Here is a 243643-nt window from a genome sequence, read left to right as displayed (position 1 = left end):
TCCTGCAAAGCAAAAAAAGACCAGGACCACCTTTTTGTTAAACGTATCACAGCATCCTAGCAGTGCCAGTGGCAGGGCCTTCTGCAGGTCTCCAGCCAAACATCCTGCTTGGAGCACGACTATTGCCAGCAACAGGTGAAGTCAGCTGTGGTGTTGTCCCACTGAGTCTTGAAAGCTGCCCAGCATGGTGATCTACACCTCTCTGGTGCCCTGTCCCAGAGCTGTTCACATTTCTGAGGAAGGATTTTCCTCATCTTCATCATCAAGCCAGTAGTAGTGCTTCTGCAAGCAGGTCTGGGCACCATCCAACGTCCGTCAAAGTTACATGTGTTTCTTATAACTAGTGAGTCTGCGAGCCTGGAAAGAAACCATTTTGGTCCCACAGGAAGAAACCTATCCTGTCTCAGCCAGCAGAGATGATGGGGGAAGCTTTATAGTGTTGCCCAGCTGCAAGAGCAGCGACAGTCAAAAAGCCAGTACTAATCTTGCTTTTCCCCTGGGCGCTGCGGGCATTTCACTCGCAGCTGACTGGAGAGTAATTGGTGGGACATTGGTGACTCACAAGGTGAGACTGACAGCTGACCAGGCAAAATCCTGCTCATGGTCCGGCAGACTTGCATGTATCTGGGCTTCAGAGTGCTTCAGGTACTCAACCGTGCAACACTTAAGTGGTTTTCAAGTGCAATAAATAATTCCTGCTAGTAGCCCTTAATGCTGCTGTTCACTTAGTCTCAAGAAAGCAAAGTAACTGCAGGGAGGAAGTGAATCTCATTCTTCTTACTGGTTAAAACTACTTTGTAACACTCACACACACGTGTGTATGCCACTCCTACTGTCCTCAGCCTTCGTGGATCTGCTGATTTCAGCGGCCTCTGGTGCTGCCTGGTGGGCTGCCAAAGTGAGGAGAACGAGCTATCCTGCTGCCAAAGTGCATGACCAGAGACATCTGCTTCCTGTATTCTGTTCACTTAGATGTTTCTCAATTCTTTCTGACACATTCTGCAAGTCAGTCCAATGATCACCTTGTGCTTTGTTTAAACCTGATGTTGTGAGCAACATGATGACAATGCTGGTGTCCATGACGCTGTAGTGACACCATCACTGATGGCACTGACATTCTCAGTCAACATTCAAACAAGCATCAGCTCACTAAGAGCCTTCTTCAATGAGTAAACCTAGCTTTCAAAACCTTCAGGCTCTCCAGACATCTTTTATGGATTAATTGGCAACCCACAATGTGAGCCAGCAGAAAATCCATTCTTCAGAAGTAGCAGGTCAGTCCAGAGTTTCCATGTTTTGCTACTGTCAGAAAATGCGTGGACTTGTGCTACTGAAATTTGTCTTTCCCTTCTTTCAGGTTTCAAAGTGGTCACTTGTAGGGAAAGTTCCCTGTGATGCATTGTGAATCAGACCTCAATTGTGACTCAAGGCAGAGTCAATTTGATTTCCCATGACACTATTATATATGTCATCTTTCAAATTTGTCTAGCAATAGCAAAAGAAGTGACAGCACAGTGTTCAGTAAAAACATCAGAGAGTTAGGAAATGCCTAACACATTTTTCCACAGGTCCACTGTAGCTCCCCACCATGAACTTCTGCTATGTTTTATGTGAATCCTATAAAAATATTGCCATTTTTTCCAAGGGACCACTGTTTCACTTGGTCTCAACGTGGCACTGGAAGTAGAGGAAGGCTTTGTGATTAAAGAAGGCTCTGTTGCTGGAAGGGATCATTCACACTCTGCACGACTCAAGTGTGCAATGATGTGTGAAAGCATAAATATAGACTTACAGATCCAAGCAGGTAACGGCACTCCTATTTTTGGTAAAGAGGTAAGGTGTCCTACTGAACCCATGAATGAGGGAAGAGAAGTATAGGCCTTACAGGGAAAATAAAAATGACCATGTGCTTGTGCAAGGTCTGGCTGCTCACACTGCATGTCAGCCCTCTCCAGCTTTTCACCATTGCAGTCTACACCCCAGCCCAACCTGTAAGGAGGCCTCGGAGATCTCACTTTTCCAGTCACCATAGTCGGCTCCAACCTCATCATGTTGGTGATGTTCTTTTTTGGCAAAGCTAATTCTTAGTCTTTTTCCTCCCTACAAAAAAATTACCTCTTGACTATAATGCTTTCCTACACATGAACACATCTGTCCATCCGTCATGCCTAATGACTTGGAAGTTTGGCAGTTGGAAGATATTGTAAACATCTAAAATACCTGCTGAAACAAGCCATCAGGATGCAACAGAGTGAAAGTTCACTGGTAATGTGACAAAACATTTGTAGTTAGGTATCAAAGTGTGAGGAGAAAGAAGGAAGTTATAACCTCCATATTCTTAGAAGATAAGCAAAGTTCTCAAGGAGCATGGCAGAATCCAGGAAAGGGCATGGATCAAATTGGGGGTTCTCAGTCAGGCAGCTCATGCAAGGATTAGTTTCCAGCTTTCCAGGTCTGTGCTGGGGTCAGTATTTTAGCCAGAGTGGTAGCATCATGTACTTCCACTGGGCAACCACACCTCACCTGAAGAGCAGCATGTGGTCACCACCAGCACTGCAGGGATGTATCCACATGAAAATGCGCTGCCCCACAGCAAAATATGGGCCATCTGCGTGTGTGGTCTTGTGGAGTTGAAAGTGGCTGGGACAGTGGTGGTGCAGTAGCTGTTCTAGCCCTTCTGAATCAAACCTCAAAAGCCCCTTTCTCTGGGCCAGGGAGGGCACAGTCCAACAGCAGCTCTCCTGTCTGCTTATTCCAAGCTCAGCATGCATCATGTCAGCTTCTCCAGGAAGAGTGGGAGCTTGGGCTTGTGACTCTGCTCTTCAGTGGGGTTGTGGCATCTGAGCATCTGTGGGACAAGAGTGGGCCCCACATGTGTGAGCAGACCTGGATTGTGCTGGTATGAAGCCCACAGCCCTGGGTCACTCACAAGAGCAAAAAATATGCAGTGCACATCCCCAGGGCATGAAAGGGGTGCCTGGGATGAGCACAGCTTGGGCAAGAAGGAGGCAAGAGGAGAGGTTGGAAGGTAATGTTGAGATTTGGGGCCCAGCCAGACAGAGAGGGCTTTTGGAGAGTGGTGGATGGCAGTAGAGCCACGCACCCTGCGGTGCAGGGGGGTATGTGCCAGGGGTACCCTGGGTCGCAGGTGCCCTCTGCCTGCACCGTTCTCCTGGGTGCTGGCAGGGAACCCGGGCGCTGTGCAGCTCCCCAGAAAATCCCGTGCAGCTCTCTCAACAGAAGTGCCTCCAGGAATGCCAGCAGGACAGAAATATGCTCCCTCTCCAGCGGTGTGGGCTGGGGGACACACACCCTCTGTGACATCTTCACACCTCACACTTACAGGACCTATTAAAGTGGTCTGATAGCTTTCCATGAGGTCTAGCTTTCCTTAGTATCAAAATAGGAGTAACCCAGATTAATGATATTGGGAGTTTGTTTTGGCTTTATTTATTTTAGAGTGTGCTTGCAGCCCAGAAAGCCAACTGTATCGAGGGCTGCATAAAAAGAATTGTGGCCAGCAGGTCGAGGGAAGTGGTTCTCTGCTTCTGCTCTGCTCTGGTGAAACCTTACCTGGTGTGCTGTGTCCAGCTCTGGGGTCCCCAGGACAAGAAAGATGTGGACCTGTTTAGAGCGAGTCCAGAGGAGGCCATGAAGAAGATCAGAGGGCTGGAGCATGTCTCTTATGAAGACAGGCTCAGAGTGTTGGGGTTGTTCAGCCTGGAGAAGAGAAGGCTCCAAGGAGAGCTTGGAGCAGCCTTTCAATAGTTAAAGGGGGCTTTATAAGAAAGATGGGGACAGATTTTTTTTTTTAATCAGAGCCTGTAGTAACTGGAGAAGGTACAAAGGTTTTAAACTGAGTGTAGATTTAGACTGTACATGAGGAAATTTTTTTTCAGCGAGGGTGGTGAGACACTGGAACAGATTGCCTGGAGAACTTGTGGATGCTCCATCTGTGAAAGTGTTCAAGGCTAGCTTGGATGGGACTTAGAGCAACATGGTCAAGTGAAAGGTCTCCATGCCAGGGTGTTGGACTAGATAATCTTTTATGGGTCCCTTTCAGCCCAAATCATTCTGTGGGTTTTTTTCTGTTGCTCCCTTCAAGGCCTGCAGAAGGTCAGGGATATGCCCAGTGTCTGTCTCTCGCTCACTGCCTCTGTGTGGATGGGCGGGCGGCATCCCTGCTGCACAGTGCAGCACCATTCAGGCACATTCCTGTTTTTCTTCTAGCGCCGTTGTGGCAGCAGTGAGGAGCAGTGTACTTCCGCAGGGCAGGGCCCCGAGGCACAGGCATGGCTCCGTGCTGCCTGCAGGTCACCCTGCTGTGCTGACATGGGCCTGAGTGTCCAGCACAGGCCCCTGCTCCTGGGATCCTGCTCCACAAGGTCACCGCTCGCTCCTGTGCTGAGGAGCTTTTCTGCCAAGGTGCTGGTTTAGGAGGAGGATTGTGAAGGGCTGACTTCATCTGGAGGGACAGGTAGCAGGCAAGGCAGATAGAGAGGAACAAGTAAAGAAAGAGAGGCAGAAAACTCTAGAGATCCAATTGCAACATCCAGTTGTCTTTTGCTGAGAGCCCAGAAGAGTCAAATCAGGAGCAGCACTGTCTCCATGGGAAGAAGTCTCATGAGAGACAAGGCCACAAGCTTTGTCTCCAATTTGCAATGATCATTAGTTGAAATAAAGACTTGGAGACCTGAACAAAGAAAGTTGAATCATCTTACAAACCTGCAAGTATTTTTGTACAGTTCTGGTGCCAGCAGTGAACTGGTTTTGTGGGGTGGTTTTGCACAGTGCAGCAATTTGGGAGGGGTCCCAAGCAGCCCTGATAGAGAGAGTGCTGACATAGACCATCTCCTAATCCTAATCTCCTTGCCTCCTGAATGGTGCTGGCCGGTCTTGTTGTAGACTGAGGGTGTCCCATACTTGTGACAGGAAAGACGCTTGAACTTGTACCTCCTCACCCAGCCCTACAAGGCTTATTCCCCCTTTCCTCTCAGTTGTATCCAGTCCTGTAATGTCTGCATCTTTTTAACCACATCATGGTTAAGATGTGCCTCATGTCTCAGGCCCCGTTTTGTGTGCTTTCCTCAGAAGCGAAGTGACAATAATCTTCTGCATGAGGCATAGAGTCAGGCCTGCCAGAGCAAAGGGAGGTGCCTGCAAAGCTTTGGTTGTGTGTAGGTTGAGAACAGAGAAAAATATAGCTTCCTCTGCAGAGAAACTCATCACCAAGCAAGAAGACATGTTTTATACATGCAGCTACATTCATCTAAGTGAAGAGAAACTTTCACCATTCCTTAGTTATAGTCTTTGATAGCTTTTAATCTTCAAGTTTTCTTTATCTGTTTTGGGGGTTTTGGTGCCATACACATCTTTTTCTAATCACTAGAATACGATTAAATGGGCCTTGGCAAAATCTGGCTCCAAAGCCAGCTCAGATTCGGTTACTGCTGGACTTTCCCAGTTCCATGCTCATCTTCTGTTGGTTTGGGTAGCTCCTGTTGTAGTGCCTAAGATACAGCCTGATTATTTGTCACAGAAATTTAATATACAAATCACACAAATCCATTCATTATAAGGGTTCTCAGCCTTTGTCCCTATCAGCAGTGCATTTCTTCTTTATGCACTGCTTTGCCTCCCTGGACAGACAGCAGCAAGAATAGCATCTGTCCAGAGGTGCCAGGACCTGGCTGGACCCTTGGAGAGTGTATTTTCTGGAGCAGAACCTGGGATAGCAGTTATGCTCAAAGGTAGGGTTTGTAGCCACTGTTGAGCTAAATCTGCCTGATGGTTCCTAAAGGAGAAACTTTGCATAATATCTGGCTACTCAAGAGTAAGCTGCTTTCCGTACTTCTAGTTCTGCTCTGATCTGCCAGCACACATCTAGATTATCACAGTGTTGGAGTGAAAAACAGGGCTTAGTGAGTTAACAGAGGTTATCGCTATCTCAATGCAAAGGAATGTGTTCCAAGAAACACCATGGGCTTGTTTCACTGAGGGTGACAGTGCCCTTCTGTTCAGTGATATTTGTTGTGGCTCCCTCCTGGTGTTAATTCGTACACACCCAAGTAGTTAATAGGTCATTTGGAAAAAATTACACCTGCACAGTAGGTGGGCTCTGAAGTCAGAAGTAGCAGGCAGCATCAAGGACACACATTTCTGCTCTTAGTGTCTACGTGTAAACCTGCATCTTCCATCTCTGGCAACTTAACTAGTGCGGAAGTGCTGAGCAGTGTGTGTGCCTGCACATTCACTGGATAGAACACTTTGAGAGCTTTTTATTCCCTGTTTCTTCTTCATAAGGATGATGCACCTGCAGATGTGTAGGAGAAAGTGGAGATGTGAATGTTAACTGGTGGCAGTGTGGAAAGGTAGCCAGGCATGAGTGGGGTGATGCCCTGAGAGGCCTCCTAGAAACAGAGACTAGACAAGAGTAGAGGATTAAAAGAGGTATTTCTTTGAAAGGCCTTCAAAGGTACCCCCTGTGGAGCCTGAAGCTATTCTCAAAATGGACCCCAAGATGGACCCTGGGTCACGAGTTCTTCACCCTTTTATAGGTTTGGTTCATTTGTATAGCAGGGTTAATTCTCCAATTAAAGCTTCAGTTTTCCCCACAGCTTGCCCCCCCTTAGCGGCTCTTCGGTTTACACTTTTGGCCTAGAACAGTCTTGGTCTCCTTGGAAAGCAGGGCCAGAGAGGCTTTGTTATGTCTACCTAGCATGAGAGAGCAGAAATTAACAGGCTACAAGAAACTTCAGAGTCACACACCGAGCAGTACAGAATTTGAAAAATATAAAAGTTAAAACCTAAGGCATCGGGGTGACCCTGCTGTCAAAGATCTATGCAAATGCAGTGTCACAGAACAACATCCCCTCAAAATGCAAGGAGAAAAAGAAGGATTTCCCTGATTCTCTTACACTGTGTCCCTAATTACATCAATTCACTCTGGGGTATCTTCAGGGACTTTAGCAATTGGCAGACTGGGCAGACCAGGCCTTTCCTGCAAAAGTCAAGGGACCTCCTCCACAAAAACTTACCAAGAGCAGCTGTCACTTTGAAGGGGGGAGCTGGCATATGTGCTACCCATTTTTCTCCAGTGTGGTGCTAAATGCAGGGTGATGACAGCATTCAGTCCCACACAAAATGGAATTAGCAACACTGTTCTCAGAAGGTATAAAAAACTGGGGCCCAGTACAGATTTGTTCATTCAGAAACAAACTCCAGGGAAAAAGAGACTGAGAAATATACAATTTTTTTGTAAACTACAGTGGGTGTGAGCTCCCAGATAAAAAGACTGAACATCAGTATGCTGGGGACAGCATACCTACCACTGCTGACAGCATCCGGGTTATCTTTGCCAGCTCAGAGCAGGAAGGGACTGTACCGCAGCAGTGAGGGAGCTCTGCCTACCCACCCCAGCCACAATGCCTCGTCCCATCCCTGGCACCAGCACTGGGGCTCGGTGTGCCTCATGACAAGCATTTACTGGGCAAAAAGTAAATCCGTGGTTTTCTGCTGTTTTATCTGCTGCACTCGGAATTTGGTCACCTAGCCCTCAAGTGCAAGTATGTGGAAAAAGGCAGGTCAAGGCCATCCTTAAGCTGTCAAGGAGCTGCAGAGCATTTGCAGACGTATTTAGAGTGTGTCTGGCAGAACAGAGGTCTGAACAGGCAGAGGTAAACACAAGGGAAAGGGGAAGTTGCAGCAACTTCTGCCCAGCTACAGCCATAAGCTGCAGCAGGGGAAGAAGATGTACAGTGGATATTCCCTTAGCCTGTTGCACTTCTGAGGTCCAGTGTACAGCCTGGCTTGGCAGGAAGCTGTAGTCTTCTCCAGATTGATGCCACCTTGGCCCAGATTGCCTCTGGTGAGAGTGTCAGCAGGCAGGATTAGTCTGTGTACTCACCATCTTGTGTACTCGCAGCTGACAGTGTCACAGGGAAATTTTTCTATCATAAAAGAAATAACGAGCACTACTCACTGCCTGACATGCTGCAATATTGTCTTCAGGTGACTTTATGATGTGTATCCCTTATCGCTGCCCTACGCCCAGAAAACAACTTTGTGCCTTTCTGTGCCTTTAAACTGACCCTAACTAAGAGTAATAAAGTAATTCACAGTATTAAAACGGAGGAAGGTGGCCAAAGTGATCTGAATCCTGGAAGTCTGGCAAAACTTCTGGAAAATGGTGATGGCTGGTCCCTGCCCCAGTTACAAAGGGCGATTTCAGGTGTCGGGTTTTGGATCCATGGTATATCCAAAGACAAACTTCTGGTGGTCACTTGCTTTTCTGGTGTTGGTTTTGGTTTTTGGTTTGGTTTGGGTTTGGTTTTTTTTTGCATACAAAGGAGGACAAATTGCTTCTTCTCTCTCTTACTTGTGTGGAGACCTCAGAGTGGTCAGAGGAACAGAACAGAGACTGTTCTCCTCTCTATAAAAACCCTCTAGATGCAGGGAGTGAGCTAAAGATGACAGTAAGCATGGCACTTGCCCTCCTCTTTTTGCCTTGCCCCATTGTGCAACAGGAGGGTAGATGGTGGGCTCTGGTTTGGGCTGCACAAGCAAGGCAGCGCTCTGCTCTCAGGATACTGCAGTATTTGTGGGACCCCGGTGTCTACTGGCATGCCAAAACCCTGGGAGGAGCAGCAGAACAAGAGTTAAAATATCAGTGTGGGTGCAGAATGCGGAAAGGCCGAAAACAGCCATGAAATCCAGGAAAGGCAACAGCGAACAGCAAGGAAACGGCAGGTGCTGGGTGGAGTGCTGATGACACCAAGGCCACAACACCGGTAAGGCCACCAGGCAGATGTGGGGCAAGAGCAATGTGGTGCAATCTGGTCTGGCCAGCTGCCATCTGTGCCCACTCACATGGAAAGCCTGCAAACAGAGCTGCAGTCCCCTAGGAGGGGACAGGTGTAGCAAACCTGGATGAGCTCATGGATGTGGGCCCGTGGGTGCCGCGAGTGTGGCAACAAGCACAAAGGCAGGGGCAGCACTGCAAGGGAGCAGGCCTGAGATTGGTTTTGGAAGTAGAAGTCTCCTTGCTTGTAGCCACTGTCTCCAGCAGAGTTTATGTGTCTTGGTGGTGGTGAGACTAGGTCTCCAGCTCCTCAGGCAAACCCAGAGCCATCACATCTGCCCATCCTATATCTTGAAGCCTCCTACATCACCATCAGGCTGCTGAAAGTGCAGGGAGAAAATGGCAGAGCCAGCTGGAGCTGCATAGCCAATATGAGGGAAAGCAGCCACCAGAAAACTTCCTGCCCCACCCACGGAAGAATTTCCCCGCCTCTTCTTCAAGAGGCGCAGTAGGCAGGACTGCCATTAGGGGCTGCAAGTTTGTGCTTGGCAGAAAAGCTTGAAAAAACGAAACTAGTTTGCAAGAGGTCATTTACCCTTTCTCATCTCTTACTGTATCATTTTAATTTGCTTTGTGAAGGCAGTGGAATTTGAACACCACTGAGGAATGAAGTGAAGGAAGATCAAGCCTTGTATCAGCCAACAGCTTTGCTACAGCACCACTGACCTTGGTGCCTCCAGCACAGAGGGGATGCAGACATTTCCTGCCACCCTCTGTCCAAGGAGAGTGATCTGAGCACACAATGTGTCCCAGCAGCACAGCCCCAGCCTGTTGCTCCTGCGCTACTGCTTGCATGACCAAAGAACCAGACCATGCTTGGAACCAGAGGCACCAGAGGTGGCACCAGAGGCAGTGCAATCAGCATTTGGATGTTTTTCTTGGTAGTAAAAACTTTGTAGAAGACTTAAAAGCCAAAGATAGCCCTCATCTAGTGCTGTGAAGTGTGTTGATGTGTGAGCAGTTTGCAGGAGGGGGTTACCTGTGTCATACATGTTGTTGAGTGTTGGCTAGGACCATATTTGCAAGATGTGAATCTAAGGACATATATCCATCTGTACTGGAGACTGACAGCTGCTTGTCCCATGAACCCAGCCTACTGGTGGCAGGGCCCTTCAGGGCTCACCCAACAAACCATGTGCACAGCAGGGCATGGTCAGGTACATGTCCTGCTGAGGATGGAGATGTCTCACCTCTCTGCTGGTTTGGGTTGTTCACCCTCTGGGGAAAGGCTTCTTTCCTGACTCCTGAGCTGATCATCTCAAGGCTGCAGTTTGTGACAATTGCTTTTTATTCTGTCATCTGTCACCACCAAAAAGAGATTGGCTCCATCAGCTTCCCTTCCAGCAGTTGTAGGCTGCTATCAGATCCCCCTTGGCCTCCCTTGTACTAGACTAAACAAGCGTAACAGGACCCCATGTGCCTCGGGAACAACTGCTAATGCAGTTAAATATTTACTTTAGTTGAGGTATTTCCAAAGTGGAATAATAATGAAAGCCAAAGGTTATTGAACTGTGTAAACTCCGTGAAGAGGGAATATAAAACATGTGCACAGCTGCCTCAGCAGAGCAGAGGAATGATTCTGCTAGGGCAACCCTGAGCTGGTTATGTTCCCGCTTCCCAAAACCTGGTCTCAGCCCTGCTGTGTTGCATGGATGGAGCTCCAATAGAAGGAGGTAAGCAGCCTCTCGCAGACCCCGTACCTCTCTGGCCACAGGGGATGCTCCAGCTGTCCCCTTTTGTCTCAGACAGACAGGGCCAAGGTGTACCTTCCTCTGGGGAAGAAATATCTTAAGCACAGTCATAGTCAGGTCCTCAGCAAGTGCAAATGTGAGAGCTCCATGCCTCTGGAGCTCTCCCAGCCTGCTGGTGGGAGGGCACCTACCCCCTGCTCACCCCTTGTACACAGGATACATCCCATCTGCTCCCCCGGGGAAGGTGACTCTCTGTCCCTTCTGGCCCAGACCACATTTCAGCAAGTCTGACCCAAAGGAGTTTTTAGTCAACATTGGTCTTACACTGACTTTATGACCAGTGGTCCTCTTTCCCATCTTTCACCCTTCAATTGATTTTGTTTCACCAAAGGAAAGTGGGGACAGATGTAGAAAATTGAGCTCCTGAGAAAGAGCAGATAAGGATGCTCACACTGATATCAAGCATCCAGTCTTGCAGGCAAAGCATCTAGGATATTCTGGGGTCATGATGCTTGTTGAAAAGACAGTGTTTCTTACCACTGAGGATCATCTCCAGCCTCTCTGTCACCTCCCTCCTCTGTGTGCCACCTCTGTGTATTTAATTTGGGTATCGATGCACACAGCCCCCTTCCAACACACTGAATCTTACGATGAAGATAATTTTGCTCTGTCAATCTCATCTGCAGCCAAAGTGGGGAGTGCAGTAAGGTATTAAACCACCTCTGTCTATGTGGCTCCTCTGAGCATAGGCAGTGACTGCACCTGCAGCTCCCTGCTCCCAGGCAGCTGAATTCTGTGCCCTCCAGACCCTCTGCACCCCCAGCCTGTGCCATCCCACCCAGTGGCTGTGTGGGCTGTGGGCTTGCTGCAGCATGGTGGCAGGCCTCCTGTTGTGTTTGGGATCCTGATCAGTGCATCAGGCAGCTCAGTATCCACCTGGCTAGGTCTGGGATAATGCCACAGTGCCACCACCCAAATCAGCCGGAATTTCCTGCCTTTTCTGTCTAGTCTCACAACTCAAGTGGAGATACCTGTCATGTATGAAGAGCAGCAGCTGCAAAGCTGAAGGGATGGTTTGGGTGAGGTATATTCAGAAGTAGCTGGCTGGGGTAAGCAGAGAAGAGCAGCGTTGCCCAACCCTGATGTGTTGGTTTTGCATGGCCTGGTTTTTGGTAGCAGGGGGCCATGGAGGTGGCTTCTGTGAGAAGCTGCTGGAAGCTTTCACCATGTCTGGCAGAGCCAGTTCCTGATGGCTCTGAAGATGGACATGCTGCTGGCCAAGGCAGGGCTAATTAGAGATGATGGTAATGCCTCTGTGATAACAGATTTAAGAAGAAAATTAAAACAAAGGTGGGGGTGCAGTTCCACTAATTCCAGCCAGAGAAGAGGAGGAGGTGAGAACACGTGAGGGAAACAACATGGCAACACCAGGGTCAGAGGAGAAGGAGGGGCAGGAGGTGCTCCAGGAGCCGGAGCCGAGGTTCCTCTGCAGGCCGTGGTGCAGACCATGGGGAAGCCGCTGTGCCCCTGCAGCCCATGGATCCACGGGGGATGCCGAGATCCACCCGCAGCCCCTGGGGGAGGTGCCCGTGGCGGAGCGGGTGGATGCCTGGAGGGGGCTGTGATCCCGCGGGAGACCCGGTGGAGAGAGAGGGCCCTGCTTCCAGGCGGGAGCAGCCTGTCCTTGGAGGGCTGCACCCCATGGAAGAGAGACCCACATCACAGCAGTCTTGGGAGGACTCCTGTTCATGAGATTGGAACCATGCTGGAGAAGTTCACAGAGAACTGTCTCAAGTGGGAAGGGACCCCACGGTCTCACAGGGGAAGGACTTCTCTCCCTGAGCAGCGGAAGAAGATCTGGGGTGATGAACTGACCAAACCCCCATGCTCTGTCTCCCTGCACTGTCGGTCAGAAGGAGGGAGGGGTTGGGGAAAAAGGTGTTTTTAAGGGTTTATTTTACTTCTCATTATCCTCTTCTGATTTTGTTAGTAATAAACTCACTTTGTACCTCTAAGGTGAGCCTCTTTTGCCCTTGGAGTATTTTCTCCCTGTCCTTATCTCAACTTATGAACCCTTTGTTAATTTTTTTTCTCCTCTGCCCAGCTGTGGCAGGGGAGGGTGAGTGAACAACTTCCATGGATGCCTGGTGTTTGGCCAGTGACAAACCATGACACCTGACTACAGTGCAAGGGATTATAAAGCAGCCTCCAGTGCTGCCACTTGAAGCTGACAAGTGGAAAGCTTCAGGAGAAAGCTTATCTTATGCCTGAGAGTGCCTAAGTGATCCCTTTGGGTGTATGGTCCAGCTGCTCCCAGCACAGATCAAAACGCTGCTTTTCCCAGTGTTCTTGAGATAAGGCTGTGCCCTCCCCTATAAAGGCAGGCACAAGCAGAGCAAGGTGCATGAGCAGGTGTGCCTGAACTAACCATGCCTGCGAGGGAGCTGCTGCTACTGCTGGTGGCGGCAATGGCGACTCTCATTGCTGCCAGAGGTAAATCTGCTCTGCTGCTGGAAGCTGGATCATTGGTTGTGGGCTGGGAATGACAGAGGGGCAGTGGAAGGAGGGAAATGCACGATAGGGCAGAAAGACCCAGAAATTCTGGTTTGGAGAGGAGGTGAGGTGAGGGCAAACAAACAGTGGCAGCATGGTGAGGAAGAAGGACTGGAGCAAACACATTATGCCCTCCTTATTAGCAGTTTTTGACAAAGGTTACAGGCTGGTTCATCAAATATATTGCACTTGGGAGAGTTCTGGGATAGGGGAGAGTCCACAATGTGAACAGGAACCAGACCCTGGGAGGACAGCATGTACACTGCTGTGGCAGCTGCTGTAGTTCCTGCCTCCATGAAAACTGGCAAGTCTTTGCAAGAGCACTATGTGCTCAGCATATTTATGTAGGAAGCACCTGTTTGTAGGCACTGGAAAGCCATGGCTACCTACATGCAGGTAGTGGTGGTTCTGCAGCTGCCTGTGTGTGAGCCTCTGTGCTCCCAGGACGTTTGTACACTGCACAGGTGGGCTGTGAACTGTTGCTACTGCTCTGCTTGCCTGAGAAAAAGGAGCCTGCCAAACGCTGCTCTGCCTAGAGCTGACAGGTATCCAGCTGTGCAATATCACCAAGCCTCATCCTTCTGAGGATACCCCATGACTCATAATGCATTCCGTGGTTTCCCATTTCCTGAGATGCATTGGATGCTCTGTGGAGCTTCTGACCCAGAGACTGGGGGAGAGGGTTGTTGGGAGAGGGTTTAGGGGGTGGGAACAGCCATTCACAGCTTTGTCCCAGCCAGCTCAGCTGTAGATGGAAGCTGTGTACTGTGCTGCTGGCAGGGAGGGTGGGAGTGGCATGCAGCAGCAAACTGATCCCCCTTCATGAAACCCACAGAACTGATTCGGTCCTGAGTGGGCTCTGGATGTGATCCTCTGCCAATATCTCGTGCTTCTGCCATCAGGCACAGGTGTGCCACACTCATGGGTCTCTGCTCTGTTTCAGGGGCAGAGATTAATGAAGGGAGTGGCCTGAGAAGGGTAAGAGGTTTCTGGTTTTACTTGCTCATGGCTTGATATGGGTATGCCTGGTGTGCCTGGGAGAAAGACTGTTCCCAGCAATCATCCCCAGCCTCCTGGGAACTGGTGGTCCAGCACCAAAGACACACCAAAGCCCAGGCCATGAATCCCACTGAGGGATTCAGCAGCTCCTGCTCCTCTATGGGCATGCCTTGCTCCATCTGAGACAGAGGGAACCAGGTTGCCAGTGGCATTTGCTCCTGCCTGAGTGTTCTGGGGAGACGAGATGGGTGCTGCTGGGACTGAAATGCATGCTGTGGTTTCTCCTTTCCAGCCGGTGTGTGAAGACCTGGTTCACCTGCAGGCCTGCCCCCTCCTGTACTTGCCCATTTGCGGGAGCGATGGGAATACCTATGCCAATGAATGCCAGCTCTGTGTGGAAAGAATGTAAGCTTATGCCCTCGGCAGAGACCTCCTGGGTCTAAATTTTGGCTGTCTGAAACTGGGTACCTGTGAAGTACAGTCGTTCAGGCTCCCCAGAGCCTGGGAAAAGCCATGAGCAGGCTGCACTTGCATGGCAAATAACACAAACCATGTGCTGGGCTGCAGCAGGGGAGGGATGACCAGCTTGTCAAGCGAAGCTGCAAGGAAGTGCAGAGGAGCTGCACCCAGCCACTCTGAGGAAGGGAATGCCTGGGGGTATCCAGCAGCAGCCTGCAGTTGCAGATGGCATGGAGCCACAGTCTTCTTGGTGTGGGCAATACAACATGGGGCAACAGCCACATACAGCAGCCCCCAAGAGTGGAAATTTGACAGAGGCATCAGGTCAAATGGATGGTGCACCACAGAGGTGTGAGGGGGGGTCTCCATTCTTGGAGGTGGTGGTTGGGGCTCAGATAGAGCCATGGCCACCATAACCTCACACTAGGGACAGCCCTGCTGTGACCAGGTTGGGCTGCAGATGGACCACCGGTGCCACAGGCCCTGGGAGGGCACATCCGTGAGCCAGGGTGTTGCAGCCACCTCAGCTTTTTAGACAGGAAAATGAACAGGTCAATTTTGTAATAGTCAGCTCTATTCCACTTGATGGAATGCAGCCAAAGTATGACTCACTGAGTTGTTTTTTTGATCTCTTACTCTTTTTTCCTGTATTATTCTAGGAAAACCAGGCAAGACATCCGGATTTTGAAACATGGGGAGTGTCAAGATACCTGAGTTTTCTGATAGCTTTCCTGAGCCTAGAAACAGGTGATTAATTGATCCTGTATGCTCTGTGCTGATTGGACACTTAAGCTACCTATGGTGAATAATAAAATGACACGCACAATCTTGATTTCAACAGCACTTTTTTTATGCATGGCTGGGGGAAAACAGCATAAGCCAGTTCCCATCAAGGGCTACTAAAACTGTGCAGTCAAAACAGTGATTTTAAATCCACATAACAAACAAGGGTGCTCTGCATAGAGTATTATCTTGCCCACACTCCTGTGAGAAAGACCATGGGGGAGTAGCAAGAAACACACAAGTCCTGGTGAAGAAGATGCTGAACAAGCACAGGTTTTTTTCTGTAGGAGGCAATTTAGTGAAGGGAAAGTAAAGTTTCTCTGGCATGGGAGAAGATGAGTCCCTGGCTCCCTAGTAAACTGCTTCACTGCTACCAGAGCAGATATAAATTGAAAATAATAACATCTGCATTTCCCATATTAGGTGTTATTCTGCTTTTTATCTAAGGCCCTTTCATACAGCAATCAGCTCAGATAACACATGGGAGCATGGAAAGAGCCTGAGCAGAGATGGTGAACACAGGGGATACCAGATGTCTGCTCCAGCACTTGAGAAAAACCTTAAGCTGAAGAATTTTCAGGTCTAGGTTGCTCCTGGTGTCAGGGCCATCTTTGAGATTGTGGCAGGACTCAGTTCCACCAAGGTAACAATGTCAGTGTGCATCAGCAGTCTTTGGGGCTTCCTCTGCTCTTTCATCTTCCACTTCTAGCACATGGACACAACTCACCTTTCACAAGGTGAGTATTTCACAAAATACCTGCAACAAATCCATACAACTTGGGCATGCAAGGGCCCCCCTTTGCTCAGAGTGGCAGAGATCAGAGGGCACTGGCTGATGCAGGACTAGCCTCCAGAGTTCAGTTCAGTCTCACACCAGATCTTGCACTTGTATAGAATTACTGGCTGAGACTTCTGATCAGCTTTGAAGAGTGCTTCAGGGTGAATTGAAACCTTCCAAGGATAGGTCTGTGCTCACCCTCAGGAGATCATGCTGCTCTGACCTGCTACTATATTAGTATCCTATACAGCTCTCATTTGCAGGCATCTGAGTAGGAGTCCAGGGTCCATCATGTGGTCAAGTGAGGTCCCTGAAGTCAGTGACCATCCTTGGAGACTGAGAGATGTGCCAGTATCATGACTATTGTGCTTGGTCATCTGGAATTTACCCTCTCACCCAGTTCTGCACCTTGCTGGAGCCACCAGGTGTGACACCCATAGCACCACAAAACACAACAAAGCCACTGCTGACAGATTTAATGCTGCAGCTGGAAATAGTATTGAGGAGCATAAAACAGCTGTGCTCAGTCAGGTGGATTGCATCCACTATTTTCTGTCCCAGAGGCAGCTGCTGTCATCAAAAGCTTTATTCTCCTTAGAGAGTTCTCTCCCAGGCTGAAAAGTCCTAGCCTGACTAGTTGCTCAGAGTTGTCCAGAGCTTTGATTTTCCCTGTTTTCCTTTCCTGGACCCTTTCCACTTCTACAGAGGAGGAGACACCTGTCCACGGCTGCTGCTATTACACCACCTGCTCATCTGTCCCAGGGCTCTGCAAGCCTGTTTGTCCCCTTCCAGTCCCCAGACAGCATGGAAGAGGTAGTCTGGCTGCGTGCTACTCTCTGTGTTGCCAGTTCTTCTCTGCAGACCTTGTTGTCTCCCCTGCCACATCACAGGGAAGGGCTTTGGTAGGGTTATGAACCCCAAAACACATCCACGGTGAACAACACAAATGTATTGCTCACTTCTATCCTGAGGTTTTCTGCTCCTGCTGCTGCCAACTCAGCCACAAGCAGGATTTATTTGGGCAGCTCTATCCCAGTTTTCTGCCATGGCTGAGGGGAAGGTTATGCCCAGCTTAGCACAGTGCATAACCGGGGAGAATGCACCCCAGTGCATTCTTCCCCGGAGTGGGCAAGTGTCACCAGCATCTCCTCCCCACGCCAGGGCTCGAGCTGCACCAGCAGAGTGGCTGCAGCCCGAGAGAGTGTGTGCCCTGAGAGGCACAACTATTCATGTGCAGAGGCTAGGAAAAAACAACACAGACGATCCAGAAGCTCTTCTGAAGAGGGAAACCACATACCTCCAGCACAAAGTGGAGTGTTTATTCAGAAACTGCAGAACTAAAGCACAGATTAATAGGCCAGACCTGCAAGGTCAGAGCATGGGCAGCCACAGGACAGGGTTGGTGTTGACTCTACACACAGCAAATTCAGAGATGCTCATCCTCCCCAGGGATTTGTGGATTTGGCTGTTTATTTCACATGGCTCAAAAGCAAGCGGCAGACCAAGGGAAGGGTGAAGGCAGTGACTGAACACCACCACAGACCTCAGGGCCTGTGCAAGAGCAGCCAGGTGCAGAGAGCCTGACTGAAGCCCAGCAGATCTGTCTGGCAAGGTCAGGTGAGACTCAGGAAGCAGCTGGTGGACAGCAAGATGCCTCCAATGCCCTGATCTGTGCCAGAGAGTATGCACATGAATTTGCACTTTTGCATATGCTTCTCCTGTTCAGTTTATCCATCTGTTTCTCATCTTTTCATGCTTCAGTCAAGGCGGGGAAAGAAAAGGATTATCTGCTTTCACAGGCACCATAGTTTGTCACACAGAGCAATGAGTAGTCCTGCTACCAGAGCAGTGTGTTGCAACCAGGGAAGTTTCCTCAAGTCAGTGGAAGGACAAACCTGTAAGTTGCTTCTCTGTCACTGCCATGTGAGACAAGACTGGAAGAGGTGCCCTGACACCCTGTAAGAGTGGCAGCAGCATAGCTCCCCCAGCTGCCCATGCTGAGCAGGGCTGCATCCATGACTGCAGGGAGGGATATGTAAGTCTCTGGATATTGCTTTGCAGTAGTCTTGCCAGATAGGAGGAACACATACCCTTGAGGCTTCCTTTGACTTACACATAGATCCAAAGCCTGGTGTTGTGTCTACAGTGAAAGCAGTCCCACCAATGGGAGGATTCAACCCTAGGAGTGTTTGTCCCTTGAACAAAACTTTCCCAGGATATTTATGTGTTAAAGCATGTGGGGGCATGGTGAGATGTACCCAAGGTTGGTGATGTTCCCCTACCAAGCAGTTCCAGTGGCATTTGAGGAGTATGTGAAACTGGAGATGCTCAGGTTGCTGAACACTCAGCTGATGCTTTCCAGGGCCTCACCTAGGAAACTGGATGCATCAGTGAAAATGGCCCAGGGCTAGCTGAACTGAAATGTGGAGAGAAGGGGGAGGGAAGCAGCACTTGGCACACTGTAAAGTGTCCAGCTACAACAGTTCATGCAGCCAAGACTGGCCAGGAAGTTTAACCTACTTGCACAAATTCCTCTGCAGCAAAGGGGGTGCAGCTTTGGCCACATCTGCAGGGGAGCTCTGCTTGAGAAGAAGAGTTTGCTGCATTGCTGGTGCTTGTGGGACACAGTGTTCCTGGCACTGGGGGTGAGACTCTGACTCTCAGTCCCTCTGCTTCAGAGCATAGACAACTTGAAAGTAGGTGGTGAGGCCCGTAATTTCCATGTTGCTAACCATTACCAAAGTTTTCCTGGGGGGATACTGAAATCACTTCCTTGGCATTTTAAGTAATTTACACTCAAGAGACAAGTGTCTTACAGATATTTCCTTCCTGAGAGATGCAAGTGGAAGCTCTGTAAGATTTTAAAGTCCATCTATTCCATTGAACACCTCTAAAGAACCTGGGGCACAGTGACTCTTTCTTTTACAAATGCTCCCTTCAAGGTTGAAGACAGGAAATGGAGAAACATTCACAGTACCGACTCTGCAGTGTCTTATGGCAATGTTCTGCTGAGTCAAGAGTCACTTATCAGCCCTCACCAGGCTTTGGGGTGACTGAGTAGATGGTAAATGTGAGAAGCTGAGTTAGCCACAGCCTGAACAGCCTGCTCCAGTTCCTGTGGAGCAACACACAGGAAACACACAGGGATTTCCACCCTTTTTTCCATGTTTCATACCACCTGCAAGCAGCCCAGAATATAGAATCATAGAATCATTTAGGTTGGAAAAGGCCCTTAAGACCATGAAATCCATCCATTAACTGCCATGTCCAACAGGAAACCATGTCCCTGAGCACCATGTCAACACATCTTTTAAATACCTGAAGGAACAGTGACTCCACCACTGCCCTGGGCAGCCTGACATCCAACCTAAACCTACCACAGACCAATCTGAGGTCATTTCCTCTTGTTCTATTGCTTGTTACTTGGGAGAAGAGATGGACCCCCACCATCTACAGTCTACTGTCAGGCAGCTATAGAGAAAAATAAGGTGTCCCCTCAGGTTCCTTTTCTTCAAGCTAAACACCCTCAGCTCCCTCAGTCACTCCTCATAGGACTTGTTTTCTAGACCCTTTGCCAGCTTCTTTGTTCTTCTTTGAACACGCTCTAAGCACCTCAGTTTCTCCACCTGGGATGGGGCAACCCTGAATGTGTGTATAGACTGGGGAATGAGAGGCTGGAGAGCAGCACCACAGGAAGGAAGCTGGGGGTCCTGGTTGGTGGCAAGTTGAACATGAGCCAGCAGTGCCCTGGCAGCCAGGAGGGCCACCTGTGCCCTGGGGTGCATCAGGCACAGCATCACCAGCCAGCCAAGGGAGGGGATTGTCCCGCTCTGCTCTGCGCTGGGGTGGCCTCACCTCGAGTGCTGGGGGCAGGTCTGGGTGCTACAACACAGAAAAGCCATGGAGCTGTTAGAGAGTGTCCAAATGGGGGCAACGAAGATGGTGAAGGGCCTTGAGGGGAAGCCGTGTGAGGAACAGCTGAGGTCACTTGGTCTGTTCAGCCTGGAGGAGACTGAGGAGAGACCTCACTGCAGTTACGACTTCCTTGTGAGGAGGAGGAGCAGACACTGATCTCTTCTCTGTGTTGACAGTGACAGGACTTGAGGAAACAGCATGAAGCTGAGTCAGGGGAGGTTTAGGTTGGATATCAGGAAAAGGTTTTTTACCCAGAGGGTGTTTGGGCACTGGAACAGGGTCCCCAGGGAAGTGGTCACAGCATCAAGTATGTCAGAGTTCAAGAAGCATTTGGACAATGCTCTCAGGCACATGGTGTGATTTTGTGGTGTTCTGTGCAGGGACAGGAGTTGTACTCAATGATCCTGCTGTGTCCTTTCCAGCTCAGCATATTATGTGGTTTTGTGATAATTTGTGATAATGTGTTTTTTGCAATGAGGGACACAAAAACAAAAACAATGTTCAAGGTCTGATATGTTTTTCCACCTCCACAAGCAATGCCTTTGCACAGTAAAGTATCCTGCCAGGACACAGTCTTCAGATGTCTGCATGACCAGGGTGTCTCTAGGGCTGTGCAGAATCACACAGTGCTGGAACATGGACACCCTCACCAGCTTGGGACACCTTGCCTTCATTTGTGACTGAGCTACAAGAAACTATTCTGTGAATGACTTGGTAGCCACACATCTCTTTATGCCATCCATGCTCCTGGCCCACCCTCTCATATCAGAGCCTTCCCATATCTGCTCTGCTGCCACCACCCTGTTGCTTCTTTTGGGGCTGTTAGCCCTACCCCACCTCTCTGGAGGTACCATGTAATCTGCAGTGGACACAGGGCAGGAGTCCTAGAGCAAAGTGGTAACTCAGGGGGTAAGAAGAGTGGCAGCAGAGACGACCAGGGACCTCCAAAGATTACCTCTTAAGAAATCCACATGCATGAAGTTTCAAGCTTTGGACCTTCCAGGGACCTAGAGAGAGATCCTGCTGAGAGCAAAGGATGTACACTAAAAATAAAAAAGACTGGCAAAGATTGGAGGCAGCCAGATCTGCTCATTCCTGAGGAGCTGCTGTGCCTCAGGGCAGGTCCTCAGACTGCTCAAGGAGGGGGGATCATCCCTGCCATGAAAGGCAGTCAGGTCCCAGAGGACCTGGGGGTAGACACATTGTCAAGTTCTTCTACCAACCTTTGAACCACTTTTGAATTCATGGGGGGCAGGGAGGGAAGGGATTAGGGGTGCTAGCACCTCACCAGTGCTTAAGTAGTTGAGTGTCTCATGGAGAAAAGTGCTGGTAGCAGCTGAGTGCACTAGAAACTGGCTGAAGAGATGTCTCTGGTCCATCAGAGTTGTTATACACAATATAAGCTTGAGCTTTTCTGTGCTATTCTGGCGTAAGAAACTATGAAGGCAGTTTTCAGGAGAGGCCAAGATTACTCCCTCATCCCACATGCACTGATCTAGGGCCCTGGCCATTCCCACAGAGCAAGGAACAGGCTCTCGGCATCAAAGCCATTGTACCAAGCAGCAGCTTCCCCTTTGCAGCAACACCAGCCCCACAGATGGTCCTGTGGAGGCTGCATGAGTCTGTAGGTTGGGCAGGGCTGGGGCTGCAAGGGGCCATCAGCAGCTAGGAACAGCCACTAAAGGAAGTCATCCTATGGAAGCAACCAGAACGGCTGGGTCTTCCCACTGGTTTTACTGGGGCTGCCCACTGCCAGCCTGCTACATGAGTGAAGTGCTTTGTTCATAGTCCTGATCCACCGGGGACTGGACCAAAGAATCATTGGGAAGTCCTCAACATGCACAGATAGGCTGGCATGGATTTATTATTCTGTTGGGATCCCAGGAAAGTGGTGCAGCTCTTGGACAGGTAACATGACTTTGGCAGTCTCCGTCCTTAGAGGTTTCCAAAGAATATGACAACACAGCAGCCAGTCCTGCTATGAGGGGAGCTGGAGGATGTCCCTTCCCACCAGCACTGCTAGGATCCTATGCAAACACCTTCAGGTAGCATATGTCCCATTTCAGACCTCTCAAGGGGTCCTTAAGGACTAACAACACATCCCTGCATCTCACTCTGGAAAGCAGCAGTGAGGCAGTGCCAAATCCTGCCCTGCCGTGCAGCTTCTGTCCACTGCAAAGGAGAGATTTTGAGTCACAGTTTAGCAGCTGTGAGTGTAAATTTCCTATCTGAAGTGGAATTATTTACAGTATAAAAGCACTAACATGTTTTGCAATCCACACAGTAGATCCTGGACAGAGACTCGTACACCTTTGCACTCTGATAAGGAGAATATTATTACCCTCCTAGTGGCCTGGCCAGATAAGAGGTTTGGGGCGGGCAGTCTGCATTTTTTTCAAGCTCTCATTATGCTGCACCAGTATCTTCAGATGCTGTTTCCAGGGAACTAAGCTGCTTTCTAATTAAAACTGCAAAGAGCAATGGAGAGTTTAGGCAAAGACCATGCTTCTTCGGACTCTTCCCTGCCACCCTCTGCAGCCTGTGAGGAGTATGCTGTGCCAGGTAATGATGAGAACATTCCTAACTTGAGTTTTCGGAGAGAGGAGAGAATGATTTTTTTTACCAGTGTTTCTTAAAAAGAAGTTAATAACTACTAGTTTATGTTTGGGGGTGGAGGATGCACATTTAACTGCGAATACATCTGTCTTTTTACATGTTATACTTCAGATCACAAAGGCAGAAGCACATATAAAGGCTTTTCAACTAAAGTCCTTCAGAGAGCATCAGTAAATTGTCTGCAGACTGGCAGTACCGTCTCATTGTTTTCATAATTTAATTTTTTTTTTCTTTTCATTTCTGTTTCTTTGTGTCCTCTAGTAAATATTTTTTCATCAAGATGCATATGTTTTACTGTGATCTTTCCTGTTTAGTGCTGGCAGGTGACAGCCAGCTTTGGAGCTGTTGTGAGAGTGCTTTCTTGGACCAGTTAGAAGTGAATGAGGGGTGTTTTCTTAGAATGGACTGGGAAGGAGACTGATTGCAAGCAGCTAAAGCTGCTCTTACAGCTCACAAGACATTTTGAAAGGAAAACAAAATTACCTTGGCTGCAGACAGGATGTGCAAGGGTAATGTACTTCAGTAGCTGAACTGACGCCCTGGGCAGATCCTGCTACTGCAACTTGTAACCTCATCTTCCCAGGGAGTTTACTGCCTTTTTCTATGTGGATGGCAGAGTCATCTCCTGCTGGCTGAGCCTTACTGTCTCTGTTACCATTTCATGTCAGGGAACAACCTCCTATTTGTCTTGGAGTTATTCTCAACTTCCCTGGACAGGGTCCTGGGCAGTCTGATGTAATTTTAAAGTTGACTCTGCTTTGATGAGGACATTGGAACATAGACCAATGCTTTCCAAGCAAAATTCTGTAACATTATTATTAATTATCAGAAGTGTCTTGTGCAAAAGTCTACTTTGGGTAGAGACTGGCTCCTGCTGTCAGTTTTGCATTGTCCTGTCCTGGACTACAATTTTTCTTACACTTAATAAACACCTGGGATAAAAGAGCTGTAATCCCAGCTCAGCCTCAGAAGTTTTTCTCACCTTGACACTTCTCCCATCTGATCAAGGGTACAACAAAATGACAATTTTTCACTGATTTCACTACTTTAGTGTAAGCTGAGGCTTTCTGTGAAAGGAGCTGGATCTGATTACATGTGGAAGGAGCAGATCATAGTTTTGCTTTTCCATTGTGTGGGTTTTGTTGAAACGATGAAAATCAGTTCTTTTGTGATCTCTTCAGTGTACATTTGGGAAGAATTCCCTCTCCCTCAAGGCCTCAGGGCAGTAGTGTTGCTCCTGAACAATACCCTTTGTCTCCCAGGATTGGGTCTCATGCTGCTTGATTTGAGAAAATTTTTATTATCACAGCTTAGAGTCTAAGCTAGAAATCATCAGGGATTGCTGTCTTTTAGGACAAAGACATAGAGAAGTGAAGTTCAGACCATTTGCCAGGCTGGTCTTTGCCTGAGGAAGGCATTTGTGGCCCTTTGCAACCAGTGAAATGGTCTCTGCTTAAACTGGCCAAGGAAGGCATGTCAGAGGGTGACTGGGATCTGGGGAGTGCTCCTCTCTGCTGGTGGCTGTAGGCAACCTGCACATCCTGCCCAAATAATAAAGCCAGCGTTGGAGCTTTCTCACATCACTTAGTCTTTCTTCAGCCCTGCCATGGTCTTCCTCACAGCTTCAGACCAGCTTGAGACTGTTTTTGTGGTGTTTGGGACCAATCTTCTCATCCCCAGAAGTGTGTATGAGCCCTGTCTTGGTCTCTGGTTGGATCACCATCCCCCCACAAAGTCTCAGCCTAATGCACATGAGCAACTTTGTAGGGTAAGGCTGTGCCCTCTGGCTCATTCTTGCCCCTACAGAGCTGTTCCTTTTGTTGAAGGACTGTCTGTTCTACAGGTCAAGGCTTTCTCCTTGGTTGCTAGATAAACATCTTAATTTTAGCAGTGGCCAGTTCCAGCTATCTGGGAAAAGAGGTAGCAATGGAGCAAACATGAAGAATTGTCTTATGGGCTGTACTGATGTCTGACCAAAGGCATCAGGTCTCAGGTCCCTACAGTAAGGGAGTAGGTTGGACATGGGTCCCCCCAGGGAATAGCAAGTGGAAATGTAGAGTAATTGTCAGGCTAGGAGCCTGGGAGTGTTGGATGCTGTGTCATCAAATCCTACCCACTGAGGCTGCGCTGGAAGCGCAGTGCTCAAGTAATTTCATATCAAGACCCTCTTTGTGACAAAAAAACCCCATGGCCTCTTGCATCAGTGCTCTAGCATCAGGCAGGGAGGGATCAGATTGTCCCTTGACCAGAATGTCATGTTAGCACTCGCTTCATCCTTGTAGATGTCATCATAACCCGTCGCTTGAGAGACCGGGAGTTGCTCAGGAAAAGAAAGGCGGAAGCCCTGGAGAAGGATTCAGCTCAGTGGGTTCTGAGGTAAAGCTTGCTTTTTCTGTCAAATTGCTTTTGTGATGCATTTAACCTGAGCCCAGGCATGGCCCAGCCCCTCCGTCTTTCACCCAAGGACAGAGCCATCAGTCTTCAGTGGGAAAAGGTGACCTGCAGGCAGTAGCTGCTCAAGGTCTCTGCAGGCACTGGGGGGCAGAGATGGATGGGGGGTGTGGCAAGCAAACTTCAACCATAGTGTGGAGCTGAGGGCTTGTTGCCCAAGCTCCTGCCCACGGGTGCAGCCACAGAAGGCTGTTGTGCAGGGCTCAGAATGGGGGCTGCGGAATTGCAGCTTCTACTGGGATGAACTGGGTCACAATCACAACAGGGGACCCAGCAAAGCAGCCTTAGGGCAGAAGGGAAAGTCCTTTGTCCTATTCCCAAGTAATCATCCCTGTGAAATCCCCTGGCAGAGATTATAAGAGCAAGAAGCAAAGGAGAGCCAGGAGAGCCAAAAGAGGACGGGGCCATCAGACAGTGGTCAAGGCTGTCCTGGAGTCAGAGCCAGCAGTGGACGCCCAGCCTGACACACAGGAGAAGGCTGAGCCAGTGCCCTCTGAGCCGGCACTGCCTGAACCCGTGTATCAACAGCAGCCACCTATGCTGACCATCCCGAACATGGTCAGTGGGATGCAAGCGGTGGCAATGGATGGGGAGCTGCCATCCAGGAGCTTGGACCCTGCTGGTGAGTTGCCACAGAGCTGCTGGCCCCGTGGTGGCTTGGGGGGCAGTGCCATGCTGCCTCTCGAGGACTGTCAGCCAAGGGTGCCCACCTCATCAACAATGATCCCACAGCATCTCCCTGGCATGGGCCCCTACCCCACAAAACCTGGGTAGCTGAGAAAGGGTGGGGGGATGGTGGGACTCTGGGGACAGACAGCCCTCTCCAAGTCAAGGGGAGTGATAACAAGTCCACTATTATCAGTACAGTCACTGGGATGGGGTTGTGGACCTGGTCCTTAATAACTCCTTGTCCTAAGAACACTTCTGTGGCTCTGCCAAGAGCCATATTAGTGCAGTGAAGATCTCATCTCTGTGGAGAGAAGATGTGGTTTTTTGAGGTCAGAGCTGGCTGGGGAGCCAAAGTCCAGACATACTCTGTCCAAAGTCCATCCAGTTTCAGGACTGACACTGGGTTGGTGGGAGAGCAAAATGGGCACTGGGGCAAGGGGTGGTGTCTGCAGGGAACCACACCTTCCAAACCTGCCAGGACTGGGGCATGGAGGGCATTAAGCTGGTCTGAATGGCAGGCTGGTGTCTGGGCTCAGAAAATCCGCTTACAGCTACTGCAGCAGGAGTTGCTCCCAGATCTGGCATGGGAAGAGTAGAGCACATTCACTTTAACAGTCAGTGGGTCAAACATGCAGGTTGCTTCAAAACCGGGAAACCTTGGGATCTGTTTCAGAGGAGGTGAGAATCCTCTGATGCTCAACTACTGCATTTCCAGCAATGTCTGTGCAGTGGGGAAGAAAAGGCCTGTTGCTGCAAGGCACGTGGTGCCCTCATGCCATGGAAAACGGCCATTCTGTGTCCTAGGCTCTGGGGCTGACTGGGGCACATCACACCAGTCCAGCTTCCAGCCCTGAAGTCTTGAAATGGGCAACCACCAGGGTTGTGGTTATTGCCTCTGGCTTTAAACCCAGCAGTGCTTTGCCTTCTCCAACTCCCCTCCACAGCTGGGACTGCTCTTGAAAAGCAGGCAATCCACTCAGAGCTACCTAAAAGCTTCTCCAGGCAATTGCAGGAGACTGGCCATGGGGGCTTTAACACGGGACAGAGGGGTAATGCATGAGAGCCCCCCCAGTATGAAATGATCTGTCTCTTACATGCCTTATAGGTGAAGAGGATGTGCTGAAACCAGCAGATGCAGATATACTAGAAGAGTTGAATACTCCTCTGGAAAATGACCACCAGGATAATGAATTCAACATACATGTTCTGTATTAACTTTCTGATTGATTGGGGATATTTTTTTTATTTTGACTCCTGCCTCAAAAACTTGATAAGTATGGCACAGTGATTTTGAGCAGCTGCTTTCTTGGGAGTCATAAAGCCTATACTCTCCTTGTTACTCTGCTTTTCTATGCTTTTTCCAGGTTAGAGAGGCAGCCCCTAGGGCACTGCCTGTGGCTTAGGAGCCACCTGCTCTCTCTGCAAACAGGCTGTTTTATTTGGGCCCATGGAAGACATCACGGTGCTCTGCCACACTACAGTTCAAGAGTACAGTCCAGCATCCATCTGTGTTTCTGAAAGTAATTTCTTAGTTGTATAAATGTGAATGGCATTGTAAAGCTGACACCCACTGTGACTTTCAGCTGGCTGGAGCAGTCCAGCTTGGGCTTTTTACCGCACCCTATAAGCTCCAACACCTTTTGCACTACTATTTTTAGTCTGAACGTTTTTCTCACAGCCTGTTTTCCTTTGCAATAAACATCTTGCTTTCCTAAAGCTGGAAATATCTTTTGTTTTTAGTTTCTGGGCAGCTTCCTTCTGACCTTGTAAGACAAACAAAAGATGGTTGAAAACAACTGAGTGCATTGGGCTGAAACTTGGCTGAATTATACACTTTTGTCAGGAAAATGCCATTTGGGGCAAAGACAGGAGACACTCTGCACTGTCAATGTGTTCCTGGCTCCCCAGTCTTCACACAGGATTTCTCCCAAAGCCAGGAGGTAATGGAGCACCCTGTCTCTGTCTCTCCACGTTTTAGACCTTGTGGTCCTTGTTCCTGTGCGCAGCAAGGGAAGTGGCTCTCTTACACTCCTGTAATATCCTGACACAGAGAACCCTTCTCCTCTTGAGGAGGAGTGGAGGTCATATTGTCATCATCTGACTTCCCAAGCGCCTGTCTCCCAGAGCACAAGGCTAGCTGGGCCATGAGAGCACCCTTAATTTGGGGGATTTTTTTTTGGCTTTGGACATGTTTCTGCTGCTGTCCCAGAGCCCTCCAGGCTCTGTGTCACAGCATGTGTGACATCTAACCGGTGACACCAGTAAGAGTCTCTCCAATGACAGAATGAACACCCTTGACATCCCACCCCTGCTTTGGTCCCAGGGATGTCACATGAGGGGCAAGTGCTTGCCAGCTCTTTCAGCTCACGCTGAAATCCTGAGGTGACCTCTACAGATAACACTGCTAGAATCTCTAAAGCACCTGGTGGGTGTCAAAGCAGAAAGCATTCAGCAACAGCACACCAAAGCAAATGCAGCCCATTCCCCACGGGCAGCTCCTGGAGGGATGGGGTTCCCTACACAGGGATCCTGACACTGTTTTGGTCTCCACAGACAGATCAGCTAACACAAGGTTTTGCTCTCCCCTTGAGTCACTGATACCAGCAGCAGTTGAACAAGATCTCTCAGCTTCTGCCATGAACCACTCAAACCTCACCCATTGCCCCAAAAATCTAAGGTACAACACAAGGGCCTCGTGGAAGCCCTGCAGCATGGAAGGAGCCTCTATCTGGGTGGTTTTCCCCTAGACCAAGGCAAGGGGGAAAGGCAGCTGAGGCTGCACTGGCCTGAAGTGGAGCCACAGGCTGGTGGTCATGTTATGGTTGAGCACCATCACAACAGGTGTGCTGGGGCCTGCCTGCAGGTGTGGTGCCCACATCATGTTGCAGAAAGGCTGGGCTGTGGCTGCTGCCAGCCAGGCCAGGAGACCCTTCCACCTGGTGGAGCCTCACATGTGCCATAGCAGAGACCAGCAAGAGCCAGCGGCCCTTCCCAGCTCTCCAATCCTCTGTAGTGCTGACCAGGAGGGGGAATCAGCCATGCTGCCCACTCCACATCTGCAGACATTTACACTCGCCTGGCTTCCAGAGTCCTTTAGATTCTGGGGAGAAGAAACTTCTGGGGGGGCTTTAGACTGATCTTACAGCTCACATCAGTCAAGGAGGGCACAAAACAACCACTTTCCACCTTCTCCAGTGTTAAGTGGAACTGTAGGAGGTGGTGAGGGCCCGGCAGAGTGAGGTGTCCACAAACATGCAGTAACACTCACTCTTGAAACACACATGGGCAGCAGTGCTAATCCTTGCACTAAAAGGGCTGGGGGTGCTCCCTGCGGGCAGAGATGTGCAGGAACCAGAGCAAGCACCTCTGTTCATCTCTGTGGAAATGCATTTGGTGGCTAGGAAGTCCTGGAGACATCCCAGGTACTGCACACTCTCTCTTAAACCTGCTCTTACTCTAAGTGTCTTCTTTGCCAGACAGTAAGGAAGGTGTGTCTGCAAACAAATCTCATCTCAAACTAAACAAGGGAAAGATAAAGCCCTGCTAATCAACACTTTAACTCACCATGCACTGCTTCTTTTTCTGTTGAGAGGACAGATAACAGAGCTCTTGCTTATACAGATGGGGTTCAGGTGTGAAGCTGGATGCATGGTGGTCCACGTGTATCCCTGAGGTAGCTGCCTGAATGGAGCTGGGGACAGGCTGGCAAGGGCAGCTGTATCTAGGATAGGGAGGCTGCTATTCTGCAGGTGCAACAAATCACCTTCTCCCTCTCTTCTCTCCTTCCTGAGCCCAACACAGATGTCTTTACCCAGGGCTCTTGACAGAGAGTTCAATAAAGTAAATTTTCACCCTCTGGGATGACAACCATGGTCTGGGTCTGACATGAAGGGGAAGTCAGAGACCCGGGGGAGGCCAGAGACCTTTAACTGACTGCAGCCTTCTTACTGGCAAAGAGCAGGATATGGGTGCAGGGAAACAGCTTCTGAGCTATGGGGCCAGCACAGGGAGCCAGGTAAGTGCCTGACACAGTGATCCTTGCTGTGCTGTGAGGTGATAAGGCTGCCTGAGGCTCCTCCAGGATGCTCTGACCTGCTCCCTGAGGCATGCAGACCTAGGCATTTTGTGGTACACAATGGACACAACCACTGTGGTTGTCTCCTCACTGGTGGGATTCAGTGGGATATTGGTTAATGTCAACTGGGCTGGACTGAACATGTTCCTGTGAACTTTTCTCAGGGCCTCAGGTCCTGTCCCCCCATTCTGCAGAGCATGGGAAGCCATCCTGAGGGCTGGCAGCCAGGACATGACAGCTAAGGAGAGGAAACCTAACATCATATCCTGGAGAACCAGGCTCTCTGCGGTCCATGCCAATTACCTTTCAATATCCTTTCAGGAAACATGCTTCCAGCTCTATGGGAGAAGGGAAGGTGTTTGGTTTGTGCACCCTGGTGTCCCACTTCTCAAATTACTATTATACAGGGTCTCCCACATTTGCTGAAAGTCAGGGGTGATCTATGGCAGGCTGTTGCTCATGGGTGATGTTTTGAACCAGAAAGATCTTCCCGTCCTTAGCAGAAGTGGTGGTAGCTAAGCCTCAGCAGAAAGAAGTGCACAGGCAACTTAGAGCCAGAGGCCACTGCAGGTCAGTGAAAGCCATTCCACCCCATAAGTGCCCGGACTTGCAGAGATAAGAAAAATTTGCTGATTAATTTACTAATATTGACTTTAAACAGTAAATCCTGGAGACGGCAAATACCCACTCCCTCTTTGGCCACCACTTCCTGCTCAGAGCCTGTTAGCTCTGCTCCTTCCCATCCTGTGTTCACCATTTAAATAAATACCTCTCTAATGCTGCCAGGGCTGCCACAGACTGGAGCTGCGTGTTCAGCTGGGCTCATCAGTGCTCCACCACCTGGCTTGACTCTCCTGTTTCACCAGAAATCATACAACTGTAGAAAAAGTTAAAAGAGGAGAGATTTCTGGAGATCTTGAATCCATCCCCTGCTCAGAGCATGGCTAAGTCTCACCAGACTGCTTTGGGCTTTCTCCAATCAAGTGTTCACCTTCCGCAAGACGTGAGATCATCCCTCTCTTGTTCCCATCCAAGGGCTGCCCCACTTTTAAGGAAATAATGTTTTTCCTTTATGTCCCACCAGTTTTTCCCTCAGCACAGCTTTAGTTCCTTGCCTTTCTCTTGTCTTGGTGCACTTCAGAGAAGACCCCAGCTCCATCTTCTCTGTAACCCTCTTTCAGACTGCAAGTTAGACTCCTTGCTCACCTACTCTCCCTGAGAACAGCCCTGATTCCTTCAGCCTGTCCTGTGCACCAGCTCCCTGCCTTGATATCTCAGCTGAGCTCCAATATAAGAATTACTTTCTTGCTCTGGGTTACCCTAACTGGATCCAGTATTCCTGGTGTGGGCTCACATAAGGCAGGGGGAACGGCCACCGGCTGAAATTCAGTCCATCCAGATGGGCTTGGGGTGTTGAGCATGAACTGTGCCTGTGTCTCCCTCGGGCAGCCTGGAGTTTTCACTGACAGGACCCAGAAAATACAAAGAAACCAGGATAGATCTTGTGCGGTAAACAGCGTGATCTGAGCTTTGCAGCCTTAATAACGACGCTTTTATCAACTCTCTCCTCTACAGACCCTGGGAACTCAGGAAAGCACTAAATCGGAGCTTGGGTGCAGTATTCATCACATGCCCCTGGACAGGGCTGCTTGCTTGTCCGAACTGGGATCGCGGGCTGAAGGCGCAACTCTCGTGCGCGCCTTTGGAGCTCGGCGCTGCGCCCGGGGACAGGAGGAGCCTCCGTCCGCAGGGACCCGCTCCAGCCAGCGCTGCTCCGCGCTCCGGCCAGCGCGGCCGGCAGTGCTCCCTAGCGGCAGCACCCAATAGTTCGGGTTGGAAAGGACCTGAGAAGATCCTCTCTTTCTTCCCTAGACCACATTGTTCAGAGACCCGTCCAGCCTGGCTTTGAACACTTCCAGGGATGGGGCATCCAAAGCTTCTGTACGCAACCTGTGTCTGTGCCTCATCACCCTCACGGGAATTTCTTCCAAATACCTGATCTAAATCTACCTTGCTTCACTCTGAAGTCATTGCCCCTTCATCCTAGCACATGGCTGTTGTCAAAAGTCCCTCTCCAGTTTCCCTGTAGGCCTCCTTTAGGTAGTGAAAGGTTGCTATGAGGTCTCCCCAACCGCCTAAAGTCTTCCTGGATTTGAGTTCCTGTTGTGGCAGAGAGTACTATATCTTATATTCACTGAAGCTGGAAGGCATGAAACCATTTTGCCTGCTTGCTTCAAAAGGGCTTTTCTTTTGCCTTTTCTCTAGAAGGGAAGGGTGGAGAAAACTTCCATGAAAACAAAAGAGAAAAGAAATTATCCAAGAAGGAAAACTTTTTTTTTTTAAACAAATGTTTCCTGCATAAAGGTCAAAGCCCTGAATCATCCTCTGCTTCTTCCTTGAAAAAGCCACCAGCATCAACAATAATACCCAGGCACAGCCTCTCACACCGTGACAGGGCAGCACTTGTCACTTAGGCATTTATTCTGTGTGACTTGAATTGTCTGTAACTCCAGGGTCCAAATCTATTGCAGTGGTCAGTCACTCATTGCTGCAGAAATGCAAGCCCTTGTTTACTCAAGTAAAAGCAATTTTAGAGAAAACAAGGAGAGCAAAAAACAAACAAACAAACAAAAAAAAAACCCCAAACCACCAAAACTGTTTGGGAACCACTGAAAAAGAATACACATGCAGAAATAAACTCAAGTGAACCCAAAGACGGAGAAGGAAAAAAATCAACACAATCAGTATAATGTGCCTCCTCATGAAGAGAAGGAAACCTCCTCTGCCTGTTGAAGACATCACAATGCTGATACCCTGTAAGTCTTCCTCCCCCACTATTCTTGCAGCCATGAATCTGAGGACATACGAAGGGTGGCCAGGGAAGCCAGTATTTAATTGGCCAATTCTAGGGCCAGCACTCCAGTGAGCCTGATGACAGGCTATGTGCTAAAATGTATGGCTGTAGAAGTGATAGGAGGCCTAGGACATAGTTTGTTAACCTCAGAAGGGGACAGCCTGGATTCATGAGCACCTTTTCCCAAATGGAAGAGGTCAACATGAGATGCAGATGGTCTCCTTGCAAGGGCCAGCCAGAATGGTTCATGCATCAAGCAGGCTGTGTTTCAGTGATCAGACTAAAAGCTCTGGTGCTGGCACTGAATGAAAAGGGTCAGAAGCTGTTCCTTAATCAATTAGGATCTCTTTGTATAGTTCACATCCAGAAAATAGCTTGCAAATTCTTAAATGGCTAGTGAATCTTAGCTTCCTGGCATCAGAGAAGAGATAGCAGTGAGCTCAGTAAGCTCCTCTGAGCCAGCCCACAGCAATTATTCCTGCTTCCTCCATGGCCATTTTCAGCCAGACACAGGGCCCTGAGTGTACAACGGCCCTGTGGACTTCCTATCATCAGAAGAGGCTAGGATGCAGCCTCTTTTCCTCTTAGCCCAAGCAGTGTGGCCAGGGTACTTCACATTGGCCAGCTGCACCCTGTGTTCAAACGCTGCAGAAGCGGTGAGAGTTCAGTCTGGCAGCCCTGAGCTGGGCCTCCCTCCCCCAAGTCTGCCCACACAAAGAGGGGTTGGATGAGTGCACCACACCCAAAAGTAACTCCCAAAAATAACACCAGCTTCCAGGTACAGCAGATGACACCATCTCCCTCCTTGACTTCTTGACCCTGGACATGGAGAAGACATAAATTCCAATTGGACTGAGTTAAGAAATCAGCTCTGCTGTCTAGAGAAGGCTTCCAACGAATCAGGGCTTCAGGATTACACCAAGACAAGTGTGTAAAGCTGTTCTTTGTGCTAACACTTGCCACTGTACTCTCATACACTAGACTGTAAAGTCAGACCCCCATCAGCCTTCCTGTGCTCATGTTAGTTCACATCCAGGTGCTGCATGAGTGGGATGCTCTCTCTGATCACTGACACTGCTGCTCTAGGTAATGGATACAGCTAAAGCCCAGCTCCAGCTACGTAGGGTGCTCTCCAATTACAACTCACAAAGATCTGGACTCCTTCCAAGTTACTCCCTCCTGGCCAAATGGCAGCTGCCTCCCCCACCTACTCTTTCTCATAGATTTGATCCACTTCTTGTCACTTTCAAAGGCAGATAAATCATACTTGGGAGTCCCAAAGCTATTGAAGAAGACTTTCCTATCTGCTTTTTGGTAACTTGGCAGATTAAACTACCTGTTCCCATCTCATTTATAGCCCTCCAGGCAGCTTGGGCTGTTGACAGGGCAGCAGCTGCAGAATTCACTATCCCTCAAACAGGCTCAGGAAGCCAGTCACCACCCTCTCAGCAGGAGAAGGGGCAACATCTGCTATCATCTTTACCCACGTGCAAGCCAGCTCATCATCCTGAGGTGTGGAGTTGCCCCTGAAGGCCTGTTACACCCCCCACTAGCTATGGTTATTGCTTGATGAATTGTTCCCACAGATGTTGCTGTTGCATAAGGTGAACAGAGTGTCAGCCTGCGGCTGCGGGAACTCCATCTCTGCAGCCAAAAGAACTAACTGGCCTGGGGTGTAGGAGGCAAGACCAAGCATTTCTGGTGCTGCTGCCACAGGACAGGCAACACAATGTTTGCAGTGGTAACACCTCCTCTAGCTGGCCCAGCTCCATTTTGCAGCAGTTAGGGAGTAATTCATGCCAAACACAATCCCCTGCCCATCCTTGAGCTTCTGTTCTTCTCACAGGTAGTAGGCTTCCCTACCTGTCCCTTTTCCTAGCAGAGGCATGTGGCTGGGATGGAGCTTCATGCAGTGATGTCTGGGGCGTGCATGGCCTGTCAGGAGACCCTCAGAGCAGACTGGTGACTCAAGGGGTTGCAGAAGTTTGATACGCCACCTCGGGCCTGGCCTTGCTGACCCATCCCTCCTCCTTCCCTCTGATGTCTTTAGCAACCCAGGAGACCAAAAAAAGCCAAGGTAAGACAGACAGGGTGAAAAGCAATGAGCAGCACATGTCACGCATCTTGCTCTGTATCTCTCCCAGTCTCAGAAGTACAGGGAAGGTTTGAAAGGATAAACTCAGAGACACTTCATTATAAACAAGACAAAGATTTATTTCAAGTGAAGTAGAAGAGTAAAAACAAAAAAAATCTCCAATACAGAATAAAATATTCTCCTAGGCTGTCCAGTCCACTTCTTTCTCAAAGTCTGCTCAGGGCCTGATTATACCAGAACTCAGGCAGAACAGGAACCGAGAGGCTCCATCCTTTGAGGAATGAGCACTTTCAAGGCCCCTCTCTCTTCTCATCAGTGCTTACAGTTAAAAGAGTTTCCTACAGGTTTACAATCCAGATTTATTGGACTCTTCTCATAGAAATCAAAAGAGTAGTTTGAAACTTAGACTAACTTTGCTAAAAGGAAGGCTCTCAGGTATTTACAATAAAACTTACAGAAATCAAATGTTTTTTCTTATTCTTGGTGGTGCCTGAGAATTACAAGCAACGTGCCAGCCAAAAATACATTGAGATCCAAATGTTTAACATATCCCCATGTCACAAACGTACATTGAGATCCAACTGTCTAACATATCCCCTTGGCATATCCCCATATCCTCATAGAGAGACCCAACCCCATGGCTCCCCAAGGACACAACAAGTGTATCTTCCTCTGTCAGCGGTCAGGCAGTCCCATGTCACACGTGGGCAGCACATCTCACCACCATAAGGCACAGCCTGGACAGAGCCACCCGTGTTCAGCACACCCTTGGCATGTGAGCCTACACGACAGCTCAGAGAGGCTGGAATAGCCAAAACCACAGCAGTGCTGGTGGGAAGGGATCACCGGAGTCTTCAGGCCTGCTGCAAGCAGGAAGTTGGAGCACTGCCAGTACTAGCAAAGGGCAGGTATAGCTTTGTCTGTTTTTGCCTCAAAAACCTCAAAATGCAGACCCCACATAGACCTAGAGTCCCTTGAATGGTTACAGTAGCTCTTCACAGTTCTGCCCAGGGTTTCCAGCTGTTTGTGACAGAAGTTTAAGCGGTTTTTGACCACATCTCAGGTTCTTGATGAGCAGCAAGCTCATCACTGTACCTGCTGAAAAAAATCTTCCTTCTAGATATGCCCAGTTTCTCTAGTTTGTAGGTATAAAAACTCTGGAGAGAAACAAGAACAAGCATCTAGACCTTCTCTGCAAACAACATACCTACCCAATCTGTGCATTCTGAGTCACCAAGATCTATCAGGCATGTCCTCCAGACATTAAGTTTTGTTCCCTGAACTGCCTACAGATGCTATCAGAAGCATCTTCCACAAAACCTCTATCATCACTAGTGACCGTTTTTTAGACTGAACCCTAGACTAGCACGAGGGCTGAAGCAGAGAACAAAACCAGAGGAACAAGGGCCAGAAGACATCTAGGCTCTTCACTCTCATGACCAGTGCCAAGATTCGTGGAGGCATGAAAGGAGGTTTAGGCTGGATATCACCCCAGAGGGTAGCTGAGCACTGGAAAAGGCTTCCCAGGGAGCAAGCACCAAGCCTGACAGAGTTCAAGAAGCATTTGGACAATACTCTCAGGCACATGGTGTGATTCTTGGGGTGTTCTGTGCAGGGACAGGAGCTGGGCTTGATGATCCTGATGACTCTCTTCCAACTCAGCATATTCTATGATTCAGTGAAAATTATCTGGTCCACACTGACAACTGCTTCCACAGGAAGGAAAGCAAGCATTAAAAGGCAGGACAGCTCTTCTCCCAGCTACCTACCCCCAAATGAGCAAGAGGCTGGCATGGCTTGCTGTCAAAGTGACACAGTCCAGTCCTTGCAGGCAAGGAAAGCAGAGCCAGCAGCTATCAAAAATACTAACAGCTGGCACAGCTAGGTGTACAGATCGTCTTCCAGATGGTGAAAGAAGAGTTGGGAGAGGTTTTAGCACAGCTGCTGAGGAGATCTGCCCCTGGCTCAGCCAGCCAGGCTGCAGACAGAACTCTGCTCTCTCCAGGATGGTAGCAGCTTCTGGATGTGCCGGGACCCGGGAAGAACAAGGAAGATACAACTCAAGTCTTCCGAAAGGATAGGAAAGGAGAAATCTGACTGACCTCAGCACACCGAAGAGCTGAGTGGTGCTTACACTTGCTGTCTGTGTCCGCCCCCCACTGGTGGCAGCGCAGCCTCCCCAGCTCTGTATGGACAGCAGCTTCCTGCGGTGCCGCAGACAGGTCTACACGGACATGGGGCAGTGCTCTCAGGCCAGTCTCAGCCTCCCAGCTCAGGAGGTGGCTCACCACACGCCATCCCCGTGCACTCTGAACCCTTGAATCCAAAACTCATCTCCGACCTCACAGCCCAGGGGAAGGCAGACATACAACTTCTCCTGCCCACCTACTGCAGATGGCTTTACTCTTCTCCACACCAAGCTGTGCTGTGAGAACACTGAGAACACCCAACCACCTTCCTGCTCCACCCCATCTCCTCTCTCATGTCCCACCTGGATATGTGGACCGTAGCACCCAGAGAAAGCAAGGAAGCTGCCTCTACACAAATTTCATCCTGCTGATGACCTCATCTGAAAAATGTTCTGTGGAGCTGAAGGTACTGGTGTCTTCATGGGATCAAAAACTCTTTGCAGCAAAGCACAGCATTAGGACAAGAGACAGTAGACATGAAATGAGAGTAGAGAAGTGCTAAATGGAGGGTACAAGGAGAAACTCCTCCCCCACAAGGACAGCCAGGTTGCCCAAAGAGACTGTGCCATCTCCATTCTTGGAGGTGATGAAGACTCAACTACATAGGGCTGAGCCTACTGGTCTGAGTCATAGCTGACCCTGATTTGGGTACCAGATTGGAACAGAAACTTCCCAAGATCTTTTCCAACCTGAGTTATACTATGATCTACACCCTTCACCGGTGAGAGAGACTCTGGTCTATGTGCACCCTGTCTGTTCTTCCAAAGCTCCTGTTGAGGCTCTGGCTGCACTTTCTCACTCCCTGTCCCCATACAAGGCTCCACCACACTGCAGGATCTTCTCACCAACCTCGTCCTGGCCCTGGATACACAGGTTCCCCACCTGCACGTGAAAAAGGAGCTGTATAAGAAGACCTGGGAGCACGGCTATGTTGGTTCCCTCTACATCCACAGCCTCAAGCAGAGCCCTGGGTATCCACTACTGCTCCAGGCCCTTTCCAGGGTGGTGGGATCTGCTGGGAGGGGTATGCCTGAGTTTCAAGCCTTTGCCTCTCACAGACATTCCTATTAGTTGTTCCCTCTCCATATCTTTCTCTAGCCTCTTTTCCACCCTAGGAAAGCTTGAAAGTGGAGCGACTGAAGATGAAAAGGCACCATGTGCCTCTTGTGTTCCAGAAAATAAAGTTTTCCCCTATATAAGCCAATTTTTCTAGGCTACAGACAGAGCTGGGCTGACCTCAGGATCAAAGTAATTTAGGCTGTAAGTACCTCCACAGACCTCAGGATCAGGTCTCCACTCAAAACAGGTCCAAATTCAACACTGGCTACAACTTCAGAGGCAGATCAGGCTCCGTCCAATCAAGTTGGAAAGACCTCCAAGGGCGGAGGTCCCACAGCCTCCCTGTGTCCCTCTTCCAGGGGCTGGGCATGCTCATGGTAGTTTTTGTAGTTCCACCACGGTTCTCACCCCTGCAGCACAGAGCACAACACTGGAAGGATGTGACTTGATGCGTTTTCCTGCACCCCTGGCATCCAAACCTTCTCCAGCTTTGGCCACACTTGCTGGTGTGAAGCCTGGGGCTAAAGCAATAGCCATCAGGGACATGCCACCACATTAGTGCCATGCAATCTGCTTTTGCAGCTTTGCCTGCATGAGGCCGGGGAATGCTTCCTCCTGTCTCCCTCCTTCACCTCACCAACAAACATTTAATTCTCTAAAACAAAAAAAATCAACAGCAGAGAGACATTTAAACGTGAAATCTTCCTGGGGCCCAGTTGGGTGTGCCGGGAAGGTGGGAGCCTGGCAGGAAGCTTTGAGCACCTGCCCCAGGAAAGGCTGCAGAAGAGGAATAGACTGTTTGCCCCATCCAGGTACTTGGGAGTCCCCAGGACTTTTTTGCCGAGAGCAGACAAGGCTGGGTAGGACACCCCAGGTCACCAGGGCTGACTGCGACACTGCTTGCCAGGAAGCCCGGGCAGATGGGAGAATGCGGAGGTGCAGCCCAAGGTTCTTCAGCATCTTCCCGGGCGGCCCCGGGAACAGCGGTGCCGGGTGGCCCCCACAGTCCGCCCTCTGCCGGGCTCCGGTCCGCGCTGTCGGGCCTCTCCGGGATGGGTCAGAGCGCCTGGACGAACCTGTCGGGGCCTCCAGGGTAGGTGCCGTGCCGTGGTGCGGGCTCGGCGGCGCCCAGCTGCCCTCCGGCGCCGTAGGCTTGCGGCAGCGGCGGATAGGGCGCGGGGGAGCGGCGGCCGTAGAGCGCAGCGGGGCCGGGCGAAGAGGCGGGCAGCACGATGCGCCCCGACGGCGCGTACAGCGGCCCGTGGCCCGAGGGCGCATAGGGCCCGGGGGCGGTGGGCAGCGGGGCGTAGGCGTGGGGCAGGGCGGCGGAGGCGCAGCCCTGCGCGGGGAAGGTGGCGGCGAAGGCGCAGGAGGCGGCGGCGGGTGCCGGGGGCAGGTCGGCGGGGGGCGGCGGGGCGGGCAGCGGGACGAGGCGGCAGGGAGCGGCGGGGCGCTCGGCGAGGAAGGCCGGGTAGGTGGAGAGGTCGCTGCGCTTGAAGCGTTTTCTGCGGCGGAGGAAGGACCCGCTCTCGAACATGTCGCGGGCGTGAGGGTCCAGCGTCCAGTAGTTGCCCTTTCCGGGGCGGCCGGGCTCCCGTGGCACCTTGACAAAGCAGTCATTGAGGGTGAGGTTGTGGCGGATACTGTTCTGCCACTTGCGGGGGCTGTCGCGGTAGAAGGGGAAGCGCTCGGTGATGAAGCGGTAGATGCCGCCGAGCGTCAGTCGCCGCTCGGGCGCCTGCCCGATGGCCATGGCGATGAGGGCGATGTAGCTGTACGGCGGCTTGCCCCGCTCCGCCGGACGCTTGCGGCGCCGCCGCCCGCCCCGCGCCCCCGCCGCCGCCGCCGCCGCCGCCTCCTCTCCCGGCGGCACCGCGTCCGCCTTCAGCGGCGGGGGCGGCGGCGGGGGGCCCGGCGGCAGCCGGTTCTCGGCTGTCATGTGGCCGTCGGAGCGGCTCCGCGCCGCACCGAGCCGCGCCGGACCGAGCCGAGGAAGCGCAGCGCGCCGCGGCCGCGGCTTTTATGCGGCGGTGTCCGGCGGCTCCGCGCCCGGGCGGCCGGCACTCCCCCTGCTACGCCCCGCCGCCCGGGAGGCGCAGGCAGGGCCGGGCGTGCCGCCGCTGCCGCCGCGGGTAGGGGCAGCGCCCTGCCCAGCACCTCACGCCCGCCCCTCTCCGCTGGGCCCCGTACCCAGTGCCGTCGGGGCGCCGCGGACCCGCCGCCGTCGGGAGCGCACAGCTCCGAAGGACTGACGGGCACCGGGCGGAGCGGGGGCATCTCCAAGATCGCGGTGCGGGTGTCCGGGCACGGGCATTTAACGCGCCTTCCCGCAGGGCTCGGCGCCGTCGGGGCCGGTTGTGCTGGCGGCCGCGGGGAGAGGTGGAGCGACGAGCGGCCGCCGCTGTCGGAGGGGATGCTGCCGGTCCGCGCGGGACAGTCGGCCCCAGACAACGTTGCCCAGGGAGCCCCACGCTCCTTTGCGGAAATCAAGCTGTCGAAACAGACTAGGCTGGAAAAAACCACCTGGTGACAGATCTGCGTGGGGAGCGATAGTAAGTGTGGGCTTAGGCTATGCGGTTTGCGTGCAGAGCTGCTACGTAGAATACACTGAGGCTACGGCCCTCATCGCTGGTCCTCAGCAACTATTTGGCACGGGGCTGGGTCCCGTGCCCCTGCTTTATCCCTGACCTGCTGACCTGCTCGTCCCTGATCCTTATGCCACAGGACCCCAGAGGTCCATGATCCAACCAGGAAGGATGCCAGGCTCTCCACAGGTTAATGCCAGGACATACCTGCTAGCTCCCTCATGTTTGCTCACATACTTGGGGCTGAGGGTCAGACCCCAGATGAATGCTTGCCCAGGACTTGAACCCTTTTGACACACACCCACAGGCCTGGGGACAGCACAGCCTCCTCACCTGTTCGCATGATATTCCTTGCAAGCCAGAATATAAAGGAGATGTCAGGGTGTCCTAGAGGTGAGATGGAAAGTGTGTGCAGGTGTGCACAGGCATGTGTGTGCATGGAAGGGTGTGCGTGCACAGGTACATGGGTGTGTGAGGGCACTGGTGTGGGGGTGAGGATGTGAGTGAGAGTTTGTGGGTGTGCAGTGACAGGCGAGTGTGCCTACAAACAAATGCCAGCACACACAGGTACGTGGCTGGAGCCGATGCTTGCATGTGGGCACATAGGCAAGAAACAGACGTGGGTAGATGTATGTGCAGAGAGGTGGATGTGCACAGGTGTACAGGTGCATGGCCGTACACCTCATCCTGCCCACGTCGTAGCATCTTCTGCCAATTCTTCCAGAACTCAGGTCACCAGTGCACTGCTGAGTCTATCTTTGTAGGAGAAGCTTTCCCGAAGCCCTCTTGGGCATTGCACAAATGATTTTTAAGGGAGCAAAGGGAGGTAAGAGTTGTTTATCCTGGTGAAACACAGCTCCCTTGGAGGTGTCCAACAGAGTTGTTTATCTGCTTGGAGAAAAATCAGTATGTGTGTATGCATGTGTGTGTGTACATCCATTTCCATGCAGCAAACAAACCCCAGCCCTGGTTTCTAGCTAAATAAGGAACCCAGGAGTCACTGGCCACCTGCTTATTTGTGCAGCTTCCCAGCAATGTGGGAGATAGCAAAAAAACCTATGGAGCTAGCAGAATAAACCGTGAAGTGCCACTTGCTGAAGACCCACATGTGCGTGTACCGTGTCCAGTAGCTGGATGCACACACGGGGCAGTATTTCAAATCACATGCTGCAGAGTTTGTGCCAAGAGAAAAAATCAACCTCCTGTACCAACACCCTCGTTCTTGAAGTGCACAGCAGACTAGGGTAGTATTCCCCTGTACGTACCAAAACCCCAAGTCCTTCAGTACGAAGCTGCCTCACAAGTAATGCTCTGCCTTCTTACCCGTGGGAAGCTGCAGCTGTGAATGGATTTTCCTATCGGATGTTTCAAAAGGCAGTGCCGTAGTTCAGTCACCTCTGGGGCTGTGTCTCTCTGTGCCATGCCAATTCCATGCCTCCAGAGGGCAAAGTCAGATCGTGCTTCGCTTTGCACTTGTAGAGGATGGGGAGTGAGAGAGGTGTGTGCTGAGGAGGGACGGTGTGCTGAACAGCTGCTTTTGCCCTCCCTGCTGGTGATGAAAATCCTTTCCCAAGTAAGCACTTTCCTTGGCAGAGTCCAAAGCAGAGTGAAATGGATACCCAAACAGCATGTGCTGGCTCTTGTCCCTTCTCCTTTCCACATTACACAGCTTAAACTGTGGTGCCAGTATTTGTCAGTTAAGTGGAAGTTGTATAACATGGTGCACTGGAGACTATCCTCAATTTGACATTATCATAAACCTATTTAAAAACACTTTTAACTCTCTACTTTGGGAGCAGGAGTATGTCCCATTTAAGGCATTGGTGTCTTTTTTGAGTACCAGTTCCCATGGGGAGGGAACTATGGAGAACATGAAACTCCAACTCACCCAGGTGGATCTTAGACTGCAGATCTCCTCCATCTGTAAGTCAAGTGGTGCCTGTTGCTGGAGCAGAACAGTTGGTGCTTTTCGTGTTTGTGAAGCATTGTTTTCTCTTTTGATTCAGTCATGCTGGAGGAGGGACAAGGGTAAGTAACATGGAAAACACCGTGCATTGATTAAACCTTTGGAGTTCACAATGCAATCAAAAATGTATGGTATCTACATAGTATTACCCATACAAAATCTATCACTTGAACTTTCTTTTGGTCTCTGGGACAAAGTTTAGAGTTAGCATTTTTTCTGTCTAAATTTCTCCACTCAGATCCTGCTGACACTTAAGGTCTGCGGCCTTCAACTGGGCAAAGTGGTCATTGATTGTGACAACACTGCACTGCAGAGGGTGCCCTGCACAAGGGCACTGTGCCTTGGCCTCTCAAGAATGGAGTTTGTTAGTACTGGTAGGTGCTAGAGAATTACCTCAATGAGAATCCCATCTGCTTGGATCTCCAAGAGTGATTTCCACCCATGGGAAAAAATCCAGTTCACTCCCCACTCAGTTGCCATGTTACAAACCACACCAGTGAGATCCCTCAAGGGTAGACTGCTGGGACACCCTGTTCATCCTTAGTCCTGTGGCCTGAGCTGCTTCTTCCACTTCAACCAAACAAAGGGAAGTGGACATATTAAATGTGTGGACAGTCCCTTCATGTGCAGCATGTTGATAGCTTTGGTTCCACATCAGAATTCCTCTCCTCTCTGAGGTGAGGAAAAGTTTTGCCTCTGTGTCCCAGGAACAACAGGGCTGTAATTAATGTGCTCCAAGTTAAGGGTCTGGCAGAGTCAAAATGCCAGACCATATTGGCTGAATGCAAATCAAGTGAGAGCACATACCCATGGCACAGCCACTACCCAAGCTCAGATGCATCTGTGATGGAATGGCAAGTTTGGGGGTTTTATTGGCTGTGTGTTTGGTGCCAGGACTTTGCTGTTAGAAGTGTGGAGAGCATCACAGCCAGTCACTTCACAACACTTTGTGACAAAGAGCTTAACCTACCTGCAGCTTGTGGTTAAGATCTGAGATGGGACCATAGGCCTGAGCCTTTTGGAATAGGACAGGTGATGGCATGACATCATTCATGCACTTCCAGAGCACATTCCACAAAGAAGTGTTCAAAGTGACTGAGCTTAAGATGTTTTGCACCTAACTGGAGTTAGTGGGAGACAAGAGCAGGGAGGTGATTGCATGGATTTTGGAAACACTTTGTGACTAGACTGTGGTATGGGGACAAAGGTGAAGCCTCTGCGGGAGAACTGATGTGCAGCTGAACATGGAGTATAACCACATGGCAGGAGAGAGGCTGGAAAGCAATATACTACAAGGATACTGCATATTTTTACCAGCTGTTTACTTGCCTTGTCTAGTGGTGGCAAGGTTTCACTCTCATGCAGTGGCCTGGTTGTTTAGTGTCAGTGTTGTTTTTCCAAATTACTGCAGCTTCTCATCCCTTGGTTGAGTTTTCTATGGGAACTTGGTGCTGGAGGGAAGAAAGAGTTGCTTGCTGAGAGAATCACACAGATGTAGCCAGGTTCATGTGGGAGGCTTGAGTTAGCTGTTTTGGTCATTCTTCTGTAGAAAAAAGACAAAACATCATGGTAGCTTTAAAATAGGCCATGTCTCAGGCCAGAAATTGGGGCAAGAGCCATAGGCAGCCTTAGCCTCCATTCAGCTGGGCAGGGCACCGAGCATGCTTGCCAGACAGCCCAGCAGCTCCCCAGGACCTGCAGCAGGTGAGCTGCAACAGGGGCAGCTGCAGGTGGGCAGGGCAGGCTCTCTGCAAGCAGAACACTACCTCTGATCATTCCCTTGGGACCCTGCTCCACTTGGGAATTCAGTATGTAAAGGTAATGGCAAAAGGATTGGCCGTACAGCACAGGAGATGTGCAGGGCTGGTGCTCTGGGGTGAGGGTAGCACTGAGCTAGAGGCAGTGGCTGACACAGGAAGAGGCAGGAAAGACAGGAAGAGGGGCCACCACAAACAGGAGCAGACGACTGCTGGAAAGTCTGGGAAGCCCAGCAAAGGAAAGATGCATGTGGTGCCCTGGGGCAGCAGTGCCCTGTGTGCCAGTCCCAGCTGGGGCCCTGCTGCAGAGGCTCCGGGGAACGCCGTGCATGAGGCTGGACACGGGCCAGGAGTGACTCTTGCCGCAGATGAGGTACACTCCATACTGGGTTTCCTGAGGAGCATCACAGCTTGTCGGGCAAACCAAGGTCTGTGCCAGCACTCCTAAACAGTTAAACATGGAAACTTGCTGTGCACACTGGCAAGAGCCCCATTTAGCTAAGACACTGAGCAACAAAACGAAGCAACAGACAACACCACATGTCCACATGTGATGTGGGCAGCAAGGAGCAGGCACCTTCTTGGTAGAAGCTGTGTGGATGCAGCCTGAGCTGGATGGGCTGTGATACATTCATTTGTTCCCCTGCCGAAACATATTTTAGAGTTGGTTTCCAAGAGAATAAGCTGCCCATTCTTGCCTTTGCACCACCAAGATATCACTGGGAGTAGTGCAGATCTGTCAGATGCTTCAAAAAGGAGGAGCTGGCTTTTTCTGGAAACATGCAAAGCAGAGTCAGGCTCTCTCCTATAAGCTGAAAATCACTTACTATGCTTTTTGGGGTTTTCTTCTTTTTTGGCGTGCAGGTGTTAGGAAGTTTGCATGGCTCTTGCTCCCCTGAAGCCTGTGAAATTCAGCACCTCATGAAAATCTTCCGGATGGGTATCTTTGAATAGCTGTCAGACACTGTTGGCATGGAAATAAGTTCTTTCTGTTTTGCCTATCAAATGCCCTATTTGGGTAGTCGTTCAACAGTTTTGAGAGGCTTAATCTCCGGCAGGGTGAACATCTCCTACTCAGTATTTCCCAGGTGCCCTGCTGGGACCTGTCTGCTCTGCTGGCTCTCAACAGGTGTCACTGGCATCTGACAGAAGCTCCTACAAAGGACCCATGGGGTCAGAAAGACCCTGAGTCTTGTGGACAGGAAGTGTCACCTGGTGACAAATTTTTATTAAGACAAATTAGTATTTGCCAGAGTAGTAATTCAACCCTCTTCACAGCTACAAGTAAAACCTGATGCTTGATAGAAAATGATAGAATACAGCAGTTTAAAGGGAATTATTTATTGCTTGCTTTGGAAGCTGGGAATTTTATTTAGGTGTAATTATTTAATTAATTGCCATATTGTGAACAAAATATATTTGCAAATATCCTACTTTTCTTCAATAAGCTATGTGGAAAGAAGTATTATTTGTTTTCTTTTTTTCTTTGTTGCAGACAGAACCACATTGTCCTGGACATTGGCTTTTTCTAACTCACACTTAAGCATGGGATGGAGAGGGGACAGGTCATTTTGGCCAAACTGTAGAGTTAAGAGGTAAATTTCCCAGTGCAGGTGAGAGAAATTTCTTGGTGTTCTTTGTTGGCAGCGTTCTTCATGTTGTTTCACCAAAATACGGATATTTAAAACTCTAACAAATTGCAGTGGAGGAGTTCTATAATTTACTAACCAGTTTCCTGTCCCAAGACATGCTCTGCACTGTGGATTGCTGAACACTTTCCCTGTGGCCACAGACAGTACCTCAGCCAAGGAGGGAGATAAAGGGGAGCAAAGGTGTTGGGAGCTAGTAGATGGGAGCAGTGGGTAAAACTGGCAACACATGAAGGAGGGGAAAGAGAAGTACCGTGGAAAAGCAAGGAATGTGGAGAGGAAGGGTTGGGGGTGGAGCTGGAAGAATATGAAGAGCCTTTGCTGGAACACTAGTTGGGAGGTTTGTTTTGCAGAGAGAATCTCGTACGGGTAGACAGAATAAAGCTCACCTAAGTTTCTTCTCCTCTGGGTCTTGGTGTGGAATCAAAGACTCTCAGCATCACTTTGGTACAAGCAAAAAAAACATTGAAAGTAATGTCACAGCTTTCTAGGACTGGTCCACACAGACCACGAAAAGGTGCTTTTCATCCTTAGTTTTTTTCTTTAAACGAAGGGAAATCAGTGATTAAACTGTATTACTGAGCATTATTAAACAAAACACTTGTTGCCCTTCCCTGGAAGCTACAGCTTTTAGCACGCTTTGCGTGACTCTACTTGATTAACAAAAATAAGCTGTTTCAGTAGGTAGGTTCAGGCACCCAGCCCTTTTGTGATCCAAGTTTCTGTCTCTTCTTCGGGGTTTTCTGGGGAAGCCCTTAGCGACAAAGCAGGTCAGAGGCAGAGCTGGGGAGAAAAGACATCGGGTCAGAGCCTGCGTCGGACTGCAGGGAGAGACAAAGGCACAGCCACAGCGTGGCCCTGCGGCTGGAGGCAACCCCCCCCCCAGCCTGAAAATAGCTCCCAGTTAAAGCAGAGGAGCCTCTCTGGGCGCTTTCCTGCCCTTGGGCACAGCCAGGTGGATGCCCAGGCTGGGGAGTGTGTGTCAAGCACTGATCGAGGAAAGAAAAATTGTACTTAAAGAGGTACATACAGAAAGTGCAGTGTTGTGTTGTGTGTGCGTGAGCCCGAGCAATGCACAGTGCACCGCTGGATGTTAAACCACGGCTGGCAGTAGGGTGAGCTGTGAGCCCCGCTGCCGCGGATGCGTTCAGCTGCCGGGTTGATGCCGATGGGGGATCGGTAGGACCCAGCACTACCCTGCTGGAATTCCATGCCTGCGGGATGTAAATAGTCTTCATTTAAAAACCGAAGTGTAAAGTGGGGATAGTTCGAGCTTATTGGCACTGGCAGACAAAATCTGAATACTTTTACAAAGAGCTCCTGTTTTTTTTTTCCCTAGGCCTCTTTGTTCTCATTGCCTCTCTCTGACCCTTTAGCAATCACCATGGTAATTACCAAGTAATGCCCTATTTACAAGTACCTTCCGAAATCTGCTGGAGTTTTGCTTGAGCCTGTAGCAAAAATGTCTCTCCCCAGATGAGAAAATGGGTTATTTCTCAAATTCCAAGCTTTTTTTAACAAGACTGAAAAGGCAGTGAATAGCTGGCATCCTGCTGAAGTTAACAGATCTGTGGGGATTTACACTAGATAAGCATCTGCCCAGCGTTTGCCTGAGGCAATACCTCTAACCAAAAGTGTGTAGGTCGTGGTAATCTGGAGAGAAAGAAGTGGTTTTAAGTTTTGCTGCTAATAAAAATAGGCACTGCAGTGCATGGATTTCCGGGGACAGCAAAAAGTTTCAGAAATCTCTTTCTGATTTTGGACAGTCTGGTCTTACTTGTTCTGTGACCAGTCCACATTTCTTTTGTGAAGTCTGTGCCATGGGACAAAGACATGGTGGGATCTCTGTTGGGCTTTTTAAAATTTGACTGGTCGTGTCCCTGAGAAAGCTGATCTAACTTGGGGTATAACCATGCTTTAAGTTTTTGCTGGAGCAGAAACCTTGTGATTTCTACAGTTCTCTCTGTTCCTGTGGTAGAAACACAATTTCCAGGAGTTTCTGTCAAATCAGCTCAAGTCCTGTCAATGATACAGGAAAGGGATCTGAGAACACAAGCAAGAGGATTTCTTAAAATGCCAGGTGCTCAGATTTTCTTTCTTCCAGCTGGCTCTGATAGTTTTGCTTATGCAGTTTGGGTATTCATATGCAAATCACAGATTTGCCGGCCATGCTGGACCATTATCAGAAAACAGATCTTCCAAGTGATTTAACAATCACTTCCAGGATCACTTCATGTTTTGGGCCTGGAAAGGGAAGGAGAGTGGCACCATTTTGAGACCTTTGAGATTCCCTCCCCTTTAGTTTGCTGTGAGACAATGCAGTGTTTGCTATGCGAGAGTGGCCTGGTTTTGGCTGGGATCGAGTTAATTTTTTCAGTGATGGCTAGTATGGGGCTGTGTTGTGGATTTGTACTGAAATAAGTGTTGGTAGCACAGGAATGTTTTTGTTGCTGCTGAGCGGGGCTTACACAGAGCCAAAGCCTTTGCTGTTGCTCAGCCACCGGACCAGAGAGGGGGCTGGGGGTGCACACAGAGTTGGGAGGGGACACGACCTGGATATCTGATCCCAACTGACCCAAGGGATATCCCGTAGCATACGGTGTCATGCTCAGCGTAAAAAGCTGGGGGAAGAAGGAGGAGGCGGGGGAGGTTCGGAGTGATGGCGTTTGTCTGCCCGTCACTGTGAGGCGTGAGGGGGCCCTGCTGTCCTGGAGATGGCTGAACACCTGCCCGCCCGTGGGAAGCGCTGAATGAATTCCTTGTTTTGCTTTGCTCGTGTGCGTGGCTTTTGCTTTACCTATTAAACCGTATCTATCCCCGTTTTCTTGTTTTTGCTCTTCCAGTTCTCCCCCCTATCCCACCGGGGGGAGTGAATGAGCAGCTGCGGGGGACTCAGTTGCTAGCTGGGGTTAAACCACAACAGAGTGTGTCTTTATTACTTTAAAAAACAGAGAACAAGGGAGAGGTGGAAAATTAAATGTGAAAACAATTTTTAAAAATACTGTTTCTTCCTGTAAGAAGTGTTTATTTAGATGTGAACTTAAGAAAAGGTCTGAGGGCAGGGACAGGCTAAGATCTGCTTCCAGTAAGTGAGGAGGAGGCTCTCTGGGTCTGGACAAGGTGCTAAACACAGGAGGTACAGCACTGACCTCTGCAGTCAGCAGAAAGAGGAGGCTTCCAGAAGGTACCTCCACCCCAAAGGCAGGAGATCAGAGCTGGGCTCATTGCAGCCCCCCCGATGCTCAGAGAGCAAAACCGGGGCAGTGCACCCCATGGGCAGCACATGGTGCCTCCATTCCTTCCTGGGGGCCCTTGTAGGTCATCCTTGGGACACCCCCCTCTGGGATGCGGAGCAAACCAAAATCCCTGTGTGGACCACAGTGGCTAGGGGGAATAACCCTAAGGAGGGGAGCAGTGGTGCATCCCCTTAGCTGGAGCTGGCAGCCCAGTGCTGTCAGCGACCTGTGCCATGCTGAGGGCTCGGCTGTGGTGGAGAGATGGGGTGGTTCTTGCTGGTTCAGTGCAAATAGCTGAGCACCGAAGGTAATTTCTTTCATTCGCTTCTTACACATCCTGAATGGGGCGTGTCAATTTTCTCTCCTCAGAACTAGTCTGGGCAACACTGAGAGAGGAGTTGAAAAATCAGAGCTAATCCTGCAGGAATGACTCATTTTGGCATAGGATTTGCAGAGCAAGATGAGAAGTTCAGGTAAAACAAAGGGAAATGGAGGCTGTAGTAAAACTCTGTGGTTTGGAGCACGACAGTTAAACTGCTACGAAGTCAGAGTTGGAAACCCCCTCCTATCAAATTGCTGTACTCAAAACCTTGGCAATGTCTAGAGCAAGTCAATATTCAAGCAGACTAGTTGCAGAAATGGAGGCTCTTTCCCATGGGAGCTGTACGTTGGATTGCTAATTACTATGGGTCTGGAAAACAATTACTATTATTTCATTATTATTTTTAATTAAACACAAAGCAATGGCTGCCCCTTTAAAGTTGGACTTTGAAATATTTTCTGCATTTTTTAGCCAGGGTTACACTGGCCAAGTCCAAACAGAGAAGCACTGGAATTTTGACGAAAGTTTAAGGTAATTTTCAACCAGATTTCTCTAGCAAAGACAATAGAGTAGTTGGGGTGAAAGCACAAGCCCAGCCTAAATATCTGGGCCTGGGAAAGGAAGGCTGGATTTCTTGAATCTATGATAGACATAGAAATAATTTTCCCCTGCATCCTTTCCTAAGTCTTTTAACTACTTTAGCTTGCTCTCTTCACCTGGTATCTTTGCAGACACATCCACCCAATTGCAGACCAGTAGCTCAGGAGAGCTCACCTTCAGAGTGTGGGTTAGAGAAAGTAATTTTTCCATTATTATTTAAAACATTTTACCTGGTAAAATAAATATGTTGGTGTGGTTATAGCAAACAGCTAAAGCATCAGGGAGTCACAGAGAAGAGGACACTTTTCCATCCCAGCCTCTCCCACTCTTGTTTGTACACATGTGACACTTGCAGGAAAATTGTACTTAGACAAGGATAAAGACTAAGTTTTAAAGGAAGATATTTCTGAAATGCCCAGAACATTGGCAGAAGTGCGGCAGCCTTTCAGTAGGTGTGGGTCCTGTTCTACAAGCCAGAACAGGAGAAAGCCAGCTGACCTTTATGGATAGACCAGCTGAGACTTGCTTGACCTCTTGGTGCTTGTGCCTGGCAGGCAGTGAAATGCTGGAGTCCCCTTGGCAGGGCTTTGGCAGGGACTGTTTGTCTTGCTGCTCTTTAAACTTTGCTGTGGGCAGATCTGAGCTGCAAAAGGGTCTCCAGCAGTGGCAAGTGGGACAAGGCTTGCTGGTGCTGCAAGCCCGGTGGGGCTGGGGCCGGCGCCAGGCGAGGCCAGCACGGGCTCAGCTGCGCCTCTGGCCAGGCTGGCGCAGCTTGGGGCTGCTGTGCTTGCCGGCACATTCTCCCGAGGATTAGCCCTGCAAGGAATGTGGTGCCGGAAGAATGTCCTCCTGGTGCAACCTGAAACCCTCGGTCTGCTACAGCCTGAAAAACAGGGTGGGCTGGGGCAGCTCTGATAGCGCCATGACCCCTGAGTCCGAGGCTGGGGGATGGTTTCTGGTATTTGGACTCCCGGGAATCCAGACCAGAGCAGTGGCCTTCCATGCTGTGTGGTTGGGGTGGAAGCAGCATCCCCCAAGAGCAAAGGAACTCAGGTGAGGGTACTCTTGGCAGGCTTGGACTCGTCTCCCAGTGCGTTCTGCCAGTTTCTGTGGCACCAACGCTCACTGCCACTACAGAGCGAGCTGGACAGTGGTTATGGGGAAATGGGTTTTCACTTCAACACTCTGGGGCTTGAGGCTTTTCTCCCCTCCCTCTTACACCCAGCTGCTTGGCACAGCTGTCAGTGTAGATGCTGACCTGGTGCTGGAACCTCAAGTGCCCTTATCAGTGTGGCATCAGGAGGTGTGTGCTGCTGTGTGCCCTTTCCTACAATACCCCTTAGGCAAAGAGGGTGTGACTGTGGCCAGGAAAACCATGTTAGTTCATGTTGCTGTTTTAAGGCCAGCTGGCAAGTGCAAAATAAAGCTCTGTCCACATATGATGCTCATCCCAGTTGATTCCATCACAAGAGTTCAGCCTCTCCCCACAGTACTTGCTTCAGATACTGACCACAGCTGTCTTTCTGGTCCCAAGCTTTCCTGCAGCACCAAGTATCACACAGCGCTGCACGGCAGTCGGATGGTGCTGCCTCACCTCTCCACCGAGTGAGGGGTGTTTCACACTGCATGGGCCTGCGGGGCCATGGCTGGGTGTGGAGGGAAGCATATCTCAGGCGGCTGCTGTGCACAAAGCTGCTTTCCAATGAGCTCATGGAGGGGTCAGCGCCAGAACGAGGGCAAACGGAGCGTAAAGAGGGTTTGCTCCCACATGCTGGCCCCATGCAACCTGTATTTGGTAACTGGGACTTAAATCCTGATCAAATTCCTGCCAGGTTATTGCACAACCTCCTTGTAGGGGCAGGAGCCGTGTGCACTAGGTGAAGGCATTTGGCCTCATGCAGCTCTAAGGCAGTATATTTTCTGGCAGCTGCTGCTTTGGGTTTTTTTCCTTCTCCTTGTCTGGAAGGGCTGCCAGACCCCACAGTGATGACTGGGGATCCTCTCCCCTTATGGGTAGTTCAGCACATTCCTGGCAGCACCCAGCTTTCCCTGTGGCTAACCCAGCAGATAGCTTGTCCTGCTGCATGAAGCAGAGACTTAGGAGCTAGTCCAGCATTAAATATGCTGGGACCCTAAAGCTCAGAGCTTCCTTGTACTCCTGTTTGATGTAGCCCTATGAGATCTCTCAGCTGCCCAGCTTCTGTCTGGGCAGCTAAACATCAAGGAAGGTCCCAGCTAACAATTTAGAGACCGTGTAAGATGGAAAGCTGCACATTTGGCTCATGATTTGTGTGAGCCCACCTGCAGTCCTTTTGCACTACAAAGACCTGGGGGCAGGTGAGCCTGCAGAAGGAGGTGGGAAGGGAGAGAAGGAAGGAAGCTCTGAGGGCACCACAGAAGAGCCACAGCAGACTTAGGGAGTGCCATTTCTGTCATGGGTAGATAGAAGAAACAGAGTTTGGTTCTCCCTTGAAACACAGAAAACAAATGTTGCACATGGCCATGTGCTCCAGGATGACCCTGCCCCTCGAGCAGGGAGGTTGGACCATACCACTCACTGTGGTCCCTTCCAAGCTGACCCATTCTGTGATTCCATGAATTTGGAGTACCAGCCAGCACAGGCGGCCCTGGGACCTGCTGGTGGCAGGAGCAGCTGGACTGAGCTGCCCTCTTACATACCTGTGGCCTCAGGCACGACAAGTGCTGCCAAATAGAAGTGAGGCTGACTCATACTGATGAGCAGAGCAAAGCCTGATAGGGTTGGGGTCACAGCCACAGGGAGGCTGAAGCAATGGAACAGGATGGCCCCCACAAGCCTCAGACAGGTCTTCCAGAGCAGATCATTGTTCCTTTGCTCTGCCCTCATTCCTTTGCTATTAAGAAAAGGTTCTGCATTGAAAGCATGGCATCAACCTTCCCTTCTCACCCTATCTTCCCTCCCCTGCAAACCAACAGAGCAGCAATAGCTGTGGGATTGCGATGAACAGTTTTCCATCTCCTGCATCTTATGTCCCAAGGAGCCTGAAACCTGTAGGTTTTCACCCAAGACCCTCAGCCAGTTCCTGGCATTATCCTAAGCAGATATTCCTTCTGCTCAGCTCCTGTTTCCTTTCTGTGAACCGGGGGTAATGGTTTCCCTTGTCCTTCCCCGAGAAGGTCTGGCACACTGGGCAGGTACTAGGTAGGAAACATGTATCCAGACCTCAGCACTGACTCATTACCACTCAGGCCCTTAAAATGTTCCTGCACAGTGGACTTTTCTCCCAGAACCTTTCCCAGCCTTCTAGGCATTAAGCATAGATGGCACAGTGCCGGAGGAAGGAAGACACAGTACTTTCCTAAATGGTGCCTGAGGTTCTTCTCCATTTTTTTGGTTTTCATCATACTCCATTTCTTTGATTTTTTTTCCTTTGTTTGTTTGTTTTGGAAGCCTAGAGGGCTTTCAGGAGAGGTCACTTAGGGAGAGAGGCAGCAGAAAGACAGACATTTCTTTCTGGTTTTATTCTGAGTCAGAATAGCAGGTTTGGTGCAGAGGTTTATGAAAGGACTTGGGATATATGTCTACTGCTCAAGTAACTCTCATGGTCCTATGAGCACCTGGAGCTCGTAGGCATGTCACTTCTCCCAGGCAGCTATAGCCTTTATTATGGTGCAGGGCAGCTCTTGGGCAAATAGCACATTACCACTACTTGAAGTCCTGGAGATGGGAAAAGAGATGGGAAAGACCACCTGCTCCCAGTGCTCAGACCAAGTTCACTGGGGGTGCCTGGCACCTGCAGCCCACCGGCTTCTCCCCCCACACCTGCAGGAACAAGGACAGGAACACACTTGGGCTGCCAGGCCTTCTGGCCTTGTGGGTGGCTGGGATTGATGGCAGGTCCTGTGGCCCCTGGGGTCCATGTGGACTCAGGGCACAGGGGGTGACCAGATCAGCAGCAGCACCATGGAATGCACACCCCTATGCATAAGGATGAGCCCAGCAACAGTTCAGCTCTTTGCATTTAGCAGGCATGGGGGACAGCAGCTAGCACTGCTCTGTGTACTCACAGACCACAGTGGCACTAGTGGCCGGTGCCCAGTCCCTGAAGTGGCTGGAGGAGTACAGGAGTGCCTCTTCAGGACTGGCCAGCATCATCCTCTTGACCAGGCAGGGCTAATGTCCACTGCAGAGGAGCCAGACCACCCCACCATGGGCTGTGCTGTGTGCTGCTCTGGACCTGGAGAAGCTGCTGCCTCTTCCTGGGAGGACCTCCAGTCACAGTCAAAACAGCACAGGGCTCTGAGGGGGGTCACCTGGCAGTCACAGCTGCCCCTCCCAGAAGAGATCCATTGTGCCTGTCCTGCTTCAAGGACTTCTGGAGTCCTGTAAATGGAACCTCCAGTGCATGAACTATGTAAATACTCCTCTGAGCAGTGATGCTGACCCTTGGTCCCTTTCTGGCCCACTGGTCTTTAAATAGCTTAGCCTTAATGGAAGGGGGTCTGACACCACCTCCTAATGCCCTCCCACTCAGAGGGCAGCATGTAGCCTGGAGGAGCAGGAATTGCTCTGTAAAGGGGGTGAAGGAGGGAAAGCCCAGGGTTATCCATGGACAGAGAAGGGCTTGGCATGGGGGGCCCAGTGCACGGGGTTTAGGAAGGAGAGTGCTCTTTGTTTAGGAAGCAGAGCAGGAGTGCCCTGGGAAGAGGGTTGGCGTCCATGTGACAGGCTGCAAGTTTCTCCTGCAGATGTGTTCCTGGAGTCCTCCACTGCCCAGCAGAAGATGGGTCCACACTGTCTGCTCACACCAAGAGTACCTCGGGCACCATGTGCCCTAGCAGCTGCAGGGGAAAAGGCCTGGTTTGGGGCTGGGCTGGGCTTTGACAGAGGAATGTATGCACAGATCAACGCCTGAGCTTCATCCGCTGTGCTCAGGCTACATTACCAGCAAGCTGCTGAGTAACTTCTGGGTAGCATGAAACAGTATTTCCCAAACCAGCCCTGCCGTGATTCATCAGAAGAACTCTTATCTTCGTCTTTCAAAAGCTTTTGTCATTTTAATGAAGAAACAACTTCCTGCTGGCTGGATGGGCGATTACCCAACACAAACTGCTGATATTCAAAGGGAAGGGCCTGTGATCCATTAGTTCGCTAAGGGCTATTCTTCAGCCCAAGAGCCAGGATAATCCTAGGTGGGAACATCCACAAAGGGGTCAGCTGTTAAAGGAATTTAAGTGCCTTTACATTGGCATCTAGAGCCCTGCTGGGAAGCTGAACTCTATGGAAGACCTCCCGTGACCTTTTTCACAAGTCTTGGGGGAAGGCTTCTAAATCACTGAGGCACGTCTGAAGGCTTCGCTCTCTGTTTTCTCCATCACTGGGCTTTCAAACAATTGCATCCTTGTCACACATTTGTCAAAGAGAAAGGGGGGGATGAAGAAAGAAATTTCAATAGTCTCAGGGCTTTGCTTACGGCTGTGTTAATGCTGAATAGCACGCGGAGGTGGAAGGGATATCCTGAACAATGTCTGGTCTCCAGGCAGAATCCGTTTCCCATGACAGTGCCTTTCTGAAGCAGGAATGCCAGCATGAAGCAAAACTTGTTAAAGTAGTAAAAGAAGAGGTCTCTATTGTGTCCTGTGTGACAGAATAATCCTCCCTCAAGAGCAGACTGCTGTCTTTTTCCCTCCCATCTGTGAATTTTGGCTTCACTCAACTTCGTGATTTTCACAAGGTATAAAATTAAAGTCCTACCCCTTAAAAGCAACCAGCCAACCTTGCAGGATCTTCCCACAGACATGCCCACAACTGTGAACGTAGTTTTCCTGTACAGACTCTAAAATGTCTGACTGCATTAACTTGAAATAAGGTTTCCTGTTAGGAGTTAAATTTGATAAGAAGAAACAAACAGTTTCAATATTTCCATCCATTCCACTGGTTAAACATAATTTCCCTTTCTCAATGCTTTGTTCACAGGTTATCACTGTGTTCCTCAATTTTCTCCTTAATTTTCTCCTAAATTTTCTCTTTAAAGCTTTCCCTTCTGAAGTACCTGTGAAAACCAGCAGACAATTATTTAGACTTATCAAATGCACAAAGCCATTTTCCTCCTGTCTCTCCAGCTCCTTGTGCCCTGTGCTTGTTCTGCCTTTCTCTTCTGTGTTTGTAGCCTGGACAGAGGTGTTTCATCTCACAGCTCAGACTCTTAAGGGTTGTAAAAATAATTAATCACAAGTGTCATCAGTATTGCCAGTGTATCTATATAGGAGCTGAATATACCAAATTAAAAGTGAAACAAGGCCTTAGCAGGGAAACAGGGTTGTTCCTTCCCCCTGTTTTATTTCACAAAGCTACTGATTGTCATGTCCTTTCCGCTTACCTTCTCTTTTAATTCCAGCAATACTCATTGGAGGCTGTTCATAATATGCCTGTGATTTTGCCATCAGTGGATTTTTTTTTTTGTTTTCTGGGGATGGAGAAAATCCTAGTAGTGAGTCTAGTACTGGTGTTAAACAGTCTTCACTGGAACAGAGCATCTCTCCAGGTCCCTGAGCACAAAGGAAATGATGCATGTAGGGGATGCCCAGCTTTTGGAATCCATGCTCTCAGCTCAGCAGACTTCCTAAAGGATCCTGGAGACAGAGGTTTTTAACTTCATGTGTCCATGGTGAGCGCAAGCCTTGGACACCAGCCACCACAGAAAAAGGGCTGTCAGAATCAGCCTTGGGACCTGGCTGGGCTCCTGTGCAGTCCCTGCCTAGGAACCACTGGGCAGATGTATTGCATGCTTCTGGTGTCCTCACATTCCTGTCGTGTGAGATCAGGTGGGGGGGATCTGTAGCCTGGCATATTTGGAGGGAAGTTACCATGTCTAACACCAGTGGCAGTGTTGGTGGGACCTTCGCATTGCTGGTAAGTGCTACCCAGATTTGGCTCTGGCACTTAAGTGACTTGTTGCAACCTTTCCACACAAGCAAAACAATTCCTTCTAATTTTCAAAGCTATACATCTCCAAATCTGATTACAGCTCTGCACTGTTTACTTAGGGATTTCTCATGTTTTTGAAACAGAAGTCTGTCAGCAAGCTCTCAGAGTATGGATCTTGGTTACTAGTTCATCAATAATTTAATTATGTAGCCTAAGTTTCAGACTGCCTCTTTCTGAAAGGTCTGCTCTAGCTGAAGCAGGTGGGTTTGGTAAAGATGATCCTGTACCACAGTCAAAACTGGTCCATTTAGCTTCACTTATAGTGATGCTCATAAACAACGCTCTCACTGCACACACAAGAGCACCATGATGCCAGACAAGCAGGGTCCACACCACAGCTGGAGTCTCCAGATGCACCCTTCAGACTGTAAAGGTGTGCTTTGGTGACAAACTAAATTATTTCTTGAATTTGATCCAAACTGACAAACGGCTTTAATTTAAAAGAGGCAAATAAAAGTTCCTGAAAGCGGAAACAACACATTTTGACATTTTCCAAAGGAATTCCTTTGCTTTCTTGTTTCCTGAGAAGCCTTCAGTTTGAAACTGACCCTGAACTGTTTTGTTCTTCTTTTCTTCCTTTTTTTTTTTTTTCCTTTTTTTTTAATTAGTAAAAAAACCACCCACAACCCTCTGAAGGGAAGAAAGAGGAAGGTTTCCTTTTGGTCCAGGTGAAGTGGAATAAATACTCTGGCTCACATGCTGCCATGCACAGTCAGAAACTTGCCCTCCCTAGGCATTTGCATGCTGAGATTAAGTGTTCTCTTCACAGGGAGAAGAGAGTTCAAGGAGAAGCACGGTGAGATGGGTGCACCACCTCTCAGGAAGGGTGTTGTAAAAATTGTTCTTTAAAAACTCTAATTGCCAGTTTCTTCAAAGTGTGGAGGGATGCAGTTTCTGGTCATAATCCCACGACCACTGCACTGTTGTTACAAGTGGGCTGGTCTATCTGTAATGAAGAGCCCATCCATGATACTCTTAATTTAGAGCTGCTCAGAGAGGAACACCCGCTCTCTTGGCTTGCCTGTGGGCTGAAGTAGTTTCACTGAATCCTTGTTATGCATTTCAGTGAGTCCCCACTCTCCAAAAATTGCTGACAGTAGTGCATCCTCCATGTGTGGGAAGTGTGGCACAACACGGTGTGTTTGCGTAGGTACCAGTCCATTTGTGCTTCCATCAGCTGTAAAATTCACAAGAAACACTATCTTCTCCTACCTAGATCTTTGGCTACTTTACTTTGGAGCAGTGCACCAAGAACAGATGTCTGCTGGATCTGTGTCAGGAATAGTCAGAAAAAGAACTTTCCACAGAGTTTTTTTTTATCAGTTGCTTGCTTTTTAATCCATGTGACAAGTAGATCACAGATCTTCAAGGGATACTAATTAGGCATCTAAAATGAGATTAAGTGGACTGGCAAAGCCATTTGGCTGCTATAATCATCATCCTCCTATTTACATTGTGCCTTTAGCTGAAGTTTGGGCAGGACTGATGAGAAACCAGGATCACTCTTGGGTGTTAGTTAGCGTTAGTCATATTTCCCTGATTTCTGCATGACTGCTGCAGATTTCAGATGGGACCCAAGTGGAAAGGAGGTGAAGCTTAGTGGTGCTTCCTCCAGCCCAGGCTCTCTTACACAGTCAAGATGTTTCAGCACTTTTGGGGTGGTCCGTATGTCATTGGGATTGTTGTAGGTCTTCATATGTGACCTCCTGGTCACCTTCACAGCACTATGAAATCTGCGGTTCCTGCAGTTTCTTTTCAAAGGATGGGGAACCCGTGCCCCTCTGAGGAGTATGCTGTGGGAATAAGCTCAGATAGCAGTTGCTTGGCTCAGTTTATGTGAGTAAAATGCCATGCATTGTGATGGAAGAGATATCAAATAGAATCTACTTAACAGATTCCACTTTGACAACGTTAGGTGATGAGATGAAAAGTGCGGTACTGAAACTTAGTTATAATTTACAATTCCTTTCATGCTAAGACACAGTTTTGTTTGAAAGGAGATGGGGTTGCAGTGCATGGACACAGTCCCTATGCTACCATCCTAAGGATCAACAGTAATGGGAGTTCAGTTCAGGAGGCAGTTCCTAAAATCAGTGGACTTACCGCACTTAGGAGAATGGCACAAAACTGGTGCCAAGCTCCACTTAGCTTAGTTAGCCCTGGATTTAATAGATAGATACAAGAGTCCTCAAAATTTGTCCAGAAAAGTTTGCATTTGGAAACAGAGGCCTTGACTGGAAAAACGGAGATGTCTGACAGAGAGTATGTCAGCAAGCAGAAGGGATGACTGCACATGCATGGGGGTGTGTGCATAAATTTTCCATTTACATAAGGATGGTTGGCAAAGGCTCTCTGGGCTCTAGAAGGAGAGAGGCCCAAAAGCTCCGATGACATTTGCTGGAGAGAAGAGAAAGGAGCTTGTGGGCAGGCCTCAAACACATGCAGTGTACTTAGGTTGTCATCATCATTTCTGGTGCATTTTGGTTGTGAGGGAAGAAATCCTGGGGAGTGGAAGGCAGCTTGTGCTTTTAATACCAGACAAAAGTTAAAGACAGCTAATGTACTGAAGTATGTGTAGGTGGGTCATCACCCTAAATTTGCTTTGGGTGCAAACTCCCTAAATTTAAAAAACAAAAGAAGTGAAACAATCTGTTCAATACAGACTTTGTAGCGGCAAGGACTACTCTGTGTGTGTGTGCCACTGTGCCGGAGAGCCGACAAAGAGAAACTGGCAGCAAATCTGCAATGACCAGCAAGCGCAGCAGCCTGGGATAAGGCAGCATCCAGCCCTGAGGACTCCAGGAAAACAGGTGAGGAGAGCTTGGAGTTACTTCTGTTCAGGAGAGGACTTGTTACTCATTGTGTCCTGTCTCTCTGTTGTCCACTTCCTTTGTCTGTTCTGGGACATGCCACCATAAAGATTTGGAGTTTGATTTCCCTGAGACCGAAGCCATCATAACATCAACAATCCTAAAATCTGATTTTTGTCGGTGTTGTTGCAAACAAGAGATGCCATCTGCTGGGTGCCCCATACACCCAAGCAAGGCAGTGGACCACAACAGACTCTGCTGCAAGACAGCTGTGGTGAGCCTCCCTGGCAAGGTCTTCAGATGCCCATTGCCCTGCAGTGTTGTACCACCTATGTCTGCTGCCCCCAGGAAACCACAAAGTGATCCTCAAACTCCTTCCCTCCAGTTTCTGTCTCATGGGGCTGAGATTAGAACATATGTTTCAGCTTAAAATCCTGCAACTTTGCCTGGCTTCCCTCCCAAGGAAAAGGCGTGGAACAGACATTCAGAGAGGTCTAGGAAAGACTCAGGCAGAGGGGGAGCAATCCATCACTTTGTTGAGAGGGGAGTTCCTCTCAAAAACGGCAAATCCCATGTTAAAAAGTGATAAACTTCAGGTGTGGGCTTTTTTTGTTAAAAATAGTTGAGAAGTTTTGTGCAGAATTCGATAAAAACCATTTACAGTTGAAAGACAAATGTTTAAGGACTAATTAAAAAAAAAAAAAAGGTCTTCCAGTGAAGCTCGAATTCAGTCTTACACACTCATGGAGAGCCACATCCCAGTGGACTGAGCTAGCTGCAACTAGGTAGTGCCGGATGACACCCCACTGGTGCTGTGCTCTGCAGTTTCACAGGGACAGCTCACACATAATTCTGCGTGGGGGGATCCTTGCCTGAGCTGTTCCTCCAGCTTGCTGGTGACTCACAGGCATGAAAGACAAAATTGAGAAATTTTGCCAAAATTGAGCCAGCGACAGCCCTCATTACATCCAGACTATCTCCATAAGCCTCCAGACGTGTGTCATCCCAGCCATGCTTGATCTCTCACTTGTCTGTTTGCCTCCATCCTTCCAGAGGCATGCAGCAATGCCATCACTGGCCAATCTGCTGCTAAAGCCTTATCTTTTTTCCATCTGGGTTTCTCTTCCAAGAAAAAGGATTGCACCCAGTTCCTTCTTGAGGAGGCAGGGAAAGCCAGGCCCCTCTGCCAGTGCTTCTCACACCACATAAGCCCAGGAAGAGGCCATCTCTGCCCTGAGGTAGTCTGTGGGCTCAAGAGCTTACTAAATAGTAGAGGAACTGAAGCACACACCTACCACAAGGTTTCATATTCAGTCAGTTAGCTTGGACAACAGCTTCCACCTGTGCTCTCTGCAGCAGAGACAAAACCTGCCTAGGTTTCCTGATTTTCATTCCCTATGCAGCCCGTAGTGCAGCATCCTGCTGCAAGCTCAGTGGATCATTTCCAAGTCAATGGAAACTTCCAGCTGAGCCATGCTTAGCAACTTCACTGCTGCCTTTCCTGCTCTGCAGAGCCCTTGTTTCTCTGCATTCTTCATGCCTCTTCTCACCTGCGCAGAGCATGGAGAAATCACCAGCAGCTGAGATCCAAGGCTGTTTTGGCTGCCACGTCATGGCTGTTCCTCGAACGATCAGCGATGTGACAGGCTTTGCTATGCAGAAATCAAACACCATTAGCATGCATGACATCTTTTTTTTTTTTACATATGGTCATTAGGCATCTGTGGTGAAAGATTTAGCTTTGGTTTCTGAGGCCTTTGTAACAGTCATCAGAGGGTGATGGCAAGGACAGCGAAGGAGGAGTGTGTGACACTTCCCTTCTCAGCAGGAGGCATGTGCACACCTACATCCCAGATGACAGCAGCTTGGTACCCTCTTGACCTTCTCCTCTCCAGGCTGAACAAGCCCAGCACCCTTCTTTTCTGCCCCTTACTGTTTATTAAGCTGTGCATACCCTCTCAGACATCAAAGTGTTTTCTTTTCTTTTTTGCTACTTCTTCCTTGTGTAGTTATCTCCTAAACGCCTCTCCCATCATGGGTCACTCAAGTGCAAAGGGATTGCTTCTGACCGCTTTCAACAAGAAAGTGAACCACCCTGAAGAAGCAGCCCAGAGACCCAGCCAGCGTCCCACCATCCAGATCAATGGAAATATGCTGCAGAGAAGTGGTAATCCCAAGAAAAAGCCCACTTAAACTCTCTGTAGGTCTCTTTGGTCTATTTTATTGTCCTTCTCAAACTCCTCTTGCTGGTGCTTAGCTCTGAGGAGATGCACTGCTCACAGGGCAGCAGGCTGCATTACCATCCTAAGAACACTCTGTCCCCAGCAGATCCTCTTTGCAGTCTCCACTTGCATGAGCTGTTGAGTGGTTAAGTGTGGATTCAAGCCTCCTTGTCATAGCTGGCTAGGCAGGCATTTCCCTGGCGACACCTGGTGCATCCTGCTGGAGAGGTGAAGGCCCTTAAGCCGACTGGAGTGGGGGAGCACACAGACGTAGGGGACTTCTCTTTGCCACTGTGCTTGACTACAAAATTCGCTGTGGCCTTAATCACACACGGCTTGTGCCTGTGACACAATAGGATACAATGTGAGACACAGCCTTTCCTGAGCCACCGAACAACAGTTAAGCTGTTTCTCTGCAGCTACTTCTCCAGGATGAACCACAAAATATACCCTAGTTAGTGAATGGGAGGATTTAGCTGGTTTCAGTGCTTGGGAGCAACTAGTTTCTGCTGAAATCATTGGAAACCCCTGCTCCCACATGAATCAGGCATCCAAAGTCCATGGTTCTCCACGCTAAGATGCTATAACAAACTATCCTGATGCACCCTAGCAGCCTAGGTACCGAGCCACTAAAAACTGCATGCTAAAAAGTTCCAAGTACTTGCTGATGCCAGTCTCATGTCCAAAAGCTGCCAGGCAAATCAGTGGAAAAACCCGAGAAAGACATTTTCATGTAAAAATCTTGCCTTTCTCATCACTTTTTTATGCAGGCCACATTTTGTGTTGCTTGATTGTCCAAGGAAAGAAAAGCACTGAACATTCAGTGAGTAGATCTAATGTGAAAAATGGGATTTGGGGGGTGCTTGAATAAAATTGAATAGGGAGGTGGACATGCTCTGCAGCATATTGAGGATGTCAGAGGCAGTTGCTGCAGGTTTCCTGCACATGCTGCAGAGAAGGTGATGCCGGACTACAATGCACTACAGAGGGACACAGCTTTTCTGACTTCTCTGTTTCCTAGGCTCCATCCTCTCTTCTGCGTTCTTTTGTTTTGTGACTGCAGGAAAGACACTTTCTTTAAGAAAGTCCTGAAAACTCAGAAACATGGATCTTTCTAAACTTTCCAGTTAAATATTTACTGTCCCAGACAGAAAACGCTTCATTCATCAATTGTCTGAATGCCCCCACCTGGAAAAGAGTTACAGAGCTTCAGCGATCTTTCAGCAAACAAATTCCCTCTCATTACTGACTCCGTGGGCATGACTGCTCTCAGAAAACTTGAAAGTCAAGCTGCTCAGGAGTGCTGTCCATACATGTTTACCCTGTACTCCAGCTTCCCTCTTCAGACTAAATCAGGTACTTTTTGTCTGGTTTGCCTAAACAAGTACAGCTGAGGAACGAATGCTGGAGCATTCCTGGGGGTTCAGCCAGGCTAGCCCCAGGTTTCTGACACTCATTTCTGTATGATTCCTGTAAACTCCAGGTTAACCAGCAACACCTGCATGCTCCTCAGCACCACACAGAGATATCAGAAATGCTTATATATGTATATTTTTTATGTGTACTCGACCTTATTCCTACACCTTGCTTCAGGCTTGTTCTTTCACATGAAGTACAGCTGACATCTGCAAAAAGCTAGTTTTTAACCCAAGGTCAGACTGTGGGCTGCGCTGCCTGTGGAAGCAGGCATTTTAGGCCTTGAACTTGAGCTGCCTGTCTCTGAGAGGCCATGGGGCTAAGCTGGAAGTTGCAAAGGTGGCCGTGAAGGGCAAACCATTTCCTCTGAAGCCTGGACTGGTCCTGTAAGAGCTTCACAGGAAGGAGCACAACCCCACGATGTTCCATAGAGGTGTGGTAACCATCCCCCTGAGCATAACAGGCTGAAAGACGCCACATTCAGCAGGAGTAAATAACTTTGCAATGTGCTGGGTGGAGGACATGACTGCAGTGTGGTGAGCTGAAATCAGTGCAATAGTCTGAAACCACCCACACCCCAGCTAGTGAACTTGTGAGCAGTGAGTGTGCTGCGTGTTAACAGTTTCAGTGAAATTTCAAAAACTGATACCAAATGTTTTTCTTTCCCAGCAATTCAGTTTATTTCATTCCTCAGATATTAAGTATTGACATATTTCAGAGCATCACAAAGAGAGCCTTCTGCTCAAAGGATAATGTGAATTCATACCTGATATGATTACTGTGCTGTTGGGTGGTTGGAGTAGCCCTTGGGAAAGATCTGGCCTACAGATTTTGCAGCATTGCTCCACGGTTATTGTCTGAAGCTTGTACCTATACTGGAAAGCAAATGGCAATACTGCAAGCAAACAGTCATTTGCCTAAGCCAGACAGGTTTCTCTGCAGCTGAAGAGAAAGTAGCCAGAGCATTATGTCTCCAGTGGTCAATGCCTATTGAAGAAATGTATGCAAGAGCATTTTGTCAGTAAAAAGAAAATAAATGGTAAAAAAAAAAAAAAGAGAAAAAGCCTAACTAATAAAGGAGAGAGCGGAACATGTAAGAGAGAAGTAGCATGCTTTATTTACACATTTGTTCAGTACTGACATGGAAGGGGGTCAGATGAAGGTGCTGCCAAATGCCAGGATGAAATCCTGCCTCTAAGTATAATTCTCTAACCTGTCCAGAGTCCACATGTTCACCACCACCTGACCACAAGGTCCTGTGCTGCTCATGCTCCCACTGCTTAATGCCTTGCATGGCAAACAGCACCTCTTTCCCATGTGGGCTCCCACTGTTACCTGTGTCAGTCTCACATGGGAGAGGACATGAGCCATCATTGCAATTCTAGTCTGTGTGAACAGACTGGTACACACAGCCATAGAAGCATTAGAATATCATCAGAAGAAAACTTGTGTTCCAACGGTGGCCACAATTCCTGTGTACATAGCAGGGGTGGAAGCAGACGTCATTTGCTGGCAGATTGAAGAGTGATCAGTGCAAGACCATGGAGATGGTGGGTGGGTCTGGTGCACCTGGTGGAGAGAGGAGAGATGGAGGGAATCAGGGAAGCCCTAATTGCAGATGTCCTCTGACTTACAGACAGTTATCAACCTTCTCTTACAAGTTCACAGGGATGCCTTGTTTTAAAAAGTCTTGTTTTGACCCTTGTCCTAAGGGGCAAAAGGGACACATTGCAGCATGGGTAATTCTGTTTGCACGTAAGGAATAAAACAACAGTGGGAAAGGGACAGGGCCAAAAGAGGTGGTGGGAAGTCCAGTGCTGGACATGTTCAAAATTTAGCTGCTCAAGGCCCTGACCAAGCTGACCTTGCTTTGAAAGCAGTTGAGCTTGGAAAGGGGGGTGGGAAAAAAGACCTTCAGATGTGCCTCCCCACCTGGATGTTTAATTCTGTGTGCACAGCCTGCAGCTCCCAGTCATGTGTTTATCATGCCTTAAAAAATAATTTCTGAGTAATCCTGAGGATTATTTACGTGACCCTGGGGCTCACTCATGTGAGTACCAAGTGTAGGACTTGCTCTTAATTGAAGAGCTAAATATAAATCAGCAGCCCAACAGGATTACTCAGTCTGCAGCAGTGTCTCTCAAATGGGCATGTGTGCTTTCCATTCATTTCTTTCAGATGTTGCTCTGATATAGCATTTTCTGCAACATTGTGTAGCTACATAGAATGATTGAAATAGGCAGCTTTCCACCTCTTCCTGGTAGGAAGGAAGGTCAGGTCTACCTTCAGTGTGTGTTTCAGGTTTGTTTCATGTCAGGTTAGAGAAGTGCTGCAAATCAAGTTTTACATCATTGACCTGTTGATCTCTATTATCAAAATGTTTGGATGCACACAGAAGAATCCCTAATTCACCTTTACTGTGCTTTGTGATTTCTTGGGAGTGGGTCTTGTCAGCACCTCTGCAACCAGTTCATCTGTCTCAGCTTTTATGGACCAAGAAAGCTATTTTAATATTAAGCAAGCTGGTTTTACTAACTCTTATTCATTCACAGATTTTCCCCACACCATGCTCACACATGGGAATAGAGAGGTCTATTCCCAAGCGGTCTGGTCAGGATCACTTGGGATGGCACAATGGATGAGGGATACCAGGTATCAAGTTTTTCACTGAGTCTCCTGCAGCCCCTGTTGGGGGTACCTCTTGGTAAGTTGGTTTTTGGGCAGGTCGTGTGTACTCTCTAGGATACAGGTGTTGCTATAGGGGGATAGTTTTGCCTCTGCTTCTTTCAACATCATTTCTCCTTGGTTTGGGTTTCATGAGAGGCAAGAAAGAAATGTGTTCTGGGCCCTGGTTACCATCCTCTTGCTGTCAGGCCATACGTACAGTCTCTTGTTTGTAAATCGCCACCTAATCTCAGCATAGGCCTCCTGGGCATGGCACAAGAAACTGCATTCAGTCAAAACAAACTCTCCAACTTTAGGCCTGCTACAAGAGTCCTGTGAAATGCAATTAAAGGAGCTCAGAAAAATTCAGATTGGAAGCTATCTTTGGAGGTCTCTGTTCCAACAATCTGCTCCAAGCATGGCTGACCACAAAGCCAGATCAGGTTACCTCCAAAGATGGAGATCCCACCATCTCTCTGGACCACATCCAAGGACTGCACCATGCTTGTGTGATGATTTAACCTCTGTTTTCTCAAAAATTTTCTTGGATTGAACTTAATTCAGGATGCTGCCTGATCAGTGCCATCAAGCAGTGGAGAGGCACTTCCCTCCACTGGCTTTCAAGGACCACCCAGACCCTGGTCAGCCACCAAGGTCACAGCTGACCTTCCTTGCTGTCCACCAGGATTGCAGCCCTTCTGTCCAGACCAAGGGCCTCATTCACTGCTGGGCTCCTCACAGCCAGGGGCAGGACACATCCTTTGCTCAGGCTGTGTTCCAGGAGGTTCATGGCACCCATTTCTGCAGCTTGTTGAGGTCCATCTGAAGGGTTGTGTTCCCCTCCAGCTGCTCCCCCAGTGTGGAACAATCACCAGTGCCCTACATCCCCTCTTCTATGTTGTTGATAACAATATTAAAAATACTGGTCTGGTATTAACCCCTGAGAAATGGCATGTGTAGCTGTCTGCCAGCTACTCTTTGACTGATGGACCTCTATCCTTGAACCTAACAGCCCATCCAGTTTTCCACTCACTTAACAGTTCACCTGTGAAATCCATCATTTCAGCAGTTTACCTACAAAAGTAATGATCAAAAACTCCAAAATAACTCTTGCAACAACATCTCCCTTCCTTAAATATCATGATTTGCAGACAGAAACTTTGTTTTTGCCAGTTTGATCCTTTGGTGTTGGCCCAGCCCAGGAATCAGCACGTTGGTTTTGTGCCTGCTGTCTGAATACCCTGTTATTGTAACAAACTACACCCACTTGTCATTTAATACTGGCACCAGCAAAAGGAGTTTGTCATATGTGAAAACTAGCAGGGAAATCCATCTTTTGTAAACTACTAGAGTTAGAAAGTTCATGTATTGTTGATCAGACAATAAAACAGGTATCATGAAGGAAAGGGACTGACAGTGCCTTGTAAACATAGTTTTACTAATTAGAAAAAAAAAGTAGCATTGATGCTTTTATTATCTTGGGACAAAAAGTGACCTACTGGAAGGAGTTACAGGCAGCAAAGAAACATGGCTTTATCTGCAGGTTGGGTGTGCTTTAATCTGACATCCTGACAATGCTCTATGGTGAGTAATACCTAGAGTATGTCTGCCAAAGCTCTAGAGCCAAAGCACAGAGTCTACCTGTCACTCCAAAAAGGCCCAAATGAATAGCAGGACGCTAATCCCTCGGGCACCACATAGCCTGATGCATCTGTCTGCTACAGTAGGGAGGAGATGATGCTTCCTTTCAGATTGCTACAGGTGTGGAGCTCCCACACACAGAGAAAAATGCACTGCTGCTAAAGCTTTCTGGTAATGGAAAGTAACATGCTTAAACTCCCAGGGCACTTGTAATTCACTGTTTCAGAACTAAAACTTACCTTTCTCAGGATGACTCCATACCTCCATGCATTTCAAAGTTTGCTTTACTATGACGAAGTATTAGGTGAGAAGTTTAGACATTGTTTCTCTGCATGCTTCCCTAAAACCGTACCTGTTTCTTTTTAGAAAAAAGCATTTAACTGACAAATCCATTAATTGCTCATACAACTAGTGAACACTGTAAGTTATTAGATCTGAACCAATAAAAGCCTTTTCCAAATGATATATATGAAAATTCTGATTTTTACTTTACGGGAAATGTATCTCGAATTGTTTTTACACCACAATAAAGTTAAGATGTCACCTCTGTATTTGGTCTTTTCTGTAAGTCATTATTGTGTTAGTACTGGTGCTTACTGAGCAGGAAGTAATACTTACCCTCTCAATCAGTATTTCAAAGAATCCTTTACAGAAGTTCCTGAAAACACCCAGCATCACCTTCCTCCTGAAAGGGTCCTTCAGATGGGCTTTTTCTATAAGTTTCTCACCTCAATCACCTTTATTTCCTTAACTAGCTGTGAGCAGTGCGTGATCTACCTGAATAGCTTGGAATCTCTGTTAGTAGCTAAAGGCTGTGGATTTCACCTATTTTAAAAAGACAAACACATCTAATTGTATCTAGAATGACTCCATTGCAAACTAAACAACAAAAATAAGTACTTGTCTGTGAGAACTTTCTTAGTCATGTCACCCTAGACACAGTATTGTCCTATCAGTTTTGCAGCTGAGAAAAGAAGCACATTTTTGGAAAAGTGATCACAGATGAGTAAAATGAAACAATTGGCTCAGTCACTGCATGGGTACAATAGATTTCAAACCCATTAGATAGCAACAGGGAAGTTCTTCTGCAATTGTTCTCAGGAAAAAAAAAAAAAAAAAAAAGGTAATTTTAGTACACAGTCAACTTTTGATCTCTGCTTCTTCCACTCCCTGGAATGGCAGGACCTGGATTTGTTTGGATCATTTCATTATTGTCATGTATAGGAGAGATGGAAAGAGGTGCCTTTCTGGAGTGTTCAGGCACATATTTTAAATAGAGTCCTTTTTGCTACCAAATCAATTAAGTGTCTATGCTACCACAGTGCAAAGCATTTCAGTGAAAAGGATGCAGCAGGAACATTGCACCTGCTATCAGGACGAGCCCCCTGACTTGCTTTCCTCTGTAGTGAATCCCACATCTCAGGAGTACAAAAATTTTCAGTCCTGCTTTTGGGGTCACAGATTTGAGCTCTGCTGATTCAGCTGCAAGAGGTGTGAAAGGTGCAAAGCTGAGGGTCATCGGCAGACACAGACCTTGAGTGGCTTACCCCTACTAAACCAAAAAACCTCTCTGTTGAATACTTACTTAGTATAAGATCAGTGACAACAGGGTACAAAGGCTTTACTGATCAGAAGCCACCTTTCGAACTCCACCCTGAAACCAGAAGCATGCTATGCTGTCATGTGCATGTACAAAATATCCAGCTTAGCACGGAGCTGCCATATCCTGCCCCAACTTCCGCTTTCAGAGTGATTTAAGGTGGAGCTCGTGTGGAGTGACTGTGATGTTGCATCTCCAGGTGATAACTGCCCTGCTGATGAAACACAGTGTTAGCACCTAAAAGCTGTGGCGGCAGTCTGTTGGGCAGTAGGAAGAAATAAAGAATCACTGCTACTCAGCCTTCCAGGAACAAGAAATCTAGCTCCTTTGCCTGGAGAGAGCTGCAGCTGCAAATGCAGACACCCCTCAGCTACAAAGCAAATCTGCTTTATCCCTGTCTTCCAAGAACCAGCCAACATCCCATGTATCATAGCTGGATTAAGCTTTGACTTGTTTCTCTTTTCTGGCCCCCAAGCTCATCCCTGTGCCTGTATTTGGCAGCTGCAGCAGAGCTTGGTACTGCTGGCAGTACCTGGAGACAGTGCTGAGCCATGCAGAGGGAGAAGTGGGAGGGTAAGGGGGGAGAGGCGGTGGCTGCCCAGGTCTGCTTCACCATGGCTCCCCGCACTAGCAAGCTCCCTCTAACAGGAATGCCATCAGCTCCCCTGGCCAAGGAGGGATGTGACAACTAATTTACTTATTGGCCCCTCAGAGATTGGTGTCTGTGCTTGGACTGTGATAACTTTTGGGGCTACATTAAACTTATCACATGCAACAGGTCTAATTGTTGCACTGGAAATACGTCTTCTGCTTATCTTTGGAATCATTTCTCCTCCCCTCACCCCACCCTCCCCTGCATTTTGAAGACTTAAGTTTCAAGTTCACATCTATCAGTACAAAAAATAGCAGGACATGCTCTATCATGTCCTGGGCACTCTAAGCCAAAAAATGAGGGAGCTGCACCCTTTTCCCCTCATTTAGATTCTATCTTTTATATGCACTTAAAATGTTCACATAAAGCTTTATCACGCCCAAACCATTTCCGAAGCAATGAGCAGTCACATTTACTATTAGAATTTTGAAGGACTGTAATTCCATAGTAATTTTACCACTCCCTCTGACAGTCGTTTGTATTTCTGATTCTATATGTGTCTCATAAACAAAACAGCCCAGAACATTCAATCACATTATCAGCACAGAGAGGATTACTTAGAAAGGCACTTGGAATTTGCTCTGCACTCCTGGCGAGTCCAAAATAGCAGGTAGCCCATCTTACTCTGCACTAGGATTAACACTGATGGAAAAAGTGTTAGTACCTTTCTGGTGTTCATGTAACCCAATCCTCCTATGAATTTAGAGATGCATAACATAACAGATACTTTAGTTGGATATGTATGAAAAAAACCTCACAACATTACTTTGGAGTACCAAAACCTACCCAATCTTTCTGTAAACTTCAAAGTTTGAGCTGAAATGGAATTTTCCCTTGAGCAGTCTTCAGGACAGTATGCTAGGCTGGTTTGTGAGCCCAGAAGTTTTACTATTCCATGTTTTTTCCACCAGAGAAATGTTGTATTTTGGTGCATTGTGGACCATTACTTAAAATGGTTTCATAGCTTTGAGGCTCAGCACTTCTAAAAGGCCTGCTTTGGGTACCTACACCCTGAGGATCTCAGACACCAGGGAATTGAGTCCTGTCTTGATTTTGTAACCACAGTGCAAAACAGCCAGCTGAGCTTTAACTCCAGGAGCTAAATAGTTGTAACCAAACAGGTGGAATTTCATTTTTGCCTGCCTAGTTATCTCCTCAGGCACATAAATGTGACCACTTTCACAACAATGAAATTAGGCTGAGACATAAAAAGTCATAAAGACCTGTGATTATGGAATAGTTAAAGTCAGGATAAAAGCATTACCTTCCTCTTTATATACAGGAAAAATTTATTTCAAAACCCATGGGGAGTATGTTCTTAGAACATGCCTGCAGTATTTCTAGACACAAGTCATATCCCCAGAGACAGAGGCATGTTTGGGTTTGTCATCTTCAGGGATTGGGAAGTCATCTTCAGGTCCTGAAGAGCCCACAAGGTCCATCTAATTATCATCAGGTTATTATCATCAGACAAGTACGGCAAAAAGGCGTGACAAAAGATATTTCTTGACTGTGTAGCTGACATGATCTTCAGGAAAAAGCCTTACGGATTTTTGATCTTGATACGCAAAGTCCAATCCAAACAGCAGCAAGGTTTTCCTTGATGTGCAGAATCCAACATGCAAAAGTCAGAGCAAGAAGTATCAAAGGACAGTTCATGATTTCCTTTCTCAGTAAGAGATCAGGGTTGCAGGTCAGCCCCTTTCTGCTGAACACCTGTGAACCTTGTGCACTGGGTCATCATCAGTGCATTTCCACTCCCTCTCCAGTAGAATTTCTGCACCTCGTGAAGGACAGGGATCACCTTGATGGTTATGCCTTGAGCCTGACTGCAGGCAGGATCAATTGCAAATCGTGTCTGCTGTCACCCTGTGTGCTGCTGGTACACCTCTCATGAGCTGAGTAACTCTCAGTGGGGCTCAGTCCATTTAAGCATCCATCAACCAAGATGTGCTGCAGCATTGTGACAGCCAGCACGTGCAGGGTGTGCTGCCACAAGCTCTGATGGATTTCTTGGAGTCTTACGGTGCTCCATACTTTTCTAAAAGCCATGCTTCCATGGACATAGGAGTACATAAGTATTTCGGCTTTCAACTAGTGATAGGGAAAACATGACATTTGAACCCAAAGATATGGAGGAAAAGAATTTCAACTTCATGTCCGGTCTTGAATGCCTAGTGGCATTTCGTGATGGAGTGACTCCATCAACAGACAAGGGAAGGGCTACAGATAACATTTATCAGGACTTCTATAAAACCTTTGGCATGGTTCCCCACAACTAAATCCTTCTCTAAAATGGAGAGAGATGGATTTGATGGGTGGACTGCTAGACACTTAAGAAAGTGGTTGGACTGTCACACCCAGAGGGTAGTGTGGCCAAGAGCTCAGAGTCCCAATGGACACCCAAATGACAAGTGGTGTGCCTCAAGGGGCTGTACTGGGACCAGTGTTATTTAATACCTTCATTAATGACATAGACAAAGGAATCAAGTGCACCCTCATCGAGTTTGCAGATGACACCAAACTGAGCAGTGCTGTTGACACTCCTGAAGGACAGGATGCCAACCAGAAGCACCTGGACAAGCTCAAGAAGTGGGCCCATAGGAATCTCATGAGGTTTAACAAGACCAAGTGCAAGGTGCTGCACCTGGGTCAGGACAACCCCCAATATCAGCACATCTGGGGATGAACAGATGGAGAGCAGCCCTGTGAGAAGGCCTTGGGGTGCTGGGGGATGAGAGGCTGGACATGACCCAGCCATGTGCACTCACAGCCCAGAGAGCCAAACGTGCCCTGGGCTGCATCCAAAGCAGCGTGGGCAGCAGGGGAGGGAGGGGATTCTGCCCCTCTACTCTGCTCTGGTGAGACCCCACCTGAACACTGCATCCAGCTCTGGGGTCCCAGCACAGGAAAGACAGGGACCTGTTGGAGTGAGTCCAGAGGAGGCCACCAAGTCAGTCAGACAGCTGAAGCACCTCTCCTGTGAGGAATGACTGAGATAATAGGATTTATTCAGCCTAGAAAAGAAAAGGCTCTGGGGTGACCAAATGGCAGCCTTCCAGTGCCTAAAGAGCTTACAAGAGAGTTGGAGAGGAACTCTTTGCAAGGACATCTAGTGACAGGACAAGGGATAATGGCTTCAAACTGAGAGAGAGTAGATTCAGATTAGCTATTAGGCAGAAATTCTTTACTATGATGGTAGTGAGGCAACAAGTTACCCAGAGAAGTTATGGATGCCCCATCCCTAGAAGTGTTCAAGGCCAGGCTGGATGGAGCTCTGAGCAACTTGGTTTAGTGGAAGGTGTTCTTGACCATGACTGGGGGATTAGAACTAGGCGATCTTTAAGGCCCCTTCCAACCCAAAGCATTGTATTATTCTGTGATTATTTATTAAAAATTCACTGTTACAAGATAACACCTTGCCTTAAATTTGCTTCTGCTTCACAGAAGGAAATTTGGGGCATAATGTCACAATCAGATGTGGCTGTGCATGTATTACATTACAAAGTGAAGACACACATCCAATTTAACTACAAGCAATTACGTGTAAGTGCCCACTCTTCTGGGAAGATGCATTTATGTGATATAGATGCCTTTTCTGCTTATTTGTGAAGCCTGCTTATACAGGAATGAACTACCCCAAACACACAAACACAGCTTGACATGACCATCTTCGGGGCATCCGATCTGTTCCTGGCATTCAGAGGTACAAGGCACTGCCAAAGAACAAGGAAGCAAATGAATCAACTTGTTACATGTTCTCAATAGATAAATCCTGGGATTTCAGCCGTTCCTGAAAATCTGTTTAATGAGAATGGATGAGTGATCTGCTATTCTGACTACTCAAAACCTTGAAAATAATCAAGATGTCATTGATTTCCAAAAGGCAAAACAAAGCTGTTCCTAAACTCTTCCTCCCCTGTGCAATCCTGAAAAAAAATTGAATGCAAGAAAATATGCATCAACTTTAATACTAGAGAACTCAGCATGATCACTTCCAATTGCCTCTGGGGAAATGCAAACTTGCTTTGCAGTGTGCAGAATTTAGTCAGCTAGCAGCTTACACGAGCACCTTCTGGTTTTGGAGTGATGAGTCAAATCTCTTAGTTATTTCTGTCATAAAAGAAATTATTTTCTGCATTTAAAAAAAATCTTATGGTAGACTGAGGGGAGCAAGGGGGCTCTACAAGAGACTGGATCCTTTTGGTTTTTTTTTTTACTTTTGCTCATGGTAAGAAGATCGCACTTCTCAGAAACAGATGAATCTTCTGGAACCTTGACTCTTCCTTGCCTTGTACTGCTGCATAAACAGGAGACAGTGAATGGAAAGCTGTATGAGAAGGCAAGTCTCCCATTTGAAGGCTGTTTTAACCTCCTCTAACAACCCGGTTGTCACAATGGAATGAAGCACAAAGACCATCTTTCCTACACATAGGCTGAAGAGGCACTTACGCCCATGTAAAACCTGTGCCATAAACAAAACCCCTGACTCTGGAACAGCATCTGTTCTTTTAACAGAGGGCTGGACTGTACCACTGCTCCTGCTGTTCCTCAAGCAGCCTCAAGCTGTATTCCTCTGAGGAAGACCAACTGAAAGCTGGGAGCAGAGACTCCAGTGTGCTGTGCCACTGTGCCTGTTAAGAGTTGGTCAAGCTTAACTGCATACACAGAAAAGTGTATCCCATACTACAGCAGCTAAGACCAGTGGTAAACAGAAAAATGTAGGTGCAGCTATTTCTACCCCACAACCTTCCTAATTAGGTCTAAAAATGTCTGTAAGGCGAGCCCTGCCCCATCTTTCTGAAACCAGTCACTACATGTGCTTGTCAAAAGTACTTGTGCCCCATTCTGTAAAAAATGCTGGTTAGAAAATGCAAAAACATTGAGTGAAACAATGTAAATATCAAATAATAAAAAGTCTTTAAGAAATGTTTCTAAACACAGGGAAGACGGCAGTATGTCGGCATACTGGACTTGCATAGAGGATTTCTAAAAAGCAGTATTATTTCATGTATGAGTGTAAGACAGAATATATGAATTGGGCAAGGAATATAGCCCTGTGCAGCTAGAGGTTTGTAGAAAACTCTCAAAATTAATACAACAAACAACAGGAGCTCTGAGCCAGTGTCCTCTCACTGGCTCAGTGAACTGTATAGAAGCATATTCCACTGTCCCCGTGTGTCCCAGACAGCTTTCAGCAACAGAAGGCATGCATTGTGAAGATGTGCCATCACTTTCCTTTCCACACAGCTGCCAGACCCAGCAACAAAAGATAATGTCAGGACACATCTTAAAGACCGTCTAGCACAAAGCATACCCAAACCCTGCAGAGAGTGGCTGTGCCCCTCTGCTCTGCACATCTGGAATTTTAAAGACAAGTTTTGGGTTCCCCAAGAGATGAGAGATATTGATAGACTGAGGAGTTCAAACACAAGATCACAAAGATGTCCTGGAGATGGCAGTGCAGAACACGACAGGTAGAAGTGGAGAAAACTGATCTTCAGCCTGAGGAAAAGACTGCAGTAGGATCAATTTGCAGTCAGCCATTGCCTACTCGAGCAAGAGGCACCTCTTCTCTGAGGCACATGAGGAAATGGTGAGACAACAGGCATGAGCTGCAACACGGGAAATTCTAGTCGGATATAAGAAAAAAATTATTTCCATCATTGGTGCAGACAAGGCCCAGATAGGAGGTGATGGGACTTCTGTCCTGGGAAATATTCCAGAGTAGACAGGAGAAGGCAATCTGACCTAGCTTTAGTGAGTCATGCTTTGAGCAGGGGGTGGACTGGGGGCCTCATTATGTTCCTCTTCTAATGTAAATTTTCCATGCTTTTAGTGACCCTCAGGTGTGGATTTTACAGTTTTTGGATTTGGGGACAAAGCATTTCTGAGCTTCATAGCCTTTGGAGTAATTGAAAGAGGGCCTATTTTGCATGTCTGTGAACTCAGCAGGGGTCTGAGTATCCGTTCTCTCACTCAACCACTACCACTGTTTGCTGTGAGGCTTTCAGAGCCAGAACTTAATGAGATGTTGGATATGAGATACAAGTTTAAAAGACCCCAGCCCACTTTTTCCACTGAGAGCACTAAAAAAATGAAGTTGTTTACCCTCTGCTTTTCTTTTTCTAGCTCCAGTCCCTACTTTCTGTGGGCCTTTGCATCTTCGTCTGCCACCACACCCAGAAGAGCCTGTCCTGAGCCTCCTTGGCAGCAGGCTCAGCCAAGACAGGGATGCATACCCTGGTGCTGCCTCCCACCCCAATGCCCTTGTCCCAGATGTTAGTAGTGAGGCAGGATGGAGGCGCACCACGGTGGTGGGGCAGTGCCATTCCCCCCTGGCCCCTCTACAGTCCCCTCATTGCGAGGTGGCCGCTAATGAACCTGCCTTTGGAGCCACTTTGGGCTGCCCAAGGAGTAACAGTGTCCAGGAGAGGAAAGTTACTGCTGGAGAGGCCTTATCTCTGCTAGTCTTTGTGGTCCATGCCTTCCTTCACCCAGGCCGTACCCTTTCCCTTCTCTCAACCTCACTCATATTTCTGTGCCCTGCTGTGGCTGAGGCACCTACCTGTGCTTTTTTCAAAAAGAAGAAGCCACTCATCTTTTGGTTTGTTACATGTGTTAACCCACTTAACAGCACTGCTGGAAGGGGACAAAAAATGAAAGCCTGGAAGGGAAATACCTCTTCCATTCATTTCTATCTCTGTTTTTTCAACTAAAACATCAGGCAGGTGCTAGTCTCACTCTTCCTTTTTTAACACTAAGCAAAGAGTTGGAATAAGCTGGTAGGACACACTGCGGGAAGCTTGTGGGCAGAGCCACTGGCCAGAAAGATTTGGTTTCATAGGTGTGTTTCTTTGACTTGAAACATTATTATTATTCTGTAAATGGGTTGACAAGGCAAACAAGCACAACTGCTTCGTAGGCAGTCAGTATGGATGCTGAAAGCAGAGTCCCTTTGCCCATCCCTTCCACAGACAGCTACTGCCTTCCCACAATACTCCCAGTACAGAGCCTGTCTAACATGTTATTTTGTACGAAGAATTCAGCCAAATGAACCATGAAGCAATGAGACAGCCAAAAATGAAGCAAGTTCAAACCATGCCCACAGCAGCAATCAGACAGGTTGAGAACTGTCTGCTCCTCCTTCATGGATGCTGTGATGAAGACCTGGCTGCACCAGCGTGGCAGAAGGACTCTCATGAATGTTGTTCTCACCAGGAGCAAAGAGCAGAGTATCAAATAAATAAATACCCTCCTTTGCCCTTTTTCTTCCTTGCTGGTCCAAATTCCCTCTCTCTTTAGTTTCCAGTTCCATTCTCTTTGCTGAACACAGCTAAAGAGCATCTGTGCCTTCCTGAGCAGCCAGTCAGCACCCACCATGGGCCAGTCCTGCACAGTGCCATTTCTGAAATCTAAGGGGTTGTTGGGGCCGCCAGAAGACTGCCAGTATAGACAAGCCTGTTTTCACTATCAATAACATCCTTAGATTTCCTGCATATTCCCAAGAGCTGAGCTACATGGCAGAAGAGCTGAAGCTGTCGGGGAGCTGGATGGTTTGCATGGCAACTCTTACATCTACAGAAGCCACCACAGCTGTCCTTACCTGGGGAAGGGCATGAAGCCTCCAGACTTCTTTCCCTTTGGTGGCTAAAGGCCCTGAGATGCACAGCAGATTGGGAGGTAGCAGGGACAGACACTGTCAGCCAACTCCAGGGTATAGCCCTGAAGGATGCACCCCGGCAGGCCATGCTGTTCCAGTGTTACCAACACACTGGTGTAGGTCTGTTCCCCACAGCCCTGGCACGAACGTGTCCTAGTTCCTGTGTGATGCTGGCTTCAGGGTACCCCTCCTAATAACCTCTCACCTAAATATGTATAAACACTCACAACATCTGCTTTGACAGTGTTGCTGCTTAGGGGCAGGCTTCAGTCAGTGGTAGGAAGGGCAGTGCCCAAGGGCTAGAAATTCAGGTAATCTGGTGGGTCACCTGTGTGAGTGGGACCTTATGTGTGATTGAAATGGGTCTGACTTTGAGGGGATATATGTGAGGATTGTTACAGGAGTTTCCCAAAGGTACTCCCAGGCCTGGGTGTTGTCTGGGAGTGTCTGAGCCAAAGCAGTGGCAAACACAGTGAGGGACACCACACAGAAACAATGGTGGTGGTATAGTCAGGCCGGAGCCCAGGTCCTGCCACACTGCAAAACACCCATATCCTGAAAAGTGGGGCTGATTCTACCTTCCTCCACCCCAGCAATCTCCAGGGACTGAAAAACAGTGGCAGAACTGCTATGACACATGGTCAGATAGATACCCACAGTCGAAGAGGTTGTATGAATGATATCTCCCTGCACCAGTCAGCTTTCCTCCAACCCTGAGAGTCTGGATGCCACCTACCCCAGTGTTTCATCTCATGGCATGTGTTTCAGTTGTTGCCAGGAGAAGCAGCTTTGTCCTGCCTGGACTTTGAGAGAAGGTTAATCTCAAATGACTCCTTGATCAAGAAAACAACTTGATTCCCCCAGTGGACATGGATTTGCTGCAAGGAATAACAAGGGAGCACAAAAACGATGCCCACCCTTTGTGTTTGTTAAAACATTTCCTTTGATATGCAGCCACTGGAAGAAGCTCTCATATGTAGAAGATCCCCTGCAGGATTTGGTGGGAGTTAAAGGAAAGCATAGAGCTTGTATTTAGGTGAAGTTTTGGGTCATGAAGCTAAACTGGGGGATGGGGAAGGACAGGTCCCTGGGATTTAAGGCCAAAGCAACATACCTGTCAAGTCTTCTCTTATCACAGGTGATGCATATCTCATTGCACTACAGAGCTGCCCTATTGTTGTATGTGTACCTAAAGTGTCACCATAATGGCTGTACTTTGACCTGTGGGGGTAGCTCCTGGGCAAAGACACCAGAAACAATGGTTTGAAAGAATGGTTTAGATAAAAATTTGCTCCTTGCTGCTTTCTTTAAAAATTAGCTCCTTGCGGCTATTCTTAAAGCAGAGTTTTTTCTTGTCAGCAGTATTTTATGACTTTGAAGGAGAAAATACTCTAACAGAAAGAGAGGATAATTCTGTAAAAAGCACAGGGCATCTTACTAGCATAACATTCCTAGTAGAAAATTACAGACTACTGCTTCATCTGTTCTTCTGCTGCCCCCCTGAGTGCCCATGGCTTACTTTTGGACAGACGCATCTGCACCAAGAGCAGCTCTTGCTCTGAGTGCCACAAGCCTCACAAAATAAGCTTTTGAGTTCTGGGCTGTGCCAGCAAAAATGGGGGCTAACTCCTAGGCAAAGTCCAAACCCCTGTATTTACAAATATTTAAGAGATGCTGAAAGCAGATAGAAAATCCTGCCAGTCTTCACCCGTCTAAAAGCTGAGTGCTTTTCAGCCTGAGCTGAATTTTAACACTCTTCTCCCCAAACACTGAGTCCCCACCCCCCCCGCTCAGTGATTTCCTTTGCAGAAGGCAACTCAGAAAATAAAATAGCTCCATTTCTTCCAGGGGTGTCTGAGAAGCCATTTTCTAACAGTAAAACTGACAGATTAAGCTGCTTTAATAACTATGGTATTACCTTGACCTGAATTGCTTTCAGGGTTTGAGGATTCTGCTGTGACCCTCTCACGTGAAAGTGCTTGCAGGGGGAATGACTCCAGTGTTTGTTACCTGTTGTGGGGCCTCCAGGGTCCATTGCAAGCTGCTGCAAGAACTCTCTTCTCCTGCCAGATGTTTCTGTAGCAGCCTCACTTCATGGGTCACATCACCTCTAAAGGGCCTCTTCTACTTTCCAGTCTTCCTAGTCCCACTGCAGAGTAGCTCTCGTGAGTGCCCCTGCCTTAGAGGCCACCACTGAAACATCCTGCATCCTCTCAACACCTGGACCTGACAGAGCCATTCCCACACATGGGATCAGTCTGGACTCTGAAACTGGCCCTGGTAATGAAACAAATATGTAAAACAACTCCACATACATCTGTGGGGCCGTCTGTGTTACTCCCCCAGTGACAAATGAGTGAGTTTTCAGAAACTGTCTTCAGCAGTAGCTTTTGACATTGTAGGCAGGAAAGAAAAGAGGGAAATTAAATAAAAGGAGCAATTTTTCTTCAAAAGTGCTCTCATAATACAATTCTCCTCCTTGGGGCAGGGGGAGGGACTGTCTCTGTTTCCAAGTGCATTTCAGCAAGCAGAAAATTAGGCAACATGGAAATGGTCACACCACCACTGGGACCTTCACTGAAGATGCCTAAAGGACCAGGGCCTGGAAAAAGGATAAGGTGACAGTGGTGCTGGTAAAGTCTTTTCCAGGTCATAATTTTTGTCTACATCACTGAGAAGCCTTCAACAACCAGAAAAAACATTACATAAATAATCAGCCAGTTCTTTCCTCCTTGCTAAACATATCCAAACACCCTTTTAAATCTCCTCTTTCACATGCCTCTCACAATGCCAATGGAGTAATGTTTAACCTTTATCTCCCTGGCTCAGAAAGGAGATGGAAGAACTGGAAAAGGACAGAAGTATACTGGGAGAATAATGAGAAGTAAGAAATAGCCAACTATACAAAGACATAGTGGTCTAGAAAAGAGATGACTAGCATGAAAGCAGATCCTCTCAGTACTGAGAGGCAAAGAGAAGGTCAACAGGCAGTGAGTACTCATGTGTCTCCCAGTACAAGAATAAAGAGGCAACAAATGAAACCAGCAGATGGCAGCTTCACATTCAGCCAGAGGATTAATTTCTTCTTACCACACACAATCCAGCTGTGTGACCCATTAATGTTAGTCGTTGTAGATCCAGTAGTCTTGCCTGGATTTAAAACCTACAAGATAAATTCACAGAAACAGATGGACAAAGTAACAGGAAAAGACAAAATCCACCAAAGCAAATACTGCTGTGACCAGGAGGACCCAGAAAACAGTAAGCAAGAGCATGAGACCCTCTCCTGGGGCAGCCAACCATGGTGAACCATTCACTGAGAACTACACACAGCTGGACTGTGTATGGTGAGAAGAAATTCATCCTCTGGCTGAATGTGAAGCTGCTGTCTGCTAGTTTATTTGTTGCCTCTTTATTCTTGTTGCCCCACTTTATCCCTGTGCATTATTAATTACTGCTGCCACTGAAAACTGGCCATGGCAACTTCCAATCAGCACATTACCTCATGCCTTCTAAAGAAAATGTGCCCTGCCTTCACATTACCTGCTGCCATCTGACTGGAGGTTAACTTATTCTTGACTGTGTTAAAGAGATGTTCTCGGCTCAATCCATTCTGCAAAACATATTTTGCTTAGCATGGAAAGGAGACAGCTGAGGAGGGTCCTAGCTACAGTCTCCCACTGCCTATAGGGCATTACAGGGAAGGTAAAGCCAGACTCTTCTCAGAGGTGACCAGTGACAGGGCAGAAGGTCCTGCAGAAGGGGCACAAGGGGTTTGGATGTGAGGAGAAAGCTTTCCTTGAGAGCAGTGCAGCCCTGGGACAAGCTGCAGAAAGGTGGTGGGATCTCTGTCCTTGAAGATATCAAGCACTCAAGCAGATGAGGGACTGAGCTACGCAACCTAGCATTGTAGTAAGCTATGCTGGGCACACAGGCTTGTATTGAACACTTCCAGAGATGTCTCCTGACACAAATCTTTGTCAGATTTTGGGAACCATATACCATCCAGCATGACCAGCCTTGAAAGACAGAACTCACCATCCATGTTTAATCAAAAATGTATGTGCTATTGACAGGGGAACAACATCCTCCATGCATGATTGTGACAGCAACTCACAGACTTTATGGGTGGTTTGGTGCTCAGCCATCACCTCCCTGACTCACATAGACTGCCCTGCAGTACAGGAAAGGATCTGCACAAGGGAGGAGCTGTACCTGGCACATACACTGAAGCACCTTCAGACACTTTTCTGACTGTGTCATTGAAGAATTATCTGTAGTAGTGACTCCCACAAATGTCACAGGTGTTGCCTTGTCCATGGTAAGGGCAGGAAGCCATGAAAAATCATCACTGGGACACGGCATGTACCAGCCTTCATGTGGTGCCCTCTGGGGAATACTTGAAGGTTTTAAAGAAAACAGAAGCCATCTCTCTTATGTCTAATTACTCTTTAAACAAAAACATCACTACCAGTTCCCCCCAAGCTCAGTGCCACATTATGCCAGGTACAGGTACACCAGACTGTACAGCATCATTTCCACTGCCCTGAGGAACTGTAGCCCAGACAGAAAAGGTAGGAACCAGCAATTTGCCTGTTGTCCCACATGGAATCAGGTGGACAGTGGAAAGTGGTTCACTTTACCCCTAAGGGAGAGAAACAGGCAGTTCCTGTGATTCAGCCCTTCCTAAGACACAAATCCAAATAATCTGTAGCAGTCTCCCATGGACTCCAGGTAACAATACCATGGACAGTTTAAAGGACCAGCTTTGATGAGAATTTTTGCATGGCTGCAAGAAATGAGCAAAATCATCACATTAGAGAGACACTTGCTGGAGCTAACAAAAGAGGTATCATGCACATGAGAGTGAGATCTGCAGCCTTAGCTGAATCCCCTCATAAAATCTCCCCCACCCTCTCAGTAATAACAATAACATTATTTTTCTATCTCTCTTTCTCCCCCTTCTGTCTGTAATTTGTTCTTCCTAGTGGAAGGGAAAGGAAACATAAATGATTACAACACTGACAAGTCCTGAACAGCATCTTCTGTCACTACCAGTAAACCTTCGGAAGCAGAACAGACCTCTGACACGGCTTTGAGGAATGTGGAGATGCTATCCATGTGCTTCTTTACCAACTGAAAACTGTAAGCATGAAAGCAATTCAAACTATGCCCCTCTTTTTCTGTCTTTCTTATTTGCCCTGTTTCTGGCACATCTCAGGTATTTACTAAACAAATTCACAATTCTTTAGCAATGAATGTACTGAGATGGGCCAGATCTAACTACTCAGGCAGGCAAACTAAGGTACATTTGCTGTGTCCTTTTGCAACGAAGAAACTCAAAGCACTTACTCTTCCTGTGCAGCTGGAGGGCCCAGAAGTAATTCAAACTGATCTAGCAATGTGTAGCCTGCAGTATCACAATGGTGGTCAGATGTTGTTATCTTGTGAAAGATTCTTTACATGGTTGTGGCTGGAGACAAAATGCCTCAAGCAGAAATCTGACACAGGATTTTTTCATCCTCAATCGGACTCTCAGCTGGGAGTAACAACATAATAATCACGAACACTTTTTTATAAGGCTCCCGTATTTCTACCAGATGATCTCTCAATGCCTCTGTGTTGTGCAGCAGTTTCACAGTGAGCGCTACATATGAACCCTGGACTTACTGAGCACACACAGGAAGATTTTACGTGTGTGCCAAGAACAAAAAGGACTGTTTGAGCACAAGCAGCTGACCCACAGAAATAATGAACCAAGATTTTACAGCTTCTAGGTAATTTTGGATTCACTGGCTGTACAAGAAAAAATAGGTCTGCACACGTTGTGGTTGCCTCTCAGGATGTGTGGATATTGACTGTGTCTTTGGAGATTATTGCTGCATTACACAGCATTACTCTTCCAACAGTCTACCAGACACTCACAAATGGCTGGAAAAACATCCCAGATTCTGTTTTTTGACCTGGACAAAATTTCTGCATGGGAAAAGGAGACTTGATCAGGGATTCTGGTTCTACAGATACTCTCCATATATTGAGGTCTCCAAAATTTAAGAAAGGCTACACTTCAAATTCACATTAAACTCACATGGGTGGTTGTCTAAGTCTCGTCATAAGATGGACTACACACTGCTAATCAACCGAGCTGGTGTATGAAGAGAGACAAATGATGCGTGACAATCCACCATGGAGCCACTTTCTATAGAAGATGATAGAAGGTTGTGGTGTCTCCCTCACTGGAAATACTCAAGAACTGTCTGGATGCAATCCTGTGCCATGTGCTCTGGGATAACCCTGCCTGACCAGACAAGGTTGCTCCCTTGCAACCTGACCCATTCTGTGGTTCTCTGATTTTAATGTAAGGATTTCAAGTGCTTTAGGGTCCTGTGAGCCAGCAGGAGGACACCCAGTGCAGGCTCTGTTTAATTGACTGGTACCTTGCTTCTGACAGGTATTTTTCTGACAGAGATTTTTGCTAGAACTGTGCCCCTGATCTTTTCTGTCTTGTACCATCTTGCCAGCAGCTGTCTTCACTGGTGGTGTTAGACACTCCCAACACAGAAGTCACTGAAGAGACATCACTGGCAGCTGGAGGACACTGAACTCCTGAACACAGAAGTCATGTGCCCATGACTTCTGCAAGACTTCTGTGCTGACTGAAAGTTAAGAGGGATACACCACTGTTTGCCCTGCAGCATGCACAGAAAGGATGCACTTTGCTCTTCTGTTTGCCTTAAAGACCTGTCTTTTTAAATGTTAGTAGGGGTCTGGGAAATATGCTTCAAAAAACAAGAGCCAAAATAGACATAAAGTACTGATCTGGAGGAATGAATGGACATTTTGGAGTAGCATCATGTCAGCAGAGCCAACTCTAACACGGCAGAGCGACTCTGTGCTGATTATCCCTAGCACAGCCACAGCCACAGGCACAGCACAGGTCCCAGCACAGGCACCCCAGTGCTGCCGGTAAGCAACTCTCTGGTAAGGATGGGACAGAGCCTGCACTGCATTTCGATGGTGGGTGGCAGTTCTAAAGTGCAGATAAGGCATGGACTTCTGACTCCAGAGTGACATAGCTATGGTTTGGGTTAATTCAGCAGTGCAGCAGCTTTCACTTCAGCTGCTGTTCTCTCAGGGCTGCCTCCTTTCAGTTTTACAGAAGCAGAGGAAAGAACCAGCCAGAAGCCGGCTGTCTCATTCAAAACTGCACTGTGTGACTTACAGCGGGAGTAAGTCTCATCAGTTTCAACTTCTCCAGAGGCAAAAATCTCTTCTTTTACTCTTGATCTTTTGTTAGCAGCATGAACGCACAGAAAACTGAACGTTGCTGCCATTATTTGAATATATTGTTCTATGAGCTGGCAGATTCAGAGGACCAGTATTTAAAAAGAAAAAAAGAAGAAAGAAAAAAAAAAGAGAAAGGAAACAACCCAAAGGTCTGTCAATTGTGCAAAATGCATTCCTGCACTGCAAGGTGGGTGGTCTGCTTGGAAGTTGTTATGGTTTCAGCACAAACTGCCACAAAAGATTAGTGATGTGTGCGCAAATACAGCAGTCTGATCGCTGCATTTGAAACGAAGCGGCTTACCTGTGTATTGAATGATGTTTAACACAAGTACTCCACTAACTGGCCGTCAAGTGGGAAGCGCCACTTCATGGGAAGTGGCACTCTAATATCGCATCCACTCTGTCAGGAATTTAAGTGGCATTTTAAAACTGAGATGAATACGCTCTCATTTCCCACACACAGAAACAAACTCACAAAAAATTTTAGATTCTGGGAGTGGAAAACGATGTGTCCTTCGAGACAGAGCAGCAAGTTAACTGTCCAGCTTTACTGATTAAATTACTAATAAGGTGTAAAGCCAAATCAAGCCCTTTTGCAGTAGGTCGTTCAGTGCACAAACCCGGCTGAAGTACTTGCAGTGCCAAACACGGAAATTCTTTTTCTTTTTTGGAAAATATCTGGACGTCTTTTCATCTGGAAATTGACTATTGTGTCAAATACAATATGTTTAATTATGTACTTTGTAGGTGTGAGAGTTGTAACTAAAGTAAACGAAAATTCTCGCTGTTCTTACAGCTGTGTTAATGCAAAAACACACATGAAAGGGAAGCTGAAGATAGTGTCTGGTTTAGCTTCAAGTTAGAGGAAAGCGTATTTGGGTGGGGATTATACGACCAAGCATTATGGCTGGTTTCAAATGACTTAGATAGATTCGACTTATGACTAATTCACTTGATTTTTTATAAGTGTTAAAATTAGTTGTCCCATTGGCTCCGAGGACTGAAGTCCAACGGCATTCACGGAACAGTAATTAAGAGCACCCTCTTGTGGTCATTATTACGGATGTTAATTAAACCTTTTATGGTAAGCTGTTAATGTATCTGCTCTCTCATGCCAATAAGGTACTCAGAAAGCTTATTAAAATATGCACATGAATGTGCTGTACATGATCCATTCTATATCAGCCCAACAGACGCAACTGCAAGGTTTTGTCTTGCTTATTCACCAAAAACTGTATGCTTTAAAATAAAAATATTTTAACATTTCATGCAGCTTAGGGCAAAGTAATTCCTTTATTTGCCATTTTCAAAATTGGCAAGGAAACCCTCAGAAAGGACACAAAAAATGATAGAGCAGTAAGTTTGGTCTCCATGCCAGTGAACTTAGAAAAAACTGTAACAGAGCACGGAATTAATGCACAGCTGTATGAAGACAATCTGTTGAGAAGGAAGCAATGTGGCTACTGTAAAAGTGAGTCATGATTTACTGATCTTTACAGGTCTGTTGCAGTTCTCTGAAGCAATCATGGAACATGTACATCTTCCTTTTAACCATAACTTTTCTTAAGATGCCTAAATACGGAAATTACTCAAATACAGAAACTAATGTCTGATAGACATTACACATAAAACACAGTCAGAACATAAGCACTAGGTGGGAATGTTTGAGCAAATTATGTCAACTCCAGTCAAGTTAGCTTTGGTTAGACTATATGAGAGGTATGGCATGAGAAACTGTCACAGGTAAGGGACAGATGGAAATAGTCTTTACAGAAGCAGATTAGGAAGAATACTTTTTCAGTATGAGGAAATTTGCAACCAGGATTCTGCCTCAGTTAAGACAATTTTATGTTGCAATAGGAGATTACTGCAGTGCGCAGTTCTGAGCAATCACTTTGGGAAAATTAAGAAAGAGCAAGGAAGCAAGTTTCACAGTATGAAGTCAATTAATGGAATGATGAAACAAACAAGGAAAGTATTCAAACTATCAGTGTATTAGAGAAAAAACTGAGGTTGTGCTACATAGTACTAAAATGTCCCAGAAGACCATTTCTATGGACAACAGGAGGCATACACTCAGAAAATAAAGGCATTGGGCTAGCACGTTCCAATACTTTTGAATGTACCATAAGAAATTACATTGCTCAGAGAAGAGACGGGGTGACTAGTGCAGATAAACAGTCCAAGACTATGGATATTTGGGGTTATTTGTATAGGCACTTCCAGATTTTGGCAGACACCAAGGTAAAAGTTAATGAATCTGTGAAATGTTGCTGGGACTTCACCAACTCTGCTTTTACTGCTTTCTCAGAAAAGAGAAGGAACAGAAAAAGAAAGTTGAAACTAATAAAAATACCTCAAACATAAACTAGGAAAATGTACAACACTCAGAACAACAAACGCACCCCAAAAACCAGAAAAACAAGAAGTGAAAAAATGGGACTTGAGGAAGATCCATACTTCGACAGATGAAAATCCAAGCTGGTTGAGTTTAACCATGCTGACACACCCTAGAGAGACCTAGAGCACCTGCAGACTTATGAACGAGTAACATATCCCTCCTGGTATGGGACTGTTCCGGCAGTACATCAGTTGCAATGGCTGGCAGCTGAGTATGTCAGGTCTTCAATTAGGGAATAGTCAGTTGCTGGACAGGATGCTTTCCTAGACAGGTGAGGATGTACACTCAGTGGTGTACACTGAGGTTGTACATTGCCTCCAAATTCAAAGAGGATGCTGAAAACTGGAAACTGTTGGCCACTGCTGTGAAGAAAACTCTTGCTGAGCAAAACTCAAGAAAGTGCAGTCCCTTGCAACAGAAGTGTCCTGTCACTAGATCACTAACTAGATTCCAAAATCACTTAACTAGATTCCAAATCTAGTCAGGAAGAGAAAAACCTCATTTTTTCCTCTCTCTTATTTTTCTTCATGAACTACTTGCCATGCTTTAGGCATATCATGGCCTTTCAAGGGAAAAAAAAAAAAGGGGGTTCCAGTAAATGGCAAAGCTCAGTGTACCTATGCTACAAAGAGAACAAATTCTAAAAAAGTTTGATTTGGACAGCTTAGCCAGAAACATTTGGATGAAGTCGAAGCAGCACAGGAATGTAGTATATGTCAAACCCATAAGAAAGGAGTGAGAGGCATCATGAATTCTTTTTCTTTTCTTTCACTCATAAACAGTTTTGACTTAATCAGAGGTACTAAAACCTTTGGAATCCATTCTTCCCTGTTCCAAGAGAGAAATCAGTTAACATCATCTGTTAAATTGCTATGGTCACTGCTCCTCTTTCTAGCAAAGCAAAGCCAAGTTTTCACACTGACGGGGGAAAAAATCAATCAAAACTAAGACAACAAAATCAACTAACTGAAGTAATCCAGGTAGCAAGACCCTGATCAGAAACTATTTTCTGGTCATGTTGAGAGGATACATTCAGATTATGTTCAAGATTCAAATTCTGTGGACAGCATAGACCCTCAGAAGCACCTCCCACTGGTCCTGCATTCCTAGGGGGCTTAAGCCATATGTTGGCTCTGTATTTCTCTCACAGGTAGGTTGGTGTGAACCTAGAATGTATAGTCTCTAAGATCAGTTCCTCTCATGCTTCAATGAGCTGAACTGGTCATGGCTCCTGGTGGTGTCTGTCCTGAAGAGCACGACTGGGGCCTGGAGGTGCATATGGACAGCACTGTGAGATGAACTCATCATATGTTTGCAGCTAACACTGGGAAAACAAAATGGAGAGAGAGATCTGACCAAACCTGTGGACAATGGCACCAAAATGTTTTGCAGAGATTTGAAAGGACCAGAAGAGATACATCTTGCTTAAACCCTGGAAACTGGGACATGATCTTCTTGCTACAGCAGACTTTGCTAGCTGTTTTATGGTTTTCCATTCCAGGTACTCTGCACACAGGAGCAAGTCAGGCTGACTTGGAAGTAAAAAAATCTCTTTATTCTATGGCTTGGGGAAAAAAGGTATAACACACTGTGTGATATAAAGTGGAAATTTGAAGAATTTCTTTTTAAATACTTACATTCCCCATCTCCTTAAATACTTCAGCAAGGTCTGAATTTTCACTTTTCTCCAGAACACTCAGCCTTTCACCATCAATACAACTAAAGCTCATGTTTTGGAGACTATTATAATAGATGGCGTACCTATTTTCTGTCTCAGAAATGCCCGAGATGCTCTTAGAACAAAAAAGTAACTAAAACATTCAGCAAAGTTTCTTTATGTTTCTAAGTTGCTACAGGAAAGGTTCTTGCACGGATTAAATAACTGTCCATGTAGAAATACTAGGATGGCGAATAAATTTGTCAATATATAGATCCCTTTTACATCATATGCGAATATTCCTACACAGGACAAGCCATGCACATTTGGAAAAAAGGCCCCAAAACCTGAATAGCTCAACTTTATGACAGCTGAGACAGGTCTTCAAACCCATTTCTATACAATCTCCTCTACCAGCCACCAGTGGGGCAAGAAAAATATCCTAGTACCTTAGTTTTAGAAAAAAAAATGTTTTCCTACAGTATTTTTTGTCCTTTGTATTGAAGTTATCAAATCACCAAAGGCTGCCATGCCACAGTTACAGAACTTGTTTGCTGTTTTGCCACAGTTTCCCACTCTTTATGTGCATGGAAGAGAAAGATGACTTTTTCTAGTAAAATACTGAAAGAGGATTTCTCTTTCTGGATTGCCAATCAACAGCAAAAGTGTGCAGTCAGCTTTGTAGCAATCTCTGAAACAGGAAACAGCATTTTTTCACCATGTGGCCATCAACACTTTCCTGTTCACAGATATGAATCTAATATTTTCTACTGATATTAAAAGCCAACATATTATATTAAAGTCCTATTCAGGAATAAAACAGAAAAGTCATGTACAATGCTAGAAAATAAAAGATACTTACATTGTAATTTCACTTTCTGTCATCTCCTGTAACGAGAAAATGATAAAAAACTTGCATTAAGATCTCCTGTCAGAGAAGAATGCCAATTTTTGTCTTTAAACATTTGCACTTTGATTCTTGCCTACCTGTTCATTTCAGATGTGTTGCTTAGGCATTTAATACTTCATGTGTTTACTCCATTACCTATCTGTTCAACCAAGATTATATACATCAACTGGGGTATGATAAATGGAGTGTGAAGACAGGCCACATTACTATGAAAATCCTCTCCTACAGGTAGTCAGCAAAGGAGAAAATCTCAGAGAGATGACAAACCTAATTTAGTTTGCATGTCCCATTCTGTTCAACAGGATGATTCACTGTGTATCCCTGATCCATGAGCTACGGCATAGGTGAATTCAGAAAGAAAACATACAAATCGAAGCAAGTGCGCTGTCTGGTTTTAACAAGTTCGCTTTGTTTGCACCAAGAAGCCAGCAATATTTCTCCATTTATTTATTTAAGGTAACACAAGAAATGGGTGTATCAAACTAAAATAGGATGGAAACAAAATCACAAAGGGCCTGCTATTTTTGCCCCACATTCCTAAGGATGCAATTGAACTATTATCTCCTGTTCAAAATGCATTTGAAATCACTGGACAAAATCCAATGCCTTAGTCATGCTCAGAGGCAGCTACCCAACACCATGTGTGTATTGGCCAGTCAGCTTCTGGCTACTGAATTCGAATGTGGCTAAAATATATGCTACCACATGAACCATCAGAGGGAGAGGGATAGGTGGGAAAGAGGGGGAGGAGAGGAGTAAAGAGATTTTTGCCCACAGATGCTCCTTCAAAAGACAAACTCAAAGAAAAAAGTAAGACTGTTAGGCCTGTTTCTCATGGAACAAGTATTTTCTACTGAGGAAGGACAAAAGGATGGTTTGGTTGTAGATATATGCAACTGCTGTATGCATATTGCTACTAAGATTTTGAGGACACAGAGAAAGAAGTATATCATGAGGAAAAATAGAAATATATGCCCAGCAGCTGCTCTGTAAGTAACTCCTGGTCTAAATGAACAGTGTATTTGGTTAGAAAGACCCCATCACACAGGCTTATTGCTATTATGTGACTCCAGGTGTTTCGGAGTGTTCCTCCATGAATACAGAGGAAGAGGTGTACTGCCTTGGATTAAGAACCCCCATTCAGTCCAACATCCTGTTTCCACCACAGGCCACAAGCCAACGTCAAAGGAAGAGGAAAAGCAAGGCAAATACATGATATCTTCTCTGCAACACTCCCACAGCTTCCAACTGCTTTCAGCTCTGGGAATTTCCTGAGCGTGAGGGGGTGTTCATTCATTAACTCTCAACACAGTCCTCTTCCAAACACTTGGCCCATCTTCCCTGCACCCCAGAGAAACACCCTGCACTCAGCATGTGATTCACAAAGGCACTGAACGAAGAACCATCTCATCTTTAGACTTGGGCTCCTGCTACCACAAATCTGATGGTTTGTACTCAAAAAGTCAGCTGGCATCCACCCTCTACAAATTACTTAGAATGTGAGGAGCCCCAGGCATCCTCCCTCTTTGGTGACAACTCAAAGCCTCAATTGTCCCTTTCAAGGGACACAAAGACAGCTGAGCATCCCTGTTATTCTTTTCTAGTTCCAACATTTTCTTTCTAAGAAGCAGGAAACGCAACAGGGAACAGTGCTCATAGCACAAATGCACCACAGATTTCTGGAGTGCCATAAATGGGTTCCCTGTTTTGTTCTCTGTCCCTTTCCTTGAAATGTGCCTTGCTTTTTCCAAACCCCAAGATGGCATTCATGCAGGGCATACATACTTAAAAGTCGCACTCCTGAGTGGTAGCAACCCATTCAGGTATTCCTACCTTTTCTGTAAAGTTATGACTAGGTTTCTGCACACACATCACCTTGCATTTATCTACTCTGCATTTAGTCTACTTTTTTACTGCCTAATCACCCACAATTCTTTACAGATGACCCTCACCCCTGCTAACTTAAAAAGGCTTTGCATAGTCAGCAAACATTCTTGTCTTGCTGATCACCATTTCCTCCATGGGAGTGATGAATTGTGAAGCACTGCTCAAGTGCCTCCCTGCGCTCAACTCCTCATTGGTGATGGTCTCTGTGGCTATGAAATAATGCACATCTGTGCTTGACAATTAATGACAGCCTACCTTCTAATACATGGCTACCAGCTTGGTATTACTTGGCATACAGAACCTGAAAAAACTGTTTAAAACACAGATACCATTATAATTATTAACTCATGTGCACACATTAAGCCACACGTGCTTGACATTAAGCAGAAATATTATTGCATGATCAGAGCAATGCATATGAGATAGTTTGCAACTCCTTGCTAATATACAACTATTAGTTTTACTAACTTCTCTTGGCCATGAAAATTAGGAGCACTGTATTTGATTCATTCTGGTCAGACGCAGAGATGGGGAGAATGTTCTGCTTTAATTGCCCCATCAGACTGCCCCTGAGAAAAAGAAAAAACCAAAAACCTCTAGTATATGTTCTTAAAACAGTTTTACTTAATAAAACACTAACACTATTGCATAGACAGTTGCGGCCCACAGCCAATTTTATGTGAACACCTTGCCTCTGAATTTGCTTTCATTTATGTATTCTGATTTTCTTTTAATCCTAATTCCAGTTTGATTGCATAACAATTATGTCCTTTTGCCCTTAAAACCCTTACACAGGGTCTCAAACTTGGCTTCACTTTAAGACAGTTTTGGTTTATGAATGATACAGAACTATTTGTTACCCTACAAGCACAACTCAGAAGTTCACTCCTCCCTAAATGTCTGCTCCTACAAAACAAGGAAGAGACTGACACCAGAACAGCATAAGGAATCCAAACATACGTGTGTTTGCTTTTCCCGCAAACATTTCCATTTCCAAGACATCTAGTGAACACTTTTCTTCAATCTTTTAAAATTTCACTTATTTCTACTGTGTTTATTAATTTGTTTGGAACTCCACTGTCAGTAAGTCCAAACGTATGCTCATACTGTATAATTGCATAAGCTGCTTCCTGTAGGCTGGGGTTATGATTTGCATTTTCATCTATTAAATACCTTGTGTTCTAGATCCTTCTCTCTGACTGTGAAACGTATTTGGACATCTCCACTGTGGCACTTTTCCAACTTTATACAAACACTGGAAAGCAATCTCACTGAAAGCAGACGGTTTAGTATGACTTGGTTATTAATTTTTAAGGAAGAGGTTCTGTGATCTGCGACAAGAGAAGTATTTTAATTGACGGGAGGAACTATCTACCACTCATGCAAGTATTAGAACCACTTAAAATGTCTTCATCTGCATTTCTGTACGTATGTGTGTGTATGTATATATATATATATATATATATATATATATGGAGATATATATAAAAATTTCCCAGAAGCAAGATGTTCTTTTCACAGCGTTTACAGCACACTCTGCTGGCTGTTGTCGAAAGTTAATGCCAAGCGAGGACGACAAGCTAAAAAGAAATAAAATGTTTTAGGACACAGCAGAAGCACAATCCATGCAGGTAATTACCGCGGGCATTTGAACGGAGAGGCACAAGGGACGTATTCTGGGAGCAGCAAGGAAGGGTTGGCAGAAAACTAGTTTAGTTTCACGGAAGAGTGCGAGCTTTTCTTCTTTTTTTGGGGGGGGGGGGGGGGGCGGGAGGGGGAAGCAAGGCTTCTCCCTCTGCTGAGGTCATCCCGTTTCAGCATGGAGGCAGGGAGCACGCATCTGTGCCAGTGCCTCCATTTCCGTTCCCTCAAGGACAGGGCAGGCACTGCCTGACGGGCGGGCGAGGATCACTTGCTGCTCGGCATTAAGTGGCTTTATATGAAAGTGGCTTAGAGCCACATTTGCATGACAAAGCCATTTGCGCGTCCCTCGTCAATAAGGGAGGCTGCAGCCTCCATTTATCCTCCCTTGCGTGGAACACGCGAAACCATTAAGGGCAGGACGGGGATTTTGTAAGGAAAGCGCCCATTCCCCGCGCCGAACGAGGCTGGGACCACGGCGGGCTGCGCACAGCAGGAGCAGGGGCTGGGGAGAATGCTCCAGCACAGTTTTCAGGGCAGAAAACGTGGCCGGGGCCGTTTCCGGCCGAGAACCAACCTCGCGCAGGGCTGTGGCGGGGCCGGGCCGGGCGGACAAAAGGGGCATTGCTGGGTGACGCTGCTGAGGAATTCCTGCCGGGCGGGGCGGGATTTATGGCTTTTTTTTTTTTTCCACGGGGCCGCTCGGGCCCGAGGCGGGAGACGGTGCGGAAAGCGCAGGGTCATCATCGGCTCCCCTCCCCCAGTCCGTCCCCTCCCCGGTCCCGCGGTGCCGTCCCGGTCCCGATCCCGGCACAACCGCCCCCCCCCCACCCGGCACCGGCCCCCACCCCGGCCCGCGCGCCCCCCGCCCCCCACCCCCGCGCGCCACGCGGGCCGCGGGCCCCGCCCCGCCGCCTGGCCGCGCGCGCCCCCCCCTCCCCTCCCCCCTCGCGCGCCCTCCCGGCGCGCCCCGCGCGGCGGCGGCGGGGCGGGGCCCCCGCCCTGGCGGCTCGCGAGGAGGGGCGGGGCGGCGGCTGCGCGCCTGCGCGGGCGGCCTCGCCCCTTCTGTGGCCACCCCCGCCCCCCGCCCTGCGCAGGCGCAGTGCGGCGGCGGCTCGGCGAGGGGAAGGGCGAGAGCGGCTGCCGGAGCGGGGGGGACCACGGGGCTCCGCCGCTCCCGCCGCCGCCATGGCGGGCGCGGCCCCGGCCCACGAGCAAGATCACGAGCAGGAGACTTCGGCCGCGGCGGGCGAGCGGCCGCACCTCTCAGCGGCGGCGCTGGCGAAGATTGAGCGGAACCGGCAGCGGGCGCTGGCACTGCGGCAGGCGCGGCTGGCGGCCCGGCCCTACCCTGCCGCAGGTCGGATGGCGGCGGCGGCGGAACGGGCGAGTCCCCGCGCCTTTTTTTCTCTTTTTTAGGGGGGAGGTTTCGAGAGGGGAACGGCGTGGGGAAAGGGGGCGCCGCCGGGCGTGAGGCGGTGGGGGCGGCGGGGGGGGGGGGGGGCGGTAGAATGGCTGGAACGGGGTGGGGGTTGGGGGGGAGAATCCGCCGCGGCGCGCGAGGGGCCCCCCCTCCCCCCACATGTGTGGGGGAGGGGGGGCCCTTGCACGCGCGCGCTCTCCGCGCGGCCCCCCGCCTCGCGCGCGCGGCGCGGCGGGGGCGGCCGCGCGCGCCCCCTGCCGGCGGCGGCGCTTTAACGCAGCGCCCGCCTCGTTTGTGCTCCCGCAGGCGGCGGCGCGCGGGCGCGGGCCCTCCCCAAGGTCGTGGACACGGGAGGGGGATTCTTCCTGGAGCAGGAGGAGGAGGAAAACGAGGAGAAGGAAGAGCGCGGCGCCGGCGAGAAAATCGTGCACCCACCCGGTAATTAAGAAAAAAATCCGTAGGGAGCGGCGGGGGTTTGGCGGGGAGGCGGCGGGAGGAGGCGGCGCCGCGTGCGCGGGGCTGGCGGGGGAGGGCAGGAAGGCGCGGGGGCGACAGTGAGCCGGCTCCGGCCGCGCCAGCGGGGCGGGATGGATGGGCGCCTTTTTTTTTTTCCCGGGCTTTTTTTACTCTCCTTTCTTACCCTCTTTTTCTTTCTTTTTTCTCCTTTTTTTTGTCCTTTTTTTTTTTTTTTTCCGCCATCCCTCTTCCTCCTTCACACGTTTTTCTGGATGTGCTCTATTAGTGGCGCGTCCAATTCTTTTCAGCATTAAATCGGCTATAGCAAATGCGCGGTAATTAAAAATGAAGAATTTTAAGCCGCGGAAGTGGGACACAGCCAGTGCCCTTGGGTATAGCACATTTTAATATTCGCCCCCCCCACCCCCTAAACGTTATTTCCATTATTTCTTTCGGGGAATCTGAATTTTAAGACCGACATGAGAGTAAATTTGCGCGGCTTTGTCGGTTGTGGGAATTTTGGGATTGATGTGGTTTGTGCCAAGACCGGAGCGCTGCTGCAGTGCCAGCTTTTATCGTTATAAAACGTGCTGGCGCCAAGTTACTGATCGTTCGGTGGAGGATTTCAGCACATTGCCTTGCGATATTCTCCCCCCCAAAAAAAGCGAATGGAGAAGTAAGGGTCCCAAAATAGATCGACTTTCTTCTCTGGGATTGTCTTTGTCTTGCTTTGTTCTGCTTGAATCAGCTGCGGGGCTGTTGGTGCAGTGTATCTCTTTGTTAGAAATCAGCACCAGATTTCATTAACAGTGTAAACAATTAGCAGCCCTGCTTCTTTTGATGGGCTAATGTTTAACAATAAATTAAAGTAGATCTGGGATGCCTTTACACTGGGCGTATTTTTTGCTGTGTAATTCATAACGTCATTGTCTTAATAAAATGTCTTCGTGTTCGGGAGCACTGCCTTAAATGATGGAATGTGATGTAAGAGTATGAAATGACTGTGAAGTACTGAGCATCCGGCTGTCGCTAGTAGGACTGAATTTACATAAAATGTCGTCTTTGCTGGATTGGATCTGCTATAAATGCAAACGCAATTAAAATGTATGGTGCTGCATGTCAACCATTAATCTTTTGCTTCAGGTGTTCCTAAAATTCCACAGCACTGTCTCACTTTCAGATTTCAAAACTGTATAGAAATGTTAATTTTCTGATAGAATTCCAATGTTACTGTTCAAGGAATGTTCCTTATAGCTGTTATTCCCCGAATCGGTGTTTCTTGGTGTCCTATGGAACATAAAAGCAGATGGTGATGACGCTGGAGGTGATCCGCCCGTTGAGGATGCGGCCAGAAGCAGTGGCTGGCGCTGAGATGAGTCTGGGCTTGGAGCAGTGCTGAGAGGGCTTGGGGAGAGGATTGTAGTGGAGCTCCATCCCCATTCCACTCCTAGCAGCTCTCTGGCCATCCACCTCCGTTTCTGCCAGCTGGAATGGACAAGAACCTTGCCAACTGCCCCAGGCTTCCACTGAGCTCGTTTAGGGAGAGGCAGGTGTGGCTGAGCTAGGAAAAAAACTGGAGCAGAGCTGAGAGAACTATGATGCCAGCGCAGCTCCTGTAGTTTCCTGCTCTAGCCACCCTCTTCAAACTGAATCCTTTCTCTGCTTCCTCCTGTTTCTGCCTGCATGTCCTCTATAAATCAGGGCATATTTTGGGAGGGTCAGAACAGGAAGTGGCAGGAGGGGATATGAAGCACTTTGTGGGAGAAATGTGGAGAATTTTTTTAAACAATGGCTAAGTTAAACTTGCATTTAAATGTTGAAATTTAGTACTTGAAACTGAATTTACCAACCAAAAAAAACCCATTCCAATAGAGATGGAGTTGTGTGGTAATGGGTTTGAATTTGTACTGTATTGTTCTGAAAAACTTTGATAGAGTGAAACTAGTTTGTAACATGCTTATGTGAATTCTAGTAAAGTTGCCTGTAATACCAATTCTAGATGCTTGTTTTTATCATTGTAGTCCCTTTAAAAAAATATTTCTTTCCATTAGCACCCGTACTAGAATTTGACTATCTCATCTGTGGAGACTGTGGCAAAGAATTCATGGACTCCTACCTTATGCAGCACTTTGATTGCGCAACATGTGATAATTGCAGGTATTACAAATAATCAGGAGAGAAGCACTATTTTACATAAAGATTGCTGGCTATAATTCAGTGAGTTACAGTCTTTAATTTAAAGAGGCTGTCAGCAAAGAGACATATTTTAGTAACTTCAAAAAAATGTAAATGAAAGTTGACTGATACCCTGTGTATTTTCCATTATGGAACTGAGTCACAGATTGTCTCATAAGCCTGCCTTAGGATAGGGGACATCAGTGGATTTTCATACGACATTATGGAAATAGGATGTCATGAGAGCAGTTGGTGCGTTTGTCAGTGTGAAAATTTATGTTTGGCTGCAGACTAGAGCCATTTAAAAACCTGATGGAACACAAATATCTGCTCTCCGAAGTAGAGCAGGGATTAGGACAGTGTTTGCGGTCCCAGTGTTTTAACCCAAGTGAAGTTGGTACTTTGGTCAGCATGGGCGTGCTGGAACCACAGCAGCCGAAGGGCAGAGCCCCCATGGGAGGTTACTGGTTGGCCTGCGGGGTAAGCAGGAGTTCGACCTTGAGAGGAGAGCAAGCTCTTATCTTTAACAGAAAATGCTCCAAAAGCCATCAAGATAACCAGGGCAATGAAACCAACGGCAGCAGCCGGCCGCCCATGTGTGTAAGAATGAATTGGGTGAATGAAAGAAAAAGGGAGGCAGGAGTTCTGGGAGCCTACCCAGTTACTGCAGGGAGTGGTTAGGGGTGTGCACGTGGTGTAGGCAGTTCACAGTCATACTTGGAGGCAAAGTTCTGTTGCGGAAGTTACAGTGAGTAGGAAAAGGATGTTAAGGACAGGACTTGGAACCTTTGGAATTTTTTTCCTCTGGTCTAAGCTCTTGTAGCTGATCGCTGGAGTGTCCTTGGTGCATTAGCTGTTACTGTGAACTTTGAATTCTACTAAAGCTACATTTACAGCAGTACTTCCTTGATGACCGTTGTTAGCACTTAGTGTTTGGCAGATTGTTCAGCTCAAGCAATTCAAGTTGTACTTCAGTCAGGATTGCGTAAATGTAATTTTTTCCATTAACTCCTAAATGCTGCTGTGGTTACAGAGTTTTTCATTATCTCTCTGGTAAAAGCTACAGTCTTTTAAAAGTATTTTATGGTTCTTCTGCCTACTGTCTTGCATTATAGAAACAAGTGCTGTCTGTGTTGCTTATCAGTTTCTGAGATCTAGAAGCATATGGAGTGTGTATATTCTCAGGTGATCTGACCTGTCTCACATTACGCATTCTTTGTGTCTTGACCACGTCAGTCAGGCTCAGACCTCTGTCCTCTTGGATTGCATCTAGGTTAGGTGGATACCTGAAATTACTCATACTCATTTTAAGTTTCATTTATTCCCTCTTGTAATAAAATAGAAGAAAAGCCTTTGTAGAAGAGCAGGCTTCTCAGCCTGTGTTTACTGAAATGGGGGGAATTTTTAAACACTTAATTTCAGTAAGTCTAGTCTGGAGTTTAGCTAGACTTTTGGAATCCAGAGTTATTTGCATGCATAAAAAACAGGATTAGGGCTACCTGTATTTCAGGAATGTTAGAAGGAATGGGGGCTTAGATGTTAAGAACCTGTGGTTTAAGGGTGTAGCTTTCTCATCATTATTTTACATCTTGCAGAGATGTTGAAGATAAACATAAGCTTATAACAAGGACAGAAGCAAAAGAAGAGTATCTCCTTAAAGACTGTGACTTAGACAAGAGGGAACCAGTGCTCAGATTCATTGTGAAGAAAAACCCTCATAATTCACGATGGGGTGAAATGAAACTTTATTTAAAACTACAGGTATATAAACTTACTGTGTTTCAGACCGTTTTTTACCTTTGTGCAGCTTTGGTTGTCACTTGGTACCTGAATGATTTTGTCAAAGCTAAGCGTGTTATGTATGGCTTGTTACAGTTAAATGGTTGCAGTCCAAGTTGTGAAAATATCTGGTTTTGAGAGCATTTTAAAGATGTTAATTGAGCAGAACTTTAGTGGGTTGCACAACTACAAGTCACAAAGCACATGGCCCTTCAGTGCTACTCTGAAGTGCATGGGGCAGCTGCAGCTCTATGTGGCCTTTTGTAGCTGTGTTCACAGATTTGCCTGCAGAGGCAGCAGGAAAGGCAAGTGGATTTCCCAGGGCTCTTGTTATTTCTTGTTTGGTTTGGTACTTCATAGGAATCATATTGCTCTAGTAAAATATGGGCAAAATTAGAGCTGGGTTTAAGTTTTCCTAAGTTACATCCAGCTGATACTAAAAACCAGTGTTGCCTCTTCCTGTGGAAGGGGAGTGCAGTCTTTTGAGTCAAGAGCAGAGACAGGTGGCAGAGGAAGATTGGTTGGTTTATGTATGTATAGGGAAAAATTAAATTTGTGAGTTAGAATAGTTTACTTTTATCGTTTCAGGGGAAAAAAAAGGCATTTATGTCCATCCTGTAGGTAATCAAGCGTTCACTTGAAGTCTGGGGTAGCGAAGAAGCATTGCAGGAAGCAAAGGAGCTCCGCCGTGATAGCAGAGAGAAGATGAAACAGAAGAAGTTCGACAAGAAAGTTAAAGGTAAAGTGTTAAAATTACATACTTCAGTACCTGAAGTGAAGTATGGTTCTATTTAAATCTGTGCCTGTATCTGATTAAATTACTGAGAAAATCTTCAGTGTGGCAAAATGGAGGTTTTCCAAGACTGGGGGTGAGCCTGGAGCAGTCTGGTCTGACCTCATAGCTGACTGTTTTGGGCAAGGTTGGACTGCATGACTGAGGTCCTTTCCAGCTTGAATTCTCCTGTTGTCCTGTGGACATGATGTGACAGAAATGAATTAAAATGGTTCATTATAGTGTTTTTCAAATTTTTGGGTATGACCCAGAATGTGCCATGGATTGCTCTTGATACTTCTGACTGTGGAAGACTGGGATTTTTGTGGCAGTGGGTTATAATTCTGTGATAGCTTCAGGTGGAGTGGCTGTAATGAAGGTAGAAAACAGGTTTTCCTATTGTTCACAGCATTCCTAGCTGCTGTTTTTACTGCACTTTACCGTTCAGGGTTTTCTCCTAATAAATTAGAATTTAGAAGAGTATTTGATGGGTGGAACTTCTTGTGCCACCTGTAGCATCCATGCTTTGCTTTGAGGTGGCAGTTACAAGGGCAGAAAGCTCGAGCTGGCTGTACTGGTGTTGTCTGAAGGAGGCAGAATTTGAGACTGCACAAATAACCCCTGTCTGGGCCACTGATGTTGTGTGCACAGAAGGACTGGCAGCAGACTGTAGCCAAGATGCCAGAGTTCAGTGCAAGTACAGGCCTTAACGTGACGAAGTTTGCAGCCTGAATGGCTTGGCTCAAAATGTGACCACATTTTGCTGTTCAGTATGCTTGCCACCCGCTTGCAACATCCGGATAATATCTTGGGCTCTGCTGCCAGCTTGTGTGCTCTAGAGAACCCGCGGATTTCACTGCGGATGCTGCAGAGGCAACTCATATTATTGGGCATAAAGCTTAGAGAATGCCAAGTCATTTGGGAGGCTTACTGTGACCTGAATGAAAATGACTCTTTCTTGGTCATGTAAAATAAATGAGGTGTTCTATAAAAACTTTTCCTTTGCATTCCACCGACCCCTTTTGGATACCTTTGAATGGCTTTGTGTAAAAAGGCAGCGAGCAACGTGTCCTTAGTCCAGATGGAAAATCTTTGCCTGTGAGATCCCATGACAGTGTAGTTCTTGGCCTTTAAAATATGCAAACAAGGTGAGGATTGCAAGGCAAGTCAGAGCTTGTTCTTGCAAGAGCAGATTCTTTCCCAGAATTTGTGAAGACAGGCAGCAAGCATATTGTCATCTGTAGGCCTCAGGAAGCTGGGTAGCTTGAGTTTTATTAAACATTATTTAAGATTTATTAAAATTTTAAAATTTTCTTGTATTTCTTACCAGAACTCCGCCGTGCCGTGAGGAGTAGTTTGTGGAAGAAAGAAACTAGTATCCACGAACATGAATATGGACCAGAAGAAAACATTGATGAAGATACATATAAAAAGACATGCACTGTATGTGGTCATGAATTAACTTACGAGAAGATGTAGTGTTAACCTGTTGTTTTTTCAATTTTACTTTGTTTTTAATGGTATTTTGTATTAAAGTCAAATAAATGCTAATTATGAACAAGCTGCTGCCAAATTCTATGATGGTTTATATTTCTCAGTTGAAAGAAGCTCTGTGAAGAACCGTAGGCTTTGGCTTTTAAGCTAGATGTTAGGGTAGAATATAGCACGTTTGCAACAGTTCAACAGTTGCTGTCTTCCTGGTCAAAAGATAAGTTTGTATCATTGTACTTGATGCACTGATGAAATGAAGGTGAACTTCCACTGGTTTTCTGCTTCTGTCAGGAGGAAGGCTCTGTATTTTCTCCTGACTGTTGTCTGGTTTTCAGTTACTGGTCATGGGCAGGCAGAGGGCAACAAGCTGATAAAGCAGCACTTCTGGCAGTGGGAGACCATATCATGAGGCAGGTACTCCTTTGGCATGGGATACCCAACTCCGTAAAGGAGAATTCTCTCTTTAAAGGAAAGCTGCCTGCTCCTTGAGATGTTCTGACACATTCCTACTGTGTTTCGCAGGACAGAGTCTTTTTTTTTTTTTTTTCCCGAATTTTGAACCAGAGACCAAGGCAAGGGTCAAGACTCGTCCTTGGGGCAAGAGGGAAGTAGCATTCCACAGCAGGGTTCTTCTAAATGCACCTGAATGATGTTTGCTTTCAGTAGAGGGTGAATTTACTTCCAAGTTTAAATTTCAAATTCTCATTCTTGCAGCTGTTGGGGAATGCATGTGGAAATTGCTGAAGTGAAGGAACATGTTCTAGGGTAGTGGCTCTACATTTATTTATCATTGTAAATATGGCAGACTACAGGGAAGTCTCTGGAGACTTCCTTGGTGATCCTTGGCCACTGTGGCTGTGCAGAACTGAAATTTTCAGCAGGAAAATTATGACATATTTGCCATTATGGAAATGTGATGGCATGACTCTGTAACTGGAGTGTTCCAATGATGGTTATAAGCTCTTCAGAAGGGACAGGTGGGGAAGCAGAGGCAGTGGCTCTGTACATTAGGGAGGGTTTTGACTGTATAGAGCCCAAGGGCAGCGATGATAAGGTTGGTGAGGATCAGGGAAAGGCCAACAAGGCAGACATCCCAGGGGGAGTCTGTTACAGACCACCCAGCCAGGACAAAGGGGCATATAGTGTTCTGTAAGAAGCTGGCTGGAGTTTCACAATCACTAGCCCTTGTTTTTGTGGGAGACTTTAATTTGTGGGATGTCTGCTGAAAACACAGGGGAGAGGAGGCAGTCTAGGAGGTTCCTGGAGTGTGTGGAAGAGAACGGACAGCTGGCAAGTGAGCTGACCAGGACAGTTATTTTTTGCAGTAGCCCGGAGGGGCATAACCCAGGCCTGCAGTTTGTCCTGTACCACCTCGCACCATACACAGGGAGTGGGTGGAAGGGGGTCCTTCCCCATCGGGGTCACGCCGGGTTTCACCGGGTGGGCATTTGCATGTGGATTGATTGTCTTTCTTGCACACCGTTACTGACACTGTTCCTTTCTCACCTCGTTGCTGTTTCCAGTAAATTGTTCTTATCTCAACTTTGATCTTCACCTTCAAATTTGATCTTCACCTTTTGTGCCTCTAATTCTCATCCCCATCCTGCTGGGGGGAGTGAGCAAGTTGTGCATGGTTTGGAATGTTTCAGTGGGAACACAACTGGGGAACACCATTCCTAAAGTACAACATGAGCATACCAGGGGCGGTGTCCTGTTAGATCTGCTGTTTATAACCAGAGAAGGGCTGGTGGGAGATGCGGCGGTTGGAGGCCATCTTGGGCATAGCAACCATGAAATGGTAAGAGTTTTCAAACCTTGGGAAGTAAGGAATGGGGTTAACAAAACCTCTGCCTTGGGTTTCTGGAGGGTGGACCTTGGCCTATTCAGGACACTGGTTCCGAAAGTCCCTTGGGAAACAGTTTTAATAACCAAGGGGTCCCATGAAGACTGGCCCTGCTTTAAGGGGGAAATCTTGAAAAGCGGAGAAGCAGACTGTCCCTATGTGCGGATGATGAGCCATCATGGAAAAAGACCAGTCTGGTCTTCCTGTTCATCCTGGCTGAACAGGATGCTTTTGCTGGAACTTTGAATGAAGGGGCAGACAACTCAAGAAGAGTACCAGGATGATGGTAGGTCATGTAGAGAGAGGATGAGAAAGATGAAAGTTCATCTAGAACTCAATCCGGCCACAACTGTGAAATAAAATAAAAAGTTTTTATAAATACTTTTAACAACAAAAGGAGGGTCAAGGAGAATCTCCATCTGTTATTGGACACAGAGGAGAACACTGTAATTAAGGGCGAGGAAAAGGTTGAGATACTTGGGTTCTTTGCCTCAGTCTTTAACAGAAAGAGCTGTTATCCTTGGGGCAACCGGACTCTGAGCTGGTACGCAGGGACAGGGAGCAGCATAGACCTGTAATCCAGCAGGAAGTAGTGACCTGCTGAGCCATTACCAAGTCCATGGGACCAGACGGGATACACCCAAGGGCTCTGAGGGAGCTGGCAGAAGAGCTCACTGAGCTGCTCTGCATCATTTATCATCAGTCCTGGATAACCAGGGAGGTCTGGGATGACTGGGTTGGCCAGTGGGATGCCCATCTACAAGAAGGGTTGGAAGGAGGATCTGGGGAACTGCAGGCCTGTCAGCCTCTGTGCTGGGGTGGAACAGATCATCTTGAGTGTCATCACACAGCACATGCAGGAAAACCAGGGGATTGGGCCCAGCCGACACAGGTTTGGGGAAGGCAGGTCTTGCCTGACCAACCTGGTTCCCTTTTATGACCAGGTGACCTGCCAAGAGGATGAGGGAAAGGCTGTGGATGTCTACCTGGACTTCAGCAAAGCCTTTGGTACTGCCTCCCATAGCATTCTCCTGGAAAAGCTGGCAGCCCATGGCTTGGACAGGTGCATCTTTGCTGGGTTAAAAACTGCCTGCACAGCCAGGCCCAGAGAGTGGAGGTGAATGGTGTCACATCCAGCTGGGGGCTGGTCACCAGTGGTGTCCCCCAGGGCACAGTGTTGGTGCCAGTTCTGTTTAATATCTTTACTGATGGTCTGGAGGAAGGGGTTGAATGCACCTCACTAAGTTCCTAGGTGACACTAAGTTAGATGGGAGTGCTGATCTGCTGGAGGGCAGGAAGGCTCTGCAGAGGGATCTGGACAGGCTGGATCAATGGGCCAAGGCCAAAGGTATGAGGTTCAATAAGGCCAAGTGCCAGGTCCTGCCCTTGGGTCACAACAACCCCGTTCAGGCTGGGGCAGAGTGGCTGGAAAGAGGCCCAGCGGAAAAGACCCTACGGGTGCTGGCTAGCATCCGGCTGGGAGTGTGCCCAGGTCTCCAAGGTGGCCAATGGCATCATGGCCTGAACCAGCAACAGTGTGACCGGCTTGGCACTGGTGAGGCCACACCTCGAGTTCTGTGTCCAGTTCTGTGCCCCTCAATTCAGGAAGGGTATTGAGGTGCTGGAGTGTGCCCAGAGATGATCAATGGAGTTGGTGAAGGGCCCAGGAGCAGCTGAGGGAACAGGGCTTTTTCAGCCTGGAGAAAAGGAGGCTCGGGGGTGATCTTAGCTCTCTGCAACTCTGAAAGGAGGGTGTAGCCAGCTGGGGGTCAGTCTCTCCTCCCAGGCAACTACTGACAGGACAAGAGGACATGGGGCCTCAAGCTGCACCAGGGAAGGTTCAGGTCAGACATCAGGAAGACTGCTTTACAGAAAGGGTGACTGGATGTTGGAATGGGCTGCCCATGGAGGTGGTGGAGTCACCATGCCTGGAGGTGTTCAAGGAAAGACTGGACATGGCAGTTAGTGCCATGGTATTGTTGACTTGGTGATGTTCAGTCATAGGTTGGATTTGATGACCTCAGAGGTCTTTTTCAACCTAATTGAGTCCGTGGTTTTGTTAGAGGAGACAAGGTGCCTGGGAAGGGCAGATGTTGTTTCCAATAATAGGTCTTCACTTTTCTAATGTTCTCATCTGCAACTATGTAGTAATCTGCCTGCCCACCAAGCAGAGAGGGATTTAGGGCCTTGCAAGACCTAAGGAAGTGGCATGGGGGCTTGTCTAGAGGAGGGAGGCAGGTCCCAGCAGGGCTTGTGGAGGTAGTCCTCCATGTCATGGTTTCACGACCCTGTGCTGTCTTGGGTACCTAAACTCCCCTCCAGGGCAGATGGGGGTGATCCCTGACTACTGCCCTACTTTGGGCATGCTGCAGCATGCCCCCCACCCCACAGCAAGCACCACCAGCCCACACCCTCCTGATCTCCTGCGGCAGAGGACAGGAGGTGGCAAGGGAGAGGGAGAATTCCTACAACAGCACCTCCTTGCACCTAGCAGCACCTATGCTTGCCTCACATGGCTGCAAGTGGGGCAGTGTATTAGACCAGCTGTAGTGCAAGGAGGTGAAGGCTTGTGTGTTAGTCAGGGTACCAGCACGAGTGCCGGGAAACAAAACTGCTTAATCCCCTCTGCATTCAACACCAGCATAACCCAGCAAGACTGCTTTGCTTTGGTGTCCCCCAAAGAGACTGGACAAACACTCTCAGCAGCAACCTGCTTCACCTTCATTTATTTTTGTCTTAAAGTGTGCATTTTTTTCCAACCACACCACATTTCTACAGCATCTTTACACTATCCACCACTTCATGCTTCAGCAGTTCCAAGTTTCTCCAGTTAGCTGCTGGTATCACTACATAAGTGTTTCACTCTCTTTTCTACAGATCCAGCCAATTTATCAGTCAAGTCAGGTGTACACCATTAGAACTAAAAGAAGGTGAAGGTGTTCAACAGACTCAAGAAATGCAATCAAAGCCCATGCTCAAAGCTTGGCATGATTGGAACTTAAAACTTTTGAAAGACATTGCTATTTGGTTTTAAAACACAGGATTACACTCAAGCATTTGCGACTGTATCCCCAGCATCAGTATTTGTCAAGGCTCAAAGAAAGTTACAGGTTTGCAAGTTCTAACTGCATTACCGATTTTACAGAAGTCACATTTATAGTCAGAACCCTCACCATTAGTTAATATCAGAACTGATACTGACCCAAGCCAGTGAAAAAACTATTAAACTCCAATTAAAACCTTTAAAGTATTAAATGTTTCCTAAAAATAAAAAAAAAACAACAAGAAACCCTATTTGATTACTCAAGAACATTAACAGAGAAAGATCTGAAGCATAAGTTCGTGCATGACTGACAAAATCCTTGCAAAAAGCAAATTTACAACAAATAACAGTACACCCTGAAAGAATGGGGGGAGCAAGGGAATCAGTTAAGTCAGAAAGGGCAAGCAGAAAAAGCAGAAGTAACAGATCTAAGTCTATGAGGATATATCAAATTGCTACAGGCCACACACAAACTTAAGTGAACAGTCAAAACAAAATGTTCAATTTTTTACCCTCCTTGCTTGGTCAGGAGGTCATTGGTCAATGTACACATGAAATGCATTTCTAGGTATAATACCTGAAAAAATAATTTGTACAGGAACAAAATTACTCAAAGCACAGAATTTCCTAAGCTAAAACTAAACAGCACTGGGTATGAAACTCTTTAAAACATTCACCTGCAAAATGAAGAGACCATAAACAGCTTGGAAGCCCCCTGCACTGTGATGGACCTGAGCACATAAGGCAGCATCTTTGCCATTCACTGCTGCTCACCATGGTACAGAACACTCTGGTTTGGCTCTAATGTACCTCATGTTACTGGCCTAACTCAAAACTAAGCCTACTCTATTTTCAGTTATATTCTCCCAGTCTAAGTCTCCTGTAACGTATCAATTTGGCATTAAAACACTTTCTGAAGACATGGGAGCAACATGCTGCCGTCACATTTTAAAGCAAGGGAAGCGTAGCAGATGCAGCAGTTGTTGCCAAGCCAGATGAGGTGAGAGCACTTGGTTCGTCCACTGTCACTAACCAGAAAGATTTCTGACATCCTGCAGGCCTGCAGGTCCAGCCCAGTGCAAATGTGACAGTCCAACGAGTTACAGGCTGAAGGAAAAAAAAAATGAACTCAGTACTGTCCTGTCCCCTTCCTGGCATCTGGGACTGGAGCTCCCAACACCCACGTAAGACTTGCAGCATGGAAGTCAAAAGTTTGTTCCACTCCAGCTCTTGCTTACTGTCTCTGTTTATCAGTGAAGACTGCTACCAAGAGCAGTTCATGATTTCTTGACCACACTGCAAAAAGAATTGCATTTTTCAGAAGTGGTCCATGAAACTTCTCTACTGACTGTTTTCAGATACTGTAATAAGACACTAAACAATACATTTAAAAAACATATTTCAATTGTATTACATGTTCTTTCAAAGTCTGAAAATCTATCTGGCTTGGTAATATAACAAATTTGTATGCTCTATGCTACTTTGAAAACGTGTTTCACATGCCCAAAGTTAAGACAGTTTTCCTATGCATATACTAGAGAACTTATCACACTGCTCACTGAGAAGATGCATCCCCTTTCATACTCACAAAACACTACAAATTATTCCTCATTTCTGCAATTAATTTGATTTAAGGGACAAACTGAGGTAACAAATTAAATTGCTTGGGGTTGGCTTTTTTTGTTGTGAAGTTAGGAATTTTTTTGGGGGGGGGGAGGTGTGCCTGATTTTTATTTTTATATAGGCAAGAGGGGAGAAATAAAATTACTATCATGAAGCAAAGAGTCAAACTAAATTAAAAGACAACAAAAGGAATTAATACTTTACTTCACAAATATCCCCTATTAGTCGTATCTTTTAAGGCTTACGATGCTTACACAGTTTGTTTTTTTTACAATACTCTATTATCTTATATAGGAGCACATGAAAGCCAGTTTTAGTCAAAAAATTCTTCCATCCCCATGTTAAGTTTTGCCATTAAAAAAAAATTAAATTCACTAAAGTCCTGCAGACAAGACTGTGTCCGTGAATGATCCCTCAGGCCTGCAGAGCACAGAACTGCTGAAACACAGCCAGAATGTGGTGGTCCAGTTCAGCTGTAAACAGGAGGTTCTCTAGTGTCACCATGTACTGCTGGATTATCTGGTGGTGCTGGCAGATAAAAAACCAAAAACAAACCACATATGTTTACTGTTTTTATATTTATATCAGAATAGGCAGAGAAGTCAAGATATGTAAGAACCAACAAATACTCTTATCTGAATTGTTTAGCACATTTCATTTCCACAATATAGCAGCCATGGGTAAGTAAAGCACAATACAGAGCCACTACTAGCTCCAAGAATAAAGCCTATGCTGAAATCCTGCCTTCTGCTCCCTGTAACTCTTCACTCATGGATCCTGAATTGTGTGCAGGACACAATGCCACTGCAAGTATCTTAGGAGAATCATGGTATTTCCTTTCCTCTGAAGACACATCTACTACCATGGAAGGGTTCATCCCAAGGGAGAATTACACCACACCTCCCATTCTTCAACATATCTTGTGCTCACACAGGTATAACTTCCTGTAACTAGTCACTTTTATCCAGCCACCTGTGCTTGTTAACTGATTTAATACAGAGCCAAATATTAAAAAGTATGTTTAGGAGGTATTTATGCACCTCACTAAAAGGAATCCTGCAACATTTTAATTCACTTATTTAAAACATGTCTATTTTAGCACTCTTGTTTGTTCACAGCTTTGACCTTACTATAAACACACAGTTAAGTGGAAGTCTGTGAAATTCATAATCACATCTTGAAATATTTTTGCAGTATTCTTAGAGCGAGGGAATTCTCCGTTTAGGATCAGTGACTCCACTGGACTGTGGCAGAGCTAGAGGGTTGTGACCCGACCCCACACCAGCCTTTGGGGAAAATGTGCTGCTGCCACCTACTGCTACTCTCGTGGAGCACTCAGCTCTCCATCAATGAACTTCCCCAATCCAGCATGGCCCCGCCAACAGCCTTCCAAACTGAGAAATTAAACTTACCTGCAGGAAGATCTGCTGCAACCTCTCTATACAGCTCTTGTACCAAGGTGTAAATACATCAATTCCACCAGTCTCGCAGCGCACTAAATGCTCCGTTAACAACATAATGAAACGCTGCAGTAGAGGGGAAAAAACCCAAACTTATTCATTCTCATCAAATTAAAGCAGAATCCTAACCTCAGGTAAAAGGATCTGGTGTCAGAAGCTTTGAACAGCACTGTGGGAATAATTATTTTGCTTGGCAAACACTGAACTTACTATGAAAATAAACCAGTTACCTTCTGGTTGTTCAGGAAAGTGTGTGGTAGCAGAACTTCTCTGCTCCTAAGCAGAGGAAACTCATCAGATCCTTCTCAGAGCCAGTCTTTGCAGAGGGATGATCTGGACTGACTCTCACCCATGGTAAACTCATCAACCACTTTCCACATTCTTATTCCAAGAAGATGCCCAAGATACAAGTGATGCCGAAAGCTTGTAAATCAAGTTAACTTCTAAAGCTAAAGTAAGAAGAGACTTTGCCCATCATTACCTGGAATATAACAAGGAAGAGATTCTTTTGCTCACTCTGAGCTGACTCTACTTTTTCCTGCAAGCGCTCTATCTGCTCTTCCAGTGGTCCATCTTCCCGATCGGTGCTTCGGTCATCATCATCATCGTCATCATCACTGTCTCGCTGTAAATGACAACAATACAGGACTTAACCAGTCATTTGGCAGGTGTGGATACCATTAATACCCTTCAGTTCCACGTGTGAAAAGGTCTGCAGAACAACTGAAGAGCAGCACAGAATTCCAGATAAAAATTGGGAAGGAAAAATGCCAATATGGGAAAGCCCTGAAAAAAAAAATCAATATCAAGATTTCAGAGAAACTAGACCAAGCATAAAGGTTTACCAGAATTAAGGGGTTTTCCTCTAGGAAAGTGCCATGGCTGACAGCCCAGCTGAGGCACCTCTACACCAGGGCATGCAGCATGGGCAACAAACAGGAGGAGTTGAAAGCCACTGTACTGCTGGAAAGTTATGACCTTGTTGTCGTTCCTGAAACTCGGTGGGATGGATCCCATGACTGGAGTGTGACTAACAATGGTTACAGGCTGTTCAGAAGGGACATGGGAGGAAGGAGAGGCAGAGGGATTGCCCTTGACATCAAGAGTTGGATTGAGTGTGGAGAGCCTCTGAAGAACAGCCATGAGCAAGTCGAAAGCTGGTAGGTAACGAAGCGAGACCGAGGACAAAGGGACCTTTTGGGTGGAGTCTGTGACAGGCCCCCAGTCAAGAAGAGCCTTCTGACAAAGCCTTCTTGCTCCAGCTGCAGGAGGCATTGTGCTCACGGGCTCTTGTGCTGCTGGGGGACATCAACCACCCCTGCACATGCCAGAAAAGGAGCTGCAAGCAATCCTTGAGATTCCTGGAATATATGGAGGATAAATTCCTGACCCAGGCAATAGACAGCCCTACAGTAGGGGAGGTGTCACTGGATCTCTTGGTCACCAACACAAGGGGGATAAAGGGGGACGTCAAGATTGGAGGCAGCCTGGGAGGCAGTGATCAGGCCCTGGTGGAGTTCACAGTCCTGAGGAATATGGGTCAGGAAAGGAGTCAAGAGAGGCCCCTGAACTTTAGGAAAGTAGACTTTCAGCTTTTCAGGGATATAGTCAATGAGATTCCTTGGGAGTCTGCCCTCAGGGGCCAGGGAGAGGAAGAGAGCAGGCAGATCTCCCTAAGAAAGCAAGAGCTTGCAATCCCCAGGAGCAAGAAATCAGACACAGAAGGTGGGAGAGACTGGCATGGCTGAGCAGGGAACTGCTGGTCAAACTAAAAGGAAAGAAGCAAATGCAGAAACAGTGGAAATAAGGACACATAACCTGGGAAGTGCACAGAGACAAAGTTTGGTTGCGTAGGGATGGGGTGAGGAAGGCCAAGGCACAGCTGGAACTGAACCTGGAAAGATTCACAAAGAATAATGGGAAGGGCTTCTAGAGGTATGTCAGCCAGAAAAGGGAGGTCAAAGGAGGTGTGTCCCCTGATACACAGTGCTGGTACTCTGGTGACAACAACTGAGGAGAAGGCTGAGCTACTCAAGAACTTCTTTTTCTGCAGTCTTCAATGGTAACCCCTCTTCCCACGTGTCTCAAGAGGATGAACAGCTGGAGGGGGGCTGGGGGAGCAAAGTCTTTCCCACTTTAAGTACAGATCAGGTTAATGATCACCCGAAGAACTTGAACATACTTAAAGTCTATGGAGCCCAACGAGATGCATCCCAGGATCCTGAGGGAACCAGCTGATGTAGTTGCCAAACCACTCTCCATGACATTTGAAAAGTTGTGGCTGTCAGGTGAAGTCCCAGGTGACTGGAAAAGGGAAAACATTGTACCCATCTTTAAAAAGGGTAGAAAGGAAGAGCCTGGGAACAACTGACCTGTCAGCCTCACCTCTGTGCCTGGGAAGATCATGGAACAGATCCTGCTGGAAGCTGTACTAAGGCACATGGAGGACAGGGATGCGATTTGGGACAGCCAGCATGGCTTTACCAAGGGCAAGTCCTGCCTGACCAACCTGCAGGCCAGGCCTTCTGTGATGGAGTGACTCCACTAGTGGACAAGGGAAGGGCAGCAGATGTCATTTATGAGGACTTTGACATGGTCCCCCACAACATCCTTCTCTCTAAATTGGAGAGAGATGGATTTGCTGGGTGAGCTGTTACACGGGTAAGAAATCAGTGGCATCCAGAGGGTAGTGGTCAACAACTCTGAGTCACAATCAGTGGGACACCAGTGACCAGCAGTGTCCCTCAGGGGCCTGTACTGGGACCAGTGTTACCTTGATTAATGACATAGGTAAAGGGGTCGAGTGCACCCTTATTGAGTTCGCCGATGACACCAAACTGAGCAGTGCTGTTGACACTCCTGAAGGACAGGATGCCAACCAGAAGCACCTGGACAAGCTCGAGAAGTGGGCCCATAGGAATCTCATGAGGTTTAACAAGACCAAGTGCAAGGTGCTGCACCTGGGTCAGGACAACCCCCAATATCAGCACATCTGGGGATGAACAGATGGAGAGCAGCCCTGTGAGAAGGCCTTGGGGGTGCTGGGGGATGAGAGGCTGGACATGACCCAGCCATGTGCACTCACAGCCCAGAGAGCCAAACGTGCCCTGGGCTGCATCCAAAGCAGCGTGGGCAGCAGGGGAGGGAGGGGATTCTGCCCCTCTGCTCTGCTCTGGTGAGACCCCACCTGGAACACTGCATCCAGCTCTGGGGTCCCAGCACAAGAAGGACAGGGACCTGTTGGAGTGAGTCCAGAGGAGGCCGCCAGTATGATTAGGGGGAGGGAGAACCTCTCCTACAAGGAAAGGCAGAGAGAATTGGGATTGCTCAGCCTGGAGCAGAGCAGGCTCTGGGGTGACCTAATTGCAGCCTTCCAGTACCTGAAGGGAGCCTCCAAGAGAGAGGGACTAATTACAAGAGCATGCAATTGTAGAAAAAGGCTGAATGGCCTTAAACTGAGAGGGAGTAGGCTTAGATAAGATATAGGGAAGAAATTCTTTACTGTGAGAGTGGTGAGGCACTGGAACACGTTGCCCAGAGAAGCTGAGTATGTCCTATCCCTGGGACTGTTCAAGCACAGATTGGATGGAGCTCTGAGGCAACCTGGTCTAGTGGAAGGTGTCCCTGCCCATGGCAAGGGCTTAAAACTAGGTGATCTTTAAGGTCCCTTCCAACCCAGGCCATTCTATGACTGCATGATTTATTTAAGGAAAACACAGTGAAAGGTAATATGCCTGCCAACTTTATCATTACAAGGTAATGAACAGATTTTTTAAAACAATCTGGCATAGATTTTTTCAAATTGCATCTATTGCAGCGAGACAGGTAATTGATTAAATTAAGAGTTCTGAAATCTCAGGGCTTCAAAAAATAATGCACCTGGTGTAAATTCTCTCCTGGACTTGGTACAAGAACTCAAATGAATCCAGTTGGTTAGCACAAAAAGAAGGATAAACACTGGGCCCAGTGTTTTGAAGTGTGGACTCCCTATATTCATGATTAAAAAGGCTACTCTCAAGACTAGAAAGGGTCAGCATGGAAACTGATCTACTAACTAGGAACATGGCATGCTTCACTGCATCAAAACCAACACAACACCACCACCACCCACAAAATACACCTAAGTATCAGCCTTGGAAGTTCAGGTGACTAAGTCTTAAACAAGACTACAAGGCATACAGGAGGAAAGGCAGGATCTAATGAATTATGGTAAATTCAAACACAAGACACTGCTTTAGTATCACATAGTTGTTTCTGTGCAAAAACATCCATAAATTACCAGCTCAAAACTTCAAATATCTGTGAAAGAAGCATGTGTAACTTAGGACAGATACAAGACCATATGTTAACTCACCTACAGCATAGGAAATGAAGTTCACAAGCAGAAGACAGGTACAGCTCTGAATTGGTGTAAAAAATGAAAACAACTTACCAGAGCAAGCGAGAATTTAATTTTATCCTCTCTATAGGAACTTGCCTTTTCCCCATCTAGAGAGGTTTTCTGAATTCAAAATGCTAGAGGACCAAGATAAAGCATGCAAGCCTTGGACTCATTCCACAGTAAGGCAATCCCTCCATGCTGGGGACATCAAAACTTGATGGCTTACTTCCTCTGAAAGAGCAACAGCCTGCAGAACTACTCACTGTTGCATACAAATGTTTCTTCCTGGCACAACACTCATAAGTACTAAGTAATAAAGAGCTGCAGCAAGAGATAAGGACAGAAATTAAAACACTGGTATATTTAGAGATGCCAGAGAAGCTCTTTGCCTCATAGTAAGATCAATGACTGCATCTAAGTCTTCAATAATCACAGGCATTTATTAACTGCTCATCAATGTAGACTGAAGAGGCAAGCAGGATGGCTGTTGCTGTGAGTGAAGGAAACAAGGTAAAGGGGCTGGGATGAACCAACACCGGCAAGCCGTGAGTTATTAGTGATCTCTCAAGAGAAGCTTCTGGACAAATGACTGACTTGAGCAGCTTTCTTCAAAAAATATCAGCAGGCTCTGTCATTTTGACAGTAACCTCATTCAAAATTTTTGAGCTAACTAAGGGTTTTATGCAGGTAAACACACAGACCTCTAAGAAACGCAGAATTCCCTCTTGCTTTCTGCAACTCAGCATATTTATAAACTGACTTGATTTTGTCATAACTAAGTACTGTGTTCAGCCAAGCCTCCTTGGGCTCCATCTTTTCCAGCTGCCACACACAAAGACACTCACCCCATTTTACTGTCCCACTTGAGACAACAGAAAACAAGAGCAGCTGTTTCCTCATCAGTTTGCTGTATTTAATAATGCAAGATCATGCAATTGTATTCAGGAAAATAAGCCGGAAGAAGGAAGTGCCATGCCAGTGTCAGAATCCAGCAGCATCCATCAGAAGAACAGTAACAGCCAACTTCTCAATCGCAAATAGCTGTTTCTGTGCACTTCTGCATGGAAGCCACAAGAGCACTCTTTAACAGAACTTACTGTAAATAATTTATAACTGTTCTTACTATTCTCTAATAAGGTAATTGGAATCCAGATTAGAAGGCAAGTGGAAGACATGCTCGTATTGGAAGAGAAACTTGTGAGAGAGAGCTTAAACAGACCCAATATGTACGAACTCCCTTAAAAGATTTTACTAAATTCTTAAATTACAGCTACCATTAGAAAGGTGGACCAAGAACACGTATCTGATTTTTGATGTCTCAGTGCCACAGCTGACCACATCTCTGCAGACATGTTTCCTGAAGAATCATATGTATTCAGTCCTTCCCGAAACCAACTGTGTGTCTGTATGTCAGCATGCAGGTTTGTACTACTTAGTTTAAAATTTACAAATTACTCACTCTTTTGTGCTGTCTGGCCAATCTTGCTTTAGTCTCCTCCAGTTCTTTGTGAATCTTCAGGACATGCTTATTCATCTTACGAATTGTGGAATGTAAGATCTCCCAGATATAAAACCTAGGAAAGATACAAAGCTCAAAACACCACTTACACCCTACTCCAAAACAGGAAACTAAATGTAGTTTCTTAAGAGAAAAATGTAAGTGGGAGAATTTAAAAATCTAAGTATCATTTAAGGAGACATCTACCAGAGTGAACGAACACTCAGCATATAGGAAAGCATACTTGTAATGCAAGAAATCTTAACAATCAGTTCTTGCCTATTTGTTGCAGTACGCTTCAGTGTCAGAATTTTATTCCGTGTACACACTGCAAGACTACTAACACCAAACTTGACTCCTCAGATGGAACAGTTCTCCCGATCTCCATAGGCAATGTATCAGTGGTGGTACAAGTTACCCACTGCACCAAGGCCAGGACCGTGCCAAGCTAGCAGCGATACAACACACAGCAACCGACTCTGTCTAGGAACAGTTCCAGCGCTGTTGCACTTCAGCAAGCTTAGATACTATTAGCAAAATGACATGCTAGCAACAATCTTGTGCTGTCACACCAACATTCATACTCCAGCTCAGGAAGAGAAATGTTAAAAGTACACATTTTGTAGAAAGAGCAAAAGCCTAATTTTACCTTATTCCACTACTGAGTTTTCATAGATTAAACTATGTACTGGCAACTTAAAATAGCAAATCAAAGACAAATAATAACCCAAACCAAGTTCTTGTTACCTAGTAAAATCATGTGCAAGCTCTGAAGAAAAGATCCAGTTTGCTACTGCAGCACAGTCAACGATTTGTGTCCGAATCATCTTGTCCACAAGCACAGCAATCATCTGTATTTTGTGAAAGACAATACACACACAGTCTATGTAAATTATTCCAGCCTCAGATAAAACTAGAGATGATTTGATGCAACTCTACATCAGTTACTGAGTAATTTCAAATACTTTAGCAAACTGGGTGTTCTAGCCTAAAACATTTCAAATGAGGGGATCTATATCAATTACGTAAAGCATTCTAATTTTGTTAACTTCTGAAAGTATCACTTTTTGTTAGCATACATACTCCCATACAAAAGCAAAAAGTACAAGCATCAGAGCTGGAACTGAGGCCTTGAGAGACACGAGTCCTAATATCTGACATCAAAGTACTCCAACCAGAGCACATATACCTGTCACATCACCATAATGAAGGAGCTGCTGTTAGCCTACTCTCCTTGAACTGCAACAGCTTCAAACATGACAGAAAGCTTTTCTCTACAGGGCCCATTAACTTCAGGACAGAACGAACTAGCATTGTGGAGTCAGTGGAAGGGTTTACTTGCTACAGGCACTGCCATGATTCTGAGGGAGTTGCAAGCCATCTAGCAGGCAACTGCAGAGAAGAGTTACTGACTAAAGAAGATGCAAGCTGTTCAGAAAAAAGGGCTTATCTTAGTTACTCATGTGATTGAATGCCACAGTATCTAAGAACCACAGCCTGCAATGTATTTATCCTTACAACCAACCGTTGTCAAATGAGGAAGTGTAACAAAGCTCCTTTTAAGGAAGGAAAATTAAAATAACTGAATGAATCATACAGAAGACTCAGCACTCAACTTTCAAGTCCCAGGATAGCATCCTATGCTCTATTTGTCTTTCTGCGGTGCCAGGAAGAATTTCTGATTACTTATCCTGGTCTTCCAAAAAACACACATCTAGGATTTTGAGAAAATACTTAATCTCAATGTCAAGGTTTCTCTTTATGAAGTCACCACCACCACCTTGCTTTTTAAGTCCAGGGACTACTGACTCCTGCTGTTAAATCACTACCTGCAGCACAGATGCTTAAAGCCCTGCGAGCATTGCTGGTCAGAACCAAATCAAAAGGTGGTCCCACAGACACAGGAGTAGGGTGAGCAGCCTGAAAACAGACTCTGGACAAGCGCCCTGCTGTGAAGGCACCATTCCTTCCATGTTACAAGGAGGCTGACAACTCAGGAATAAGAAAAAAGTGCTTGATCAGAAGCAAAAACCACTGAACTGCAGTAAAAGCGAGAGAAGAAACTTTAAGTTACATGCTTAAGTAAAACAGCAAACAGCACACCGTCCTAAGTTTTGCACTTGATGTTTTTTAAAGGGATCTTGATTTATTCATAAAAATCTAGCATGACTATTTAGTCTGGGTTTGAAACTTCCATCTTGGTTTGGCCATGCTGCAATACAAAGGAATGAAGAGGAAGCAGATACAGATATTACATTGCAGTAATGAAATTTCTTCTGATCCAGTTAAATGGCAGCAAAAAGTAGGTCAGACTGTAAATGTCACATTTTCAAGGTCAGTAAACTGGGTAATAAGTTAAATATATTTTTTAAAAAATCCTCCTTTTCTGATGCTTTAAAGAGGGGTAACAGCTAGCATAGGTATCTTCTAGGTGCTCATTTTTTCCACCAGAGAATGGACCACAGATCTAGTAGCAGATGCAAGGATTACTCCTGGTTCTCAGTGGCATCACTTCTTACAGTCTGGCCTGTGCAGCTGAGAGGTACAGTCCACCTTCCAGCACGGAAGTAAACTTTCCAGCAACACAAACAAACCAGCAAGGAATATGTGAAGTAATTAATGCAGACAAAGTCAGCCTGAGTTCCTCATTGATTTCTATTAATAGAAAAATGACAGCTGAGGTAAAACACAATTGCTGTGAAGAAACCGAACAGCTTAAACAACAGAGGCATCTTTTGTAGGTCTTTTAGGGTGTTATTTCCTCTGGCTCAAGAATGAACATTATCACAGCACTGTCAGACTGATCTGTTCCGAACAGCCACTACTGCAGCTCTACTCACGCTGCCCACACACAATAGTGACTCCAGCATGAGCTCTGTGTAATAACTGGATGGCTTTCACTAGCAATTGTTGGGGGAAAAAAAAAAAGCCCTAAAAATCCCTAGGCTTCCACATTTCTAGGAATGTGGCCTGCTTTAAATATGAGATCTACATCTTATTTAAATTTACATATTTATGTTGCTTTCCAATTTTGAACAAAACCATGATTTTGGCAAAAGTTATTCCCTTGTTTAACAAGCAGCATAGTATGAATCTGAGCCTTAATGACAGCCCTTGCCCTTTCACAGGGAACCCTTGAGAAAAGCAGCACCACTGATGGCATATACTTTATGTTTAGCCTTCATTTTAGTAGTAACAAATATAATCTAAACTTTCCTTAAAATGACAATAGACAAGTTATTTTTAAAGGACATAAAACAAGCTGTACATTTTTAAATTTACATATGACCTCTGTGAGTTGAAACTCACAAAGATCCTTGACATTCCAGCCTCTTACCTGTGGATGATTCTTCCAAACCTCATACACAACCCTCAGAACATGGAGTTTCCCCTCATCACTTTCAGCAAGTGTTTTGAAGACTTCATGAAACCTTTTAATAGAAGTAAGTAGTCAATGGAGCGGCTAGGACCGGGTTAAAAGAGCAGCAGATACAAGCTAAGTGGTTTAGACTGGCCAAAAGACAATTATGTCAGTATCTACAGCATTTCTTAGACAACCGTTCCCTGGAAAATATAACCATCCTGAGCTAAAACAGTCTACAAAGAAATGACATCTCCCAAAAGCACCTTACATCTTAGTGGTGAACCTACTTCCAGAAGCTAGGCTACATTTCTCGTGCTCTCAAAAGCAGGAGGCACTTTTCTGCTGCATGTGCTTATCTGTACACAGCTGAACCAAAATTTGCTGCCTTTAGAGCCTTAGACCTTCCCCTTAACGTGTTTCCACAACTTCAGACACTTATCCTAAGTGCCTCTTTTTCAAGGAGAGGCTGCTAAAAGCATCTATTTTAGCAGTTACGCTGACTGCTACACAGCATTCATAGCCCAGCTTATTGTAATATAACTATAAAGCATAAGAGGCTCTTCTTGATCTCTTGGCTGCCACTGCTGTTGTGCAGCGGAGAAAATACCATGGTCCAAGTATTTCAATCACCCTGCCTCTTTTACTCCTGACTGCAGGTTACTACCAGCAGCTTCTTATCAACATTGCCTCTATACATACAGCTTCTAGGTGCATGTTTTTGTAGTAGTTTTATCTATCTTTAGGGACAGATAGAAAAAAAAATCATTAAGATGCATGTGACTACCTTTCATCTAACAAAACCACTTAAAATCAACTCCAAAATACACAGGATTACAAACATTATTCCAATTTTGCTAAAAATGGTGCAGTAAATTCTTTACAGTTGCAGGCTATGTTTAAGGGATGAACTCTTAAGTATTTTAGGATGGATTTTTTTTCTGCTTTGGTAGACAGAAGTTAACAGCAGACTGTTTTGAAGTTTCATGTTTCCTTTTTCTTTCCTTTTTTTTTTTTAATACAGATGTAATTGTCCTAGATTCATATTCATAGTGCAAGATGTTGCAATGGCAGCTACCCAGTCACTGAAATGTAGGGAGAATACCTTTTTCCTCACCATAATCAGCAAATGAGCAATACAAAAATGAAGTCATTTTCCAAACCTGTCTCATTTACATTACACGGCTGCAAGGCTGCAATGCATATATATCTGTTAATTCCATTCACATATGTATAATCTAGGATTTACACTACCATTCCTTCAGCAAGCAGTGTCATTAGTTCTAGACAAATTGCTTTGTCGAGTACCTAAAACACTGCTGAAGCTTGCACTCCACTTTTTTTATCATGCATTTCACTGTCAGAATTAAACTGGTCTGTAAGCCCCAAAATAATGCACGTATTATACTTACTTTGCCAGGGCACTGAAGGAGTGGCTAAAAGACTTTGCAGCTAGATGGAGCAGAGTCTGAACAAAGACTTCTATTTTCAGTGGGTTGAAAGTAAATCCTTCACCTGCAAGTTATTTGAAGGTGAAACTAATAAATACTCCAGGTAAAGCATGTCAGCTACTTGTACAACTGTAGAGATAACTTATGGTTTTAGCTCATTTCCCGAGTTCCATCAACAGAGTTTTGCAGGGCTGAGCAAGAAGCTAGTAAAGACTTCTCCAAAATGGGCAGAGTTTCAGGCTCCAATTTTGCCAGGGAGAAGATGTGCAGAAGGCTTCTTCACCAGCATGGAATTCTATCAGAGACCCAGCCATCCCACCAACATGTGACAGCACTGACAGCAGCACAGAAAGTCAGCAAAGGAAACTGCAGTTGTGCATCAAAATGAGGGCCTGGAAGGCCACAAAGAAGGGGGTGTGGGTAAGGAAGGGGGAAGGCAAGGCTTATTAACATTCAGAGGCTGACCATTTAGGATATAGGAGAATGGTCAGGCATATACAGCAAACATGGCTACTAGGGTGAATGGTGCCAGGTCCCCTCCTGCAGCTGACAACATGCAGAAGGGAGAGCACTAATTAGTGGGTAATACCTAAAGCAAATCAGGAAACATGACAGTGGATCCCAGGGAAAAAAAAAAACCAAGCAGATCATTTCTCCTCTCTGCCTGCATAGCTGAACCCTTGCAAATACGACAAAAACAATGAAGCATTCGCCATTGTTTAGATCACTTCTCACTCTCTCTCACACTCCTCATTCCATAAAACACTCAGGCTTTAGGAATCAGTGCTGCCTGTGGCTGCAGAGCTAAGGAGAATGTGAGTAGTCCCCCTGTGAATTTTCATCTGTGGAACATGCCAGCCAGCAGGCTGGCTGTCTTATCTGCTGTGGGACTGTACTGAAGGGGAGGGAAGCTCTTAGGGCAGAAGCAATGAATTTCCAGGGTGAGGATGACAGCACGAACTGCCCTTTGTCGCTGAAGGCAAAGGGGACATTAAATTCTTTTATTCTGTCAATAACTGCAAGAAAACACACCTCAAGCACCATGTTACTGCTATTAGGAAAAATAGGCCAGCCTTTACATGCAAGATATTTACAAAAAAACTAGCAACGGTGTATTTTACTGCTAAATTTAAACAAACTACAAGGAAAAGCAGGTCTGTGAACCAACACACTCATAGCTCCAAAGCATGGTAGACAGCCTGTCAAAGTCCAACAGCTTGTATCTTACCATCATCATCATCCTGGTTTGGATTAGGCACATCTTTTAAAATGCTGAAGATTTCATCATTGCTGGCCTTATTTTTAATTGCAATTGTTAAACAGAGTGCCACGGTATATCCAGGAAGAGACCCTGAACAAACACAAAAAGGTCAAAAATTCGGAAAGGCAAGTAAGTGAGCACTTGTAACATCAGTCTGCCTTGTAGAGAAACAATACCCTTACCAGCTACATCTAAAACTGGGTGTATCCAATATTGTTGTCCACACCAATATGCCATAAAATTGCTCAACACATTTTCTGGTCTTCATGTTAAATTCAAAACTTGGAGTAGAACCTTTAGACCTGAGCTCAGGCAATCACTTTCCTGACTAAAGCTCTACTTCAGCTTCCACCAGTTTTCTAAAAGTACAATACTTCCTTGTTTTTCCTCACTGTACCTTTGATGATGACACTTTTATGCTTAGGACTGTCTTTACACCAAGCAATAAAAGGAGTAACAAGGTATCTCTCTACCTCAGTCTTTATGGTATCTGTTCCTTCTGTACGCTCATTAAATCAAGTTTACTGGTAAAATATTCTAGTGCTTCACAAAGTTCAAAAAATAATTTCTCATTATCACCTCAGATAACAGGGGAAATAGATTAATTGTCCAATTTTAGATTTCTGACAAATAATACTGCACACCACCACAGCCACATAAGCAATAGCAGCTTGATGTATCTGGATTTTCTTTTCTTCATAAGCAGCAGAGAGGATTTTGTTAGAGGGAACTAGGCTTAATACACACTAATTACTCATGTGAAGCCTATTTACCCATATGAAATCACGCATATTTACTCGAGCTGTATTCTTTACAGTGAACTGTAAACATGAGACAACTCATATTACAGTCAATCTAGTGTGCTCCCTTGCTCTAAAACACTTCAACGTGACCACTAGTAATTTTAATACTTACTATTACTCTCATCTCCATATTTGTAAATGCACACTGGATTAGCAGGACTGAGGACAGAAAAACTTGCAGGAACAATGTCTATTATCCGCTGATGGTAGGAGAGTCTGGAAATAAGTTTCACAGCAGTAGAATTAAAATGGGACTAACACCACAGCTAATGACTGCTTTACAATGTTTTTTCTGTATTTAACGTCCATAGAACAAGATCCAGGATACTTATACAAGAGAATGGTAGTTTCTGCTGGGTAGTAAGAGCTAAGTAAACCAAATGTACTAGTAAATGCTTTCTGTTTTAACTCTGTGATGCTAGAGGTTCATCCTCATACAATTAATTTGCCTTGTGAAAAGGCTGCCTGGTAAGAAGTTTCATGCAAAAACCCAAGATGTGCTGCAGAAAGCTAGTAAGATGTTAGTATTCGAAGCAGAAAAAATATTAAACCGGACATCTTCATTTTACTTTCCAGCTTCATTTCACTCCCACAAAGGTTTAATTTGCTACCAGATTTTCAGTGAAATGGAAGAGTGACACAGAAAAAACTGCATTTGTTGCGCAGCACAACTCTTTCACACTTCCGATATGGAATTCACCCAAACCTCGATTGTTTTCATGCTGGATGCTGAATAACATAGGCTTTTTCAACATTTTGCTCTTTCTCGCTCCTATACTACCCTAATCTCAACAATTTAAAGCCCAGATGATTTATCAGAACTACTGATTAAGCAGTCTTGTTGGCTTTGAAGATTTTGTTTGTTTAGACAGTTTGTCAGTCTAAGGTAAATGAGCACCAGAGGCACCTAGAACAATCAAGATTAGATTCTCAATTTTTGATATAATTAACGGTCCGTTTCCTCCACTTCTGTGAATGTTGAATACTTTGCAAGAATATAGCCTAAACTCTATTTCTTTCCATGCCTATGGTGAAGCATGTCTTTATGTAACTACAGGTGTGCATGGATAGGTCACTACCATCTGCAGCACCTGCTTCTCTCTCTTTAAGGCAGTGTCCTACAGTAGGTAAATCAGATTAAAAATAATACAAAAACCAGACTCATCTCTTAACTGAAAATGAACTGTAAGAACAAATGTGCCCAAGACAGGAGTCCAGTTAAAAGGAGTCCGACAGTATTCAGATGAAACTTTGCCTTGAATGAAACTATGGAAAGATCTTACTTACCGCATGCACTTTTCCAAAACCTCTCTCACAAATTTGGGTTTGGGTTTTTCAAGGTCCTGAGTAAGACAATCTGACCTATCAAAGGACAGAATGCGAAGGAAGGCTTTTAGCAAAAGCATTTAGTCTCTTTTTGGCTTGGTCTGATAGTACAAAACAATCACAGTCTAAAGACAACGACCCTTGGAGTGCAGGCAATTTTAAGCCATTGAGGTAAGTTAATCACTCTTCCTTACTGGCAATTAGCATTCCTGCAATCTCATCTCTTTGTGATAAATTTTCAAGTAACTTCCCTTCCCCCACCACATTAAAAATAATTTGTGGCTACGGTTAGCTGGCCTTCCCTTTCCTTAGGAAAGGAACCTTGTGGGATTTCACGGTCTGTTCCTTCCTCAGCTCTTCTGGCTGATTTCAAATGCACTGCAGGTAGAGAAAAGCCTGCAAATACAGTTACTTGCAAGATTTGTGAAAAATGGCACCTTGTGAGAGAGATCCACAGAAGCACTGCCATCAAGGAACATCCAGGCAAACTAAAATCAGCTCTTTGAAGACTGCTGCCTGGTCAGTCAACATGGATGTATACCAGAATAGCCACCAAGCACTTAACTCCGCAAGAAGACAGTACAAGGAACTCAAGTAAAGGCACAGAACTGTATCAGAAGAAGGGCCACAACCCTCTCCACAAGGACTCTTGGGAGATCACCTACAGAAAGCAGGTACAGACACAGGCTGTGGAAACTACTGCATGGAGGGCTTGGCCTCAAGGGGATCTCCCTTGCTACATGGGTGCCTGGAATGGAAATCTCAGGGAAGCTGTGCTTAGACACTGATGGACTCCAGGCAGCTTCTGCTAGAGATGCAGGTTCAAAATGTGGCATAGTAAGAACAGGTGGCAGGGCAAGCTCTGACTGAACTTCAGGCACTAGGATTTGGCAGGTGGGAAAACGACCACAAGGTCTCAAGGATAAAAGTTATTATGAAAGGTTTATAGTAGGACAGAGAGCAAAACAACAGAATGAATACAGGATATGAAAGTCAGCACAAACTATTGAAAGTAAAGGTATGGGGAGTCATTTTGGAAAGTTTGTTAGGAACTGACAGGAAGTGCAAGACAAATTAAAGACACATTTGTGCTTCCCTTCTTTAAGGAACACTTACACTGGCTTGAGATTCATCACGAAGTTCACTAGGGACAACACAGTGACTAAAGAGATTATCAAGATAATCTACCAGTGAGTGCTGGTGGACAGATTAAGAAAGGTCTCTGATAAGACAGAGCAAAGCAACTAACAGGGCCACCATATTGTGATACTTTCTGGATATATGTGAAATGTTAAGGTTTTAGCAATCTCAGGTTTGAATCCGAAGGATAGAAACTTACCAGTCCTCCCAGCTCCAACGGAACTGAAAGTTGCTCAAGTGGTGAGAAAACCAGTTAATAAATCTTTATTAAAAGAAAAAGAAAGCTCTGTTAAATGTCAGAAGTGCAGGAAAATGTTCAGTTGAGCTTCTCTTATAAATGCATTTTACTTTTCAAAGACGAGCCTAAACTCTTAAGGCTATTACAGCATTAAACAGGCATTTATGTTGACAGATACAAAAGACTCAGTTTGGAGAGTCAGAAAAAAGGTTTTATGGACAAACAGCCTTTCATGCTCTTATTGTTTCACATGAAGAGATGAAGTATTAAACTACCAATTAAAACATAAACTTACTGTGAATAAGCAACTTTCACATTTTTCATGAGTCATTAACCCCTCTCCTACTCAATGTCCTTTACTGGAAGGACAAAATCACCACCATTCTCCTCCTCTGGGTGGCACGTAAGCCATCAACTTCCCTTCCAAGTCACCTCCCAACCACTAGGGAGCAGGCACAGTGCCAGGTAATGGAGTGCTAACCATGAACAACTCTGAACATGGAGAAGTTGTCACTGATCTCAACTGTCCTGCATAGACAGCTAAACTTGTAACCTCCAGGGGAGTGTTCCTGGGAGGAGAGGCAAGCAGTCCATCCTCTATCTTCTCCTTAGACCACTCAAAGCCAGAGCCCACAAAACATTTTGGATAACATCAGGTAGTTCTAACAAAGCTTTCTGACTACTCTTTTCACAGCCTCTTTGTTTTCTTCTACACTGGATATTGAGGAATGTTTTCCGTCATCTCCGAAACACATTTACCTGTCCACGCATGTTGTATTCATTGTGTCCAAACGCATGTAGAGCATTTCTGTGGCTTGGGCAAGCTTAAAGTTTCTTGTTAAGGTTTACAAAAAAGAAGTAGGTAAGTCAGATGTTTTTCCTTTCAGGTTTTTAATAGAATGTCATCAACATTTTGCACAGGAAGCTCCCTGAGTCTACTCCAAAATCAGGTAAATCAAGTAAATTCACAGTGGAAAAAATGAAAAATATTTTGAGTTCCACCCTCTAACCCCAGCCTGTTCTTCTTCCATTACTGCAGTGAAACTGCTGGCTTCTTCCACAGAAGAACAGAATTCACATCATGCAACAAGCAATGCAAGTGTTACAGGTAAAGTTCCCTGCAGCTACTGTATATTAATACTACTTATTACAATCCCATCAGCTCCAGAACAAAAAAAATAAAGACTGCATTTCATAAATGCTTCTCAGCAGCACAGAAAGGATACAACTTGTGGTAAAGAGCCAGGCTGAAGTTTGCACAGCTCAATCAGGAGTGTTGTGTACATCACTTCAATATGTGGTGGAGACGGCAGTTGAAACAGCTCTGCAAATATTACCTAGGAGAGGAAATCACGGAGTAAGAGCACAGTCCAATGTGGCCTGCACAACCCTCAGCTTCACAACAGTGGCCATAGACCACAAAGACCTGTATTTTCCTGCCAAATGCATGTTCCAGGAAAAAGAGAAAGAACCAGTAAAAGGTAGTTGTAACACAACACTGTGCTAATACAGTCCACTTTAACTGCTCTTACCATTGCATACTGACACAACACCAGCACTACACATCTATTATGCCTAACAAACACAGCATGTAACTGTAGAAATGGGCATACTTATAATATGGTCTACTGCAGTGATACTGTATGATCTGAGAAATGCAGAATAATTTGATCCTGTGGAAAAGTAAGTACTAAATTTATTAAATGAAGCTTAAGCATTTAGTATGAAAGAATATTTACATTAAAATTACATTTATATCTTTTCCCTTGTGTCCTCTTTTCTCCTGCACAAAACCATATACAAATGAAGTCACAACTTTAAACTGAGAATTACAATCAGCATTTCCTACAACAAATACATATGCTCACTACCCCTTGGAAGAAACCCTTCTAAGAAACCTGAAAAGAATCCTGCAGTCAGCATTTGTGTTTTTAAAGTTTGCCTATAATAACAGCATGTCAAGCTCTGAGTGCTAGGAAAAAAAGTCATCACTGTACAACATCCACCTCTGAGTTGTTTATTTTCTATCCACTCTCAACTAAATTTAAATTACATCAAAGGAGTCGAGAAACTTTGATTCATTATGGTTGATCAGTTTCCTCTTTAAACTTCTGAATAAAGCTTAAAGGAGCCTTTTTTTTAGAAAAGTCTTACTTGTGTAAGAAATCAACATCCATTTATAGATTCCAAAAACAGCATATGAAAACACATAGAGTAGAACTTGTTTTTCTAAGGAAGGACTTGAAAGTATAAAGAGACTGTAAGATACTGGGGAACCTCTCTGTGTGAGCATAATTTGGACATACTGTTAAGACAGCTATGGCCAAAAGGTAGGGAGAACTCTTAGGCAGAAAATGGCTCCATTTTTCAAGACAGGCAATAACAACTGGACAGTCAGTTGCATCCTGTTTGAGATACTACATAAAACTCTATTTCTGACATTGATCACATAGTCATTACCAAATATTCCGCTTAAGTATTTCAAACTGTCGTGCCATATTTTATGACAATAATAAGGCCACAAGAAAGACCTGAAGACAATGATGCTCTGGAAGTCTGAACTGTGTCAAGTGCAAGTTGTACAAAAAACTAAAGGAGCACAAGGCACAGAAGTCCAACAAGCCAGTGAGGCTGCACAGACACTCTCTTAACAGCTACCAGAAATACCCATGTGTGCATCTAGAAGAAGTCACTGACAGAAAGTGCCACATTTCAGTATTTCACACAGGTTTCAGGTAGCATGGAGCATTCTGTAGCCAACAAAGTGCAAAGTGGAGTCTCGGGGACCTCCAAAGTAGAAATACTTGGGAAGGTACCAACAACTACTGTCAGGCTACATTTACTTCTGTCTAACTCTTACATCCTGAACTCTAAATAACATTTTGCTTTATTTGTTAGACCACATTTTTTCTACAGTTCTGTGACTTACTGAAAAAGTTAGTGAAATTTCACGGATTGAACTGTTGTTGAAAGCTGCATATCACCAACATGACTGTTGGTGAGAGACTGTCAGAGAAGACTTACAAGGGTGGAATAGTAAGCAGAATGAAGAGAAGCATGAAAAAATCCTATGCTAAGCCTTAAAAACTCCAGATCTTCATTAAAATTGAGCAGCCAGACAAATAATGAAGTCAATAGTCTAAAATAACTCAAAATTGCAAGAAAAAAAGGAAATTACTAGTGTTAATCATAGAATTTGTATACTTTTTGTTTTTTCATCACTTTTTACACCACTTCAAGATACTGGAAGTAAAATCACTGAATATACTTCAATGTTAAGGCATAAAATTACTCCTAATTTTAATATCATTTAATGTGACAGATAAATTTAATACTGTTCTGAATTCAAAGTAGAAAAAAACCAAGGTGACCAAAACTCATGTAACTTCACAGCAATCAGAATATTTGGCACTTTGGTGCCAAAAGGAATTCTCAACTCCACTTTATGATAAATCTTCTACATGGGATTATTTCTTGTCATAATTAGCTCTGAAATTCATACTTACAGTTACTTCTTCAGAAAACCTTTATATGACAAGTTGCTGTTACTGTAATCTGTTAATTTATCAGAATTTTTTATGAAAATCAGTGAAGTTTTATACAGCACTGCAACTTGAAAACAGACTTGTCAATGAGGGCAGTAAAAGAAGACCTATGCTGCTCTGCTGGTGCATGTAACAGTTATTTAGAATTCTCTAATAAGGAGAATATCCCAGAGGAAACACACTGCTGCTTCACCAGTTGTTTTCAAGGCTAGTAGAACAAAATAATTTAGAAGACCCAAACATAAAATCATGCAGAATGGCTGAATCTAACTGGAGATCATCAACTCAAAAGCCCTCTGCATAATGCAGAGTCACCTAGAGCAGGCTTCTTAGGGCTGTGTCCTGTTAGGTTTTGAACTTCTGCATGGATAGAGTCTACAAGTTCTCTCTCCAAACTCTTCCAGTGCTTAATCACCTTTGAATTAAAAAGAGATTTTTCCTATGTTTAAATGGAGTTTCTTGTATTTCAGTTTGTGTACATTTCCTCTTGTTTGACTGCACCAAGTTAAAATGACAACAAAAGTACGAGAGTATCACTCAACTGTATATAACCTGCTCATTTAAAAGCTGCTGGTTGAACTTAACAAAATTTTAGTTGATTCCCAAATCAAACTGTAATTTAAGTGGAACTAACTGGGACATGTTACTCATGAAATAATGGTGCTCTGAAAAGGTGATCTATAAAATCCATACCTCTACTATATGGTAGTTCAAAGGGATCTTGTTATTTCCCGGATAGCTCAACAGCTGTGCAGCACTGCAAAACCACAGATACATTTAATTCAAACATAACACAACAAACGTGATATAAAAATCAAATAACAGAATTACAGAAAATGCTTAATTCCGGGCAAGAGTTCCTATTAAAACAGCACCAAACAAATCAATAATCCTTCCAAAGTCTGATTCAACCCATAGAGCACTTAAGAAAAGAAACAGCACAGGGACAGGCTAGCATTGCCTGAACTATGTATGATCTGTAACAATGTACTCTCTATGCAGCAGCATCACTCGAACACTATCCTGCTATCCCCAGTAATTTAGCACAGAAAGTCACTGGGATCTGTAATTGTGGCATGTGTACATGAAAAGGGGAAAAAAACCTACCCCAAACAATAAAATGTTCGGAATGACTTGAAAGCACAATTAAGCTAGTGGTTTATACAAGAAACTCTCATGTTTCAAATGCTTAATCTTTTAATCAGGTTATCACCTATCATTTGTGCAAAGCAAACCACTACCTCTCTGGCACATCTTGTATCTCCCATGGTCTTTTACCTTCCTCTGAGAATTAACAAAGCCTATCCCAGTAACTGCAACACTGAATTTCTAGTTTCTGCTGGAACAAACAGCTGCAACCACAAAACTTTATCACATGCCATCACCAAAAACATTATTTTTGCCCACTTCTTGCATACTATACAGGGTTTGATAATTTTCATACAGAAGTGTGACAGCTGTGGCAAACCATCTTGGCTATCAATTACCCACAACAGAGAGTGTTTGGGCAGAAATGAAGAAAAGTGCCCTGACTGCCTCCTGGCACAGCTGAATTGAAACTGACGAAACCTGGCTCTGCAGTGACTCCCCAGAGTAAACTCAATTATCTCTGGCATGTAATTCCCACAGGAAGCACAACAAGGAGATGTCCATAAACACCAGTGCTCAGTTAGTTGCAGATGAACCAGCTCAAGGCTCACTGCCCCAACTAATCAGCATTCCAGGAAGCACAACACAACCACATTGTTCACAGAGCTCCCATGAGGAATAAGGCATGCCTGCGTACTTTTTGCAGCACATTCTGTATTATCAAGGGATTCCCTTCCCAAGAAACCACTGCCCCCAGATTACACAGACTCTCTGTTATCTGCATGTTATGGATACACATTATTCCAGGCAACAGTTTTAGCACTGAAATAAATAAATAAATAAAAATAAAATAGTAGCAAATAAACTTTCATCACCAGCTTTAGGAAATGTTTGATCTCGAGCTCTTGCCTAACCAGCGCAGGACATATCCCCTCTGGCACCAAAGCCATTTAAAAAGTTCCAGGGCCCCCCAGTACCAAGCTCCTCCTACCAAGTCTTTCTCTCTTTCCAGTGGGATTTGATGATGCAGTGGAGGTTCTCTTCTATTACAAATCTTTCCACGGAGTGGCTGCCAGGCATGACAGGACCCTGGTAAGAAAGAATGAAGACTCATGAAGATCACTGCTAATGCAGTGGTACCACAGGCAGAAAGCTATCCTAGATACATTTACAGGTAGAAAAAAGTAGCCCAACTTCCACATAAACACCATGAGGTCTCAACTGCCCTATATCCTTCAGAACTGGAAAGCTGGTATGACACATTTCCACAGGAACCTCAGAGTCACTCATGTTTAAAACAAAATGAATACTAGGACTCATTACAACAAGATATAGGAACAAAATTAGAGAAAATGATTCTCTATGAAATCATGATTCTTAGAAAATGATTCTAAGTTCACAGAGCATCTGCTTCTTTCTTTGCTTTGTGGAGCCACTGGGCAGGCTACCACCATGCAGCCCGGAAAGAAAATCACAGCTGAGCTAGACTATGCTAAAGAAATAAAGCCATACAATGGAAAAAATACACACTCATGGTCTTCACTGAGAAACCCAGAGGCCAACAAGTAAAGGTAAAAGGCAGCAGACTCATGCAAAAGGAGGTATAAAAGCATTTGGGGAAAGCAGTACATATACTTTCCCTGCATTCCTTTGTTCCACAATATGCATCAACAGATTTTAACAGAAGATAAACACTACAACAAATACCTAGCCTAGAAAAAGACTTGAGTCACCAACTTTTTTGAAGCTCAATCTAACTCTGTGAATGCAGTTTTACTAGAGACATTAGAGAATTCAGTCAACATTGTCCTCTAAATGACAGCATCACAACATTTTACTCCCTAAATTCTGCTCCTCACAAACTTGCTTTTTACAGTAACTTGGTCACTTAGTGGATTTCTGCAGGAGTGCCAAAGCAAAATTGCTGCTGGCCTTCAAACCACTCCCTATCCTGGAGAGAAGACATCACATTTTCACCAGTATTGCTCCAGGAAGCTAACTGTGAAATCCATTCACCATTCCCCACAGCAATCACATACCTCAGGGTCATCCGTGTAGTCAAACATCCTAAAAATAACCCTTGGCATTGGGTATACAGAATCTTCAGTGTGAGGTGGGGGTGTGAAGGGTGGCAGATTGTGTTGCAGTGCCTCACAGAGAACGCTGTCAAAAGCCAAGTAGGGCCTCAGGATGTGCCGCTCTTGCCAACGGTCTTTTTTCAATTTCTGAATCTGAGACCAAAGGCAGTCTAGATACTGAAGGAAAAAAGGTGAGAAACATCAGATCTGCTGAATCTCCAAACAAAACAGCAGTTTCCTGAACTAGCTGAAATGTATACATTCCATACTACATTCAGAAAAAAACTGCTGATTCAATAAACCAACAAATAATGTAAGAACTCTAAATGCCAGAACTACTCCTAAGTCCAACACAGTTTTGTGTCAGTAAAATTTAACTGCTGGCAACTTTTTAAACACCAACAGGCACCTCAGGACTCCCAGTGAAACTACAGCAGTGAATAGTCACTACTCTCTGGTGGCATTCTCACAGAGATGGCATTGACACCTGTGCAACTGGCAATAATCTTGGTTTGTTTAAGTACTGCAAGAAGTCTGGAGGCCTGTGGCCTTACTGAACGCAAATTTCAAGTTATAACATTCACAAGAAACATCTTTACATGGAAGGGCTTTGCATTTACCGAACTTATGACACTACAAAATGTGAACAAAACTAGTAACAACTAGCACCTGACGTGAACACTCATGTCTGCAAATACTCCAGGGGTCTCAAACACCGTCACCTAATCTCTCCTTTATTGAACTAAATAACAAAATTCAGACACTGGGCAGGCAAAAAACTCATGTAGACAAACTGAGCATAATCAGGAAGGCCATCCCTCCAAACTATGTTTAACAAGATAATTTTTAAGACTGTGACTTAATCAGAACAAGGAACACAATCTAAGAGGACAAAGTTGCAAAATATCCCAGAAAATCAATTTAGATTCCACTTTCCAACATTTGTCCTGAAAGTTAGGGGAAAAAAAAACCTCAAGAATATCCAAAAAGGCAAATCCCACCCTAAGTTAGCCAGATGCCACCACCTCTCCTCTCCAGTATTTCTGGCTTAATTGTAAAGAAAAATAGCATGGTAACTTCTGCATACAGTTTCTATGTATTTGTTTAGCATTTCCTGAAGTTGAGAAAAAACAAAGCCACTACAAAGGTTTCTTTCTTGCAGAGGGAAAACATTTAAGGGTAAGCAACAAATGACATGTATTCTGTTTCACACAAAAAGTCCTTTTAACATGAAGCCCTGTAACCTGCAGTTCAAAACCAAACACTACAGTTTACTTCATAACATTTCCTCAAGGGCCTGCTGCAAAAAAAAGAACACCCTCCTTCTTACTCAAATCAACCTCTCATTTCAGCCCAATACTTGGAAAAGAATTCCCCACACAGAACTTGTTGGAATTAATGCCAAACAGCAGACAATTCAAGGCATTCATACTTTCAGAGATGTCTTTTAATTTTGATATAAAAGAACACCTTGGTAAGAATTATTTTTCAAACTTTCTGAAAGAATGCAGTGTAAAGTTCAATCACCTCTTCTTGTGGATGTGGTTTATCAGCAGTCCACACTTGCAGCATGGGTACATGGATCTTCTGGCGGCGTCTGTTTAAACAGGAGAGAAAACCTGACCTTTAATAGACTAATTTAGGGCAGAAGTTTTGTTTTTATTGTGCATGTACTAGTATTCGTTCTCTTCAGCTGATGAAGTCTACAGCATATAAAAACGAAGTTTGTGATTACTTAAAATATCTCTATTATCCTATCTTGACAACAATACTAACTTGAAGGACCTAGACAGAAAGCAGTGATGCTGCACAGCAGTAATGCAAAAATCTACCAGTGTTAATAGCACACCTACAACTCCTGCTGCCCCAGCATGAGCAAAACAAGACCTTCAACATACCCTAAGACTACACAAGACAATAAAACTTTTCAAATTCAAGAATCTCTCCACGTACTGCATTTTTAGGGCTTTGTTCCCCCCACAAAATGATTCAGACCTAAGGCTTCAGAATACTTTAAAGTGAGCAATAGTCAAAGCTATTATTTTGCACCAAACAGATACCAAAGAGAGTGTTTCTAACCAGTTACAACTTACTTCAAATAACTTTCTGTCTGAGACAAGAGACGATCCATTTCAGCATCCTTTTTCTCATATAACTCCTTTCCAACCCAAGGCAAAGATGACAGAAATGCAAACATATACCAGTCACATCGCACCTATAGAAAGGTAATATACCAAAACCTGAGTATACAAGTAAGCTCCAACAGATTTGGTACACACACACATTTTAATTTAAAACATCAGCAAGTTGTTTTGGGGGAATGTAAAGACCAGCAGTTGCACCTTGGATAGGCAAGACACCAAAAAAAAAAAAAATTAATGCTTGAAAAGTATAATTTTTCATTTGAACTGTATTAGGCAGACTTAAAAAAATGGGATAAATGGGATCACTTTCAAAGTTCTTCTGAATGTTATCAGTATAGCAGAAAAGCTAGGCACTCTGCAACTGCCAGAGTAAGGTAAAATAAATTCAATTCGGCCACTTCACTATAAAGGACCATATTTTCTTACTGTATACATATTTCCCAATTGCCACAGACTCCTTTTACTAATGCTCAGGAAACTCTATGTGTCAATCCATTTAGGCTGCTCTCTCTAAAACCTCCCTGTTCTAAGCATAAGTACTGAATGAAAGGTACAGACAAATTGTGAAAATAGCCCCAGGGAGTCCACAGATCTTTTGCTTACTTGGGGTACATCCTCCTCCTGTGTCACACTCACAAAGTTCTCAAACATAGCTACCATTGAAGGTGCAGCTATTACATGACAATTCACGAGATCGGATAGAAAGCGAACCTAAAGGAGAGAAAAAAATTGTTCTAAATGAATACTTTTTAAACTGGCTGCACAAGAACAAAGAAACATTACTGAAATGATTAAAACAAACCACCAATAAAAGTGTAATACTCTTTCAGTACCACAAAGGCTTAAATACTACACACGACTTGCCTCTCAATGCTAGAAAACAAGCATCATACGTGCCACCTAATATACTGTTCATTATAATGTCCTTAATCCCTCCCACTGCAGTAACATTGTAAGGATAATATTCCTAATTCAGGAATGGTGGGAAACACGCAAACTGATACTACAGAAGAAAACCTTTGTACTTCTATCTATTCTATATAGTATCAGATTACTAAAATAACAGAAATTCTAGCATTTAGATCTTATTAGCAAAAGTGTCCTACAGTTGACTGAACATCAGTCTCTTGACTAGAATCTTAATTTTCACCACTGGGTTTCAGAAGGCGGTGGGGAACTTGGCAGCGGGCTTCTAAATCAGACAGTGCTGTAGTTCTAATACCTTTCAGCAAACAAATCTATAAGCAGCAAGAATGGAGCAAATGGTTTCAAAGACAGGCAGCACTTAAAACTGACTGCTTGATCTTCAGCCCTCAACAGCAGAATGAAACCAGCCACCAAAAATAGCTTTTAAGAACTACACTGTTAATTTTCTTTTAATTTTTTTTTCCATGGGAGCCACAAGATCGTCATGTACCTCTGAATACAATGAAAGTGCATTGGCTTTCTTTTATCTTTTACATTTGACTGAAGAACAGGCGGGGAGAAGCATGTCTGTTTAACGCTGATTTAATTTTTTACTGTGAAAAAGATACAGCTGGAAGTAAATTTTGCAAATGTAATGTGATTCCTCGCCCCTGAAGAAGAAAATACTTCTCACACAACACACATTTCCTCTTGGAATATTTACAGTGCCTGCACATTGACAGCAAAAGAGACTGTAACACATATTGTAAAGTCCAGCTCTTCTGCAACAAAAACGTGAAAGAAGGATGAAAGAAAAAGAATGTGAAACAAATAGAAAAACAAAACTCCACTTACTAAATGCACAGCTTCGTTATACATATTTACTTTCAGACATTCTTTAAGCTGACGAATCATGGCTTCTACAAATTCCCCGCCAAAATTGTAGTTCCTGGCATTCAGCAACCCCACCAATGTCGTGTAAACAGTAAGCTTTTCTGGTAGCAGACGTGCACTGACACAGAGAAAGAAACACTGTGTTAGTTGTTTATCCATCATGTGCCAATTGGCCGCTGCATAGCATCTTAGAATCTGCTTGTTGTAAGTTAAACTCGCCTCACGAGGAAATAACAGCAGACAGATAAACATGATCTTACAGTTTTATCCCATGGATATATCTACAGGTACTATTTTTTATATTAACTACAGACGTTCAGAAAGGCGGGTGCCTCTTTCCTGTACACTAAAAGTATTTGCTTTTCATTTATATCTAATTGTCGAGTATTCCAGAGGGCTGGACAAATAATTTAAGTGACAGAATTTATTGCAAGAATGCAAGAAGTTGTTCTAAGTTCACAATTTAGAACTAATGTTATTATACAGCATAGGGAGGGCCAGGTCCTACTGTATATTAGTAATTTTCCTCTATCATTTTTGTATGCATGTAACTGTACTTCCAGAAATGTCCTTCTGCTACGGGGGAAGGAAGCACACTATCTGCCTTTTATCATTGCTACAAAATAGACTTTAAGTATCTGCAAAACCTTAACACAGGCTATATAGTCTCCACCACATGCTTCCTTCGTACCTGTCTTACCTCCTGCCATAAACCCCGCACAACCCCTCCCTCAACACCACTCCGTGACCCTGACATGGCACCTCTGCTCTGGCACTTTGTGAGGGAGAGGAAGGAGAGCAATCAGCCACCAGAGAGCCTGGTTTCTGCTCCTCATGTTCCCAGTTCCCCTCCTCTAGCAAATGGGCTTACAAAGACACGAGCACATCATTGCCAGAGAAGAGAAAGCAGTGAGAAAACATCACAGATAATGCAGGTAATTAAGTGTTAGCAGCCAATAATTTTGGTGGTCTTAAGCATTTCATGTGGAAACAGGATTTTGCCCAGCCCTGCTGTGTTCCCACAGCTGCTGCAGACCAGTTCTGATGTTTCTTCTACCTGCTTTGAGCCTCTGTACGCATTTCAAGTCAAAGCAATGTAAAGAGGTATTTTCCTGGAATGAGCTTATTCCTCTATTGTTTTCATTTGTAGTAAGACAAACTCCATGCTAAGACAGCAATCAGGAACTAAAGCTATTCATGGCCTTCAGACTACATTAAACACTTAAACTTTTGCACAAAGAAAGCATGTCCCATATTCCCAGACCTCCTCCATACATACACAGTACATAGTATTCTCAGTATCTTGCTTTTGTAATTTGGCAGATCAGCTTCCAAAACACCAGCTAGGCCCTCCAGGTTGCTCTCCAAAGATGAATTACTCTAAAAAAAAAAAATAAAAAACCGATTCATCATCAACCAGGCAAAATGAACTACTCTGACTTTCACATGTAAAACACTGAAGTTGGGTGAGAGCATCCTTTTTCATGTCCCCTCTTTTTTCAGGGAAACAATCCAGTTCCATCAGCATTGAAGATCTGTTCTCGCTTGCCTGAGAGGAGCAGCTACTCCTCAGAACAGCTGCACCCGACCGCCAAGCTCCCCTGACCGCCAAGCTCTCCCCTGCTAGGAACTCCAGCGCTCCCCAGGGATGCAAGATCTGATATCACCTCAGGAGCATCCCAGTAACGCGGCCGAGCATTGATTAACAACACAACACGAAGCAAAACACCCTGATTTTCGGAACACCGTAATCTTTTGTTCTTCCACCCCCTCCTCCATTAGTCTCCAGTTCTGTCGGGACTGGAAACCTGTGCCACAGGCAGACCAGTTAATTCCTACACACCCTTCGCAGACGACAATCAGCAACACCATCTTTAGATACAATGGTAACTATTCTCCGGCCGTTTATCGCTGATGGGGAAACGCCACGCTACGATTTAAGCGCTTGCCCGCCACAGCACATGGCTTTGCAAAAACGGGCAACTTTCCATCTATTTCATAAAACAAGTATTTTCTCTGCGGGTCGCTACTACAGACGAAGTGCTCCCACACCGCACACGGGAAGAGGAGGGGGCGGAGGGAAACAAGGCTTTAACTCTCCCGAGCCGCCGGCCCGCCTACCTTCTCTCCCACCCTGCAGATGAGCGACTCGAGCCTCTCCTCGATCTCCGACGGCTCGGACGTCCTCCGCCTCTTGTGGGGCTGCCCTGCTCCAACAACACACCGAACACAGCGTTACCGACGCCGGAGAAACCCTGCCGCTCCTCCATCCCGCCCAATCCACCCTCCCTGCCGGGCCACCTCGGGGGGGACGCGGGGCTCACCATCGCTGTCGTCGCTGTGCCGCCGCCGCGACATGGCGGGGAGCGGCACGGAGGAGCGGCCGGGAGAAGCGGTGAGGAACGGTGAGGAGCGATGGGGAGCTCCGGGAAGCGCCGGGCCGAGACACCTCGCGCGGGCCGAGCAAGCGCACTCCTTCCTCGCCCGCGTCCGCGCTGTTTCCGGGGCGGGCCTGGTGTCTCCCGCCCGCTTCCCTGCGGAACACGAGCGCTTCCGGGGCAGGGAGGAGGAGGAGGAAGAGGAGGAGGAGGAGGAGAGCGGGCGCTTGCCGGCCGAGAGGCGGAGATGGTGCCGGGCGAGGCGGCGCCGCCCGGGCCGGGCTCGCCGCGGGGCAGCGCCGAGGGGGCCGCGGCGGGCAGGAAGCAGCGCGCGGCCGCCCGCCGGAAGGTGGGTCGGGGCCGGGCGCCGGGCCTGGGCCGGGGAGCGCGGTAACCTCGGTAACGCGGACGCTTGCGGTGCGTTCCAGGCCTTTTCCCTGTTCGTCAAAGCCAAGGAGGTGCCGGCCGCGTCGCGGTGTCCCGGCGGCGGAGAGGGCGTGCGGTGGCGGTGCTGCCGGCAGGCGTTCGAGGAGCTGCCCGGCATCCACAGGCACGTGGCTCTGCACCACTCCGGAGACGTCGGGCGGCAGGCAGGGCTCGGTGCGGCGCCGGCGGAGGCCGGAGGCAGCCCCGCGGGCAGCGCGGCCCGGCCGAGCGGGCACTCCTGCAGCAACCCGGAGATCTCCTGGGCGCTCCCGGACACAAGCCACGTTAGCCATGATGATCTGACAAGGTAAGGAAGCCCCTCGCCGCTCTGAAGGTCTAGGACTGGGGTATTTGGCTGCTCACGTTTTACATGATCATCTGCTAGTAGTATTTCTTATGCGATTCAGTCAAGCGACACTTGTAATGTACAGAAGAGTCTTCTCCAATATTCCTCTAGCTCTTCTGATTCTTTAGGTATCTTTTATATGGAGTTAGATGCACTGCAATTTTAAAGAGTGGATTGAACTGTCCGAGTTATATCATCCCACGCTGTTAAAGCAGGCCGGTATGGGTGTGTTGCTTGACAGCTTGGATCTGGAAGGAAGGACCATAACAGAAAAGAGAACAGCAGGTTGTGCTCTGCACAGGTTCTTTTCTGCTGCTCGTTCTGGTTCCTTAAGGGCTCGTTTAGTTATGAAGTTGTTTCACAAAAATGTTTCTGACTAGGAGAGAGTTCAGTCTGTGCCGCACAGAATGCAGCAACATGCAATCTCACAGAAAGTTTTGACTTTTTAAATTTAGATAGCTTAAGTGCTTGAGGTTTCAAATGCCACTGTGGAAAAGTGAGCATTTAATGGGATGCTTGTGTGCACAAAAGTGAGCAATTCTTGTGTCCTGTGTGTGAGGAAAGCACATGGTAGGCTAATGGCAGTGATGTCCCATGCAGCACAGAAGAGTTCATTTTGTAACCAGTCCTGAGAACTGGAAGTGTGGGAGCTTTCTTCAGTTAATATTCCTTTTGTTTGAAATAAATCAAACCCAGCAGTGCTAATCTGTCTATAGTTTGTTTGTTTGTGTTTTTTTTTTCTCCACATGTCTGCCAGAAGAAAATTGTCTGTTTTTTGAATGGTTACTGCTTATAGTATAATTTTGTTCTTTCTTAACATCTGTTTTCTATTTGCTTATCTTTGCCATGCTATGGGCAGCCAGGTGGGAGAAGTACTTCTCTATTACTGTTACTGTGAGGTGAAAGATCCAGAGAAGCTCTGTGCTTGGCAAAAGGCTTTGTGTCAGCATCTACATCTCACTGGCAAGGTAAGGTTTTAAGCAATGGTTTTATTCTTAAGGAAAAATCCCCACATCTTTATTTAGTGCAGGATGATGGGGTATGTGGAGAACGAGGTGTGTTTTGCACCAGAAGGTGCTAGTCTGTTATGATTCTGTTAAGAGAGGCATTCAGACTCCATAAAATATCTTTTAGAATTCTATTTAAGACCTAATACAACAAAGAAAAAAAATTACAGATCATCTTCTATCCTTTTTGGTGCAGGGAACCCTCAGTTGTGTGGCATCGAGTGAGCCTCACAGACAGGACACTATGCAGACCCTGTCCTTGCAAGGGTTACCCCATTTCCATCACTGTTACACATGGAAACAGGAAAGTCTTTTTATCACTCCTGCTGTCAAACAGAAAGGATATTCACATGAGAAATTCGTGATGTGCTTTTAGATAAAGGCAAGGAGACAAAAGTGACTTAATCACTGGTGTCAGCAGGGAGCTGCATGCAGGTGTCTCAGTTAGCAGTAGCAGGCTGGGTGTATCCTGTGGCTAAAGGGCATGAGCAGCACAACACAGCCTGATGGCCAAGCTGGAGGAATTGCATGGGTCTGGGCCTGCTCCACTCACTGGTCACCTGTATCCTCCCTCCTCAGTGCACAGTGGTCTCCCAGTCACAATGGCTACACCATGCTGTAATCCATGCTGTCGGGAATTAGGTGAGAGCAACCAACACCTTAGACCACACCACAGCATAGCAGTTCTCATTTCTGCACAGTCTGTTCATTCCTGGCAGGCTACACCACGGATGTGAGTTGCTTGTGTCAGTGGCCTCTGGGGGCTCTGGGAGAAGGTGAATTTTAGCCTTGCAAAGTTGATGTTCCTACACTATCCATGGGGAGAAGGAAAGCAACTTGGAGTTGGAGGCTCCTTATCTGTGACTTGTCTTCCTAAGTAGCTTCTTGCTCTCTGCCAGTGGGACATCAGCACAGGTCTGGGGGTAAAATTGATAGGTTTCACTGCTTTTTCTGCTCAGCTATCTTGCCTGGTGGTTGGTATTTTTTTCGAGTTTCTTTTCTTTCTTTTTTTTCATGTCATCTCCAAGACAGGTATAGCATTTACCTTCCCAACCAGTTGGTTTTTTCCTTGCTTCTTATATTCAGTCTTTCCCCCTTCTCCCCCTCCCCCCCTCCTTCAGAGCTTTTGTTCATTTGTCAGTGCTGGAGATAAAATGACTCATCTTAAATTTAATATTAGATATGATGTTATGCATATTCACATTCTCTTTTTTAGCTGTGTGAGTCATGGGGCACAAGCCTATTGTTCTTTCTGAAGCAACTTCCAGTGGGAATTCTAATGCTGACTGCAGGATTTGCAGACAGCAATTTCTCTGTTTATACAGCATTTCTCTGTTTATTGCATGGACTCTTCTGACTGTCCTGATGTGATCCTTTGAAATGGCTCAGAAGTCATTACGGGGTTGTTGGGGTTTTTTTCTGTTTACTGTCTTTTATGTTCAACTTCAGTATAACCATATTTTCCTTCCTTATTGAGTAGTCTCTTTTCTGAACATACTCCTGTGCCTGCCTTTTGTCACCCAGTCATATTTTGCCAATTTCACTGTGATCTGTTTTGCTGTAACTAAAGCTCAGCCCCAGCTTCTCCTCTTGCCTTCTAGGTACGAGTTGCTTCAGAAGGGATTAATGGGACAGTTGGTGGAAGCAAAGTAGCTACCAGTCTCTACATTAAAGTTATGCTTTCCCAGCCTCTGTTCAAAAACATTTTGTGTCAAGAGGATTTCAAGGTATGAAAAAATAATTTTTACATAGACATTGCAGGCAATACATAGACATAATGCAGGCAATTTAATTTTCAAGAAATAAGTACATTCCTTCTTGACAGTATTACTTCTGCCTTAGCAGTTTTGCTCTCTCAGCACTTACCTAAGTCAATGGATCTTAACCATACCTTGTTTAGGTATCTTTGCTGGGTTTTACCAGAATTAGCAGTTTCCATGAGCAGTGATAGCAGCTCCTACAAGCTTTGGCAGCTATGGGTGCAGCTGCAAAGCCCCCAGTACAGGTGAATAAGGGAGTGTACTTAAGCCCTGCCATTCTGCAACAAGCATTTACTCCAGACTGAGCAGGTATCACAACATATGCTTAGCCCAGCAAAGTTTTTCCACACTGTCCTCTTCACCCTGATTTGAGATCCTTGACTGGAAGCCTACTGGTTTAGGTTCTGTATGGTTTGGTGTCCATATAGGTGCACCGTCAGTTCCATGGATTGAGTACCTTCCAGAGAAAACACACAGGGACTGTCAAGAGGTTTCTTCCTACTCCAGTTAGTGCCTGGCTGGAGCATACATACTGATTGCTGTCCTCACATGGTGAGGGCAGCAGTGGCTGGTGCACTGCGTAGCATTCTGGTAGGCTTTGGCTGCCCACCACTGCAGGTTCTGGTTTCACTGCAAGGAAAGAAAGCTGCTGCTTAAACAGCAGCTCTTCTCCGCACAGTTTTATTTGCAGGGAGTGCTATTATTTTTTCATAAGCAACTAGATCAAAGAAGTTAGTGAAACTTGTGAAACTCAAATTCTGTGTTGAGCTGCAGTGATGATTCAGTCCTAGTTTTATAAGTGTCTGTTATGCTTGGCTGAATTTCAAGAGGAATTGTGTTAGTAACAGTCATATGTAGATGGAAAAACAGAACAGGGATGGAATTTTACCCTGACCTTGGCAAAACCTTCAGCCTTGCATGGTCTCTCTGGGCATCAGTGTTCATGCATTAGTGGACTATGGTGTTTTGCCGTCTCACAGTTCCTCCTGAATGCTGTATACCTGAGTGAGTGAGACTTTCAGGTTGCTGTGCTATGAAGACATGGGATAGGGGAGTGAGGACCATACTTGGGACTATGAACATATCCAGTGGCTACTATAGTTATGGCAGACTGATTTCCATAACAGCTGGACAGTGCTGCACAGCACTGCACTTATCGTTGAGTGTTTTTATTCTTGATGGTGCCTAAGCTGTGTTTGAGGCTCAACCCTGGAGAAATTCTCACTCCTTGTAGCCTGCAGTGGGGGTTCCTACCAAAACAGGGCTTACCAGGACTTCTGAAGAGGAAATCCCACACTTGAGTTTGGGGGGTGCGGGGGAGGTGCCAGCCTCAACTGTTAACAAATCTTGTGCCTGGCTGACCTCCCATACGTCTCCTTCACACCCAGGAACACTGCGGTTCTCATCACACATGTCACCACTGGAGGCACAGCTGTGCTTGTGTCGGGTGCCAGAGGGATGAAGAGAACTGCAGGGCCTAGATGTGGCAGCATGATCCACTACTGGAGGAGGTTATTTAATATTCCTGTAAGGATCAGCATGCTTTTGTAGGGGCCTCAACTTTCTCACGATGATAACTGCTAGTAACATGTTTCTGGCTAAGATTTGTTCTACATCCCTGCACTTCCAACCAAATGCTGTCTGTCTCACCTGCAGAGTAGTCATCAGGCCTAAGACACCTGTCCTCCAGGTTGTGTTAGGGGTCCACTGCCTAAACTTCAGGATTTAGAGTGTGGATTTCAGCAGGAGAGACATTTCTTTCCCTCAGCAACCAAGATGTTCTCATATTCTAATGAGCTGTAGAATGAAAGTGAGTGGATAATTTTGACACCAGGCAAATTTTAGTGAATTGTTTTTGTGTTTGATTTCCTAGAGCAGTGCAGGAGGAGCTCACTGTTTCCCAGACCTTCGCGTTGGAGTATTCAAGGAAATTGTACCTATGGGCATTGATCCAAAGATAGTGTCTTATAAGGAAACTGGTAAGTGTATGTAATGAAAAATAAACCCAAGTGAGAGGTGAGTGAAGAGTAAAATACCTTCATCAAAAAAATTTCCCTTTGCACAATGGCCAGGACGCAGGAGAAATAGATACAGAAATCTAGTAGTCAAAAGCTACTGCTGCAGAGAATTTGCTGGCCCAGGTTTTGGCTAGCTAAGTGTGTGGCTGGCTCAGAAAACTCCAGAATTAACTTCCCATTTTGTGGGAGAGTTCAGGTGACATGAAGCAGTTACCTTGTAGGGACTGCTGACTTGGCTTTACTTGTTTTGGAGCTAACAGCCATACTCCTGCCTTCTGTGCTAAGCAGATCCAAGTTCTGCATGAACTCCGACTGCATTTGTTTTGTGCTACCTGTAGCTGCTTAGTATGGATTATGCCAGATTAGGTGTTCCTGGCTATGGATTTGCTGTAAGGATGCTTACGTAGGTGGTAAGCAGGAGCACAGCAAACAGCAAATAACAGAGCAGCTTTGGGCTTTTTTTTCCACCAGGAGGTTTTGTTGGTGCCAAACTTCTACAGCATCTTTTTGTGGATTTGGAAGACAGTTATTTTTTTGCTCCCATTTTTTGGTAGTTTGTGGGATGTATGTTTGGGTATTTCTTTCCTTTTTTTCCCCTTTTCCTCTTATTTTGCAGCATTTTATGGAGATGGTTCCTATTACTCTGGCAGTTTGCTTGTAGGGGTATTTTTTATAAAAGGTAAAGGATTTTGCTGGTGGAGCTTTTTAGTTTTTCAATAGATTAGAAGTCCTAAGCCCTGAAAGCTGAGAAACTTTTTGTAAATTGAAGTTGTACTGAAAGTAATACATATATATGGCAATTTTCCATTGTTATCAAGAAGAGTTTAATTTTAAAAATTGTATTTCTGCACCTCCAAATGTAATGACAGATGAGCAAAGGGAACATGTCACTCCCTCTTCTACAACTGTAAGAGTAGCCAGGGGGATGCAACAAAAGGTCATAGAGATAGGTACCTGTCTGCTGCTTCTTCTGTCATGTGAACAGTGTTGTGTTTTCTGTCATGGATAAACTTGGCTGATTGAGTTGGGATGAAAAGTCTGTGAACAATCACAAAAAATTTTTGTTTGGAAATCTGAGGAGAATCTGGATCAGTGATCTCATACGTGACATTGTTTCGTAGTTCTGCTTCTCACTTCTCTTCTCCCCTCCCTCTTTTTTTTTCTTTTTGTTTTGTTTTATTTTGTTAAAGGAATCCATTTATCCCCTCAGGAATTTCATAGAGAAGTAGAACAGTATTTGTCTCAGGCCAGTCAAGGACAAAGCGATACCATCTTGCTGGACTGTAGGAACTTCTATGAAAGTAAAATAGTAAGTGCTGCTTGCCTGCTTCTTGCAGTGTATTACAGGTGCTGGGGTGAAGTATTTACGATTGTGAGGGTGTAACCTTACTGTTAGAAGAGATTACATACTCCAGATTGACCGTAATGTGTACAGAGTGCAGTTTAGTGATGAATATTAGACACAACCAGTAGAGGACCTGCCCAGCAACTCAGCATGGAGCCTGCCTGGCCAAGTGCTTATACGGTGTGGGGCAGGAAGAAAATGAAGTGGTCCATACAATATGAGCGTGGATGTTTGAAGTAGCATAATTTGCAGGGATGTTTTTCAGCATTTTTTTGTCTTGTCCCATCTGTCAGAAAGAACAGGGGCATCCTGCTGTCACAACCACCACCTCTCATGCACTGTTGTGGTTTGTCCTCTCTCTGACAGTTCTGCTTAGCTCTCTCTTCTTTGTTTCAACAAGGAGACTTGCTGTGTCCAGAATCCTCCTACAGATTTTAACATGTTTTGATGCATAAATGCGGCTGAGGAGCTGCCTAAAACAGCTGCAGTGAGCTGAGTATTCCGGCCCAAAGTTTTGTCACTTCCTCTAGTTTGAGGCACAGACCTTACCAGTAACAGTGCTTGTAACCAGTTGCGTGGTCATCTCTTGTAATTGCAGGGACACTTCCAGGGCTGTCTGGCTCCAGATATCAGGAAGTTCAGCTATTTTCCCAGCTATGTAGATGAAAACCTGGAGCTTTTTAAAGATAAGCGTGTCCTGATGTACTGCACCGGAGGGATTCGTTGTGAAAGAGGCTCTGCTTACCTCAGGAGCAAGGTAAGATGTCATTCTGAGGGCACAAGTGTTGGGGGGTTGAGGCTGCTTTAAGGGCACCTGTCTTTTGTCTTGCTGGTGAATTCTTACTGTGCACAAACTACCGAATGTGCAGGTGGGGAGATAAATGCTTCTGACACGTGCTTGTCTCATGCTGTCTGTCAAGGACCTGGATAGTTCAATGTGGCTCAGTCTGACCTGCGTGGACTAGTGTCACAGCAGTGAAAATAATTACATAACCCATTTCCTGAGAAGAGGTATTTGTAGGACTGTTACAGGAGGGCTTGAAAACACTCCGCAGTGTTTCCACAGACTGTCTAGGTTATGCTCTGTGGTCATTACTGCACAGCTTGAGCATCTCAGCGTGGTGAAAATTATCCAGTCAGTGCTTTCCCCAGTGTTGTGGAACTAAATCCAGCACGGTGCATTGTTCTAATTGTGCTTTCCATCCCACTCCTCTCCTGGATCCTTCTCTCAAGGATCAAGGGAACAGAACACAAAGGTTCTCCAGAGATTTAAACCTTGGGTTTCTTTTTCCCACTGCATTAATGTGAACCCTGTGAAATTCTGCTTTTCCTAACAGCTAACTAAATAAAAACAGAATAATAAGCAGCAGCTCATGGGGGTTCAAAAGCATTAGATCTGTGATGCAGCAAACCTTCCTCAGGTGAGGAGGTTACCAGCTTCTTTTGAGTATAACATTAAATGAAGAGTTGGGTTCATGCCAACAAGGCAGCATTGTGAAGCTGCCCAGTACTCCCTGGTGGCACTGCCCAGAGCTATGGCTGCACATGGTGTCATCTGATGGTCACTGAGAGGCTGCTGCTTTTCACTGACCCCTGGCATTTACAACATTTGCTTTGGGAACTCTGGCACACCGCCACTGCTGGCGTCTCCTTCAGCTTTTCTGCTAATATGCTTTAAACAGGCAGTGTGCAGAGAGGTTTACCAGCTAAAAGGTGGAATTCACAAGTACCTAGAAGAGTTTCCAGATGGATTCTACAGGGGGAAGCTGTTTGTATTTGATGATCGTTACGCCATTTGTTCCAATGAAGATATCATCTCAGGTAGGACTAGATAATGTAAGTGCAGAAGGCTGGGAAGCTATTGCAATCATTTCCAGAGGTGTGCAGGATAGGGACAGCCAAACTGGCCTGTGTAGTTCTTCCTCACACTTGGTTTGATCTTGTAGTGCTGTCACTTCTCATGATGACTATCAACTCTATGGCTTTAACACGTAAAACAGAAATGAGAGGAAAGGGGGTCACTAGCAAGAGTTCACTAAAACTGGGGCAGTAGAAGGAAGTATTCCCTGCAGAATAGCTCTCTTAGGAGCCATCTGCACCAATGGAGGCATATGTCCAGCACTACAGCTGTTGTTACCTGCTTGTTGCCCACAGTGCTCATCAGACTGTGGTTTGCCAAGTGACCAAAGTTTTAAATAGTTCTCCTGCTGCCAGCAGTCCTCTGCTTCAATCGTCTCATAGAATATCAACAAAGACTGCCAGGTATTGGGAGAGTAGTGGCACTATACTCTATGGCACTTTGTTATTTTCATGCTTAAGAAATTCAATATCCAGTAGAATTTCAGTGGCCTCTAGTTGAAGTTAAGAACATTGCCTGATTTTCTGGCTGCGATTGCTCTTCAGTTGCTGGAAATTAAGTAATCTCTTATTTTGCTACCAGTTGCCAGGCACAAGAAGTAGCTGGAATTTAGCTCTAGCTCTAAGGAAACAGTGCTGTTTTTACTCTGAGTTGGTAACTTTTCAAGTATAACCCCCATTCCTCCTCTGCAATTACTCTATACATCTTGAAGGGCCCCTGACTTGGCGTGGAAACAGAACACACTCTGGATACATCACAGCCATCCCTACGGAAGTTTCAAGGGGTATCCACCTTCTTGGTGGTACAGCTAAACTGGGCTGTAGTTTTCAGTTAAAGGAGTTAAAACCTGTGGTGTTCTGGAAGGACTTTACCAGGACTGCAAATGGCACTCTGTCTACACAAGCCATTGCTTGTAGACGGAAGGAAGTTCCATAGCATCCCCTTCACCGGCAGGTGACATTCCTGCCTACTGGCTCAGTTACCACCTGCATGTCTTTCTTTTTCTCTTGGCAGTAAGAATCTCTAAATCTGTCTGTTCAGAACTAGAGAAAGCAGTGGTGAGCACTCTCTTCTTTTCCAGAGAGAAAACTGTCTTAAGTATGTAAAAAAGGTGTTTTAAAATGAACTAGCTTCTAGAAGATCAAGCTAAACAGGAATTAAAAACCTGCAAGACAATAGCCACTTAAATGAGAGCTGGCAACCCCCTGCTGCCTTGGCAAGCCCTCTGCAAGGGAACAGTCAGACCAGTATGGGTATTAACTTATTTTCCTCCTCCCTCCAGCATGCAGATACTGTGGGGTGCTGTGGGACCAGTATAAACTTTGTTCCAGTCAGCACTGCCGGCAGCTTGTCCTGACGTGTCCAAGTTGTTGCAACAAAGGTCTTACAGCTTGCTGTCCTGTTTGTCAAGAGAAGGAGCTCAAGGTGACTTCAAGGGCTTCAGGACAGACACTTAAGGAGGAATGTGAGTGTACAAGGAGACGGCCAAGGGTACCAATTGAAAATGTCTCACCAAGGATGCTGGGCACAGGGAAAGATTAAGCTGTTTTATTGGCTAATCTGGCATGTGCTCATGTGAAGGGCTTCCGTAACCAGATCTCTATTTGCTAATCAGTTAGGTTTGGAAATTACAAAAATATGTTGGCTTGGAAAGTCCTGTTCATATGCTGCCTTTAAACATAGAGTATGCCCTCAAAACCATCCATTACTTGCCTGTAAATTACCAGAGTGCCCAATCCATCACCAGCACTACAGGATTACTCTCCCTGGGTACAGTCTTGTAGTGTGGCCTTTACTGTGGGGATTTTGGAGCAGAGTATCTGCAACATGACAGAGCTGCTCACAATTCAAAAGAAACTGAAGCAACTTAAGAACAATTCAATTTTTTTCTTCCTGCATGGAGATCAACCTGTCTGACCTCTCCAAGGATCATGCATCTGCTTCAACAGCTTGTAGTAAGGTGTGCAAACAGCAGATTTATTAATTTGGTGTAGGTATGTGCCCAGATTAGATCCTGAAGATATATTCCACATGCACACCATCTATCTGCATCTCCTGCTTTATACCAGTGAGAAGCAAGGCAAAGTTACCTGAAATTACTGACTTAACTCTCCTCTAAACTGGCTGAAGGAGCTGGAGCAAAGGCCCAGAGATACTGTTTGCCCAGCCATACTAGTTGTGACCTGTAGGATGAACAGAAAACCCAGTCTTCTTTCCAGTGCTCAGTCTCCCTGGGAACTGTTTTTTCCCCTCAACTTGTCAGTGTATGAAATATGCAGGGCTCAGCTCTGCTTGCACTAAAAAAACCTGACAGCTTGAAGCATGTTGAAACAGGCACACAAAGAGGGGAGCACAGAGACTGTCAAAATACGGGCATCATGGTACTGGAAGTGATGCATGTGTGCATAAATGTCAGCAACAGCTATGAGAAGACTGCAAGATCCTTTATCGAAGTTAAATAATTCAAGTTCTGGGGAGCATTTGTGCTTTTTAAACATGAGTTAAGTTTTTTAAAAGCTGCAAGATGTTTATGCAATTTCCAGCACCTGTCAGTGGAGAAATTGTCTTTGAAGGGACCTACAGCAGATGAGCTTAAAATACTGCCCCACGTGCTGTTTTGTGTGCCTGATGCTGTAGAATGTACAGAAAGGATTTATTAATAGTGTGGAAGATGTGTCTTGACAGAAAAATGTCTTTGAACTTTACTGTCATTCTGGGAACTAAACATTAAGTCATTAGGACATCAAAGTCACTGGGTTTGGGGTTTTTTTTACTGGCAAATGATTTTAAAAGCAAGAAAACAGTTTTTTAGGTTTCTGCAGTTGCTTAATAACAGGGATATGTTATTTTCATATAGATTGTAACTTTCTCCCATGGTGCTATTAATTCAGCAAGGCCTCATTGTTGGCTTGACTAGCAACTTAAATACATGGGCATTGGTTCCATTAAACCCATGACAAACATTTCTTCTTGCTTCCAGTATTGCTACCATGAAATCAACTGTCCTCAGGACAATTTCATTAATGAGGCAAAACCGTGAAGCTTAGGAATATTTCCTTTGGGAATCTTTCTAAGATAGTACTTAATAGTAAATCTCTGAACAACCAATCCTTGAGAAGAAATTGGAGAATTCCCATCAGTAGACACCTTCAGCACAAGTCTGATTAACCTCTGTGGTTTTGAGGACTGGAGTATTTGTGAAGAAACATGCAAGCTCTACTTGCAGGTCTGGTCTAGAGCACTGATGGGATCTTCCTGTGTTAGGCTAAAAAGAACACAATGTTGTAATTCAGTCTTATCAGCAGGTCTGTAACGCTGTAATCAATTTGTAATGTTGTTTCTGTATCACTTATCAGTACAGGATGGCAACAACTGTATTTTATATGTAAACTTCTGAAACATCTATGATAAATAACCTTTAGTGCTTCCATTATAATTTTTTAAGTACTGCACAAATACACTTCACGTGTTATGTTGGAGGTGCTTAATTCTGCAGAGATAAACACTGAAACCTAGCTAGTCTGCTACATGGTAGACCTGGCTACAAGGTACAGTTCTCCTGAGAGCTCCTCAGCAGCTGGAGATTCTACCTCAAAGGCACAGGGGAGCCATGAGCTCTCTTCTGGTCCTTGCTGCACTAAGGCAAGGGAGGAGAAGGATTTGAGATGTACAGACGGAGTCCCATAAAGCCATGTTACCTCTGCTGCAGAGAGGGGTCTAAGAGACATTCTTAGCCTGCTTCTTGCAAGCTAGCCCATAAGGGCTCTCTGGCCTGTTTTCTGGGTTAGTTTTGTCAGATTTATACAAATAAGGACTTGCCAAGTGAAAAGCTGTGTGTTGGCATCCAGGCATCTCAGTGGTAATGCCTGAAAGAAGGCACATGAGCTCCAGGAGAGGGAAGAATTTTCAGCAGGATGGGCTGTGACTTCCAGATGCTGCAGTCACAGGAGGAAAAGTCAGATGGCTTTTCCTCCCCTTTCCTGGAGAGCTGCTGGGCCAAACAGGGATACATTTGCTCTTAAGTATCACCATTTTGTAGCTCCATTGCTGCACAGCTTAAAGCCTTTCACCACATGGCCTGATGCCTCAGCACCACCTGTCTCTGCTGCACCGCCCTCAGCTGTCAGATGCATCCTGCAGCAAAACAGCTCTGTGAGTTAAGCCAAGGAACCCGGAATGATCCTGACAGCTTCAGATACCTTTGGGCTGCATTGTTAATTTGGATGCTGCTACAGTGAAACATAGGACAAAGTTCTTCTCGCCTCTTTTTTTTTTTTTTTTTAAGGGTTGTAGTAGTATCCCATGGTCGTGTTCCTGGTCTGCAGCTGCATCTCCTTGCATGTCTGTGTTTCTTAGTACCACCAGGATTTTCCAGGATAAGATTCATTTACATTCTGAAACCAAGAGAAGAGGTGAGCCTGTGTCATGCAAATCTGACTGGATGGCTCAGCTGAAACTGTGTGGCTCTGATTTGATGATTGAGTTGGTCATTGCAAAGTCTTCACAGTGCACATAGAAGAAAGTACTTTCTTAAGTCTGCCAGTTTTTTTCATTTTAATATGTTTTCAAGTATTTTTCTTTCACATTCATTTTCTGATACAGAACTTGCACAGTGAAGGAAACAAGCTATAGTGAAGCATTTTATATGACACCACAGGCACATTTATTAAGATTTGAAGAGCAACAAGTGTGTTTCCCACATTGCTAAATAGTGTTTCTCTGCTTTGCTGGTCAGAGCTAAATCATCAGTGGTGTTTGTGTACAAGCTCTGAAGAAATCTGTGGGACTTTTGCCAGAATGTATGTAAAAGGCTGAAAAACTTCACTCCTCAACAGACATTTAAAGGCAGATTTCTAGCAAGAGAGAATATTTTATAGGATGTGTCATCCACCCAAGATTAAGGTTTCAGTACAGCAATGCGTCTTCCACGGAGACTTCCTACTGAGCAGGATCCCACCCACATTAATTGTGGGAGTTTTGGATCTGCTGGGTCCAGTCCTACAGACTGCAGCTCTAGGAGATACACATGCCTGTGGAGAATTCCTCCCAGGCTAGATGATGACTGGAGACTGACAAAAAGCTGTGAGATCATATCTAGTGTAAGTTCAGATTCAGGGTATTTTGCTTCACAGCTTTTCTAGAGCACAACATTTATTCTTGCATTTATGTGGACATAAGGAACAGCAGTAAAAGAAGTAATTCCTAGCAGAACAAAATTTAATTAATGGACATGGGCATCTAGACAAAACAGGAAAGGGAGAGAATTTGACCTGTCTCCAGTGAATATCTGGACAAACACTTTTAACATTAGGAAACTGAAAGGAGTGGGGAATAGAAGAGACTTTGCCAATTAGTTTGGCCATCTCTGGGGGTTAGGATTTGCTTGGGATTGAAGGATATTGACCCATCTAAACCACTTGATTTTTGAGACTCTGTTTAATATTTGGTGGCCTTAAGTTCCATTTAATCAGGGGGTGGAGATCAGTTTTTTCTAAGAAACATCGGGATGCATTTGAAACCGCATCTCAAATTAAATGATTCAGTAAAGGTTGGTAAAAAATTGTAATTCACAATTCTTGAAATTAGCCATGTTTCCAGATGTTAGAAGTGCTTGTTAAACTAGTTACTCCTCTATAGTTACTTGAGATCAACTTTGAAAAAAAAAATAAAGTATTTTTTTAATACTTCTATAATTTGTGTGCAACAATTGTATCTTTCACTCATGCATACCACATCCTAACTTCATGAAACACCGTGCAGCAAGTTTATAGAAAAATTAATCCCCTTTTAACACTGGATTGTACTCTAAACTGAGGTTGCATAAAATTGACACGTTGGCTTGAATAGTTTCCAACTCTACAGAAAACATCAACAGTCCTACTGGATAAAATCTTCATAAAAACTACAGCCACTATTTAACTTCAACTGTTAGTGCATAAAACAGAACAGAGGCACCACAAATACTCTGTCAAGGCACTTATTGCCTTTAGATTTCCACAGTGCAGCACAGATCACCGGGAACGACCTCCATAGCCAGGAACTACACTCCAGTTCTGCACTTGGGAAAAATAGGCCCATTCACCTCTGCAAGTCTTCTCTTCCTCACTGAAAAAGAAGAGAAAGAGGAGTCAGTCATGGCAATGGGAGAATGTGGATGGAGGCTTGCCTTAATAGCTGTAGAAGGAGCTGAGAGATGTACTTTCTGCCAGGAAAGAAACAGGATAGCATCAGCTGCTGAATTCCTGCTTTAAGCAGCAGGCACAGCCTTTCACAGTAAAATCAAGGAAGATGAGGTTTGTCTCCCTATGAATTTTTAAGGCCAGAAGCTACTTTCAGCCCTACCTCCCTTATTCTCTAGTTAATTGTATTTCACTGTTTGTAACTGGATTTTGGCCAGTGCATCATCTGACTGATGTAGAGACAGCAGGAAACAGATGTCACAGTTTTTCCTTGGCTCGTTTTTCAAATTAAAAATTTGCCTTTTCAAAAAAAAAAATTTAAAAAACCTTATCCTAAGCCACTGGGCTCCAGTCCTCTGATCATGGTTAACATGGTCAAAGCAGTCTCATATCTTGTCTTAAAAACTTGATTTACACCTGTTTGACACCTACACTCATGACTTTTCAAGAAAGGTGTGCAAAAAAAACCAGAACAAAATGTATAAAGAGAATGCAGAGGTTAGCTCATGAGGATGAAGATGAAAGCCTTCAGAGTCAGTTCACACAGAGTATCTTAGGGATCAGAAGCTATGGCACCAAAACCATGTTCTGGTAGCATCAGTTGATAGGCAAGAACACTGGAGTGGAGCACAGAAGCAGAGGGCTATTGCTGATAGGGAGGAAAATAAAGGTTTTCTTTACTTATACATTGTCCAGGTGTAGAGCTGAGATGCTATTGCCAGAGACCATCAGACCGATGAATACGAGCTGCAAACAACCAAATCAGACAAAAAAATGCAGATCTTAGTGGTCAAAAAGGCAAAATACACAACTCTTACATGGAAGGCAAGTTGTGAATTCATCCCCTTAACAGCAGGAACAATCAAAATACTAGATTTTAAATCTTTGAGCTGATTATTTTGAATGCCAGGTGCTGCAGAGTCATTAAAAATCATGCTCTGTTTGAAAGGACAGAAAGTCTTTCCCAGTGCAGTGCTCGAGTGACCAGGAATGCAACCACAGGCAGAACAGATACCCAGTGAACTCACTGAGTACTGAGTATTTTGTGTAATCTGTGAAGAACTGGCTCATACCCCTGTGCTTGGCTGTGCTTCCTAGGAGGACAGTGCTGGCTAAAGCAAGATGGATTTTTTTCATTTGTTTTTAAAACACAACAAATTTATCATCTGCCTAGATAAGACAGCTGCCGAGTACAGCGTGGTGGGTGTGTTAGCTGCATTCAGCACTGCTCTGCTGGCCTGGTTTCCTGTGCTCTACAGCAGCTTGTAGCCAAGCAATGGAAAGCCTCTGTCACGTGCTTTGGCTAAAATGGCAGTTTGCAGACTTGCCTGCATTTTGCTTCACAAGCATTTCTGATCACTTCATTGAGGGTACACAGATAACTCATAAGCCACGTGGCTTCCCACATATCCCTACAAACAGTTCCAGTTTGTTTTGCTGAAGGGGATGGGCCAAATCTTATTGCTGTCGAAGTTCAACTCTACTACTTTTCATCTCCTTGTTAAAGTGGGAATGAAGCTGGAGGAAGACACGCAGTTGGCAGGAACTACAAATGCTAGCAGCTCATAACCCATGTGCCACATGCTGTATCACAAGCTGTACTGAACCACATTAGCAGCTCTTGCTCTTTCCCAACAATTCCCACTGTTACTGCAAAAAACACTGCCTGGCTGGCAGCAGCTGCATTAAGGAACCGGTTGGTGAAGGCTGCCTTCTTCCTTGAGGGGCAAAGCATCATCAGGCCCTTCAAGACCCACATTCTAATTCATGCACATCTTCAACGTGAGCAGTTCTGCCCTAATCCCACCAGCAATTGCCCGAAGGACATTCCCATGCTTCCTGGCTTGCAGCCAGCTTCACTCACCCAGGTCGTTGTTATTCATCATGGCATTGGAGGCACGAAGCCGGGGACCTTGCTGAGTGAAATGGTACCCAAACTTCAGGAGGGAGGTGTTCTTTTCCAGTATATTCGCGATTTCCATTTCTACTTTGTTGCCCAAGGGTTGACTCTTTTGAAAACAGAAAACAGAAAAGCAAGCTGTTCAGGCTAGAGGGTGATTCAGAGCAAGCACTTAGAGGGAAGGGGTGGAGATTGCAGATCTTTCTCTGGACCTGTGGTTCATTTGACATTTCTGACTTGGAGCTGGTAAAACGAACTGCTGGCCTATTCCTGTACACATGCCACAACCCAGCAGCTCCAACTCCCCCTGCAGACATTCCCACAACTCCCTTTGTCCAAAGTCTTTTATTTCTTGGACAGATTAGCAGCTAATGGACATCTGCAGAAACCAGGAGTTTTGTCTCCCAGTCCGCTGTCTCCGAGCTCCCCACAGCTCAGCCACTTCAAGCTCTGGGTTTCTCAGGGAGCTACACTTGCCCCAGCCTCTGTACCACAGCACACTCAGCTCCCCACACGCAGGCCTCGTTCACCTGACCAGAGCTGTCACCCACACATGCTTTACCTGGTTGTCAATGCGCAGCTCCACAAGCGACGTGTTACCCTCAAGTGCTTCGACAATAGCCAGGATCCCTGACCCGGAAATAAAGTTTGACTCCACATTCAGGCTCTTCAGTGTGTTATTGACCTTCAGCATTTCTGCCAGGGCCTGTGGACAGAGGCGGGCAGAAAGAGCTGGCAGTCAGACAGGCAGGGGCAGAGCACCGCAGGGCAGCAGGGCTTCAGCTCCCCTCACCTCCAGAGGACTCCGGGAGGATCCCACATGAAACATCTGCTAAGCAGTTTTCACTGCCACCAGATGGAAGTGCTGTTTGTGAAGGGGTTCCCTGCTGCTGCAGGGGAATTCTTGAACATGAGCATGCTGAAGGCCACAGCAAAACCTTGCATGGACAAACACTTGGGGCGACCCCAAAAGGTGACAGTCCACACCTGCAGCTGCCCTGTGACAGCTTCATCTGTCCCTCTTCTAAAGCCAGCACGGTCATGACAAGGATGCTGGCCTGCACTGGCCCTGCCTCCATTCTGATGAGTCCCTGCCTGCACTGCACAGGGTTGAGATGCTTCCCATTACAACACGCGGAGAGAGGAGCATCTGTCTTAACAACAAGGGATGCTCCACATCCAAGGTGTCCTCCCCCAAGCAGCATCACAACCGTATCAATCATTTTTGCTTCCCTTAGTGGGTGAGGTGGAAGTGGCTGGAATGCTCATAATGTCCCAGACCTGATCAGATCATGTCACTTCATACAAACTGCAAGGGAGGATCCATTTACACCATGAAACAGAAGGACCAGAAGGTGATGCACACATGGCAGAGCTGACCTGTACCCACAGCACTTAGCCCCACAGCTCTCCTAGCCCAGCACAGCACCCCTCAAGCTTTCAGACAGCACTTGTCCTGTCTGCACAGGGCTTTTCCCCAGTCCAGAGTGCCTGAAATAATTTAAGAGCAGTACCTACCCTCAAGAAAGCTTACTTTTCTATCAGGAAAGTGGTGTGCACACATGTGTGTGTTTGGGGACGTAGGCAGGGGTAACCTGGGTGACTAAGAGCAAAAACTGACTGCAGTGGTGCTGGAGAAAGATGCGAAGATGCAGCCTGGAAGGCAGCACGAAGACCAGGCAGAACGGCTGGCTCCTCTCTGTGTCCCCACTGATACTTAAGATCACTCACAGCAGCCAGAAATTCCCATTATCACCTACACAGGCCATGCATGAGGAGACCCTGCTTCTGCACACGTCTGCACAAAGAATACAGGAGAGAGAGCTGGAACAGACATGTGGGGGGAGCAGCAGGTGGGCACACCTTTGTACCAACAGAAACAAATCTCCACAGAGAGAGACAAACTGCTTTTAGAAAATGCCACTAGGTCACCGGTTCTTGTCTCACGCTCCTTTTCCAAGAGATCCTAGAGGACAAATAGGAAACTGCATGGATTAAAGGACTACACCCTGAAATCTCCACAGATGAAAAATGAAGTGAAGGAACCAAAGCCTGTCTGTTGCTGGCTTCCACTAGTGCTCCTGAAACTGAAGCACCTGCACCAAACAGCCAGAGGTGTGAAATGTGCCAAACCCAACACAAGGTGCTGAAGCAGTCAGTCAGTAATGCCGGAAATACCTGGCCCAAGAACAGCTCCTGTCACAACACTGGGACGATGAGCTCACAGTACTTACAAAAGCAACAGGATCATTGCTCCGTGTCCCAACTATGCTGAACTTCTTCACGTACGTGTTGTTTTTCAGTGCTTCTGCAAAAGCTTTTAAAGTTGGTATGGGAATATTCTGTGACAAGAAACACAGAAAGCATGTGTTAGGCCATCATCTGTGTGCAATGAATATGCAATACATTTAAAAGATACTTTTAACTCTCATCAAGGTCAAATCACCAAATGCACTGAAGTAATTCAGGAAGGGGTTGATAAATGTTTTAACAAGTTCACTTGCTAGAACTAGCATGTTCTAAGGAGCATGGCAATGTCTTCATCCTATTTGGTATGCTGCTGAAAGCTTACTGCCTTGATTTGAAGCCACATCTCTGCTCTTTAATTGCCCAGAAACTCAGCTACCTAGGAACACAGGCCTTGTGGGGATGTTTGTAACCAGGATCCGTGAGCCTACAAAGCACTGCTCCTGCACTTCTCTGCTACGAACGACAGCACTGAGTGAGAAACATTCATGTCACGTTCAGAAAATTTCCATCTACGGGAACTGATCCAGAAAGGCCTGAAATGATCCCTTGTAACACAAATCACAGACACCTCTGACTGCTTTATACAACATCTTACAGGCTAACATCTGCCATGCTATGTCTCAGCCCAGAAAAAAAATCAATGCTGCTTTTTCTGAGTTCCTTCAAAATTAGTATATTTCACTTACAAAGAACTTTAGATACCCTTTTCAGATGTGCAAATTTTCACCCAAAATTTTAAGTGGCATCCTCACCTTGGACTTCTTGCCATGCCATTTGGATCCCACCATGTGGAATCATCTATACTCAACATCATCCACAGAGCCATAACACAACACCCAGCAGCTTAGAATCTCCACTGTCACTCCCCAGTTCTCCAAACCCCATCCCAAAGTCATGAGTTCAACGCACAAAAATAGTGTCTGCCTGCCTGCCAGATCCTCAGCCTTGTGTCCTCAAGGGATGGGGTTACTAGCCTGGATCAAATACATGAAAATAAAAATATTTTGGTTTTAGAAAGGCGCAGGTAGCATGGCAAAAATGTCTTTCATGTGCACGTGGAGTTAACCATATTCTTGCTGTTCAGCTATGTCATCATTCAACAGACACCATGAAACAGAACCTGTATTTTTTACTGCCTGTATGCGTCCCAAAGGCAACACAAGAAGTGGTGCTATGTCCTGCTTTGCTTTCTACAAGAAGTAAAAGAGCTCCACGGAAAGGATGGGTGGGAGATGGACAGAGCCACCTGCAAGAAGGGTGGCTTCTTCATATTTTCATAGCAAGCACCTGGATTATGAAGCCTTTTTTTCCCCCACCATCTTATAATATACATCAACATCCCCTCCACCAAAAATGCCTGTCTAAATCATTAAAGCAACCTATAATGGCTTTAGCCAGCCACCAGTTTTGGGTCTCCCCAAACTTCCTCGACACAGCTCCATTTTTCCAAGCACTTAGAAAAGTGTGCTACCAGCCTCAAGCCTTTGCTCCACAGCAGGTAACAATCCATTCTGCTGCCCACAGTGGAGATGGGAAGCGCTGGTGTTTCTTGTCTGGCTACATTCAGTGTTATGATACTGCTCTGTGCAGCAAAACAGACTCAGTGTCTGCCTTCTGTGTATCAGACTCTTAGTCTTGTTTCTAAGAGAAGAGCGTAGAATGGAAAAAATACCATAATATTGTTAAGGTTGACTTCCTCAAGGTCAGGATCATTGCTTTGTATTTGTTTCAGAGTTTCCTCCACGTCTGTTGAGTTTGGTTCTTCATCAGGAACTGGTTTGTACTGTGTGGGCTTAATCACACCTGCAAGGTAAAAGCAAGATGTGAAAAGAAAGCACCCTGAGTAGCACTATCTTTTCTTTGAGTGTGTTCATCCTCTTCCAGAAGTGGAGAGATGGAAGCATGACCTGACAAACAGCCACGAGATGAAAGGCCCCTCCACTGGGGCCACCCAGCGCAGGACAGCCAGTGCCTACTGCTATGCGCTGTCAGCGTCCAAATCTGGGTGACAGAAGGCACACTGCCTGCATGGGGCTGTGCCTGGGCTGTGCTGGCTCCCGATAGCACCAGCGAAGTGGCTGAGACTGCACTGGCTGGCACAGGGCAAGGGTGCACCAGAGATGGCCCCAGCAATCACAGGCTGCTCTGACATGCACGACTCTAACCTTCAGCCTAAAAATAATTACCACTTTGCCTCTGCTAGCAGCTCCAGTGCCAAATACGGCAGCCTGCTAGAATAAATCACTTACTGTTGAGCCCTTCTTTGTTCACAATGGTGCTGCTCCCCAGTGCCTCATAGTACTGCTGGTTACTCATCAAGGTGTGCATGCCAAGGATGGCTACAGAGAAAGAAAAGGAGAACATGACTTATTGTAGGTTCCAGTGCCAGGAAAAGACACAGATGCTGCCTGGGATGGGAGTTCACAGCACACTAACTTTCCCTGTGCAAGCACAGACAAACATACAAAGGAAGGACAAAGCCCCCCAGCTGGCATAAACGCACAACAGTGCTCAAATGTGCTCCCTTGTTTATTCCAATGCAGCCTGATCCACAGGAAAAGAGGAACATCATCTTGTGGACAACAAACAAACAAATATTAAAGGCTTCCCAGTAGCCTACCTCACACAGCATCACACGAAAATAACGAGAAGACAGTAAAAAACTCAAAAAAATGCCATTGGTAGGCTTTAGTATAAGGGGCCCAGTCCAGCAGGAGTCTGCACATCCTTGTCACCCTTGCTCACCGGGCATGTGCCACGCAGTTCCACAGCCCAGTTTTGGAGATGAGCTGTGCTGCACACGGAGCCAAACCGACCCCAAGGCAGCAACACACGAGGTGACTGTCACCTGAAGCCTGACAACGCACGCTGCGTTTTCACTCAGAGCAAGCTGGGGTGGGGAACTTGGTGCGTTTGGAAGGAGACACTGTGAGAAGCTAAATCTCTGCTGGCTTCGTCAAAACGTAGACAGTGGTGGTATGAACACAGTTCAAATGCTGTAAAGAGCCCAAAAGCCAAAGTCAGCCTTTGCATCTCTCAGACTCAAGACTGCAAAGCCAATAAGCAAATGCAAATGGAACCATGTCTGGGGGCTCTGGTGACATTTCTGGCAGCTGCAAATGACCAATAAGAAGTCAGTGCCTTAAGAACTTTTGGGCAAAGAGTTTGTTTCTAAAAGTAACCCTGCTACAAACAGGAAGATGATGTTTGAAAATATACTGACTTTTTAATCAACAACTTATTTTTTTTAATATCTAGATGACTTTCTAAAGAAAAATGCAGTCACACAAATACTTGTTAAAACAGACACATTTGAACAAGTCTTGACCTCTGGATAGACACAGCTGCAAAAATAATAAACTTCTCCTTAAAATCCAAGCATGACACCACAAAGGCACTTCTTAGACTTGTTGGCCCCAGTCTGTCACCATGTTCTGTTGTTTTGGCCAAGAAGGGCTGGAATTTGCAGGAGAAAGGTATCCTTGAAGCCCAGCACATGAATGAGATCTGTTATGGTGACAGCTCATTGTGACTCTGTGTCTGGGTTGCACAGGCTGGACAGCCAGCAGCAAACCGTGTCAGTGAACTTCCCCAAGGCCCCCAACACATTCCCAACTGGATCTCACAGAGCCAAGCAGTCTCCATCTGAAAGCCTGAGTGAGGCTGGGTACTTCGAGTTTGCTTGTTTGTATTTTAGCTGGCCCTCTGTCATTTTCTTGCAGATGGAATTTTCAGGGGTGCCACACAGCTTGGGAAAGTAGTTTGTAGGCTCAGCATTTTGGGAACACAGATACTCCCCAAAACACAGCTTATTTGGACAATAAAATCTCTCCAGCAGCCAGGAGTGTGAGTGTCTGGACTGCAGAGAGAGACAAGGATCTGCTGTCATGACCACAGGTTTTGGGGGCTCAAGTTTGTGTTGGTAGACAAGAGGGACCCACTGTTTCTGAGTCTGGTGCTTACGGTGTATTCTCCAAAGGAACTCAAGCAGAATGAAGGCACCCCATTTCTGTCTCCCTCACCTGACCAGAGATGAGGAGCCCTTCCAGGGCTACTGAGGGCCACCCTCCTGGCCTTGGCCAAGGGAGGGATCCAACACACCACAGCTCACAATGATCCCTGCTAAACTAAAAGCTCCTGCTAAATGAGCCCTGCTAAGCAGGCAGGAGCAAGGCTGTCATTGTCAATACTGAGCTTTCAGCACAGCTTGTGTCACATCAGTACTCCTGCTGTAACTTAAGTGCATTCTCCCAGCAATTGTAGAACAAGCTGCCCTGAACAGGATTTCCCTGTGACAACAATTGCTGCACAGATCTAGAGCTTAGAAAGGCAGATTTTATAGGATAGGGCTTTATAGGATTCTAGGATTAACAGTAAAAAAGCAAAACCCACAGATGCAATGCTTTGCCATGGTGCTTATGTTTGGGAGCCTTAATGCAGAAACACATTTCTAAGCCAAAATGTGGTATTATTATGTAGAAGATGTCTAGTTGTGTAGTTATTCTACAGACTTTCTTACAGACTTCTAGCAAGGAGGATACTGCTAGGGAGTATGGAAACCTGAAGGAGACAAAACTGGAAGAAGAAGCCAGTATCACCAAAATATTCATTGACTGCTGGACCAGCAGACCACATGTGACCTTGCTAAAGCACAATGGGGCATCCATGTGCTCCTTTGGCCAAGGCATGTCCTATCCCAAGCACAGAGCTAAGTCCACACCATGGGCTTCAGCAAGATACCAATATTGTCATCTGACTGGCTGACCACACAAATCATGACAAATCCACCACTTAAAATGTGTTGAAAAAGCTCCTTAATAACCATCAGGCCTGAGCGTCCACTGAAAGACTTCTATAACCTGACAGATCCTTTAATAGGTTGCACAAGAAATACACATTCTCACTGGGTCTGCGTGACTATTTCTTAAGATTTGGTTTGAAGAAAGCTGTGGTCTTGAATGTACAGTACAGGCTGGAATTAGCAACAGTCAGTGGCAGAAACAAAGGAGGAGATCAAACCACACTCTGCTCCCTTGATAAAGCTTTCTTCTCCCTCCTCAGCTTTGGTCCACACTCCTGATTAAATCACATAGGCTGAGTAACTTTTTTAAACAAATAAATAAATTCTGTCAGAACCGGCAGCATTTAGATAAACAGAAAAAAGCGCAATAGCTCATTACCCACAAAGGAACAGAATAACCCCTAGTAGTAGAACAACTTGAACCCCCAATTACTGTAAAATTATTTTACCAGCAATGTCACAGAGCTCTGCATCAGAGGCATTAGCAAGGGCTTCCTCCAGTTCTGGCTCCAGAGTCACACTTTCCAAAACGGGATCCATCGGCTTCTGCTTGGGAATCCAAGCTTTTCCTATAAACACAAAGTGAGGTCACTCTCAGTATAGCTACAGCACCCAGTTCACAGCTACCCGTGCAGACACATTTCCATGTTGTGAGGTTTGAAAAGTAGAAAGGATGGAGGGAGCACAAGACAAAAATGAGGAGACACTGAATGCATTTCCATTAGCTTGCTCTGAGTCCTGCTGCGATGTGAACAGAGAGGCACCTGCCTGACAGCTGCAGAGCCGAGCCCTTCCACCTGCGCAGCATCTACGGAAACCCAACAGCACATGGCTACAGGATCACGGCTGTTCACAGCACAGCACTCACAACGCCATGCACAGCCTGACCCTGCAGGTCTTCACTTCTTTGAAGGCTGCACAGAAGGGGTGAAGGTTTAACAGCACTCAAGAGAGGCCAGCAGACTGGACCGAGCACTGCGCAGGATCAGTCCTGCCACCGAGATACCTCTTGCTGCAAACTCCAAGTGCATGTTGGCAGGGCAGATGGCACATTAGTCAAAAGAGGGTGGAAAGGAGGTGGTGGAGGGCTCTGGCAGCAGGCAGAGACAGCAGTTCAGTGAAGGCATGGGATGAAAGGAGGAGCAGGCCTAGGGCAGCTGGTCTAGCTCAACCCTGCTGCAAAAGGCATGCCATATGGAGACCCCTGTGCTTTATCTCTCTGGACAGCAAAAGGCCAAAGAACAGACCTATTCCCTACAATTCAAAGGTGCAAATCTACAGGTCCAGCTGGTAATGCAAACTTGTCATCTCAGCTGCTTGCTCATGGCCTTTTCCTAAGGGGGGTGCCCACACGGACAAGAGGCTGAAGCTTTGAATGCAGTCAGCTCCCTGCCAGGCCCCCATCCCATTGCCCATGGTGATCACTGGGCAAGCCATGACCCTTTCTCTGCTGGAGCTGGCTGCCATCCCAGGAGGCATGGGGCAGTGGACAGGATCGATGGGCCTCCCCAGCTGCTCGCAGCTCCTCACTGCTCAGGCTACCAGTGGGCAGAAAATTCTTCTCAGAGGCAGAACAGGTCAGATCTAAGATTTCACAACACAGCATCCACTGCACAAAAGAAAAGAGAGAGGCTTGTGATGTTTTAATACACCACGGCAGGGAGCAGTCTGCTGGGTGAATTCAGCATTGCTGGGACAGGGGTAGGAGGAATCTGGGAACATTTTGGAGCAGTCCCCTCCCCTAAAAGAGTCCTGGATCACTGCAGAGACAGCGAGTGCAAAAGGCCTGGCCTAGCATGCCAGCTAGGACTATTTTTGTCACCTCTCTGAAACCAGAGTCAGCAGCACCAAAGGGGAGAAATAATCCTACTGCTCAGGGATATGCAGAAAGGGGCTAAATTTAGCCTCAAGGAAGAAGCAACTGCACCTCAGGCTCCCCTGGGACAAAATGGAGGCTGCCATAAACAGCCTGTTGTTCCCATTTCCTACCTGTTTGCTGCCACTCTGACAGAGAGGGCAGGAATCTGCCTCCTGGGACACAGCTGCTCTCACAAAAATAGGCAGAGTGTCATGTGCCTGCACAGCCAGGCATCTTCTGGGTACTCGGCAGCAAAATGTCTGCCCTGGCTTGGTGCAGAGATCTGGAACCCCTGTCCCACCAGATGCATGGCTGGGCAAACTGTAAGTACCATCTGGTGTGTGCAACACCAGCAGGGAACAAGAGAAACAGGGCAAACTTAATTCTGCTGTCATGCAATAACTCCTTCTGACACCTCAGTGCCATCAAAATTTCTGGGGTTTAAATCTAGTTTAATTTTAATTACCTAATTTAAGTTAATTTCTAAGTTTTAGAAAGTTTTGTATCTCAGTCATGCTTTGTTACAAGATGGAACTTTGAATTAAATGGTGCATGCATGACGATGACAATGCATGACATTTTATGTCATAACACAGTATGTCTGCACACCCCAACTCCCACTCTGTGGCCCAGCAGCATGGCCAGGGAGAGCATCTCCCATGGCAAACTAGTAAATTACCCTCCAAACTGCAAACGTGGTGATTTATTTACAGCTTCATCACAGCTGTGAATATGTAATTTACTATCTCTGGCTCACAGTCACTGTAAGTAGTGTCTTCTCGCAACAGCGTGTTACAAATGAAAATATGTTTAATACATTTGAGATCACAACAGACTGAAGTAGGATGCTGCAGACTCAGAATGCCTGAAATACCTCTGTCCCCTGCAGAACACTGCTTCTACCTTCTAGGCTAGACAGGTGGGTAAGCAATGGAGCACATGTGAAAGGTACCAAGCCAGTCTCCATGGTAGCACTCAATTTACTCATTTACTTCTCTCAAGCACTACTTTTTTTTTAAATCCCAAAATACCACCTCATCTTTTATTAAATAAACAGATTTAACACAAACTCTTTTTAAAAGAGAGCCATGTGAGTCAGTAAGGAGACACCTTTCAAAAAGACCTCTGTTAGGAAACATGCTCATTTGCCCACATTTTCATGCACTTCTTTTTTCATATGGGGCAACCATTAGCATGAACAGTGCACAACCAGATCTACTGCAGGGGGATCATCGTACAGAGGAAGACACAACAGCTGAAAAAAGCTGCTGAGAAGCTCCTGGAACGTAGAGGAAGGGACTGACCAGGCCATATCCCATGTCAGATGATATTCAGAGTTCTAACAGGAACAGGAACGTCACTTGGATAATGGGCCATATACAAGGAAAACAGGAAAAGATGCCAGAGGGAGAGGAAAGAAACGAGGCAGAGGAAAACCCTTGCTCACAGGCCTCAGGGCCATGCAGAGCAGGAGTGCAGCAGCTGCTGCAAGGTACAGTGCAGGAAGACACAAACCAGCAACCCGCAGGAGACTGGGAAATAAGACTGGCGTTGTCAAGAGGTGATGAAAACTAGGTGGGAACTGCTGGGACTCATCATAGCTGTGGAGAGCTGTGGAGTTTCTCTATGGTGAGAAATACTCACCATACTCAGAGAAATACACTGTTGGGATGGAGTGTGAAAGGCAATGGTGAAACATGGAGCATAACATGAGGAGCTCACAGAAGAACAGGGCAGAGGAGAAACAAGAGAGGACTGAAGATAATTTCTTTCCCAGAGCCTGATACAGGTGCAGTGGCATGGGGATGGGTAGAGGCTGCACAGTGGTACAACTTCTGTCCAGCACTTAACAACAGATCAGGTGGTGCCGAAATCAGCAAGCACAGGGACCTCTTGGGCACATCCCATCTTATCAGCAAACCTGAGCTGGGGCTAGACAGAAGAGAGAGTAGATTCACCACCCCAGTAGTGTCAAAGAGAAGTTTTATCAACACAGGTCAGACACAACCCTTCTGCTGTGCACCCACTGTGCCTTCATCATGACACACCCAGCATGGTGTGCAAAGGATGACCATACCTCTCTTTTCACCCGTGAAAGGAACCAAGTCTTCTCTGTCTTTAACATCCTTTGCCTGCTTTTCCAGGTGGGCCATGAGTTCCTCCCTCTTGAATGGGCCAGTTGGTGGCTTTTGCGTCTGATCCCGCTGCCTGAGCCCGGCTGGCAACAGTGCATTCTAGACATGGAGGTGAGAAACACAGGTTATCTCTGCAGGCCACAGTCCCTATCCATCACTCCCCCCTCTACATGTCCCTCATTGCACCATCCTTCTCCCACACTGCTGGACAATTTGCTTCTCCTTGTCTCAAAGGTTATCTTCATCCAGCCCCACTGATTCCCACATCATCCAAGACATGTGATGCTCCTTCCCCCCTCCAGTTTCAAATGCTGCCAAGTGGATGTTTCTCTGCAACATCAGCTCCAGCCCCCCCTTTCTGGAGGCTCTCAGCCATCTTCTCCCCACTACAGGAGTCTGTCCAAGTGCCTACAATGCCCCATGTGTCCCAACAAGAATCAGTTTAGTTAAATCTCATGACCTTTCACAGAGCTGACCAGAGAGTTGTGGTGGTCTTTTCTGCCTTTCATGATCCATCACAAAACAACAGAAAGCGTCTCACAGAGGTCACTTGGTTGCAGAGCAAAACCCCTGTGAACCTCAGCCCTTTTTCAAGCTGCCTCCTTGTTATTTAGTCACATAAGCCACCATGGGAAGTTGGTTCATGCCTGACACATATGGCACGTAAACACCTGCTTATATTTAAATATAGAACAGCCTTAATGCAGTAAGTAAGACTATTCCCAGATTTGACACTAAGCATGTTCTTTAAAGCTTTACTGGATAGAAGTCAATGTTTACTTTTTAAGACATCCAAGGTGATGCTGAACAACAGACTAATTTTTCCATGCCTGCCTGATGAAAGTAGTTCATTATACTTTATATCTGTATCAGTGAAAAGCCTGGGAAGGAAAATTACTGATAGGAAGCAGTTAGACCCAGGCAACCTTGGAGGGCAACAGAAGAGAAGTGTGTGAATTGCACAAGCAGGGAGGCATAGGAGACAGCTTGCTTCCTCAGGCTTCATGCCGTGAGAGGCAACCATGCAATCTTCAGGCAGACTAGACCTGCACTGACAGATGTCCATAATTATTTTACCTTTCTGCATCTTTCACAGAATGCTGCCTGACTCTGTGTCTTCTGAGGTAGCTGTAACCAGCCCATCAGCCCATACGCTTAATCCCAGCCAGCTCTCAAATATTTTCCTGCGTTGCAATTAAAAATACTGATGATGCAATCTACACCACCCATCATTTACTCCAGAAACACTAACTGCATGTTGCAGGAACAATTTCTCACTTGGCAGTGCCCAAGCTCCTCGAGTAACACTGCCGTAAGCCAGAGGCCTGCCAGTTGGCTCTGCATATCCCCTGCAACAGGACAGTGCTGGCTCCAAAAACCTTTCACCAGCTTGGCACCAGCACTCCCCATGTTTGCGTATGTGCAGTTCTTGCTGATGTTAGGAAGCTGCTAAAAATAAACTGTCCCACTCTGCAAAACTCTGGGATTTGGGTTTCTTCTGGAGGAAAATACAGACCATTTGAAGTTTGTTACAAAAAACCCCAAACCCAAAACACCAAAAAAACCCCAAAAAACCCTCAAACCAAGCAAAACATGCCCTCCAAGGTGACCTAGTCTGAAACAGATCCATTTTCCACAGGATTATTGCGCTGCACCAGCACTGGGTCATACTGGTGCTGCAAGTCACAGTTGCTCATCACATCGGGAAAGGGCAGGAAAACAGAAACAAAGACACACGTAGACTGTGCTTCCAATGGCAAAAAATTGTTCTGCGCATCTGCAGTCAGTCTCTTCGACTCTCGTACCAAGTACAGGCTCTGCAAAGGATCCCACTGAAATACAGATTACTAATGCAGCCCACTCCCCCACATTACTAAAATTCACTACCTAGAGTCTCAATTAAAAATTACTTACATCAGGATCCAGCTCTTCCAGTTCATTCTCTAACTTCCTGAGCTCCTCCTCTGTCAGAGCTCCAAGGATCTGATCTTCATCTAGGTCTCGGTATTTTTCTAGCTCCTTTCTGTAAGACATCTTAGAAGAGTCTCGTGGATCTCACTTTTATGCTGAAACGGAACCTGATATGAAAACAAGAAGCGTTAACACTGAACACATGAAGCATGATGCTGCAGCCTGCCTGGCTGGGGAACACTGAACACCCCAGAGCTGCAGACTTATGCTTAAAGCGTGGCTGATTTCAAAAGATTGCTCAGGGCCCCCCATTTATATCCTACACACACATAATGGCCCATGGACATGAGAGTGGCACAACTCCGGCAGCACATTGCCCCATCGTGGATTTATGGCACAGGACTGAGGAAGTTCTTTTTACAGGACCCCAGCTAGAGATGACTTTCTGCAAGCAATGCTAGATGCTAGTGAAGTGTCCTAGGCATTTATTTCCCTGAAGGACAATAAACCAGAAGTCATAAAGTATGCAGCTCTCATGTCCTTACAAGCCCCCAATAACACCACCCTGCACATGGCACTCCAGATAACATCGTCACCAGATGGGAAAACAGATTTGTAGCACCACTGAGTACCTCTGAGCCCTGAAAACCTCCACGAGGCTACAGTGCATGGCACTTCTTCCCATGTTTTAAAGCCACAAGGAGATCAGGAAGTATTATCCATTCAGGTTCAGGAGGCTGCCAGTTAAATGGGCTGTTTAGTGACCCACCTTCCCTGAGACAACACATGTTTGCACTCCTGCCGGCTAAGCAGCTGACCTGTGTGCTGCTGCACGTTCTAAGCCAATTCTGCAAGAAGAGAAGTGAATAGTCTATCTTCATAATCCCTGCTGACCCCAAGGTTTGGCCCACGTCTCCTAACATACTGTGCCATACACAATCACATGCATCTAACTCGACCTCTGCGAGCAAAACGAGACAGTGGTCAGTGTGTTTTAAATATGCAGGTGGTTTAAAAGTACACTCAGTGTAACACACAAAAGCATATCCAACTTTGCTCTTTTGCAGACAGTCTCCTGTTCCACTGCACTCTGTACATTCATAACTTTTTTGGCTCTGTTTTTGCAGAGAATACTAAGCCCCAGATAATTTAAAGTGACTTTTCTTAAAGTTTTGCTATTCCTCTGAGTGACATTTACATAAAATAGCAGCAAGGACTGTGCATTTTTTAAGGACACAAACATCTTTTGAGTTTCTATAAATGGTCTCTTTTCAGCTCCTGTGGAGCATCAGAGCCCTACCCTGAATCACATCTCTCCAGCTTTGCTTGTCCCCTCAGGATAGATTATGTTCTTATGATCACTCTTCATTAGTGGAGAAGTTTCTTTATAAAAGTTACAACATAGCTGCTGTTTCAGATAGGAAAATTATCTTTAGCTTGGTCACAAAAGGGCACAGTAATGCACACATGCTTGCTCAACAGCAAGCCCTTAAATTTAGAGCTGTCATCTTGTCAGATACTTGGTTCCCCGCTAGTGTGATGGCAATTCCTGCACCACTCACATTCCTGCCACTCGCCACTTAGGAAGTTAAGTGCCAGGAGATGGTGCCTTCTTGATGGCAGAAACAGCCACTGAAGCTCCCTCAGCTGGGAACTGAGAGGGTGAAAATCTTTTCATTGGATTGGTTTGCTCCAAGCAGCAACCATCAGCCTCTGGACACCAGAGCCAAGGGCAGCCAGAAGGGCGGAGAGGAAGCAGGGGCAATGGGGCTCAGTGGGTTTGGCTGAGGTGAAGGGACCCCACACTCCTGTGCTTCAGCAGTTTGCAGCAGTCAGTGCAAGGCCCCCTGTGCTACAAGGCTGGCGGGCAGCAGCCACACACCAGCCAGCCTATGAGCCATGTCCAGCACCCTGCCCTTCCTGTAGGCATAGAGAAGGGCAGAGCCTTTACTGCAGTTACCCATGAACACTGATGCGGGAGCTCCTAGAAAAGCAGCCTGGACTCAGATCTGGACATGTACTGTGCTACTGCAGCCTTAGGTTGCAGTGCATGAACCGCGACTAGCCTGGATTTCATACGCCATATGTAGTTTTGACCATTCTGCTGTGGAAGGAGCTGGAGCTAGGAGCAGGCAGGAAGGCAGAGAATAACCCCCCCAGGCTGCTAAATTCCCTGTAATGACTTAAAATACCCACACCTGCCACACACATGGCAGTATCTGTCTTGGCTACGTGAGGACAAACTGTTCCCAGAAGCAGCCACAGACCCTTCCCAGGAATGCAGGCTAGGCTGCAAGCAGGGGCCTGTCTGGGACCAGAGTGCAGTCCCGCAGGGCTGACCTTGTTGCCTCCTGCCAGAAGGACGGAGATGTCAGCACTGAGAGGCGAAAGGCAGGACAGACATCGGATGTCAGTGCACACAGGCAACACTTCTGGAAAACGCTTCAGGTTTCAAAGCATCTTGCAGAGATATGAAGCCGGGGCTGCATATAGCAAAGGCCCTGAGGGTTGAGGACAGGTGCAGAGCCTGCTGAAACACAGCTGAAATCCCCATGGGGAGAATTTCGTTTGCCACATATCCCAAACAGAGCTGTCAGGGGGCACAGTGCCCTCCCAGACTTGCTGGTGCAGCCAGACAGCACTGGCAGCTCGCACATCTCCCGCAAAGAGTACACTGGGAGGACTGCTTGTCAGGAGCACCAGCCTCGCCCGTGGCAGCAGGACATTCTGTACTGCTCCCCTGCCTGCAGAACCGGCTGTTCGGCATCGTGTCCTCCAGCACAGCCTCCAGGACCAGTATGTTCGCTGGCTCTCCCTTATCTCCACATCCCAGGCCTCTTCTACTCTATCTTGCTAGTGAGTGCTGGGAGAAAAAGCAAACCAGCCCATCTGCTGTAAATGGCAAGAGGGCTTTGAACTGCCAGTGATAAGAAAGCAGGTAAATTCTGCTAAGTGTAATTGTTTTCATTTATACAGAGTACTGAAATAGCCACCACCACAAACAGTTCTCCCTGACTTGTGCCAGAGTACGTGGTTTAACACAGGTCCCACCTTCACCTGAGCTCAAACTAAGTAACAAGATCCTTCAGCACAGCTTGAGTTCTCACTCTTCTTCATCAACCCTGTCACTTTTCATTCAATCAACTATGGAAGCATCACAAAAGAATATAAGTGTAATATACAGAAACTGCACAGCACTGACACTATTGCAACTTTTAAGTCTTCAAAACATTGAAATTCATATTGATTACTAAGATAGCAAGACATCAGGTCTCTCTGTTCAAAGTACTTGTCAGACACACGGGAAGACAGCCCAAGCACTCACACTTTGTACATCTGAAGAACACACAGGTTGGAATGCAAAATGATCACTAAAACTGTTAAAGGAGAAAAATGAAATTGGATGGGCGAAAATAGAAAGTCATCTACAAGGAAGACTGTTCTCACCAGAATATGGGAAAACAAAACAAAACAAAACAAGACAACATTTCTGATCACGAGGGGGATGGAATAGTTTCTTTCGGAAGAGTTCAAAAATGCTGAACAAACAAATGGATGCTGAAAATAAGTGAAAATCAAAAACATCCTGTATGACACTGGAAATAATCCTTCCACAGCGCTTTGCACTGGTACGGCCCCTCCGCAGCACCATGACCTTTTTGGGGTACCGAAACCTGAGAGCAGCACTGACGTCTGCACGGGGAAGCGGTGGAAACCAGTCTGGGAAAGTATCCCATGGGGGACCACCGTGTTTTACCCCCAGATGAGGGCAGGCACCGGGACATGGTTGTGCTCTTCAGGTGGGCGAGCAGGGAGGGCATGAGCAGGGCAGCAATGGGCTTAGGCTGCAGCAGACTGCTCGGGGAGACTGTGGAGCAGCACCCATCCTGCCAAGTCATGGGGTCTGCTGGATCATCCCCCAGTGATCTGACAACCCCAGGAAAAAGAACAAATGAGAAAGAACTTGGTAAAGCGACAGAACAGCAGCAAGACAAATTTCAAGAAAATACAAAAATGTCATTGTGAAAGCCACGGGTGCTGTGTCAAGGCATGCTGTGTGACACACCTGGCACATGCTGTGCTGGGCAGCCCAACACCTCCCTGCACACCCTCTCGTGTGCACCAGCACGCCAACACCAGGGCAGCACAGAAAGCACTTCCTTTCATACGTACACAGGGAGAAAGAGCAACTAACCTCAGCAAAGGTGCAGGGCTCTCCAGGGATAAATTCTGGTATCAGCCCAAGCAAACCCTGACTCCAGGGGTTTGTGCAGGCTGCAGCATGCAGCCATCATGCCCAAGGCTCAGCACATGGGAGGGTTTGGGGCATCCCTAGCCACCCCCACACTGAACAACCACCAAAGGCAGAGGACGGGAATTCTGTGTAGTCTGCCACACAATCAAAGCCACGGCTGAAAAAATTAACATCCTTGACCCAGACAACCCTCGAATCTACTGCAAAACCTCTTCTGTGCTCTGAAATGTGAAAGCAGACCAAGGGGCTTGGGTTTTGGGATAAGGAGGTAGCCAAGCGTGACCAGCACAGCTATTGATGAGTCTTGGAAAAACTGCCAAGTTTGAAGGCAGAAGTCTTTTCAGGATGAAAGCTGTTTTTAAAGGGGCAGTGAAGGCAGGAATTGATGTTGTGAGGGATGCCTTATTATCAGTTCCTGCTTGACTCACACAGGGTTTTGATTTATGAGGGTTTTTTCAGAGCTTAAGTATAACAAACCAGTATCAACCAGCCTCTCTATAGTTGCTACAATCACCTTTTTTTTTTTATTTTTCTTTGACTTGCAACACAACTTAAAAGATAAATGCCAGGGTTTGGGGTTTTTCGATGGAAGAGCTATGCATACCAAAAGTGACCATTTCTTATTAACTCAATAAAAGTTAGGTACTTTCTGTGCAAACACTTAAACCTCAGTGAGTCACCCAGGTGCAGATCCAAAATGCATGCTGTGCAGATGAGAGGAACAAATCACCTCCAGCTTGTTCCTAAATGAAAACTGTCTTACATGGTCAGTCCTTTGACAAACTTTAAAGCCATTAGCTAACCCTAACAAAATCTCATGCAGGATTCAGACCCTAATTTCTTGGGAAGCTGCACATGTATGCAAAGTATCATTCAGCCTAGAGATCTCCTTTGGCTGACAGTCAGGAAATGAAGGAGAGCTGGGGCACTTGCAGGGTGTTCTAAGGCAAGGTGGGGGGTACGAGAAGCACTTGGAGAAGGGGTAGCTGTTACACATGTAGACCTGGAGCAGACACAGTGGGGATGTAGGGATGAAGGAGATCAACCCACCAAAAAGTGAGTCTCTGCTGATTCTGCCCCTCCTGCAACAGCTTTCAAACCCTGACCCTGCATCCCAACATAATTGGGTGCTGTTGACTCCATGGTCACTCTGCTTTTTGAGTCACTGGGCAACCAAATATAACCAGTTCCCTGGAGTTTCAAGAACTGACCGACAAATTATGGCCAAATCCAGTAGCAACAAAGGGAAAGATGTGCATCGGCTCCTACTGAGCCCACATCTAAAAATGTGAATTTATGTGAATTTTGCAAAACCCAATAGGAAATCAGAGCAGAGCAGAGATGGAGCTGGATCCATCCCCAGTGTCATCACACATCACATATACAACCAAAGTCTTAACTGCTGGGTGCTTGCAATCACTCTTTACCCTGCTCACAAGGGAAGTCAGCACAGGTGCTGGTACAGGTGTGTCTCCTCCCAGCACACAGGTACAAACATCACAGCTGGGCCCTGCAGTCCCTTCTCTCGCAGACACAACCAGAGCCCAGCAGTGGCTTTGCAAGAGACTACATACCTGGCACCTGAGGTACAGACATTCAGAAGTTTACCCAACTCCAAATGAACATTGTTCTCCCTGAAAGTCAAGTCTTTGTCTCAGCAAAATGAAAGGAAGATAAATACCAAAGGCCAGTCGTTTAAGGGAATGGTCTCCTGCACATTTCTATAGATCCCTTTTCAGGCAGACCCCATTTTCTCAGTCAGAGATGAAAGCATCATTTTAACAAGCCATAAACACGGACCCAGCCTGCAGCATCAAGCACTGTTGGCCTGCTTGGGCTCTGTTATCACCACTTTGAATGTACAAGATGTTGAAAATTCTTGCTAAAGTTATGAAAGACTTTCTGTAGACTCCTTTGTGGACTTGGGAGACCAAGCTGCATTAGAAAGTGTCTAGCCAGGAGACCCACATGAGAGACCCGAAGGATACCCTCTGCTTAGCACCACTGAGGCTGCAGCTGGATGGTGCACGCAATCTGATGTCCCCTAGCAGAAGACAGGTCTTTCCAACCTGAGCAAACAACAGGAATTGGACTTTTTCAGCCTGGAGAGGAGAAGGCTGCAGAGGGATCCAATTGCAGTCAGTCAGTCATGTGCTGCCTAAAGGAAAAGGATTTTTAAAGAAGAAAAAACACAAATTCATGTCCTGGATGAGGAGATTGGACCGTGAAAAGACAGGGGATGCCCCAGATGGTGAGAAACTCTGCCACGTCAGATGTAGAAAGCTGAGCACACACTGTCATTGCTCCAGGCAAGTCAGCCATCAATTAGAAAGACTGAGGCACTCTTGGCCTCCCCGCAAGAGGCTCATGCTTAAGGAAATCCAACAGCGAATCTGCTGTCCCTTCAGGAAACTCAGACTTCTCCAAGGAAGATCTAGGTTTCCTCCCAGCCAGTGGCTGTTAACCTAAGGCATCCTGAAATTCATATTTGAAAGGAAACATCTGGAAGAAGTCCTGGCTCTATCAAAGCACATGACTTCTGACTCTTGAAGTGACAAGCCAGCCATGCAGAACACGTAATACTATCTGGAGTAACCGTCACCACCCAAACCCCTGCAGCAATGAAGTTCAATTAGGCCACAGGCAAGACTTACTAATGATGCAGCTTCATTCGCATGGATATCCTCATGCCAGAGCTGACATTTCCATCCTGGCACTTAGCTCCACAGCAAACGGTTTGTTGTCTGAGGTCATGCACACACTAGGGAAGGCTCCTTGTGCTTGAGCAAAGTCACACTCCCTTTATCCACTAGTGCTGAGGAAAGTCTCACACTGCTTGCACTCTCCTGAGTCGTCTTCTCAGCTCACTCAACTGCTAACCTCGTATCCAGAAACTGCCTCTATCTCCTGGCTCTCCTCTCGTCAATACTCCTGCAGCCTACAAGCCACACAACTCAATACTAGCTCTCACCAAGTGGTCTTTCTCATTAGCAAATAGCTTGGATGTCTGGTGTCCAGGCCAAGATCTGCCAAAGCTCAAACACAAAGCAGCCCAGCTGTATCTTCCCCACTTTACATATTTTACTAAGACACACACTTGTAAACACAGTTATGTGCTCTCCTATTTGGGGTGAGGTTCTCTCATGCACCTGGCATGCACTCAGTTGCTTAATTACTAATCCCTGTGAAAAGCATGTGGGCACACTTGTGTCATTAGTGACACTGCGCACTCAGTTCCTGCTCGGTAACTTGAACCCTTCCACTTGGAAGCTTCACAGACAGCACTATCTCCTCTGAAAAGTGATCCTGGGTTTCTTGCCTGAGTTTCTCTTAGCCCTCAGATGGACACCCCTGTTTCTGTGGCACACTCTGATTCTGCAGGGAACCTGATGGGTGCAATGTGAACACAGGAGCAGAAAGGCTCCCGTCTTACACTGAGCATTGCCTCAGATCCTTAGAAAGGCAGTGGCCATGGCCTGTAAAAGAGCCCTGCCAGAAGCAAAGCACAGCGAGCTGTTAGTAACACACCTATGTCTGCACATCATAATCCCACCCCCCTGCTAGTGTGGCTGAAGCAAAGGAAATGGAAGTGAAATGCCCCACCAAGGTGCAGCTAATAAGCCCCAGATGGGTTGATGCTTAACTAACACTGAAGCAAAATGAGCAGTGTTCCAGCAGCAATGAGTATGTGGTGTACAGCGTGCACCAAATGTGAACGAGGCACTTAACAGAGGCGAAACCCTCACACAATCACACAAGGCCTGCAGAAACAAAGAAACCAGCTCCAGCTGGGAGAGCTACCAAACTGCACAGTGCCTGAATGGGGGAGAGCTCTGGGGAAGCATCACTGCAACCTTGCTTCCATGCTTCTCCACAGGCTGCTGCCAGCTGGAGTATCCTGGGATGCACAGACTTTGGTTTGACCCAAGACAGCCTCTGTTATATGTTTATCTCATTCACCATGAACAAGTAGGAAGAACTGCCTCCCAGGAGGGTGATGCAGCTCTAAGGCAAGGCTCCAGGGAGGTGGGATCTCCATCTCTGGGGATTGCAAACACAGGCCACATGAAGCCAGAACCTCCCTATTTCAGGCAAGGTCTGCTGTGAACTGGGGATGGACTAGAGAACCACTGAGCCTCCCATTGCAGTGCATCCATGTGCCCAAGAACATAGGGGCATTTAGCACCATGGAGTCATGGAACTCAACTTCATGTCCTGTTTCTTTCAAGAGCCTATTAATTTTACCAAGTAAAGACATTTTGTCTACAGGTTTCTGCCTGAACAGAGAAGTGAAGACAGTCTTCCTGACTCATGATTTGCAAATGGCTGTCAGATATAGAGGAAAAAAATCAGAAGGCAGACCACAGTTTCCTTCCCCCTACCTGTGCTTTCACGAAAACTCCACACACCTGAAAAACAGTGAAGCAGCACACAGAAAAGTAAAACAACTCATCTCCAAACATTACATTCAGTAGCACGTTGCTCTGGGGAATAGGAGCTATACACCCATCAACAGGGGACTGGTGCTTCTTACAAAAGGATAATTCATGATCTGTTGTAAAGATAAATCAAATGGTCCTTTTGGTGAATGAAAAGTAAAACTTGGGCAAAGAAAATCAGTAATGAGATAGACCAGACTGTTTCCATACCTGTTTGACTTTCCCAAATACACTCAGGGGGGTGTGGAGCAAGCAACATATTTCCAATATTATGCAAAAACACAGTATCTGGAGAAAAGGCAGCAGACCATCACAGCTGAGAAGTGTGTGGAGAAGAACAAGATGAGTCAGGCTGGAAAACAATGCAATGCTGAGGGAGGGGTGGGGGAAGAGCCCTGACAGGGGGAAAACAGAGACTTCGAAATGAGAGGCAGTGAGCCTTCTATGCAATGTGCTTGCTGGAATACCCAGCTGCGTATACATCAGGGCAACAGGTACAGAGGCTGTCAAGAGACAACACTGCAGACACTTCTACAACTCTGCAAAAGGCATTTGGCTCTGGGCACTACACTTCGAGCAAGATGGCATTTGGCTTTAATGTTGTAGCCCAGCCCCTCCTTTCAAGAGGGCAAAAGATTAAGAGCTCACTACTATAACCCGAAGTAGGGGTTGTGTACCCCAAAAGCTTGTCCAGTCTATGCTCTATCAGCTAGTCTGAGACAACATGTCACCTCTCAGCACAAATCTTGTCCCTTGGACGAGAAATGAGGAAGTCACTCTTCACTCCTGTATGATCTGGTGGGTCACACATGAGAAAGGTATTTAAAAAAAAAATTAAAAACACTTTAAAACAATTTCAGTCACGTGGCTGAGCACCCTTCTGGCTCAAGGCCCAATACCCAAGGAAAGATGTAAAGCAAGCAGAAAGGACCTCCAGACAAGGGTACAGCAGCTGACTCTGAAGGGAGTCAGAGGGCAATGGATTCTGCCCAACAAACCATCCATGACCATTTAAAAAGCAGAGGGCGACAGATGAGCACACCAAGATGGGACAGGAGTGGGGGCAGAAGCTGCATCCATCTGAGTGAAGAAAGGTTATCTTTGAGATAGGCAGTGCCTTTCAAGGCAGTCACTGTTTCAACCTGGAGAAAGTATGGCCAAGGAAAATACAACACACGGCCTCAAGGAACGTTTTTCCCCCTGCTAATTTTCACTTTTCCCTTAGAAAAGCAGCACAGCTTTCTAGTGATCCGTTACCTGGAAAACCATCTCCTAGAAGAGCTCCCTGGATTACAAACGCAACAGCAGTAAAAAAGAACTCTCGGCGCCCTTTGCAACCCAGTCAGCGCGCTGCAGGGCCCTCTCCTCTCGGCGTGCCAGCACCCCCGATCGCCACCGGGATCTGCCGCGGACACGCGGGAGCGCCTCCGCCGCGGGCCCGGGGACACCGCCTGCCCGCCGAGGGGCACGGCCCGAGCCCGGGGACCCCCGGCTGCCGCAGCGCCCGCCGCCGGCTCCGCGCATCCCGGCGCAGCGCTCCCACCTCCGGGCACGGCTCCCCGCAAGCAGGCAAGTGCGCCGGCAGGCAGGCAGAGATGCAGGCAGGCATGGAGGCAGGCAGGGAAGGAGGGCGACCCAGCACCCAGGCAGTCCCCTCTCCTGCGAGCTGCCCAGACCGCAGCGGCGGCCGCTATTTCTGTCGAGCCGGGCACGCTCGGTGCCGGCCAAATATTCTGCCCCGATCCGGGCCGGGCCCGCCGCCCCTTCGCCCGCTTACCGCACGCGTGAGCCGAGCCCCGCCGTGCCGAGCTGAGCCGAGCCGTGCCGTGCCGAGCCGAGCCGAGCCGAGCCGAGCCGAGCCGAGCCGAGCCGAGCCGAGCCGAGCCGAGCCGAGCCCGGGCGGCGCGTCCTGCCCGCGCCGGCTCCGCCGCTGCCGGGGGCGGGGGTCCCGCCCGGCCGCGGCCCCGGCCCGGCCGTCACTCAGCGGGGGCCGGCCCCACCGCCCCTCCCGGCCGAGAACAGCTGCGCCCGGCTCGGCCCCCGCCCCGGGCTCCGGTTTGGTCGGTCCTTACCCTCCGCCCGCACTCGGGGTGGCAAGTGCGCTCCGTCCATCCCCCGGGCAGCTGCGGGGCACTGCGGAGGGCGGCAGCAAGGGCAGCATTTGCTTCCAGAGGATCTTTCCTGCTTTTTAACGATTCAGACACGCTGGAGCCTGCCTTTTGTCCCGTGGCAGCGTCCTTCAGAGTGCCGAGCCAGACGCCTGGGCAAACTGCCTTTTTGGGAAACCCCACAAGATGTGCACGCATCTTCTTGGGGATCTAGGACACTGTAAAGTACCCTGAGACTGCGGCTGGAAAATCTCATTCCCGGGAGGAGTGGTGCAGCACTGGGACAGGGGGAGCAGCAGGGCCTCAAGGCTCAGCCAGACCAAGTCATGGCCACCCAGGCCTCTAGCTGGATGGCCTCCACTACCAGCACTGCTGGGGACCTGTGGCTGCAGTCCTGGGCACTTTATAACAGCTAATTCCCCACAAATGCCATTTATATCAATGCACCTACTAATCCCGTGTCTTACTTCACGCCATGTCAATTTGCCCTATACATCCAGTGACAGCCGCTAGAGCTGCTCCAAGTCTGCAATCAGCCCAGGAGAGCTGCCTTCCAGTGTTGTGGTATCAAGTTTTAACACTGCTGCCAAATCTTTCCCCTACCTCACCTTTGAGTCACTTTAAAGCCCCATGGATTTGTCCTTTAATAATTTTTTACCAAATCTCTCACGAAGTGTCAGCCCCGAGCTCCTCCTTACCTCTGTCATCTGGTCTCCACCAGCAGTCACAAGCCAAGTGTGGAAAGGGCCCCAGGTTTACCAGAGGTGGCCAGTGCATCTGAATGCTTCTCCAGTCCCATACTTCCCTGACCTGGTGGTCAGATGACCTTCATCTGAAAATGCCCCCAGCTGCCATGAGATGGTACTTGGCCTCTTTTTGGCTGGTACTGAAATTCTACATCCCGTGGCATTTGGAGGAAGATCTGCAGTTAGATCTGAAATACTGCTCATGGCTAGGGCAAATGAAGGATACAAATGGGGGCCGTGCCACACACTGGATTCAGTGCATGTCTCATTGAGGTGAGCAGGATTATGGCCCAAGTCACTGGCATCATCCCAGCTGCTGGCAGGAGAGAAAAAGGCACTTAGAACCACCCAATTCACCCAGATGCCTCAGTTGCTTCAGGCTGAAGAAGCCTGACAGGTACAAGATCAGACAAACCTGGATGCCAATTTCTATGCCACCTGTTTACCAAATACCTTTCTCCAGGGTGTGCAAGCTGGGAGCAGCTCAGGAAGCAATCCACTGGCACCACCGAGCTTCCTTACAAGCCCACATTGGTTTTGCACTCGGAGATACAAATGATCCACTTTTTTTAATACCATCTGGCTGTTGTCAGATGTAGCTTTGTGGGCACCAGAACCTCATCCAAGGTGTCTTGGTCCCCTTAGAATGCACTCAGCCTGTCTCCATCAGGCAAGATGCCTTCTCAGCACACTTGTTTTCAGTGCATCAGTGGTAGTTCTCAGTGGTTTGCCATGACATGCTGCATGTAATGTACAGTGTAGTACATTTCACGAGACACCAAGTTTCACTAACCCAGATTACACCATGGCCCTCAAGGAAGTGGCTAGGCATGCATGAAGAATGTCCACTCAGGTCACAAGCTCCTCTTGTCCTAGCCAAGCTCTAAGTTCACAGAGCAGGGCAATTCTCCTGTTTAAGAATTCCAGTCCAATCTGAAAACATCAGCAAAGAACAAAAAAACACAAAAGAAAGCTTTCAGGCTTTATGAAGGTTTAAAGTGATGTTTTTTTCATTGCATGATTTTTCTTCACTTTTCTTGTCTAACACAGTCAGCACATGAGAATCCAGGCTCTCAAAGGTTTGCCTGATGCACAGCTGTGAGGACAAAGGAGGAGTATGGTGAGACAAAAGATCTTTGCAACAAAAGTCATCCCAAATGGGGGAAGAGGAGTCCGGGATTGGAAAACCTAGAGATAGGAATTCATTTTGAGATAGCAAAGAGGATTCTCATGTTTCTCTGATGAAACAAGAGTTCCTCAAAATGACCTGGAGTGAACACACTGGGAGATGAAAACAGGTAAACTTGAACTTTGTCAACTTAACAAAAAACAGCTGAGATGGAATAAACAGAACAGAGGCGGTTTGAAAGCGCTCATTGTTCACAGCCTTGGGAAAATAAGAGACCTGCTTTGTTTGTTCGTTTTAGTGATTACAGTGTCATCTCTTTTCTCTAGTTATCAATGATCATTTTCCATTTTATAAAATTCACAATGATCCACAAGACATGTCTAACAAAGCTGCATTCCCTTTTTCTGGCTGTAAAGTTATCCTGGGTGCGGTCCTAAGAACTACACATTCCATATCCACATTCCAAGGGATGATCAGCTGGGCTTCTGCAGATACATCCTGCATGGTTTTGGCATTTAAAGTGAAACTGGAGTTCCAGTGAATTCCCTGGCTGTGCCCCTTTCTCCCTGCAACTAAAGCTTTTACATGCCTTATTTTATCTACATATAAAAACAGTTGTCAGTGAAAACTTCTGAAAGTGTCCCCCTCCTTATCCTTCTTCCATCCAGACCAACTGCAAATCCTACTATTTAAACCAGACTTTCTAGACATTGTTGTTGCTTTCATCTAGATTCTCTGTGATTAATCCATGTCTTTCCTGGAGGGCAGTGCCCAGAACAGCATGCAGTGTTCTAGTGGAGGCCTTTCTAATAGCTGTCAGAATGGAACATAACTCCACCACCTGCCTGATTCAGACATGGGCTGTGGAAGCAGCCCTGGTGAAGTGCCATGCATTCGTGAAAGCAGAGAAACCGTTCACAACCACCCTGCAACACCGACCACTGAAAAAGTAAAGTTAAGAACCACACAGTATTCTGTGTGCATTAACAGCTTCCACAGAGCAGGCGTGTCTAGTACCTCCTAGGGACAGCAGACTAACTGTTCATTATGTTATTTCATGGCTTGGAAACTTAAAAGTGTTCAATACTCTGTATGCCCCACATGCTCTGCACATTTTGTGAAGCAGAGCATGAGATGTCTCAAAGAGCACTAGCAGGTCAATCAGCAAATAAATGTATGACAGGATCTTATGTGGAGTAGGAGAGTAACACTAAAAGCAGGCATAAAATCATAGTTCTGCACAAGGAGACAGCAGACCTGTACTGTAATGGACTAGTAGTGGAGCTACTGAAAGCAGGGGTGGTACTGTATCCTGGGAATGAAGATGGAGGGACATATCAGTGCAGCCCCCCTGAATACAGGGTATGAACAGAATGCAGCATCGTGTCAGTAACTTTGGGTTGGGTGTATGCTTCATGCGTGCACAAAACAATTCACCACATGGACAGTGGTGCCTGTGGGTTTGCTGATTAGTTAGCACTCTGTTTTACCAACATACAAAGCAGCCTCTATTGTGGTGATGCGATACCTTTATTGCATTTTTATATAAGTTTTCTGTATCCCAGTGGTTCATCCCTACCTTCCCCGCTCCTATTCCCACTTGGTTTACCCCAGACCCAAGCCGCTCCCCCGGTGCTCCCTACATGGTTGTTCTCCTCCCTTTGTTCTAGCTCTTTCCCTATCAATCACCCAAACCCTCCTGTTGTTCTCGAAGGTTCAGTGTCCATCATCTGAAACCTCCCAATTTATCCTAATATGGTCCCCATCAATCCCCCGAGACCCTACCCCTCTAGATACCGCCCCCTTTGGAAATCCCCTAAACCTCGATGCCCCATTGGGGCATGTGATCCCTTTCCCTCCTCCCCTTGGGGCTATTGGCCCAAGGAAATGTCTATTCTCGTCCATATCCCTCCCTCAGAGATTTCTATTGCTCTCCAGTTAAGCCATCCCCATTGTAACACCTCCCTTTATAAGAAGTTCCCTGGAGCTGCTCGAGGCTTGTCTCCTGTGAGTTGCCTCCAATGAAGTTGGGTTATCCCGTGTGGCAAACCTCCTTGCTACTTTTTATCCTCTCCCTTGTCCGGACTGCTGACAGCCACTGTGCCTGGAGCTTCAGCTCCCCTGGGCAGAGCTGAACTCCTGAGGAGCAGCTTTAAAGCCAAGAGCCTCTGGCTGCTCCCCACTCCTGTCGCACACTGCAGGGGCTGGCCTGGGCAGTGCTCAGTGGCGGTCATTGCGACACTCTCTGAACTCCGGTACTGTGCAAATGCGTGGGACTGTAGGAATGTGTCCTTGCTTCTGACCTGGGTTTTTTAGCCACCAACAACCAAGGAGAGGGTGAGGCATTATTTCAGAAGGGGCAGAAAAGGTTGAAAAACATCTTGAGTCTCTTGAACATCTGCTAGGCTCTTTCCTCTAATACTACAAGTAAAGAGTCTCAAATGCTGCCTCATCAGTACACGGGTGCAAGTAAACTTCTGGAAAAGAGCAGATCCCTAAGCTTTAAAGGATGCAAATACAGCACAGGTATTTCTCATGAAACCAAACTTCAGAATAGTCCCAGCAAAACTCTCTATTGCCATGAAAATGGCTTGTAGCCATCAGCCTGCATGATTGTGAAAGTGAGATATGGTCTTAGACACACAGGAAAACTCTCTTCATGAGCTCAGGGTAGTGCTTGTCTCATTCTACTGTCCTACATCATTCACAGTTTCAGGCTCAGAACCCATCCTACACAGGGAAACTTTGCAAGGAAGTGTATCTTACAGTAGTTCATCACCACATGGATTCCTTCACTTGCATTCTTCACCTTCTCTGCCATGGCAGCTGAAGAAGTTGATTAATATGGAAAACTATTACTATCTTTATTGTTAATACTACCTCTCTCTAAAGTACACTTAAGAGTCTCGGCCTCAGCACTCCTAAATATGGAGAGGACCGTGTTAAGTAGCAATTTGCATTACAATATAGCAGTTTGCTAGTTTATCACTGCCCACTCTAATCATGAGGGCTCTGCTATACCCAGTGAAACGCACCACACTTCCAAGAGGACTCCTTGCTGCTTAGCTCAGACCTTCTCCAGAACACCACCAAAATTAGACTGAGTGCAAATCTAAGTCCTAGAGGCTGAAACAGCTCGTTTGGTCAGAATATTTGTATGCACTTTCTCTCTTCCCACCCTACAGTTACACATGAACAGCACCTTTCAGTCTTGTTTTCCTTTCTGTCCAGTCTCCTGTACTCCTGCCAACAGCATTATAGTAGAATTTCTTAGCTTGGCTTGTGTATTACTAGAAATACTACACAGCCTTGCACAGCAGAAGAAAATCCCGTTGCTGGCATTCGTCATGTAAAGCTTTAATATTATGTTTAACAGTCTAGAGGGACTATGGCAAGCAAATTCAAATTGAGAGAGCAGACTATGAAATATAATCATGTCTACACCTCCTCTAAATATTTCTAATGCCAAAAATAAAGTAGGTTCTAAAGTAGGCCAAAAATACTGCATTCAGAGAACTATAAGCACCCATCCGCATGCTTATAGCACACTGCTTTCTCCTGTCTCCAGGGAGCAGAAGTCCTCTGAAGTTTCTCAGAAGCATACATGAAAACAAGCTATGAAAAAGAGGGAAAGGAATGCTTTGAATTCAGCAGCTGGTCAGGGGGGTGGGGTGAGGAGGGGAGTGGAGAATTCAGGGAAGTGGTATCCCTGCTAAAGAACAGCAAACAGAGCAGTAAGCACACAAAGTGCAGACCCTTCTGTGAATGATCAGCCCTGCAAATGCAGTATTCCAAGCAAGGCACTATTCAAAGCTTACCAAGTTAAGGAAGAGGGAAGAACTTGACAACTATGCACATCTCTGACAAAAAAAGTCAGCAATAAAAAACACTTGTTAAAGGAAGGAGTACCCTGTAATGGCTCTGAGTAATAGTGATGAGATAAAAAGCCCTCCAAAATTAGGTAATGATCACAAGAACGAAATTGAACAGTTTTATTGATAAATAACTTTTAAAATAATTTAACTCAAATATTCTAGCATTACAATCGTAAACAACGTGAAAATTTTCAGAAAGTCAACAGTACTCAAACTTGTTAAACAAACACAAATTTTTCAATTTTATCCCCATTATATCTTCAAGGCCATGTAGTAGTTATATTTCTCTTCAAAGCCTGTTACTTATTTTATTGCTAAGCTGCTACATTTCAGAAGTGATGATTAATCACCCTTTGAAAATTCCACAAGACTTTGAGACACAAAATCATGAATCCATGTATCAATATGTGGAAGAGATGTGTCCACGAGAAAAGTCACTATTTTTCGATCCCAAGAGTTAGTGCTGTCATTAACTGCCTGTATCTGTGCCACAAAAGGTTTCTTCTCTACAAGATTCCGAAACACTATTGATGCCTCTTCTGACCACGGCTGGCTTTTCACTCCTAGGACAAATGTAAAGCAAAACAGAAGGTCATTTATAGACTAGACCAATCTAAGTTTATAAAGAAGTGGTGTGAGTTTAAATACTTGAGAAAACAGATTTTAAAGTGCTAATGAATGCAACTTAAATGTAGAAGAGAAACACAAGCTCACTCATCTCCCACACAAACAAGCTTAATTATTACACAGACTAGGACATTTATTTTTTCTTGAAGTCTAAAGATATGGATATGTTTGCAGAAGTGAAAGGCAATAGCACTGACTCACTGAGCCATTCAGAGAATATTAGCTGCCTTGCATGACCAGTGTTATCAGGAAGTACTACAAAAAAAGAAACTAAAGATCCTTTCAAAACAAACTTCAAAACAAACAAGCCTGAGGATGCTGAAATTACTTGTCCTGGGGGCCTTGCTTTAAGATTGAGTTTTCTTCATCTCAAAGCAGCATCAGTTACTGGAACACCTGCCAAACCTTCAAGCCCCAAACTAGACATACAGAGGGCAGAAACAAAAAGAAATTATGCCTAAATGCCTCACAACTGCTCTTACTTTTTTCAGAGCAGCATCCCACAAAGTCAAGTCTGCTGGAACCCAAATGGGTTTTTGAATATGGCTGTAATCCACCTAGAAATAAGTGGCTCCTCCAGACTTGGGATTCAATTCCCCAGACCATGCTGGTGTACAGCATCTAGACACAGGGGTTTGAATATCATGCAGGAGTACCCAAAAGCCACTTTATGGATAGAAGAAGCCGAACAGCAAAATGACAGTACTTTGCTTCTACTATTAGCAGCAGCTTGCCACAGATAGGGCAACACAGGAACACAGCTGCCTGCAGATTACAGAAGGAATTAAAAACCAACAGTTAGTCAACACTTAAGAAAGGGTAATTAATGCTAGGAAAGGCTATTGTGGAAGCAAATGGGATTTTACAAGGAAACAGATCAGAGACTAAGAGGCATGAGACATGAAAACAGAGAGAAAAAAGTGGAAGAATAGCAGGACAATAGTTACTGATCTTCCAGGCTCAGCTGGCCTGCTTTGACAATACAAGCGTCTCAGAGGCAACTTAACTAGCTACTTGGGAGACTCAGTGAAGCAGGAAAAGTGCATGACTTGCAGGCTTGCTGAGAGTGATCCTGTACTGCTCCAGAAGACAACCACAGCTAGAAATCAGCCACATTACAGCACTGCACTCAGAGGACCCCAGCCTGTCGGCAGCACATCCATCCATCACCCATCACCAGTTTAAAGCAATCCCCAAGGTCACACTGAGGCTATGCAGGAAAGCAGATCCACAGAAGGCACAGAGCACTAACTCTGTAGCCTGTCACTTCCAACAAGCATATTCTGTGACTGAAATCTAGACCAGTGCTGACCAAACAGCATCAGAAAGCAGCAGCTGAGACACGTACATCTGAATGCAACGCAGAAATGAAGGAAAAATTCTGAAAGGAAAGAAAAGATAGCAAGGAGAGTTCAAGTTTTATTTTTTTAATTCTCTCAGATGTATGCACACTCTCTATGCCCCATGTTCTCAAGGAAATTATCTTACATAAGCTTATTGAAAGCCCCATTCCCTTGTGGAGTTTTTTGTTTGTTTGAGAAAACCAACATATTTCAGGCAACTCTGGATACCAAATATGCACTGTAAATTACAGTAGGGTCAAGATAGATATGAAAAAATTCTGTAGAAATTCAGCATCTAGGTTCCTAACTTTATGTAAACTATGATAATCAGAACATTAGGTTCTTATCAACAGATACATCGTAACTTTCACACTTGGTAATTGGTTATGTTAAAGGATCCAAAAACCATTTAGTTTTTATTTCCCTGTGTCTTTTGCACAGTAGATAAAACACATACTAAATGATAAATTTTATGACAATGAAAAGTAGCTGCTGGGAAAGTTTAAGCAGTCTTCATTCTCAAAGATTGTAACTTAAAGTGCTGCATTAAATTAAACAAAAAAATTAAACAAATAATTAAACAGAATCATCACCACCTATGCCAAGAATAAAAGCAGGGCTACTTTGATGACATAAACATGTAGAAAATACCCAATTACATAACATTTGACTTTGTTCAGTTCACATTTCTGTTCATCTTGTATGCCCACTGATGTAAGACTTTAACAAAAACAATTGCAAATGCTTGATACCTACCTGCAAGCTGAGCTGTGATAGCTTGGAAAGGCAGTCTTCTAAATGTATCCAGGAGTGGCTGTACTTTCTGTATGCTAACAAACTCATGTTTGCCATAGTCCAGCTCATACACTGACAAAAACCCATTTCTAAGAATTCCTTTTATTATGACCCTGTACCACCTAAAAGGGGGGAGAACAAGAACAGATAATTTGAATTCGTATTCTTACACTGTCAACACACCAGAAAAATAATGCACAACCAAAAGATCTTAACCAACATGTCTCAGGCTTCCCAGATCTGGATTTTGCTGAATAAAAGTAAACTATCCCAGCTACAATCTGGAAGCATGAAGAGACTGCAACCTCATTTACTCCCTTAATCTCTGAGATATCATTGGACATCTGCTATGTTGTTAACAATGCGGACTAAGCAAAGCTAGGCTTTCCTAGCTTAGCAGAGTTAAGCTTGCTTTCAAAGATTTTGTTTTAAGTAATTTAAGCATCTACTTACTCATCTCCAATTTTAGCTGCATACAGCTTGTTTTTTTCAATGTCCACAGGCTTCTCTTCTGCCCTGCTGTAGTACAAGATCATTTCTTCCATTAGGGTGTACAGATTGTTTAGCTCGTTCCAAGGCTGGACGATGAAGTGACCAGGATGGCAGGCCACCGAGACATAGATATCCATGAGGTCACCAGGCTTTGGCAAGGGTAGAGGAGGAGGCAGATCAGTGGTGGACACTGCACTGCCGGGCTCTCTGGCTGAATCAGGGAAACTCTTCTCCAGCTTCCCACTAGATAACTGTAGAGTTGAAACAGCATCACTTATAGCTTTTGTGGAGCTAGTCCCACTGGGTGTCACACTCAAGAAAACATCTTTCTGATGTTTCCACAAGTCTGCATTTTTGATCTGTTTGTTGATGCTACGATCCATGTCTGGGAAATTCTCTGGAGCAAACAAGTAAATGTGAGCAATTCCCTTTGAAGCATCCTGTTTAATCACCTTGGAACACAAAAACCAGTTTAACATCCAGTTAGTAACTATTAAAGGCACATCTGATGTTGTACAGAAGACTAAAGCAGCAACAGTTCACTGCATTTATGCACAGAAACATTTTCAATGTTCTCCCAAAGACATTAATGAAGTTGTGGGTAATAAGCCGTTCACAGCAGATAAAAAGATAAAAAGCACCTGCAGCTATTCTACTAGTTTAAAGCAAATACAAAACTTGAATTGTTCCATCCAACATGTTCAATCTCAGTACTGTGCGTACAATTTCTAGTTTTCAGAAGAACAGTAGTCCACAAACACCTAAACAACTATTAAATAATAACACCTAATCCTTTAAAGTATCTTCCTGTCACTATGGAAAATGAGGCCTACTAAATTAGATGAAAAAAAAAGATGAAAAATGTTTCCAGGTTTCTATCATGTGTAATTTTCAAGCATTGACATAAAAATATTTCCTATTTAACATCAGATATGCTAACATTAGTAATAGTAAAGCGCTTAAATTTTAATTTGACAAAGTATGCAACATTCCGTTAGTGATTCTTCTGTTGATGTTCCTAGCGAGGAATAAAAACTTTCTGCAATTAAAGCATACATACATCTGCTGTCTGTTTTTTAATACAGCAAAAATTAGCACCCAACTCAAACTGTCTTGGAAGAGGGTGTCTAGAAAAACCAGGTACTACAGGTGTAAGTCTCAGACTTCAGGTCTGGACTACAGCAAGCAAAAAGGTTAAGAAAAGCTACAAAACACTTTCTCAAAGTGTCTGCTGACAGTATCTGGAATCGAAATGTTAAGAGGAAATTATCTTTGTTTAGTATGTAGTTAGTAACAGATTTCCTTTAGGAGAGTATTTTCAGTTAGTTAAACTGGCTAGGATACATTGCAAATGGAAATAATTTTATCTCAAAGATAAGAGAAATTTTAAGTATACAAAGCATATACTAAAACAAACTCGATTAGAAAAAGCAAACAAAAAATAAAACTGCTTTCAAAGACTAGAAGGAGAAGCAGCTTTGCTCACAAGAGGCATAAAAGCAATTCAAGATTAACTCAAAAGTTGCATATTTTTATGTGCTGGAAAATGAACAACGGTGTTTCTTTCTTATCAATGGCAAAATAACTCTAGCTGCATATTTGGACTTGGACAGCAAAATGTGAAAAACTGCTGTGAAAGTTGCTAAATTCACAGCAGAGGGGGAAAGAGAAAATTCTAACAGGCTTAAGCAAGTAAGTTTTATGACAAATTTCCTAAGAAAAAAACTTTGTATAGAATTTTTGTCCCATAGCTGGTTACAAACTTTTACACTTCTATAACAAAAATCAGTTTGATGAGTTGTTGAGCTCTTAAAGTTGTTCTTCCAATACTCTTTTCACATGCCTATATGATTTCAGGCATTTAGGCATTTTGAGTATTTACCTTCATGCTAAATTCAGGACAATTTGTTACAGCATCTCTCAGCCACAGTACAGCATCTGGAGTCCACATGCCAGTGTTAGGAGGCAGATCTGCCAGACAGCATTTTGAAGCCTAAGAACAGAATTAAGTGTACAAGGTATAATTTAGTAATACGAAAGCTGGTCCATAAGTTCCAATTCAGAGAATAATGCTGACAGAGTCAATAATGTATGACAAACAGAAAGAGCAAAATGCAAATCCAGTACCACGACACATACACAACATCCACCAACTCACAGGACTACACTGTGATTTATTTTCGGCAAAGATGCACAATGAAATACACTGCAATATTGAATGCTATGAAACAAAACAATTTCATTACATAAACCTTGAAGCAGCAGCACTAAAAACACTGCCAAGAGATCAAATACAGGTTAACTTTAACATGTCTTCATACCTGAGGAGGTATTGCAATTACTTCTCTCAGGAACTGTGGTGGGATTTCTTTGAGCTCTGATACTTTTACAGTTGCAACTGTTCCAATATCCATAAACTTCACATCAAGTGCCCGTCTAGTGTGAATGATTTTTATCTGAAAGAAGAAAGCAAGAGCATAATTTTGAGGTTAAAAGCCCAATAGAGACACACACAAATTATAAAATATTTAATGGAACTTAAACATTCAGATTGAGTTGAAAAAAAGAAGAGACATTTCTATGTGGGCAAACTGTAGCTGCTTTTTGAATACTCCTTACCTCTACACGTGCCCATTTTCCTTTGGAAGGAAACAAGCAGATTTTGCCACAGAAAGGTACCAATACATTGAACTCAGATGTTTGCTGCAAAAACAAAAACAGGAGTCAAAAAGCAAAAAGCTACTACTATCTGGCACTCAACTAAACATTTCAAAACCAACACATGGCATAAACAGTACTGAGAAGCAAAAGCTCTGTTTCAAATAAAAAGTATCTTTCCAACTTTAGAAGCACTTCTTATCACACTGCTTTAAGCTTCCCCAATTGGTAAATCTTTTAATTCCAAGATCTGTATCTTACAGGGAAATTGAGAATACAAAGTGCCAGAGTTAAAAAGACACATTTGGAAACAGACTAGGAAATCACCAACAATTACTTGACTCGAAAAGCAAGAGCAGTTCAGAGCTATGACAGACAAGTGAAGAAGCTCCTAGCTTATATTCTAGAACATATAGTTTCTTGAGATATGTAGCAAACCAAATTTACTGCTGAGTCAAATGAAAGTCTCATGGGGGTGACAGTCACCATGATAATCCTAAATAACATAACAAGACAACAGCTACACAATAAAAAGCATGGAGAAACTTCATTTGAAGAACAGTCAACACCTTACTTGGTTAAAATTCTCAGACAAAATGAATTTACCCTCCTGTGGTGATGCAATACCTTTATTGCATTTTTATATAAGTTTTCTGTATCCCAATGGTTCATCCCTACCTTCCCCACTCCTATTCCCAGCTGGTTTTCCCCAGACCCAAGCCGCTCCCCCGGTGCTCCCTACATGGTTGTTCTCCTCCCCTTGTTCTAGCTCTTTCCCTATCAATCATCCAAACCCTCCTGTTGTTCCCGAAGGTTCAGTGTCCATCATCTGAAACCTCCCAATTTATCCTAATATGGTCCCCATCAATCCCCCGAGACCCTACCCCTCTAGATACCGCCCCCTTTGGAAATCCCCTAAACCTCGATGCCCCATTGGGGCATGTGATCCCTTTCCCTCCTCCCCTTGGGGCTATTGGCCCAGGGAAATGTCTATTCTCGTCCATATCCCTCCCTCAGAGATTTCTATTGCTCTCCAGTTAAGCCATCCCCATTGTAACACCTCCCTTTATAAGAGGTTCCCTGGAGCTGCTCGAGGCTTGTCTCCTGGGAGTTGCCTCCAATAAAGTTGGGTTATCCCGTGTGGCAAACCTCCTTGCTACTTTTTATCCTCTCCCTTGTCCGGACTGCTGACAGCCACTGTGCCTGGAGATTCAGCTCCCCTGGGCAGAGCTGAACTCCTGAGGAGCAGCTTTAAAGCCAAGAGCCTCCGGCTGCTCCCCACTCCTGTCGCACACTGCAGGGGCTGGCCTGGGCAGTGCTCAGTGGCGGTCATTGCGACACCCTCCAGATAAGCTGCAAAGCCTGATATTAAAAGAATCTGAAGAACAGTCTCTTTCCTTGATAGCAGTAAGAAACTAATAAGTACTGTCTCCAACAAATACCAACTCTTGAAATGCCTACATGGCTGCCTTCCTTTGCATTGCTAAATATTTTACCGTTTATATACTTACTTTCAGTGTTTAGCTTGCTTGAAATTGAATTCTGATGAATTAAATATGTTCAGTATAAAATATTTCCAGATGGTCTGAGAACAGGTCTAAAGCTCAACTTCTATACCTAAAACACTTTGACAGAGTAGTTGCACAAGCAGCAGTTCTAACAGGACCTCCAAGGATCTGCATTGCATGATTTGATTGTGTCAGGCACAGCTGAATTAAAAAATTGATTCTCTTCATTCTTACAAATTAGATTCTCTTAGGATTTCTTCTCTTTGGCCTAAATTCTCTTGAGTCTAATAAGGATTGTTGCATCTCTAAATGGCTGGTGGAATGTCAAACTTCTCTGCCACATGCTTATTTTAAAGCAACTTAAGACTTTTCAAAATGTCTCCTATAGATCACTTGGATGTTGATACTAGCCACCACATTCAAAAGCTAAAGATGCAAGGACAAGATATGCAGAATCAGATGTATCAGATCAAAGCCACTGAATCTCCAAAAAAGCCATGTGAAGAAGAACAGACCTTGATTACACTGCTTTTATTGCCACTTTATACAGATGTAGCTGTTTATGTACCTCAAGTTCATAATGTAAAATTTCCAGAAAAAAAAAAAAGGCAGTATCTCCACAGGCTTTATACCAATCTCATGCAGTTATTATGGGAAGCTTCCCATTGAGAGCCATATTGTTACTATTCTAACTATTCAAGGAATAGTTAGGAATTCGACCATATAAGTACGTAGGTATTGAAGCCTTAGAGAATGCTTGTGAAAAATAAAGCATCAAAAGACACTTTTCACACTGAAAGATGCACCCCCAAAGCCCCAAACCAGAAATAGAATTTTTAGCCTTTTTGAATAGTCTATGGCTACCACAGAAACTTGAACTTACATGTAAGGAAAATTATTGGTACTCTTTGGAGAAATGCTTCATGACTTCACCACAGAACTTACCTTGTAAAGAAAGTAGTCTTCTAGTTTCTGCAGTATTTCAGAAAGTCTAGACAAGCCTTTGGATGGCACTTGGCAGTACAGGCTCCCATCAGAGAAAACACTGGTTACTCTGACATTGGTATACAGTGCATCTACCTGCAACAGTAAGAGTTTGACAAGAAAGGGGAAAAAAAAACCACACAAAACTTAGCAAATTCTGAGTACTGTTTTTTGTCCATCTAAGACCTCAGCAGTCTATGATTTTTAAAGATTAAGGGGGAAACAAGACAATAGTACCTGTAGGTGCAGTTCAAGGGACTTGTCATACAATGCCTTCAGACAAGTAGCATTGATGTTGATATCATCTTCTCCAGAAGTGTCATAGAGAACAAGAAGAGGAATATCACTCTTTTCCAGTATTTCCACAGCAAATATCTTGAAGCATGTCTGTGATTCCACAGCCTTTACTAGGACAGGATCATCACAGAAGGCTTCCAGTCCTGTAAGACACACCATACCTTTTTGTGTACAGAAGCTGTACTGCACCCCTACTACTTGCAATCTACTTAATTTCTACCTTTTTATCAAAGAAAGCCATCTTTGGGGGCAGGGCAGAATAGAAAAGAAAAAGACCTCTTCAAAAACAGTCAAAAATTGAATGCATCCAAGTATTAAAAAAACAACCAAACAAAAAAAAGCCAAGCTCATTCACAGCAATTTCACATATTTAAAATTTAGTATTTTTAAAAAGTTAAAAAGGCCTACTAGTTTTAGAATGGTAAATAAATTCCAGAAGAGTCTAGGAAGTCTGCAAGTATGCAAGTACTGAAAGGGGAAGGATCACTTCAAAATAATTAAATTGGCTCATATTTAGAAATATTGCCTCATCTGGCCACAACAGATGTACCTCATTTATGGAAAAAGATGTTTTGCTAGTGTACATTGCTTCACACAACAGTAAATGTTTCCTTTTTTTTCTTTAGGCTCACATATATTAAAAGGGACAAAGACATCCATGTTAAGTACAGAAACAATTAAGCTCCATTACAGAAATACAGGATATAATTGTCTTCTAATATCAAGCATTCTCTGTAAAACTCTTCTTCACACCCTTTCTTCCTTCCTTCTTTCCATGCATATCCATGTCTGCTTAGACTAGCTGTGCTGAACAAAATCTATCATACACATACAGAACTGTTACAAACAAGGATCAGAACTTCCAGACTTGCAGAGGCTTCAGTCCATAAGCTGTGCCAACAGTAAGCATAGCAGTAAGCATGTGTACCGTCAGCACTGGTTTTCTCTTACCTGCCAGTTTACATTTTGCAGCTTGAAAAGGAAGCAATCTGAACTGTTTCTGTAGTCTGCACACACTGTTGCTTTCAACGAACTCAGTGAAGCCATGATCAACATAGTACACCTGATAATGGAAAAGGGATTTAAAAGCACAAGATCATGAATATAATTGTGTGTTTTCTTGAGTCTAGGGAGAATGTACTCAGTTACCACATTCTCTATGCAGCCACAGACAAACTACTTTTTGCCAGTTTAGTACCATTACTTTCATGTTTTCAGGGAAAGCCTCCTTCTCAAGATCTCTATAAAACCATCCTCTCCAACTGTTCTGTAGAATCTCAACCCTAAGTAAGAACAGTGCTGGAAGAATTCAGCATATATTAACTCAAACCACATGAAGAACGGTGTCATAGGTTAGCAGACCAAACCACTACAAACGGTAATAAAAGTCACAATTTTTATTTATAAAGTTTTGGAAGTGTTGAAAAGTCAAATACCACTTAGGTGCCATTATAAATTTCGCCTACTGTTTTTACAGCATTAAGAGAATAATTTTGATTTAAGCTTGTCTTTACTTTGGTACAAATACCACAGTCAATGCAGGAAACTAGTATAGAAACTGCTGATTGGCAGCAAATAACTGGAGCAAAAGTGAGAGAAAAAAGGCTTTGATGGGCCTTTCTACATTTTTTCTGAACTCTATCCTGCAAATATTGAAAGGAGGTCTGAACTCTGACAGAGGACAAAAAAAAAAGCACAAAAAGCTGCAATAAAGCAGCAGCCTTCTTTTGGCTGATAGTTCTGACTAGGGAGAAATTAGAGGCAAGCATACCACTAATTTTCTTGCCACTTCTCTAAACCCAACAATCTTTCACAAAACCAAGTTCTGACACCTCACTCCAACTTACAGCTGAAGGGTATCATACTAATTTTCAGAAAAAATTCAGTTCTAATACATATGCTATTTCAGTATTTATAAAATGGTTCAACTTTAAAAGTATGCTAAGCAGGGCTGGGTAAAAAGTGACCTAACTGGGGAAAGAAACAAAAATGTTAAAGAGGTCTCATTAATGTAGACAAGAAATAATTGAGAAGTTCTAAACTTTTTTTATACTTCTAATGTATGTTCTAGTTTCACTGCAGATGGCAAGAAGAGTCTGTTTGGCACAGGAAAAGTTTAGAGTTAAATAATGTCAATGCAGTTTAACTAAAATGCATACTACGTAACTCCCAAAACACCGTATCTGCCTGGAAGGGGAAAGTATACTTTTTTTTCCCCCCCTTTCTATTTATGTTAGAGATACTTCAGTACAAGACTTCAGACAAGATCTAGGAGCAAATGAATGTTGGTCCTTCTGTTTCTCTTGCTATGTTCCCCTCAAACCATGCCTCCTATCAAAGGTACATTTTCAGCACCAAAGTGCTATAGGGCCCAGCCCCTTCTAAAACCAAAACCCCCAAACTCAAACTATTTATGGAAAAAACCTTGAAAGATCATTTAATTCTGTCAATCACACAACTTCTACAAGGTCTTAATTTCTCATATACCTGAAAACAGAAGCACTTCAGGGCAAGAAAAGAAAGAATACTAGTGCAGCACATTTAAGAATTGACCGTATATCTAAAAAACAAGCTTGTCTCAATTATTTTTCCAAGTGCCAAAATAAGTAATTGCTTGCCTTTATTCTGTTGTCTTCTAGAGAAATTATCTGAGCACGCAACCAGGCATCTTCTTCAGCATGTACTGCAACAAGTTGCCCAACACTCAGAGACTGAGCTGGTGACAAGGTACTGTTCTGACTGTAGTATGCTTTCATTTCATCTTCCATTTGTTCCTGGGCAGAAGAATAATCTTTGCCCACATACCTACAATATTTTACAAAAAACCAGAAAACAAAAAACAAAATAAGAGTTGGGATGCAACTTCAAAAAAGCTGAATAAAACCATAAGAACGTTTACATGCATATATGAATAAATGATATACATTTTCTAAGACATTAGTGTCCCAACTCTTCTCCCATTAACAGGCCTATAGAAAAAAGTTACTCTGTCACTAACAAACACCATCTTAATCTGGTTTTCACTAAGGCTGATCCAAACCAAAGCATCTAAAATATCTTTAAAAATTAGCTGTTTAAACCAAGTGCTGTTTACTCTCATACCCCAGATTTTTCTTGATATTAGGCTGCTGACGTAATGGTTCATACTAATGCTGTTTGTGTTACATAAGTCTTCTTACATCAAGTATGTAAACTTTCTGAAAAATCCAAATGGGAAGTTCTGAACGCTTCAGAAACAAGTCATATTAGAGCAGACAAAAGGAAAACTTATGCACAAATTTGTATTAGTAGCTAGTGTTTCAGCTTGTTCATAGAGACTGTGATACTGCTCAGTTCTACCACACAGTTTAGATTATATGCCCAGAAAGAGTACTATAACATGCTATGGTAACTCTGTTACAAAGGTTATGTTAAATCTGGTCACATTCCAGGGAACTGTGATTTTCCTAGAAACAGGCTTTTTGTTTCTGTGCAAGCATTCATCTACTTCGTAATGGAGATAAAGTCGGGTGACAGTCACATATGGGCTATTTAAAAGTTTCTTTAACATTTGTTTCATAGAGATACCTAATAGGCAGTTGGAGTAGCTCAACAGAAAGTAGAAGAATATGAGAATTTCCTGCCTCACTCACTACTTCATTCATTATTTCTTGTGAGAATTCAACTGCAGTACCTAGTGTATCATCTCTGCCTTCAAGCACTCTGTTGTGAATGCCTAGCAAGTATCTAGGAGTGTTTCTATCACCTCACTTTTTATTCTGACCACATTAGAACTCTTTGAGAATTGATCCATGTCTCAAAACAGAAACAGCACCAAACCTTTCAGCTTTGCCTTCATAAGTACTGCAGGTGAAAGATTTCAGACCAAAACCACTTAGCCACATACCAAGAAAGTGAAGAGATACTGCTCCACCCCTGAGACTGAAAGGAATCTTGATTTTATTGGTCCTGCATAAATCAACATCAACCAACAGCTGCTACGTAGTTCTTGTGTAGGTCAGCAGAAAGACACTGGTAGGACATGTAAGAAAAGAAGAGCCCATGCACTGTTTCCTCCCTATACATCTACCTGAACATTTTCTTGTCATGGCAAAACACCTTATTCCCTTCAGGTCTAGTTTCATCATATCAGGATAATGACCTTGCCCATGAAGTACATGGATAACCCTAAGTAGTAATTTTTGTAACTAGGATCAAGAAACCACTAATTATCATCATGTACCTACACAGAGTTGACAAATTGAGCAATTTCAGTACTGTCCAAGAAACATGGTTCAAAATTTGGAAACTGCTGCTTTGTAGAGGAATTTTTACATCACCACCCTCAGCTAACCAGTGTCATATGGTATTTTAATCCAGGGTACTCAAAGCATTGATCCCAAATACTTAGTGGAAACCTCCTTAAAATAACAGACTAGAAAGCTAAGAACTGTTGCTCCACATGTACAGTAAGTTATAAATGATGCCAGAACTAAAAACTGTACAGGAAAAAGGAGAAAGTTTTGTAGAGTTAAATTGCATACGCACAGCAGGCTGGAAGTAAGAGATGTAATGTAACAATCCACTTCTTACACTGTCCCCCAAGACGGGGCTGATTAGGCACCAAATCAAGAAACACCAGTAGTTTATTACTGGATGAAAGCTCATCTTCCCAAAAGTGGAATCTGAGCACAATTAAGTCACGTCTAGTTACTGCAAATCAGTGATAGAAGTAAAATATTTTAATAAGCACAACAGTAGTATCTGAATACCATTTTGTGTTGTAGTAGGATTATTTTATAAAGTCTTCCAATGGGAAATCAAATCTGTCTTGATTCTCAGACAAGCTAAAGCTACTGATACAAGCAATCAGTTCAGGATGGAAAAATTTTCAGAAAATTTCAATTTAAACACACAAACAAAAGGATTCTTAATTTTCATTAGCAAAGTAAGTAAATCATGAAGTCCTGAAACCTCCTATTCATCTGTTCTTTTCTGGCAGACCTGTACAATATGAGCACATGGATTTGTAAATAAAGCAAAGAAGGTAGATTCTAAAATAGAAACTTGCCTAATTAGGACCTCATTAGTGTTTTTCAGGTCTAACACCATGATGGACACAGATCCTTCCGATGGAACAATTAGAGAAGGAACAGTTATGTTTTCTAGATACTGGTCCTTGGATTCTTCATACTGCTGTTCAGCTGTGGCCTTCACACCATCATGCCTCTTGACTTTCTCAGTGACATTCAGATTCTCATCAGTGCATCTTTGGGGTTTCGCATAGAGGATTGCCTTTCTGGGGACTTCGGATACATAGTCCACAACACACACATCTGACAGCAACTCTAGATTATTTAGAATATCTTCCGGAAATTTTACTTGGTAAGTGTCTTGGTACACTTTGGGAAGTGCATGAGCCCAAAGACCACTGGAATACTTCAGCAAGATGCTAGTAACTTTCTCCTTTAAGTTGCTTCTAAGTGATGCAGGTGTGGTCTCCATATTTGGTTTTAACAAAGGGTCTGCTTTTGATGAAGTAACATTCTGAGATGCCTTTTCTTGCTCAGTATCACTTTTTGCTACTGGTGGTATTTTCTTAGCAGGATAAATAAATCCATCCATCGGATCACCTCTGTGTATTTTCTCCACCTTGGAAAACAAAAAATAGAGTCAATAATTGGTTGCATCTCTAAGACTAAATTGCCTTCCCAATTACACTTTTATAACATGCATTTTATCCAGACTTTGAAGAGAACATCCACAAGGAGCTAAGCTTGAGGTAGTTACTACAGGTTAGTATTTCCTGTAATGCTTCCTCCTCTGTTTTGAAGGGTACAAAACACATATGACTACATCAGTAATGGGCAAATATCTAATCTTTTCAATACAACTGGGACTTGCTTCCAAAGAAGTACATCTTCTTAGGAGGACCAGAAGATGGTGACACCCTTCACAAATTTACATCTTTTGGACATTAACCTTCCCAATCTTACCCACAGGTAAGTAGATCATAAACAAAAGTTTCTGTCTCAGTTTACTGAGGGAAAGGAGATTTGATTCTATACTTCAGAAACAGGAGGACACTTACCAGGAAGAGCTGTCAGGCAGGCTATCTGCTGTCATGCTCAGATTTTTCTTTACAAAAAATTACATTAATTACAAAATGACAAAAATTACAAAATTACAAAAAAATTATTTTTCTTTACAAAAGTTAGGAAATAAAGGGATAAATTTCTCTTCATAATAAATTTCATAATAAAATTGATCAGACCCTTTTAAATCATGCCCCCAGCCTCCTTCAGAACCAGGTATTTTGCCAGACCCTATGTCCATACCCTTTGCTAAGTTCAAGAATAAGGGTATCACATAGTCTGAAGTCACAACATTGAAAGTACCGTCTGAGAACTGTAGCCACAAACTCACAATAAAATTCTGCTTCCTGAATCTTTGCAGTTTCAACTTAGATTGATCTAAGCATAGCTTAGCAGGAATCTATGTTAAATTGAGATAACAAAAGGTCTTAGTGTTTTCACATTGGTCCCAAAGCAAAAACAACATAGAAAGTTATTAAGGTTTATGTAGCTCCATTTTGAAGTTCTTTCCTCAGAGGAAACAGCTCTAATCAAAGTCATTTTCAAAAGCAGATCAATGAAAAACATGGAGCAGCTGAATTACTTGCTACCACTCAGGGGTAGCATTCACCTCCACACTACTGACGTCCATACCCCATCAGAACTTTATAAACCCTGCCCAAGTAATTCTTTGCAGCTCTGCCCTAGCAAAATACAATCAAAGCATAATGAACAAGTCTTCAGGTACTACACTGCAGAAAAAGAGTAGCACATATCGCTAATTATCATGATAACATTAGCAAGAAACAGAGTTACAATACATGGGAAAAAAATTAAATGGCCTTTGCTGTGTCTAGAACCATGTATTTTGTCCTACATACACCTTATCACATTCAACCCAAATTGCCACATGATGATCTGAGTTAATGCACTATGAAAGTGCATTTCCATACACTTGCTCTGCATTACACTGTCTAGGCTGGTGGCAAAATGAGCTGTGAAACAGTTCTTGGGAATAGGTCTTGGTCAACTTCCACGAATACTAGCATGACACATAAGAAATGGTTTTCATAGATACAAAAAAATATTAACCATGTTAGAGAACCCTCACACATTCCTGGTAGCATGTCTAAATTCTTCTCTATCAGTGAAAAACCAAAATAAAAATACTTTCTGCAAGAGTAGGACATAAGAAAGCAAAGTTCTTGGGCATCTGTGCTAGTCAGCGTGATATAAGAGACAATAAAACATGTCTGGCAGTGAAATCTAGAAGGACCAAAGATACCTTCAATGATTCCTGACAGAGACCGCCTATATATTTGTACCGTCTGATACGATGAATCTTACTGTGCTCTTTGTACCACAGGCGAAGAAAGGAGCTCAGTTAAAAATAGAACCAAACAAAATACTTACCAAAGCCTTGCAAAGGTTTTGGTACACGGTCAGGAACCAACATATATCAAGTCACACAGACAAAAAAATCAGAGCATGCCATCTTGGCAGATAATGACATCCTAAATAGAGAGGAATCAGTAAGGATGTCCCTCCCATGTGTCCATGCACAAGATTGAGAAATTCATTTACATGACCAGCCAAGGAAACTTTTAGCTCCAGAAAATACTTAACAATAAGAAAACAATTTGTTTGAGAAGGTTGTGTTGGAATGTATGGCAGTTCATCCTGGAAGAAGCTGGATGCAGAGGTCTACCTTTATCCATCCCTTCTCTTGGCCAGTGCTCTTTAAACAGAGCTGCAACAGAGCTGAATAAATTTTTGCTGACAGGACTATAAACCCTTACACACTAAAGACTGAGAGAAGATCCTCAGAGATCTTTAAGCATCTTAACTCCAATAATAGCTCTGGGGTTTTCTAGGCACTGAAGTTCAGTTTTGAAGAGGCTGTATATGCTGACTGTGCAAACCATTTAGAGACAGCAAAATGCTATTTCAGTGGATATTTCAGATTACTTCAGTATAAATAAGCACAGGTTGACATCACTAGAATCACAGAACCATAGAATATCCTGCTTTAGAAGGAACCCACAAGAATCACTGAGTCCAAATCCTGATCCTGCACAGGACATCTCCAGGAATCACGTCACCTGCAAGGCCACACAACACCACAGAAACTTTTAATAACAAGCAAATGGTTTCACTTGTGAGCAGGACTTCAAAACAGCCACTCTTTAGCACAAATATCTCAACCAGGTTTCCTGTTGAGTTTATAGATTTGCCTTCAAGGTACTTCCCATTATTATGGCTGACAGGCCAGCTCTGCCAAGTACATTATTATTATAGGAGGTATTGAAAAACACCTGAAAGACAACACAGTCATTTGTCACAGCCAGCACAGGTTCATGAGGGTAAAGTCCTGCTTCTCAAACTTAATTTCATTTTATGACAAGATAACCTACCTAGCTGATCCAGTGCATATAATCTTTTTGGGTTTCAGTAAAGCTTTCCATAGTGGCTCTCACAGTGTCCTTCTGGACAGAACATCCAGCACACAGCTGGATAAACACATCATGGGATGGGTGAGCAACTGGCTCATGGGTCAGGTGCAAAGAGTTACAGTGAATGGGGTGACATCAGACTGGTGACCTGTCCCTGCTGGGGCTTTACAGGGCTCCATCCTCAGCCCTGTGCTCTTCAACATCTTCATAAATGTTGGGGTTTTACTTTAGTCCTAGTTTTTTTTCTGTTAAAGGAATTTTTTCCCATAGCATGTTGCTAGGAGATAAATGGCCATACTTGAGAGGAGATAGCCATACTTAAGAAAGACAAAAGGGCCCGTCCAGGCTTTTGTTTTCACCTGGCGGGCAGTTCAGTTCGCTCTCAGCGTCTGGAGAGAGAAGCCGCGGAGAGAAGAGCTGCTGGTTCCCGTTTTCGGCGTCTTTCCTTTCTGCTGGAAACAACACCGGGATCCCAAGGCTGCTTTCCCTGCCCTGCTGGAGGCTAGGGCTGGGGCCGCCCTGCACCGCTGCTGTTTCGAGCCTTCGCTACGCTGTAGCCGTGCTCACCCTGCCTGCCTGGAGCCCCGGGGGGTTCCCCTTTTGGATACATCTCGTCTGCCACCCGGGATTTGTGTTTGTGCCTGCAGCTCCGGCCTGCCAGTCCAGCCTGCGGTTCCGGGAGTCCAGGACCGGCTGACCAGCCGGGATTTGTGAAGTTTTTTTTCTTCCATCCTTCCCCGGGATCCCAGGGCACCAAAGCAGCCGCGGGAGAACCATCGCACCTGCCCTGCTCACCGGGAGCCGCCAGCGATCCCTGCCGGCTGCGAGCGGAACTGCACCCGAGGGGAAATAGCCTGACAGCCGAGAAGGCTGGGACTGGGTTTGTGTTTGCTGTTACTGCCATAGTTGTTGTTGTTTTGTTCGACTGGTTATATATCTACCTATCTATCTATCTATCTATCTATATATATAGTAAAGAACTGTTATTCCTATTTCCCACATCTTTGCCTAAAGACCCTTGATTCCAAAATCATAACTCAGAGGGAAAGGGGTTACATCTGCCACTCCAAGGGAGGCTTCTGCCTTCCTTAGCAGACACCTGTCTTTCAAACCGAGACAGATCTTGGCGCCCAACCGTGGGGCCTGAGGGCATTAAAAGAGAGAGGTGAAAAAGGAATAACAGTTCCTGGATAACTTAATTTGGTGTGTTGGATATAGGAACCTTGGTAGGCAGCACTATGTGGTCTACTTTGCCCTGGTTCGGGTGGCATGTGGCCGTGGCTATATTCTTCCCCTTTGCAGCTCCTTACTTGAATATGGGTCCTCTGACTAAGGCTACCATTGCTGTTATCCAGCTTGTGCTATGGGTCGAGAAGGTGAGGAATTCATGGGTTTTTAACTTCCTCCGGAATGTGGGCTCGTGGATAAATGGCTATCACACACTGAGCGCATGTTTTTGGGGTTATGTTAACAATGGTACCTTCTGTGAGGAAATGACACCAGGGGAAGCTTTCCCCCAACCCCTCAACCAGTTCTTTGGACCCACCCCATCAATTTTCGAAGGGTTTAGATTTCCTCTGAATACTAACCACCTGCTGCTGGTAGGCCTACTCTATTTAGCATTCAAGGATAAGTTGAGATTGGCTTGGATAACTACCCAGACACCAGCCCCAGAGCCTGATCCTGCCCCAAAACCTGACATGGCCCCAGAGAGTAAAGTTCCTACCCCAGAGCCTGATCCTGCCCCGGAACCTGACACAGCCCCAGACACTAGAGACCCTCCCCCACAGCCAGATACCGCCCAACAGCCCACCTCAGAAATGGACTACCCGAAATGGGTAGGGGTACTGGCGAAAGGGATGCAGGAGATGTGCCAGGAGATGGGCCAGGTGCGCAAGGAGATGTGCCAGGAGATGGGCCAGGTGCGCCAGGAGATGGGCCAGGTGCACCAGGGGATATGCCAATTGCTAAGGGAATACACCTCCTCAGCTAGTGAAAAAACCTCTCCCTGCCCCAAAAAGGGTGAGTCTGACGGTGCAGCAGGGGAACCCACGGATGTTACAACCACCCAGGTTTCAGCTGAACCCCAAGGACAAGTACAGCCAGCAGCAGTCGCCCCTGTGCAAAGGAGGAAGTGTAAGACCAAATCAGTACGACCAGTTAATGATGATGGGGAACCAGGGCCCTCACAACCAGCAGGTGAGCCAGAGCCAGAAATCATCATTGAGTCCCTCTCGTACGACAGTCTCCGTGGTATGCGAGATGACATTGTGCGAAGGGGGCGTGAGCCTTATACCACCTGGCTGCTTCGGGTTTGGGACCTTATGGGCACAAGTGTGCAACTGGATAGTGGTGAGGCAAGGTATCTGGGATCGTTGACCCAGGACCCAGGTGTGAACCAGGTATTTGTGAGGGAGCCAGGACCCCTTTCTCTCTGGGACCGGCTCTTAATGAGTGTGAGAGAAAGGTTCATTCACAAAGAGAGAATGCAGGAGTACCATCATAGAATGCAGTGGAAGACACTCGAGGAAGGGATCCAACAGCTAAGAGAGGTGGCAGTATTAGAGGTACTCTTTGGGAGGGATGGACAGCACGGTAATGACCCCGATAAGGTCAGGTGCACAGGACAGATGATGTGGAACCTGGCAAGACTAGGGCCATCGCAATACACCACCTTCATTGCAACGATTGATGCTGACAATACCTGAGAAACAGTGGGCTCTGTTGCCAACAAGCTCAGGAATTATGACAGCATGGTCAATGGTCCGCTGAAAGCTCATGTCTCTGCTGTGGTCCAGGACCTCAAAGAGGAGATGAAGGAGATGAGGGAGGAAATGAAGAAGGTCAGTGTGGCACCAGTGCGAGTCACAGGCCCCCAGGTCAGAGCCCGTCGTCCCCCTGCGAGAGAGAGAGGGTACACCCCACGAGCTGAGCTGTGGTTTTTCCTGTGTGAGCATGGGGAAGACATGAGAAGGTGGGATGGGAAACCCACCTCTGTCCTGGCAGCGCGGGTGCGTGAACTCAAGGAGGGAGGCACTAACCGAGGGGGTTCCGCTAAGGTGAAAGTAGCCTCAGCCTCCCGTGACCGAGCTGCCAGGTATTACAGACAGGAGGATGATATGTCAGATCCCCTCGAAGGTACCTCTAGTATGTATGCCCAGGGAAAGAATGATAACCAGGGCTAGAGGGGCCCTGCCTCTAGCCAGGAAGAGGCACGGGAGAACCGCGTTTTCTAGACGGTGTGGATCCGATGGCCTGGCACATCAGAGCCACAAAAATATGATGCATTGGTTGATACTGGGGCACAGTGTACTTTAATGCCATCGGGACATGTGGGGGCAGAACCTGTATCCATCGCAGGGGTGACCGGGGGATCACAGCAGTTGACCCTTTTGGAAGCTGAGGTGAGCCTGACTGGGAAGGAGTGGCAAAAGCATCCGATTGTGACCGGCCCAGAGGCCCCGTGTATTCTGGGCATAGACTTCCTCCGGAATGGCTATTACAAAGACCCAAAGGGACTCAGGTGGGCGTTTGGGATTGCTGCTGTGGAGGCAGAGGGCATTAAGCAGTTGAACACCCTGTCCGGACTGTCTGAGAATCCTTCTGCAGTTGGGCTCCTGAAAGTGGAAGAGCAACGAGTGCCAATTGCCACCTCGACAGTGCACCGCCGGCAGTATCGGACAAATCGAGATGCTGTGATTCCCATCCACAAGATGATTCGTGAGCTGGAGAGCCAAGGGGTGGTCAGCAAGACCCACTCACCCTTCAACAGCCCCATTTGGCCTGTGCGCAAGTCTGATGGGGAATGGAGATTGACTGTGGACTATCGTGGCTTGAATGAAGTGACTCCACCGCTGAGCGCTGCTGTGCCCGACATGTTGGAGCTCCAGTATGAGCTGGAGTCCAAAGCAGCAAAGTGGTATGCCACTATTGACATTGCCAATGCATTTTTCTCCATTCCTCTGGCAGCAAAGTGCAGGCCTCAGTTTGCTTTCACCTGGAGGGGTGTGCAGTACACCTGGAACCGACTGCCCCAGGGGTGGAAGCACAGTCCCACCATCTGCCATGGACTGATCCAGGCTGCACTGGAAAAGGGTGAGGCCCCAGAACATCTGCAGTACATTGATGACATCATTGTGTGGGGGAACACCACAACAGAAGTGTTTGAGAAGGGAGAGAGAATAATCCAAATTCTCCTAAAAGCTGGTTTCGCCATCAAGAAGAGCAAAGTCAAGGGGCCTGCCCGAGAGATCCAGTTCCTGGGAGTGAAGTGGCAAGATGGACGGCGTCAGATTCCCACTGAGGTCATCAATAAGATCACTGTGATGTCTCCACCAACCAACAAGAAGGAAACACAGGCTTTCCTAGGCGCCATAGGTTTCTGGAGGATGCACATTCCTGAGTACAGCCAGATTGTGAGCCCTCTCTACCTGGTTACCCGCAAGAAGAACGATTTCCACTGGGGCCCTGAACAGCAGCAAGCCTTTGCCCAGATCAAGCAAGAAATCGCTCACGCCGTAGCCCTTGGCCCAGTCAGGACAGGACCAGAGGTGAAGAACGTGCTCTACTCTGCAGCCGGGAACAATGGTCTGTCCTGGAGCCTCTGGCAGAAGGTGCCTGGTGAGACTCGAGGCCGACCGCTGGGATTCTGGAGCCGAAGCTACAGAGGGTCCGAAGCCAACTACACTCCCACAGAGAAAGAAATCTTGGCAGCCTATGAAGGAGTCCAAGCTGCCTCAGAGGTAATTGGAACTGAGGCACAACTCCTCCTGGCACCCCGACTACCAGTGCTGGGGTGGATGTTCAAAGGAAAGGTTCCCTCCACGCATCACGCCACTGATGCTACTTGGAGCAAATGGATCGCCCTCATCACGCAGCGCGCCCGAATTGGAAACCCAAGTCGCCCTGGGATCTTGGAAATAATTACAAACTGGCCAGAAGGTGAGACTTTTGGGTTATCTTCTGAAGAAGAAGAGGAGCAGGTGACGCGTGCCAAAGAAGCCCCACCATACAACGAGCTACCAGAGAGTGAAAGACAATATGCCCTCTTCACTGATGGTTCCTGCCGAATTGTAGGCGCTAGCCGAAAATAGAAAGCCGCTGTATGGAGCCCCACACGACAAGTTGCACAGGCTACGGAAGGAGAAGGTGGATCGAGCCAATTTGCTGAACTCAAAGCCGTTCAATTAGCTCTGGACATTGCTGAAAGAAAGAAGTGGCCAAAGCTCTACCTTTACACTGATTCATAGATGGTAGCCAATGCTCTGTGGGGTTGGCTAGAAAGGTGGAATAAGGCAAAATGGCAGCGCAGAGGAAAACCAATCTGGGCTGCTGAGGAGTGGAAAGACATTGCCGCTCGAGTAGAGAAGCTATCTGTGAAGGCCCGTCATGTAGATGCTCACATTCCCAAGAGCCGGGCTAATGAAAAACATCGTAATAACAAGCAGGTAGATCAGGCTGCGAAAATAGAGGTGTCCCAGATAGACCTGGATTGGCAACATAAAAGAGAGTTGTTCCTAGCTCGATGGGCCCATGATGCCTCAGGCCATCAGGGCAGAGATGCCACCTATAAGTGGGCACGAGACCGAGGGGTGGATCTGACCATGGACAGTATCTCCCAGGTGATCCATGACTGTGAGACATGCGCTGCGATCAAGCAGGCCAAGCGGGTGAAGCCCCTGTGGTATGGTGGGCGGTGGTCCAAATACAAGTATGGGGAGGCCTGGCAGATTGATTACATCACACTGCCTCAAACCCGCCAAGGCAAGCGCCATGTGCTCACAATGGTAGAAGCCACCACAGGATGGTTGGAGACCTACCCTGTGCCTCACGCTACTGCCCGGAACACCATCCTGGGCCTTGAAAAGCAAGTCCTTTGGAGGCACGGTACCCCTGAGAGAATTGAATCTGACAATGAGACTCACTTCAAGAACAGCCTTATAAACACCTGGGCTAAAGAACATGGCATTGAGTGGGTGTACCACATCCCTTACCATGCACCAGCAGCTGGGAAGGTTGAGCGGTGTAATGGACTGCTTAAAACTACCTTGAAGGCACTGGGTAGGGGGAGTTTCAAAAACTGGGAGGTGCATTTAGCAAAAGCCACCTGGTTAGTTAACACCCGAGGCTCCACCAGCCGAGCAGGCCCTGCCCAATCCGAACCCCTACAAACAACAGATGGGGATAAGGTTCCAGTGGTGCACATGAGAGGTATGCTTGGAAAAACTGTTTAGGTAAAATCTGCCTTGAGCAAAGACAAACCCATCCGTGGGGTTGTTTTTGCTCAGGGACCAGGTTGTACCTGGTGGGTGATGCAAAGGGATAGAGAGACCCGATGCATACCGCAAGGGGACCTTGTTTTAGGGTGAACTACCCATGGCTCTGTACTTGTATCAGTATCAGCATGTACATATGTATATAATTTAGGTGATGCTTGTATTTATATGGTTAAAAAGTTAAGTTTCATGTAACATGTTAGTATGGAAAAAATTCAGGGTGGATAATGTTGGGGTTTTACTTTAGTCCTAGTTTTTTTTCTGTTAAAGGAATTTTTTCCCATAGCATGTTGCTAGGAGATAAATGGCCATACTTGAGAGGAGATAGCCATACTTAAGAAAGACAAAAGGGCCCGTCCAGGCTTTTGTTTTCACCTGGCGGGCAGTTCAGTTCGCTCTCAGCGTCTGGAGAGAGAAGCCGCGGAGAGAAGAGCTGCTGGTTCCCGTTTTCGGCGTCTTTCCTTTCTGCTGGAAACAACACCGGGATCCCAAGGCTGCTTTCCCTGCCCTGCTAGAGGCTGGGGCTGGGGCCGCCCTGCACCGCTGCTGTTTCGAGCCTTTGCTACGCTGTAGCCGTGCTCACCCTGCCTGCCTGGAGCCCCGGGGGGTTCCCCTTTTAGATACATCTCGTCTGCCACCCGGGATTTGTGTTTGTGCCTGCAGCTCCGGCCTGCGAGTCCAGCCTGCGGTTCCGGGAGTCCAGGACCGGCTGACCAGCCGGGATTTGTGAAGTTTTTTTTGTTCCATCCTTCCCCGGGATCCCAGGGCACCAAAGCAGCCGCGGGAGAACCATCGCACCTGCCCTGCTCACCGGGAGCCGCCAGCGATCCCTGTCGGCTGCGAGCGGAACTGCACCCGAGGGGAAATAGCCTGACAGCCGAGAAGGCTGGGACTGGGTTTGTGTTTGCTGTTACTGCCATAGTTGTTGTTGTTTTGTTCGACTGGTTATATATCTACCTATCTATCTATCTATATATATATATAGTAAAAAACTGTTATTCCTATTTCCCACATCTTTGCCTAAAGACCCTTGATTCCAAAATCATAACTCAGAGGGAAAGGGGTTACATCTGCCACTCCAAGGGAGGCTTCTGCCTTCCTTAGCAGACACCTGTCTTTCAAACCGAGACAATAAATGACCTGGATGCTTAGTCACCCTTGGAAGGGGTACTAAGCAAGTTCACATAAAATACAAAACTGGGAGGAGCTGTTGACTTCCTTACAGGCAGGGAGGCCTTGCAGACTGACCTTGATCAATTAGAGGGCTGGGCAGCCACCAACAGTATCAAGTTTAACAAGGGAAAGTGCTGGATTCTGCACCTGGGATGGGGCAACCCTCAATGTGTGTACAGACTGGGGAACAAGAGATTGGAGAGCAGCTCCACGGAAAATGACCTGGGGGCTGATGGCAAGTTGAACATGAGCCAGCAGTGCCTTGGCAGCCAGGAGGGCCACCTGTGTCCTGGGGGACATCAGGCACAGCATCACCAGCCAGGCAAGGGAGGGGATTGTCCTGCTCTGCTCTGCACTGGGGTGGCCTCACCTCGAGTGCTGGGGGCAGGTCTGGGTGCCACAATATAAGAAAGACATTAAGCAATTAGAGAGCATCCAAAGGGAGGCACTGAAGGTAGAAAAGGGCCTTGAGGGGAAGCCATGAGGAGTGGCTGAGGTCACTTGGTCTGTTCAGCCTGGACAGGAGGAGACTGAGGGGAGACCTCATTGCAATCTACAACTTCCTTGTGAGGAGAAGAGGAGGGGCAAGCACTGATCTCTTCTGTGTGGTGACCAGTTAGAGGACCCAAGGAAATGGCCTGAAGCTGTGTCAGGGGAGGTTTAGGTTGAATATCAGGAAAAGGTTTTTCCCCCCAGAGGGTGGTTGAACTCTTCCCCAGGGAAGTGGTCACAGCACCAACCTGGGCAGAGCTCTAGAAGATCAAGAGCTTACAGACATGGTGTGATTCTTGGGGATGTCCTGTGCAGAGCTAAGACTGGGATTCAATGATCCTCGTGGTTCCCTTATAACTCAGAATATTCTGTGATTCTGTAACCATGCCTGTTGTCACCTCTCCATTACAGAGCACAAAGCAGAGGTAACAGCTGTCAGAATGTATTATCAGGGCAACAGAGAGTGAAGCTGTTCTACACAGGAGAATAGCATTTTTGTTCTGCACTTGAGTAACAGAGGGAGCTCTTAAAAACTGAAATCTGGAGACTCAAATAATAAAACTTCAAATAAAAAAATACTCCCAAGATAAATATTGACACTGCAACTGAGCGGAATGTAAAAGAGCAAGTCCACTCATTTTGACATATGCATTTAGAGAGGACAAAGGCAGACATGCTCCTGTATGTGTTGGTAGGACAAAAGCTTTGTACAAATATGCTTGACAGTGTTCAAAGAACCACTACACTAGCATACATAAACTAAAGAAAGTATCCTCTTTCCAAAGCCAGCCTTGTTTAATTGTGTGTACAGCGATAATCATACACTGGTAACCTCCTGGAGCATCAAGAGTTTCCAAAAAAGAACTGGAAAAAACACATCCTTGAAATGAGAGTTTCTATTCAGAGTAAATGTCCTTCACTGTCAAGGTTACATTCAAACTAGAATATGCAGTTATTTTCTGCCATTCTTCTGCAAGGTAGGAAAGGAAAACCCACAATGGAAGTTAGCATTTTAATGTCAGTGACACAGTCTCGTCTTATGTGGCAAACAAAAAATCTGACTCCATGGTTCTTGGACAGGTTCTCAAAGACGGCCCTAAAATACAAATCAGAACTATCACTCTGATTCAGTGAGAAGAATTCATCAGAAGTGTGGTGCAGTTCTTTCAGATCTGATTTAAATATGCAACACGGAAGCCAACTACCATGCCATACATACCACAGACTGCACGCAGACACATTTTACTGGCAGGCTCCTTAGACAAACGCTTCAGTGTGCAAGCAGCTCTCATCTACCTGACTTTCCTCAACAGTACATGAAGTTCAACTCCTAGCAAGCTGGAGCTCAAAGCAGTGAGGAAGGTACTTCTGGCATTGATCAGCAGTACCTTCCATCCACACACTAGCTGATGGCATCTTTTCTCTGTCAGTGGCAGCCACCACAACTTCAGGTCCCACTGGTTTTGCCCATCCCTCTACAGCACGAGTCTCCCCAGGCAATGGTGAGATGCTGCTTCAACATTAACGTTCAATTCCTGCCTGTTCTTCCAAGTAGCTGCTGCTGAAAGTAACACAGTTTAAGCTACCAAGCTGCTGAATATGCGTCCAGAGCAACCAGCTCTGGGGAAAAAACAAGACTTGGCCAATGTTCTTGAAAGGCTGAAGATCCCCACTGCACAGGGTAGCATCACTCAGTAAGGAGCTTTTCCTTACAAGGATGTGGAAGCTTCTTACATCATCCAGTTACAGCTAATCCTTGGAATCCACTCCAGCCCTTACAGCTTCTAGTCTGATACACAATTAATTGTTTTGCATGGGGAGCTATGATACCTATCTCCTTACCCTAAACAACAGAAGAACACATCAAAAGGCTTGTTTTGAGCCAAGCCTCATGTTAACTAGGAAGTTGGAACAGGACTGGAATACGTTGGCAAGAAAAACTGTAGCATACATAACTGGACACAGACCTGGACAGACTGCAGGTGACGCTGCATGAGCATGGGGGTTGCATTAGGTAATCAAAAGAGGTCCCTTCCAACCTCAGTGATTCTGTCTCTGGTAGTCATTTCTTCTGTACTTAACTGAATTGCTAGAATACAAGTCATACTGGGTGTATTTTTGTATTTTCTTTTGTTGTTAGACTAAAGGATCCCTATTGCCAAGATATCCTCTGTTCAGGTTCAGCTCGTGCCCAGGGCTGGGGTGGTAAGCTCTACAAAGTTCAAGAGTGTCTTTAGATTGCCCCCTTCTGCCCATCCTCTTTGCCCTCCCACTTCATTACCCTGCACATCACAGTGAAGATACTTGATCTCCAGTTTCTTGTGCTTACAACACTCTGGCTTCTGAAAATACACAATTACAAAGGAAACTCTGTGATGCAATAAGACAGCTGAGTCAATCTAACAACTCCATACTGTCAAGGGTTGCCCCTATTCCTCACATCTTTATGCCAGCACTGAGGATGGATCAGCAGACATCTTTGTCAGCAGTTCTTTTTGGCTGTACTAACCTTTACCTCATAGTGCACTGAAGTTCTCCTACTAGGTCAGAAAATTGCAAGATTGAACACACAGGAGATGCATGGGTTGCAGGAATAAGGAAAGATGCTATCAAATGAAGTCTGACTTCATTTCATAGCTCATCATGTTGTCTAACCACTCATCACCAGGACTGATGTTCAGGTATATAGATTTACAGCCTGTTTTAAAAGCCCTGTGTTTGAACAGCAAAGTTACTCTGGATCTTGTGTCCTCAACTGGCTCATTTCCACATGTGCTGTAACACCATCTTCTCAGTGAGGCTGACACCAGCTGTAGTCTGCTCTGTGCTGAAGTAACTACAACACATCTAATTACATTTTAGGTACAACATGTCTTGTGCTCTCTGAACTCTGTTCTAAATGGCTAGTGGCTCTGTGTCTAAACACCAAATTCTTCAATGAGCATGGCAAAAGAAAGTTATCATAATCCAAGACCTCATCTGCTGGAACCAGCTTTTAGGGTTTGTATAAAACTGTGACCTTTCATTCATACATACTACCAGATGTGACAGCCTGCTTCATTGTCTCCTCCATGTGCAAAGTACATTAGAGTTGAATTTTTTATTCTCTCAAGTCTGTTTCTCTGTGTAGAAGGATGACTTTGGCTTCACACAGCTTAACTGTGGTCTAGAAATTCCTTCTCTGAGAGTAAAGACCTGACGGAACCAAAATTTCTCAAGGAATAAAACTCTCTATCATGGCAATCCTTCTCTTTTCTGAGCATACCTGTTTAAGTCACTCTGAATGCTGCAGCAGAAACTCAGCTGCCTGGTGCAGTAGTCTGTAGTACCCATTTTGCTAAGACATGGTGTACTGCCCAAGAACAGATTCAGAAAACAAAAGTTTCAGTCCTATTTCTGTCAGTTTGTTTAGCATCTAATCCTGGCATCCTCCCAAGCCTTTAGTTTCACTTTCTGAAAAAAGTCCCAACATTTAGAAATACAAAATATGAATAATAATCTGAGAACTAGGTACAGCTAAAAGAAGATATACAAAATATCCTACCAGTTAACTAGGCAACATTTCATTGTAGTCTCATGCAAGTCTCATTCTTATCTAAAAAATCCTCTACCTCCCTGTAATGATAAACTTTAACTTGTAGTGACTACTTAAAAAAAAAAAAACAGAACCAAAAAACCAAACAACAAACCAAATACCCCCAAACCAGTGAACAAAAATATGCAAATTTCCCCCTTAATTTCTCCCATTTTTTTCCAATTATGTATTTACAAGACTGACAGACTGTGGGATGTGTCCAACACCTTACCAGACATCCAAGAGATTAAGTGAAGAAAACTAAGCTTTCCTTTACCCTGTAAAGCCTCCTCCTCAGAATAAATAGCCAGGCAAATGTTCTCCAGTCTGAGAAGCCTTTTCACACAGCATCAGCCAATAGAATGTTTAAGGTCACTAAAGAATATGCTCACATGTTACATACTGTTTAGTTTTATGTTTATTAAAAAGCAGTAAGAAACCTGACTGAGAAATTATAGATTACAGAGATGAAACTGTCCTCTGATAACAACAGATTAATACTTAATCTAGCATGTAGCTGGAGCCAGTGGAATATCTTATGGAAAGGAACATCTTTGTTCTAGAACTGCTGAAAAGCAAATATATCTCTTCCAGCACAACTGGAATTTCAAAATTCAGAATGGTAGTGTTATTTTTCTACCAGCTCCTTCAAAAACCAGATAGAAAGACTAAGGCAGTCATTATCACAAGAAAACTCTAGAATCAATTCAATATGCATATATCCCTTGTTTCTGTGAATTACAAGGTGTCTGCCTATTATTCATTCTACAAAAATACCAGCTCTAGGATTGGTGTTTTCACCAAAACTTCAGGTTTAGTAAATATGGAAGAACTTCTGAGGCACAAAGTATGATAGGGTCTGACAGGATCCATCTGTCCTGATGGACAAAATGCATTTTTGGCTTTAAGTGACCCACTGTGCCACTTAGACACTGACTATGGAACAGGATGGGATTCACCTGAGAGGATTCACTGAGGGACCTGGAAGAAGCAGCAGAAGAACTAGAGGCCTGTCAGCCTGACCTTGGTGCTGGCAAAGGTTATGGAACAATCATCTTGAGTGTGATCACACAGCACATGCCAGACAACCAAAGGATCAGGCCCAGCCAACACAGGTTTGGGGAAGGCAGGTCTCGCCTGACCAACCTGGTCCCCTTTTATGACCAGGTGACCTGCCAAGAGAATGAGGGAAAGGCTGTGGATGTCTACCTGGACTTCAGCAAAGCCTTTGGTACTGCCTCCCATAGCATTCTCCTGGAAAAGCTGGCAGCCCATGGCAGCATCTTTGCTGGGTTAAAAACTGCCTGCACAGCCAGGCCCAGAGAGTGGAGGTGAATGGTGTCACATCCAGCTGGGGGCTGGTCACCAGTGGTGTCCCTCAGGAACTAGTGTTAGGGCCGGTCTTGTTCAACATCTTGACTGATGATCTGAATGAGATCACCTGTACTTTCAGTAAATTCAATGATGACAGCAAGCTGTGTGGGAGTGCTGATCTGCTGGAGGGCAGGAAGGCTCTGCAGAGGGATCTGGACAGGCTGGATCAATGGGCCAAGGCCAAAGGTATGAGGTTCAATAAGGCCAAGTGCCAGGTCCTGCCCTTGGGTCACAACAACCTCGTGCAGTACTTGAGGAGAGTGACTGGAAAGCTGCCACTTTCCACAAAGAAAAGAGGGATGCTGGTTAACAGCACACCTGAACATGAACCAGGAGTGTGCCCAGCTGGCCAAGAAGCCCAGTGGCCTCAGCAATAGTGTGGCCAGCAAGACCAGGGAAGTGACTGTCCCTCTATATGCAGCACTGATGAGGCTACCCTCAAGTTCTGTGTCCAGTTCTGGGCCCCTCATGACAAGAAACACATTTATGTGCTGGAGCAGGTCCAGAGAAAGGCAAAGGAGCTGGTGAAGGGTCAGAGCTGGAGAGGGTAATTCCTATGAGGAGCAGCTGAAAGAGCTGGGGTTGTTTAGCCTGAGGAAGAGGTGGCTCAGGGGTGACTTTATCACTCTCTGCAACTCTCTTTGAGGAGGCTGTAACCAGGTGAGGGCTGGTCTTTTCTCCCTGGCAACCACCAACAGGACAAAAGGACAAGGACTTCAAGCTGCACCGGGGGGGTTCAGGTTGGACATTAAGAGGAATTTCTTCACTGAAAAGCTGGCCAGGCATTGCACAGACTGCCAATGGAGGTGGTCAAGTCACCATCCCTGGAGGTGTTCAATAAATGACTGGACTGACAACCAGTGCTATGGCTGACAAGGTGGTGTCTGGTCAAACATTGGACTCTATCTTGGAGCACATCTGATATACTTGCTATACACCAGCACACATAGAATGAGAAGCAAAAAGGATAAATGTCAAGCACTGGTCAGTTCCCAGAGCTATGATGACTTTGGTGTCAGCAAGACTTGGTGGAACAAGCAGCACACCTGGAGTGCTGGGACGAAGGGCTTCAGGCTCTTCAGGAGGGACTGGCAGGGCAGGCAACATGGAGGAGTTGCACTGTGTGAAAAGGGGTGGTTTGACTGCACAGCCCTTACTGTTAGCGACGACGTGGGTGAGACATTCTGGTCTCAAAAGAGATTGAGTGGTTGTAGTGGTTGTCTGCTACCAATAGGCATTTAGGAGAAATCTCTGGGTCGGTATCTTGTCCTTATGGGAGACTGCAACTTCCCAGACATCTACTGTGAACACTGTACTGCTGTGACAAGCAAATCTGAGAAATGTATGAAATTTGTAGGAGATAACTTCTGGTCACAAGCACTCAGTGAGTCAACCAGGAAACATGCCCTTCTAGGCAGAGGACTGTGTCAGGGGAGGTTCAGACTTGATGTTAGGAAGCATTTCTTTAGCAAGAGGGTGGTCAAACACTGGAACAGGCTTCTTGGTTGATGCCCCAAGCCTGACAGTGTTCAAAGGATATTTGGACAATGCCCTTAATAACATGTTTTAACTTTTGGTGATTCCTGAAGTGGTCAGGCAATTGGACTAGATGATCACTGATAGATTCCTTCCAACTGAAATACTCCTTTTCTATCTATTTTGCAAATACTTATCACTTGCATTTTTCCATACTGAGTCAACATTTGCATGAAGCTATTATAAATGCCAAGATCCCTTTTTCCCAAGCTTAACAGTCCACACAGAAAAAAACACTTTTTAAAAATGTAGTCAGCTGTCTATGTCAGCTGTAATTAAGATTACACTGAAATTTTATGGGCCAGAAACATGGTATGAGTTACATACCTCTTCAGAGAGCCCTGGTTTTTAAACAACCCTGAACAACCCTGCATTATTAGCCAGCTGAACTTGTATTTACATACTCTACCAACTCACTTGTTACAATTCTGACCAGCATGTGTCCAAGTGTTACCCCTGAGGAATCCCACCATGACTTCCTGCCTTTCTGAAGGTCAATCATTCCAGACTTGCTCCATTTCCAGTCTTTAAACCAACTAAACACCCCCACAAGGGTGTTCCCATATGTCCTAGGACTGCCTAATTCTCTAAAAGCTTTTGGAAAAGAACCATGGAAATTCAAGCAAAAGTTTTGAGAAAAGATCTAAGAGTTTAGGCTTGTCTTGCACTGCCATATCTGAATCACCATTCACATCATGCCTGAAACACAGAGTTCAAGCAACTGAGGAGAGCTGAGCATGTACAAGGAAAAAGTCCCTTAAACATACATACAACTCAGTAAGGAGGTTTATATTTAGACTGCAGAGGGAACCATTTTGTCATGTTGGCAGTACCAAATATAAATTTATTACTACTTTTTGGAATGTGACTTACAAAAAAAACCCCAAAAACTTTTTAATTTACATGGCTACATACCTCTCACACCTCTGCTGCAATGTTCTCTCTCCCTCAGGGGTTCAGCTGCCTGCATCTCAAGGATTCAAGTCGGAGCCCAAACACAGCAAAGCTATGTAACTTTGACTCAGAATTCTAAGAAAACAGCTAAGTTGTCAGAAAGACTTGTGACAAAAATATGTAGAAAGATAAGAAATGAGAGAGCAGTTGGAAGTCTAAAATAGGGATCACTAGCTGCTCAAAGACACATGACAAAGTAATTAATCAAATAGAAAAGTAAAAAATTCTGATAAAAAAGGTGAAGGTGGGAGGGTCACTGGCAGTCATCACTTTGTTCAAAGCCCTAGTTGTGCTGGAGGTGAAAGCAAACAATTCAGCAACACTATGGATCTGCCCAGAGCTGTTGAAGCAGATTTTTCTCCTGGCTGAGGTCTGTCTAGACAACAAAGACTTGTAAGTGTATTTACTGTCAACCCAATTGCTCATGAAGGCTGGGCTATAATCTGTGACTGCTAGCCACTACTTGGTAACTTCGTACTTTTGCATTTAGCAGTGCATTTGTTGCTCCAAGTAAGATGCTCAAGAAAGCTCACCTAAAGAAGGGAGGTAGCAGACAAATGGAGATAAAGTCAGCCTCAGTACCTCCTGCCTGAATGGTGAAGACTGAAAACAAGATCATCAACCTGCAACTTACAGTGCAATTTGGAGACTTGAACTCACAAAATTGGAAAAATGTCTATAACCCATGGTGTAAAACCACAGAAATTACAATTTCCTAGACAAAATTCCTTCCTTTCAAACAGAAGTTTTAGAGATGCAAAGTTATTCAAAAGTGATACTCTCCAAAGCACAGTCCTCAAAGTAAAAGCTTGGAGACCCTGAAAATGTATTAGGCTTACTGTCTGCTGGTTTGTAACTATGCTACACTGATCAGAATGAGTACAAAAGAGTATGTTCTGTCTCTTTAAGAAGATAATGAGAGAAACGCCAGGCGTGTTTTCTCTTCTGAGCCTGGCAGACACTCCCAGTGTAAGAAACCAACAAGACAGAAATAATTCAGAAATCAGTCTTGGAAGTGTCTTTACTTTCACTGGACAGTACAGTCTGTCTTCTGCATTTCAAAGGTTCTACAGAGCTGTACATGTGCAGACAATTTGTTTGAGCCAGGAACAGATTATATTTAAGAGATGTATAGTAGCTTTCATATACAAACTTCCAGTTGAAACTTTTCGGTGCCTGAGCCATAATTACAATTTTGTAAGTCAGTAAACTGAGACAGGCTTCAGAGGCTCATTAACAGTTCTCTACAGTAAGACTGACTGTGCCAAGATAACTTGATAGTTCTGACTGCTGTTGTACTGTGCCCATTGTATTAAAATGTTTCCATGGATCTAATCAGTGCTTATTTATGCTTAAATGACTTTATTTGCATGCTATAAAGAAAGAGATAGACCCAACAGATAACAAGCAAATGGATAACGAACACAGAACAAAGATCCTGGATGAACAGGACTGACTGGAACATTAGCTACAAAAAAGACTAAAATTTGCTGCATGAATTAAGCAATTCAAGACATAGCAGCTTGCTCTATAGATAACACAGGAACCAATCATCAACCATCAAAACAAATTGCTGATGACTGCATACATTTCTAGTGTCTGTATGAGGTGTTACAAACACATTTTATGTATCTGTGAGAATACTATACATGCATGCAAATAGTGTTATTCCTGAAGAGCAGTTATTTAACTCAGTTAATTTCTTTTTTTTTTTTTGGCACTTAATCCTTTTACATGAGAAAAGACTTAGTAGGACATACATAAAAAGCACTTCAAGAAGAAAAATATTCTTATTACTTCAGTACTCTTGTCAAACTGTGCCACAGTTTGATACCGAAGAAGTTGAAAGTCCTCCTTGGTATCACTGGCCTGTTAAAGTAAACAAAGCCTTAATGCAAAGTTGCATGACACCATAAATGACCTGTGAATGCAGAAGAAGAGACAGAAGTACAGCAGTTGAAGACCCTCAATCCAGTGGTGGTGACAACTCATGTGTCAGACCTCTAAGTGGACACTCAGCCAGACACCAGCTCCTAATACGAAAGGCAAAGACACCCTTGGTAATCAAAGGGTAACAGACAGAAGAAGAGCAGAAAGGGTCTTAGCTGTAATCTCTCCCCTCAGCATTACCACTCTTCAATTTCACCTATTATTGTGTCATAAACCTAACTTACAAAGCAAAATTCCTTGGCTTAAAATGTGAGAAAAACCTTTGGAAAAGCCTATAGAAAGATAAATACAGTTAGATCTCAGACTGTCACAAAGGATGTTGGTAGCTTACAGCATTATGAGGAGATAAACCCACCAACAAGGAAAAGCATAAAAAGCAATTGGGAAAAAACCCAAACCAAGAACAACAAAAATGGCATGGAAGTCACATGTCACCAGCTATTTGGGTTGTTAAAGATGGCAAGTCAGCAACCCCAAGCACTTGCTCCAGGACACCACAGAGGCTGACCTTCCCTCTTCAAAACACTAGTCCAGTCAACAGTGACTTTCTGGGGTTTCAAAAGGCATTGTTACAATTTGGGAGTGGGGTAGTGGGGGTGCAGGGGGTTTCTGTCACTGCTACAGAGCACAAAAGGAAATGCAGGCACACATAAAATAACATTTGGCAAATGAACACTCAGAAATCTGTAGGGTACTGGCATCTTCCATAAAAATAGAATTCAATACTTACTGTGCACACGTGAGGCCAGTTCTCAAGCTGATAGAGCACTTCTGTGCTAAGGTCCTCCCAGTACATTTCCCGATAGATCTGAGGCATCTTTGACACCCTGACACCACTGCTGTACTTGCTCAGAAGCTCCTTAATGCGACTTTGAAGTTCATTGACATCGGCAGCAGAAGAGCCAGGGGCAACAGTATGTGTCTCTGAAGTGGATGTATTCAAGCTATCTGTTTAAAAAAAAATACAGCCTTGAAATAAACATAGCCCTACCAACAGAAAGATGATTACCTCCCTACTTAAAAACTAAACATGGGAGTTGCCAGCATAACACCAACTCTAAAATGTGGCTCTCCTGCCCAGCATGGCTTGTCCAGTCACTTCCTGTGGCAAAGAACCATGGAAATCTCAGACATTTAGTAACTACCTAAAGATGATTTTTCAATCACTGTAGTTATTTTCATAAGATGTTGCTACATTACTTCTGAAGGGATTCTGGAAGAGGATTCAGAACCATCAATCCCACTGCAGCTGAGATGCTGCACTAAGGCAGTATCCCAAGAGGGGCACAAGATAATTTCTTTATGAGTACAAACACAACAAAGATATAGCATGACAAGCAAGAATGTTGTTCTATATTCAGACAGGTGTACAAATCAGACCAATGATTTGCCTTTCATTCCAAGATACGTCCTGAGGAAAAGTCTCCACCCAGCAGGCAGCCTTTCTGTGCTACTGCATCCAAGGACGCCCTTCGGTGAAGCAAGGAAAGTGACAATTGTTCAGCTGCTCTGGGCAGTTTCATACACTGTGTGTAGGAATTAGGCAGTCATTATACCAGGAAGAGGTTCATATCATTAGCTTACCTGCTCCCTCATTTCTACTCCTCTTCTCCCTTTGGTGGGGTGTATTTGCTACCAGATCTGAAACTTCACAAATCAGGCTGACAAGTCTCAAAGAAAGCAACCATCATTCTGCAAGCCCAGCTGTTGAGTTGGGCCCAGTGGCCCAACTGTTGAGCCACACAGGCAGAAGAGTATTTTCTGGACAGATACATTAGTAATGGTGCTTACTCCTGAAAGGCAGGATTTCATCCTTATACCAGATTCCTACCCAGCAGTGACATTAAGCTTACTCCTCCTGTTTCCGACCTCCTCACACTGGCTTTGTGATTGGCTTTGACACTTACTGCCCAATGTTTTTCCTAAAAGACCGAGAGGCAGACAAGCAAACGCACATTTCCTCAGCACAATGAAATTAGAGTGAAAAGGTTCACTCACAGAACTTGATTTCTCATCCAAACCTATCTTCATTCAAAACAAGTAGTAAGATAGATTTTTTTTTAAGATGACACCCACTCTGAGTAGTCAACAAATAACTTCTTAATGGGCATACCACTTGACTCTGTGGAAGAGCTTCTGGACAGGTGAACTTGCAACTCCTTTTGAAACCGTGGTGGGACAGTCAGTCTCTTCTCAGACCTAAAATTGGAAAGAAAATTGCTTAAAATCATTCTTCTGTCTCTGAATAACATTCTATTTGCTTCTAAGACCTATACATAAAATAAAATGCATTCCACACACTCCTAGAAGGCCTCATGCACAAGATTGAGTAGTCACAATGTCCTTGTCAGGAAGACAACCCAATAAGCAGTAACAGGACACATCAACAGGTTTTCTGGTTTTTACTCCTTTTTCTCATTATTGTGAGAAACAAAACACAGTAAAAAGACATTAGCTAAGGGAAAGTATCTAGGAACACACAGGCATTCAAAGTCTTTTTGTGGATGCTGTTGTTATTCTGTTTAACAGTCTTCTCTGAAGATCTCTCCCACTGAAAGCACACAAATTTCATGCTTGCAGGTGTTCTTCTGGGATCCCCCAGAGAGCAGCAGCTTTACCATGGGAGTACAGACACCAAAATGAGCTTCTGACACTGAAGAGGGCACAGCACTGTGTAGCTCACAAAGACCTGGAAAAAAAATCAGCTGTGGAATAATTACATACACTGCAAGCAAAAGGAAACAAGAGCTGGAGAGGGGAATTCAAAGACTAGGACCAAACACCTCCCAAAGGAAGAGTTGCAGTGTAGAAGTCAGGGTGGTAACATTTCCACTACAGCAGGGCAGGTTGCTCTGAAACAGGCATCTCCTGACCAGAGCAGACCATGCACATGCACTGGGCAGGCTTTGCAGAAGATCTCTGCCCAGGGGCCAGAAAGGGGACTAGCCAACTCTGGAGTTCAGGGACAACAGTGGAGAGCAAGCCAAAAACCTCACCATCTGCAGAACCACCAAGGGTGATTTTCACATCTTCGCCGGGACTGTTTTAGAAGGTAGGACAGCAGTTCAAGTACAATGCTGAGGCTAGTCTCAACAGGAAGTCAAGACCAAGTAGCCCTATGTGTCATCACATTGACTTTTAATCAGAGCATATCCATGAATCAGAATGAGACCTCCCACATTTACGTCTCTTCTAAGGAGCATCTTGAAAGATTTAACACTAATTTGTCTCCCCTGCTTTTATGCTGTCCCTGTTAGATTAAACCATTGCTCCTCCCTCAGCTATGGGGTATTACTTGTACCAAAGACCATACTTCTGTTCTGAGTCACGTCCCACTGCACTAGCTGTAAGGACAGGCACTGCCCAGCTCAGCAATTTACAAAACAGGAGTCGTGCCCAGAAGTCCTAGGCAGAAGCATAGAACTACAAGCACAGCTGCAAAACTCAAAAAGTACAAAAGGAAAGTCACCCACGCAACATCAAAACTTACATTCACACCTGGCACTTGCTGGGTATCTGAAAAGCCTCTTAAAACACTTACCTGCATTACAGAAAACCCTCTACTTTCTGTGGGCACAGCTCAGATACCCCCACAAAGCTGCAGCAGTCTCTTCTTAGAAAGAAGAGACTGCTGTGGCTGCCCATGCAGATTCTGCAAGAAATCCAGGACCCCACTTCTTTATACATGTATTTACCAGTATGGACAATTCCAAGCTGAACAGATACTCAAGCTAAAAAAGTCCTCTTAATGGAAGCAGACTCAAAAGAGGCTACCACCTTTGCTAGGCAGAAAGCAAAACAATCCTGTAAAATAGCCACATGGGTAGTGGAGACTGTCCTGCTACCCCTGCCTGCCAACAGGAATCCATAGCTGTGTTCTAGTCCCCAGTGCCACATACACTTGTATCACCTGAAGCCACACATCAGGTAACACAAATGACATCGACTGCAGGGTAGGCCAGCCAGAACCGCAGTAAGGTTTCAGGGAGGAAGAGGGCACATGTTCCCTGCTTAAGCCAGGCCACGTGAACACCTTGGAAAGGAACCTGGAACAGAGGACTGATTATTCCCTTCTGCGGCGTGCAAAAGCTAATTGGATTTGGGATCCTCTCAGTATTAAGAGACTTCATGTAGGGTCTTCCTGCGCTTTCTGTTGTGGTTCAACAGTTTCCCACAACATGGTGCTAACACTGGCTTTGAGCCTAGTCATCATCAGTTTCGAGCCCTGCAATCAGACAAGTATCGTGTGATGTGCTGCTTGCTCACACAGATCATGAGGGTCATACATCTCCAACAACGAGACGGAATACAGCCAGACAGGGGCAGGGCCAACATGTTTCCCTTCAGTTTGCAGGTATGGACAACTCAGCTACTTGCAAGGCCTCATGTTCCTCAGCTGCTAGAAGCCTGCTCCCAGCAAGAGGCCTCCTAGCCACACCAGCAGCCTGGCCCTTCACAAATGCCTGACCAGCCATGCAGCCCTGCCAAGTCCCCACACGTAGCTGCAGCTGAGCAGCTAGTCTCACTGCCACACATCACTGCTTCTCAAAGACGGGGAGCAATGCCCTTCCCAGCCAACTGCCTTACCTTGGTAAGGTCCATGTCACCCCAATCTGCTCTTTGGCCCTTGGACAGTGCTATATAAGCAGCAGGTCCAGGTGGTGCCCAGCAGGAAATGGCTCCTACTGCCTCAAGCAACAGGGTCACCAAGCATCTGAACCTGTTCTCATCCACGCTGCTGCTTTCCAGCTTCAAGTATCTCTGCAGTTAGCCTTACCAGCAAAGTCTCTCCCTGCTTCTGAGGGTTTGCAGGTCCACAGCAACATAGGATAACCTGAGATACTGCTGCTATAAAGACAAGCCTCTCAGACCCTGCAACAGCATCTGCAAGAAGGCCTTGGACAACTGCAGCTACCTTCAGCAGCTCTGTGTTGTCATGTGAGTGTGACAGAATGGGGAAGACAAACATCCTTTTCCCCTTCCACCTAATGCTACATAGTGACAAGCCCCTGAAGCTGTAGTCATGAAAATCTCCAAAAAAAAATATCAGAGTGCTACAGAGGCAGGACATAGACTTTAGCAGTCACAAGGGAACCACCATTTGCACCCTCACTGAGGAGCTTCACTACATGATACTGGGTGGAACACCAATACCTGTCAGCACACAAACAAAATCTGTCACTGGCAGGACATCGTGTCAAGGCAAAGAACACACATCTGCTATAGCAGGACAGATGTTCAACACAAAAGGAGAAAACAGAGATCCCCTATGTGCAACCATGAGGGCATGCATGTCCTTTCCTATGATGCTGGTACGTGGACGGGCAGGGTGGGAAACAGAAAGCCAAAAACTGCATACAGATAATGGCTCACCCCAAACTGGGAAGTGGGGCAGAGACAGTCTGTCACCTTCAGGACTTGTCTCAGTCAACCTGCGCTGTGAAGGCTCAGCCACTCTCACAGGCAAGTGCTGGCACCCCTGCTGGAGCAGTGCCCTCAAGTCTGAGCCAGATAACTATGAGGCTGCTGTCAGCCCAGCATTTCTGGGGATGCTGCTCACAACTCCTCTGCATGCTGTTTTTTGAAGTCAGGACATCCTGGCTCAAAGAAGCTTTCCCTCCTGCAATTCCCGAAGCACAAGCAACTACAACAGCTCAGGAGGTACAAAACGTCCCCAGCAGCAAGAACACTTGGATCTTGCCAGTCCTGATTCAAACTGGCCAAGTTGAAACAAATTAATCCAGTTACATGGCCACTATACAACCTTGTATTCAAACAGGAATCTCTCCTCCCCAAACTCTCCCTTCACTATGCTCCCAAGCTAACAGGATAGCATTTGGACTCTGCAACAGCACAAGATATCTTCTCCTCCAAAACTACCTGGGCCAAAGCAGACTCTGCTTGTAGCTTCTCCTACAGTGTAGGGCAGAAAAAGACAACAGAATCAAAAGCAGAACACATACCTAAAAGGAGCTCAGAAGAGACTGTCAGAGATGAACAAAGGTAACACAAGATGTAGCAGACTGTATAAGGCATAGCCAGAAAAGGGGTGACATCTACCTAATTTTATTTCTTGCATTACAAATCTTTTAAGTGCTGTAAAATACTTCCTGGCCTTACAGTAACTAACTTGGAGAAAACTCTAAGTGCTCTTTTTGCTCTGCCTGAGGCAAAGTGCCTCTGCCTTTTAGGGAAGTGCCACTTAAAAAAACGCAACTCATCTGCACACACAGAAAAGGGAAGGCCCAAGCACAGCTGCTCTTCAATTTCTGAGTCACAGCAGGACGGCTTGGCACTTCTCTCCTCTGCACAACAGACCCTTGATTGCACATGGAACTCATACAGGTTGACTGGGGCAGGACGTGCCTGCTTTCTGTGGATCTCCCAGAAAGAGCAGGCACCGCGGCAGGATTAAGCTGTTGCGCTGCTCTGTGCCACTTCACAGCTACGCCGCCGCTGCCATTTCCATTCAGCGCCAGGCTGACTTCCAACCCAGCCCAGCTTGGAGTCCTCCCCCTGCAGAGGATTACCTCCACAATCACAGCTCCGGTGGACTTAGCACAGCCACAATGAGCAACAGCAAACACTTTCTCACCACCATCAGCTGACGGCCCAGGGCAGCCGAAAACAACACAGAAAGAAATGATGGGGCAGCAGCTGACTAAGCCACCCGGATTAGAGAGGCTCAAACGGGGCTGAAAACCAGCATGTACCGCTAACCCAGCAGAACTGCAGCTCCAGCCCTCATCTCAATTCATCCAAACACGGTCAGGTGGCTCCTGGCTCTGAGCATGCTGAGAAAGGACACAAACACTGACGCTGCAACACAGAAGTCAGGCAAGAGGGAAAGAGCAGCCACCTGCAGACAACCATCACCCTCAACATGCACATCACCTGTCCCTGCACACAAACTTGCACTGGCCACAATAGCTCCCTCCTGGGCTCAGGCAACAGCCCCACACTCCCTTGCTGTGACACCTTTGGCTGCATTTCCTCCCAGAAGACATGAAAGCAGGCCAAGAGCACAGGCTAGCTATCCAAAAAGGCAAAATGTCATCCATCTCCTTCCTCGGGTACCATCCTCGTTCACACTTCACCTTCTGCAAGGGCAGGAGCCTGGATTCCCACTGGATCCCAAAAGGCACTACTTGCATGGCAGCATCGAAAGGTCCATCACACTTCATTTCCTCTCACTTGTGCACACAGACACATGCACACACTGACCTGTTTACCACAGTGACGTGCCTCTGCATGGGGATTTCTTTAGGTGGTCCACTCCCAGCAGCTGAAGGTAAGGCAGACCGGGCACTCTCCACAACAGGTTTCACACCTCCACATGCTACTTCTCTGCCTCGGGGCAGGCGAGGAACAGGCCTCTTACTGCCTTCTTCTGGCACGCTCAAAGACCGGGGCTGTCGCAAAGTTCCTTTGGGCTTTCCTAAAGAGTTTGCAGATGCATCCATGAGTAGCATTCTCCTCCACCCAGTCTACCTCCACCTCCCCAGGCACCTCCTGTACTGCCATCCAAAGGGTTTCTTCTCTACTCTGGCTTGTGGGCACCTGAACTCCCACCACACAGCAGAGGTGACCAAGTAACACCCACAGGGGAACACACCATGCTAGCATTCAGGCCACACTGGGATAAACAAGGTCTTGATCACTTTGCTGTTTATGTGCTGCGTGTGCTGCATCAATTTTGGAGGTCACAAACACTTCCAAGGGGATTGATGTGCAAGACAGTGAATCAACCTGCCTTTATAATCCCTGTTGTTAAACTGGAATACGAGCCACCAGTTCAGCTTCCCAACCGGCATCCTTCTAGAAGCAGCAAACACTTCATTACAGACAACAACTGGGGAATACACACAAACTATGAGACCCACTGTTGCTCCAAGCTGCCAACCTGCAAGCAGATGGGTCTTGCCTGGGCTTAATCCTGGGCCTGATTCTGGGCCCAGTTCCACAGTCACACAACAGCACTACAGCGAGGAAAACCTGATGCACACTTTTAGGAAAACACTGCTACAGCAGCTTATGCATAAGGTAAGAGGTAAAAAGAGCCAGAAATGGGCATCGGAACTTTTGTGGCACTGGCATCAGCAACATGAGCCACTGAAACATCACAGATGATGCTGCAGGGACTCCTTCTTACTGTGAGGGCATGTCTCAATTCTCCCACTCCACAACAGGCCAACGCCATCCTTAAAGAACAAGCAGGCTCATTGCCACATTTCTTGCCTGCATCTCAACCGTGTTTCTCACAGAAGCAGGAGCACATGAAAATGAAGCCAAGCGTCTGCCAAGAACTTTTTTCTCAGATCACTCACATCTTACATACACATTTGAGAAGGCCTTTCTCTCTGATCACAGCTTTCAGACATAAGCACCCTTTCAAGAACACTCATCCTCCCAGGAGCTCTCCACCTGGACCATGTAACTTATGGCCATTAGTGACACACACTCACAGACAAGGCTTTTGCTGCAGCAGCTGCACAGCTCTTTCATAGAGGCAGGCCCTCTAGAGCTGCCTATGGCTTACCTGATAAACTGACTGGAGACGTGTTCTTCAGCCTCATCTGACAGTTCACCTGACGGACTGTTTTCTTCTTGGAACTCCTCTGTCGGGCCACCAGTTGAGCAACTTGCATAGTTTCACTGCAACTAACAGCATGGCAAATGACCTTGACGGAGCAGGAAGGGGATAGGGGAAAAAGCAGTCAGTGAGGCCCATGCTTAACTACAGCTCCCAGAATCACTTGTGTCCCTTACCAAGCCTGTAACTGCTGGATCATGCAGGCCGGCAGGCAGTTGAAGAAAGGCTTCAGCAGCAGACACAGATCTTGGAGACATCACTCTCCTTTTGTGAAACCCCAGAAGAAACCTCAGAAATCAGCAAAGCCGACAACCAGAACCTCTCCATCACCTTTCCACATTAGGTTGCACCCCTCTGAGAAACAGCTTGATTCCTAACTCCCATCCCACAGGCCCACAGTCTTGCTTTGTAACTCTGGGAAGCCATGGGGTTGCAGCATGTCCTTGCTCCTGCTGCCAAGGCTCACTAGAGCCTCTGGCACCACGCTGACCCTGGGGAGCAGAGCTGTCTTTGCCCCACTTACCAAAGAAACTGCACAACCATCCTGGCTGCACCAATCTCCTTGGAAGCACTGGGCTGACCCCCAACAACAGCCCAGCCTTGGACAAGCCCACAGCTATCTCCCTGCCCAACTTCATGGCATCTTGCCTCAACATCCTCTCACCACCGGCCATCGCTTGGATGGATACAGAAACTTGGCCTTGGCAAGATCCCAAACTGTGTGCCTAGCATGCACTTTGTCTCACAAAGAAGATGCAAGCTCAAACTTTTGAGCCATTCAACTGCTGCAAAGGCAGCTGGATGAGTACTCCTTCAGGACTCCATAAGGACACAGGCAGTCGCCTCAAAAGCATGAAGTTAAAAATGGAAGTCTGTGGTCTCAGCCATGTTCTGTGGTGGTGGCAGAGACTGACAAAGGGCCCCCTTCTCAGCAGTGCCAAGGGGGCAGCACTTCTATCTCACTAGCCATGGCCTCCAACAAACTACCAGAGATAACAATTTTACACAGGAGCAGGGCAAGAGAAACTCAGGGGCTTGACCAGCACCTCCGAAATTTAGCAAACAGCAGCTCCAAAAACCATCTTTTCTCACAACCAAGATAGGGCAACCAAAGCAGAAGAGACTGCTAAGCAGCAACAGCTTGTTCCAGGGATCTTCTCAAGTCTCCCAGCATGACCCAGGAAAAGATGGGCAATGGATGACAACACTAGAAACCAGGCAACTCCTCCAGCCATGCTCTCCAGCTCATCCTTCCCCCTCCTCTTCCTCCTCCTCTGCTGCACACCCAGCACCTTTGCTGGGCTGGCTCAACACAGAGCCACTGCAGGGAGGGCCTCTCCTTCAGTGAGGCCCTCCCTGTCTTGTCTCCTAGGACAGCTCTCCTACCCCAGGAGCTCCTGCTTAGAAATCAGACAGTGTACTGCTGCACAGTCAGCACTGATAAAAACAGCAAACCAGCAGCCTCACCACTGTAGTGATTAAATGCCAGGAATCACAGAAAAATTGAGGCTGCAAGACATTGCTACAGTCCATGTCATACAGCATCTTTGCTCAAAGCGGCATCAACTGCACCTAGTTACTCAGTCAGGTGGTGGAATATCTCCAAGGACGGAGAACTCTCAACCACTCTGGACAACTTTTTCCATTGTTTAGCCAGCCTCACCGTAAAAAAGTGTGGGGTTTAATGTTTACGTGAGACTGCTTTTATTTCATTCTGCTTCTGCCGTCTCTCGTCTGTTCACTGAATACCAATGAGAACTGGAGATGGAGTCTGGCTCCACGTTATTTTTTACTCCCTTCAACAGACATTAATACATATGGGTAAGATTCCCCTGAGCTTTCTCTTTTTCAGCACAAACAATTCCCGCTCTCTGATCCCTGCATCAGAGATGTTCCTGCCCCTTCATAATCTTCAGTCATTCAATGAACTTGCTTCAGTGTGTCCATGTCTGTCTTGTTCTGGGAAGCTTAGAACAGGATGTTGTTTCACTGCTGCTGAGCAGAGGGGAATAATCACTCCCATCAGAGTGCTGGCAACACTCTTCCTAGTGAATCACAGTATGCTGTTGGTCTCCCTTGCTGCAATGGCACACCGCTGCTCATTGGGAACTTTGCACCCACCAGAACTCCAGGGAATTTCTCTGCCAAGCTACTTTTCAGCTGGTCAGCCCCAAAACTGTACAAGAACATGGGGTTATTCTTCCCCAGGTGCAGGACCTGGCATTTCCCTATACTGAACTTCAGTGTTCCTGATGCTCCATTTCTCCAGCTTCTTGAGATCCCTCTGAACAACAAGCACATCCATCTGCTCTATCAGTCTCTCCTGTCATCTACAAATTTGCCTGAGGATGATCTCTGTCCCATCGCCTAGGTCATTCATGAACATGTTAATGTTAGACAGCAGTTCCTGCGCATCTACTCCCAGGGCACATCACTTTTAAGTGGTCTCCCAATGGGTTTTGTGCCACTGTTATGGAAGAGGATATTACAAGCCTTATTAAAATTCAGATAAACCACATCCAATGCTCTCCATTCAACCAATCATCTAATTTTGGAAGGGTATTAACTTGGTAATGTATGATTTTCACTTCATAAATCCATACTGACATGCCTTCTCAAAAGTATCTGGAACAGCTTTCCACGATTAGATTCACAACTTTTGCACAGTTCAACATCAGGCTGATCAGCCTGAAGTTCCTCCTTCCCACCCCTTCTGGTGAAGGGTGGTGCTTTCTTTTAGTCCTCAGGAACCTCCCACAAACTACAATGACCTTTCCAGGGTAACTGACACCTCTGGGTACACTGCAACAAACCCACAGACTTGTGCACATTCAGTTTTTTCAAATATTCCCTATCCTAATCCCCGCCCAAAAAGGCTAAGACTTCCTTGCCCTGCCACTTTCCTCTGGATATTTCTATAGTATCTCTATATCCCTTCCAGCGTACCCAATTCTGCTTCTTCATCCTGTGTGCATGCTTATAGTGGCTGATTTAAATCAGAAGCTCCTTCTTCACCCATGTGTACCCTCTCCAACCTTGCTTAAGAGAGAGACTTTGTCATACAGCAGCCTGTACCTGAATCATAACCATCTTGGTGAAAGGTGAACCTGAAATCCTTCGCTCTTCATCCTTTCACAGATGTCTGGGCAACAGTTTGAGTATGGATTTGATAAGACTTTAGTGAAGTGAAACACAGCAAAAGGCTTCATTTGCTGTACCTTCTTTCTTTTAGTTTTTCTGTTGTCCCTGTATTTTCCTCCCATTGCCTGTACACTTAACCAGCAATTTTAAGGACTTTCTTTGGAAGCACGTTCTCAGAATTGGCAGTGCTCTGGGAGCTGTTCTGTAGGGGATGGCACTTTGTCTTGGTCTTCAAGTTGTTCAAATAATCAATAGTAAATACAGTCTTTCTTAGGCCCATGTATGTTTGTTTGGGCAGGATCTGTACAATCTTCCCAGGCTGCTTCTCCCTGCTCCAACCTCATGCATGCTTCCTTCTTATGGTTCAATTTTTGTCAGTCCTCCTGCCCCCTTTGCTTTTTTCCCCCAACTGTTGGGACAGACTGTTCTTGAAACTGGAGGAAGCAATCCTTGAAAGCCCACTACCTCTCCTGGATCATTCCTCTCTTCAGGACTGTATTCCCTGAGTCTTCCAAGCAGATTCCTGAACAGGCCAAAGTCTACTCTCCCAAAGTCCTGCATTGTTGATCCTACTTTTTCCTTTGTTCCCCTCCTTTCAGGCTCACAGACACCACCATCTTGCCACAGACAGTGCTCTTCCCAGCCTTTACATCTGCAACTGTTGTTCCTTGTTTTCAAGGACCGTGTCCAGCAAAGCAACTCTCCTCATTGATTCATCGCATGTGTCAGGATGCTGAGAACAGCAGACCCCAGAAACATCCTGGATTGCTCATGCTTGGATGTCTTGTCCCTACAGCAGGTATGGCAGTGGCCGAAGTCCCCTGTGGGGATCAGAGCCTGCAAATGTAAGGCTTCTGAAACTTCTCAAAAGAAGGCATCATCTGCTTTATCTACCACTTCTTTCCACCTAAGACATTCTTAACAGATGGCCACCATGTTGCCCATACACTGGTCTATCCACTACTAATAAGCTCTTGCTGTCTCATCATCTGTCCCGAGAGAGCTCTCAGTGTCCCCACTGGTCCCAAATGTGGAAGGTCTCACGGGAACTCCTCCTACTTACCACTGCAGCACATAACTCCTCAGGCTGTGTCAACCCACAGCAGCATGCTGGTTGTGAGACCTGTTGCAACAACTCTCCATGACTTCAAATGAGATCACAGCCCTGAACAACACAAAGATCTCCAGTTTCTCCTGGCTGTATCCCAAGCTGTGGACAGTCTTGTACTGGCACTTCAGAGAGGTGCCCAGTTGTGCCCACTTCCAGAAAAGCATATCAGAGCCTTCCTCAAACTCCTAGCTAACAGGAGTGGATGAATGGGATAGATCAACTTGAGCCTTATTCTCAAAGTCTCAATATAAAAGGTTTTTTGTCCCTATACAGTTTATCATAATTTTATAAATTAACGTTTTCACATCTTTGGTACATTTCAGGCTTTTCCTGTCACTAAGTGTTCTAAGTAATTTTCAGCATTTCCTTCCCTTGTTTTCACATCATAGTGATAAAGTTTAACAAAATGGTTTGAGTTAGAATGAATTCAGGTGCTAAAAGGGATGGGGTAGATGAGCAGAGCAAAGCAGTCTTCAAAATTTTCCATTTGAAGGGGCTTAATTATTTAAGTCAAAGTTTTCTTAGAGGAAGGTGCAACTACACACGTCTTGTAAATGAATATGAAGCAAAGCAAAGTAGGGTTCCTTGAAATGATGCAACCACCTGTTGCAGGTGCACAGTATTTCAACGAGTCCCCTTGCAGTGTTTTCTGTATACTGAACTTAATTCTCATCTTCTGTGGAAACTGGAAGGCATACCTACTGCACGAAGAAAAAGTCATCAGCTTTCATCTTTCCTGCATTCAAGACAGCTAAATTAGTGTTCAGTAGAAGAGGAACAAGGGACAATTTATATCATTGCCTTCCCAAGATAATCAGTCTGTTCAGCTTCAGTTACCTAGCTAATATTCACCTCCCACAAATACTTAAGGCAGCATGTAACATGGCACTTTGAGATCAACTTGTATTACTTACTACCTACTTTGTACTATTCTTTTTGAATGCATTTCTTGTAGTATGCCTTGGACAGCTGCCCTAACAGTAAGGAAAGTCCTTTCAAGACTACCTATACTGCAGTCAGGATCATCAGCTGCTACCAGACCCCTGGACATGCATGTCTTTGCCCTGCCCCATTATCCACAAAGGGATTAAAGAAGAGGCAAGGGTCTTCACAGACATTTTGGAGGTCAGGGTACTCCAGTGCCATGAAGAGAGACTGGCTGACTGTGTGCTCTTGCAGCAGCCTTGGGTGGACTCTGAGCTACAGTATCAGCCTATAATGGAGCTCAAGTATTCTGGAGAGAGGTGAACAAAGAGCACAGGCTTATAATGACACATAGCCTAGGTCCTGTATCAGGAAACCACATGGCAGCAGTCCCAGGTAGCTTACCAGCCCACATCAGCACATAATCATGCCCGCCACCCTCTGCTTAATGTCTGCCATGGGGACACTATGGACCGTGGCAACAGGAGGGTCATCAAACACCAACGTGGGCTCAGTCTTTGCACGTCTCCTGCCTCCCAGGTGTTCAACAAGCTGCTTCAGTCATGCAGAGCATAGCTGGCACTTCTGAACCCGAGTGAGTCCCCCTCACATACCTCAAGACCCCTGTTTAATCACTTTCTCCTTTTTCACCTCCTAAAGCCACATTTCACTCTCTTGTAACAGCTGCCACAAAGAAGTCACTGCCTCTAGTGCTATCCAAGAGTTCACAAGGTTTTCAGCACACATCGTATTAGTGGATAAACAAGGCTCTCAAGGGAATGGGAGGATACCAGATTATACCCTGCAAGGCCCTAGTTAGAAACAGATGGCTATCTGCCAGAACCACCACGAGGAAGCGTTTAATTGCAGGATGACAAATGTTCCCAGACCTGAGGTACCTGCAATCCTGTTACTGATGTAGCTGCAGCTGAGGCAGGCTTTGGAAAAGGGAAAAAGAATCCCAAACCTGCTTATCTGCTGTAAAAGGACAAATTCTGATGTAAATATGCAGAAAGGGAACCTGTTGCTTAAGAACAGCAACATTTCCAGGTATCAGGACAAAACCCAGGATACTTCTCACCATATTCTCACAACACAGCTAATGAGGGAGAACTGGATCAGACCATCCTGATCCAGCTGAGCAAACAAGGAAGCTCAGCCTTAAATCCTGTCTCTTCACACCTGCTACAACAGCAATACATAGTGTCAAACATCCACTAGCTTTTTGCTCTGCCCCAGGCTACAAAGACTTCAGGAACCCAGACATAGCTCCAACAAGGGAGAGCCTTCAAGCTTTCCATGCAGATCATCTCCAAGTCACATAGCTACACTAGCTGTCAAGAGACGCATTCTGACTTCAAACCAGGAAGTCCAGACTATTGGGTAAAGAGGTTTGTGGTCCTAGCAAGCTGCTTCCAAGGTGGCAGCCACCAAGAGACACAGGTTAGTGCAGCAAGAGCAAGGAATAAGGGACAACTCTTCTACCACATCAATTCTCTGCTACGATTTGCTTCTCCTCCTTGATCTGTGTGATGACTCTTTATCCCTTGCACGCTTGCCAAGCTGAGGCACTGCAACTCTTGCAGCAAGGCACCTTGCTTACATGGGCTCTTCCTCACTTCAGCACATATTTGCAGTCCTGTTGCACTGCAACCCATAACAAACAAGAATCATAAGTCCAAAGCAAGCACTGTCACGCTTATAAGCAACAGCACCTAAGAGTTTCACTGTAGGAAAAAAATAATGCTAAACCCCACTGAGAAGAGATGATTAACACACACAAGTAAACCTTCTTTAACGTCCCAGGACAAGACACTAATATCTCCTCCGAAGTCAGAAATGCTAAGAAAGGGCCCAGAGCTCTACGGTCACACAAATGATCTTTGCAAACAGAATTCACATTTCCAGGAAAAAGCCCTGCAACTTTACACCTTTTGCATACACAACTCTGTGTCTGGAATGCAGAGGCAGGAAAATAAGGAGCATTTAGTATCTCACGTCACAGCTTCCACTTCTCCCAGAATTAATGCACCATATGCATGCTACAGAAATCCACAGCACAAAAGGAGGTAAAACTATGAACCATTAACACTTTGCAAACACAAATGCCATTCTGAACCATAAGTGATTCTTACCTCTCCCATTTTGTTCTCTTCCATTCTGACAACCCCTGGGATACTCTCCAAGTAGCCTTCCAGTGTGTCATATCCTAGGTGCCTGAAGGGAATCAACTCATTGGTCAGGGATCTGTATTCATTCTGAAGTTCTGACAAACGTATGCCGTTTTTAAAGGCGTGAAGAACAGCTCGCAGCGCTTTTGCAACAAGTTCTGGCCCCTGCATCTTCACCTATACCCCTGCCTCCAAAAGAAAAAAGGGGAAAAAAAGCATTTTTACATACACAGGCTAAAACCACCAGCTTTTATTATTTAAGCTCCCTCCCCCAATAAGCTAGAATTCAGCAACTCCATGGCTCATCTTTGGAGACTGATACTTCTAGGCAGACTTTGTAGGACCATGGTTGTGCAAGTCAAGCATAACATGGTATGGAACACACAGGGCATGACGTCAAAAAGTGCTGACAAAGGAGCACAGTAGCCATCATGCAGAAGTTTGCTCTGTCAGACAACCACAAGATAGCACATAGCTAGAAGAAGGGCAGGGGCTGCTAAGCAATTGACCCACCACAGGCAAGTACTGGATACCGCACCTGGGACAGGGCAATTCTGGTTGTGCGTATAACTGGGGAATGCGAGGCACTCTGGAAAGCAGCCTGGGGGTCCTGCCAATGGGAAGCTGAACATGAGCCAGCAGTGCCCTTGCAGCCAGGAGGGCCACCCGTGTCCTGTGGTGCATCAGGCACAGCATCACCAGCCGGGCAAGGGAGGGGATTGTCCTGCTCTGCTCTGGGGTGGTCTCACCTCAAGTGCTGGGGGCAGTTCTGGGTGCCACAATATAAGAAAGACATTGAGATCTTAGAGAGTGTCCAAATGGGGGCAACGAAGATGGTGAAGGGCCTTGAGGGGAGGCCATATGAGGAACAGCTGAAGTCACTTGGTCTGTTCAGCCTGGAGGAGACTGAGGAGAGACTTCATTGCAGTTACAACTTCCTTGTGAGGAGGAGGAGCAGACACTGACATCTAGACTCTTGTGACCAGTTAGAGGACCCAAGGGAATGGCCTGAAGTTGTATCAGGGGAGGGTTAGGTTGGATATCAGGAGAAGGTTCTTCACCCAGAGGGTGGCTGAGCACTGGAACAGGCTCCCCAGGGAAGTGGCCACAGCACCACATCTGACAGAGTTCAAGAAGTGCTTGGACAACAGTCTAAGGCACATGGTGTGATTTGTGGAGTCTCCTGCGCAGGGCAAGGAGTTGGATTGTGATGATCCTGTGGGTCCCTTCCAACTCAGGATATCCTGTGATTCAATGACACCTTACCACCTGCAGGGCTAGAACTTCGCCTGAAAGTGAGACAAGGCACAACCGCCACCCCCTGCCACAGCACCCAGCATTCCATGGGGTGTCCCTCTACAGAGGGATAGCTGCTCCGCCTGCCCCTGAGGCAGCACCTGCACCAATGGCCACATGTCAGCTCCACCATGGAAACCACACGCATAAGGGGCATGCAATCTCTTACCCACAAGCGCACAACACTTCGACTCCATAGACTCTTCAGAGAGAAAACACAACTTAAGTCCCAAGGCACATGATCCTCTGACACTGGAATTTTGCTCTGGCCTTCTCTTTTTTCAACCTGTGTTGCTCATGTCTGGTAGGGCCATGGGATGCCCAGAACCTGCCCCAGGGATATGCACTGCATGACCACCCCACTGGGCTCTGCCAGGGCACAGAGCCTCGAGCCTCTCAGCCTCGATCAAGGGACAGGTCTCTTCCAGGGACATGACATGGTGCTTGCCCAGGCCTGCCTGGCGGCCACCTCACACAGCTCCACAGCCCCCGGGCACGTCTCAGTGCTCTGTGACACCTCTTGGCTGCTCCCCGAACACCTCAATGCTCTTTCTGCAGCCACGCTAAGTGGAAGGCCTGAATCTGCCTTTTATCTTTGTGCAATGCATTTCATTCCCATCTACGGATTCATTCCATCAGCTCTGAAGAAAGACTGCTTTATCTACCTCAGGCTTATGATTATACCCTTACAAATCTCTCATTTATATACCCCCATCAAGGTATATCATTAGCATAGCTAAGTATCAATCTACTGATACACTCCTTCATACAACATCTCTAACTATGTACATGCCCTCTGCGTGTGCTGCATATAAATATTTTGCTGTCTGAGTACTTCCTGGTACAAGGAAGCAGGAGCTGCAACACTGAACAAAATGGCAGCTCCCTCCCACAAAATGGCAGCAGAAACCTTCCAGACAGGGCTCCGGCCCAGGAAGTCTGGGCAGCGCGGGAGGCGGTTTCAAAGCGCGAGCCAGCACTGCCTAAAGCCCTCCCAGCCCCCAGCTCACAGACCTGCACACACTCGGGGCCTCTCCAGGACACCCAGCTACGCCCACGGAACGCTGGGGAGCGTCAGGCACAAGTGCTGCTGGGAGGCTCTCTGCTCCCAGGTGGGCATCCTCCTGCCAGGCGCTCCACAGGGACACTCCCGCCACAGGAACCTCCGCTGGAGGTTGCCACTGGACCAAAGCCGCACAGGGCTCTCGCACAACCCGAGAACAACCCTGCTCCCAAAGCGTGTGCTGCACGCAGGCTCCAGTCCAGCACTGAGCACAGCACACTGGCGCACCTCAAACACCTCATCTTCGCCCCAGCAACTCATGTGCAACATGAGCAGAGACAGTGCTTCAGGAGAAGGCCACCTCCCCCTCCTCAAGATGCTCCACATCAAGGCACAACACCAGAGTTGCCCACCTCCAGCACACCAAGGCGAGCGACTGCTGCCCCTGTACCTGCGCAAGGCTCTCCCAAATCTGCAGTGCTGCCACGAGGGACCCCGTGAAAGGCTGGTCTGCACTGCTCTCGGCAGAAGCGGCCGCTCTCCCATCACCGCTTCCCTTCCTGGGAAAGTCACCCTGGGCAACAACACACCGAGTCCAAAAGGAAGAGAAATCCCAACCCTCAGCACATTTCAGATGCCACCACACACACTTCAGCCTCTCCCTTCCTGCACCCAACTTCATGATGGACAGCCCAGCTCTGGGGCCAGGCAAGGAGGCACAGCATCGAGTCCTTTTCTGCACCAGTCCTTGAACAGTTTCACTTCATGCACACACAGCACTTTACTAACCCAACCGCATCTCTCGCTCTCTCCACTTAGATTTGCACACAGGTACACCCATGTCCCTATACCCATACAGACAGCGCTGCCAATACATGGCTTCACACACACGCGGTTCCTTAACCCTGCAATTTCTGCCCTTCCTGGTCCAGCGGGTTTCACTGACTGATCCTGCAACAATCCCTCAGCAACAGCTGCCCTCACAGCATCCTCTGCTCAACTACAGGCACAGCCCAGGAGGAGGAGCACGTGCTGAGCCTGCACATCTCCACACAGCAATGGGCACATCTACACTGGGCACTTGCATCCTTCTCTCATCCTTCCAGAGACTTTGCAGCTGGTGCACTCAGCTTCAAAGAGTGAGAAGATGTGGTTGCCACCTGCTAAGAAAAAGACACAGGAGGTTCATATCTGCTTTGGACTGCTCAGTTTCAAGGTGATGTCATGCGCCACAGAAATGTGTAAGTGGTGTAAAGTCCTGATCATACAAAAAAAATCCGAAACACTCAAGCATTAAGAACTACAGCAAAAAATGCAGTTCTGTCTACAACTGTGTTTCAAGCCACATTCATTCATGAAACGTGGAAAAGTTGCTGAGAAACTTTTTGGGGCCTTTTTCTCTACTCTTTTAAATAATAGACACAGTTTCTTGTTTGGTTAACACAGCTCTTGAGAGTTCTCTTGCCTAAACCTCCTGAGTTCCTCTTCCTGCTCAGGAAAAATTAATCATTTATTATAATTAAATTATATCCACTTCATCCAAAGAGTGATGAAGAAAATTTAAAATAACCTGAGATTGCAGTTTCAAAAGTTCCTTCAAAAGAAGAAACTTCACTAAAAAAAAGAAACGGAGGATTGTGGGGGAATGACATGATGTCAGTATCAGACAGGTTAGTTGTATACTAATAGAACAGTCGAGTTGTATCAGAAATAGCAAACGTCATATTGTAAAGTCTATCCTCCTAAACTATATTGTAAGGAGTAGTCACGAGGACAAGTTAAACGAGGTGACAGATACTAGGGTACAAGGGTTAAACTGAATCCAGTCTCAACCCACACCTTACAATCTTCCCATTCCTAGTCAGCAATTACGCAGAAGACTTGAAAGGCAGTAATGGTGACTACTCCCATACATTAACAGAAAGCTACACAGCTCAGAGTAGCTTCCGAAGCTTTTTAAAAATCGTTTTTTTTTAGTTCAGCTGCTTTAACATTAGGTCATTCAGCAGTTATGACATTTTCCCGGCGGTTCACTGCCTCCAGACAGCAGGACACTTGACTGGAAACAGAGCCCGAGCCGCCTCATCATCACCAAGTCAGCGCACGTCGCTCAAACCATCTCTGCCAGAATCTGAACCGAAACTTTCCTCAGTACGCTCAGAACAGACAATCCGCGCTGCGGATAATTAGCCAGGCTACGGAAAAAAGGAAATGCGGACAGGTCTCTCGCAGGGAGGAATGCACTCCATTGGCAGCCTCGCTTTTAGCAGACTACAAACACTCCCCTCAGAAACACAGGACTCCGAAAGCAGAAAGCATCCACTAACCCACTGAAGACGGGACACTTTCTCTGTCACCGCGCAGACACTGAGGAGGAGTAGCCTCCCGCTGGCTGGCAGCGCCCGTCCCTCCGCGCTGCCTCTCCCCTCAGACCGCGAGGACTTACGCCTGTCGGGGTTCGGCTTCCTCCTCTCCACTTCCTCCACCGGGGGCTTTCAGGCACCGGCCAAAGCGTCTCCCCGTGCTGCTGCCGCAGCCGCCGCGGGCCGGGCCGGAGCCGGGCAGAGCCGCCGCTTCCCTGAGCGGGGCCGGGCACTGAGGGGCTGCGCGGCCGCTCCCGCCGCCACCGCCCAACCGGCCTGGGCCGCCCCCTCCCCCCCCGCCGCCTTTGGGCGGCCCGGCCCGGCCGCCGCCTCCGCCTCCGCCTCCGCCCCGCCCGCTCCAGCCCCGGGCGCCTGCGCGCCACCCGTGTCCTGCCGCTGCCGGGAAGGGCCGCTCGGCCGCGGGAGCGGGGCGGGACCTTCGCCGCGCTCGGCCGCGGCCGCACCCTTGCCGCTTCAGGTCGTCGTGCCCTCTTTGCACGGAGGCGGTGAAGCCTCAGTCCTGTCAAAAGGCTGCAGCCAAAGTCGCCTTCCAGAGGGAGCGGCTGAGGAATAACAGCTCTGTGCTTCTGTTCTGCAGAGATTCAGAGAATGTTCAGGGGTTAGAAAGGACCTTAACGATCATCTAGTCCAAGCCCGCCTGTCATGGGCAGGGACACCTTCTACTAGAGCAAGTTGCTCAAGGCCTTATCCAACCTGGCCTTGAACACTGCCAGGGTTGGGGCATCCACAGCCTTCCTAGTGTTATAAATAAAGTATGTAATTCATGCTATTATGTATAAAACTGGAATATAATCAGACCCTACAGAGACCGAGTTTCAAAATCCCTTCACCAGCCTAGCTGAGAGAAAAACTTCACAACACTAAAAGTATTTCTTTCCCAATAAGTGAGGATTCCACCTAGGTGGGGTTGGATCTTATCACCGGGACATTTGCACCATGACGACTTGATCACCACACTCTGACATCTACATCGCATCTGATAAGGAATCGGACATTCCAGGGAACTGAAAATAACTGTTCCAGGAACCAGAGATGGCCCATCCATCAGCAGAAATAGCCCACTCATCACCCAGGATGGACAATTCATCAGACCCAGGAAAGGCTTTATGCAGCTCAACTCCGGGACAAGAAAACTTCATGAATATGCTAAAATTACGAGAAGAATAGAATTAATTCGGATTCTACCCAAAAACTGCATAAGAAGGGACCAGCCGAAGCAGCAGTCGTGAACTTGGGAGGTCTGGTGCGATAGAGATCAGATCTGTGCGTGTTCACCCAGCTCCGACCCCGGGCTCGGAGCTGCTTTTCTCGATCGTGGCTTTTGAAACCGATATTTTGGTCGCATAATAAATGTTATTTCGTTATAAATTTTGATTGGGCAATTCTGTTTACCACATTTTGGTGACCCCGACGTGATACGATTTGGGGTATCGCGGACCCCTTTTTCGGTCAGGAGGCGCCCCGCTAATTTTCCTAGCGGCCTGGCCGGACAGGGGATACCGCGGACCAATCGTATCAATGAACCTAATTTAAAGTGGCACCTCGATCGAGAAAAGGAAATAAAACGAGCTCTCAGGGAACTCAGGGGGGACCCAGGGTGGGATCCCCAGAGCCGCGGCAGGGTAATTCATTCATAAAAATCTCCGTGCACGAAGAATCCACGCAGGAAAATGGACCGTAAGTATTGCGTGGTTGAGTGAGGGTGACTGAGCGTGTGTGTGAGACGTGATATTAGCACGAAACGAGTGCGGACCCCAAGATCGCAGTTCCTCTCTCCCACCAAGGAAGAGGTCGGTCACGGGGGAAGCGAAAGACAAACCTAATTCTTTTCTACACGTCAAGCCCGAATAAATAGAGAAATTTGGGGGATCGGTCGCGGACTGCTGGGGGAAGAGTACATCCTTTATCGAGTTCAAGGATTGGTAAGCCCACTAGTCTCGGACATAGTTAGTCCAGGTAAAAGTCAGAACTTCGAGAGCAGTTACCGGAGGAAAACCCCCAGACTGGTCCTCTGCGAGGGCTACTATACCGGTAACATATTAAATACAAATTCGAAACGGTACCGAATTCAGGAACTTAGAGGACTCTGAGCAAAGTCCGGGTAAGAAGTAATTTTTTATTTTTTTTCTCTTTAAGATGGAACAGAAAAAGAGTAAAATCCCGAGAAAAGCCCAAGAAAAATCAGGGGGTAGGAAGGAACAAGGGATACCTGAAATCCCGAGAGATAGTCCCTAAGCTGGATACTAGAACATTGGGGGGACTGTCCCGAAAGGAGAAATAAACCCTTAAGGAAAGGAGAAAAAGGCAAACAAGAAAGAGAGGGGTTGAGCCCCCTTGGAAGCATTGCCCCCCCCTCTCCTCCCCCAAGCCCAACCTCCGCTCCTGGAGCGCCGCCGCTCCTGGAGCTCGAGGTCCCGCCTGTCCCGGCTCTTATGGCATCGCCCGCGGCTCCACCTCTTGTCCCAGCGGCGGCGGCTCCGCCGGTAGCCCCGGTGTTCCCGCCGCCCCCTCCAGCCCCTGCGGGTCTGGCGGCAGACCAGCATCCCCTTACGGCCCCCCCCGCCCGTGCCCCGGCCCCGGTGGTGGCCCCAGTGCCGGCTCCGGCCCCGGTCCTGATGTCCGCGGCCGTTCCGCCGGCCCCGCTCCATTGAACCCGGCTGCGGCCCCGCACAGGGTTCAGCAGCAGCACGGAGTCCTGCTGCCGTGGCTGCTGTGGACCCATGCAGAGGGTCCACGCCAGGCTCTGGTGTCCATCAGTCCCCTTGCCAGTTCCAGCGGCACTTTCCGCTTATCCCCCCCGCGCCTCCTGGAAGAATCAGCCCCGGAGAGGATCCTCACCTCCTATCCCCCCTCCCTCGCCTGCACCATTCCCCTGGCAACGACCGCTTCTGCCGTTTCTCTTAAAGGAGAAGCAAACACCAAAGTTTGAGCAGATCTCAAATATTTAGCACACAAGAAGAGAAAGAGGTTGATGCATGGGAGAGGGAAGAAAAATGAGAAAATCTTTCAGGAGGTCTAGGGGGTCTAGGGCTTCTCAATTTAGGGTCCAGGAAGCTCTTGATAAAATTAAAAGTCGGACCCCTAAAGCAAGAACTAATTTTTTGTAGACTCAGGAGCTGAACAAACCGCCGTTCAGTGACTGCCGAGTGGATGTACAACAAGCAAAGATACCCTGATGGTGGTCGGAGAAAAAGAGGAATCCTTTAAGGTCCCGGTTATTAAAAATGTAGAGTTCAAATCTGAAACCAGGACATGCCTAGGGAATGTTTTGTTGATTGAAGAGGCAGACTACAATTTGTTAAGAAGAGATTTTATGGTGGCTTTGGAGGTAAGCTTGATTGTTCAGGAGTCACAGCTTGTAGTGAGCTTATACAAACTAACCATAGAAGATAAAGACAAGGTGAATCCGAAAGTCTAGTATACCAAAGGAGAGGCAGGCAGAATAGAAATGACACCCATTCGTATCGAGATTAAAAGGCCAGAAGATCTGATTAAGGGTTAAACAATATCCTCTCCCCATAGAAGGGAGAAAGGGACTAAAGCAAGTAATATCTGAGGTGCTGTTCCCCACGGTCCCCTAATCTGTGCACTTTGCTGGGTGACACCCCCGCTCAGGTACCTGGTGTAGTGTGGTAGACTTGAGAGGTGCCTTTTGGACTTGTACTCTGGCAGAGGAGAGCTGGGATTGTTTCACTTTTTGGTGGGGGGATCCAGGAACCCACTGGAGGCGGCGGCGGCTCGGGTGAGCCTCCTTGCCTCAGGGGTTTGTGGACTCACCGAGCTTGTTTGGTCAAGCTCTTGAGCAATTGCTCAGCTGGTTTTGTTCGGGGAGCCAGGCTGCCTCAATGTGTGAATAGCTTGCTGGTGGCTGGACCAGCAGAAAAGGATGTGAGAAAAGCCACTATAAGGCTGTTAAGTTTCTTAGGAGACAAGGGGTTAAAAGTCTCCAAATCAAAACCCCAGTTCACTGAACCCGAGGTAGAATACCTGGGACATTGG

The 243643-nt window shown here is 46.1% G+C and overlaps 8 protein-coding genes and 1 long non-coding RNA gene across 14 annotated transcripts; 4 read left to right on the top strand and 5 right to left on the bottom strand.

The window, feature by feature from the left end:
• Positions 1 to 10415: 10415 nt before the first annotated feature.
• On the top strand, positions 10416 to 15379 carry SPINK4 (serine peptidase inhibitor Kazal type 4). 2 transcript variants are annotated; one of them, XM_069002059.1, is made up of 4 exons: positions 10416 to 10533; positions 14048 to 14082; positions 14396 to 14508; positions 15222 to 15379. In XM_069002059.1, the coding sequence occupies exons 1-4, from the start codon at positions 10509 to 10511 to the stop codon at positions 15274 to 15276; spliced, it is 228 nt and encodes a 75-aa protein (XP_068858160.1). In that variant the 5' UTR covers positions 10416 to 10508; the 3' UTR covers positions 15277 to 15379. The 2 variants fall into 2 exon arrangements, with proteins under 2 accessions (XP_068858160.1, XP_068858159.1); XM_069002058.1 differs by lacking the exon at positions 10416 to 10533 and adding an exon at positions 12971 to 13044.
• Positions 15380 to 22352: 6973 nt separating this feature from the next.
• On the top strand, positions 22353 to 27498 carry HEMGN (hemogen). Its single transcript, XM_069001253.1, has 4 exons — positions 22353 to 22600; positions 24937 to 25030; positions 25456 to 25727; positions 26880 to 27498. The coding sequence occupies exons 1-4, from the start codon at positions 22519 to 22521 to the stop codon at positions 26987 to 26989; spliced, it is 558 nt and encodes a 185-aa protein (XP_068857354.1). The 5' UTR covers positions 22353 to 22518; the 3' UTR covers positions 26990 to 27498.
• An 11605-nt stretch (positions 27499 to 39103) lies between these two features.
• FOXE1 (forkhead box E1) lies at positions 39104 to 39985 on the bottom strand. The gene has a single exon (XM_069002356.1). The coding sequence runs from the start codon at positions 39983 to 39985 to the stop codon at positions 39104 to 39106; it is 882 nt and encodes a 293-aa protein (XP_068858457.1).
• Positions 39986 to 64574: 24589 nt separating this feature from the next.
• On the bottom strand, positions 64575 to 93701 carry LOC138103172 (uncharacterized). Its single transcript, XR_011147671.1, has 3 exons — positions 93578 to 93701; positions 90004 to 90029; positions 64575 to 65145 (listed from the first exon to the last, which is right to left on the bottom strand). It is a non-coding gene; the product is annotated as an uncharacterized lncRNA (long non-coding RNA).
• Positions 93702 to 94676: 975 nt separating this feature from the next.
• XPA (XPA, DNA damage recognition and repair factor) lies at positions 94677 to 101747 on the top strand. Its single transcript, XM_069001248.1, has 6 exons — positions 94677 to 94939; positions 95309 to 95440; positions 97510 to 97615; positions 99229 to 99394; positions 100034 to 100151; positions 101515 to 101747. The coding sequence occupies exons 1-6, from the start codon at positions 94768 to 94770 to the stop codon at positions 101661 to 101663; spliced, it is 843 nt and encodes a 280-aa protein (XP_068857349.1). The 5' UTR covers positions 94677 to 94767; the 3' UTR covers positions 101664 to 101747.
• A 4470-nt stretch (positions 101748 to 106217) lies between these two features.
• NCBP1 (nuclear cap binding protein subunit 1) lies at positions 106218 to 138246 on the bottom strand. Its single transcript, XM_069001663.1, has 23 exons — positions 138084 to 138246; positions 137881 to 137966; positions 137039 to 137139; positions 135721 to 135877; positions 134563 to 134670; positions 133909 to 134030; positions 133343 to 133412; positions 131777 to 131992; positions 130729 to 130826; positions 129342 to 129405; positions 126330 to 126440; positions 125863 to 125927; positions 125065 to 125127; positions 123687 to 123761; positions 122512 to 122615; positions 121564 to 121686; positions 120297 to 120399; positions 118861 to 118954; positions 116271 to 116374; positions 115485 to 115599; positions 110126 to 110269; positions 109597 to 109710; positions 106218 to 108712 (listed from the first exon to the last, which is right to left on the bottom strand). Exons 1-23 carry the CDS (start codon positions 138115 to 138117, stop codon positions 108599 to 108601), a joined length of 2385 nt encoding a protein of 794 aa, XP_068857764.1. The 5' UTR covers positions 138118 to 138246; the 3' UTR covers positions 106218 to 108598.
• Positions 138247 to 138384: 138 nt separating this feature from the next.
• Positions 138385 to 152567, top strand: TSTD2 (thiosulfate sulfurtransferase like domain containing 2). The gene is made up of 9 exons (XM_069000788.1): positions 138385 to 138486; positions 138566 to 138870; positions 139769 to 139877; positions 141518 to 141643; positions 143550 to 143655; positions 144885 to 145003; positions 145638 to 145796; positions 146722 to 146860; positions 148180 to 152567. The coding sequence occupies exons 1-9, from the start codon at positions 138385 to 138387 to the stop codon at positions 148437 to 148439; spliced, it is 1425 nt and encodes a 474-aa protein (XP_068856889.1). The 3' UTR covers positions 148440 to 152567.
• TMOD1 (tropomodulin 1) lies at positions 152550 to 178785 on the bottom strand. 3 transcript variants are annotated; one of them, XM_069000791.1, is made up of 10 exons: positions 178698 to 178785; positions 167935 to 168098; positions 165963 to 166119; positions 162477 to 162596; positions 159476 to 159565; positions 158899 to 159029; positions 157211 to 157318; positions 155539 to 155682; positions 154941 to 155085; positions 152550 to 153002 (listed from the first exon to the last, which is right to left on the bottom strand). In XM_069000791.1, exons 2-10 carry the CDS (start codon positions 168052 to 168054, stop codon positions 152938 to 152940), a joined length of 1080 nt encoding a protein of 359 aa, XP_068856892.1. In that variant the 5' UTR covers positions 168055 to 168098; positions 178698 to 178785; the 3' UTR covers positions 152550 to 152937. The 3 variants fall into 3 exon arrangements, with proteins under 3 accessions (XP_068856892.1, XP_068856890.1, XP_068856891.1); XM_069000789.1 differs by lacking the exon at positions 178698 to 178785 and adding an exon at positions 178403 to 178566; XM_069000790.1 differs by lacking the exon at positions 178698 to 178785 and adding an exon at positions 174841 to 175139.
• A 5801-nt stretch (positions 178786 to 184586) lies between these two features.
• Positions 184587 to 239889, bottom strand: TDRD7 (tudor domain containing 7). Of its 3 annotated transcripts, none has more exons than XM_069000979.1 (17): positions 239707 to 239889; positions 234926 to 235150; positions 227561 to 227702; positions 226246 to 226459; positions 221135 to 221220; positions 219752 to 219969; positions 198238 to 198818; positions 195806 to 195992; positions 194139 to 194250; positions 193128 to 193330; positions 192852 to 192986; positions 190360 to 190443; positions 190062 to 190196; positions 189623 to 189733; positions 187702 to 188192; positions 187210 to 187370; positions 184587 to 185046 (listed from the first exon to the last, which is right to left on the bottom strand). In XM_069000979.1, the coding sequence occupies exons 2-17, from the start codon at positions 235130 to 235132 to the stop codon at positions 184826 to 184828; spliced, it is 3288 nt and encodes a 1095-aa protein (XP_068857080.1). In that variant the 5' UTR covers positions 235133 to 235150; positions 239707 to 239889; the 3' UTR covers positions 184587 to 184825. The 3 variants fall into 3 exon arrangements, with proteins under 3 accessions (XP_068857080.1, XP_068857081.1, XP_068857082.1); XM_069000980.1 differs by having other exon boundaries at positions 234926 to 235146; XM_069000981.1 differs by having other exon boundaries at positions 234926 to 235007.
• Between the last annotated feature and the right edge of the window lie 3754 nt (positions 239890 to 243643).

The sequence above is a fragment of the Aphelocoma coerulescens genome (assembly GCF_041296385.1).
Source record: "Aphelocoma coerulescens isolate FSJ_1873_10779 chromosome Z unlocalized genomic scaffold, UR_Acoe_1.0 ChrZ, whole genome shotgun sequence".
NCBI lineage: Eukaryota > Metazoa > Chordata > Aves > Passeriformes > Corvidae > Aphelocoma > Aphelocoma coerulescens.
This window is presented reverse-complemented; position numbering and strand designations above follow the sequence as displayed.

Excerpts from the sequence above, each read along its gene's own strand:
- NCBP1 (XM_069001663.1), bottom strand. The coding sequence starts at position 138,117 with ATGTCGCGGCGGCGGCACAGCGACGACAGCGATG. Across the intron at positions 126,441-129,341 it reads TGAACTACCATATAGTAGAG|GTAATATTTGCAGAGCTGTT; the intron begins GTATGGATTTTA and ends TTCCTCTCCTAG. Across the intron at positions 116,375-118,860 it reads TTTGGAAGAATCATCCACAG|ATGATTGCTGTGCTTGTGGA; the intron begins GTAAGAGGCTGG and ends CACAAAATACAG.
- TDRD7 (XM_069000979.1), bottom strand. The coding sequence starts at position 235,132 with ATGCAGGGGCCAGAACTTGTTGCAAAAGCGCTGCGAGCTGTTCTTCAC. Across the intron at positions 219,970-221,134 it reads CTCTTCCACAGAGTCAAGTG|ATAGCTTGAATACATCCACT; the intron begins GTATGCCCATTA and ends TTTTTTAAACAG. Across the intron at positions 198,819-219,751 it reads ACTGGCCTCACGTGTGCACA|GTGGAGAAAATACACAGAGG; the intron begins GTAAGTATTGAA and ends TTGTTTTCCAAG.
- TSTD2 (XM_069000788.1), top strand. The coding sequence starts at position 138,385 with ATGGTGCCGGGCGAGGCGGCGCCGCCCGGGCCGGGCTCGCCGCGGGGC. Across the intron at positions 143,656-144,884 it reads AGTGTCTTATAAGGAAACTG|GAATCCATTTATCCCCTCAG; the intron begins GTAAGTGTATGT and ends ATTTTGTTAAAG. Across the intron at positions 145,797-146,721 it reads CTGCTTACCTCAGGAGCAAG|GCAGTGTGCAGAGAGGTTTA; the intron begins GTAAGATGTCAT and ends TGCTTTAAACAG.
- FOXE1 (XM_069002356.1), bottom strand. The coding sequence starts at position 39,985 with ATGACAGCCGAGAACCGGCTGCCGCCGGGCCCCCCGCCGCCGCCCCCG.
- TMOD1 (XM_069000791.1), bottom strand. The coding sequence starts at position 168,054 with ATGTCTTACAGAAAGGAGCTAGAAAAATACCGAGACCTAGATGAAGAT. Across the intron at positions 159,566-162,476 it reads AGAGCTCTGTGACATTGCTG|CCATCCTTGGCATGCACACC; the intron begins GTAAAATAATTT and ends CTTTCTCTGTAG. Across the intron at positions 157,319-158,898 it reads TCAACCTTAACAATATTATG|AATATTCCCATACCAACTTT; the intron begins GTATTTTTTCCA and ends TTCTTGTCACAG.
- HEMGN (XM_069001253.1), top strand. The coding sequence starts at position 22,519 with ATGGAGAGTTTAGGCAAAGACCATGCTTCTTCGGACTCTTCCCTGCCA. Across the intron at positions 25,031-25,455 it reads TCAGCTCAGTGGGTTCTGAG|AGATTATAAGAGCAAGAAGC; the intron begins GTAAAGCTTGCT and ends ATCCCCTGGCAG. Across the intron at positions 25,728-26,879 it reads CAGGAGCTTGGACCCTGCTG|GTGAAGAGGATGTGCTGAAA; the intron begins GTGAGTTGCCAC and ends CATGCCTTATAG.
- SPINK4 (XM_069002058.1), top strand. The coding sequence starts at position 12,981 with ATGCCTGCGAGGGAGCTGCTGCTACTGCTGGTGGCGGCAATGGCGACT. Across the intron at positions 13,045-14,047 it reads GACTCTCATTGCTGCCAGAG|GGGCAGAGATTAATGAAGGG; the intron begins GTAAATCTGCTC and ends GCTCTGTTTCAG. Across the intron at positions 14,083-14,395 it reads AAGGGAGTGGCCTGAGAAGG|CCGGTGTGTGAAGACCTGGT; the intron begins GTAAGAGGTTTC and ends TCTCCTTTCCAG.
- XPA (XM_069001248.1), top strand. The coding sequence starts at position 94,768 with ATGGCGGGCGCGGCCCCGGCCCACGAGCAAGATCACGAGCAGGAGACT. Across the intron at positions 97,616-99,228 it reads GCAACATGTGATAATTGCAG|AGATGTTGAAGATAAACATA; the intron begins GTATTACAAATA and ends TACATCTTGCAG. Across the intron at positions 100,152-101,514 it reads GTTCGACAAGAAAGTTAAAG|AACTCCGCCGTGCCGTGAGG; the intron begins GTAAAGTGTTAA and ends ATTTCTTACCAG.